The 220,110-nt window shown below is 44.9% G+C and overlaps 3 protein-coding genes across 6 annotated transcripts in view; 1 reads left to right on the top strand and 2 right to left on the bottom strand.

Annotated features, from left to right (window-relative positions):
- Positions 1-43,903: 43,903 nt before the first annotated feature.
- On the bottom strand, positions 43,904-139,127 carry LOC311234720 (inactive pancreatic lipase-related protein 1-like; the record flags this gene model as incomplete). Its single annotated transcript, XM_084321964.1, has 10 exons — positions 43,904-44,022; positions 56,726-56,855; positions 58,384-58,502; positions 59,599-59,715; positions 60,390-60,509; positions 98,321-98,429; positions 135,128-135,262; positions 135,652-135,774; positions 138,334-138,485; positions 139,112-139,127. The coding sequence occupies 10 exons, from the start codon at positions 139,125-139,127 to the stop codon at positions 43,904-43,906; spliced, it is 1,140 nt and encodes a 379-aa protein (XP_084178090.1).
- A 16,502-nt stretch (positions 139,128-155,629) lies between these two features.
- pitx3 (paired-like homeodomain 3) lies at positions 155,630-173,354 on the bottom strand (the record flags this gene model as incomplete). The annotated part of the gene is made up of 4 exons (XM_084321587.1): positions 173,251-173,354; positions 165,942-166,068; positions 160,145-160,350; positions 155,630-156,199 (listed from the first exon to the last, which is right to left on the bottom strand). The coding sequence occupies exons 2-4, from the start codon at positions 166,048-166,050 to the stop codon at positions 155,630-155,632; spliced, it is 885 nt and encodes a 294-aa protein (XP_084177713.1). The 5' UTR covers positions 166,051-166,068; positions 173,251-173,354.
- Positions 173,355-207,543: 34,189 nt separating this feature from the next.
- gbf1 (golgi brefeldin A resistant guanine nucleotide exchange factor 1) overlaps positions 207,544-220,110 on the top strand; it is a 221,188-nt gene continuing 208,621 nt past the window's right edge. For all 4 annotated transcript variants that reach the window (XM_084322245.1, XM_084322244.1, XM_084322243.1 and 1 more), the window contains exons 1-3: positions 207,544-207,828; positions 210,210-210,313; positions 217,935-218,001. In XM_084322245.1, coding sequence (XP_084178371.1) covers positions 210,218-210,313; positions 217,935-218,001 — 163 coding nt within the window. In that variant the 5' untranslated portion in view covers positions 207,544-207,828; positions 210,210-210,217. The remainder of the gene's footprint in view (positions 207,829-210,209; positions 210,314-217,934; positions 218,002-220,110) is intronic.

The raw sequence follows: 220,110 nt of genomic DNA, 5'->3' as shown, positions 1-220,110 counted from the left end.
TCAATTAATCAATCAATTCCGCTAGAGAATCAGGATCTCTGCTATCGATACGCGCTGGCTTTTCAACTGGAGCGGCCGCGCGCACTTATCCTGGGTCTCAAGTCTGGCTTGAGTTAACGAGACTGAATCCACCTTCGAGGAACAGGAAAATCCCGGCTTCAAACATCGGGTTAACTGAATCTGGATAATGACATCTTGATCGACTTAGTTGAACCAGGTACGGGGAACGGGGCCCAGGATGTGAATGGAGGGTGAATGTGAGGTATATCGTGTAAATAAGTTTTGATTGATCGCAAGACTACACTGTAAACATTTTTATAATAATAAGTTACCAGAACTTAAAGATATTGAGTTCAGTTACTGTGCATTAAGGTTTTCAGTTTTCAATCCATAATAAGTTAACAGAAAAATAAGTACACAATCACATTATTTCAACCTAATAAAACTATGTTTATTGTCATTGTTTTAAGAACACAAGGTGACTTGGTAATACTCACATTTGAGTAAAAAAAATGGCTTTTAACCTGTGCAATGTTCAATGAAATAGAAAAATAAATAATACAATTTGTTGATTAATCCCACTGGTCACAATGGTGACCGTAATAATGTTTTTGTTATAAGGCTCTGCAAATGTTACTGAATGATGTAGCAATGTATTTCCAGCTAAATTGAAATAAGGAGGATTTCAACAAGATAAATGCAACAACAGTGCAAAATATTTCACTATAATATTAAAAAAATATATATATATTTTTTTAAATGCTGCCCCCTGTGCCTATGAAAATGCCCCTGCGTGCCTATGCAGGCACGCGTGCCTAGGGTTGCCTACCCCTGGCTTAGACTATAGTGGGCTTTAGTTGATTCTCTCAGTTTGTGTGTGCGTCCCTGATCACAAGTAAGTGTTAAATATGTGTATAATGAGGACGCTTAGTTATTGTTGGTGATTTATATAGTTAAGGCTTATAGTAATGTTATAATTCTACCAGCTGTTTAGGAAGCAATTTACCAGTATGTTTATAGTGATAATCTAGCCTATTGAGTATAATCTATGTTGTTGATTGTAGTATTTAGTACCTGTTTAGCACTGTTTATCCCTGTAACTAGTATAGGTAAAGCACTGCTTATCCCCATTGTTAGTTCCACTCGTGAGGTTTATGTTACTTGTAGCAACAGTATATTGTATAGTATATAACAGACTGATTAATAAGTATTAGTAACGCTGATGTCTTTGTTTCCTCCCCATTTAGAACCACACACACACTCACACACTCACACCGGGTTAATGGGAAATAGAAAGTAACAATTGCCTGTGCATCTGTCCAATGATTGATAATAAAACTCCTCAAAAAACGTTCCTGCCTCCCGTGTCCTGACTAGTCCTGTTGACTACATTTCCTAACCACAAAGAGCATCACTACATATCTCGTCAGCTGACACTCAACGGTTGGCATGAACTAAAGAATTATGCGGTGGCTGGCACTCAAAGTGTTAAGGTTTGGCTGGCTAAGGCTTGGCTTAGCCTTGGCTGGCACTCAAAGTGTTAAGGTTTGGCTGGTTAAGGTTTGGCTGGCAGGCATTTATTTTCATTAGAATTTATTTACTTAACAGGCGCTGTTCAACATCAAGTTGAACAACAAGTGTCACTGAATAATAATGTTTAAGTAACCTTCACAAGTGTGCAGTCAGTTTTCTCTCTCTCTCTCTCTCTCTCTCTCTCTCTCTCTCTCTCTCTCTCTCTCTCTCTCCCTCTCTGTCTTACTTATACATGAATTGTGTAAATGAAACGGATTGAGCAGCCTATTATGATGTATTTCACCTTCCACCTCTCAATCCAGTTTCATCTAATAAATGATATTCTGTGGCCTTGCATTTCTGCTGAGTGGATGTATAGTTCAAAGAGCAACTGTCTTGGTATGTGGAGTCAAAGAGGTCAAGATGATTACCCATTCAGCACAAGACAGCCTCACCATGGGGAAGGCACTGTCGACTGCTATTTTTGGCAGACATTCAGGAGCAATGAATGCAGACCCTTTACTACTAATGAACAGCTTCTTTCAACAGTATTTCATTGTGTTATTTAAAGTTTAAACATTGTTATGTGATCAGTTGCTTCTGTCTGTGTGTGATTCTCTCTATCTGCAGCTAGTCTCGCAAACTACAGGGCCAAGAGACATGGATTCTGGAATATCTTTCTGTTGAGAGTCACAGCCATCGTGACCCCGCAATTCCATCTCGTCCCCCCGTACAGACGCTATTAAGACAGTGGAAAGTGACCGACCAGGATGACAGAGGCGGTGTTGAAGTGCCACAAACAACTAGTGACACTTTTTATTATGACATCCTGTTCTCCCTGTCACATGTATGATGTAAAGGATTAAGCATATGTTTATTGTATATATCTGTTTTAAATCTAGGCATATGTTACTGTATGTGTCTATATGTGATACTATGATGTGTGGGCATATCCACCAATGTTAAGTATATGAGTATTGAATTGTACATGTATATATATGCTATATCTGCTTTCTGTAGAATTTGGATCATTGCAGACATGCATAACTGTTTAGTGACGTAATGGGGTTTTCCCAAAAGAAAGTAATCTGTTACTTCTCCAGTAAATGTAACGACTAGAAAGGGAGGAGTTCATCCTTACTGAGTGTGTTATGTGTTATATGTTGATTGGATGGTAGAAATGACATCACTGTATTTAGACCAATAAGTAAGAGGTCTTGATATGATGCCGGACCGGTATATAAGTGACTGCTCCAGTCTCGTCGAGTCAGATTTTCAGTTTTTCTAGAGCCAGGCAATGTCGAGCGTTGTATTGGGGCATGGCCTGGCAATTTTTCAGAGTGGAGTCCCCATGACAAGACTCTGTTTTTTTAGATGATCTAAATCTTTCAAATGATAGAGGCAAAGAGAGTTTTTTGCTATGCTATGCTAACAGAGAGATGTTTTGTTTTATACTTACTTTTACTGAATTGGACATTTCCAATGCAGTCTCTTTGTAACTTACTTTTTCTAATTAAAACAACTATTGTTTAAATACTTATTGAATTCGTGGACTGCTTTCTATCGCAATGTGCCACGACGCTGGCCTCGCCCTGCTCTCATCTGAGGTAAAACGGTATAGCTATATTCTGGAAGCCATGCAGATTGAATCAATTGCTGGTTACTGCTTTTCAGCTAAAGTTATATAAAGGATATTATATATGGCACTGTTTGTTGTTTGCGGGCGCCGGTATCTCTGTGATCGGCGGGCTCCATCAGATTTGTGGGAAACTGAGAGTCCGGCCACTGCAGGGCCGGACGATCGGTACCACGGATTGATGGGCCTGTCGAATTGATAAGAGGTACTGGGGCTTGCAAATGATTATTAAGTGTTATTGCGCTAATATAATTACTATTGTTGTAGGCAAAGTAATATCATCAGGCTTTCAAATGATTAGCATTACAGGCCTTTCCTAAAAAAGGATGATAATAATGATGATAATGATAATGATAATAATATTATTATTATTATAGGCAAAAGAGTTCTCCCAGACATACATTCGGTTTATTACAAACAAAGAAGAGGTTAACAACTCTTCTATGCTTATATTTCATATCAACTGGATATAACTAACTAGTGACTATGAAGTAAGCGTGATAGAAATAGTAATTGACCGGAGAACTTAGCGAGTTTAGCACCTCGCTGGGGGATATCGGGCGGCCACAGGGTTATATCTCGAGTAAGTGACCTGAGATAGATAGAGACAACCCATCGGCATTCAACACTTTCCAATTGGTCAACAAGTATTTTATTTTACATAACCTCTTAACCTGTTAAGCTGTAAAGGTGTGTAAGAGGACCCTGTTTTTTTTTAATTCATAAATCGATCAATAGGGCTTCCGGTTACGATGTGAAAGGGAACAGACGCGTGAGGAGGTGGCTCCCGACATTTTGCAAGTCAAAATTTATTTATCATGTCTTTTTTAAACTTTATACAGAAAAATAGTTTGCACGAAGTAAAAATGAATAACTCAGCGTGAAGAAATGCCAAATAGACGCAAAGAAAGGAACACTCAGAGGTCGACAGCTCAATACTCTGAGGAGGCTAATGGTACCGCTAAGATGGCGATCGACCCGCCACCCAACCTCCCTGAGGACTTGCAGAATCTCCGCACAATGCTAGCCACAGACATGAAAGACATTTTCCTGGATTTAATAGAAAATGCCCTTTCTCCAGTGAGGGAGTTATTAGCCACCTTCGACTACGACCAGTAGAATAGAATCTTTATTGTCATTGTTGGTACAACGAAATTTTGTTTGGAGCATCACCACTGGCATACAAACATAAAATATAGCATGTGCAAAATAATAATGTCAATAATAATAATATAATAATATAGTATCAATGTCCCAATGTCCTCAATAATAATAATATACCATCAATGTCCCAAGTGCAATAGTGCTAGTGCAAATAAATAAATATTACAGTGACAGTCCAGTTAAGATAAGATAAGATAAGATATTCCTTTATTGATCCCCTTGGGGAAATTCAGGCATCATAGCAGCATGGGGGAAGGGGGGGGGGGTACAGGTAGTAAAAACAACACAAGCAGTGTAAACAAATGTCAATATAATTTACTATCTAACTAACTGAAAATTATTCACAGTATTCACAGTGTCACATAAGGTGCAGTATGCATAAGGTAGTGTTATAATTTACTATCTACTGAAATATACATTGTTCACAGTATCACAGTATCCACTGAAATATACATTATTCACAGTATCCCCATAAGGTGCAGTATGCCTACACTGTAAGAAATAAAAGCTGCAAGAAAACGGTAAATGTCTGGCATCAATGGTTTCCAAATACTTACGGTCAAATTACAGTAAAATCAAATACATTTACAGATTACAACCTTTATTTAATGGTTAATATTTTGATAAAAGGTCATTTACTGTATGTGTATGGTATTTACACTTAAAGTAGAACAACAAAGGTAATCTGTAAAATAATACAGTGAATTTCCTGTGAAAAAACATTTATTTTTACAGTGTAGGGTGTTATTGTCCTTGTGACGGATACGTCTGTGCACCGCACCCGCACATGTTAACCGTATTGTTTGTACACGTTTACATTCATGATACACATACACAATTTCTATTTCACATAATGACACACGACACATAATAATAATAATAATAATAATAATAATAATAATAATAATAATAAATCAAATTTATATAGCGCCTTTCATAGAACCCAAGGTCGCTTTACAATCAGGACAAAAAATAGGGCAAGGAAAGTAGGGGGGGAGGGGGAAGAGGGGATGAGGGAAAGTAGGGGATAATGGACCTAATTTAATCTAAAACTAACTGATGGGGAAAGCCTTGGTGAAGAGGTGTGTTTTTAGAGCGGATTTGAAGGTGTCCAGGGTTGGGGCATTGCGGATTTCGGGGGGGAGAGAGTTCCAGAGGGTAGGGGACGCCACGCTGAAGGCTCTGTCCCCAAAAGTCCGTAACCTGGTGCGAGGGATGGAGAGGAGACCTAGATCAGAGGATCGTAGGTTCCGGGATGGAGTGTACTGGTGGAGGAGATCAGACAGGTACCGGGGGGCGAGGGCATGGAGGGATTTGTAGGTGAGGAGCAGGAGTTTGAAGGTGATGCGGAACCTGACTGGAAGCCAGTGGAGATGGATGAGGGTGGGGGTGATGTGCTGCCAGGGCTTGGTGTGAGTGAGAACCCTGGCAGCTGAGTTCTGGACATACTGGAGCCTGTCCAGGGCTTTGCTGGGTACCCCGAACAGGACTCCATTACAATAGTCCAACCGGGAGGTGACAAATGAGTGGATCAGGGTCTCCGCCACAGAGTCTGAGAGTGAGGGTCGGAGACGGGAGATGTTCCTGAGGTGGTAGAAGGCACTAGAAGGTGGTAGACTTGCGTACTGATATCATATCCATTCTTTATTATTTGACTTACATGGTTAAGTGCATGCATGTTGTTCATTGTTTGTTTTCTCCAACTCTGCAGCCAGCCATCCCCACTCTGGGCAAACAGAGCAGCTGTGACTGATCGGTCCTAAATGGCCGGATGGGGGGGGGGGGGGGGGGGGGGGGTGGACCAAACCATGTCGCGGGAGATGTCGGGGGGGGGGGGTTTATTGTATTGTAATTTAGTTTCCTTATATGTATTTCCTTATTAATTAAGATTATTAGTTGTGCAGTTTGGTAGTTGTGTTGTGTGTTGTGTGTTTATTGTTTGTTAGATTAATTAGAAGTGTAAGATATTATTTAGTAAAATATTAATTATCAATTAGCCCACTTAGATTAATGTATCTGGCCAGGGCCTATATATAGTTTTGAGTTCTTAGTTGTCATTGTCTTCCATTCTGTTCAGGTCTGTTTTTGTCCTGCTATATTATTTGGACCATTTATGTTATATTTAAATTATGTTTTTGAAATGGGTAAAATAAAACCCTTATTTTTTTGCCAAAACCACTGTGTCCTCCTTGTCTGGCTGCTTGATCCCTTACAGTCCTCCTTGGGTTCCTATTAGTCCTAGGTCAATGTCTGGCAGCAGTCGCTGCCCCCTGTTGTGGAGCCTGGAGGCCGCTAGTCGCTGCCCACTGTTGTGGAGCCTGATGGCCGCTGGTATGAAGGACTGTCCGAGGCGGTTAGTTGAGTGTCGGGGGGGGTGTGAGTCTGTGGCTGTGGCTGAACGTGCTTCTCATCTTGACTAGCTCGTCGTAGAGGGGGTGGTAGGGGTTCTCCATGATGGCAGCCAGCTTCCTTCTCATCCCCCTCTCTGCCATCACCTCTAGTCTAGGTAGCTCGACTCCCACCACGGAGCTAGCCTTCCTCACCAGCTTGTTGGTGTCCCTTGAGTTAATGGATGGAGGGGGGGGGGGCGTTGACTTGCAATGGATGAAATAGTGTATAGTGCAGCAATGCAAGTCCGGTTCACAGTTATTGTTGTAATGGAGAAGTGGGAGTTATGTCACAGGGGTTGGGGACGGGGGGTGCGAGGGGGGGGGGGGTGCGGGGCGGCAAGTTGATGTTGATCGTTGAGCAGCCTGACAGCCCGTGGATAGAGGCTGTTGGTCAGTCTGCTAGTTCCGGACTGGATGGATCTATACCTTCGACCAGAGGGCAGCAGTTGAAAAAGATGGTGTGATAACTAGTTACTAAATTACTAAGTAACTAGTTACTCTAATCTGATTACTTTTTTCAGTAAATAGTAATCTAACTTGTTACTTTTTACAAGCCAGTAATCTGATTACAGTTACTTTTCCAAGTGGCTGTGCGTTACTATTTAGTTACTATCTCATAATGCTGATGATAGGAGAGCCAGGGGTACAGTCAGCTACCTCTCCAGAACCCAGACCAGAGATGGGACGTGTGCTCTCGCACGCACGCACACAGCCACACACACATGTTTACGCTTATAGCTGATTTTAGAATAGCTTCAGCATGAAGTTAAATCAACTATCCAGTTAGTTTTATAGTGTCATTTGGCTACTTGAGAGAGAGAGTGAGAGTGAGAGTGAGAGATTCCTGTTACCGCGACTTGCGGAGTATGCACTGAATCCGCTGTCTCAGAATGGATTTGGGAGAGAGAGAGAGAGAGAGAGAGAGAGAGAGAGAGAGAGAGAGAGAGAGAGAGAGAGAGTGTAAGTGTTAATATGATTGTATGTAACTGCACTTTACTGTTCCACAAGAGGGCGCTATAGGCGTAAGGAGACGCAGCTATTGTAGCTGACGTCAGGTAGAAGGTATAAAAGGGAATGTTCCCTCCCCCTCTATCTCTTTCACTCTAACTCTCACAGAGAGTAGGTCTCGTGGTACAAATGTGCATAAGAAAATAAACCATGCCGGTTAAGGCTAAAGAGGACCTTGTCATCATGAACAGTTATTGTTTGCTCCCCAGGTGACTCTGTCAACAGATTATGGGCCCAGATCACAGAAGAGCAAAAATAAGGATAGCTAGTTAGCTGAAAGTATAGGCTAGTTTAGCAGTGGGAGAACCGTGCGACGCTAAAGCTAAGCTAACGGGCAGCTAAGCTACGCTACCATCAAAAGATGGCGACAAGAGGAAGGAGCAAGTGGCCCACGTTTAACGGAAGGGCAGAAGAATACGAGCTCTGGGAAGAGCGAATGTTGTGCTGTATGCACGGAGTGGGGCTGAAGAAAATCTTGACGGGCCTCACAGGAGAAATAACGGCGTCCGCACAAGCCCTGGATACAAAGCTGAATGCTGACGCATACTGTGAGCTAGCACCACTTCTAGACAACACAAGCTTGGGGCTGATATTCCGGGACACAAAGGACAAAGGCCGAGAGAGTCTAATAGTGTTAAGAGAACACTACATCGGCAGAGGTAGGCCCCGGATTGTATCCCTGTATATAACGTTGACCGCGCTGAAGAAAGCTAACACAGAGACTGTGACTGAATACGTCATCAGGGCGGAACAAATCATCACAGCGCTCAAGAGTGCAGGAGAAGCACCGAGCGATGGACTAATGATGGCGATGGTTATGAGGGGACTACCGGAGATGTATAAACCATTCACACTGTTGGTGACACACAGTTCAGCGGACATGTCGCTGGGGGAGTTCAAGGCCAAGCTGCAGAACTTCGAGGCCTCAGAAGACACAGACCCGGTCGCCCAAGAGGCGGGAGAAAGGGTAATGAAGGCCCGGGCAGCGCCAAAGAGAAAGACCGGACCCCTGACGGAGATGGCATGTTGGCGATGTGGAGAAAAGGGTCACCGAAAAGATAAATGCACAAAAACAGTCTGGTGTAGTTTCTGTGGAACTTCGGGACACGCGGACATAGTGTGTAGAAAGAAGCGCGAACAGAGCGCTCGGTACGCGCACGTGCAAGATGGCGGCTGTGTACAAGATGGTGGCAACGGTGGACGTGAGGCGAGTCGAGATGACGCCCGGAAAGCAGCGGGAGGAGAGGACTTCACCTTCGGGGCGCAGACAGCATACGTCACCCAGTCAACGCAGCAGCAGCAGGTCCAAAGGAAGGGACTGATCGTGGACACAGGTGCGTCGTCCCACATTATCAACGACAGGAACTGATTCAAGAACTTTGACAGCACCTTCAAGCCGGAGAGACACAGCATGGAGCTGGCAGACGGGAAGCGCACATTCGGGTTGGCGCAGGGGAGAGGAGACGCACAGGTATGCCTCATAGACAGTGAGGGGTGCCGGTGTACAGTGACATTGAAGAACGCCCTCTACATACCCTGGTTCCCACAAGAACTATTCTCTGTAAAAATATCCCAGAAGAGATATGTGGAAAAGATCCTGAATTGTTTTGACATGCAAGAATGTAGAACCAGGGAAACACCATGTGATCAAAAGCTAGACTACCAAGAGGATGCTCAGAAATGTACAGATGTAAAAATGTACAGAGAAGCTGTAGGTAGCCTCATTTATTTGACAACATGTACTCGCCCTGACCTATGTTTTGTAGAGAGTAAATTATCACAGCATTTTGCTGATCCCACAGAAGAGCACTGGATTACAGCAACAACAAAAAAAATCGTTATCTCAAAGGCACAGCAGATAAACAGCTTTGTTTCAGAAAGAGCAGCGAGGGCTTAGGGCTTCAAGCCTATAGTGATGCAGATTGGGCGGCAGACGCCACAGACAGAAGAAGTACCACCGGGTATTGTGTGAGTATGGGTACAGACAGCTCACTGGTTTCATGGAAAACAAAGAAACAGCCCACAGTGGCACTATCAACTTGTGAAGCCGAATACATGGCTCTAGCTATGACAATACAGGAATGTATTTATCTAGAACAACTGCTTGAAGGAATGGATACCTATGTATATAAGAAAACTGTTGTTTATGAAGACAACCAGGGAACCATTGCACTCGCTAGAAACCCTGTGTGCCGACAGAGGTGTAAACATGTGGATATAAAATATCACTTCATTAGATCTGTCATCAGAGAAGAAAGGATGACACTTGTTTACTGTCCTACAGACGACATGGTTGCAGACGCTATGACCAAGCCTGTCTCCAAACTGAAATTGAGAAGATTTGCAGAGGTCATGTTTGGTGTGTAAAATATTGCCTGTTATGTAATATTGACTGCCATATTATTTTGATGTTTTGAACTGTATTTTTTTCTTGAAAAAATTGTTTTGGAAAAGTTGTACAGTATACACATCATTCATAAGTGGGAGTTTTAAGTGTAAGTGTTAATATGATTGTATGTAACTGCACTTTACTGTTCCACAAGAGGGCGCTATAGGCATAAGGAGACGCAGTTATTGTAGTTGCTAGCTGAAGAGGCTAAACTAGCAGACAGGGCTGGACTAGTTGAGAAAGCCTGGCTAGCTGAAGAGGCTAAACTAGCAGACAGGGCTGGACTAGTTGTGAAAGCCTGGCTAGCTGAAGAGGCTAAACTAGCAGACAGGGCTGGACTAGTTGAGAAAGCCTGGCTAGCTGAAGAGGCTAAACTAGCAGACAGGGCTGGACTAGTTGAGAAAGCCTTGCTAGCTGAAGGGGCTAAACTAGCAGTCAAGGCTGGACTAGCTGTGAAAGCCTGGCTAGCAGAAGAGGCTAAACTAGCAGTCAAGGCTGGACTAACTGTGAAAGCCTGGCTAGCAGAAGAGGCTAAACTAGCAGTCAAGGCTGGACTAGCTGTGAAAGCCTGGCTAGCAGAAGAGGCTAAACTAGCAGACAGGGCTGAGCTAGTTGAGAAAGCCTGGCTAGCTGAAGGAGCTTTGCTAGCCTCCCTAGACTTACTAGCAGTAGCAGAAGGAGCTAAGCTAGAGATACAGACTGAGCCCACAGTGAATCTCCTAACAGAAGAAACCATTGACTTGGTTGTGGGGGCAGAGGTTCTGCTAGCTGTGTTAGCTACGGTAGCTATGCTAGCGGCTATGCTAGTAGCCTGGACTGTGTTAACAGAGCTGGGGTTAGCAGTACTAGCTGAGGAAGCTAGGCTAACGGCTGGGCTAACAGCCTGGGCAGTGTTAACAGGGCAAGAGTTAGCAGTACTAGCTGGGGAGGCTAACGGCTGGGCTAACAGCCTGGGCCGTACTAACGGCGAGAGGACTAGCTGTACTTGCGGAGGAGGGCGTGCTGGTAACCGGGGCTTCGGAAGCAACGGACAGGAGCTCCCGAATCAGCCAACGGATCACACGGCCGTGTGCTTCCAGCTGGAGCGCATGCTCGGCGCTCACCGACAGAGATGAGCGGCGTGTACATAGTCCATCTCTCCTCTGAAGACGAAGATAGGAAATCCCCCTTGAAGAATCTCTCCATCAAGAGGAGTGCGTCGCTAGCTCCTGCTGTCTTCGTGTGTGCTGGGATCAGAACTGGTCGCACCATTCTGTGAAGGTTTCGGTCAGGGATAGGAGAGTAGACCCCAAATGCAGGTAACACGAGCAGAGAGAGAAGAAGCTGAGACGACGGAATGAAGTGAACAGGCTTTTACTAGCAGTTGCAAACAGGATACACGTGAAACTGTTACCAACAAAAGCGAACTGCAAAACCCGAAAACAATACACAGCAATGCTGGAAGTGGAGTCAGGGGAGACGCTACAGGCTGCACTTGAGTGTGCAGACTGGAGTGTGTTCCGTGACAACACAGATAACATTAATGACTACACGGATGTCAGTTAAATGTAATGCATGCAAACATTTTAACATGTGTTAGGATCATGATCAAATCAGATCATATTTTATTTGTAAGACCCTGCAACACACATTGATGTACCCTTGGGACAAACACATCTTCTTTAAACACTTCAAGAAGAAGTATCACAATAAATCATGAATAAGACAAAAATACCATAAAGTACAACAAATTTAAAATAAATGACTGCAACACAGTCATACATATCCTTGCAAAGGTATGTAAAAACCTATCAATAGGAAGAAAATGTACCTCAGACCTAGTGTTAAGGAGATAACCCAAGACCCTTTCAAGGGGGTCACCCTTCTTAGATGATGCTGACAGCAGTGTTGCACTAAAACAGCCAAACAGTCAAACAGTTACAATAAAACATACCATCACATTTGTTATGTATAGAAAAGGTGTAATTCCCATAGCAGGAGTCGAACCCGCGCCGCCCTGTTGAAACCAGGGAATCCTTACCGCTAGACCATATGGGATTTCATGTGGTATACTGTACAAAACCTGTTTACACTCAGACGGGGCTCCGGGGTCGGATATTTATCTTTCTGTACACGTTTTTTAAGTGAAATATATTAGTAGAACCCCCCTTCCTCTGCATTGGCGCTGCACTGTCGGCTGCCTCGTGTGAGGGAGACCTCCCCCACCCAGGACTTGGCTTGTGCACTCCCCCCCACCTCCCCCCCCCCCCCACTCCCCCCCCCCCCCTACAGCCCTGTAACAACCCCAACCCACTCCCCCCTCCTTCCGTAAATGGCGCTGCCTATGACGGCTGCCAGTCTGTTTGCGGTGGTGAATATGCATATGTTTGTCTCAAGGCTCTGTACCATTATTACTATCTAAAATGTAATAATTGTGGAATATTACTGTAATGAGCTGTATGTGTATGATCCAAGCGTCCTATGATCCTCATAGGAGCATAACAGAAAAAAGCATTCCATGTGAAGGTATTCTGTATCTTTGCATGTCAACTAATAAAGAAACTTGAACTTGAACTTGAACTTTTTACATCATTCTACATAAGAGTTCCATGTTTTGATATTATAAATGAAATGCCTCATTGTTTTAAGGTGTTTCATACAAATATAATCGATCCACAGGGTGCGAATCATGGGGGAGCAGGGGCAGCCATGGCTCCCCTAGATCAGACATCAGCTCCCCTGAAAACATGATTTGTGAATTTCTGGGGGGTCTCTAAATTACTGAAATTAAATGCTATTTTTGCCATGCATTTCTCATTTTTCTGTAATTATCTGTATCATCATCGTGTATAATAATAAAATTATGCTATTTTGATGTATCATTAATGATTTGCGCACTAATTCACTGTAATAGACAATAGCATAAATATGCACTGCAGATATACCCTATATCGGCACTGCAGATTTACCCTACTCGTAATAGATGGCAACATGCTATTCTTGCGTTTACCATTCGGAGCGTGGCGGCGCTGCAGCCTGCAGGCACAAATCAAACTTCATCAAACAAGCGTAATGTCGAAACTTAGTTAAATGAAATATCAAAGAAGTAAGCCTTCTTTTACAAAGAATGCGAAGCAGCCTGCTGCGGGGACTACTTCTGTCACATGCAGATTTTGAGAATTGGGCAAATCTTCACCATCAGGTCGGTGGCGATAATGTTGCATTTGCCTACTACTATAATAATGTTAGACTCGATGTGTTTGGTCGTGGACTTGTTGTTCGGTATTGGTTCATCCGTGTGTTTATGTGTAAATAGGACTGTTGTGTGTGAATTTTAGTGTTGGATCAGAGGGGTTAATCTGAGCATGTGTATTTTAATATGTGCGTCTCCATCATGCCTGCAGACCTGTGTGGTGTGGACTATGTGTGGTTCTGTAACGTTACTCATACCCAGAGTCATATTCTATGACTCTGTTCATACCTATAGCCTAATAGGGCCCGTGTCGACCGGGGACGTTTTATGAGTTGTCAGCTCCTGTCTGTCATTCATTTCTATGCCACAGACGCTGCCGGCGCGTTCCTTTTCCCAGCGCCGCGCCTTGCGTTTTGGCGGCAGTCGCGAGACCCAGGAAAAAGCGCTCTGAGCTCTTCCCCCCCCCACACCCGGGAGCTCCCCCGAAAATCATGGTATGGATCGCACACTGCCCTGTAACGGGGGTACAGTGTATCGGTACCTGGGGCACAGTGAATCAGTCCAGATATTATACATTATTTTTACACAAACAGCATCTTTATTGTGTGAACGAAGCAAAACTTTCAGGTACAAATAAGACATGTCGACAATGTAGCTATCAACCAGACCATCACTGAAACAATATGAATTGTTTTTGCTACACAGTAAATTTCGCAGAGTAAATTTCACACAAACTGGGTACATTTGGATAATTGAATGTGAATGATACATCATGGTCTCTGACTTCACAAGTCTGTCCAGGGTTACTGATGTATAAAGGACCCCCTCCTGGATACATTCCTATCTGTGAACACTATAATCACTACAACACCTAACATTGTATTATTTTCCTGGTTATAATGAATAAAATTCATCTTTGTTTTATGGTGTTTCATGCTGAACGGTTCTTAAAACGAATTTCCTTCAATCATCTACGGACTAGGAGCAAACAACCTCCGCCGGTAATACTACTAAAGCTTTTTTCTGCATAATTAATAAATATTTTATTGGTATGTGAAGTATTGTATGTGAAGTATTGTATCAACAACTCTAATAATGGCTTTATGTTACTTTCATACATGTTAACCATACTATACACCAGGGATCGGCAATAGGCGGCCCGTGGGCCGACATTGGCCCGCCAGCAATAATTTCTGGCCCGTCAGATTATTTTGAGAATATGTTATTTATTTTACGCGCAGGAAATATTCACTCGGGACGCCAGGGTGTCTTTTATTGTGAAGCTGTATCTATCTACCGGTAGTCATCAAAAGCATGTCTGTCACTATAGCCAATTGAAATGCTAGAAATGGTCACGTGGACTGGGAGAACCAATGGAATTGCATATCGAAATATTGAGAGCATAAAACTCAGGGGGGCTTTCTTATTATTTAGTGTGGCTAAAAAACAATTTTAACTATACACTGTTATGCAAAGTAATTCAGAAATGTACTAGTTGTATAATATACCTTAGAACAGTTTAAAGAAAATACCTTTGGGGCTTGATCTTACTAAACTTCTAAAATAGATCTGTATTGAAACACTTTGTTTTTACCTTATCATTGTGTAAACGTCTATTTTAGCTGTATCGGTCAGTTTCATGGTTTTAGATGTTTATAATTTATGTGTAACATTGACAATCAACAAAAAAAATCAGAATTCACTAGGATTATGTGATATCATGTTCTCTGTGTACATATGGAAACTAGTTTCTGCTAAATCTGATGCATCCATGTTTTTCATATAACAACGATATAAATACAAATTGTCTATAGTAGATAAAAAAAAAAGATAAAATATTTTTGCCTTGCACTGTTTAGAACTATAGTGTTTGGAAATATTATGTCTGTTTTACTTGTGTGTAGCACATTAGAGTTGCATTCTTGCATGACAGTTGGTATACAACTTATTATTATATAGATTTTGTATCCCCATACATCCTGATAAAAAAATTAAAACAGGCAAACGAGTCTAATCACTGTAATTACAACACCAGACTGCTTGTCTTACAAAGGAGGGAGGTGTCATGGGGGTGATATATGTCAACCCTTGACAAATTAGTATTATCCTCCTACATGCAGAGATCCTTCTGACTATTGACTCTATCTAGTAAAAATAGTTAATTCACCCTTTTAAAAACACCTCATACAATATCTTGAGTTTCCTTTGACTGTCATATGGTCAGGGAACAGGACAAATTTTCAGACAAGTAGTCTGAAATTAATAAATAATTTACATGTTCTCTTGAATCTACTTTGTGCATTATTGTTACACAATAACAACTCTAGTGGTTCTATGCTACATTCATAAACGTTACCTCCTTTTCTTTTATACATAATTATGTTATGTGAACCCTTCCATAGTTCTGCTCTTACTCTGCAGGTCCTCTAGACCAGGGGTGGCCAACCTTTTTTGAACCAAGATCTACTTTTTTATTTACCACCTAGCCCGAGAGCTACCAGCCAAAATTGTATATTGTAAGCCGTCATTTGAGGCTTTATAAAAGCAGGATAATGAACACAAATCTGTCAGTGCCGAGTCCGACCTCATCTTAAATAACAAACAGCATTGCTTGTTGTAGTTAACAAGGAGAGGAAGAGTTGATTTAGCAAAAAAAAAAAAAAAAAAAAAAAAAAAATTTTATAATCAAATTTTATTAATCAAGATCTACTTGAAATCAGCCCGCGATCTACCTGTCGATCGCGATCGACTGGTTGGGCACCACTGCTCTAGACTGATAAACTTCTCACCACCATGTGGGGTTTTTTAACACCTAAGGGGGCCTAATTCACCCCCCCCCACACACACACACACACACAGACCCACACACATATTTTCTGAACATTACCTACCTCCTAGCCCCCACTAACTCAGATATATATGTTGACTGAATTACATTTTATTTACCCTAGAACCGTCATCTTTGTGTTGATTGAATATTTCATGCTGTGTGTAACTGTAGGATGTAATGCAGGTCACCGTACTAAACTTCTAAAATACATCTGTAATGAAACACTTTTTTTATTTTACCCTTTTTCTTATCATTGACATTCAACCATTAAACAAAAAATTCAGAATTCAATAGGATTATGTGATATCATGTTTTTATGTCGCTTTCACATATAGTTTTGGTGGACTCGGTGCGGTTCTGGTGGTGAAGTTGCAACATTGTTGCATTCTTCATTTGGTTCGCCTGCGTTCACATAGCAATCTGTCAGGCGCACCAAACTATCTGAACAATGTCACGCGGTCGAAAAGGGCGCTCGTCTATTGGACAGTGGAAATGTGTGTGTGGCTGCAAGCCTGTGTGTGCGCGCGCGCGCGTGTGTGTGTCTGTGTGTGGACTGCGAGCCCTCCAGATCAGCGGAGGCGAGTTGTTCTATTGAAGCCGATTACCACCATCCTCTCGCTAAACAACTTGTACACCACGTTGTTATATATATATAATAATAACAATATAATAAGCAGCGTTTTTTCTTCCTTCTTCCCAAGATGCACAGTTAGATATATAGATAGATATATAGATAGATAGATAGATAGATAGATAGATAGATAGATAGATAGATAGATAGATAGATAGATAGATAGATAGATAGATAGATAGATAGATAGATAGATAGATAGATAGATAGATAGATAGATAGATAGATAGATAGATAGATAGATAGATAGATAGATAGATAGATAGATAGATAGATAGATAGATAGATAGATAGATAGATAGATAGATAGATAGATAGATAACCCGGGATACATGGAAAATGGGGTGAATGCGCATGGATGCAGGAAGCTTAAGACTCACCGCCGCCGGACTGAGCACCTTCAGAACCTCAAAAGGACAGACGAACCGGGGGTTGAGCTTCTTGGCCGAGGACCGAAGCGGAAGGTCCTTTGCGGACAGCCACACCCTCTGCCCAGGGTGGTACGTCGGCGCAGGGACCCGGCGCTGGTCGGCCCCACGACTGGCACGCTCCGATGACCGGAGCAGCGCAGTCCTGGCGATCTCCCAGACCTGATGGCACCGGTCGAGATGCTCCTGTACGGAGGGAACTGCCACTTCCGACTCCTGTGCAGGGAAAAGAGGGGGTTGGTAGCCCAGGGATACCTCAAAAAGTGAGAGGCCGGTGGCGGAACTGACCATGGAGTTGATGGAGTACTCGACCCAGGGAAGGAAACGGCTCCAAGAAGCGGGTTTCTCAGCAGCCACACACCGAAGAGCAGACTCCACGCTCTGGTTCATCCTCTCCGTTTGTCCGTTAGTCTGGGGATGATAACCAGAGGAAAGACTGACCGTTGCCCCCAATCCCTTGCAAAAAGCCCGCCATACCTGGGAAGTGAACTGGGGCCCCCGGTCCGAGACGACGTCCTGGGGAAACCCATGGAGGCGAAACACGTGGCGTGTCAGGAGGTCCGCCGTCTCGGCCGCCGAGGGAAGCTTGGGAAGGGCCACGAGGTGAACCCCCTTGCTGAACCGATCCACCACGGTCAGTAGGCACGTGTTCCCCTGGGAAGAAGGAAGACCCGTGACGAAGTCCAACGCCACATGGGACCAAGGGCGGCTCGGAATGGGAAGCGGCTGCAATAGCCCGGAGGGTGCCTGGTGGGAGGCCTTGCTGCGGGCGCAGACTGCGCAGGCCAGTACAAACTCCTTGATGTCGTTCCTCATGGTGGGCCACCAGAATCGACGAGCCAGGAAGGAGAACGTGCGATGAACGCCTGGGTGGCAGGTGAACCGGCTGGTATGGCCCCACTGGAGGACCCGGGACCGGACTGAGTCGGGGACGAAGAGACGATGAACCGGTACATTGCCTGGAGCGCGATGGAAGCGTAGGGCACGCCTTACCACCCCCTCAATGCCCAAGGTGACCACCCTGGCCTCTGGGAGGATGGGAGTCGGGTCCTCAGTGGTTGGAGCCCCCTTGGAGTGTAACCGGGACAGGGAGTCGGCCTTCGTGTTGCGGGAACCAGGGCGAAACGTCAGCGAGAAGTCGAACCGACTGAGGAAGCTGGCCCATCTTGCCTGCCGGCCATTGAGGCGCTTGGAAGCACGGATGTACGTCAGGTTCTTGTGGTCCGTCCAAATGGTAAATGGCTCCTCGGCCCCCTCTAGCCAATGACGCCACTCCTCCAAGGCAGCCACAACCGCCAGCAGCTCCCGATTGCCGATGTCGTAGTTCTTCTCGGCAGGGAGGAAACGACGCGAGTAGAAGGCGCACGGATGTACCTTCTGGTCCGTTGCCGACCGCTGTGATAAGATAGCTCCTAGTCCGGTATCCGAGGCGTCCACCTCTACGATGAACTGTCTCTTGGGGTCTGGATGGAGCAAGACCGGGGCGGAAGTGAACCTCTTCTTGAGGGAGCGGAACGCAGCACACGCCGCTGGGGACCAGTCGAACGGCAGGGCGGGAGAGGTCAGCCTGGTAAGTGGTTCCGCCACCTGACTGTAGTTCCGGATGAATCTTCGGTAGAAGTTGGCGAACCCGAGGAAGCTCTGTAACTCCTTCCGAGAGGTGGGTTCCGGCCACTCCTCCACGGCCCGGATCTTGCGAGGGTCAGCTCGGGTCAAGCCTCTCTCCACGATGAAGCCCAGGTAATCGACGGAGTCGGAGTGGAATCGGCACTTCTCTGCCTTGACGAAGAGCCGATTGTGGAGGAGGCGCTCCAGCACACGGCGGACATGCTGGATGTGTTCCTCGAGGGTCTTGGAGAAAATGAGGATGTCGTCTAGGTATACCACCACAAACTCCTCCAGCATGTCACGAAGGACGTCGTTCATGAGCGCCTGGAATACCGCCGGAGCGTTGGTGAGGCCGAACGGCATTACCAGGTACTCGTAGTGGCCCCTGGGAGTCTTGAAGGCGGTCTTCCACTCATCGCCCTCTCGGATACGGACCAGATGGTAGGCACTCCGGAGGTCCAGCTTGGTAAAGACGGTAGCCTGGGTGAGAGGCTCGAAGGTGGAGTTCATGAGAGGAAGAGGGTACTTGTTCTTAATGGTGATCTCGTTGAGCTGGCGATAGTCGATGCAGGGTCGAAGGTCTCCGTCCTTCTTCCCAACAAAGAAGGAGGAGGGCCGAATGAGTCCTGCTTCCAAGGACTCAGAGATATATTGATCCATCGCTGCCTTCTCAGGGACGGTCAGACTGTAGAGGCGGCTGCCGGGAAGGGGAGCCCCTGAGCGGAGGTCGATGGCACAGTCGTAAGGCCGGTGAGGCGGAAGGGCCTGAGCCCTGGACTTACTGAAAACCTCCTCGAGGTCGTGGTACTCGGGAGGTATGGTCGAGAGGTCCGGAGGCGGCTCACAAACGGATCTCCGGGGCGAGGGACAGGACGCCGCCTGAAGACACTGGGCATGACAGGAGGAGCTCCACCCCCTGATGGTACCGGAGGACCAGGCGATGTGGGGCTCGTGCAGCGCGAGCCAGGGCCGGCCCAGGACTACTGGGACAAGAGGGGAGCTGGTGATGAAAAACTGGAGTCTCTCAATGTGGTTACCAGCAATGGTGAGCAGGACAGGACAGGTGCGTTGAGTGATGTCAGCCAGGCGGTGTTGGTCCAATGCGAACACCTCCAATGGCCTCACGAGGTCCTCTAGTGGAATGTTGGCCCGGGTAGCAAACTCGAAGTCTAGGAAACTCTCGTCAGCACTCGAGTCAATGAGTGCCTCCACCGTGGCCCGTTGGTCCGCCCAGGCCAGGGTGATGCTCATCAGACGGCTAGGTGGTGCACGGCTCTGGGAACGAGAAAAACGGCTCACCAGGATCTCCCGGGGTCCCGGCGAGCCTGGTCTTTTGGCCGGGTGGGGCAGTTGGAGATAAGGTGTCCATCCCGACCGCAGTAGAGGCAAAGGCCGGACCTGAACCTTGCCTCCCATTCAGCTTGGCTAAGATGTGAACGTCCCAGCTGCATGGGTTCCTCCCCGGGCACCGAACGGGAGGGGAAGGAACCACCAGTTGTGTTGGGAGCAGGGCGGACCGCAGTACCGTCACGAGTACGGGGGGTCTGGGGAACCTCTGGAGGTCCCGGTCGGGTTCTCTCACGTCTTCTCTCCTGGAGGCGTCCATCGATGCGAATGGCGAGGCTGAATAGGTCCTCGAGGGACTCAGGTTCCTCATGGGTCGCGAGCTGGTCCCTGACAGCGTCGTTGAGCCCCCTCCTGAAGGTGAGACGAAGCGCTTGATCGTTCCAACCGCTCTCCGTTGCCGCCAGTCTGAACTCCAGCACGTAGTCGGTGACCCCACCACTGCCCTGCCGGAAGGTGCCCAACCGAGCTCCAGGGTCCTGGCCACGGGCTGGGTGGTGGAAAACCCTGTGGAGCTCTGCCACGAAGTCTGGGTAGGAAAAACAGAAATCAGCCCCCATTGCCCAGGAGGCAGTAACCCACTGTGCTGCCCGGCCTGAGAGCAGGTTAGTCATGTAAGCCACTCGGGCTCCCCTTGAAGTGAATCGGCTGGGTTGATGACGAAAAACCAACTCACATTGCATGATGAATGTGGCACAATCCTCGAAGTTACCATTGAACAACCGTGGTTCGGAGAGACGGGGCTCCCGAGGTGCGGGATCGGGAGGCGCGGGGCCTGCCACGGCTGCAGGTGATGCTCCGGCCGAGGCTCCTGTAGTAGGTGGGGTTACAAGCAAGGTGTTGCTTTACTCAGCGCTTGTAATTGGTGGAGAATATTAGTCTGCTGATTACCCTGGGCTGTCTGCAGGCTAGCCAGAGAGCCAAGGGACTCCTGAATAGGCAGGACCTGGTCTCGGAGCTCCTGTACAGCAGCCGCAGCCGCACCTAGCTGTAGGCTGTGGTCGTTGGTTAATTCAATCTGGACCGTCAACGCTGTTCTGACCCTGTCTGTGTCGGCTGAGGTCGTCATGGTCGGGTCGTAATGTTAGGGTTTGAACCGACCTCAAACGCACGGCACAGACAGGAAGTTCAGAGTTAGCCAAATACTAGGGCGTATTTATTTACAGAGTCACAAAAGGGGTAAAGTAACAATTATGAAACAACAAGGGAGACTGCCATCGGCAGAGTTCTCTGCGGCTCTGCAGATCCTCCTGGTGATAGCGGTGGGGAATCGGTCATTGACGTTGTAGCGGCTCTGCAGATACTCCCAGCTTTAACTCGAGGTGGAAAACGAAGAGAGAGAGAGATATCAATAACAGTACAAAGAAACACAGAGGCAGTGTGGTTCCCTCCTCCCTTAGCTGTGTCCAGAACCAATGAACAGTGCCAATCTTCAGTGTTCTCCACAACACACAAGTTAGCTGAGTTTAGTGCAAACAGAAATTATATCTTCAGTGTCTCTTCTAAACACACACTTCAACTGAGTCCAGTGCAAGCAAAAATGATAATCTTCGGTGTTCGTCACACACACAGACAGAATAATCCAGAGGGGTTTGGTTCCAACTCACCCAAGCGCAAACGCGTAAAGCGGGTAAACGAGGCGCAGCTCCAAACGGGGAACAAGGTTCTCATCAGCAGATCTCCACAGAAAGTCCTGGAGGGAAAGTAGGCGAGGTACAGCAACGGGGAAAAAGCAGGCAAAAGCAGTTGTATTCCAAAACGACCCGACATCGATTGAAGGGAAGTCCCAGTATAAAAAGCCTCTGGGGCGCTAATCAAAAACTATGACAGGTGCGCGCTGGAATTGATACTTGCTCCAAAAGCGTGTGGCGGGGAATGCACCAATCAACACAGCACCTTAAAGGAGCGGAGCGTGTGGCGGGGAATGCATCAATCAACACAGTACCTTAAAGGAGCGGAGCGTGTGGCGGGGAATGAACCAATCCTCACAGCATTGATGTGATCTATATCCAGAAATAAGTCTTAATTTATTAATTTAAGACATATGAAATACCCTATTGAAACATTTAAAACAGCTTGGACATACACACACAGACACATACAAGTTATCACTCTTTTTGTTGTTTTGTATCACAAACACAGGTGTATTTGCAATCTGGTATGTCCTAAATGTATGGATGTAGCAATACTATCTATCTGTATGTCATGTATGTCATATAGGCCCTGATGAATTGAAAATGGGGGGCTCTGATGTAAACAAGACAAAAGTCTTTCTCTGATCTGTAACCTCTTAACCTTGTCAAAGACTCTAATATCTCTATGGCATTGCTCTATTTATATCTTAATACAATGTATTAGTTTTACGAAATATGAAATAAGAAATAATAACTACAGCTATCTCTGTAAGCACTGTGTCCCAAACTGTCAGCAGACAGACACCCCTAGCCCTGGACACCTTCTGACCCCGGTCTGACTCAATCTAGTAAATGAGTTCCTTCCCCCTTTTAAAAACAACTCATATAATATCTTGAATTTCCTTCGAATGTCATCTGGTCATGGAACAAGACAAATAATCTGAAATTAATAAATAATTTGCATGTTCTCATGAATCTACTTTGTGTTTTATTGCTACACGATAACAATTCGAATGATTTTATGCTACATTCATAAACGTTAACCCCTAGCCCCCTAACTCAGATATATATATGTTGTGTGAATTAAATGGATGGAACTGAATGTCCATTGTACAAGTGCCCATATAGGTTAGAATAATAGAACGTTTTATTAACCATAGCCTTTGTGAGTAGGCTTGAGGTTACAGTGGATTTGGGATCTGATCCGTTAATTCTAGTACCTGTTTTAAATTGTGTTAATGTGACCCCTTCCATTGTGTGAACAAAAATTATGATATGACTATAATGTTGTACACTAACTTTCATGTTACAAAAATATAAACCATATGTATTTGAATGATGCCTGTAAATATGTCTATAATGTTCTACAGAGTTTTGCTGTAACTCTACAGGGCCGTGTGCATGCCTTCCCACCCCTAAACTTCACGCCACCATGGGGTGTTTTAACACCTAAGAGGGCCCAATTCACACCCCCCCCCACACACACACATACCCTCACAGACACATATTTTCAGCACAACTCTAAACTATCACGTATAACTTTTATACTCATATCTTTAACTGTAATAATTAATGTGTACAGTACAATAATACATAACACTGTAATGCAACCTTTTTTAAAAGAATCTATTTTAAATAAAACGCTTCACAGGACCGTATTAACGATACATTCAAACCCTAGACCCCTGCAGGCTAATGAAATGGTTCACTTTGACACCCAAAGATCACTAAGGCGCTTGTTACACTGAGTGTTTTTGTGCTCGTTTTTATACGTTTTTGAATACGTTTGCTGTCCCTTTTACACAGAAATGCGTTTTTTGGCGGATACGTTGTGGCCCTACTGAAAACGCTAAATTGTGTTTTCCGTTTTGGAGTAGCGCCAAAACTCGCCGACAACAGTCGTGTAATCTGCACGGAGCCGTTGTTGCGAAAACGCCCATGCACAGTAGATACCATCTGCGTGCCCTTCCGGTGACAGCAGAGCTGTCCCAAATAGCTGCAGCTACCATGTGTTGTCAAGTTATTGTTATAAGGACCCCAGTCCAAGCTACAACAGTCTGCATTCCCTTAACAATTGTTTGTATTGAGCCGTATTGTATTGTACCCATTATGCAATATGTTAAATAAAGTTTACATCCATTCATTCTGCTAGCATTACCGATTGCATGAGCAGCTGGCTAACGTTAGCTATCAGACCCTGTTAGCTCAGAGCTCCTCTTTCAATCTTAACAAGCATTAAACAAAATGGCCCAGTCATCTATTCACCTTTGTTTAATACACACAGCGTTGTCTCTAATGTTATCTAGCTACTGATAGCTCCCGATATCATCAGTTTGGTGCTGGCTAACTAGCGTGAGCTAACGTTAGCTTCTAGCCACAATGCTATACTGTTATAATGGCATATTCCATTCACGTTAACATGCAGCTAACAATGTAGCTAACAACGTCACAGATCTAAACTAAACTAAACTAAAAACTAAACTATCCGCTCTTGGTGGTCACTTGTGTTGATGTTAATTTTGTTTCATCAACAAATGAGAGGCAGAACACACAGTGAATGTATCCGTTTTGTTTATTGCACTTTTATTACACTTTGCTGAAAAAGAAGTGCTGCATTGGGTAAATAGGCAAAGATGGCGGCGCCCGCCTTGTTGACATTTTCTTTGCAGGAAGTGTATTGGCACATTCAAGTTCTGATTGGTTGAAAATTGCCTTCATGTTCGCCACCTACTGCCACCTACTGCTTTGGCAGTGTACTACATCACTGTGCTCAGGTGACAAAACGAAAGTGTGACTCGCCTCCCGCTACGTTGCGGCGAAACTCATCTGAAAATTAAACGAAAATTAAACGAAAGTCTAACCGCAGCCTAAGGGAATACATCATTAGGGTTCAGATTGGTTGCCGTGATCTGAAACACCCATATATTTTATTTACACATTTGCTTAAACAAACTCTTCCATATTCTACACACGTTGTAATTTTCTTTTCTGAACACAAGTGTCTAAACACTCTCATGCATTTGGCTTTATCCAAGCAAACACACACACACACACACACACACACACACACACACACATACACACACACCTTAAGGGTCGTGAGTTTTTCTGCAGAAAGGGGGAGTTAGACAAGGTCATAAATCTACTGGCAGTGACAGAAGCTGCATCCCTCAGAAAAAAAGGAAGTCAAACAAAGTCATAAATATATAACCCCGCTTGACAGAAGCTGCATAGTGATTCGCTGATTTCTTTCGTTTCTCCCGCCATCTAAACTCGTAAATCAATACTCACCAGGGGGTCTGACAGAAGTTTCAGGCTGCCTGATTCTATGAGCTACGTCATTTCTCCCGCCTCCTTCTGTGACAGCGAAGGGAGCGTAACAGTAAGAAGCATTTTGTATGAAAGTATTCTGTACTTCTGTATGACAACTATTAAAGAAACTTGAAACTTGAAACTTGGCCGTTTCAGAAACAGCAAACTGTTTCTGAAAGTGACAGAGAGGCTGCAGTTTGACAGCCTTCAAAGGGGGAGATGTAGGCCACATGGGGATGGAAGAAGGCATTCTCCATACAACCATTTTCTGCTTAAACAAACTCATCCATGCAGACCACATGGGCATTTTGGGGTACATTCAAACTCGTTCATGGGGGATTCTCCATGAAACCATTCTCCACTTATAGACACATTGTATTTTTCTTAATTCCCCTACACACATTGTATTTTTCTTAATTCCCCTACACACATTGTAATTTTCTTAAATCACACACACACACACACACACACATTTGAAATGTTTATTTATGTCCACATAAATTTATTCTGAAACTTTATTCTGAAACGTTTATTCTGAAACTACAAAAAATAAACGTTTATTTTGAAAAAATCTGAAACCGGAAGTCCATCCCCCTATAACCCCTCCCCTTCCTGAACCGGATGTCCCACCCCTCCGAAACCAGAAGTCCCGCCTCCTTGAACCTCTCGACCAATCAGAAAAGGGGGCGGGACTTAGGGTCATAAATCATCTCAAACGGGGGCGGGACTTAGGGTCATAAATCATCTCAAACTTTCCATTTATGGTCTGACAGAACCTGTATCCCTATTCTCTCTCTCTTGAGCGTTACCTATTCAGGCCTAATTTTATTTAATTCAATTGTAATGTTATTACTGGGGTATCTGTAATTAAAATATCACTTAAATGCAGGTGATCAGGGTTATCTACTGAAGCCATAGTTAATGACTCTGAACGACCCAACAGGAGTGCAATTATAACGGGCTCACGCGCCGCACAAGAGCCATTTAGAGCGCAGTTGGCCTGCTTGTTTGGCACGGGGGGGCAGACGCAGAACACCCACCTCCAAACGCGATTAAATATTGTTTAAAATAAAAAGCTAAATACTATTATTCTGTGTGTCATGTTTCCAAATAAGATTGTTCACAACTGAAAATGCTGTATACGTTCAATTTGTTGGTTAGACCTCCGTGATCGATCTCGCTCTCAGTGAAGTTTCTCATTTCTAGTTTGCTTAGTCCATTATTCCACATTCCATGGGGGTGTTTCATTACCATTTTTGTTAACATTTGATCGCCAGGCTTAAATTCATAATTTACCATCATTCGCCAGCCCTATTTAATATGGAGAAGTTCCCCTTCTTTGCAGGGCTATAACTTTTTAAATTGTATTGCTAAATTGACATTACTATGGCCCATTCAACGTCCTATATCTATTGTTCAGGGTGTAGCAACGTTATACTTTTTCATTCACATATTCATACTAAAATACGGTCTAAAGTATAAGTATGTTTTTATCGTTTTCTGCAGCTTTCTCCAGAACGTGATTTATAGCCCCAAATGCATTGATGATGAAATACAGTTTGATAGGAATCTGCGCAAGATAAAAAATGTCAAATGGACGTGCTTCTAGAAGTTACTACTGATCATTTGATGTTGACCGGATGGGGGGGGGGTCGTTTATAATTTCCTTGGCCAACGTTATATGATTCATCTAGTGTGGGTGATATGATCATTAGAGCAGTTAGTATTGAACACGGTAAAAAATAACGTTGAATCTTACCGTAGCTTCCTCATAGCGTTGGGCGATGAGCGTGGAACAGAAATGTTCTTATTATGGGATGTAGAAATATGCGATCCATTTCCAGGTTGTATAATAGTATATACGTCCAAATCATGTTGTTTATCGAGTTATTTGCAACCGATCGATGTCCAGTGTATCAAGATGGAGTCCCGCTAACGATAGCGAGTGCCCGGACGAAATATGGGAGAGCACCACTTCCGGCGCATCACTTCTTGTTTGGGCGATCCGCCGATCGGCCACCAGATGGCGCTCTTGAACCGTTGGAGAGTTGAGAGGGCATCAACAGTATATCTCAAGTGTCCGGGGGAGAAATATGATTTCGATCACAGATTTTTGAAATATTAATATCAAAGACGTGGTCCAGCGTCTTTGGCAGAATAAGCATGGCGGGGAAAGACGTGTCCCAGCGTTTTTGGCGATTAAAGTGTTAAGGGTGGTTCTGTATGCAAATGCTTACAATTGTGCACAAGCATATATGGTAGAACAATTGGTATTTATCAACACGGAGTGTGCATAAGACCTGTGCACGCACAGTTGATAAATCCCAATTTTTCTGTGTGTAGAGCCATTCTAAATTCCGTGCTTAGGAAGGAAAATAGAACACTTTCTACGCATTATTGATAAATGAGGGCCCAGGTGTTCTTTCTTTCAGGTGTCCATCTTAATGCTACCTTTGGTATCCTGTCCTGGTCCATTATAGCCAGTGTGTGGCCTATTATGCGGCATTTTATTTCAAGGACCACACTATTGTAGCCAGTTTTGTGGTGCAGCTCTTTATGATATTCTGTTGGGCTGGAAGATTATCCTCAGGCACCCATTGTGGAAAAGCATTCATCTTGTCCATGTCTCCTTTTACCACGTGCCAGCATTCTGAGCCATCAGGACAGATCTGGCTTCAAACAGTGATCCCAATTTTCCAATGAGGACAGTTAGTTTATTCAGAATGTACCATAGAATACTTTAAAGAGTTGAATCCTCATATAAACTCTGCAAAGTAAATTTTTTCCATTTGCTGTCGCAAATCCCATCCATGTTAAGTTATATTAATTTATATTCGAGTCATAATGAATCCGACCTCAATTGATTGACAGACATTGGCTTGTTAGATTTTGAGGGAGATCGTATCTACCAATTAATTTGAAGCACAAGGGCATGTTTACATGCCACCAGTGAACTCTTTTTGTGTTCTATGTCACCCCTGTGAGATGGCATGCTTGTCCTCTTGCACGTGCTGGAAGAACACGTGATAGAACTCGGCATTGTCCAACTAACACAGGGGTGGCCAACCAGTCAGAGACTAAGAGCCACAAAAAAATGACTGTGGTACCACAAAGAGCCACACCATATACCAGCGTTTCTCAACCTTTTTTTTCAGTCACGGCACCCTTCATGTGTTTATAGGTCTCACCCTCTGGCCTCTGAAGTTGCTAATGTCTTTTTTATTTGGGCCTCACAGGGTTAAAAGTACCCTGTGAGACCCACGGTTGCAAAATTACAAAATCACTTTTAGCCATTTAAAAAAATAATGTTTATTTAAAAAATGTTAAAGGGGAACTATTTTACTATTTCTTTCACTATTTGGGCACTTTTACACAATTCCTGTGAGTCTATGGAACACCTAGGTTTTTTTTTTTTTAAATGCATTGTTTTGTATTTCTAATCAAGTACTAAAAACCGCATTTTTCTACCTCAAGATCTTAAGCCGTTTTGAGGCTGGGCTCCAACCACTGTGTGGCCTGGTGCCAACTGCCACATCAACTGCCACATTATTATGCAGCTGAGAAATCTCTGACATCACAGATATGCACATTTTCAGATGACTCAGTTCAGTGAGGGTGAATATTGTGAGAGGAGAATTGGAAGAATTCGCCAATATGAGAATTAGAGACATATATCCTATTAATATAAGTCCACATAGCTAAGAAACAATGGTAAACACTGAAAAAAGCCATTTATAAGATAGTTCCCCTTTAAGCACATGTATAGTCAATTGGTCCTGTTGTTCAGCCTCACAATGCTATTTGATAGTAAATGTGTTTATATGTCCCACCCTCTGGCCTCTGAAGTTGCTAATTTCTCTTTAATTTGGGCCTCACAGGGTTAACCTCTTAAGCCCGAGATATACAGTAAAAGTGTATATTTTCAGCATTATGTTTGTTTACCAATTATTTTAACTGTTATTAGTGAAATATAAGATTATAGAAATCTCAGGGCATTGAGTCGGAAACCGGCGCATATTGACAGGAGGAAGTGGCACAGCCAAAAGTGAGTGTAGTCTTTTGAAGGAAGAGACTCGGGGCTTTCAAATTTCAAAAAACTACCCTACCCAGCTCACACCAGCCCCTGTCAATCATCTGACTTCTGGATTTACTTTTTAATTTCTCTTATTTTTTGGGATTATCTCCCACAAACCTGAACGTTATTGCCATAAAACAGAACGCAGTTAGTTTCTCTACCTTTCTGTGAACGTCTTGCAAAAAACGGTGTTGCAATATGATGAAAAATGGTGGAGAAATTTACATTATAAAAAAGATGGCAGAATTCAGTACTGTATCTACAAAACCTTCTGTTTAATCATCTTCCCTTTATTCATTTGCTTAGATTTTTCAGGTCTGGTCAATTTTAGCATGGTGTTATTTACAGTCAAAGATATTTTTTTTTTTTAAATAGAATTGATATTCTCCTTTGGTTCATTACAATTTACTCAAGCCTAGTAACAGACACACTATTTCTGACACTGATCCATATATGTCCCTAGATTCAGATACCAAGAACATGCAAATGGACCATTTAAAAAAAATTGTAAATGTTTATTCTACGTCCTTATGGAATGAGTGACATAAAAAAAAAAAAGTAAAAAAAAAAAAAAAAAAATTAAAAAAAAAAAAATAAAAAATATTTTTTTTTATTTTTTTTTTATTTTTTTTTATGGATGGAAGAGCCGCACATTGACGGTCAAAGAGCCGCATGCGGCTCGCGAGCCGCGGGTTGGCCACCCCTGAACTAACACATCTCCCAAAGGCTAACCGGTCATGTCCACTTCCATTCATTGTGCTAAGCTAGGCTAACATGCAGCCAGAATGCTTTCTACTGAACGCACACAGAGAGGAAACTGGTATCTATCTTCTTGTCTCTCTCTGGAGAAGACGGTGAGCTAATTTCCCAAAATGTTGGTGTGTTCCTTTATTGTGCAATGCATACTGTATATTGTTCAACCTTAAATGGTATCATGTCAGTTTGTGTTATATAAATGTTTGTTCCTGGTGTTTTTCATCTTGTAGCCTACAGTACATACATCCAATTTAGACCACTGAATAGGATCTTCCCTACTCAACAGTACAATGTGGCTAATGGCTCGGGGTGAACATGTTGTATAACTGTTCACCCCCAGGGGATCTGTTTGTCTCTCTACCACCAGATCTATCTGTTTTCTTTTCTTTCTTTCTTTCTTTTTGTTTAGGTATACCTCACTAATTCATGACCTGTCTGTAGCCCACTGCGTTGTTAGTAATGGAAGCCACTCCCCAAATCCACAGGCTCACAAATCAGAAAGAAACGCTGTCATTCCTAAATTCCCTCATACAAATAGACATAATTACAGGCATTAATCGCTATTTTGTCATTAGTCTTCATCCTCAATGAGCCAATGATAATCATGAAAAGAAACAGGGCAGACAAGGACTGACGTCTAGGAGATTTGAAAATATGAATTAAATGTTGGGGCTTACAGCTCTGAATCAGAAAATGTACCCATATGGGGCGGCTAAGTGGTGTAGTGGGCAAGGCGCTCGCCACCAATGTGGGAGACGCCGGGTTTAAGCCCAGCTCTCCGCATTGCTATCAGCTTGGCTGGTCGTTCATACTAACACAATTGGCAGTGTTAGGGGTGGGAAAGCTGATGGGTGGGGATCGGACGTTGTGGACAGCGACTCCTACAGGTCGGTTGGTGCGCCTGCGCAGCAGAATCAGGAAGCGACGGGGGCGGCGTGTCCCTCCCACGCAGACCCCCGCCGCTGAGAGATCGCGCTGTGCAGGTGAAAAGATGCGACGGCTGCTTCCTCGAGTACCGGAGGGGACACGTGATGTAAGGCTTCGTCCACATTGCAGCCGGCTTGTCGGAGGCATGGCAGACAGGGGAGGGTAGAATTGGACGATACGAAATTTGGATGGGAGAAAAATAGAAAATGGGAGAAAAAAGTAGATAAAAAAAAAAAAATGTACCCATATCCCAGTAAAATCAGCATGTGAGCCCTACATTTATACAAAACATATTTGTATTTTTAAAATACTCAGGAGTTCCATGAGTTGTTCCATTATAGTCTGTGGAGCCACTACAGGGGTTGTCTCTTGAATGATTGATTGAATAATTGATTGTTTATTCTAGATGAGGAAGACAACAACATCTATGGGACAACACGTTAAAATGGTGGAACAGCTGATGGAATAACACAACAATCAGACTACTGCTTGACCTTACTCCTAAAACCCACCTCACCCCTGCCCATTTTGACAAACTAGGAGTACAGCAACTTGCAATAGGCCTGGTCTACAAGATACACTACACCACTAAGGACCCATATGTTGAAATACTTCCCAAAGGTCAGTGAATACCACGACCACAACACCAGAGGGAGTTCCACAAATCATGTCCAACCCAGATTTGGCTCAAACAAGGGACTAAACACGTTTCGCAATTATGCCACAACAATGTGGAACGCCCTACCCACAGCCATAAAATAATGTGAATCCCTACCCACCTTCAAAACCGCTCTAAAAAAGCACCTACGGGAGGCCGCAATTCGAAACTGGCCCTGGTGAATGTCCAAACCCCCCCCCCCCCCACCGACCCAAACCCCCCAATGTACAGTTTCCTCCCCCTCAAATGTATATATTCTCTTTTAGAAACTCTGTCTGTAAATAAACAGTACTGTATATTTGTATGTCGTGTATGTCATAAATGTTATGAATTGAAAATGGGGGACCCTGATGTAAACAAGATGAAAGTCTTTCTCTGGTCTGCATCCCTTAACAATTGTGTGTATTGAGCCGTACTGTATTTGACCCATTCTGCAATCTGTTAATACAATTTTCAATAGATCAATCAATCAATCAATCACACATATAACATTAAATCGTACAATATCATAGAAACGTAAGTGAATACAATTTTAGGGTGGATCTTCCCTTTAATATTATTAGTCAAGCTTTGAAGCTAAGAGATTTCTGCTCTGAGTGGCGTTGTGTGAATGCTGATGTCTCAGCTCAGGGAGGGAGAAGTCAGAATGAATACAAATGCACTTTGTTAGTGCTGTGATGAAAATGGCAGCTCGTCCTTTAAAGCCATATTTTCGCAACTGTGATTATGGGGTGTGTATTCAAATAAATGAAGCCAAAACAATGACACACAATCAGGACTTCATAAGCTGGTGAAAGGCCAGGGACAGATTAATGAGCGCTCTGTGGAAAAATACACACACATGCACACACACACACACACACACGCGCGCGCATGCGCGTGCGCACGCACGCACATGCACATGCACAGACACACAGTCTTGTTGGAATTACAGATATATGTGACACATTAGACAGGATTCTGTCTGGCTGCACTCTGTATCCATACGAGAAAGGGAGAGAAGTAATCTCACCATGTAATTTACTGTTGATGTGTGTTTGCACAAACGGAGCCCTCAGTCTTTCAACATTAATAAGGGTAATATTTACCCTCCCCTTTCCTGACAAGACTTGGCAGTGGGGAAGAGTTGGCTTTGTTAAGACAGAGAGAAAGACAGGGGGATTCAGCATTTGGACACAGGGAAGAATCCTTTCAGCTATTTTCTTGTTGAACTAATTCAAGTGACAGTAATAAGTATAGGAGGGGGAGCAAACCACAATGAAACTGTCAGAAATTTGTCTTAGAGAGTAGCGACTTTACAATAATTTATTTAAGACTATAGCCTACACAATGCCTGAGGATTGTGGACTTGGCACATAAGTCTTTTTGGTTAAGTGTAGGAGCCATTTATTATCTTTGAAGGTTTTAAAATTTCATGTCAAAAAGTGGATGTTGGTAGTTTAACGGCCTACGTTCATTATTCACTGCCACAGTTTTGCTTGATCCCAGTGTGTAAGAACCCATTTAAGCTTGTGTGTGGAATCAAAAGTTTCAAATGTACTTGTATAGAGTTCACACAGATAGACCTACAGAGGTTCTTTGTTCTGTAGGCAAGGCCGTCTAAAAAGCGTTGCTGAGTCACACCCGCTGACACAAAGAAAGAAAGCATCAAATGAAAGAAAATGTATCTTTATTGAACAGCCCTGAGTGACATCTTAGATTGTGACTTGGCTTCACACGGGAGGACAGATTGGAGAACGTTTTCAGGCACATTCTCAGTCGCACAGAAGTTGGAGCTGTAAGAGAGAGAGAGAGAGAGAGAGAGAGAGAGAGAGAGAGAGAGAGAGAGAGAGAGAGATGTGGGATGATGCATGAAGCATGATGTTGGTATATAAATTAGAGTCATCCTGAAAGTTATTATTTAAATGTGCAGTTTACATTTTGCAGAGCTTAAAATGGCTTTGCACATCTTATTTACCATACTAACTATTTTATTAATGTAATATGTACAATTATTTTATTTATGAATTAAACTAAATCCTTATAGGAAATCTGAACCAAATGTAAACCTAGGATATGTTTGTAAACTAAATTGTAAACAGTGAAATTGTATTGGAAATATACCTATACCATAGAATTTGTTCTCTTCTTTTTAATCTGAAAGAGTTTCTGTCAACAGATTCCCCTCAGAACTATGTTCATCATATTTCTTATAAGCACCTATTCATTGTAATATGGTTGGAGCCCTCTATGACTCCATTATCAAAGGACCTATGTATTTTTAACATGTGGGTTCCAAGTTAAATCTAGAATAATTAAGACATGGTTAAGTTTCAAACAGTGTTATGTTTAGGGCAAGAAATAAGATACTGTCAGAAAAGTAACACAATCTTTTTCATTTAGAAAGTGAGTTTAGTAGAAGGACATTTTATTTTAAACATCAGTTTGCACGTATCATGTCCTCCAGTTATTGGTGTAAAATTGTGGAATTATCTCCTTGTTTGCAGGGCTATAACTATATATATATTATAGCTATGGATGCAATACTATGGCCCATTTGACATCAAGTATCTATCGTTCAAGATGTGAAAAAGGAATATTTTTTCCATCCATACATTCCCATTTTATACTGTGGTAAATATAAGTATGGTTTTAGAGCGGTTTAGGGTAATTCCTGGGAGGCTAGTAATAGGCCGCGACGCATATTATACTTAATCCATTGGCATTTCGTCCCTATACACGCTACAATAAAAAATTCAAATGCATATGATCGGTATATTATGTTCCATCATGAATGCATGAAGGGGGGGGGGGGTCGTTTCTGATTAATTGATTGTCAATAACAGCATTCGTTAGTACAACAGCATACGCTGATCAGGGCGATGGCTCTGAAAACAAGGCACAATCAAGCTGAAATTGACGTTAAATTGCTCTTACCTGTGGCCGGTGAGATTCCAAAAAGAATATTCCAAGATCTGCTAGATCGTATGTCCATTTGGACCACAACATAACCCACCACAGCATAATGAATCGGGGGTCCCGAAAACTATTCAATGCGATCGGGTAAAGCTCTCTGTCCAGGCTACTAGAAAAGTCCACCCGGAAGAATTTCATCGACACACAGCCACATACACAGTCTCAAAGGGAGTGCAACATCGGCCGGTATACCACCAGGTGGCGGTATTGGACTTTTGCAATCTCAGACTCATTCCCTATGGTAACACAGCCTTCCTGGATGGTTTATGAGTGGAAATAGTGTGGTGGACACTAGATGGAGGTGTCTCACTTCAGAATGGACACTGATTGGGTGGCAAGAGGGAGTTGACTTAAGGGTGTGGCTGTACCTTGGTTCTGTTGGATTTGTTTGGAAGAAAAGTTCAGAGACTCGATACTCCGTCTGCTCGTCTCATTTATTGACTTCCACAGTGGTGACCCTGACTTGTGAAATATGAGCAATAACGAGAATCCATTGGCTGTGGTTCCCGCAGTGTATGCAGCTACAGTCAAGTTGCCAGAGTTTTGGCAGCATGACCCGGCCCCGTGGTTTCAACACATCGAGGCACAATTTCACCTCCGCGGAATAACGGCGGATGACACTAAATATTATCATGTTGTCGCATTCGATTTCTCCACTACACGCTGGGTGATGGGATTCCTGAGAGAACCACCAGCAGCCGGCAAATACAACGCGCTCAAAGAACAACTGTTGCGGCTGTTCCAGCTGTCAGATGCAGAGCGCGCGGAGCGCCTATTGTCCCTCAACGGATTGGGGGACAGTAAACCAACAGAACTGATGGAGAACATGCTAGCACTGCTCGGTTCAGGTGACGCTACATTTATTTTTGTGCAGATTTTCCTGCGTCAACTACCGACTCCGGTGCGCACGGCTCTGGCCAGCTCGCCTCTCGTGCGCACCAAGGATTACCGGGGATTGGCGGAGGAGGCGGACAGAATACTACTGGCCTCCCGTCAGTACTGTGTGGCTGCTGTGTCTGATCGGGTGTCTGATCGCAGGGATCAGACACAGAGGGATGATAGAGGGCTTTGTTACTATCATCGCCGTTTTGGCAACAAAGCGAAGAGCTGTGTTCCACCATGCATCTTTGGTAACCAGGGAAACGCAAGAGCCGGCGCTCGTTAGCGGCTATGAGCGCTGGCGTCAATATCAACAAGCTGTTGTTTATCGAGGGCACGTTGTCTGGAAGGCGTCTGTTGGTGGATTCGGGCGCCCAGAGGAGCATCCTGCCTGCGTCGGCCACGGACGCCTTGGGAAACGGACATGGACCACTCCTGGACGCGGCTAATGGGACTTCCATCCGTACGTTTGGTACCAGGTACGTGACTATGTGTTTACATGGACAGCAGTTTAGCTGGGAATTTATTATTGCTTCAGTGTCGGTGCCTATACTGGGCGCGGATTTTTTGTGTGCTCACAGACTGTTAGTGGACGTTGCGAACCGTAGGCTGATTGGCTCTGTGTCCTTTGACACATACCCCTGCACACTGGGGGGGCCGGGGCCGCCTCGCTGAGTTTCCTGCTCTGACTGTCCCCACTTTCTCTGCCTCTGTCGCCAAGCATGGGGTGGAACATTACATCCCAACGGTGGGGCCGCCAGATTATGCACGGGCGCGCCGCCTGGATGCTGCTAAACTGGCAATAGCCAGGGAGGAGTTTGCCACAATGGAACGGCTCGGCATTGTGCGCCGGTCCAACAGTCCTTGGGCCTCCCCACTACACATGGTCCCCAAGGCGGACGGGAAGTGGCGTCGGTGTGGTGATTTCCGTCACCTAAATAGCATCACCACTCATGACCGGTACCCAGTGCCACATATCCAGGATTTCTCTGTCCACCTGGCGGGCGCCACCATTTTTTCTAACATAGATTTGGTGCGTGGCTACCACCAGGTGCCGGTCCATCCGCTCGACGTGCCCAAGACTGCCATTATCACCCCGTTTGGACTGTTTGAATTCCTGTGCATGCCATTCGGCCTTAAAGGGGCAGCGCAAACATTCCAGCGGCTGATGGACTCTGTGCTGCGAGGCCTGTCATTTTTGTTTATTTATCTGGATGATATCCTGGTAGCCAGTGCATCGGTGGAGGAGCATCTGGGACATCTCCGTCAACTGTTCGAGCGGCTCAACGAGCATGGGCTGATCGTGAACCCGGCCAAATGTCAGTTTGGCCTGCCGGCCATGGATTTCCTGGGCCACCATGTCTCTTCCCAGGGGGCTGTTCCTCTACCCGCCAAGGTGGAGGCAATTGCTGCTTTCCCCCGCCCCCTCACCATCAAACCTCTCCAGGAGTTCCTGGGGATGGTTAATTTTTACAATAGGTTTATAGCCCATGCGGCTCACCTGATGAGACCTCTGTATGAGGCGTTGAAGGAGAAGAGAGCCAACGATGACGTGGGCTGGTCCCCGGAGCGGGTCCAAGCATTCGAGGGCTCTAAGGCTGCCATTGCCAACGCCGCTATGCTGGCACACCCATCTCCTGCTGCTCCTATAGCCCTCACCACCGATGCCTCCGATTATGCAGTAGGGGCGGTGTGCGAGCAGTGGGTGCCTGGCGCCTGGCAGCTTCTGGCCTTCTTCAGTAGGAAGCTGCACGACAATGAGAGGAAGTATAGTACATTCGACAGGGAGCTCCTGGCCCTCTTCCTCGCCATACGTCACTTCAGGTTCTTGCTGGAGAGCCGCGAGTTCACAGTTTTTGTCGACCACAAGCCCCTAACGTTTGCCATGGCCAAGACCACGGAGCCATGGTCGGGGCGGCAGCAGTGCCAACTTTCCACCATATTGGAGTTCACTACCGACATCCAGCATGTAGCCGGTAAAGACAACCAGGTGGCAGACTGCCTCGCCCAAGCGCACGTCAGCCCTGTGCACCTGGGCATCCACTATGCTGCCATGGCTGCTGACCAGCTCACCGACTCAGACCTTCAGGCGTTCAGGACGGCTGTTACAGGACTTCGACTTGAGGATGTGGTGTTTCACGACAGCGGCGCCACGCTCCTCTGTGACGTCTCCACTGGCCACTGCCAGCCCCGCCCCATGGTTCAAACTGACTGGCGCCACCGGGTATTTGACACCATTCATGCCCTTTCACACCCTGGGGTAAAGGCGTCGGTCAAGCTGGTAGGGGCCAAGTTCGTCTGGCCGGGCCTTAGGAAGGACGTCAAAGTATGGGCGGCCTCCTGTGTGGCGTGCCAGCGTGCCAAGGTACATCATCACACTAAGGCCCCCCTGGAGCCGTTTCTCATTCCAGAGAGGCGGTTTGACCATGTCCACGTGGACCTTGTGGGCCCACTTCCCCCATCTCAGGGTTTCAGACACCTCCTCACTATGGTGGACAGGACCACCAGGTGGCCGGAGGTTGTTCCCCTGTCATTGACAACGGCTGCGGAGGTGGCTCGGGCATTTATCTTCGGCTGGGTCACTCGGTTTGGCACGCCATTGGACCTGACTTCGGACAGGGGATCCCAGTTCACTTCTGAGCTGTGGAGCACCGTGGCTGAGAGACTTGGGGTGAAACTCCATCTTACCACAGCATACAACCCAAAGGCCAACGGCATGTGTGAGCGTTTTCACAGGTCCATGAAGGCCGCTCTCCGGGCCACGCTCACAGACAGCAACTGCGTCTTCCGTGGGTCATGTTGGGCTTGCGTACTGCCCCTAAAGAAGACCTGCAGTCCACTTCAGCCGAATTGTTTTTTGGTCAACTGCTGAGGGTCCCAGGGGAGTTCCTTCCTGGTTCCTCTGTCCCTTGGTCCACTACAGCTCACCGATCTGCCTTCCAGGACGCAGCAAGGGTGTTTGCCCCAGTTCCCTTCCCACACATCACTGCCTTCCCCAGTCCTACATTCCTAAGGACCTGATGACTGTGAGGTATGTGTTCATCCGTCATGATGCCCACCGTTCTCCACTGCAGGCTCCCTATGACGGACCCTTCCGCGTCCTCGAACCGGGCCCCAAGTACTTTGTGGTGGACATGGGGGGGAGTAAGGAGCAGATCTCAGTCGATCGTCTTAAGCCTGCTCATGTGGTCCCAAACGGGCCGGTGGAGTCCGGCGCCCAAGTCCCAAGTCTTCCCCTGTCCCATGCCCTCCAGCCGTTGTTACCCCTACCTTTCCACCGACAAAGCATCAGCAGCGGCGGAGACGGCCCCCTGCCCCTATCCTTACCCCTTCCACGTTCCCTGTGACTGTTAAATACATGTCGTTATGGCCGCATGGTCAGACCTCCTAAAAGAGACTGAAGACACTGGGTGCACTGTTTTGGGGGGTTTATTGTGTTCAGTTCCGTTTATTTTGTGTTGCACTGAATGTCAATTCTGAATGTTCGGGGGGGGCCTGTGTGGTGGACACTAGATGGAGGTGTCTCACTTCAGAATGGACACTGATTGGGTGGCAAGAGGGAGTTGACTTAAGGGTGTGGCTGTACCTTGGTTCTGTTGGATTTGTTTGGAAGTAAAGTTCAGAGACTCGATACTCGGTCTGCTCGTCTCATTTATTGACTTCCACAATAGCGAATAAAAGAAATAACGATCAAATAACGAGTATACTCGTTGTTGGCGTCCAACGATTGGCGGCCAATAACAAGTATACTCGTCTTTGGCAGGGGAATGAGTTAAGGGGTGTAATAATATTCATCAATTCAAAAAAGATTATAAAAATAAAATATTTTGTCATTATCAATATGAATCTGAATAGTGAGATCTTTTCTTTTCTTTTCTTTCTTTTCTTTCTTTTTTTTCTTGTTTAATCTGTTTCTTTGTATATTGTATAACTCATTATTTTGTGTAAATTAGGTTGTACGCCCGCCAATCAAGTGTTACTTTTTTAGTTCAGGAATAGGGGGCAGGTCATTATAATTTGTTCTTCTTCCTGCTCCTTTTTGCCCATGGGGGAACTGGATTTATGTGTTTGTATGATGAGAACTGTATGATTTATATTACTTCCATATGGCAAATAATTTGTTTTTGTTATTTAGCAGTTTAGCAGTTATTTAGCAGTTATAAACAAGACGAAAGTCTTTCTCTGGTCTGTATCCCCTTAACAATTGTACTGTACCCATTCTGCAATCTGTTAATAAAGTTTTCAATCAATCAATTCCAATGTATCTGAAAATGTGTCTTAAACACCACATAAGCTGAAGAAAGTCACCACATTTGACAGAAATGCCATGCTAACATGGCATGTGTCGTTTGTTTTCTGAAAGGTTTTGCCATTGTGATGTAATACAGTATCTGAAGAAGGAATTCATTTTCTTCCCTTTTAGACACCGTATTATGGCAACTTTCTAGGGGGGGAAACAAAAGGTTTTCAAGAAAATAAATGCACCTCAGATGTTAGCATGACATTTTAGTCACACGTGTTGACATTCATGGGTTTATGTGATGTTTAAAACACGTTTTCCAATACTATGGTAGTGGTGTTTGCAGAAAATAACCTTTTTCAGTAATAGTAAAAGATTGAAAATAGAAGGCAAGAATAACCTGGAACCCACATGTTGTAATGGTATGGTCCTTTTTTAAGTCCAATGGTGCCCTCTAGTGCACTAAACTAAACTATACCACCACTGTACATACAGTAAGAGCATAGGGAGCTAAATATTGATATAAAACAGGGCAACAAAAATGTATTACCCTAAACTTGTGGATTTAGACTCCGAACAAAACACAACTTAATGAAGGCTAACTTTTTGCCTCTTTATTAAATTGGATTAGTTGTATGCATACTGTGTATGTAGGCTACATACTCTTATATGATTTTATAAATTTCTTTTTTCTATCTTTTTTTGTGTTTTATTTATTTACCCTCTTCTGAATTCCATGCCCTATACATTGCAATATGATGCTGTCAACAACAACAACAACAACAACAACAACAACAACAACAACAACACACTTTTTATAATCTTCTTTTAGGTGCTGTAAGTGTTAAATAGCTCTACATTCCGACAGCCATCACTGATATCGAGTGTTTGGTCAGTAACATGAGTCTCTCAGTCCCTTTGCTCTACAGCAAACAATATATGTCCTGGTATCACGTTCTCACTGTATCCAATCAGGAGAGAGAACCCTATTATTTTTACTTATTTCAAGAAATATTGTCAAGTCAAATTTGCACTGGCAGATTATTTTACTTTCGTTCTTATTTGTGTCAGACCATTATTGCATTATTTTTGGATAAAGTGAGAACGGGATACCATAAAATGTATTTTGTGTTTACTATAGAGTGGCGGGACTGGGAGACCCATGTTACTGACCAAGTCAGTGATGGCTGTCAGAATGTAGAGCTATTATTTTAACATGTAGACCACTTATTTTAACAGGGAAAATACTACTTACAGCACCTTTAACTCCCCTTCCAAAAAGGTATCATGATAGTTTGACAGTAATACACATTTTCCATGTATAAATAATTTACCATGGTATCAATTATCAATTTAAAACATGATACCAAAGGTAATCTCATGGTATTTCCATGATTGATGCAAGGAAACTATAAATGGATTGATGATACATCATCATTCCAATGACACCATGATAGTGGTCAAAGAATGTTGGAAATACCATTGTATTCTTTTAGAAATACCATGATACTTTTTCACAAGGGTCATATTGCCACCAGGAGGCACACAGACAGTCTGTATCAACTGAGTGCCCTTGCCTTAGTCTGGCATGGACAACTGTTGGACAAGTGTGGAACGGATTTGTAAGGAATGACAGTTGGACGAGCAGAGAGGGAGACAGGATTCACACAGACACAGGTTCACACAGACTGTGACACAGATTCACACAGACACAGGTTCACACAGACACAGATTCACACAGACACAGATTCACACAGACACAGGTTCACACAGACTGTGACACAGGTTCACACAGACACAGGTTCACACAGACACAGGTTCACACAGACACAGATTCACACAGACACAGGTTCACACAGACACAGGTTCACACAGACACAGGTTCACACAGACACAGGTTCACACAGACACAGGTTCACACAGACACAGGTTCACACAGACACAGGTTCACACAGACACAGATTCACACAGACACAGGTTCACACAGACACAGGTTCACACAGACACAGGTTCACACAGACACAGATTCACACAGACACAGGTTCACACAGACTGTGACACAGGTTCACACAGACTGTGACACAGGTTCACACAGACACAGGTTCACACAGACACAGATTAACACAGACACAGGTTCACACAGACACAGGTTCACACAGACACAGGTTCACACAGACACAGGTTCACACAGACACAGGTTCACACTTCACACAGACACAGGTTCACACAGACACAGGTTCACACAGTGACAGAGATGGAGCATGTAACTAATTACATTTATCTGTAGAATTCTTTCAGATACTTTTAGAGTATTTTAAAAAACCTGCATTTTTACTTCTACTTAAGTAATCCGTCATTTACAGTCAAACATTCTGGACACTTTGTTGGTATGATTAAAAAGGAACTGTTGAGTAGTTAACTACTGTACATGTAGTTCAATTACTAGTTTGACCACAATTTGCAGTTGTTAACTATATTCAAATATCAGTCGCTTTTTTCCAGTAGTTAACTACTTTGGGTCATGTAGTTTAGGTAGTAAATTACAAACTGCTGTGGTCCCTAAATCAAACACACCCACACTTTACTGATTGTGGGTTCAGTTTCTGTTCCGTGTAACTATATGAAGTTCCAGACTCCGTCATGTAGTTTGGATGTAATTGAACGATTTATTCAAAGTAGATTAAGTTTGATAAACTAGTTTGGTAGTTAAGATTTAGTTTAACTGCTTTTTATTATGAAGTAACTAGTAGTTTGGTAAACTACAGTTGTAGTTTCCCCCATCACTGCTATCCCCTAACCTTGGTGTGGAAAGGAATCCCAACCTGAGCATGACATAAGAATAAAATGGCCACTGTGTGTAAATGGTCAATGCCAGAAAGAGTAGCCTAGTAGTACATATAACCTTTGTTACACATCTGTATATCTATATCTGTACCTAATCTTACTGGTTACACTGCTGATCAGTATACCATAGTGTCTTTATACAGTATACCTGACTGTATCACTGTACATAATAATACTACTCTACATCTGATTAGCACTATTACTCAGTAGTAATTTATATATTCTATACCCAGTTTAATCACCTATACATTGTATATTACTATCACACTTTACTGTTATACATTTGCACTCTCGTTGGATGCCAAATTTTAGCTGTACTGTACTTGCCGTATAATGACAATATATTTGAATCTAAACTAATCTAATCTACTGTGGTTTTTGTATCAAAAGTCCAGTCAATCGACTACAGTCCCTTCAGAGTATGCCTTGGCGCCAAAGAGATTGATAACCACTCCGATCCAGCGCAAACCCCGGTGGCTGGGTGTACATTTTATGGCCTCGTAAAGTCAGAGTGGATGGCATTCCCCTTTAACGGGAGGCAGACTTACATCTTGGCGTCGTTGCCTCGCACCAGCTCGATCTGGGAAGCGCCGTACTTGGGCTTCATAAAGTTGATGATGTGGTTGTTCCAGCGGAACACCACCTCTGTCACCTCCCCCACGTCCTTCTTGGCATCGATAAACACTTCGTATATCGTGCCAGGAGACATTACGCCGCTTTAGAGAAGATTAAGCAAAGGACCGGCCGTTACTTCATACAATTTATGTTTAAAGGGGAATGACACCCATTTCCACGAGAACGGGATGCCACCCTGTGCCCCAGGGCAGTTCCGTCAGTTAATCCAATCGGTGATGTAACTGGAATGTAAAATCTGGGGCTGCTCCATAGAAAATGAATGGGGCCATACAATTTTTGCGTGAGCTCTTAAACCCAAATACATTTTCAATTCTGATTCAGACCTTCTAATAATGCAATAATATACTGTAAACCTCATTTGGGTGTAACAACTCACACAAACATTTATGGGCTCAAAAAGACAAGAGCCCCATACACTGTCTATGGAGCAGCCCCAGCTTTTGCATCCCAGTGACATCACCAATCGGAGGGTTCTCTCTCTCGATTTCTAGAGTGGTGCATGTTCACAAATACTGACTGAGCTGTCCTGGGGCACAGGAAGAACATGTGAATTGTTAAAATGGGTGTCATTCCCCTTCAAGGGTTCACAGAAGTAATAGACAGAAATTACATTGTAGCTTGAATAATGTAAAACTAACACAGAATGTGTATTGTCACTATATGTTAATTATGATAATTACAGTATAATACCGGTAAAATACATACTTTTATATGTAAAAGTAAAGTCATCATACATACAAGATAGTAAAAACTAAAATCAAAAAGTAAAGTTAATATAAATATAAATTCTAAATGTAGAAATGTTCTTGTCCACAGAATTCAAAGATAAGCTGGTTCTATACATCCAGGCGTGATGACATGGTGGAGAAATCCTCTTACATGTGAAGCCGGAACTCCTTGGTCTGGACTTTGGCTCCATACAAAGCCACGTACATTCTGCCTGGGTTGGGCCAGAAGGGGCCGGACAGGGTCACCCTGGCTCTGTAGCTGTAGCCTGAAAATTACATGTACTGTATATCAAGCAATTTCACCACTTTTTGCCGTTCGTAGTATTCTCACGGTGTGAGAACCATACCAATATGGCGTCAACGCCACAGCTCATTGGCCACAGTTGTCATTTGATGATAATCACCTGTTTATTTCCTACTAAGATGCATGTGATGGAGTAGGCTACTATGAATAGCTTCTCTAAGGTTTTCTACACACATATACATATATATTATGTAACGGTTGTGACATCGTCACCTTAAACTTAAATGCCCCAAGGGAGTTTCGAACCCGGGTCTCCCACGCCGTGGGCAACAGCACAGACCGATATACCAAGAAGTGAACTCACTTCTTTGTAACGTGTATATGTGTCTTTTTGAGGATGAGAGTGAGTTTAACCCATAGTACCGCTACTCACCCCAGTCACTTCACAACATCTGAAGTCCTTTGTGACTAGGGTGACCAGATGCAAAAAGTCCAAAAGTGGGACAACAGTAAGATTTTAGTGGGACAAAGTGGGACAACAGTACGATTTTTGGTGGGACAAAGTGGGACAAAGTGGGACAGATAGATAATGTAAAAATGTGTATTAGAATAACTGCCATGGTCTTCACTGAATAGATTTAAATCAAAGGTTAAAGGTTAAATCAAAATAAATACAAATTAAATACCACCTAACATCTGTTTTAAATATTCAAACGTTATCACTTGACAGGAATGTCTTGTGTTTGATATTCCCTGTTAACACAGAACTAGGGAAAACAGTGTAGTATAATACAAAAATAATAATACAATAAATTGTGTTTCTATATTAGAATAACTGCCATGGTCTTCACCGAATAGATTTAAATCAAAGGTTAAAGGTTACCACAGTCGGCTGACCTGTATGAATGGGAGTGTTGTACTGTGTGATAGACACTTGTTATCTCAGCTGCAGTGACCTTGTCCGTCTGGCTATCATTGTTTGGTTTAAAAAGAAACGTATCCATAGATCTGGATGTTTCTTTTTGGTGAGCCACTTTCAAGTGAGACTCACGTCCACTTCAAGTTGCAGGATTTTTGGAGAAGGCATGGCACCTGAGACAAAACACACTGTATCCTATATAATTGTATTTGAATTCACCTTGTTTTTCTGTTTTTCTGTTTATTTACATTGAGTACAGCTTGTGTTATATTACGTTTTATTGTATTTTCTTGTATTTTTCTTTTTTTATGGCCATCTTGGTCTATGTCATTTGTTAAGTAATTGGTAAAGTATATTATTATATACTTATTGTTATGTGTCTTGTAAGCCCATATGGGCTGGGCATACATCTGTATGTAAGACACGAAAATAAAAAATATCAAATCAAATCAAATCAAATCAAGTTGTATTCTCCGTTTTTTTTTGACCAATCAGATTTGCGATATGAGGTAGCGTCACGACTCAGTCTCAGTCACGTCACAAGCAGGCAAGCAGCACGCTAAAGTACTATAACCAATCAGAGCAATGTGTGTGGACAAGAGGCAGGTTGCTACGTTTACTGTCTGTAGGGAGGGGCTTTTAGACGCATGTTTATTTTGGCTTCGAAAAGAGGGACATCCTCTCAATATGAGGGACGCGGGACATTTGGTGAAATGGTGGGACAGTACAACCAAAAGGGGGACACCTGGTCACCCTATTTGTGACTGTGCTTAGCGGTACCATCCGTTACATATACAATACATAAGAAACTAGAAGGGCACCCATAGAGCTGCCTACACCTGCACCCTAGTGGGCAAAGCCTGCAAGTGCTTCTGTCTAGGCTATACAAATGTATTAGCCTATACTGTACTTCCTGCCATGATAGAAGCAAGACGCTTCTCTGCCTGCACATGTCTTTCAACTTTGGAATCTCTGTCTGACAGCAGTGCGCACCCGAGCCATAATGACTGGGATGTCTCAATTTATATAACCATAATGGGGCACCTGATAATTCGCCACATCCATTTCTACTTCTACAGCTGTGACTGGTCTCTTAAATTATCACAAGTATTAGTATTTAACTTTTAAAGAAAGTAAAATGAATCTCATGGTTAGTGTTACAAAGGATCAGATTAAACCGAATATATATATTTATTTATTGATATATATTGCATAGTATTTGTATATCGTTTGATATCCCCTGTATATTCCTTGTACATATACACGGAATATCCCTTTAGCTCAGACCATAATATTTCATTCTCCTATTGGACAGCGGTCCACCGGCGCCAGGGACCGGCCTCCGGAGTCAGGTTCAAAGTCACCGTCAAGACGTGTCTGGACATGCCCGGCCTTGCCCAGGGATACGCGACAGAAATGAGATTGGCACTAGTTTGTTCACCGTGCGTATAAATACGGCGCAGGTGAATACAGAAGCCCCTTAGTGAGTTACCAATAAGTTGAAGCCTCACCCACGATACAACGTGCGGTGAAGTATGGCCTGTTTGGCCCCAGAATAGAGCATTGAGACCGCGTGCGAATTAATAACTGAATTGTCAGAGTTTGGCGCTATACCGTCGAGTGCGACATATTTCTATTAAGTCAATAATAGTCTATTTGTGTATAGTGTATCGTGCGGTTAAAGTTCTACAGTGACCAGCATCTCCAACGCTTCCTCGTATTAGCTAGAGTTCTTATCCAGGCTGGGCTGACCACATGGCGCTTTCACCCGAGGAGACCTAGACGAGAACCGTATGGACATGTACACTGGATTAATCTACCCGACGACTGCATAGCCCTTTGCGGCTGGAATATATTTGCTTTGGTCCTGTGATTTATGGAGCGGATAATCGCCGACGCCTGCACGTGTTGGATTTACCCCGCGAGGAGTCAAGTCGAGTCGGCGCCTCAGAGAGCCTGAGGCCGACTAGCTTTCTTCACTGTGGAGCTACAGTCTACGGAGAACAGCTGTATTCGTCTGTGGATCAAGAGGCTATTGCACCGGCTCCTGTACCTGGAGTCTCCTTAGTCATCGTTGACCAGACTCTCTACTACCGACAGATCTTCTACCCCTGCTGGCTTACAACCAGGGGGACCCTTCCAGTATCTCCCGCTATATTACTAGTGTACCATAGATATAATTCCCTAAGATTCAGGTTGTATAATTACCTCCTGCGTAACCAGAGAATGGACATTCATTGTTGATTTGCCTACGCACATTCCTTTGCCTTACAAGTGCATTCAAAGAATAATGTAAAGTATATTATGTACCCTTTGCTCCATTAAATACTTGATTATACCTTTGTGTGGAACCGATTTCATTGTGGGAAGTGTTCATCATATTCATATATCGTGTACTGTATGGCCAGTAATTAAAGTACATAAAGCGGTAGTGGTTTAATGATACCATACTTATCAATACAGTCAGGGAATTGTACCCCTCAGTTACAGTTAGGATTCTCCCCTTCCCTGGAGACTGCCAGTGGGCTTATAGAGTGTAGTGACAGAGTGATGTGCATTCAACCCAGACCAGCCATCTTGACTCGCCAAATACAAATACACAGATACACAGACTAGCGTACAATAGCCTCTCACACATGAGTCTTTAAAGGTACAATCTGTGATCACAGTATAAACCCCTCCAACCCCAAACCCCCTCTTTGAAACACTGTTTCCTTACTGAACACGCTGAGGCACTCTACAAGAAGGGCCAGAGCCGACTCTACTTCCTCAGAAGGCTGAGATCCTTCAACATCTGTACAAGGATGTTGAGGATGTTCTACGAGTCTGTGGTAGCAGGTGCCCTTGTGAGGATTCGCCTGTCCCTGGACCTTTTTTCCCTGTCTACACTCTTCACCAGCCCCCACCTTTGGACATTCTTGTTCCTCTACCTTCACGCACCTGTTGGGAGTTTGCGATCAGCTCGGGAGAGTACTTAGGTTGCAGACTTCCCTCCAGTCCTTGTCGGGTCATTCTGTGTTCTGTACGCTGGTTCTGTACGTTACCATCTACTGCCGTTTCCTGGAGTGGGACATCGCCTTCACTCTCTAATTCTCTACGGGAGGACTCCAGTGTTCCCACTCCAGACGTCAACCCGGCTCGCCATCGCTCCCTATTCCACGGGGGGATGGCGTGTTCTCCCTCGGACCCCGGCTCGCCATCGCTCCCTATTCCACGGGGGGATGGCGTGTTCTCGCCCCGGTCCCCTGGGACCCCCTTTGTTCTGCGCTGCCCGTCTGCAGCATCCGAGGAGGAGGAGGAGGATTCCTTTCTGAGCAGCAGAGCCCTACTCGGTGTAGGGACGGAAGAGGATCCCCGTGCCCGGCCTCCGCCGTCGGGCCCCCCGTCCCCGTGCCAGGCCTCCGCCGTCGGGCCCCTGTGCCCGGCCTCCGCCGTTGGATTCCTGTCCCCGTCCCCAGCCCCTCTCTCCGGGCCTCTGTCCCTGTCCCCCTCTCCAGTGCCCCTAGTCCCTTAGCCTGTTCGCCTGTTAAAGGCACAGTGCCGCAGTTTTCATATTTCATGGACTCTAGTGTTTTTTGTGTTCTCCCTTAAAGGGACTGTGCCGCTTTTTGTTATATAATAAATATTGCCCTGTTTTGGCTTACTCTCATACCTGTCTTGTGTTGTGCTATTGGGGTCGGTTTCAAACCATAACAGCCTTCTTGTATGCAGTGACCTGCTGGGGCAGCGGACTGAGAGCGGGGGACGCAAATAATAATAATTCATTTATTTTGTATAGCGCTTTTCAAAGACCCAAAGTCGCTAACAATAGGCAAAAAAAGAAACAAAGAAACAGAACCACAGGGAAACGGAGGACAATAAGAATACACAGGAAACATAAAACCATGAGTAACGGATAACAAATACGGGAGTGAGTAGGGGAGACAGTCGGGAGGAGAGTAAGGGAAAACCAAGGGGGGTGGGGGGGGGGGGCAGGAGAGGAGAGAACGTGGGGCAGGGGGTAATGGTGGCGAGTTGGAGGAGGGTGGTTATGGGTAAGGCAGGTTGAATGCTTGGGAGAACAGGTAGGTTTTGAGTCTGGATTTGAAGGTGGAGAGTGAGAGTGAGGGAGAGTCTCTGATGGTCTGAGGGAGGGAGTTCCAGAGTCGGGGTGCAGCTCGTGAGAATGCCCGGTCACCGAAACGTTTGAGTTTGTGTAGCAACCTGAATATGTCTGGCTATTATTCAGGTTGGCAAACGTAATCTTTTGCATTCCCTGTGTTCACAAGGACGCTGTAACCAGTTGACCGCTCTTGATCATCCCTCCTGGACATGGACAATTAACGTGCGGTTCTCTTTGATCACTCCTCCCTGACATTGGCTATTAACTTGCTGCTCTTTGATTCTCCTATTCAAAACATTGGCGTTTCATAGCGAGACAGTACTACAGGTGCCGGCAGGAAGGACATCAGACGAGGAAGAAGGGAGTTCAACGGCAAGTGCACCAGAGAAGGACTTCCTCTTGGACGTTCTACTCAGAGGAGAGAGGATGTCTATCCCAGGAGCAACAGAGGAGCGAGCGTGCGAGGAATAGACTCAGCTACAAAACGGGTTATTCCAGAAATACATGCGGTAGTTGAGCGTTTGATTAATGCACCGGATAAAGGAATAAGACTCAGCTACAAAACGGGTTATTCCAGAAATATCTGCGGTAGCTTAGCGTTTGGTTCGTGGGCCAGAGACACTGTGAAGGCTTCACCCGGCAAGCAGAGCCGAAGACCAGGTGATAGGCATTGGCCACCTTGCGTTAGCTGTGTATATAGGCATCATAGTAGGAGGGTTCAATACGACCCACAGTTTAGCTGTGTTTAGGCGAGCACCACAGTTTAGCACGTGCGACGGCTCCCCTCTTCAGCCCAGCAGAGGACGCCACTACACTGCACGCTTCTCCAGCCTCTTCAAGCCGTTGCCAGCAGCACCTGCCCCAGCATCCACTCCGCCCCGCTGGCTGTTATCGCGGGATCTCCGTCGGCCATCTTAGCACCCGGACTAGCGGTGCTGAGTTTGGGCCCACCATCTTGGATAAGTAGCAGCTCTCTGAGTGTTGAAACGTGTTCGGTAGACAGTGAAGAGTGAAGATAAACAGTGCTTTGAATGCACACTGGAGAGCAGTGTAAAGGGGCGCCCCAACCATTACAGCCGGTTTTATATAGGAGTTTATTTGCTAAATGTGGGCCCAATGTTAATTTCTTTTGAGTGTAATAATATGTGTGTTCCTTTATAAAATTCCCATTCAGTAACCCCTTTTATCCCTTCCCTTTTCCTCCCCTCTCTCCCCACCTATGGAGTAGTGGAACAGTATATATAAACCCTTAAAGGAAAGGTCTTGTTACTGTGTCTAGCTCAGTGTGGGAAGCACTTTAGTCTGTGTTACAGAGCGAGAGCACGTGGTGCCCAGGGCGTAATTAACTTGAATCAGACTGTATTTAATTGTAACTGGAATTAGACTGCTTCACTAAACAAATACTGAACGGGAGCACTGTGTGTGTGTCTGTTACTGAGTCTGTTGTCTTAACCATTTTCTGCCGGGGTAATGCTCATTATTATTTAACCCTGTCTCCACCCCTGCCTATAGGTTATGGTTAACGGTCTCTACAGGTCATTAAAGGAAGGGTACTGCTTTGGGGAGCGAAAACATTATTCATCTTACTGCCATCAGGTGTGGGAGGGCTCAGGAAATATTGGGGGAAGTGGGGGTGTGTGGGGAGCTACTGCTGATCGCCCTGGAAGGCAAGAAGGACCAGAGTACCATCCCTAGGTCAGTGAATCCTAGGCCCCATCCGCTCCTGCTGTTCGACCTCCATTTCGACATTCCTGGCCTACAGTCGGGGGTCCAGCTAGACTCAGCTCTGCTGCATCCCGCTACCAGGTGGCCGTGTACAACCACTCCCATAAAGCAGGGATAATCCACCCTGCTACATTTGGATGACGGGACAGTGAGGGAAGAAGTGGAAGAGGACCGGAGGGAACGGGTGGGGTGGTAGGGGAGAAGGAGGTCAGTCAGGTAGGGGGGGGGCCAGGCTATGGAGGGCTTTGAAGGTGAGGAGTAGTGTTTTGAAGTTTATGCGTTCCTTGATCGGGAGCCAGTGGAGGGAGTGGAGGACAGGAGTGATGTGTTCGCGGGACCGACCGGGTGTTAGTGAGGAGGCGGGCGGCTGAGTTTTGGACCATCTGCAGTTTATGGAGGGAGCGGGAGGTGATGCCAGTGAGGAGGGAGTTACAGCAGGAGGAGATGAAGGCGTGTATGAGGGATTCAGCAGCAGAGGGGGAGAGGCAGTGACGGATTTTGGCAATGTTGCGGAGGTGAAAATATGAAGTTTTGACAATGGAGCGGACATGGGGGTCAAATGAGAGGGTGGGGTCGAGGATGACACCGAGGTTGCGGACTAGGGGTGAGGGGGTGATGGTGGAGTCATTGATGGTGAGTGTGATGGGTCCGGATTTGGTGAGGGTGGTGTTGGTGCCGATGATGAAGAGTTCTGTCTTGTCGCTATTTAATTTGAGGAGGTTATGGGTCATCCAGGTTTGTAGTTCAGTGATGCAGGATTCAATGTGACTGAGGGGAGGGCTGTGGGGGGATTGTGTAGAGATGTAAATTTGGGTGTCATCAGCATAGCAGTGGAAGTTGAGGTTGTATTTGCGAATGATGTGACAGAGGGGGAGAATGTAGCAGATGAAGAGCAGGGGGCCTAGGACTGAGCCTTGGGGGACCCCCTGTGTGACTGGGGAGGGGGAAGAGGTGTGGCCGGAGAGGGAGATAAATTGATGTCTGTCAGTGAGATAGGAAAAAAAACAGTCAAGTGCTGTGCCCTCAACACCCAGTTGGTGCAACCTTTGGAGGAGAATGGAGTGACCCACTGTGTCAAGGCTGCACTAAGATCTAATAGGATCAGGATGTTGAGGGCACCAGCATCAGCTGGAAAAGCTGGTCAGAAAGGCCAGTAACATGGTGGGGGTGGAGCTAGACTCTCTAGTCTAGTGGTGGTGTCAGAGAGGAGGAGCCTTGCTAAGCTCCACGCCATCATGGACAACCCCCCCCCCATCCACTACACACGGACTTGGCCGATAGAAGGAGCACGTTCAGGCTAAGACTCCCAATATGCAACACTGAACAGCACAGGATGTCCTTCATTCCAACAGCTATCAGACTATATAACACATCACTGTGCCTCACTGGATCACTAGCACAGAATGACAGTACAACTGGCAAATCTTCCTGGACTTTTATTTTCTAAATCGACATTTTACAATTTTGCACGTATTACTGTAGGCCTACATTGTACTGTATATTACTGTATATTTTTGGCTGTATATTTTAGAATGTATATACATATCTCAGAATGTATATCCCTGACTGTATTTTATTCTTATTCGTGATTTTAGATTTTTGACTACCTATTGTTTACTGTGAGCGATCGAGTAGGGTAAATCTGCAGAGCCGCAGATTGTACTGTGCGTGGGCATGGCGTTGGGGCCTGTACTGTGCGTGGGCGGGGCATCGGGCCTGTACTGTGCAGTGCACTACTGCGCATGCGATGTTGGGCGGGGCTTCATAGTGCGCATGCGTGTGGAGCATATATGAGCAAATATGAGTTTCTACTTCTAGCTCTGGTTTAACATTCATTCTTCTTCGTTGAAAAAAAACCAAATATGTCTTTCAGTGAAAATGTAAATACCTTAGGCCGGGGCACCTTCGCTATTTTGGACATTAGGGCCTATTTTCTGTCTGCAATTTGCTTTAGTGGTGAGCTAACGTTAGCTAACGCACGCTCCGGGATTGCAGCTGGGGGCTAGTTCTGCACTAACCTAACGTTAGCTAGCTAACGCATGTTAGCTAATATTACCTGTAAACACCCAACTAACGCTATGTGAATGTGAAGTTGCTATTATATTGGCCCACGTTTTGACTACTTTATTAATGTTGAACTAATAAAGCTATGTTTAACATGAACCATTCTCACAAGGTGTTCAACTTCACATTATCTGTTATTGTCCACCGCAATACACATCGTCATTGTAAAATGTGTTGCTTATTCAATCAAATCAAATCCCGGTTTATAGTGCGCACAACTGCATTTTATAACCTTGAGTATCATTCCTCTATTTTAGTCCAAAATGATAAACATGACTTGATGCTTTTTTCTTACATAGTACTGTATATTTGTATGTCTGTAAATGTCTTGATGAATTGAACATTCATTTAAGTCTGTATTATTCTGTACATTAAAATTAAACTTCTTCAACTTGAACCTGTGTGGAATGTGTATCTGGTCATCTGTGTGTGATGGAGGAGATATGGTCAGCTGCCCGACAGAGCTGTTATCCTCTCCTCTGCCGGAGGCTGTGTATGTTTGAACTGTAAAACCCCACAGTCAGAGCTACTGTACCAGATCGGTCTGAACTGTAAAACACCACAGTCAGTTGCGGGGAGGAAACTGGAAGAAACCCACAAAGACACAGGGAGAACATGCCAACTCCACACAGAAAGTACCTTGATTCGAATAGAATATTTGCATCTCTGTGGGGTCCTTATCAAACCTTATCAAACCCATTGTGTTTACTGATATATACCATATAAACCATTAAGAGTGGGTGTCAGACAAGAGGGAAGACTGTCAGGTTTTAAACTGTGGATACCAAACAGAAGGTAAAGATGACTGAACTGTACAGTAACAGTAATCCAGAACAATGTCATTGCACTGTAAATAAACTGATTTTATAGTATGTCACATCAATGTCATTCAGTAACTACTGTCTGTATGTCATATATGTTATGATGAATTGAAAATGGGGGACCCTGATGTAAACAAGACGAAAGTCTTTCTCTGGTCTGCATCCCCTTAACAATTGTGTGTATTGAGCTGTACTGTATTGTACCCATTCTGCAATCTGTTAATACAATTTTCAATCAATCACAAATGTAACAGTACTGTGTATCTGTATGCCATGTATGTCATAAATGTCATGATTAGATTAGATTAGATGAGTAGATTAGATTCTTATATCTGTATATTCGTAATAGGGCTGTCCCCGACTAAGGATTTGGATGGTCGACTATGATTGGCCAAAATTTGCCGTTAGTCGACTATTGGTCGACAAAAAAAAAAAAAGGTATAATATTTGTAATAAAAAAAATAATAATAATAATAATAAAAGTTTTTGGGCTGTGGGGGGTGCTTAATGTCTGAAGGAGTCGACTGAAGGCTTCTTGTCCTCTGCAAAAGCATGCAATTGGTCCACTGATGGATACATCTTGATATTTGTCTAGTCTAGTGTGTTCATTAGATGGGTGAAATCCTCTTTCAGTGCCTCTATGCCTGTTTTTGTAGGCAGTTAGCCTCTGGTATGCGTGCCATTAGCGTTAGCCACGCTTCTAGGCCTCTTTTCTTTTGGAAAGAATGATGATAAAAAAATAATAATAAAAAAAAAAGTATTATAAATATATATATTTTTTTTTATATATATTCGACTAAGAGGTTGGCCAGTCGACTACGGCTCCTTTCGACCGATTAGTCGACTAATCTACTAATAGTTTCAAGTTCAAGTTTCAAGTTTCTTTAATAGTTGTCATACAGAAGTACAGAATACTTTTATACAAAATGCTTCTTACTGTTACGCTCCAGAGACTGTGCAAGACAAGATAAGTATGAAATAAAATAACATAGTAAAATTAGAAGTAAAAAAATGAGGTCACAGTGTTCAGTTTAGACATATGTACAATGTTCGATGCAGAATGGACGTAACTGAGTTACCATACAATATACAATACTGTGCAGTGTACTAATATACAATACTATATAGTGCAAGGCAGAAATGGGACGAGGTGCAATTTAGGTACAATTCACAGTAGGTGTACGAGTTGTAGTGCAAATCCTTTATCAATAAATATAAAGTGTAAAGTGTGTTTGTGTGATCTAAAGTGTGGAGAGTGGGTGCTGCAGTGTGTTGTTTGTTTGAGTGAGTGTGTGCGTGTGGGTGTGTGTGCTGTGTGCATTTGATGGTTGTTACATAGTGTTTATTGTTCGTTTAGCAGCCTGATGGCCTGGGGATAGAAGCTTCTTCTGAGTCTTTCTGTGCTCGCCTTAAGACTCCGGTATCGCTTGCCTGACCGCAGCAGTTCAAAGAGGCAGTTGTTCGGGTGGCTCGAGTCCTTAATAATTCTCTTAGCCTTCCCCTTGCACCGCTTGTTGTAAATGTTCTGGAGGGTGGGAAGCCCCCCTCCAATTGTGCGTTCGGCTGAACGTGTCACTCTTTGTAGTCTGCTACGGTCTTGTGCAGTGCTATTCCCAAACCAGGAGGTGATGTTGCCGGTCAGGATGCTCTCTATTGTACATGAGTAGAAGTTCCTAAGGATCTTCTGACTGACTTGGAACTTCCTTAGGCGCCTGAGGAAGTAGAGGCGTTGTCGTGCCTTCTTCACAACACTGTCAATGTGTGTGGTCCATGTCAAGTCCTCGGATATGTGGGCTCCGAGGTACTTGAAACTGTTCACTCTCTCAACCGGTGCCCCGTCGATGCTGAGGGGGCTGTAGTCCTTGACCCCCGACCTCCTGAAGTCCACAATCATCTCTTTTGTTTTGCTGACGTTCAGGGAGAGGCAGTTCTCCTGACACCACTGTGACAGGTTCTCTACCTCTTCCAGGTAGGCCCTTTCGTCGTTGGCAGAGATCAGGCCCACCACTACTGTGTCATCAGCAAATTTGATGATGGTGTTGTTGTTCCGCTGTGCTACGCAGTCATGTGTGTACAGGGAGTAGAGGAGGGGGCTCAGAACACAGCCCTGGGGGGCCCCTATGTTGAGCGTGATGGATGAGGAGGTGCAGTTGCCGGCTCTTACCACCTGGGGTCTGCCCGTCAGGAAGTCCAAGACCCACTGGCAGAGGTCATAGTTCAAGCCCAGGTCCCTGAGCTTGGCTATGAGTTTGGAGGGGACTATGGTATTGAATGCTGAGCTGTAGTCGATGAACAGCATTCTCACATAGTTCCCCTGCTTCTTGTCCAGGTGTGATGCTGCTGTGTGCAGCACATGGGCTATGGCGTCCTCCGTGGACCTGTTGGGGCGATATGCAAATTGCAGAGGGTCCAGGTTGATGGGGAGGTCAGCCCTAATTCGTAATATCCACAACATACGGATTCCTAATTCTAATCTAATCTAATCGGATTCCGTATGTTGTGTATGTCATAAATGTCGCACCAGTAACACATAGCGAGAGCGAGAGAGCCCCCCCCCCCCCTCATCCGCATGCGTAGTAGTGCACCGCACAGTACAGGCCCCGATGCCCCGCCCACGCACAGTACAGGCCCCGAAGCCCCACCCAGTCATTGGGCAGTACGGCTCTGCAGATTTATGCTATTGGAGCGATCTGTAGTGCTGAATTTCCCTGGTGATCAAGAAAGTACTTCTATTCTATTCTATTCTATTCTATTCTATTCTATTCTATTCTATTCTATTCTATTCTATTCCATACAGGGTTTGTTCACATTCTGTAATAAGATAAGATAAGATATTTTTTTATTGATCCCCTTGAGGAAATTCAGGATTCAGGATAATAATCTATGGACTGAAAGGTTTGTTTATATTTGTAATGTTTGTAAACATTGGAATAAAATGGACCAATATTATTAGTTATGATGGTTAAATTCCACGGGGAAAATTCCAAAAAGCTTATTTTCCCACTGACAAAATGTGTGCGTGCGTGCGTGCATGTGTGTGTGTGGTTCAAGAGGTGTTGATCAGTGTCAGATGCAAGTAGAAGGGTGTACTTACGTCCATAGGGCTTGGAATCGCCCGTGTTAAGGAAGAAGTTAATATCGGAAATGTTGCCAGTCGCATATTTGTCAGCGTAGTGGCCCATCAGAGGGCAGGACTCGGTGGTAGTACATGCGAAGCATTCTTTCTATGAGGACAAGAAGAAAGATGCAACAGGGTATGATAGAAGAGGTAGAGGAAATGAGCTTAACATCTTCTCCAGAGTCAGCCAAGAAGATAGATGCCATTTTCCTCTCTGTGTGAAAACTATCCGGCTGCAAACTAGCCTAGCTTAGCACAAATGAATGGAAGCAGATACGGATCAGCTAGCCTAGCTTTAAATGCTGGGAGAGGTGTTTTTGACTAACCGATTAGCTGAGATTGTGGTCCTGTGTAAATCTGGTCAGTAAAGCACTGATTTCCTCAATTTGTACAGTACAGCAGGTGAACTAACTCAGAGAGATAAAACATGTTTAAATTAAAGATAAAACAAGTTTTATGTATATGTGGCGACAGTGGCTCAGGAGGTATAGCGGTAGTTCGGTAATCGGAAGGTTCCCAGTTCCCCTAACTGCTCCCGATGAGCAGGTTGGCACCTTGCATGGTTGCCTCCGCCGTCGGTGTGTGAATGTTTGAGTTAATGTGTGAACGTGAGGCATACGTTTTAAAGCGCTTTGTATAAAAGCACTATATAAATGCAGTCCATTTATATTTATTAGCTACCCTTCAATAACCACTGCCATTTGAAACAATAGAAAGTATGTTGTTTACTCATATTTGTTTTGTGAACCATGACAAGTCAGTCAGCTATTATGTTAGAATTACACCGAAATTACACCTACGCTCTGAGGTGTCCCTGAGGCCTGAGAGCATTCTTCTCTCCACTCAATTTCGCGCTCTAGTGTCAACACTACTGGATTTTCAAGTACTCTACCCAAAGGTAGCAGGGTAGAACCTTCAAAGGTAGCAGGGTAGAACCTTCAAAGGTAGCAGGGTAGAACCTTCAAAGGTAGCAGGGTAGAACCTTCAAAGGCTTTCTATTCCTCCTCTGCCAACCCTGACTTTAAGGCATCTCAGATCAGCACCCTATAAATAAGGATGCGAGGATGACACTGGTTTTATTATGCTTTATAGTGTGGGAACGGGCCAAGTTCACCTAGGGGTGTTTACGAGGTGAGCAACAAGGAGGCGTTGTTGTTCCTCAACAGGCACATTGTCATGTGAGGTCATGCTCGGGCTCCATGGGCCCTGGTTGATTGGGACGTGGGCCCAAAGCAGGGATAAACTGTCATTAACGCCGACAGCTGCAGACACAGACCCTCCCCATAGCGGCACGGGGGAAGCCCGTCCCAGTGGCCCCCACCGCTGCCGCAAAAATCCAATCCCGCAGAATCAACTTCTAAAACCATAGAAACGGTTCACAGCCGTATCGATGTCATATACGGCGACAGGTGGTGGCCCCCATACGCATGCTGCTATGAGAGGGCTACGAGCCCCCCCCCCCCCCCCCCACAGACACACACACACACACACACAATGCTCCCCTTCCCTCTGACTCTGTCCAATTTCGTAGCCCTGAGTCACTTGAAATGGAAAACACAGCCATCCCGGGATGACTCTCTTATACTTGTGATGCCGCTCCAATCAGATTTGTTAAGAGATCTTGAAACACTTACCTTGTCAAAACTGTCCTTGTCGGCGCAGGGGTACGCCTGGAAGGCGTTGCGTTCTGAGACACTCTCGGTGTAGTACTGGTACGATCTCACATGGTTGCAGGCGTCAAACTTCTTGGTACCTGAACAAGGGGACAGAGGGGGGGGGGGGGGGGGGGGGGTGTTACCTCGGAGAGATGTAAAGAACGAGGGCATGGGTGGGAAGAGAGGGGTGGAATAAGTGAAAAGATGCAAGTGTAGATAAACTGTCTTGAATTTCAGCCGGCTTACAGTAAGTGGGAACTAATGGTCTTCTGAAGAGGGTTAAGCCGTCATAGATGTGTGGGGCAGCGGGGGACAAATCAAGTCAGGAAGCTACCAAGGAGATACTGAGCAAAATGGAAAATACAAATAAAAGAGAACTAGGGGACAGTGAAGTGGAGACTATACTGTATGTTGGGGAGAGAGAGAGAGAGAGAGAGAGAGAGAGAGAGAGAGAGAGAGAGAGAGAGAGAGAGAGAGAGAGAGAGAGAGAGAGAGAGAGAGAAAGGGGGAACGGGCTGTGTTGTTTTGCACCCAGCGTGGGGCGAGCACCAGGCACTCCAGGACCTCCAGCTATGCGGGGCTGGCTCCCACTCTCCCTCTCTTATCTATAAGATCAAAAGTGGCAGATTCAGCTGTGCCCTCGACGCCACCCCCCTCCCCCAGGCACGGCACCAATGCGGCCACTTGAGCCTCGACACACTGCGGCACATTTCAAAAGGAATCCGGCGGCGAGCAACCATTTTAGAAAATATTTGTTCAGATAGGTCCAACTGGAACAACTAGGCCTGAGGTTTCTTTTTACTGTTTTTCCATTGGGCCCAATCCAATGTTCCATGGTGTGTTGTGCACATTGTAAGATACGTAGTTGAGAAAATAGAGTCAGATGAGTCAGTGTGATATGTATAGGAACGGCTCGTCCGCGCTGATGCTTAGCACCGCCCTTGGGTCGTTCTCCTGTGGCCCTCGTTGTGCCTTATAGTTTCAGAGTCAATCGAGTTCTATCAAAGGTCAACTCATATGCTGGGTTTAATTACATTTAATTTGGGATATTGGAATATGTAACATGGTTAATTAATAGTTGTAGTTTAGTGTTTAGTAAACAAAAGTAGGCCTAACAAATTACTCCGTAAAGTGTTTCTCACTTTGCGCGCAAACTCAGCAAAGTGCAAAAAGTTGCATCTTTTCTCATCTCACCTTGCCAGAAGGCATCCAGGTCGGCGTAGTTACCACGGTTCTTGCCACAGCCTGGCATGTGCTCTCCTCCGTTGGGGTAAAAGTCAAAGTGACCGATGGCCTCAGATATACCCAGGCCTGACAAGGACACAGCAGTCAGTCATTGCTTTAAAGGAACTTCATCAACAGGGACGGTTCACTTGAGGTCAGCTGTGAAACCTTTGATCTAGGATTTGAAGAACTAAGAGGAAAAGTCTAAGCTTGATTTTACACTGTACTTCCCATACATCCATCCATTGATATGTTGCATATTTGCAGTAAGACACAACTGTATTCATGTGTTGTATATATGTATTTAAATATTATTAATATGCATCAGAGTAATGTGCTTACCTTACCTGGCAAATACTTCTGTTTAGTTATGTTGGTTTTTAATTGCTGAATAGGGTTGTCATCATAGAACATTACGTTTATTTCATATTAATAAAAGATGAAGACAGTTTTATATAGTGAGTGTGCAATCTGCTGTGCACCAGCCATTGTATAAATAAATGACCAGTTATGTATTACCATGATACCACTTAAATAATACCATGGTACAGTATAATCCAATTTAAACCACGATACCGATGGTAACATCAAGGTATTCCCATAATTTTGTGAAAACAAAAATACCAAAATACTTTTTTGCAAAGGGATACCAGCTGTTTTGGCCTGAAGCAGAGAAGCAGAATGCAGATATGAGATCATAAGGGCTCTTAGTCCACACACTAACACACACACTAATCATCACGACCACATGTGATGTTCACCAAGTTTGGGCTTGAAGGGAAGACTGTCGGTGTGAATCACGTCCACAAAGCCAGCGTCAGTGGTATCCAGGCGCACCATGGCAACACCACCCAGGAAGTACGGCTCGACTGGGTCCAGTCCTGCAGTACAAGAAATGTGATGAATGCATCATTAACCGTTTTAACTCACTGTTAGGAGAATAACGCATAAGATTAAGATAAGAGAAATGGTAGGGTACACTGAGATGGATATGGATATGATTACGGTTCAAATTATTAAAGGCCTAATACCATGTTGGACAGAGTGTGAGATATGTTCACCTTGTCCTATACCATCCTTGAAGAGTTTGATCTGTAGATAATACTCTATTTGGAAGTTAACCCACTTTCATAGTTGTCATATTTAACCTTAGAAACAACTGAAAATTATGAATATGCTACCATTAGCAAATGCATTGTGGTTTATATTTACATTTTGAAATGAAAGAAACGACCCTTGCCCTGATTTAATCTATGGAGGATTAGTACAGTTCTGGGTGTGAGGTTGGTTCTTTCCCCACCACGGGCTTCTTGAAGTACTGTGATGATTGGTCCGCTGCTCACCCACTCGCTCTGTTCCTTTAAGATTTTGGTTAATTAATTGCATTCTCCTCTCCACACGCTTCTTCCTTTAGATGCCGTTTGATTGGTGCTCCACCAACCACACGCTTGTCAATCTCATCCCGCAGCTGTCACAGCTTATCATTAAGCATTCCTTTTGCTTTATAAACCCTGATTCCCCATTTAGTGTTGTTGGATCGTTCTGATATATTCTCTGCATTTGCCGTTCCTTCCGTCGCCTGCTTTTCCCTGTGCTTTGCCTCCCAGGACTCTCGAGGAGTTTTCCGTTTGGACAACCCGTTCCCCGTTACGAAGCGCTCGCCCTGTTTGATCTGCTCTCTTCACGCACAGCGCTCTGGTGAGTTTTTGCAAGACAGTCTTTTGACTCTATCATTTTTCGTGTGTGTAAACACTGAAGAGATCCTGCTTTTCGTTCAGACTGTCTCTCACCCTTTTTGCCTGTTTTGGATATTCATTGGGATTCATTATTGTTTGGACTTTGCTCACTGTGTGTCTCACACCGAAGATTCTATCACTTGGATTTATTGTTGGGACATTGCTCACTGTGTGTATTCACACTGAAGATTCTGTCACTTGGATTATCTGTTTGGGACAAGTCACTTCACCTGTCACCTGTCTGTTCCCAACTGTTCACTGAGCTAACCCGCTCTCTCTCTCTCCCTGTTCCGCTACCACCTCGGAGTACTGCCGGGAGGATTCTGCAGAGCGGCTCTGACGTCACGGACAGATTCCTCAAACGTAACCCCCCCGGGAGAAGCTGCAGAGCAGCAACATTCCTCAAATGCTTGTATCCCAGTTTGTTTCTGTTCTCAACCAAGTTCTTTCTGTTATTCTGTAAAATAAACAAGCCCTAGATTTTGGCTAACTCTGAAACTACTCTCTCTGTGCCGTTTGCGTTTGGGGTCGGTGTCAAACCATAACACTGGGTTGTTTATAAATATCTACCAGAATATTAATAAATAAAATGTGAGAGATTTGAGAAGGTTGAGTCCCTTACTAAAAAGTGTTTTGCCATGGTACCACTTTTGTACTATATTATCCCAAATTGGTATTACCTATACCATGGTATTATTCCGAAAAATATTGAATTGGTAAATAATCCAATTTAAACCATGATATTGATGGAAATACCATGGTACTTCTTCACCTGCAACCAGCTCAGTAGCTTGCTCTGTTGGTTGGTTGCAGTGGTGAAAAGTGACTGTTTTCACTCAAGCACTGTAGCTAAGGAAAACATTTTCAGGTACTTGTACTTTACGAGTATTTTAATTTTAGGGAACTTTGCACTTTTTTCCGCTACATTTATCTGAATCAGTTACTTACTAGTTCCTCAAATTTGAAGCCTGCCAACTTCAAGAGGATGTAATCAGAAGCCAGTATAACTGGACCACATACCACTTTAACATAACCTTTAGAGGTCAATGGTTTGAGGTTTGAACGCTCCCAAGCACCGAAATACACAAGCATAACAAGTGCATAGTTTCACTTTTACAGTAACACTTAAGTGCATTCAATATTAAATACTTCTCTACTTTTACTTAACCCTTGTGGCTTCCTAAGGATTTTGAAGGATTTTGACAAAAATGGGCCTTGGATCAAAGCCATATAACTTTAACTGTTTACTATTTTTAAAAAAAAATTTCCCCCATGATTAACAGTAATAGCCTAATCTCAATATATCTGTAACAAATTACATATATTTCGGAATTGTAACCAAATAAAAACGTCTGTTTTTATTGAAAAAAAACGAATAAATAGTCATATTTATCATATTTCTATACATTTCTGATACCACATTACAGCGTATGTAAACTCGACGAAATACCTCTGAATAAGAATCTGCCATTAGAAAAAAGAAAGGTTGACTAATTTGCTCAGAAATAGCGGAGACGCTAAACGTTAGTAGGCGCTTATTATTACTAGAATATTCTGCGGGCGATCATTAGTCAATCTCCCGGTAGAATTCTGAACACGGGTCGCTGGTCGGCCGACTACCAGAGCTCTTCCGTGAATTACACTTCCTCATAGAAGCGACGCGGGCCGGGGGGGCTCGTATTTCAGCGTGTGACACGCGATAGACCAGAGGGAGGTGGATCTTATGGTGCTTCTGTGTTGAAAGCTCGCTCGCACCCCCCCCCCCCCCCCCCCCACTCACCGGAGCAAAATGGTTCACTTTCAGTCACTTTGGCCGGCATGAGCACCGCCCCCCTTCTCCCTAGTTGCTGGCAAAGTGAGCTATAGAGGAATTGCGCCACCTTGTGTTTTACATCGGTAACATCACCTTTTAAAATTACACTGAGCCCTGACGTTGTGTATTATGCATTGCATTTGGTAATTCTATCTAGAATTTAATGAATGAGAGCAGATTAAAAATGCCTTTTAACATGGGAGCGGTGCAGAGGAAAAGTGACGCCAGGTCCACCGTTGGTTCTAACCACTCTAACTTTTGTTTTAGAGTGTTTCAAATCATAAGCCTTTGACATAATGAACATATATGTAAAATGAAGATATTTTCCCAATTTCATGAAATAATAATAAACACAGACACCGCTGTGCTCACACACACACACACACAAGAAAGTAGTTTTCATGACCAGGAAGCCACAAGGATGTAATTTTGAATGGAGGATTTTTACTTTATTCTACTTGTTTACTTTATTTCTACTGTGACTTACTGTAAGTAAAGGAACTGTGTACTTCTTCCACCTACCTTAGATACTATTGTATATACTGTATATATATATATATGTGTGTTTCATTACATGTATATATACATTCAATTATTCATTATTCACCTGTTCTATTCTCCATCCATCTATCATCCATTGCAACACTATATCATCTAAATCCAAGTTGGGGGATCCTCCTTTGAACAACCCATCTGAGGTTTCTCTCCTTCACACCGCCTGTTTGATTTGATTTGATTTGATTTGATTTGATTCCACCACTGGTTGGTTGTTCCACAGAAGTTTACCCATCCTCTAGCGGCCACCGTTTGCACTCTATGATGCTGAAGTTTGGCATGGAGGTTAAGTGTGTGTGTGTGTGTGTGTGTGTGTGTGTGTGTGTGTGTGTGTGTGTGTGTGTGTGTGTGTGTGTGTGTGTGTGTGTGTGTGTGTGTGTGTGTGTGTGTGTGTGTGTGTGTGTGTGTGTGTGTGTGTGTGTGTGTTTGTTTTTCTATCCTGCTGGGGTCCATGACCTGACATATCACTCACGCCGTGGGGACCCATTTTTCCCGTAGTTAGCTTGCTAGTAGGTATGATAAGCCAAAAGCTTATCCTAAAAGAACACATATATTGACCGAATCATTGGTCCAAGTCATAACTGGTAGCTAGCTAATGCGATCTAGCTTGCTAGCATGAGCTATCTTACTAACTACATAGCTAGCACGAGCTAGCTTGCTAACTAGCTAGCGCGCGCTAGCTTGCTTGCTAAAGAGGAAGCTAACTTGCAAACTAGGTTGCAAGCTAGTGACCAGCTATAACTTGTATGGTAGTAATACATAATGGTAGTAAGACTAGATTACACAGTAATAGCTAGCTAGATATACTGTTCAGGCTAAAGGATCATGCTAATCTGGCCAAAGGAACTAGCTATTTGCTAGAATCTAGACATCACAACCATACTAACTATAGCTCTATGTATACAGTAACTAACTATACAAGCACATCAAGTCCTTTCAGACTATAGAAACCCTAACTAACCCTAACCCTAACTCTAACCCTAACCCTAGGGTGAAAGGTGTAATACATTTATGCGTAGTGATTTTTGGAGAGAAAAAAAACATACATGGATTATCGAAATGTGAGATGTGAGCTACTTTCCTGGCATATGCAGTTGTGGCCAAAATTATTAGAACACTTGGCATATTTAAGAGGTTTCAGTTGTTGTTGTTCAATTGACCATTAAAATACCCATAAAACAAATGTAATATATACAAAGTCATCATTATGCTCTATAAACCATATAGAATAAAGCCATCATAAGGAGATTTACGCTATTTTCCTTACAAAAAACTAGCTAGGCCTATTTCACTGTCAATGTCACACAATCATGTTCCTTCAGTCCAATCACTGTAAAGTACACTTTAGACCGCCACGATGACACCAATTCATATCAAAACCCGAAAGGGGAGAGGTAGGAAAAATAAACGTTCAGATAAGTGAAGCATCTCATAATTCTCAGTCTAAAGGACCAAAAGAAAGACCTCACGAGAACTGATCAACACCACAATGACTGACTAATGTTGCAACAGTGTCTTCAAGAACTGTGCGTCGGAAACTGGGAGAACAAGGACTTTACTTTACAAAGAAACCATTACAGAGAGAGAAAAATATAGTGAAACACCTGAAATTTGCAAAAGAACACAAAAAATGGACAAAGGAAGATTGGTATAAAGTGTTGTGGACTGATGAGTCCAAGTTTGAACAGTTTGGCAACAAGCTATCTGCAACAGGGGGAATCTGTTGGAACATTGAAAATTATGGACTGGCCCCCTCAAAGTTTGGACCTCAACCCCATCGAGCAAATTTGGGGCGAGTTGGACAATAAACTGTACGGATCTATTGTACATTCAAAGGAAAGCTGTAGCAGCCAATCAACTATAGATGTAGGCAAAGAAGTTATGCTTAATTCAAACATTTTAACTGTGAGCATGACACATTTTTTATATTATTATTAGCCTATTTTAAACTGAATCAAACCGCACTTTTTTACTCTATCTAATCTATTCTATTTTATTATCTGTATTACTGAAAAACTGTGATTTACCCTATATATACCTTGCTACCTCTATCTTTTTGTATTACATTTTTTATGCTCGCTTATGCCTGTATTTTTTACTGTTTGTCATAGTCACAGCACGAGCGTACTTCACTCCCCCTCCTTTTCCCCTCACGTTCACCACCTCACTCCTCACAGCTGTATCCCATCCCCCGTTGATGAGGATCCTACTTCTACTCGACGACGCTGACCAGAAGTCGTCGTGGTGTTAAACATCACTACCTAGGATCCCCGTTCCAGTGCGCCGTCCTGCCTGGACGTCCCATGCTACGCAAGAGGTGCTCTTGCTCTCTCTCCAGACACAGACCTGCGTCCTCTGCCCACAGCTGCAGCCGCAGTACATCTATCCTCACCCCCCCAAGAACATTCTAACCCCGTTCTATTGCACATTCCTATTGTACTGCTGTCTGCTTGGGAAATACAATTAAAACCCCTTGAAACGCTCCATTCTCCTCTCCTGTGTTCAGCGATTGGGCTGTGTTCCTAAACCCACTTCTCACAGAACACCACGACCAAAATGACAGAACCAGCTGCACACGAGATCGAGGAATGGAGGAGATTTCAGAAGCAGTCCGTGAGTATAATCAACGGCCAGGCCGCTCGAGTAGACCAACTCGCCCTCTCCATAGAAACCGTCACTGCTCAGCTTGCCGCTCTCGCACTCGGCTCTGCAAAGCGAGAAAGACAATACGACCGTTTCGAGGCATACGTCGCGGCTCAGCAAGCTCCACCAGCCTCTCCCCCCACTGGTGCGATTCCCCTGCACAGGGAGCCTCATGTCCCCGCGCCGGAGCGTTATGACGGAAGCGTCTCCAAATGCCGAGCTTTTATCTTCCAGTGCTCGCTAGTTTTCGGACAACAATCACACACATTTCACAGCGATAGGTCTAAGGTAGCTTACCTGTCGGCCCTGCTCACGGGTGCTGCGCTGGAATGGGCCACCGCTCTCCACTTCAATAATTCTCCCCTCTGCGTATATCGACGACATGCGCAAAGTCTTTGACCACCCTCCAGGTGGCTCGGATAGAGCCTCCGGCTTGTTTACGATCCGCCAAGGAAGTCGCAGTGTGAGTGAATACGCTATCGAATTTCCCATCCTGGCAGCCGGCTCCGACTGGGGGGACACGCCACTGCGAGGCACTTTCCGCCAAGGCCTGAGCGACGTTTTAAAAGACGAACTTGCGTCCAAAGAGAGACCAAACTCCCTAAACGAGCTAATCCATTTGGCCAGGGAACTGGACATGCGTCTCTGTGAACGTCGTCGAGAGAAGGCTAGCACCGCTCGTCCACCTATACCCTGCCCGACTCGCTCTCCCCGCGCCGTCCGTGCTGAAAGTAGTTCCCCCGAGCCCATGGACCTAGACCGCTCACGCCTCCCCCCCAACGAACGCCGTACGGGGGCATGCCTATACTGCGACCAACTAGGTCACTCCGTTGTCTCATGCTCGCTTCACCCAAACGACGGAGCTCGACAGTAACGCTGGGCGTCTGTTCGTGTCTTGATATCGCTCCCAACTCCGGTCCAAACATGCTATTCAGCGCCACGCTGTGTCTCAATGGCCAATCACTCCCGCTGTCCGCCCTGGTCGACTCAGGGGCCGACGAGAACCTCATCGACGCTGGGGTAGTCTCCCGCTACCACATCGCTACGGACGCCCAGCCTATACCCCGTGACGCCCGTGGGTTAAACGGAAAACTGCTCACGCGAATAACTCGCTACACCGTACCCCTCCGCCTCCTGTTATCCGGAAATCATAGCAAGAATATTCATTTTCATGTTACCAGCTCTCCCCACAATCCCATTGTCCTTGGCATGCCTTGGCTCAAATTACACAACCCCGTCATCAACTGGCCTACCGGCTTAGTGACCAGCTGGAGCGCTCACTGTCACGTTGCGTGCCTACAATCAGCTCGGCCGCCACTAGGGGTCGCTGGTTCTCACCTCCCCAACGAAACCATTGACCTGTCTGCTATTCCTCCTGTCTTCCATGACTTAAAGGCAGTATTTAGCAAACAACAGGCTCTCTCCCTGCCTCCCCATCGCCAATACGACTGTGCTATTGATTTACTCCCAGGAGTGCCACTCCCCGCTAGTCGCCTGTTCAACCTCTTACGCCCAGAGAGGGAGTCGATGGAGAAGTACGTCCACGAGTCCTTGGCCTCAGGCATTATCACTCCCTCCTCCTCTCCTGTCGGCACAGGATTCTTCTTCGTTTCCAAGAAGGATTGTTCCCTTTGCCCCTGTATCGACTACCGGGGTCTCAACAATATCACAGTCAAAAACAAGTACCCCCTGCCTTTAATTGACTCTGCTTTTGAGCCCCTGCAAGGTGCCACCATCTTCACAAAGCTGGACCTCAGGAACGCCTATCACCTTGTCCGCATCCGGGAAGGAGACGAATGGAAGACGGCCTTTAAGACACCACTCGGCCACTTCGAGTACAAGGTAATGCCCTTTGGACTGACCAACGCCCCTGCTGTCTTTCAGGCCCTCGTCAATGACGTTCTCCGCGAGGTGTCTTTCAGACACCTCAGTCAGCTTCAAAGCAACACACAACAGAAGGAAAAGGGATATGATTCACCCCCGAAGACTCAAAACAATGATTTGGCCAATAACGGTGATGACATTCAAATCACATGTATACGTGATAAACATCTGTATCAACAGTGTGAGCAGCTAGGCTGCTCTTTGAAAGTTACTTAAGATATAATCATGAAATAAAGCTTCTGGTTGAATCAAGACTTTTAAAAAAAGTTATTTAAAGTAATACATCTTCAAAGTATTATGTGGGATAAAGTATATATCTTTTAAGAATAACTCATTCTGTAACTAATGCAAGTTATCAGAACATGCAGTGAGTGTAACTGGAAGGGAGACTAAGGCATTTGCATATAAGCAGGCTCATCAGCTGTTTCTCTCAGAGGTGTGAAGAGCTCCAACTTCTGCTGGGAACCAGACCACAGGCGGAAGAAGGAGATAATGTTTAGTGATTAGGACACATTAGAAATGTTTTTTTTTTTTTTTTTTTTTGTCAAATATTTTTATTTTATTTTTCTTTCTTTTTTTTTATCCAACATGAAACAAAACATATCACAAACAATACAATAATAATACATAAAAAGACTTCCCAAGACAATAACTTAACACCACATGACAAGACAATAACTGATACAGACTGTACAGTGATCATCCTACTTTTTCTATATTCAATTTAAACCAGATTAAAGTACAATTATTACTGAAATGCTGTTTTAAAGAAATCTAGGTAAATAAGTTTAATGAATAAGGTAATATAGATCTTGATATGCTGAACTGAAAATAACTCATGTGAATGTCAGCTTTGTGGTTTACTCTGGGACAAAACGGTTAATGTGTTATGTTTAAATATGTGGCTTTGAGAGAAGTACCTTAATATTCATATATCATGTGTTATAAATGTAATAGTAACAATGTTTTAGTCTTAAAATGAGTTGGAAAGAAATACTGTCTTCAGCAGGGCAGTTAGCGTTAAGCCACGCCTACATTTTCAAACTGAAAATTAACTGTTTGTGGATTAGAGGAAAACCTGTTATGATGTCACTAGCTGTGATGTCATCGGCTGGACCCAGTCCTGCTACAAATACAGGGCCATCAAGACACAAGATCAGGGTTGAAAGAGAAGATGATGATGAAGAATAAAAAGGAGATTACGTCGGATGGACTATCCCATCGGTAAAGGATCCACGTTGCCAATGACGGGATACGATCAGCGGACATTCTTGTTAGATTAGTTTGGAGAACGCCGATTCAAACCTTGAATTATTGTATACATCCAGTGTTTTTGAGCGACAGCAAGTGTTTTTAAGAAGCAGTCATTGTGTGCTTTTGTTAATAAACTTGCAAGAAAGTCAGGAGCGCATGTCTGGACATCCCATTCTTCACAAGAGTATATTGCTGATCTGACAACAATGCGGGTACCTAGTATCATTAAGAGATACAACAGTAGCTCTCCACCTACACAAATAGTTTTTTTTGTCCATTGAGCACATTAACTGTACGTCAAACTCCCCAAACAAACAAGCACACGTCGTTCAAGAACATGTCCTGACTTTTGCGCTAATACTAATACATGTCCAATCATGTTGTTTATTGAGTTATGGCAACGGATCGATATGCACGGTGTCTGGATAGAGTCCCGCGAGCGATAGCGAGTGGCCAGACAGAATAGGGGACGGACTAAGCACTTCCGGCCACTTCCGGTTTTGGCAACTCGCCGATCGGCCAACAGGTGGCGGTATTGAAGCGTTACAGAGTTGAGCGGAGTCCTACAACACCAGCAAAGACTCCGTGGGTGAAATGTGAATACCATGACAAAAATATGAAATATTGATCTCAAAGACGCCGTAACCCGTCATTGGCAGATTCCGCATGGCGAGGAAAGACGTGTAAACACGTCATCGGCGGAGAAAGGGTTAACTCTACACAAAAACGTAGATTCAGGTGAAATTGTAATACATATCCTGTATGTGTATCCTGTATCCTATGTTAGCCCTCAGAAAGTCCCGAAAAAGACGGCGCCACAACCTCAACACCAGAACATATATGTGAGCAATGTGCAGCTTCCAAGACATTAGTAAGTGTCAATCAAGTATTTTTTATCTTACTATTAATCTCCTTAATGCCAACAAACTCAGTTTTTTTAGGGTCATGACTCCGTAATATGACTATAGACATGCAAAGCTTCATTCCCATTTCAATTCAAGTGTATTGTTTTTCACCCTTAGGAAAGAAGCCTGGATTCTGAAAGACATATTCAGTGCTGATGGATCACATTCTGGTGAAGCTGATGATGACCCAGATGTAGGACTGAGAAGGACTGACAGCATTATTTGTAAGTTTGCATATTGAAAGTGGGACGAATAATGGGGAGCATAGCATACTTTGTTTTGTTTAATGCTGCATTATACAATTACCAGGGATGCAAACTTGTCACCTTTCTGCGAAATATGAGTCACTGTGGCACAGACTGGACCGCTGGTGAACAGCTGTTAGAACGGGCTGTTCAGGTGTTCAGAGCAGAGCGTGATGTGCACTGAAAAGTGTTTGTCGCAATATTATTTAAAGGGGACATGTATTATAAATGGCTTTTTCTGTGTTTAGCATGAAAATAATCGGGACGTTCGCGAACAAAACATCACTAGCAGCTAGTTTGAATAACTTTGTATACTCCAGGGTAGCTTTACTCCAGGTGGAACTAAAGTCTGATTTAACACTTGATTATATTTACCATCATTCATATAAATCATTCATCTAAACTGACTGCCACACAATTAAAATAAATGCTTTAATATATTTCTATTAGATGTAACTCTTTGGCGTTTCTGATATTATTACAACTGCTGCTTTAGTTATTCTAACTGCTAAAATAATCTGTTATTTGACAAATAGTCCTAGTGTTGCAAAGGGTCAGATTAAACTGAATATATATATTTATTGTTTTGATATACCCTGTATATTGTTTGTATATATACACGGAATATCCCTTTACCTGTGTACAAACCAGAGTAATATTCGCTCTCCTATTGGACAGCAACCCCAGGCGCCAACGACCAAGCCCCCAACGGCAAGTTCAAAGGCAACTCCGGGCATGTCGGTACATGCCCAGAGTCTGCGTAGTAATACGAGACAAGAACTGAGGTTGGCACTAGATATTTACCTTACGTATAAATACGGCGCAGGTGTAAACAGCAGTAGTCTTACCAAAACCTTAATGCCTTCACCACGAGTCAACGTGCAGTGAAGTGAGCAACCTTGCATCTAAATAGAGCATTGAGAACCGCGTGCGAATAGAATGCTAAAGTGTCAGAGTTTAACGCAGTAACGTTGAGTTCGACTTAATCTAATGTGAAGTAATAGTCGATCATTTATAGTGTATCGTGCGGCTACGGTTCTTCAGTGACCAGCATTACCATCGGTTCGTCGTGTATTTAGCTAGTGCACTTATCCAGGCTGTGCGGCCTAAATCCGTGCCCACACCCGAGGAATCCTAGGCGAGAACCGTTGGATATGTACACAGGAGAATCTACACCGGCGAATGCAGAACCATTTCTGGTTGGATTATATTGCTTTGGGACCGTGACCACTGGAGAAGAGCACCGTTGATTCCACTGTCGTTTGGGATTTACCCCCGTGAGGATCACCACTCGGGCCCGCCTCTTGGAAGGGCTGGCTAGCTGTCGTCAATGCTATCGAGCATATTGGATTACAACTATTGCTTTGTCTGCTGATCAAGGGAGTACATGCACCGGCTCCTGTATCTGGAGCCTCGTTATTCCTCGTTGACCCAGACTTTGTACCCGAACATTCCTCTACCCCTACCGGCATTACACCCCGGAGGGAACCCCCCAGTGTCTCCAGCTGGTACCGGTGTGGCCCATATAATTGCTATACCACAGGTGGCGTCAGCTTAGACCCATCCTAGTATTCCTACTATTCTCATTGACTTATGCTCTTGACTGACTTTACGTATGTTCTTCGCCATACAAGCGCAAGCCTAATTCTCAATCTGTAACCTAACGTTGCTTAATAATAATAAATAACCCTCCAATAGAACTTGGAACTGTGTCAATGCCGTATTCTTGTGTGGGTGTTCACCATATATATTCATGTACTGTATGGCCAGTAATTAAAGTACATAACTAGTAGTGGTTTAATATATCACAATCTTTAATACAGTCAGGGTATTGTAACCCCTCAGTTACAATTGGTCCTTCGAGCCGGAGGGTATCAGTGTAATATTTAATATAATATTAATATTAACCATGGCCAGCGGTGAACACTCCCCAATCGGCTCTCCCAAACTAGAACGCCCGCAGCGCAAACGTCAGCCACCTCCCTATCTGGAGGAATACGCTGTCGTTCTACTACCTAGCTTATCTAAACAGACGTTAAATACGGATAAAGCGGATAGTCAAAGCATGTCAAATCCTATCGACCAGGCGACCCTGCCAGTAGAGACCCCAGTGGGTTCTAACGAAACTGACCAAGCTCACGGGGGGGACCAAGTGGGACATGACATGACTATACCCCCAGACAACGTCACCGGGATAGTCCCCGGAGAGCTCCAGGATAAAGAAAGCGCTCCAGGGACAGAACCCGACACACGACCAGAAGAGAAGCGCGCCCAGGAGATGGACCTCGGGGCGCGCCAGGAGAACAGATCTCCAACGAGCACTGTCAGAAGCCGATCACCTCCGTCAGTGTCATCCCCCAGCGAAGCGGACCAGATACTGGCGCAAGCCTTCATCGCCACCCTGACAGCCTCCACCGAACGCGATCGACTTCAGGGTGAACGCGATCGACTTCAAGCAAAGACGCTTAGTGAGCGCGAACACTCCGCCACGGAAAGAGAGCGCCTCCACGCGCAACTCCAAGCGCAAGCCCTTAGTGAGCGCGAACACTCTGCCGTGGAACGAGAGCGCCTCCGGGCGCAACAATTAAGTGAGCGCGAACACTCTACCATGGAAAGAGAGCGCCTTCAGGCTCAACAGACGAGCGAGCGCGAACAACGAGAGCGCCTCCAGGCGCAACAAGCAAGCGAGCGCGAACAATCTGCAGCGGAACGAGAGCGCCTTCACGCGCAACTCCAAGCGCAAGCCCTTAGTGAACGCGAACACTCTGCAACCGAGCGAGAGCGCTTCCAGGCGCAACAAAGGAGTGAAGACGACCGCATAAGACTGGAGGAGAGACGCCTTCAGACGGAAGAGAACATTGAAAGAGACCGCGCCAATGCACAGCGCGACGCCGCCAATGCACAGCGCGACGCCGCCAACGCCCAGCGCGAAGCAGAGCGCGACGCCGCCCATGCCCAGCGCGAAGCAGAGCGCGACCGGCTGCAGGCGCAGATGATAGAACAATTGATTGCCAGGGCGACACCCCCTCTCTCCGCACGGAGCTGCCGGAGATCATCACGACAAGGGTCTAGGGCACCTTCCCCTACCCGACAAAGCGACCCGGGACCCGGCCAACAAAAGGATCCTGTCTACGTCTCCGAACCCCCTCCCCGACCGGTCCATACGAGACCCAGCCACCGGGAAGAACCAGCCTACGTTGCCGAGAGACTGAATAGAAGACTTCAGGACCTAGAAGAGGAAGAGGAAGAGGAGGAAAGTCAAGCCCACCAGCAGCAACGTACTCAGGACCAGGAGGCCCAGTACAGCCCAGACTTCAGCCCCGAGTCACTGCACTACAAACCCCCGACTCAACTCACGGGTGAGTTTGACGTACAGTCAGCACCGAGGAACAGCACCTGGGTACCCGGCCTCTGGTACCCACCAAGTACCAACCCACGACAACATGTACGGGGAGACTCGCCCAGGAGGCCTCTTCCCCTACGCTCACCAATGTGCCAGCCATCCATGGCATCGTACCTTGGCACACCGACGTTCCCAGACTTTACGCACGAGGACAGAGCACAGTACACGGAATTACGGATGTGCTTGGAGACTATGATGTCCGACGTCCCTGATGAGTCGTACAAATATGCCATCCTCCTCAAGCATCTCAAGGTGCCCAGAGCGCATAATATAGCGCTGGCATATTCCAACTCAAGCACCCCATACTCCGCGGCTCTAGTGGCCCTCGACCAGCGTTATGGACGCATATGGGACTACGTGATACAAGAAATAAGAGATATCGACCGCCTTCCCCCAGCCAAAGACAATAGAGCATTGGATGACCTCTCTATCAAGGTACAATCCCTGGTAGGGATGCTGGGGTCCCAAAAGGAGAAAGGGAGATATGAACTATATGCTAACTCTAATGTGGAACGAATATTGGAGAAGCTCCCTCCAGCCCGCCAAGAGCGCTTTCGGCGGCAGAGAGACCACCGTGATCCCGACGGTCCCGAGCCATCCCTCCTAGACCTGGCCACCTTCCTCGCGAGGGAAGTCAGCAGCCTACGACTGGACACGTTCGTGTGGAGTGGACCAAGCCCAAGAGATGGACCTCGGAGATCTAATGATAACCGCCGGTCAGTGACCGTTATGCACCAGGCCGAGTCAGTGCCGCAGCACAAGAACCACAGCACCCCCCCGACGAAGGGGAAGTGGAAGATTGTATGCCAGTACTGTGAAAAGGAACATTGGCTGTCTCAATGTGACACTTTCAAGAAGATGACCGCTGACGAGGTGAGTCAGTGGATCAAAGCCAACCGCCGCTGCTTCCGCTGCGCGCAGCCATATGGCAGCCGAATGCCGTTTAAAGAAGAAATGCAGCAAGTGCGACGGCGCCCACTTGGATGTCCTACATGACAGCAACAAGAAGAAACTCGTACCCCCAAGCAGCTTGAGAGTGAACGTCATGTATATCGACCCTGCGAAGAGCGGGAGCTCCCGAGTGCTCTTGAAAGTGGTCCGAGTGATATTAAGCTACGAGGACAAGGTCATGGACACTTACGCCGTCCTAGACGATGGGTCAGAAAAGACTCTCCTCCTCGCATCCGCTGCAGCCCGGCTGGGTCTGCGGGGGAGCGAAGAAACAATGACAATCCGTACTATTAGAAGAGACCTGAAGACCATAAAGGGTGAAAATGTCTCCTTCACGATAGCAGCAGTCGGGCAGCCCGAGAAGCAGTATAGGATTACTAACGCCTTCACCAGCCAAGACATAGGCCTGTCACAGTACACCTACCCCATCCCAAAGCTGATGGAAAAATACGTGCACCTACGTCAACTACCTATACCGCTCATCGACGGCGCCACCCCGACCCTGCTCATAGGATCCGACCACGCACACCTCATCGTCCCAATGGACCGGGTCCACATCGGGCCCAGAGGCTGTCCAGCAGCGGTCGAGACCCGCCTAGGTTGGACACTACATTTACATTTACATTTACATTTAGTCATTTAGCTGACGCTTTTATCCAAAGCGACTTACAAGTTCTGTACGACAAGCCATCAGGAAGGGCACAACTCTATCAGCTGAGCAACAATGTTCATCAAAGTGTTGAGTGCTACAGTGTAGGTTAGTTTATTAGGACAAGTACGGTTAGTTAGGGTTAGATTTTTTTTTTTATTGTTTTTTTTTTAAATTCAGATAATGGTTGAAGAAGTGCGTCTTTAGTCGACGGCGAAAGATTGGACGTGATTCGGCTGTCCTAACTGGGGTGGGTAGTTCATTCCACCATTGTGGGGCAAGGACTGAGAATAGGCGACTTCTCTTTGATGACCCTCCCGGAGCTTGGATAGGAGTAGGTCTGATGCGGCCAGAAGATGCAGAGCATAGGGGTCTTGAGGGTGTGTAGTTAGAGACCATTGACCGGAGGTAGGCGGGAGCGGTTCCCTTTGCCGCACGGTATGCTAGGTCGAGGGCCTTGAAGCGGATTCGTGCAGCAATGGGGAGCCAGTGCAGGTCCCTAAGAAGTGGGGTGACATGGGCCGACTTCGGTAGGTTTGAGATCAGGCGGGCCGCTGCGTTCTGAATGAGTTGAAGAGGCTTAGTGGCAGTGGCCGGGAGGCCAGCGAGCAGTGCATTGCAGTAGTCGAGGCGGGAGATGACTGTTGATTGGACGAGGAGTTGGGTGGCTTCTTTTGTCAGGAAGGGGCGGATCCTTCTGACGTTGCTCAGGAGGAATCGGCAGGTTCTGGTCGTCGCTGCGATGTGAGCAGAGAAGTTCAACTGGTCGTCGAGGACAACACCAAGGTTCTTGGCGGTCGGGGACGCAGTCACAGCTGCATTCTCGTCTGTGATTGAAAGGTCGGTTAGGGGGGAGGATTTGGCCGGCAGGTGGAGCAATTCTGTTTTGCTTAGGTTCAGTTTGAGGTGGTTGGACGTCATCCAGGCTGAGATGTCGGACAGACAGGCCGAGATCCGCTCAGAGACGTGGATATCTGAGGGAGGGAAGGAGAGGAAGAGTTGAGTATCGTCGGCATAACAATGGTAGGAGAAGCCATGAGACGTGATAATGTTACCCAGTGATTTAGTGTAGAGGGAGAAGAGAAGGGGTCCTAAAACCGAGCCCTGGGGGACACCCGTCCGCAGGGGGCGGGTGGCCGACAGGGTCCCTCTCCATGACACTTGGTAGGAGCGGTCATTGAGGTATGATGACAGCCATGTCAGCGCAGAGCCAGCCACTCCCATTCCTGCGAGGGCCGCAAGGAGGATCTGGTGGTTGACTGTGTCGAAGGCTGCAGATAGATCTAGGAGAATCAGGACAGAGGAGAGACCTTTCGCTTTTGCTAAGTGAAGTGCCTCTGTGACCGCAATGAGGGCTGTCTCTGTGGAGTGACCAGTCCTGAAGCCTGACTGATTAGGGTCTAGGAGGTCATTCTGTAAGAGATAAGCAGTAAGTTGGTTGGATACAGCACGTTCAAGTGTTTTAGAAAGGAAGGAGAGAAGAGAGACAGGACGATAGTTGCCTATGACGGTAGGGTTCAGGGTTGGTTTTTTTATGAGCGGCGTGACTCTGGCTTGTTTTAGGAAGGTGGGGACCACCCCCGAGTTGAGTGAGGAGTTGATGGTTGCAGTTAGGAATGGGAGGATGTCTGGTGCTATGGTCTGGAGGAGTGGGGAGGGTAGCTGGTCCAGCTGGCAAGTAGTCCACTACAAGGCCCCCTCGCCGGGTCTTCCAACCGACCGGCAGCCACTCGCTGCCTCCACTCAAGAATAAAAGAAGAAGACACCACCCTTTTACAGCACGTCGAGAGGCTATGGACATTAGACGCGATGCCCTTTAAGAATGAAAAGAAACTCGTTCGATCAAAGGAAGACACTTATGCCATAACCCTCCTCGAGCAGAGGACAAAGAGAGTCGAGGTCAATGGAGTGATGAGATACGCAACTCCACTCTTGAGGCGAGAGGGTATGCCCACCCTCCACGCCTCAAAAGAAGCGACAGAGCGATATCTACTGAACACCGAGCGGCGTCTAGCCAAAGACCCCACTCAAGCCACTGTGTACCGCGCTGAGATTGACAAGCTAATCACAGCGGGACACATAAAGAAAATTGACATTCAAGAGGCCGACCAGACGACCGAATCATGGTATGTGCCCCACCACAAGGTCCACCACAACGGCAAGGATCGCATTGTATTCAACTGCAGCTACCAGATCGGACTACAGAATCTGAATAAAGAACTCTTGCCCGGCCCAACACTCGGCCCCTCTCTACTAGGCGTGTTACTACGTTTCCGCCAAGACAAGGTGGCCATCAGCGGCGACATCAAAGGGATGTTCCTGCAGGTGCGACTAGTGGAAGAGGACAAGCCCTTGCTGCGGTTCCTATGGAGAGAGAGGATCGGGGATGAGCAACCATCCATCTACCAATGGGAGGTCCTCCCCTTCGGAACCACATGCAGCCCATGCTGTGCTACGTTCGCACTGCAAAAACATGTCACAGAAGACCCTGAAGCTGACGAGGAGGTCAGACAAAGTATAGAGAGGAGTTTCTACGTGGACAACTGTCTGCAAAGCGTCTCGACGCCAGAAGAAGCCGAAGCCCTCCTACTCAAGCTCCGCGCCTCACTGATCAAAGGCGGCTTTGATCTCCGGCAGTGGGCCAGCAGTGACCCTCAAGTACTTCGCAGCCTCTCCCCAGAGACAAAGGCAGCAAGCAGCGAGACCTGGATGGCGACCATCCCAGGTGAAGCACAAGAAATTACATTAGGACTAGTCTGGCGCTTCAAAACAGACTCGCTCCATTACAGATACACACCCCTGACCACGGAGCAGGGAAGGTCGACCCCTCTACCGACCACCAGACGGAGCGTATACAGAACACTCGCAAGGCAATACGACCCGCTGGGGTGTATCCTACCTTACACCACCAGGGCGAAAATGATTGTACGAGAGCTGTGGGACAAGGAACAGGGCTGGGACGACCCCATACCCGACCACCTCGCTTCCACCTGGAGAGAGTGGGAGAGAGAACTCAACTCGCTCCAAAATGTGAACATACGCCGAAGCTACTTCCCACCCACAGCGTGGCTGGAGACGTGCCAGATGGACCTGCACGTCTTCAGCGACGCCTCAGAAGTGGCCTACGGCTCGGTGGCTTACTTGCGGGCCCGAGAGGAGGGAGGAGAAATACACACAGCCTTCATCCTGGCTCGCTCAAGGATAGCCCCCCGCAAGCAACAATCGATCCCGCGTCTAGAGCTCTGCGCAGCCCTGGTAGGCGCGCAACTCGCCACATTAATCCAACGTGAACTCACCATCCCGGTGCAAAGAACAATCTTGTGGTCAGACTCCATGACCGTACTCACATGGATCCAGTCCGATTCGTGTAGATACAAGGTCTTCGTGGGAGTCAGAATCACAGAGATCCAAGACTTAACAGAATCAGCGTGCTGGAGGTACGTGGACACGAAACAGAACCCAGCAGATGTCATCACACGGGGGATGTCCCTAGATGACCTCACACGTCACAATATCTCATAGTACGGACTCATTCCTCATGGCCTTCCGGAGATTCACAGCGCGAAAAGGAAAACCGTCTATATTGTTGTCTGATCACGGGACAAACTTCAAAGGCGGAGAAAGAGAGCTGAGAGAGAGCTTCCAAGCCATGGGCCCAGAACTTAAGTCCCACCTCGCTCCCTCTCAGATCGACTTCCAGTTTAACCCCCCGAACACCCCTCACTTCGGGGGAACCTGGGAAAGAGAAGTACGTTCCATAAAGACAGCTCTGTACGCCGTGCTTGGGGCCCAGACCGTGGCTGAAGAAGTCCTCACGACAGTCCTCACAGAGATCGAGGGAGTATTGAACTCAAAGCCCCTCGGTTACGTCTCAAGTGATGTAGCAGATGTCGACCCAGTCACCCCCAACACTCTCTTGATGGGGCGGCTGGACCCCGCGCTCCCACAGACGGTGTACAGACCCGAAGAAGCGAACGGCCGAAGAATGTGGAGGTACAGTCAAGTATTGGCTGACAAGTTTTGGAACAGTTTCCTCCTCCACTACCTACCGTCTCTACAAACCCGCCAGAAATGGGTAAAAGATAGAGACAACTTAACAGAGGACACAGTCGTTATGATCGTAGACCAGTCACTACCCCGAGCTATGTGGCCGGCCGGCCGCGTAAGCAAAGTGATCACTGGTGCCGACCGAAAGGTCAGAGCGGCAGAAGTTATTGCCCAGGGACGGACATACACCCGACCCGTGGCGAGGCTGATAGAATTGCCAAGGCTCCCTGACTCCCTTGATGACGATCATGACCCACTGACTTTGTAGACTGCCCTACTCCCCACAACAAACATTGAGTAGTTGACAGGACTATTAATCTGTCTTCGCTTTAACTAATTAGGTGCGGACTAATTAGGAGGCGGCTGTTGCAAAGGGTCAGATTAAACTGAATATATATATTTATTGTTTTGATATACCTTGTATATTGTTTGTATATATATACACGGAATATCCCTTTACCTGTGTACAAACCAGAGTAATATTCGCTCTCCTATTGGACAGCGACCCCAGGCGCCAACGACCAAGCCCCCAACGGCAAGTTCAAAGGCAACTCCGGGCATGTCGGTACATGCCCAGAGTCTGCGTAGTAATACGAGACAAGAACTGAGGTTGGCACTAGATATTCACCTTACGTATAAATACGGCGCAGGTGTAAACAGCAGTAGTCTTACCAAAACCTTAATGCCTTCACCACGAGTCAACGTGCAGTGAAGTGAGCAACCTTGCATCTAAATAGAGCATTGAGAACCGCGTGCGAATAGAATGCTAAAGTGTCAGAGTTTAACGCAGTAACGTTGAGTTCGACTTAATCTAATGTGAAGTAATAGTCGATCATTTATAGTGTATCGTGCGGCTACAGTTCTTCATGAATGAATGACCTTTATTTATATAGCACCCTTCACAGCACGAATGCACAGGGTGCTTTACACTACAGGTTAATATAAAAACACAACAAAAACAAAATCAGAAATAAATGACAATAGACAAACAGCAGTTAAAAACAGTGAAACCAGATAGAAAAAGTAGAATAAAAGAATTTGGATAAAATCATGAGTCACTAATTAAAACAACACTATAGAACAGTGAGGACAAGAAAAAGGCGCCTATGTGTGATCAAAAGCCTGCCTGAACAAATGTGTTTTTAGTTGTTTTTTAAAAGAGTTCTCAGAGGGGGCAGTTCGCAGGTCCAGGGGGAGAGCGTTCCAGAGCCTTGGTGCTGTCACCTCGAAGGCTCGATCACCCCTTGTTTTTAGCCTGGTCCTGGGGATCACTAGGAGGTGCTGATCGGCAGATCTTCAGTGACCAGCATTACCATCGGTTCGTCGTGTATTTAGCTAGTGCACTTATCCAGGCTGTGCGGCCTAAATCCGTGCCCACACCCGAGGAATCCTAGGCGAGAACCGTTGGATATGTACACAGGAGAATCTACACCGGCGAATGCAGAACCATTTCTGGTTGGATTATATTGCTTTGGGACCGTGACCACTGGAGAAGAGCACCGTTGATTCCACTGTCGTTTGGGATTTACCCCCGTGAGGATCACCACTCGGGCCCGCCTCTTGGAAGGGGCTGGCTAGCTGTCGTCAATGCTATCGAGCATATTGGATTACAACTATTGCTTTGTCTGCTGATCAAGGGAGTACATGCACCGGCTCCTGTATCTGGAGCCTCGTTATTCCTCGTTGACCCAGACTTTGTACCCGAACATTCCTCTACCCCTACCGGCCTTACACCCCGGAGGGAACCCCCCAGTGTCTCCAGCTGGTACCGGTGTGGCCCATATAATTGCTATACCACAGGTGGCGTCAGCTTAGACCCATCCTAGTATTCCTACTATTCTCATTGACTTATGCTCTTGACTGACTTTACGTATGTTCTTCGCCATACAAGCGCGAGCCTAATTCTCAATCTGTAACCTAACGTTGCTTAATAATAATAAATAACCCTCCAATAGAACTTTATGTGTCAATGCCGTATTCTTGTGTGGGTGTTCACCATATATATTCATGTACTGTATGGCCAGTAATTAAAGTACATAACTAGTAGTGGTTTAATATATCACAATCTTTAATACAGTCAGGGTATTGTAACCCCTCAGTTACACCTAGTGTGAGCCAAACTCCTCGGTAAGTACTTGACAATATAATGTATTATGCCATTCACATACCATAATCTTGCTGTCATCGTTTGACTACATGCTACTTTGTGAATTATTACAGTGGTGGCAACTAGTACAGTGCAGAACGAAGCTTGTTAGCGTTGTTAGCATTATTAGCTAGCATGCTAGATACTAGTTAACTGGTAAGTGAGTTCTTATGGGAATAGTATGATCCCGTTCAGATACCATCACCGGGCTGTTATCGCTTGACTAAATGTTATCTCTGTGCCGTGGCAAATAGTTTGGAGCTTGTTTTAGCAAATAGTATTGCATATTATTACAGTAGCTAGCATGCTAGCTAACGTTAGTCCGCCATTTTGTTTCGTTATTAAAATGTACGTTTTTAATAGTTGCATAAGCATTGTTGTAACCAGTGTTAACAAATACTGGTAGCACTTTATAATAACACCCTGTTATAATACATTTATAAGGTATTTGTAGATAATGAACTAATCATGAACAAACCATTTATACATTCATAAATGATTATTAAATCATTTATAACTATATTTGTATACCAGTGCTCAGTATGTATGTGATGACGACACGACACACAAGAGTAATAATTATTTGTGTCGTGTCATCATAACTGAGCACACATTAGGAACAAATGTAACGTTAGCGGCCACCACATCTACACGAACGTCTACACAACATATAAGAGTTGTTTGTAGGTCGGAAATGATGGAATAGATTTACCAACAAAAAAAGATGTTGCTCATACCTTATTAAAAGCGAAAGTATAGACGCAGCACGGATAACTTGTGCTTCCATTCAAACAGACGGCAACACACGTGACGTCAAGTATCGCTCGCGTGAGACTTTCTCTCTAGATACTCTTCAATACCTGGCCAGGGTACTCCTGGGTCCTAGTGCCCCCCGATGTTACACTATGTCATGCACATGTATTTTATATGTTAATAAAATTGCATTTATCTTTAGTCCTAATTCTGTCACTGTTTGATGTCACAAAGAAGGGTGTATCCGAAAGCTGCCTACAACATTTGTAACATGTGATGAAAAAGTAAACAAATAATTAACTGTATTAGACACTTGTTAATGATGAATAGGCTTCACTTTAGATTGGCCCCCACGATAGCATCTGCAAATGATTTATAAATGTTTTATGAAACAAATCATTTGTTGAACATGAAAAATAAATGGAGATACACTATAGTCGTTTTTTCGTATCCATTTTTCAAAGCATCTACAAATGTGTTACTACACATTAAACAACATTATTTAATGATGAACAAATCAAGTACAAACAATGTTGATAATGAGTTATAAATAATGTAGAACTAATCTGTAAATGTTATACAAATATAGTTATAAATGATTTAATAATCATTTATGAATGTATATAAATGGTTTGTTCATGATTAGTTCATTATCCACTAATGCGTTATAAATACTTTGTAAATGGTATACAAATATAGTTATAAATGATTTAATAATCATTTATGAATGTATATAAATGGTTTGTTCATGATTAGTTCATTATCTACAAATACCTTATAAATGTATTATAACAGGGTGTTATTATAAAGTGCTACCCAAATACTTTATTATAGTTCAATTGTGTCAAACTTGGGACACAGCCATGGCTCTATATTTTATTTCGTTTTGTATGTGAGGCATTTTAGCTTGAAGTTGTTGTGTAGCATTGTGGGTCTTCAGCTTGAAGTTGTTGTGTTGCATTGTGGGTCTTCAGCTTGAAGTTGTTGTGTTGCATTGTGGGTCTTCAGCACAAAGGAATCCCTTGCTGAGGGTAAGATGGTTTTCTGTCTGCTCAGACTCAGAATACTTAATTAACATGATCTGTGCTTCATAAAAAACAGATATTGTTTATCTGGTTTTGGTTATTTTGCACAGTAAATACTTATTCAGGCCTACCTGCAATTCAGCATTTAATCCAGCAGGGCGGCAGTGATGTTCATTCTGCCTTTTGTTATATATAAAAAAAATTGGGCTTTAGAGGGAAGAGGTTATTATGCTATTTTGTAATGTTGTTTACTCTATTGTCTTATTTTAAGATACATGTATTTGATAAGTAAATGTTTTTATTTTTATTATTTCTATCAGACTTTGTGTAAAACTAATTCCACTATACGATCATCCATGTTTGATAAGTCTGTCAGCACACATGAATCCTTTGCTGATGGAGATGACCCAATGCTGTCTCTGTACCTTACAAACTGTGGTTGTGTGTTCCAAATTATATACAGAATAAAACCACACTCTACTGCTCCAGCACCTGATTCCGTGTCGGTCCTTGATGAGACAGCAGGCAGGACAGAATAGAAGAGGTCACACCAGCATCACTGTGAAGCAGTTTGTTCATTTAATAATGGTGAACTAACAATGCAGAGTGCATGGTGCTAACTTGCGCTAGCTACTAGTGCTAAAGCTAAACCAACCGGTATCAATTCACTAGATTAATAGATATAGCGATGTGGATCACTACCCACTTTCAAAACCTCTCTCAAGGGACACCTACGGGAGACTGCAATTCAACACTGGCCCCTGTAAATATCCTAACCCAACCCCCTCCAATGTACAGTCATTTACCTAGTATGGTTTTGTCAATAGTTCAATGTACAATTGTGTTTGTTTGTACAGTGTCTCCTCCCCCCCCCCCTCAATGTACAGTGTTACTTGTGTATACAGTGTGCCCCCCGCCCCCCCCCCCCAACCACCTCCAATGTAAATTACCCAGTATGGTTGTCAATATCCCAATGTACCCAACCCCCCCCCACCCAACCTCCTCCAATGTACAGTTTCTACGTCAAATGTATATACTCCCTTTTCTTGACTCCTTCTGTATCACAAAAAGTACTGTATTTGCAAATCTGGTATGTCATAAATGTATAGATGTAGCAGTACTGACTATCTGTATGTCATGTATGTCATATATGTCTATATGAATTGAAAATGGGGGACCCTGATGGAAACAAGACAAACGTCTTTCTCAGGTCTGCATCCCCTTAACAATTGTATGTATTGAGCCGTACTGTATTGTACCCATTCTGCAATCTGTTAAATAAAGTTTTCATTCATTCATTCATTCATTCATTCATTCATTCATTCATTCATTCTCTCAGCCACTCTTATTGTGTCTCCAGTCTGTTTCAATAGGTGGCGGTTGGATTACTAGTCCTGCCTTACTGGATACTTTACACTGACTGGAAATGTTAGTTAAATGGGTGGAAATGTAAAGTTGAGTGCATATACGAGTAGCTTATTCAGTGTCTCACTATTTTGCAATGAGAACTTGTATTTTACAGTGACTAATTACGGTTATTTTAATCCATTTCAGGATGGAACCACACTGGACAAGTAAGGAATGGTATGTCTTTTGTCCCTGTGTCAACAAGAGCCTTTTTATACATTTGTGACTATTTTATTAGCCATCAGTTGCTGTGCCTTGGCTATTGTGCCATGACATACTGTAACTTATGAAAGACTGACATATTTGAACTTCTAGCTCCTGCTACTCTAAACATATATATAATATACACAGTCTTGATAAATTGCATACAAGGTTTTTTGAATATTTTGATCGTCTTCTTTTTAGAATTCGCTGGCAATCATCACCACCCCCAAGGCTATCAAGGTGAGTTAACTAACACATTCTCAAATCATGTTTTGTTTTTACCACCAGACATGCGCTAGGTATATGGAGCTAGGTGCACTTGCTACTGTATATGGTGCTCATTGATAACTACTTTGATGGTGCTTATTTTCCTTATTTTGTTAATTATGTCGCTCTTTCTCTAGGAATGCCAATGTATAACTCCAGCCCCTACCACACTGCCATTGTCTCAGCTCAGTAAGTATTATCTTTCAATTCAAATTATTGTCTGTCTCTCTCACCCCCCACCCCACCCCACTTCAAACTTCACACCTTTCTCTGTGTTTTCATCTCTGTCTTTCTGTCTCTCTCACCCCGACCCCCTCCACTTCACACTACACCTACATTGCCAAAGCCTTTGTCATTTGAAGACACAGCAGTGCTATGTCTGTCTCTCTCTCTCCCTCTATCTCTGTCTCCCTCTCTCACTGGCATCAAAAATTGATTGTCGTATTCAATATTTCAGAGATTCTTCGCCAGAGGAACTAGAAGCCATTCCCGAATTACCACCAGAGACCAGCAGTTGCACGCAGGCCGAGACTGTCTGTAGCGTGAGTTGAATTTTATACACAAGTTCACTGGTGTTTATTCTTATATAAAACTTCTCTAAAGAGGTATGTTTACCTTTGCATTGATTGGCGGATTTGTGACTGAAAACATTGGATCTTTCCTGCTCTCCCATTCAAGTCCCAGGTTGTAATGACGTAATCATGACACTTAGTTGATTCTGAGTAGACAATTACTCGTTGCATCTGGGCTCATAGTCGTCTACCTATCTTTCTTACCATATAGGAATGACCGCTACACCGTCGTGCCAATAGCGGCCGAGGGAGGGAGAGTTTCGCAAGTTCTTTGTCGTTCAGACAGATTCTCCTATCTGCACCTATCTGACACGTAGCCACTGATGGTGGAGAAGTGCTGTCCAATTAGCCAATTAGCAATTTTGGGGAAATTCAGGCGTAAAATAATATTCTGTTGTGTGTCACTGTCAATCCAATATTTCAGAGATTCTTCGCCAGTTGCGGGAACTTTGTCACCACCGCGGAGAAGACTCAGACCACCACCTGAAGCCCATGTAGAATCGTGAGTTGAATGTTACACACGATAGATTATTCTTATATAAAACTTCTCTAAAGAGGTATGTTTACCTTTGCATTGATTGGTGGATTTGTGACTGAAGTCATTGGATCTTTCCTGCTCTCCCATTCAAGTCCCAGGTTGTAATGACGTAATCATGACACTTAGTTGATTCTGAGTTGACAATTATCTGGGCTCATAGTCGTCTACCTATCTTACCATATAGGAATGACCACTACACCGTCGTGCCAATAGCGGCCGAGGGAGGGAGAGTTTCGCGAGTTCTTTGTCGTTCAGACAGATTCTCCTATCTGCACCTATCTGACACGTAGCTACTGATGGTGGAGAAGTGCTGTCCAATTAGCCAATTAGCAATTTGGGGGAAATTCAGGCGTAAAATAATATTCTGTTGTGTGTCACTGTCAATCCAATATTCTTCGCCAGTTGCGGGAACTTTGTCACCACCGCGGAGAAGACGCAGACCACCACCTGAAGCCCATGTAGAATCGTGAGTTGAATGTTATACACAATAGATTATTCTTATATAAAACGTCTCTATATAAAGAGGTATGTTTACCTTTGCATTGACGGCGGATTTGTGACTGAAGGCATTGAATCTCCTGCTCTCCCATCAAGTCCCAGTTTGTAATGACGTAATCATGACACTTACTTGATACTGAGTAGACAATTACTCGTTGCATCTGGGCTCATAGCCGTCTACCTATCTACCCATATAGGAATGAGGTTAAACCGTTGCGCCAATAACGGCCGAGGGAGGGAGAGTTTCGTTCGAGTTCTTTGTCGTTCAGACAGATTCTCCTATCTGCATAGGGACTCTGAAGCGTTTACAGTGGCTGACACGTAGCCACTGATGGTGGAGTAGACAAGTGCAGTTCATCAAAATGCTAACATGTTTTAGGACTTACCCTTGTTTAGTCTATCCATACAGTTGATTTGGAGAAGTATGGCCTGTTTTCTTTCACCTTGTTACAAATGAATTGGCTTGGTGTTCTGTTCAAAGTGATCAGAAGTTTAGTAAAAAAAAAATGAGCTTGAGCTTAGTATCAGTGTTAGTATCAGTCTGTCTCCCTTGTGAAAGAGATATTTGATCTCGACGGGACTAACCTGGTTAAATAAAAATAACCTTCTCACCAAAAAAATAGTTCTAACTAAAATATGAACAACTTACAAACACAACTCCATATACTTAGCTTTGTGCTGCACTTTGTAGAAACCATGGATTTATTTGTGATTATTATGTCTCTTTCATTCCTTCAGGATGAGCCTGATGGGCCAGAGCTTCAGGGTGTTACAGTGGCCCTCCTTACTGTCATCAGTGACCATGACACAAGTCCAGTTCACTACCAGCCTGTGACAATCTCTGTACAGCTGCATTTCCATACCTATGTAGGTATGTCACTATTAACTGTCATGGTTTTTGCCTTATTTCACCTTTCTGTGAGGGACAGCTGTCTATTTTTGCTTTATTTCACCTCTCTGTGAGGGATAGCTGTCAATTCCTGTTCCCTGTGGTTAATTGCCTCATGGGTCGGTAGGTGTGTGGGCTTGATTGCACCTGATGCAGTGCAGCTGTGCCTATGGCCATGTGGAGTCTATTTAAGTTTGGAGATCGCAGTGTCAACTGCTTTTTCATTTTCCTAGTGTTGGCTGTCCTTTTGGTCACGCTCATTATATTGAAGTGTAGTCTGATCTCTGATTCAGAATTGAGCTTTATGGTAGTCATTCTTATTTTAGGCTACTCACGTGATTCTACACATAAACTCCCTTAGTGGAGGTTTATTGTTTTACTTTTTCCAATATAAACTCCTTTATTAGGAGGTGTCCTTGTGGCTTATTTACTTTTATACTATACCTCTTTATTGAGAGTAGTCCTGTTTTTTGGGACTTGATTTATTTTCTTAATTACTCACTTTGAGATTTCCACCTGTAAAGGTTGTTTTCTGTTGTTTAATTTTTCCCCTCTCCTAAAATATCTGCGTAAGCAGTCTAGTGGTTGTCCATTTCATGGATAACTTTAAGAGTCCCTGTTATCTGCTCATGACCCACACACACACACACACAGCCCTCACAGAATGAAAAATCCATGACTGGGTCAGCAGATAACACAGGTCTCGAACAAGCACTAGCTGCGCAGCGTCAAGGATTGCTTTCACATGAGGAAGCTATTGTACAATTACAACAACAACAAGCTCTCATGGTGCAACAGCATGGGGAGATGTATGAAGGATTACGCAAGATGGATAGTGCCATGCGTGATTTGGCTGACCGCATAGCCAATGCACAATTACCTCCCCCTCACCAGAGCCCACCCAATGTCTCTCAAGTACTACTCACAGGCCCCCGGTCATTACCTTGTGAGGCTAAAGTCCAGCTCCCCTCACGCTTTAATGGGGAGTCAGGTAAATGCTGTGGTTTTCTGGCACAATGCCAAATAGTGTACAGTGCCCAGCCTTCTCGTTTTCAGTCTGAGGATTCACGTGTTGCCCTAATTATATCCCTGTTGGAGGGACCTGCCCTTGATTGGGCTGTTCCACTCATACGGGCTCAGGCCCCAGTTTTAAACGACTCACAGGGACTCATGAATGAGATGGAGATAGTTTTTGATCATGAAGTATACGATAAAGAGGTCGCCATGAAGCTGATGCGCCAGGGCGCCAGTAGTGTAGCTGAGTTTTCCATCGCTTTCAGGACACTGGCTGGGGCTACAGGCTGGCCTGAGGGACCACTCATCACTTTGTTCACCAACGTGTTATCTAATCAGGTTAAAGATGCTTTGGCGGTTGTGGGATCTCCAGACAATTTTGACACACTGGTCACTACCGCCATACACGTTGATAACCGGATCAGAGACCGTGAGCGTGAGAGGCGGGGCCAACGTTTTCGTGTCCCGCTGGAGAAAGTTTCGTCCTTTCCTCCACAACCTTCAGTGGCCAGCTTGTCGGAACCTATGCAGGTGGACAGCACTTCTGTGCGTGACTCCAGGCAGACTGGTTCTCATGTGGACTGGTGCCGGTACTGCAGGAGAAAAGGTCACACGAGGGTGGAGTGTCCGAAACTGAAGGGAAACGGTCAGTCTTGCTAGTGGGCCGAGAGACACTAGTAAGACATCACATCACCCCCTTTCGAACCTTTTTGCCTGTGGTTTTAGGCTGGAATAGGCAGTCTGTTAAGGTTAACGCCTTTTTAGACTCAGGGGCAGTGGACAGTTTCATCGATTCCAGATGGGCTGAGAACTCTAAAATACCTGTACATTCCCTCCATAAGCCCTGTAGTGTCACGGCGCTTGATGGACGGCCATTGGGTACAGGCAGTGTCACCAAAAGAACCAATTATTTATCTATGCGGGTTGCTTATGGGAACCATTCTGAGCGCATTCGATTCTTTTTGGTGGATTCCCCCACGTATCCCATTGTACTGGGTCATTCTTGGCTTAGTAAACACAAGCCACAGATAAATTGGGGTGAGGAGAGGGACACTGTCATGCAGTGGGGCTCCCAATGCCGTCACCGTTGTTTCCAAATTCCTCCGTCACCCACGAGTTATGATCAGTTTAGTGAGAGCGGTTGTGATCCTGTTGAAGCAGTGGGCGGTCTTGGTTTCCAGAGCCCACTCTCTCAACCATTGCACTCCGAGCCATCTGTCGATCAGGATGGGAGTTTGGAATGGGATCCACAGTTTGATTGGGACTCCCTCGGTGAGGAGGTTTTGGCGGAGGACAGTTTAGAGTCAGACAGTTTAGAGGCTCTGTGTGAGGACTTCTCCTCGCTTACTTGTACAGCTGACCCCCTCATGGAGAGCACCAGCATCATGAGTGTGGAGTCACACCCGTTACCAGAGGGAGTTCCCACTGTCTATGCTGACCTCAGTGAGGTGTTTAGCAAACAAAGGGTCACCATCCTGCCACCGCACCGACCTTATGATTGCGCCATCGAATTGCAGCCGGGCTCTATTCCCCCTCGTGGTTCCTTGTACTCGTTGTCGGTCCCCGAAAGCGCAGCTATGAACACCTACATCGAGGAGGCTGTGGCTACCGGTTTTATTAGACCTTCCACTTCACCTGCGGGTGCTGGATTATCTTTTGTGGGAAAAAAGGATGGAGGACTGAGACCCTGCATCGACTACAGAGGTCTGAACAGCATTACAGTAAAAAACCGGTATCCCCTTCCCCTGATGAACTCGGCGTTCGAACGCCTCCAGGGGGCATCCATTTTTACCAAACTTGATCTCCGCAATGCCTACAATCTGGTGCGCATACGCCAAGGGGATGAGTGGAAGACCGCGTTCAACACTCATAATGGTCACTACAAATACCTGGTGATGCCATTTGGTTTTACTAATGCCCCTTCAGTTTTTCAGGCGTTAATCAATGACGTGCTCAGGGAGATGTTGGAAAAGTTTGTTTTCGTCTACTTAGATGACATTCTGATATTCTCCAAGTCCATTTCTGACCATGTCAAACATGTCAGGCAGGTTTTGAGGTGCCTTTTGGATGCACGGTTGTTTGTGAAGGCTGAGAAGTGTGCCTTCCATGTCCGCTCTGTGACCTTTCTGGGATTCATTGTATCTGAGGGGAGGATTCAAATGGACCCCAAGAAGGTGTCAGCAGTGACAGACTGGCCTACACCCGTCTCGGTCAAGCAGGTGCAACGATTCCTAGGATTTGCAAACTTCTACCGTCGTTTTATTCGTAATTTCAGTTCAGTGGTAGCGCCTATCACTGCACTCACCAGGAAGACAGCACCTTCCCATTTCCAGTGGACTCCCAAGGCTGAGGCAGCGTTCATTGAGCATAGGAGAAGGTTCAGTTCTGAGCCTATCCTCATTACTCCTAACCCATCCCTGCCATTTATCGTCGAGGTGGATGCTTCTGAGCTTGGAGTCGGAGCTATTCTGTCTCAACGCTCATCGTCCGATGGTAAGGTACACCCATGTGCATACTATTCACGTGGGCTCTCGCCGGCTGAAAGAAACTATGATGTTGGGGACAGAGAGCTGTTGGCGGTCAAGTTGGCATTGGAGGAGTGGCGCCATTGGCTAGAGGGAGCTGAAGACCCATTCACAGTCTGGACAGACCATACAAATTTGGAATATATCCAGGTTGCTCAGAGGAGAAACTCGCGACAGGCTCGCTGGTCACTGTTTTTCTCTCGGTTTAATTTCCTCCTGACGTACCGTCCCGGGTCTAAAAATATCAAGCCGGATGCTCTTTCCCGGTTATATGATGGATCAGAAGAGGACCGTCCTCCTGAGCCCATTGTTCCTGCAGGACAGATCCTAGCTCCTGTGACATGGAGCATTGACTCTGCTGTGCGGAGGGCACAATGTTTGGAACCAGATCCGGGTGGGGTGCCCCCAGGTCGTTTATTTGTACCAAACAGCATTCGTTCTCGGGTGTTGAAGTGGGGCCACTCCTCTCGGCTGACAGGACATCCCGGAGTGCACAGAACTCGTGACTTCTTGGCCAGAAGGTTCTGGTGGCCTGTTATGATGAAGGACATTCGGGAATTTGTGGCAGCCTGCCCCGTTTGTGCACGGAACAAAGTTTCTCAACAGTCACCACCAGGGCTGCTTCATCCTTTGCCCATTCCTAGTCGTCCGTGGAGCCACATCGCCATGTATTTTGTGACTGGTCTGCCTCCTTCTAATGGTCACAGCGTCATCATGGTGGTGGTGGATAGGTTCTCCAAAGCAGCTCACTTCATTCCGCTGGTCAAGCTGCCATCTGCTCAGGAGACCGCTCAACTGGTGGTTGACCATGTCTTCCGAATTCATGGCATCTGCCAGGACGTGGTGTCGGACCGTGGACCCCAGTTTACTGTTTGGTTTTGGAAGGCATTCTGTGCTATACTGGGTGCGACGGTTAGCCTGTCATCAGGGTTCCACCCGGAGAGCAATGGGCAAACAGAGCGCACCAACCAGTCTATGGAGAATACGCTTCGCTGCTTGGCCTCCTCCAATCCGACCACTTGGAGTCACCAACTGGCATGGGCAGAATATGCGCATAATTCATTGTGCAATGCATCCACTGGTCTCTCTCCATTTGAGGTTCAGTTTGGGTATCAGCCTCCACTGTTTCCTGAACAGGAGAGGGACGTGGGGGTGCCATCTGCCAAGGCGTTTATCCGTCGGTCTCGGGCGACATGGAAGAGGGTGTGTTCGGCTCTTGTGCGTGCTGCGGCCCGGCACAAGCGGTCGGCGGATGTACACCGTCGCCCTGCGCCTTCCTACCGTGTGGGCCAACAGGTGTGGCTTTCCACACGCGACCTTCCATTACGGGTGGAGTCGCGCAAACTCGCTCCCCGTTTTGTGGGCCCTTTCACTATTGTTTGCAAGATAAACCCAGTCACGATGCGTCTTCGGTTACCCTCGCCGATGAGGGTACACCCTACATTTCACGTATCCCGCCTTAAGCCGGTTCGGAGGAGCAGGTTGGTTCCTGCAGAGAGACCTCGACCTCCCCCTCGATTCGTTGATGGCCAACCTGTGTATACTGTACGGCGTATCCTGTCCAGTAGGCGGGTTGGTAGGGGTATACAGTACCTGGTGGACTGGCAGGGTTATGGGCCAGAGGAGCGCACGTGGGTTCCGGCCAGGGACATCTTGGACCCTGAGCTTGTTCGGGAGTTTCGGAGACGTGTCTCAGAGGGTCCGTCTGGAGCCGCCCCCTAGAGGGGGGGTCCTGTCATGGTTTTTGCCTTATTTCACCTTTCTGTGAGGGACAGCTGTCTATTTTTGCTTTATTTCACCTCTCTGTGAGGGATAGCTGTCAATTCCTGTTCCCTGTGGTTAATTGCCTCATGGGTCGGCAGGTGTGTGGGCTTGATTGCACCTGATGCAGTGCAGCTGTGCCTATGGCCATGTGGAGTCTATTTAAGTTTGGAGATCGCAGTGTCAACTGCTTTTTCATTTTCCTAGTGTTGGCTGTCCTTTTGGTCACGCTCATTATATTGAAGTGTAGTCTGATCTCTGAGTCAGAATTGAGCTTTATGGTAGTCATTCTTATTTTAGGCTACTCACGTGATTCTACACATAAACTCCCTTAGTGGAGGTTTATTGTTTTACTTTTTCCAATATAAACTCCTTTATTAGGTGTCCTTGTGGCTTATTTACTTTTATACTATACCTCTTTATTGAGAGTAGTCCTGTTTTTTGGGACTTGATTTATTTTCTTAATTACTCACTTTGAGATTTCCACCTCTAAAGGTTGTTTTCTGTTGTTTAATTTTTTCCCTCTCCTAAAATATCTGCGTAAGCAGTCTAGTGGTTGTCCATTTCATGGATAACTTTAAGAGTCCCTGTTATCCAACCGGAAAAAATGTGCCGAAAGGTCTGGATTATTACATATCTCGATGTGATCTATCAAGAAATATCTACAGCAAGAATTTTGGGTCTCAATGAATCCAAAATGACATTGTGGTTAGAAGTGGTGGAGAAAATAAAAGCTAGCATATAATGGTAATGTCTGGTTAGGAGCGAGGGAAAATGGATGGATTATCCAATGGGGGGTCCGGGAGGGGGGGGTACGAGCTAGAGCATATGTGTGTAGGTTTTTAGATAACAGGTATTAAGGGTATATCCTATATAAGACAATTAACTAAAATGTGATTTCATTGGATGTACACTGTCAACTAATGCTTGTATATCTTATCGTCTGTTGTCATGTTTGTTTATGTGTTTGTTTAAAAAATTATAAAAAAATAAAATACAAAAAAAAAAGTCCCTGTTATCTGCTCATGACCCACACACACACACACACAGCCCTCACATTAACAGTATTGCCAGCTGTATAGCGTGTAATGTGGATTGGTATTTTGGTGCCACATTGGCAGGACCCAATATACAGCAAAAGGTTTGTGAATTTTACATGTGCCAAGCGGATTGACAATTTTCAGATAATCTATATACATTTAATTCTATATAAACCAGAAACTGTTCACATTTGGGAGGCTAGAATAAGATCATTTTGACTTTTTATTCTTAATGTCTCAAAACAATTATTCCAAAAAAATTTACTGAATGATGTATCAATGTAATTCCAGCAAATATTGAAATAAGGGTAAATTAAATATGTGCAGTGTCACATGACCAGAGCTGTTTACATCCTCCCCACCCTCGCGTTCCCACCATGTCTCTCTTTCTCTCCCTATCTCTTCCCAGCTATGACTTCCCAAGCAAATGGAATGCAACATTAGCATGTGTACTGTACATAGATACACTGTGTTATCCCAACGGTCACAATAGTTGCCGTCAACATGTTTGCTTATTCTATGACCACACTATACAAATTTGAGTAATTCAGCCAGGATGTAAACAGCTCTGGTCATGTGACACTGCACATATTGAGACCCTTTATTATTTCAATATTTGCTGGAAATACATTGATACATCATTCAGTAACATTTTCAGAGCCTCATAACAAACATTATTACACTATTGTGACCAGTGGGATTAAATGTGTAATATACATTACATTTATGTACATGTTATAGTGTATTCTTTATTTTCTATATATATTTTTAATATATCTATTTAATTTTAACATTGCCATAATGTTGGAGAGGGCAACACACTGTTTTTGTAAGTGGCATACAGTTAAATAGATGTATACTCTGAATAGAAATAAATAAGAGTTTGAAGTTGATATAATGTGCTTGTGTAGTTATTTTTCTGTTAACTTATTCACATGGATTTTAAAACCTAACCTTAAGTCATAGTAACTGCAAATATTTGAGTTGATTAACTTAAAAGAAATGAGGCATTAGAATGACAAAATTTCTTTGAGTTCTGTTTACTTAATCACATGGATTTAAAGTTGAACCTTAAGTCACAGTAACTGAACATATTTGAGTTGCCTCCACTTAGGGTGACCAGATGCAAAAAGTCCAAAAGTGGGACAACAGTAAGATTTTGGTGGGACAAAGTGGGACAACAGTAAGATTTTGGTGGGACAAAGTGGGACAAAGTGGGACAGATAGATAATGTAAATTTTTGTATTAGAATAACTGAGTCTGGCAAAATGACAGGAGCTAGTTTCATACCACAGTCGGCTGACCTGTATGAATGGGAGTGTTGTACTGTGTGATAGACACTTGTTATCTCAGCTGCAGTGACCTTGTCCGTCTGGCTATCATTGTTTGGTTTAAAAAGAAACGTATCCATAGATCTGGATGTTTCTTTTTGGTGAACCACTTTCAAGTGAGACTCACGTCCACTGTGGCGCTTCAAGTCGTATTCTCCTCCATGCGCAATTGAAAACGAACTATGACACAAAACACAGAAAGCCTGCTACGGATTGCCTGCCATCTGCCTCACCCAGTCATGTGTCATTTGCCAGTCTTGGTTGTAACTGCAGGTCCGTTTCTTTTTACTGCTTTCCATCTTGAACTAGTTCGCTTGTAATGTTGTTGTGTTTTTTTTGACCAATCAGATTTGCGATATGAGGTAGCGTCACAAGTTCAACTCTCACGAGCAGAGCAGTGCGCTAAATTACTATAACCAATCAGATCTGCGATATGAGGTAGCGTCACGACTCAGTCACGTCACAAGCAGGCAAGCAGCGCGCTAAAGTACTATAACCAATCAGAGCAATGTGTGTGGACAAGAGGCGGGTTGCTACGTTTACTGTCTGTAGGGAGGGGCTTTTAGACGCATGTTTTTTTTTGGCTTCGAAAAGAGGGACATCCTCTCAATATGAGGGACGCGGGACATTTGGTCAAATGGTGGGACAGTACAACCAAAAGGGGGACACCTGGTCACCCTACCTCCACTTGAGAACCTTAAGTCACAGTAACTGAACATATTTGAATTGCCTTAACTGAGAACTGTAAGTCACAGTAGCTGAATATATTTGAGTTGCCTCCACTTGAGAACCTCAAGTCACAGTAACTGACCATATTTGAGTTGACTCCACTTGAGAACCCATTCTCTGCCACGCTTATATCCATCGCTGTTTGATCTCTGCCAGCACTGTAAGTCTATGGAGATGTTCACCTTCTTTGCAGGGCTATAACTTTTGAAATTGTATTGCTAAATTGACATTACTATGGCCCATTCAACATCGATTATATATCGTTCAGGATGTAGGAACGTTTAACTTTTTCATTCACACATTCATACGAAAATACCGTCTAGAGTATAAATATGTTTTTATCGTTTTCTGCAGTATTTCCCAGAACGTGAGATATAGGCACAAATGCATATATTAGATCATCAAATGCAGTTTGATACCGATCGACGCTATGTTAAAAATTTCAACTGTACATGGTCCTAAGGGTTATGACTGATCATGCGCGATTGAACGGAGGGGGGGGGGGGGGTCGTTTATAATTCTGTGATAGTCGTTAGATGCTTCATGTAGTATGGGTGATATATTGATCAGAGCAGTTTGTATCGAAAATGATAAACAAAAACGCTTAAACTCACGTCAGTCTCCTCGTACCGTTGGGCGATGAGAGTTGAGCAAACAGATCCCAGTTATGTGGTGGGGATCTAGGCGATCCATTTTCGGTACGTATATTACTAATACACGCCCAAATCATGTAGATTATTGAGTTATGGCAAAGATCCATATCCACGGTGTGTGTATTGAGTCCTGCGACGATAAACGAGTGGCCGGACGGAATAGGGATACGCACCGGGATCACAAGAGATCCACTTCCGGTTGCAACTCGCCGATCAGCCACCAGGTGGCAGTATTGAAGCGTTGCAGAGTTGTGCTGGCTCACACAGCATCAGACCAGCCTCTGTGATGGAAATATGAATACCATGGCGAAAATATGAAATTATGATCAGAATCACGTTGTACGCCGTTATTGGCAGAATTCGCATGAACTTGAAACCCGTCGTACGACGTTATTGGCGGGGAAAGGGTTAAGTCACAGTAACTGACCATATTTGAATTGCCTTAACTGAGAACTGTAAATCACAGTAACTGAACATATTTGAGTTGACTCCACTTGAGAACCTTAAGTCACAGTAACTGACCATATTTGAATTGCCTTAACTGAGAACTGTAAGTCACAGTAACTGAACGTATTTGATTTGACTTTTTTGAGAGTTGGGAAAATTACAAGTGGTTTTTGTGTTAACAAAAAATCAAAATGATTTTAGCAGTTAAAATCATGTCTCTAGACCCTTTAGAAAGGCTGGGTCCCATCAGGCTGTATACAGTCATTTGGTCCCCATGAGTGTAACACTTCCTATGGGACCAGTCGGCAACCCTCCGCCCGGTTCGGTTGGTCCAGGACTCAGACATTCACAACCCCCCTTCAATACACTTCACAATACAACATTGGCAACCGGTGGGCTGAGCCAGATGTGGCAGATCTGGCATCAGCTCACGCACCTAATTAACATTGTCATCTGCCATTTATGTTTGTTATGTTCGTTGTCTATGTTGTCGTTGTTGTTTCCATTTTGTTAGATTTGTGTTTCCCTGTCTGTGTTTTGTAAATGTGTTTTAGTCTGTTGGTCTCAGTTTGTTCTATTGTTATTGTTTTCCCCTGTGTGCTCTGTGTTCTGTGCTCGGTGTTCTGTTAGGTTTGTCTACCACACCTGTGTCCTGTTTGTAATTACCTTTTGTCTCTAATTAGTGTTTGTATATTAAGTGTCTGGACCAGCGTGCGTGCATGCGGGTGGAATTCTGTGAATCCATGAATGCGTGGATACATGTGTGCATTCTGCACTATTTTGGCTTGTTATAAGGGGTGTCTCTCACCTGTGATCCGGGGCAGACCAGTGATGTTTTGTCCAACGTATCCAGCAGCATGCGCCCCCATGCTGTGTCCGATGATGTGGAACTTGTCAGCCTTAATGTTACTGAAATCCTTAAATAAATAGTTCATCATTGACAACGTTTATGATATTTGGTCATCTGCAAATCAATAATCAAATTAAATTATGATCAATTATGTTGAAATAGAAAGAGTGTATGAAAATACATTTCTCAGGGCATAATAATTGATAATTGATTCATTAATTTAAAAACAATATTATATAAAACTAAAGATACCTTGAATAAAAATTGTATAAAAAATAAAAGATATCTTGAATCAGAACTCATATATACTGTGTTGTTCTCTCATAGTTCCATACATGACCTACTGTGTGGAGGTATGGGTAAACACATAAAAAACCAACACTAATCCAATGCTCATGCTACAGAATAGAGCTATACAAATTGTAAATTGATTGGATTATAACAAATCAACCAACGCACTATTTATTAACTTACATGCTTAAAAATGTTGTGATCTTGATCTCGAAACTGCACAACTAATGTACAAGGCGCAAAATTGTTTTCTTCCTAACACATTCAGAGGTTGTTTGAAATTAGAGAGTCAGTATGAATTTAGGGGATACATTTACATTTAGTCATTTAGCTGACGCTTTTATCCAAAGCAACTTACAAGTTCTGTACGATAAGTCATCAGGAAGGGCACAACTCTATCAGCTGAGTAACAATGTTCATAAAGTGTTGAGTGCTACAGTGTAGGTTAGTTTATTAGGATAAGTGCATCATGCATGACAGTAAGGTTAGTTAGGGTTAGATTTTTATTTTATTTATTTATTTATTTTCAGATAATGGTTGAAGAAGTGCGTCTTTAGTCGACGGCGAAAGATTGGACGGGATAGGTGTTTACAGATGTGTTCCATATAGACTCGCGGGAATTGTGTAACATTGCCCAAATAGTGAAAGGAATAGCAAAACATGGGACCTTTAACAGGATAATTTAAAGCTAGTATTAAGAGGGTTGCCTGTTAGAATATGTTATGTAAAAGGTATAATAATTTAAAGCTATAGTGAGATGGTTGCCTATTAGAATATGTTATGTAAAAGGTATAATAATTTATAGCTAGTAGTGAGAGGGTTGCCTATTAGAATAATGTTATGCAAAAGGTATAATAAGCTAAAGCTAGTAATGAGAGGGTTGCCTATAAGAATATGTTATGTAGAATGTGGGAATATTAAATAACAAGGGGGTGGTGAGTCAGATTAAGGAAGAGATAGCCAGGTATAAGGAGGAAAATGACAACGGGGAGGTCGACCCGAACATTCTATGGGACACACTGAAGGTGGTGATAAGGGAGAAATTGATGGAGAAAACAGCACTACTGAAGAAGGCCAGAACGGAGACATATCACAATCTGATAGGGAAGCTGAAGGATCTAGAGGGGAGACACCAGATATCGAAAGAACAGGAAACGCTCGGAGAAATCAAAGAAGTAAGGGCCAGGATAAATAGGGAATTATTGACGGAAATAGAAAAGAAAGCAAGGTTTATGAAACAGACGTACTATGAAGGGGGACCAAGGGCGACCAGACTGTTGGCTAGGAGAATCAGGACGCAACAGAAGTTAAACACGATACACACAATAAGGGATACAAAGACTAATGAAATATTGAGGGACCCAGCTGAAATAGAGAGGACATTTAGAGAATACTATGAGACACTAAACACACAGCCAAAGGCAGCGGGAGAAGAGGAAATAGACACTTTTCTGGAGAAGCTGGAGTTACCATCGATAGGGAGAGAACAGAATGAAGAATTAAATAAAATAATTACGGAACGGAAACTGGAAGAGGCAATTAGTAGAGCTAAAAACAACAAATCTCCGGGGAGCGACGGATTCCCATCGGAATTCTACAAGACATTTAGAGCAGAATTAGCGCCCATGTTAGGAGCGGCATTCAGGCACACGAAGGAAGAGGGCAAAATGCCTCCCTCGTGGAAGGAAGCCGTAATCACCACGATACCGAAGGAAGGGAAGGATAGAGAATTATGTAGTAGTTTCAGACCTGTGTCCATACTCAACGTGGATTATAAGATGTATACATCAATAATATCAAAGAGATTCGAGACGTTTATGCCAGACATTATAGATGAAGATCAGACTGGATTCATTAAAGGGAGACAGACACAGGACAACGTGAGAAAGACATTACACATAGTGGAGGAGATACAAAAACAAGGTGGTAGTGCGGTACTGATTAGCCTAGATGCAGAAAAGGCATTCGACAGTGTGAGTTGGGCATTTTTATATAAGGCGCTGGGGAAATTCGGGCTAAACGGGAGGGCAATGAAGATGATCAAGGCACTATATCAGGAGCCGACAGCGAGAATTAAGGTGAATAGAGGATAGAATCAGATTAGAGAGGGCTACCAGACAGGGATGTTGTCTCTCACCAACGCTCTTCGCCGTTTTCATAGAACCACTGGCACAACTGATCAGACAGACCGAGGACATCAAGGGAGTAAAGATAAAGGGAACGGAATACAAACTAGGCCTATTTGCGGACGACGTGATAGTATACATGAGGCAACCAGACAAGAGCTTCCCGGCACTGATGGATCTACTGAAGGAATATGGCCACTACTCAGGATACAAACTAAACGTGACAAAGACACAGACATTAGCATGGAACTATACCCCAACGACGGAAATTAGGGAGGAGTACGGGATAAGGTGGGACATGGACAAGATTAAATACCTAGGGGTGAACATCACGAGAGGGGTGGGGAAACTGTTTGAGGCGAATTATACACACACAGATAAATCAGAACATCAAGAGAGACTTAGAGAGATGGACAGTAATGCCCTTGGACTTCAATTCAAGGATAGAGGTCATTAAGATGAACATACTATCAAGGTTACTATACCTGTTTCAGTCACTACCGATACAAATACCACAGAACCAATTCAGGGAGTGGGACAGACTGATATCGAGGTTCATATGGGCGGGGAGAAGACCACGGGTCAGATATAAAACACTACAACTACCAAAGGAAAAGGGAGGGATGGCAGTACCCAGCCTACAAGACTATTATTATGCAGCACAACTGAGAGCAGTGACGTGCTGGTGTAACGACAGATATGAGGCCAGATGGAAAGACATTGAAAAAGAATGGGAGGGATACAAGGTACAAGCTCAGCAGGGCCGCCTCAGGGGGTGTGCGAGCAGTGCGGTCGCACAGGGCCTCGTGGGAAGGGGGGCCTCGCACACAAAAAAATAAAGAAAAATAAAAATAAAATATTTTTTATTTATAATTTTTTTTATTTTATTTTATTTTTATTTTATTATTTTTTTGCGAGGCCCCTCTTCCCGCGAGGCCCTTTTTCATCACAGACCTAAAATCTAGTTTTGCTTATATGCTTATATATTTCACATTAGACACGTTTGTAGAATGTGTCTGACTTGTTCCTGGCTCTGCAGCTCTGCAGATACACTATGGAAGGCAGCTCTGAGGCTCTGCAGCAGAATTGGTTTCAATGAGGGGAGGGGTTACAGGTAAGGTAGCGTCTGACTATTTCGCGCGTGCAGCATTGGAGGTTATGCCAGCCAAGATGAAGAGGACATCGTTTGGCAGATGGACTGAAGATGAAAGTTGTTGCATGTTAGACAGTTCAGTCAGGCTAGCCATCCCGGCTAAAGACAGGGACAGCTAGTTAGCTTTAGCTACGTTATAATATTGAGTGCTAACGTGTGGTTCAGTCGGGATAGCCATAGCCATGATGATGTCGGCTAGTAGCTAGCTTAGCTAAAGGCTAACTAGCGTTAGCTAACCTAGAGAGAGCACGTGCAGCATTGTTATGCCAAGATGAAGAGGACGGTCGTTCGGCAGATGAACTTCGTCAACTCCACGCGGTTGTCTCCATCCTCTTGGACGTTTGGTGAGTTTTTAATGCACTCTATTCTATTCCCGCCGTGGATATCTCTCTCTCTCTCTCTCGGGAGCCAAACGGGCCGACTAGCTGTTGTAGTAGCTAACGGTGTGTGGCCTGGTGTCAGCACCTGGTGCGAGGGAGGTGAGCTTGGTGTTTCATTATGAGAATATCTCCATGCTCAAGTCGGCTATAGTCCCCAACTTGTTGCCGGCACCGCTATGGTACACCACTCTGTAGTGGGACGTGTATTGCCTTCTTTTTCCCTTCTCTCTTCGTATGAGAAGAGGAAAACACAGCGGCTGTCTGAAGTGTTGGCCTGTATTGCTTTTCTCACGTTGTACAGTTTTTCAGTGGTAGCCGCATAGCTTGCTTCTGCGTTAGCTAATGGTTAGCGATAGCCGGGTTGAGCTAACTGTTAGCCAGTTAGCTGTTTAGCTACGACGTTAGCTGCTCGTTTTCGCTCGGCTGGGAATGTTAGCTTGATGCTATCAGTTAGCCTAGAGTTAGCTGTTAGCTTGTGCTACGACCATTGACATTAGCCGTGAGAATAGCAGGCCCTGGCACTCTGACTATGACATCATCTTTGACAGAAGATGTAGTCGGGCCTGCACCATGACAAGGCTCCGGCCATAGCTTCTTTTTGTCCCGCCAGCGAGAGGCCTTTCGTCAACGTGGAGACCTGTGTTGCGGCCTTTCGCCCTGCGTTCCTTGGTGCAGGTAGGATGTCCATTGGACATTACCCCACTCTTCCTTCCTTCCCCTCCCGAATGTTTTGTTAATAACAATGTTTTTTTCCAGGCAAGACATATGTTACTTCACAACATTTGGAGATACGACATGTGCTGTGTGTGAATTGTCTTGGTCGTTTGTGTAGCTTGGGTAGCGTTGGCCAAAGCTGTGTGTGGCCTGGTGTCAGTACCTGGCTACTCTATTTGCAGTTAGCCTATTTAGCTGATGTCGGCCATTGGCTCCTTGCTACTTTGTTTTCTCTGGTATAGACCCTCTTCTCTTTGGATGTAAGTGTTGATCTTTGTCCTTTTTGATCTATGTATATTCATGTTGCCTTTGTGAAGTTATCTTTTCCTTCTGTTTTGTTCTTCCATTAAAAGTTGAATATCCTTTAGGGGCTCATCTTTGCTTATCTCTCTCATACATGCTCTCTCTCTAACACACACACACAGACATGCTCTCTCTCTCTAACACACAAACACACATGCTCTCTCTCTCTCTCTCTCTCTAACACACACAGACATGCTCTATATATCTCTCTAACACACAAAATGACATGCTCTCTCTCTATATATTTCTCTCTCTTTCTAACACACATATATATACATGCTCTCTCTCTATCTCTCTCTTTCTAACACACACAACTGTGCAGCGATAACACTGTATATTGACTGTAGAACGGGAGCTCTCTCTCGCTCTATCTCTTGCTATATGTTGACTGTATCATGCCCAGCCTCGGGCAGCGCTATTATTTAAGAATATGTTGACTGTATGAAAAAAATAATAATAATAATAATTTAAAAAAAAATTAGGGGGGGGGCTCGCGTTTAAATCTCGCACAGGGCCTCGCATTTCTCCCAGGCGGCCCTGGGTGGGGGATAGGGAACTATTCAAGGAAAAAGAGGGACTGTTAGATCCAATCACCAAGTGCACCTTGACTATATGGAACAGAGTAGTAAAAACACACAAATTGGAGAAGCAGTCAGGGGTTCTGAGATGGGTAGCACATGACAAGAGATTCAAGCCAGGGAGGTTGGACCATGGATTCAGAAGGTGGGAAAGGGGGGGGGGGGCAACAGCGATATGAAAAATGATAGAGAAGGGGGAAATGCAGACCCTACAAAAATTAAAGGAGAAATTTGGACTAGAAAACAGGGACCACTTCAGATATCTACAGGTTAGAGATTACTACAATAAAGAAATAAGAGGAGACAAGGACGAAGAACAGAATGGAATAATCGAGATGATAGTATGGGCATACGAAGGGGGGAAAGGAAGGGTAATATCAGCACTGTATCGGGCTATAATGAACAGCAAGGGACACACGACCGATTATATAAGGGAGAAATGGGAGAGAGAGCTAGAGATAGAAATAACAGAGAAGGAATGGGGTAACATATGCGAGGTGCAGCACTCAACAACAGGATCAAGGGTATGGAAAGAATTTGGATGGAAAAACATAATCAGATTCTTTATAACCCCAGAGTTGAAGGGAAAGTATGCACCAACACAAAGGACATGCTGGAGGATGTGTGGGAAGGAGGGGGCAAATCACACGCACATATTCTGGGGATGTCAGAAGCTGAAGGAGGAGATAGGGGAGGCAATGACCAGAATATTAGGATACGGGTTACCACAAACGGGACTGGTGCTTTACTTAGGGGACTTGACGCACGAGGGAATACAAGGGGGGGACAAGTATTTAATAAAGATAATGTTGATATCGGCCAGAAAAGCAATAACGAGACTGTGGTACAAAGAAGATCCACCAACAATAGCACAATGGGTAGGAATAGTAGAGGAGATACAGGATATGGAGAGGATAACACACATGCTGAGGCTACAGGAAGAGAAATTTGGGGAAAGATGGGGAAAGTGGGAGGATTATAAGGGGAACGAAAAAGACATCACAGAGGAGGAACCAAATGCAAAACCAAACACAAGAGGGCGAAGGGTAAAGGAGGAAAGAGGTTCAAGGAGGGTCTCTGAACCCGTGTCACACACCTTTGCTTTAGTTAATTTTTTCTATTTTTATTTCTGTTGGGTATGACAATTGTTTTATGTTTTTTTGTACTTTATTATTTAGGTCTGTTTAACAGTATTCTTTTATTGTATGTTTATATTTAATTTCATGAATGTACCCATATATGTATGTCGATATGCTATGGATGTCAATATAAATGTTATGTTGTATGTCCATAAATGTTGAATAAAATTTTAAGTTTAAAAAAAGAAAAAGAAAAAAATTATGTAAAAGGTACAATATTCTAAATCTAGTAGTGAGAGGGTTGCCTATTAGAATATGTTATGTAAAGGGTATAATAAGCTAAAGCTAGTAATGAGAGGGTTGCCTATTAGAATATGTTGTGTAAACGGTATAATAAGCTAAAGCTAGTGAGAGGGTTGCCTATTAGAATATGTTGTGTAAAAGGTGTAATAAGCTAAAGGTTCAGCCTACAATGACGTGTTCTATTGGCATTTATATTGACCTGCAGAAGGCTTTTGATACAATAGATCAGGCCCGTTCTTGCCATATGCGGACTATGCGGTTGCATAGGGCCCTGAAGCCACCAAGGGGCCCCCTAAAATATAATTAAAAATGTATTTAAAAAATTCAATACACTGTATACTGTATATGTATATATATATATATATATATATGTAGGGATGTAACAAAGCATCAGTTTAAAACATTTAACTGATAGGCTACTGCTTATGACCACAAGTGGGCATTTCTTTATAAAAGAAAATACGGTAGCACTTTATAATAACACCCTGTTATAATACATTTATAAGGTATTTGTAGATAATGAACTAATCATGAACAAACCATTTATATACATTCATAAATGATTATTAAATAATTTATAACTATATTTGTATAACATTTACAAAGTATTTATAACGCATTAGTGGATAATGAACTAATCATGAACAAACCATTTATATACATTCATAAATGATTAATTAAATCATTTATAACTATATTTGTATAACATTTACAGATTAGTTCTACATTATTTATAACTCATTATCAACATTGTTTGTACTTGATTTGTTCATCATTAAATAATGTTGTTTAATGTGTAGTAACACATTTGTAGATGCTTTGAAAAATGGATGTGAAAAAACGACTATACTGTATCTCCATTTATTTTTCATGTTCAACAAATGATTTGTTAAGACATTCATAAAACATCTATAAATCATTTGCAGATGCTATTGTGTGCCCTAATCTAAAGTGAAGCCTATTCATCATTAACAAATGTATAATACAGTTAATTATTTGTTTACTTTTTCATCAGATGTTACAAATGTTGTAGACAGCTTTCGGATACACCCTTCTTTGTGACATCAAACAGTGACAGAATTAGGACTAAAGATAAATGCAATTTTATTAACATATAAAATACATGTGCATGACATATAGTGTAACATGGGGGGGCACTAGGACCCAGGAGTACCCTGGCCAGGTATTGAAGAGTATCTAGAGAGGAAGTCTCACACGAGTGAGACTTGACGTCAGGTGTGTTGCCGTCTGTTTGAATGGAAGCACGATACATGCAGAACCAAGTTATCCGTGCTGCTCCTGCCCCACGCTTTTAATAAGGTATGAGCAGGTTAAACACCTTTTTTGTTGGTAAATCTATTCCATCATTTCCGACCTACAAACAACTCTTATATGTTGTGTAGACGTACTTGATGTGGTGGGCGCTAACGTTACATTTGTTCCTAATGTGTGCTCAGTGCTCAGTATATTGCGGTATGTGATGATGACACGACACACAAGAGTAATAATTATTTTTATTATTAAAAATATTTTCAGGCTGTATCGGCGCCTATACAGTCTGAAAATACAAATAATTATTTGTGTCGTGTCATTATCACATACTGAGAACACATTAGGAACAAATGTAACGTTAGCGCCCACCACATCAAGTGTGTGGTGGACACTAGATGGAGGTGTCTCACTTCAGAATGGACACTGATTGAGTGACAGGAGGGAGTTGACTTAAGGGTGTGGCTGTACCTTGGTTCTGTTGGATTTGTTTGGAAGTAAAGTTCAGAGACTCGATACTCCGTCTGCTCGTCTCATTGATTCACTTCCACAGTGGTGACCCTAAACGTGTGAAATATGAGCAATAACGAGAATCCACCGGCTGTGGTTCCCGCAGTGTATGCAGCTACAGTCAAGTTGCCAGAGTTTTGGCAGCATGACCCGGCCCCGTGGTTTCAGCACATCGAGGCACAATTTCACCTCCGCGGAATAACGTCGGATGAGACGAAATATTACCATGTTGTGGCGGCATTGGATTCCTCCACTACACGCCGGCTGATGGGATGCCTGAGAGAGCCGCCAGCAGCCGGCAAATACGACGCGCTCAGAGAACAGCTGTTGCGCATTTTCCAGCTGTCAGATGCAGAGCGCGCGGAGCGCCTATTGTCCCTCAACGGATTGGGGGACAGTAAACCAACAGAACTGATGGAGAACATGCTAGCACTGCTTGGTTCAGGTGACGCTACGTTTATTTTTGTGCAGCTGTTCCTGCGTCAACTCCCGACTCCGGTGCGCACGGCTCTGGCCAGCTCGCCTCTCGTGCGCACCAAGGATTACCGGGGATTGGCAGAGGAGGCGGACAGAATACTACTGGCCTCCCGTCAGTACTGTGTGGCTGCTGTGTCTGATCGGGTGGCTGATCGCAGGGATCAGACACAGAGGGATGATAGAGGGCTTTGTTATTATCATCGCCGTTTTGGCAACAAAGCGAAGAGCTGTGTTCCACCATGCACCTTTGGTAACCAGGGAAACGCGGGAGCCGGCGCTCGTTAGCGGCTATGAGCGCTGGCGTCAATATCAACGAGCTGTTGTTTATCGAGGACACGTTGTCTGGAAGGCGTCTGTTGGTGGATTCTGGCGCCCAGAGGAGCATCCTGCCTGCGTCGGCCACGGACGCCTTGGGAAACGGTCATGGACCACCCCTGGACGCGGCTAATGGGACTTCCATCCGTACGTTTGGCACCAGGTACGTGACTATGTGTTTACATGGACAGCAGTTTAGCTGGGAATTTATTATTGCTTCAGTGTCGGTGCCTATACTGGGCGCGGATTTTTTGTGTGCTCACAGACTGTTAGTGGACGTTGCGAACCGTAGGCTGATTGGCTCTGTGTCCTTTGACACATACCCCTGCACACTGGGGGGGCCGGGGCCGCCTGCCCTGGCCAATATGCTCGCCACAGGCGATATGTACCAGCGCCTCCTCGCTGAGTTTCCTGCTCTGACTGTCCCCACTTTCTCTGCCTCTGTCGCCAAGCATGGGGTGGAACATTACATCCCAACGGTGGGCCCGCCAGTTTATGCACGGGCGCGCCGCCTGGATGCTGCTAAACTGGCAATAGCCAGGGAGGAGTTTGCCACAATGGAACGGCTTGGCATTGTGCGCCGGTCCAACAGTCCTTGGGCCTCCCCACTACACATGGTCCCCAAGGCGGACGGGAAGTGGCGTCCGTGTGGTGATTTCCGTCGCCTAAATAACATCACCACTCATGACCGGTACCCAGTGCCACATATCCAGGATTTCTCTGCCCACCTGGCGGGCGCCACCATTTTTTCTAAAATAGATTTGGTGCGTGGCTACCACCAGGTACCGGTCCATCCGCTCGACGTGCCCAAGACTGCCATTATCACCCCGTTTGGTCTGTTTGAATTCCTGCGCATGCCATTCGGCCTTAAAGGGGCAGCGCAAACAATCCAGCGGCTGATGGACTCTGTGCTGCGAGGCCTGTCATTTTTGTTTATTTATCTGGACGACATCCTGGTAGCCAGTGCATCGGTGGAGGAGCATCGGGGACATCTCCGTCAACTGTTCGAGCGGCTCAACGAGCATGGGCTGATCGTGAACCCGGCCAAGTGTCAGTTTGGCCTGCCGGCCATGGATTTCCTGGGCCACCATGTCTCTTCCCAGGGGGCTGTTCCTCTACCCGCCAAGGTGGAGGCAATTGCTGCTTTCCCCCGCCCCCTCACCATCAAACCTCTCCAGGAGTTCCTGGGGATGGTTAATTTTTACAATAGGTTTATAGCCCATGCGGCTCACCTGATGAGACCTCTGTACGAGGCGTTGAAGGGGAAGAGAGCCAACGATGACGTGGGCTGGTCCCCGGAGCGGGTCCAGGCATTTGAGGGCTCTAAGGCTGCCCTTGCCAACGCTGCCATGCTGGCACACCCATCTCCTGCTGCTCCTATAGCCCTCACCACCGATGCCTCCGATTATGCAGTAGGTGCGGTGTGCAAGCAGTGGGTGGCTGGCGCCTGGCAGCCTCTGGCCTTCTTCAGTAGGAAGCTGCGCGACAACGAGAGGAAGTATAGTACATTCGACAGGGAGCTCCTGGCCCTCTTCCTCGCCATACGTCACTTCAGGTTCTTGCTGGAGAGCCGCAAGTTCACAGTTTTTGTCGACCACAAGCCCCTAACGTTTGCCATGGCCAAGACCACGGAGCCATGGTCGGGGCGGCAGCAGCGCCAACTTTCCGCCATATCGGAGTTCACTACCGACATCCAGCATGTAGCCGGTAAAGACAACCAGGTGGCGGACTGCCTCTCCCGGGCGCGCGTCAGTCCTGTGCACCTGGGCATCGACTATGTTGCCATGGCTGCTGACCAGCTCACCGACTCAGACCTTCAGGCGTTCAGGACGGCTGTGACAGGACTTCGACTTGAGGATGTGGTGTTTCACGACTGCGGCGCCACGCTCCTCTGTGACGTCTCCACTGGCCAGCCCCGCCCCATGGTTCCAACTGACTGGCGCCACCGGGTATTTGACACCATTCATGCCCTTTCACACCCTGGGGTAAAGGCATCGGTCAAGCTGGTAGCGGCCAAGTTCGTCTGGCCGGGCCTTAGGAAGGACGTCAAAGTATGGGCGGCCTCCTGTGTGGCGTGCCAGCGTGCCAAGGTACATCGTCACACTAAGGCCCCCCTGGAGCCGTTTCTCATTCCAGAGAGGCGGTTTGACCATGTCCACGTGGACCTGGTGGGCCCACTTCCCCCGTCTCAGGGTTTCACACACCTCCTCACTATGGTGGACAGGACCACCAGGTGGCCGGAGGTTGTTCCCCTGTCATCAACAACGGCTGCGGAGGTGGCTCGGGCGTTTATCTTCGGCTGGGTCACTCGGTTTGGCACGCCATTGGACCTGACTTCGGACAGGGGATCCCAGTTCACTTCTGAGCTGTGGAGCACCGTGGCTGAGAGACTTGGGGTGAAACTCCATCGTACCACAGCATACAACCCAAAGGCCAACGGCATGTGTGAGCGTTTTCACAGATCCATGAAGGCCGCTCTCCGGGCCACGCTCACAGATGGCAACTGGGTCGACCGTCTTCCGTGGGTCATGTTGGGCCTGCGTACTGCCCCTAAAGAAGACCTGCAGGCCTCTTCAGCCGAATTGGTTTTTGGTCAACCGCTGAGGGTCCCAGGGGAGTTCCTTCCTGGTTCCTCTGCCCCTTGGTCCACTACAGCTCACCGATCTGCCTTCCAGGACGCAGCGAGGGTGTTTGCCCCAGTTCCCACACATCACTGCCTTCCCCAGTCCTACATTCCTAAGGACCTGATGACTGCAAGGTATGTGTTCATCCGTCATGATGCCCACCGTTCTCCACTGCAGGCTCCCTATGACGGGCCCTTCCGCGTCCTCGAGCCGGGCCCCAAGTACTTTTTGGTGGACATGGGGGGGAATAAGGAGCAGATCTCAGTCGATCGTCTTAAGCCTGCTCATGTGGTCCCAAATGGGCCGGTGGAGCTGGCTCAGCCCCGGCGCCGGGGCCGGCCACCCAAGTTTTCCCCTGTCCCATGCCCTCCGGCCGTTGTTACCCCTACCTTTCCACCGGCGAAGCCTCGGCGGCGGCGGGGACGGCCCCCTGCCCCTAACCTTACCCTTTCCCCTTCCACGTTCCCTGTGACTGTTAAATACAGTCGTTATGGCCGCGTGATCAGACCTCCTAAAAGAGACTGAAGACACTGGGTGCACTGTTTTTGGGGGTTTGTTGTGTTCAGTTCCGTTTGTTTGGTGTTGCACTGAATGTCAATTCTGAATGTTCGGGGGGGGCCTGTGTGGTGGACACTAGATGGAGGTGTCTCACTTCAGAATGGACACTGATTGAGTGACAGGAGGGAGTTGACTTAAGGGTGTGGCTGTACCTTGGTTCTGTTGGATTTGTTTGGAAGTAAAGTTCAGAGACTCGATACTCCGTCTGCTCGTCTCATTGATTCACTTCCACATACTACACATTAAACAACATTATTTAATGATGAACAAATCAAGTACAAACAATGTTGATAATGAGTTATAAATAATGTAGAACTAATCTGTAAATGTTATACAAATATAGTTATAAATGATTTAATAATCATTTATGAATGTATATAAATGGTTTGTTCATGATTAGTTCATTATCCACTAATGTGTTATGAATACTTTGTAAATGTTATACAAATATAGTTATAAATGATTTAATAATCATTTATGAATGTATATAAATGGTTTGTTCATGATTAGTTCATTATCTACAAATACCTTATAAATGTATTAACAGGGTGTTATTATAAAGTGCTACCGAAAATACATAAGTAGCTTACTGACAATATTTTTTTTTCATTTTCAAACTTTATTTACCTTTAACTTTATCTTAAATAGTTCCATTTGTAAGTCAGAAATTTAAGGAAAATGCAGTAAATGGCTGCTTTTTTATATAAATGGCTGCTTTTTTATATAGCGCTTTTATCCAAAGCGCTTTACAATTTGTTACTCACATTTTACCCACTCACTCACACATTCACTCACACATTCACACACCGACGGCAGAGGCAACCATGCAAGGTGCCAACCTGCTCATAGGGAGCAATTAGGGGTTAAGTGTCTTGCTCAAGGACACATCGACACGCTGCCCAGGAGGAGCGGAAATCGAACCGGGAACCTCCGGATTGCCAAACGACTGCTCTACCTCCTGAGTCACTGTCGCCCCCAGTATCTGTCTCATGTGCATTTGGGAAATGTTATAATGCAGATTCGGTAAATCCTGTACGTTTTCAGGGGTTTCTTGATGTAGTTGAGCCCCAGTTATTCCTATTTATTATAATTTTCTGTCATTGCTGGGGTTTGATTTGAATTTGTGAGAAAAAAATATATATGTTTTTTTCACGGATCTAGCCTCTTTTCCTCTTAACTCAATCAGCGCCAGACCCGAGGATAGTCGGGTTATCTCGCCGACCGTTCAGCGCCAAACCCGAGTAGGCCTATAGTCGGGTTTTCATCTTTATTTTATTCAATATTTTCATTCATTACAGGCACACCGACTCTGGGTTAACATGGGGAATCATCCTGAGAATGCCAAAGTGCAATACCAGCCGCATCCTCCCAGGTGGCAGTATCGAGCACCCTTTGAAACCTTATATCTTGGCCTGTGCAACGATCAAATGTCTCCGGGCGCACTTTTCTTTGTCAGGCGAGCGTCAAATGCCACTGATGCATCTGTTGTGGTGGATTATGTTGGCGACACGATGGACTCCAGTACTTGGACTCGCAATCAGGCAATTGGAATATTCTATTTGGGGTACCTCCTAGTGAAGGTAAGGACTAAATTATATCAATCCTGCTTTGATCCAACCATGTTTCACCTCGATCGCAACGTGTGTGTGTGTAACGTTACTTCACAACGTATGCCGCTGGTGACGATCAAAGCATCAAAAAACGACCCCCCCCCCCCCCCCCCCCCCTCATGCATTCATGATGAAACATAATACCTATGACATAGATTTGATTTGTGAATAGTAGCGTGTACAGGCAAGAAATGGCAACGTTTATAATAGAATTGACGTATAAGGCTATAACTCAGCATTCCGGGAATTACCCCAGACTCTAAAACTATACTTATATTCACCACGGAATAACACAGGAACGTATGGATGGAAAAAAATTTTCTTTTTCACATATTGAACGATAGATAGGTGATGTCAAATGGGCCATAGTATTGTATCCATAGCTATAATATAGAATAATAGCTCTACAAACAAGGTGACGCACTCCTATCTTTTAAAGCGTGGCATTGCTATGGTGGGCCCGTCTAATAGCTGGCAGTCAATGAGTTAATGATATGTGCAATGTTGCTGAACTGTTAAAGTTTGTTATTTTTGCAGATGATACAAATGTATGAATGAATGAATGAATGAAAACTTTATTTAACAAATTGCAGAATGGGTACAATACAGTACGGCTCAATACATACAATTGTTAAGGGGATGCAGACCTGAGAAAGACGTTAGTCTTGTTTCCATCAGGGTCCCCCATTTTCAATTCATATAGACATTTATGACATACACAACATACAGGTATTTAGTACTGATACATTTGTGACATAAACGGTATTCAAATATACAGTACTGTTACCCCTAGATCCTGACAGAGTATATACATATGATGGGGAGGGGACTGTACATTAGGAGGGGGTGGGTGGGTGAGAAATATACATACGGCGGGGAGGGGATATATACATGCGGTGGGGAGGAGACTGTCTATTAGGAGGTGGTGGGGGTTTTGGGCATTTACGGTGGCCAGTTTCGAATTGCAGCCTCCCGTAGGTGCTCTTTAAGAGCGGTTTTGAATGTGGGCAGGGATTCATATTCCTTTACAGCTTTGGGTAGGGCGTTCCACATTGTTGTGGCATAATTGCGAAACGTGTTTAGTCCCTTGTTTGAGCCGAATCTGGGTTTAACATGATCTGTTGAGCTTCCTCTGGTGTAGTGGTTGTGGTATTCACTGACCTTTGGGAAGTATTTTGACATGTACATGGGCACCCCGGTCGTATAGTGTATCTTGTAGACCAGGCCCATTGCAAGTTGCTGTACTCTGTCGTCTACTCTAAGCCATCCTAGGTTGTCAAAGTGGGCAGGGGTGAGGTGGGTTCTGGGGTTCAGGTCAAGTAGTAGTCTGACCAGTTTGTTTTGTGATGTTTGTAATTTTGTTTTAAGCGCCTTTGAGGTGCTTTGGTACCATGAGGTGCACGCATAGTCATAGTACCCTTGAATGAGTGCTCCTGCCAGAGTCTTCAGGGTATTCTTGTAGAGAGGAGATCCGGTACAAGAATCTAGTTCGTTGGTTGACTTTTTTTATTACATTGGATGCCATTTTGTCACAGGAAAGATTTGCCTCTAAGATGGAACCCAGGTAGGTAATTTCGTCTTTCCTTGTGACAATATTGTCACCCACTGTAACTGAGAAGCCGTCGGTCTTGCTGAGTTTGTTATTTGAACCAAAGAGAATGGACTCTGTTTTGCCCATGTGTAATAATAGTTTGTTATCAGCGAGCCATATGCAGATTTTGCCTAGTTCAGAGCTGAGGGTTTTTTCAACCTGCAACTTGTTCTTGTCAGAGACCAGCAGGGCTGAGTCGTCCGCAAACAGGAACAAGTTGCAGTCACAGGCTGACGACATGTCATTTGCATATATATTGCTCAGGGAGTAATTTAAAGGAACTTCTGTTTGATATTGAAAGAGAGCTTGAAATTCTCAACTTGGTTTGATGTTAATAAATTGTCTCTCGGGCGGCTAGGTGGTGCAGTGGGCAAGGCGCTCACCACCAATGCAGGAGACGCTGGGTTCGAGCCCAGCTCTCCGCATTGCTATCAGTTTGGCTGGTCGTTCATACTAATACAATTGGCAGTATTAGGGGGTGGGAAGCTGATGGGTGGGGATCGGACGTTGTGGACAGCGACTCCTACAGGTCGGTTGGTGCGCCTGCGCCGCAGAATCAGGAAGCGACAAGGGCGGCGTGCCCTCCAAACACAGACCCTCGACGCTGAGAGATCGCGCTGTGCATGTGAAAAAGATGCGACTGCTGCTTCCTCGAGTACCGGAGGGGACACGTGATGTAAGGCTTAGTCCACATTGCAGCCGGCTTGTGGGAGGCATGGCCTAACAACGTTTGAGACGGGAGGGTAGAATACGATACGAAATTGGGATGGGAGAAAAATAGAAAATAGGAGAAAAAGTAGATAAAAAAAAGAAAAAAAAATCTCAATATTAAGAAAACAAAATTTATGTTTTTTGGTAATTGAAAAGAAATAGAGGGGGATATTGAGTTAAAAATATGTAATGTAAAAATAGAAAGACTTTCTGAGATAAAAATGTCTAGGAGTAGTTCATTATTTATCAGAAATTAACATGGAAACAACATGTTAACTATATTCAAGGGAAAATATCTAAGTCAGTAGCAATCTTGTATAAATGTAAGGATATAATAATAATAATAATAATAATAATAATAATAATAATAATAATAATAATAATAATAATAATAATAATAATAATAATAATAATAATAATAATAATAATAATAATAATAATAATAATAATAATAATAATAATACATCTATCTTATATAGCGCTTTTCCAGGTGCTCAAAGACGCTTTACATGGGTAGGAGAGACAAAACTATGGCAAAAAAAAAACAGAACAAAAACAGAACAAAAATAATACATGACAAAATAAAATAAAACCGACAGAATTAGAGGTCAAAAGCAAGATTGAAAAGGTGAGTTCTGTATCGTTAGTGGCTTAGCTTGGCATCGCCTTCTGCACTATCTCGCGTATGTGCACGCGTACTGAATAAACCACAAATGTACCTCTAATACCAGTATTAGTCTGACCACACCCCTCATCAGCTTACCTTCATAAGCAGGTGTGTGGTCACCTGCTCTCCTCCTTCTCGCTTTCACCACAAGGAAGAGGTGCCTCGGTAGATCCCCACACTTGACACCATGATGGAAGAAATTGGATTAGGAACAGCTTGGGAAACAAGGATACGTTGACATCATATCTTTATTTTCTCTCTCACTATTTTCGAGAAAATACGGCGATATTGTCTTCGTACTGGAGTGTCTAGAAGATGATGATCATTCTACAAACCCTCCACCGGTTTTCGTATTGGGAGCACGCCGCTGCATGCTTCTCAACTGCAGTTCCTTGCTGTGTTTGTTGGGGTGAAACCTGTCAGGCCACAGCTGAACTGTCGGACATGCCGCTGTTGTGAGGAGCGGTGCGTTCCAGGTTGGGTGAGTAGTGTTTGCTGGCGGGCTCCACTTGTCTGTTAGTGCTATGGGGGCTACTTGACAAAGTTTATGGAAACCGGCCCCAGGCTAGGGTCCTTTGTTTAGCCGTCTAGGCGACAGAAGGCCTTGGTCTGGCGACCATTATAGTTTTAACTAGTGGGCCGCGACCATTGACACTGGTGATCCCTGTGTGTTCTGGACGAGTGGATTCTCTCTGTCACCGTGTTAAGACCCCATCTTTCATATCCAAATGAGAGTATTCCTTCACGAGGGGATATGTGCATGTAATGTGCGATAGCGGCAGATTCATGTTCAAAGTCAGCTATACAGGCCAGTTGGTACTGTGCTGATTCCGCCGGACGTGTTAATGTCACCGTTGTGAAGCGGTGTTGACGTCTTGTTTTCTCTTTTCTCTTAAAAAGTGAGGAGGGTTCAGAACGGCGGCCTGTCTGGGTGAGTGTTATGTCATTGTTTACATGTTCATAGCTTACGGTTAGCCGGTCGGTGGCCTGGCGCGGGGTAGCTTGGCTTCTCGCGCGCCGCCGGGAGCTCGCTCCTGATCGCGTGCGTCGTAGATCGGCGTCTCGCGAGCGGAAGCAATAGCACCCGAACGGTTGGAGCAGCCGTTAGCTTGATGCTATTCTGTTGAACGTGCTTTGATTTTTAACATGTTTTACACTCTTGACCACGACGTCATCCTTGACAGGGGATGTTCGTCGACCCTGCCTGAGCCTAGACGGGGATTGCGTCAACAAAGAGGACTGTAGCGACTGGTGGAGCGGCGACGCTGCCCGGATCGAACAACACGGGACGGCTGTGTTCTACGGTGGCTTGTGACTGCACTTCGCTGATCTGCGTTCCGGGCAGGTACGGGGTTGGCCAGACCTCATAAACACGTCTTCTGGTTTTACCTTGCTAAATGTATTGTGAATAACGGTGTTTTTTCCCAAAACGTGTGTTGTTGCAATGCATTTGAGATACGTTGCGGGTTGTGTGTGAGCTGTTTTTGTCACTGGCAGTTAGCTTCTCCGTGCAGGTCGTGATGTATTGATCTGGTTGTTGTGTGAGAAACATCATGGTGTTTATGTGTACCGTGTACTCACTACTAAGGCAACTAACCTATGAAGCTATGCTTGGTGACGAGTGAGTAAAAGAATGTTCTTTCTCAGACTGTAATGACAATGAACAGTGAGTTCACACATTAACAGGTTTTCCTGTTTTAACTGGCCGTATTGAGGGTAAAATAGGAGGATTGTGTTTCCCCCCCCGGTTCCCTGGGGACTTTATCACCTCCTATCAGACATGTTGTGCATTAATTGTGTCTTTTGTGTGGTAGGGATACGATGTAACTCTCAGCTTGATTGCTGAGGTTGTGCTAAATCTGCTGGAGAAACTTATTTCCTAAAGGGAAATTGGTTTGGTTGCTGTCATGTGTGCTTAGCAAGGCCTGTGGTCGATACTAATCAAGAATGATGTATTCTCTCATTGTGAAAAAAACGGCGTTCCTCTGTTGAGTGTTTTTGCCATTTTTTGTAGGTGATGATGGGTTGTGTGTGTCATGTGACCTACAACTGGGTTGTACTGGCCACAGAAGCACATGTGTATGTTGGACCGGGGTTCTTAGAGCCCTCTCTATTCTGTGTTTTTCCTTAGTAAAAATCAGATAGCAGGTTAGCTCGTGCGCTGTGTGGAGCTGTGAAACGCTTCATAGAGCTGACTATGACTGTGTCATATTCTCTTTTTGTCGTTACGTCGTATCATGGGTGTGGGGTCGTAAAGGGGTGAACTGGTAACCTTTCCTCTCCCCATTGTTCTGTCGGTCAGGGGTACACCCCCTGTCCTTCAAGGTTCCCGTCACGTGGCGGTTCGGCACGTTACGGGGGGGGGGGGGGGGGGGGGGAGGGAGTTCCTGGTCCCACGGCCTGGTATATTGGGCGTGTGCACCGCAGGAATTCCCCCGCCATAGAGTACGTCACCGTGCGCGTCTCTGTTGGTAGGACTTCCGTGTGCTGTTCAGGTCCATGTGATGGATCTGTTTTCAGGGGGGGTGGTCAGGGCTCCTCCTCACCAAGCGCCTACTCAGGCCTTCTGTGAGTTCGGACTCCTTCTTCCATGTGAGGAAGCCTCCATCAGAGTACAGAGCCTTCCTCCTCAGATTGTCAAAGTGAGTGGACCCTCTAGAAGGGTCCTTTTCTATTGTATGTATATTCGATTCAATTCGTTTATTGAGTGTGTATGGGTTCGGTGCCTCTTCCCCGGAGGCCCTAAAACCAGTTTTTTACATGGCTCAAGGTGCAATATATTCTTTTCAATCTGTACAGCTCGCGTGGGAAGTCTCTCTGGGGATCCCCGTCTCTTTCCTATGGGAGGGTGGTGGGATGTAAAAATGTGAACATTTTTTACCCCGGCTGTGTAGACTGGGATACATACTGTTGATGCTTCCTTCTTTCTATTCCAGAAGTGTTGGAGTTAGGGAGTGTCACACCCCTCTTGTCATTCCCCTGGGCGCCTTGGGGATTCAATGACAGGTCTAAATAGCCTGTTCATTGATGGGGGTGTGTCCCGACGCACGTATAGTGCTAGCTCGCTGTAAACAGGCGATTGACTGGCACGCCTTAGTTGCTTGTGGTTGAAACAGCGTTTTTATAAAGCAACTGAGATGGGGGTTTTTCCTCTTCCGGCGACCACATCCCATGACCTGGGTGGGTTGTCGACGGATTCTCGTTCATGTCTGGGGGATGATGACGGGATGGATCTGAACATATGTAGTGGGGTCTCACGCCCTTGGGGTGGGCCACCAGGCGCGGTTCGTCCCGACGTCTGGGTGGCGCCTTCTTTTCATGTTAAGATCAACACGCATATCTGCCCTTCTCCTGGAGTAGGCATGTCGGCGTGGTTAGGGCACGGGACTGGTTCTGGTCACGCTGGTCCAGATCAGTTGAACCCGTTGTCCGCCGGGGATGCAGATCTGCTGTTCTGGTACCCTGAGGGACTTGGGCTTTTTTCAGGGGGAAAAATGCCAGGTCGGTCTGGGTGTCACAGGGTTAAGCGCTATGGAGACCCTGGTTGGGTATGTTTTTACTCAGCACTGTCGTCATGGCTTACAGCCATGCCATTCTGTACGCGCTCGATCTCGTCGGATCTCGGCCGCTACACAGGTTGGTCCTGGTTAGTACTTGGTTGGGAGACCGCCGGGGAATACCAGGTACGGTGTGCTTAGGGGCTGGTTCTCCATTATTTTTCGCTCCTCTCTCACGCATGGCGAAGAGGGGCCTGTGGGGGTGGTTTTTTGACCTCCTCTGGTGACCCTGTGCTTCCCGTACCGCCAGGCCCGGTCCGAAGTGATGTTTGCGACCCGTAGGCCTGGGTTAACCCTTTTTGGAAACTGAAACACTTGTACTGCGGTATAGCCGGTGTATACCCGCAGGTGTGTTTTGGAGTTTTTTCTTGAGGGGTTATAGGAACAACCACCGCATTGGGTAACACCGAGGTGGTTGATTCCCTGGTGTGTTGGAGCAGTGTCAACTCCCGGGTTCACCGTTTGAGGGTGCCCCTGCACGTTCATGACGTCTGCCAATCGTGTCAGCCTTCTCTGCCTCGACCCCTCTGGGTGGGGGTTGTTAAATGGAGGCTTGGTCATGCAACACCGCCAGCTTACGCTCCTTCCGCCGGGGCGGCTGTGTTCAGCTGTCCCCTCTGGCGCCTGTCTCGTCCGCAGTCTCCAGGCTAGGGTTAACAGCCTGTTGCCTGGTTTTTCCCCGGTGCGCTGCCTGCTTCCGTTGGTTAACCTTTTTTGTGTGCTTACGGCCATGCTGACTGCCTATTCTGCAGGGTCAGTGTGCCAGGCGGTGTACTATTGGGGGGACGGGGCCCGCTCGGCTTACGGCCATACCGACCTGAACACGCCCGGTCTCGTCCGATCTCGGAAGCTGGGCAGGTTCTGGCCTGGTTGGTTCCGCCTGGGAATACCAGGTGCAGTAACTGAGGGGCCTTTGTCCGAATACGCTGGCGATGTGGGGGGCGGGGCACTACGTGCCCACCTGGTGGGGTCTTGATGCTGGCATCATGGACTTCTCCGGGCCCCCATTCCAGGGAGTCCAGTCCTTTTGGTGGGTCTGGGTCTTCCTTCGTGCTCCGCTGCTACGGCCTTGCCACGGGGTTGGGTTTGCCCTTGACCCCGTGATTCTGGGGGCAGTAACGAGGTTGTTCCTCCGTTCGTTCCCGGGTGGCATGCGGGTTGTGCGTGTGTGTAGTCGTGGGGTCAAGCCACGGTCTGCTCACCCTGTGCGTTAAGTTGCTTGAGAGCTCTTCGCACGGTCGGGTCCGTCGCCTTCCCGTGAAGCCTCTAATAGGGGGGATACCCTCCATTAGGGGGGGTCGGGGGGGCTCGGCCCTCCCTGTTCTGATGGTTTTGGGGGGCTGTCAGCGGGGTGTATTTGTCAGCCAAGTGGCTCCGCTTGGCCTCCCTTGTGCAGAAGGCGATGCCAAGCTAAGCCACTAACGATACAGAACGTTAGGTTATGACTATAACCAAGTTCTGTTAGTTAGGGGCGATGCTTGGCATCGGACGCCGCTGCAGCCCTTGTCCTCACCTTGTGGTGAAAGCTTGGGAAGGAGGAGAGCAGGTGACCACACACCTGCTTATGAAGGTAAGCTGATGAGGGGTGTGGTCAGACTAATACTGGTATTAGAGGTACATTTGTGGTTTATTCAGTACGCGTGCACGTACGCGAGATAGTGCAGAAGGCGATGCCAAGCATCGCCCCTAACTAACAGAACTTGGTTATAGTCATAACCTAACGTTTTGAGGGCTGATTTAAAAGATGTCAGGGTGTTTGCATCACGGATATGGCTGGGGAGGGCATTCCAGAGGGAGGGGGCAGCAGCAGCAAAGGCCCTGTCGCCCCAGGTCTGGAGCTTGGTCGTGGGAGGTGTTTGGCGGTTGGCATCTGCAGACCTAAGGCGACGGGTGGGTGTGTGACGATGGAGGAGGTCGGACAGGTAGGGAGGGGCAAGGTTGTTGAGGGCTTTAAATGTGATGAGTATTTTAAAATATATCCTGTATTTGATTGGAAGCCAGTGGAGGTCGTGGAGGACAGGGGTGATGTGATCAGAGCGACGGGTGGAGGTGAGCATGCGGGCAGCAGAGTTTTGGACATATTGGAGTTTATTGAGGATAGTGTTTGGTGAGCCATAGAGGATGCTGTTACAGTAATCTAGTCTTGATGATATAAATGCATGAACCAGTGTTTCAGCAGCGGAGAGTGATAGGGAGGGGCGGAGACGAGCAATGTTCCGGAGGTGGTAGAAGGCCGATTTGGTTATATGGTTCACATGGGGGAGGAAAGAAAGGGTGGAGTCCATGGTGATGCCAAGGTTACGGACGTGAGTGGAGGGGGTGACAATGGAACCATCAATATTTAGGGAGAAATCCTGGGTGTGGCTGGTGAGGGATTTTGGACTGATGATGATGATTTCTGATTTATTGCAGTTTAATTTGAGAAAGTTATTTTGCATCCATGTTTTGATGTCTGTGAGGCAGGTGGTGAGGGTGGAGAGAGTGGCTGGAGTGATAGTCTTGGTGGAGAGCTGAGTGTCGTCTCTTTATATATTAAACTATAAAGCCTTGTACATCATTTAATGCTCACTTATACTTCCTTACATATCTTACTGTGTGGAAGTATGGGGGTCGACATTTAAAAAGACTAAATCCAATAGTCTTACTGCAAAAGCGGGCCATTCGGAGCCTTTATAAGGCTGGTTACCACACAAATCCACTGTTTATAAAGTCTCATGTTATGAAATGTAATGATTTGGTTTATTATAAAATCATGCAAATAATTTTAGAGTTAAAGCAAAGTTACTCCCGGACGGTGTGCAAAGGTTTTTTTTCAATACATGAAAGAAAATATGATTTGAGAGATATTTGTAAATGTACTGTTCAAAAAGCTAAGAAAGGTATTAAAAGGAGGTGTATTTCTATTATTGGGGTTAACTTGTGGAACAATGGTTTTTAAGAAAATGGTTTGTATAGCTATTTTTGAAAATTACAAATGTGAATAATACTTTTTTTGTTATTTTCTTTTAGAATACTGTTTTGGAGTCTTAATTTTGTTAAGAATATAGGACAGGCATGTATAAGCATTATGCTTCAGTCTGTACCTTTTCAGTCACTGCCAAATCAAATACTGTTAAATGATTGTGCATTGTGTGTGATGATGACTGAATAAAACTATTACTACTACTACTATTACTATATCTTTTCATTTTCTGTTGTTGTATAGTAGTTATTTTGTATTATTATTATGTGCATTAATTCTGGAAAATTGTTAATAAGGACCAAAATAGATGACTACTACTACTACTACTACTACTACTACTACTACTACTACTTGTGAGGTTCTCCTCTCCCTGTACTTTAATTCCCTGTCTCCTCACTTCACTAGCCCCCACCCTCGCGTTCGTTTGCTCTTCAGCAGCCACACCCTTGGACTACCTGTCATTATGTGTTTGATTGGTCTGGTGCCGAACACACACTTCTAGTTTCAAGTATCAATTACCTTCACGCACCTGACGTGTATTCTAATTAGTTCCCCTTTGGGCTTTAAGTACCTCGCTCTTCCCCTCTGGCCTTGTCGGGTCGTTCCGTATCATATCTCTATCACCAAGACTCCTTCGGGAGGTTCTCTGTCTAAGGGCTCCTACGGGAGTTTCGGTTTCTGTCTGTTATGCTGTTTTCATCTCCGGCGTGAGATGCGCTCAAGCCTTCGCCTCCTGTCGCCGTTTGCCTGGAAGGAGACACTGGACTGCGCTCTCTAAACTTCCACGGGAGGTATTCCAGTGTTCCACTTCAGACCTCCGCGCAGCAGACGTCCAGACGCGCATCCAGACCTCCGCGCAGCAGACGCCCAGACGCGCATCCAGACCTCCGCGCAGCAGACGCGCTCTTCACTCCAGACGCGCATCCAGACGCGCATCCAGACCTCCGCGCAGCAGACGCGCTCTTCACTCCAGACGCGCATCCAGACGCGCATCCAGACCTCCGCGCAGCAGACGCGCATCCAGACGCACTCCAGACGCTCATCCAGACATCACACATTAACAGGTTTTCCTGTTTTAACTGGCCGTATTGAGGGTAAAATAGGAGGATTGTGTTTCCCCCCCCGGTTCCCTGGGGACTTTATCACCTCCTATCAGACATGTTGTGCATTAATTGTGTCTTTTGTGTGGTAGGGATACGATGTAACTCTCAGCTTGATTGCTGAGGTTGTGCTAAATCTGCTGGAGAAACTTATTTCCTAAAGGGAAATTGGTTTGGTTGCTGTCATGTGTGCTTAGCAAGGCCTGTGGTTAAGATAGCAGGTTAGCTCGTGCGCTGTGTGGAGCTGTGAAACGCTTCATAGAGCTGACTATGACTGTGTCATATTCTCTTTTTGTCGTTACGTCGTATCATGGGTGTGGGGTCGTAAAGGGGTGAACTGGTAACCTTTCCTCTCCCCATTGTTCTGTCGGTCAGGGGTATACCCCCTGTCCTTCAAGGTTCCCGTCACGTGGCGGTTCGGCACGTTACGGGGGGGGGGGGGGGGGGGGGGGGGGGAGGGAGTTCCTGGTCCCACGGCCTGGTATATTGGGCGTGTGCACCGCAGGAATTCCCCCGCCATAGAGTACGTCACCGTGCGCGTCTCTGTTGGTAGGACTTCCGTGTGCTGTTCAGGTCCATGTGATGGATCTGTTTTCAGGGGGGGTGGTCAGGGCTCCTCCTCACCAAGCGCCTACTCAGGCCTTCTGTGAGTTCGGACTCCTTCTTCCATGTGAGGAAGCCTCCATCAGAGTACAGAGCCTTCCTCCTCAGATTGTCAAAGTGAGTGGACCCTCTAGAAGGGTCCTTTTCTATTGTATGTATATTCGATTCAATTCGTTTATTGAGTGTGTATGGGTTCGGTGCCTCTTCCCCGGAGGCCCTAAAACCAGTTTTTTACATGGCTCAAGGTGCAATATATTCTTTTCAATCTGTACAGCTCGCGTGGGAAGTCTCTCTGGGGATCCCCGTCTCTTTCCTATGGGAGGGTGGTGGGATGTAAAAATGTGAACATTTTTTACCCCGGCTGTGTAGACTGGGATACATACTGTTGATGCTTCCTTCTTTCTATTCCAGAAGTGTTGGAGTTAGGGAGTGTCACACCCCTCTTGTCGTTCCCCTGGGCGCCTTGGGGATTCAATGACAGGTCTAAATAGCCTGTTCATTGATGGGGGTGTGTCCCGACGCACGTATAGTGCTAGCTCGCTGTAAACAGGCGATTGACTGGCACGCCTTAGTTGCTTGTGGTTGAAACAGCGTTTTTATAAAGCAACTGAGATGGGGGTTTTTCCTCTTCCGGCGACCACATCCCATGACCTGGGTGGGTTGTCGACGGATTCTCGTTCATGTCTGGGGGATGATGACGGGATGGATCTGAACATATGTAGTGGGGTCTCACGCCCTTGGGGTGGGCCACCAGGCGCGGTTCGTCCCGACGTCTGGGTGGCGCCTTCTTTTCATGTTAAGATCAACACGCATATCTGCCCTTCTCCTGGAGTAGGCATGTCGGCGTGGTTAGGGCACGGGACTGGTTCTGGTCACGCTGGTCCAGATCAGTTGAACCCGTTGTCCGCCGGGGATGCAGATCTGCTGTTCTGGTACCCTGAGGGACTTGGGCTTTTTTCAGGGGGAAAAATGCCAGGTCGGTCTGGGTGTCACAGGGTTAAGCGCTATGGAGACCCTGGTTGGGTATGTTTTTACTCAGCACTGTCGTCATGGCTTACAGCCATGCCATTCTGTACGCGCTCGATCTCGTCGGATCTCGGCCGCTACACAGGTTGGTCCTGGTTAGTACTTGGTTGGGAGACCGCCGGGGAATACCAGGTACGGTGTGCTTAGGGGCTGGTTCTCCATTATTTTTCGCTCCTCTCTCACGCATGGCGAAGAGGGGCCTGTGGGGGTGGTTTTTTGACCTCCTCTGGTGACCCTGTGCTTCCCGTACCGCCAGGCCCGGTCCGAAGTGATGTTTGCGACCCGTAGGCCTGGGTTAACCCTTTTTGGAAACTGAAACACTTGTACTGCGGTATAGCCGGTGTATACCCGCAGGTGTGTTTTGGAGTTTTTTCTTGAGGGGTTATAGGAACAACCACCGCATTGGGTAACACCGAGGTGGTTGATTCCCTGGTGTGTTGGAGCAGTGTCAACTCCCGGGTTCACCGTTTGAGGGTGCCCCTGCATGTTCATGACGTCTGCCAATCGTGTCAGCCTTCTCTGCCTCGACCCCTCTGGGTGGGGGTTGTTAAATGGAGGCTTGGTCATGCAACACCGCCAGCTTACGCTCCTTCCGCCGGGGCGGCTGTGTTCAGCTGTCCCCTCTGGCGCCTGTCTCGTCCGCAGTCTCCAGGCTAGGGTTAACAGCCTGTTGCCTGGTTTTTCCCCGGTGCGCTGCCTGCTTCCGTTGGTTAACCTTTTTTGTGTGCTTACGGCCATGCTGACTGCCTATTCTGCAGGGTCAGTGTGCCAGGCGGTGTACTATTGGGGGGACGGGGCCCGCTCGGCTTACGGCCATACCGACCTGAACACGCCCGGTCTCGTCCGATCTCGGAAGCTGGGCAGGTTCTGGCCTGGTTGGTTCCGCCTGGGAATACCAGGTGCAGTAACTGAGGGGCCTTTGTCCGAATACGCTGGCGATGTGGGGGGCGGGGCACTACGTGCCCACCTGGTGGGGTCTTGATGCTGGCATCATGGACTTCTCCGGGCCCCCATTCCAGGGAGTCCAGTCCTTTTGGTGGGTCTGGGTCTTCCTTCGTGCTCCGCTGCTACGGCCTTGCCACGGGGTTGGGTTTGCCCTTGACCCCGTGATTCTGGGGGCAGTAACGAGGTTGTTCCTCCGTTCGTTCCCGGGTGGCATGCGGGTTGTGCGTGTGTGTAGTCGTGGGGTCAAGCCACGGTCTGCTCACCCTGTGCGTTAAGTTGCTTGAGAGCTCTTCGCACGGTCGGGTCCGTCGCCTTCCCGTGAAGCCTCTAATAGGGGGGATACCCTCCATTAGGGGGGGTCGGGGGGGCTCGGCCCTCCCTGTTCTGATGGTTTTGGGGGGCTGTCAGCGGGGTGTATTTGTCAGCCAAGTGGCTCCGCTTGGCCTCCCTTGTGCAGAAGGCGATGCCAAGCTAAGCCACTAACGATACAGAACGTTAGGTTATGACTATAACCAAGTTCTGTTAGTTAGGGGCGATGCTTGGCATCGGACGCCGCTGCAGCCCTTGTCCTCACCTTGTGGTGAAAGCTTGGGAAGGAGGAGAGCAGGTGACCACACACCTGCTTATGAAGGTAAGCTGATGAGGGGTGTGGTCAGACTAATACTGGTATTAGAGGTACATTTGTGGTTTATTCAGTACGCGTGCACGTACGCGAGATAGTGCAGAAGGCGATGCCAAGCATCGCCCCTAACTAACAGAACTTGGTTATAGTCATAACCTAACGTTTTGAGGGCTGATTTAAAAGATGTCAGGGTGTTTGCATCACGGATATGGCTGGGGAGGGCATTCCAGAGGGAGGGGGCAGCAGCAGCAAAGGCCCTGTCGCCCCAGGTCTGGAGCTTGGTCGTGGGAGGTGTTTGGCGGTTGGCATCTGCAGACCTAAGGCGACGGGTGGGTGTGTGACGATGGAGGAGGTCGGACAGGTAGGGAGGGGCAAGGTTGTTGAGGGCTTTAAATGTGATGAGTATTTTAAAATATATCCTGTATTTGATTGGAAGCCAGTGGAGGTCGTGGAGGACAGGGGTGATGTGATCAGAGCGACGGGTGGAGGTGAGCATGCGGGCAGCAGAGTTTTGGACATATTGGAGTTTATTGAGGATAGTGTTTGGTGAGCCATAGAGGATGCTGTTACAGTAATCTAGTCTTGATGATATAAATGCATGAACCAGTGTTTCAGCAGCGGAGAGTGATAGGGAGGGGCGGAGACGAGCAATGTTCCGGAGGTGGTAGAAGGCCGATTTGGTTATATGGTTCACATGGGGGAGGAAAGAAAGGGTGGAGTCCATGGTGATGCCAAGGTTACGGACGTGAGTGGAGGGGGTGACAATGGAACCATCAATATTTAGGGAGAAATCCTGGGTGTGGCTGGTGAGGGATTTTGGACTGATGATGATGATTTCTGATTTATTGCAGTTTAATTTGAGAAAGTTATTTTGCATCCATGTTTTGATGTCTGTGAGGCAGGTGGTGAGGGTGGAGAGAGTGGCTGGAGTGATAGTCTTGGTGGAGAGCTGAGTGTCGTCTCTTTATATATTAAACTATAAAGCCTTGTACATCATTTAATGCTCACTTATACTTCCTTACATATCTTACTGTGTGGAAGTATGGGGGTCGACATTTAAAAAGACTAAATCCAATAGTCTTACTGCAAAAGCGGGCCATTCGGAGCCTTTATAAGGCTGGTTACCACACAAATCCACTGTTTATAAAGTCTCATGTTATGAAATGTAATGATTTGGTTTATTATAAAATCATGCAAATAATTTTAGAGTTAAAGCAAAGTTACTCCCGGACGGTGTGCAAAGGTTTTTTTTCAATACATGAAAGAAAATATGATTTGAGAGATATTTGTAAATGTACTGTTCAAAAAGCTAAGAAAGGTATTAAAAGGAGGTGTATTTCTATTATTGGGGTTAACTTGTGGAACAATGGTTTTTAAGAAAATGGTTTGTATAGCTATTTTTGAAAATTACAAATGTGAATAATACTTTTTTTGTTATTTTCTTTTAGAATACTGTTTTGGAGTCTTAATTTTGTTAAGAATATAGGACAGGCATGTATAAGCATTATGCTTCAGTCTGTACCTTTTCAGTCACTGCCAAATCAAATACTGTTAAATGATTGTGCATTGTGTGTGATGATGACTGAATAAAACTATTACTACTACTACTATTACTATATCTTTTCATTTTCTGTTGTTGTATAGTAGTTATTTTGTATTATTATTATGTGCATTAATTCTGGAAAATTGTTAATAAGGACCAAAATAGATGACTACTACTACTACTACTACTACTACTACTACTACTACTTGTGAGGTTCTCCTCTCCCTGTACTTTAATTCCCTGTCTCCTCACTTCACTAGCCCCCACCCTCGCGTTCGTTTGCTCTTCAGCAGCCACACCCTTGGACTACCTGTCATTATGTGTTTGATTGGTCTGGTGCCGAACACACACTTCTAGTTTCAAGTATCAATTACCTTCACGCACCTGACGTGTATTCTAATTAGTTCCCCTTTGGGCTTTAAGTACCTCGCTCTTCCCCTCTGGCCTTGTCGGGTCGTTCCGTATCATATCTCTATCACCAAGACTCCTTCGGGAGGTTCTCTGTCTAAGGGCTCCTACGGGAGTTTCGGTTTCTGTCTGTTATGCTGTTTTCATCTCCGGCGTGAGATGCGCTCAAGCCTTCGCCTCCTGTCGCCGTTTGCCTGGAAGGAGACACTGGACTGCGCTCTCTAAACTTCCACGGGAGGTATTCCAGTGTTCCACTTCAGACCTCCGCGCAGCAGACGTCCAGACGCGCATCCAGACCTCCGCGCAGCAGACGCCCAGACGCGCATCCAGACCTCCGCGCAGCAGACGCGCTCTTCACTCCAGACGCGCATCCAGACGCGCATCCAGACCTCCGCGCAGCAGACGCGCTCTTCACTCCAGACGCGCATCCAGACGCGCATCCAGACCTCCGCGCAGCAGACGCGCATCCAGACGCACTCCAGACGCTCATCCAGACCTCCGAGCCTGACGCGCTCTTCACTCCAGACGCGCATCCAGACGCTCATCCAGACCTCCGAGCCTGACGCGCTCTTCACTCCAGACGCGCATCCAGACGCGCATCCTGACGCACTCTAGACGCGCACCACTCAGACCTCCGCTTGGACAACCCGTTCCCCGTAGCGACGCGCTCGCCCTGTTTGATCCTGCTCTCTTTACGCACAGCGCCTGGGTGAGTTTTGCAAGACTGTCTTTGACCCCATCGTTTTTCGTGTGTGTTAAACACTGAAGAGATCCTGCTTTTTGTCAGACTGTCACTCACCCTGTGCCTGCTTTTTGGATTGTTCATTTGGGATAATATTTGCTTGAACATCGCTCACTGTGTGTATTCACACCGAAGATATTATCACTTGGATTATTATTGGGACTTCGCTCACTGTGTGTATTCACACCGAAGATATTATCACTTGGATTATTATTGGGACTTCGCTCACAGTGTGTATTAGCACCGAAGATTCTATCACGTGGATTGTTGTTGGGACATTACTCGCAGTGTGTATTTACACCGAAGATTCAGTCACTTGGATTACTCTGTTTTGGGACATGTCACTTCTCCTGTCACCTGCTCTGTTCCCAACTGTACTCTGAGCTAACCCGCTCTCTCTCTCCCTCTCTGTCCCGTTACCACCTCGGAGAGCTGCCGAGAGGATTCTGCAGAGCGGCTCTGACGTCACTGTCAGATTCCTCAGACGAACCTTCCCGGGAGAAGCTGCAGAGCAGCAACATTCTTCTAATGCTTGTATAAGGCTTTGTCTGTTTTCTCTGTCCCTGTAAGCAGCTCCAGCCTTCGCCCTGTTCCGTCCTCCCTGTCCAGTCCGTCCAGTCCGTCTAGTCCTCGTCATCCTAGTCCTCCCTCTCTAGTCCTTCCAGTCCTCCCTCTCCCCTGCCCGCCTCCGCGGGCCTCTGTCCCTGTTTCCCCTCTCTAGTCCTCCTAGTCCTCCCTGTCCAGTCCTCCTAGTCATCCTAGTCTTCCCTGTTTCCCCTCTCTAGTCCTCCTAGTCCTCCCTGTCCAGTCCTCCTAGTCATCCTAGTCCTCCCTGTCCAGTCCTCCTAGTCCTCCTAGTCATCCCTGTCCAGTCCTCCTAGTCCTCCCAGTTCCTGCCCTTGTCCCTTGCCCTGTCCTGTTTCCCTTAGCCTTCCCCTTAGCCAGCTCGCCTCTTAAAGGCACTGTGCCTTTTTCCCATTTCTTGTTTTCCAGTAATTTGTGTTCTCCCTTAAAGGGACAGTGCCGTTTTCTGTGTGTTTCAATAAATGCCCAGTTCTTGGCTTACTCTCATACCTGTCTTGTGTTGTGCGATTGGGGTCGGTTACAAACCATAACAGTACGACCCGACCAATCGACGACCCCAGCCAGCACAGACGGTGTATGTTGAGTTTGCCTTTTTTTTTGTTAGCCCTGTTAGCTCCCCTGTTAGCCTGTTGACTCCCCTGTTTGCTTCCCTGTTAGCCTCGTTAGCTCCCCTGCTGCTTGTTAGGCCTCTACTACCAGCATGGCCCCAGTCTGCTAGCTTTGCCCCGGCTGCTAGCACAGCCTCTATGTTAATGCAGCCCTTGCTGCTGGCATAGGCCCTGTAGCTAGCCATGCCCAGGCAGCTAACCCAGTCCCTCTGCATGGCCCCAGTCTGCTAGCTTAGCCCCGGCTGTTAGCACAGCCTCTATGTTAATGCAGCCCTTGCAGCTAGCATAGGCCCTGTAGCTAGCCATGCCCAGGCAGCTAACCCGGTCCCTCTGCATGGCCTCCACTTTTTGTGCAGTTTTTCCCACTGCTAGGACTGCCCTTTCAGCTAGCAAGGTCAGTTTTCTCCCACTGCTAGGACTGCCCTTTCAGCTAGCAAGGTCAGTTTTCCCACTGCTAGGACTGCCCTTTCAGCTAGCAAGGTCAGTTTTTCCCACTGCTAGGACTGCCCTTTCAGCTAGCAAGGTCAGTTTTCTCCCACTGCTAGGACTGCCCTTTCAGCTAGCAAGGTCAGTTTTCTCCCACTGCTAGGACTGCCCTTTCAGCTAGCAAGGTCAGTTTTTTCCCACTGCTAGGACTGCCCTTTCAGCTAGCAAGGTCAGTTTTTCCCACTGCTAGGACTGCCCTTTCAGCTAGCAAGGTCAGTTTTCTCCCACTGCTAGGACTGCCCTTTCAGCTAGCAAGGTCAGTTTTCCCACTGCTAGGACTGCCCTTTCAGCTAGCAAGGTCAGTTTTTCCCACTGCTAGGACTGCCCTTTCAGCTAGCAAGGTCAGTTTTCTCCCACTGCTAGGACTGCCCTTTCAGCTAGCAAGGTCAGTTTTCCCACTGCTAGGACTGCCCTTTCAGCTAGCAAGGTCAGTTTTCCCACTGCTAGGACTGCCCTTTCAGCTAGCAAGGTCAGTTTTCTCCCACTGCTAGGACTGCCGCTTCAGCTAGCAAGGTCAGTTTGCCCCACTGCTAGGACTGCCCCTTCAGCTAGCAAGGTCAGTTTTCTCCCACTGCTAGGACTGCCCCTTCAGCTAGCAAGGTCAGTTTTCTCCCACTGCTAGGACTGCCCCTTCAGCTAGCAAGGTCAGTTTGCTCCCACTGCTAGGACTGCCCCTTCAGCTAGCAAGGTCAGTTTTCTCTCACTGCTAGGACTGCCCCTTCAGCTAGCAAGGTCAGTTCCCCACAGCTAGGACTGTCCTTCCAGCTAGCTTGTTCTCTCATGCTGGTCCAGCCCTGTCTGCCAGCCTAGCTCCGGCAGCTAGCGCAGCCTCTATGTTAATGTAGCAGTACAGCTAGCATAGGCCCTGTAGCTATCAGTGCCCTGGCAGCTACCCTTTCCCTCTGCTAGCCCCTTCCCTGTTCCCCTCTCCAGTGCCCCTGTTCCAGCCCTGTCTGCTAGCCTAGCTCCGGCAGCTAGCGCAGCCTCTATGTTAATGTAGCAGTACAGCTAGCATAGGCCCTGTAGCTATCAGTGCCCTGGCAGCTACCCTTTCCCTCTGCTAGCCCCTTCCCTGTTCCCCTCTCCAGTGCCCCTGTTCCAGCCCTGTCTGCTAGCCTAGCTCCGGCAGCTAGCGCAGCCTCTTTGTTAATGTAGCAGTACAGCTAGCATAGGCCCTGTAGCTATCTGTGCCCTGGCAGCTACCCTTTTCCTCTGCTAGCCCCTTCCCGGTGCTCCTCATAGTTACCCCTCAGCTCCTCTAGTTACCCCTCAGCTCCTCTGGTTACCCCTCAGCTCCTCCAGCTACCCCTCAGCTACCTTGGTTACCCCTCAGCTACTCTAGTTACCCCTCAGCTACCATGGTGACCCCTCTGCTCCTCTGGTTACCCCTCAGCTCCTCTAGTTGCCCCTCGGCTTCCCTAGTTACCCCTCAGCTGCCCTGTTCCTTTGCTATCCCCACTTTTGTTGTAGCTTCCCCTGCTAGCATGGCCCAGTACTTTTTGTTTTGTTGCCTTGTTTTTTCCCCTGCCCCTCTGTCTGTGTTTTTGGGTCGCCCGGTGGCTCCCGTGGAGGGGGGGGTACTGTGAGGTTCTCCTCTCCCTGTACTTTAATTCCCTGTCTCCTCACTTCACTAGCCCCCACCCTCGCGTTCGTTTGCTCTTCAGCAGCCACACCCTTGGACTACCTGTCATTATGTGTTTGATTGGTCTGGTGCCAAACACACACTTCTAGTTTCAAGTATCAATTACCTTCACGCACCTGACGTGTATTCTAATTAGTTCCCCTTTGGGCTTTAAGTACCTCGCTCTTCCCCTCTGGCCTTGTCGGGTCGTTCCGTATCATATCTCTATCACCAAGACTCCTTCGGGAGGTTCTCTGTCTAAGGGCTCCTACGGGAGTTTCGGTTTCTGTCTGTTATGCTGTTTTCATCTCCGGCGTGAGATGCGCTCAAGCCTTCGCCTCCTGTCGCCGTTTGCCTGGAAGGAGACACTGGACTGCGCTCTCTAAACTTCCACGGGAGGTATTCCAGTGTTCCACTTCAGACCTCCGCACAGCAGACGTCCAGACGCGCATCCAGACCTCCGCGCAGCAGACGCCCAGACGCGCATCCAGACCTCCGCGCAGCAGACGCGCTCTTCACTCCAGACGCGCATCCAGACGCGCATCCAGACCTCCGCGCAGCAGACGCGCTCTTCACTCCAGACGCGCATCCAGATGCGCATCCAGACCTCCGCGCAGCAGACGCGCATCCAGACGCACTCCAGACGCTCATCCAGACCTCCGAGCCTGACGCGCTCTTCACTCCAGACGCGCATCCAGACGCTCATCCAGACCTCCGAGCCTGACGCGCTCTTCACTCCAGACGCGCATCCAGACGCGCATCCTGACGCACTCTAGACGCGCACCACTCAGACCTCCGCTTGGACAACCCGTTCCCCGTAGCGACGCGCTCGCCCTGTTTGATCCTGCTCTCTTTACGCACAGCGCCTGGGTGAGTTTTGCAAGACTGTCTTTGACCCCATCGTTTTTCGTGTGTGTTAAACACTGAAGAGATCCTGCTTTTTGTCAGACTGTCACTCACCCTGTGCCTGCTTTTTGGATTGTTCATTTGGGATAATATTTGCTTGAACATCGCTCACTGTGTGTATTCACACCGAAGATATTATCACTTGGATTATTATTGGGACTTCGCTCACTGTGTGTATTCACACCGAAGATATTATCACTTGGATTATTATTGGGACTTCGCTCACAGTGTGTATTAGCACCGAAGATTCTATCACGTGGATTGTTGTTGGGACATTACTCGCAGTGTGTATTTACACCGAAGATTCAGTCACTTGGATTACTCTGTTTTGGGACATGTCACTTCTCCTGTCACCTGCTCTGTTCCCAACTGTACTCTGAGCTAACCCGCTCTCTCTCTCCCTCTCTGTCCCGTTACCACCTCGGAGAGCTGCCGAGAGGATTCTGCAGAGCGGCTCTGACGTCACTGTCAGATTCCTCAGACAAACCTTCCCGGGAGAAGCTGCAGAGCAGCAACATTCTTCTAATGCTTGTATCCCAGGCTTTGTCTGTTTTCTCTGTCCCTGTAAGCAGCTCCAGCCTTCGCCCTGTTCCGTCCTCCCTGTCCAGTCCGTCCAGTCCGTCTAGTCCTCCTAGTCATCCTAGTCCTCCCTCTCTAGTCCTTCCAGTCCTCCCTCTCCCCTGCCCGCCTCCGCGGGCCTCTGTCCCTGTTTCCCCTCTCTAGTCCTCCTAGTCCTCCCTGTCCAGTCCTCCTAGTCATCCTAGTCTTCCCTGTTTCCCCTCTCTAGTCCTCCTAGTCCTCCCTGTCCAGTCCTCCTAGTCATCCTAGTCCTCCCTGTCCAGTCCTCCTAGTCCTCCTAGTCATCCCTGTCCAGTCCTCCTAGTCCTCCCAGTTCCTGCCCTTGTCCCTTGCCCTGTCCTGTTTCCCTTAGCCTTCCCCTTAGCCAGCTCGCCTCTTAAAGGCACTGTGCCTTTTTCCCATTTCTTGTTTTCCAGTAATTTGTGTTCTCCCTTAAAGGGACAGTGCCGTTTTCTGTGTGTTTCAATAAATGCCCAGTTCTTGGCTTACTCTCATACCTGTCTTGTGTTGTGCGATTGGGGTCGGTTACAAACCATAACACTACTACTACTACTACTACTACTACTACTACTACTACTACTACTACTACTACTACTACTACTACTTCTGCTTGTACTTAGTATGTGATGTCATACAACATGGCCATGTTATAGCCAGCAGAGAGTAGTGTGCCTACTGTCCTTCAAACACTCTCTTTCTAGTTTATATATATTATCTTTCTTTTTTTTCAGTCAGGCTTGGGCCCTGTATCCTAGATTGGGTATGTTTCAGTCTATGCTGTTTGTTTTCATGATTACATGGTGACAAAGATTCTATTTTTACCTGTTTAGGACATAATTCTCTTAGTCACCAACCACATTGAACCCTTGCACTGAAGAACCATAATACAATAAGTCTGTTTTGAAATTGTATTTGCAGTTGTAAAATCAATCCAAATCACTTGGTGTGTGACTGTGATATACTGTATCACCAGAAAGTACTCAACCTCTACTGTCTTTAACTATGAATGACCACAATTCTCTAATCTTTAGATAATAAAGTTGAATAAAGTTCCTCTGAAAACGTCAAATGGACTTATATGGTTCTTCGTCTGAGGTACTCAATTGTCCAAGTATTTGTGTGTAAAATCACTACAATTTAATTTTATTGTTTGTGACCTGCTGAAAAAAACATTCCTTGATGCAGATTTGCTGTGTGATATATTTAAACATACCATCAAGAAGCGGATCATGTGGGCTGTCTGGGCGGCCACCACCCTGGCGTTGTTGGCGGCCTGGGAGAACTGGATCTTAACTCCTTTCTTCCACTCCACAACGATGCAGTTCACGTTCTCCGCCTTGACTATAGCCTGGGAACCAGAGAACATTTAGTCAACTCACACCCTTACCAAAAAGTATCATTGTATGTCCATGGTTCTTTGGTAACTATGATGATGATGATGGTATGTGGCTGTGACCAATGAAGTGACCAAAAATCTGTATCATGGTTTAAATTGGATTGTACCATAGCATTATTTTAAGTACAAAAGTGGTACCATGGTGATACATAACTTTTACCATGGCAGTATGGTCAATTACTTATACAATTGTTGGTACCATGGTGAAACTCAAATTACCATCAAACTACTTCCCTAGAGCCAATTCCTCCATTTTGCACTTCATGTCAGCCAGATAAATACAAATGCTCACAATAATTGAAAGGATTTTGATCAATGATTTACCCATATCTTCTTCCTACCTTGCACATGTCCTGTGCCCAGTCCTCGTCTCCCTTCTCCAAATAGCCCGGGATGATTACTTTGGTTTTCCTAAACCCACGGTAGCTTGATGCACTGATAATTACATCATCAGCTTTGATCTCCTGAGGGTGAGCGTTGACATGGTTTTAGTTTATTTGATTTGAGTTGATTTGAGTAGAGTAGAGTAGAGTAGAGTAGAGTGTAGAGTGTAGAGTAGAGTAGAGTAGAGTGTAGAGTAGAGTAGAGTAGAGTAGAGTGTAGAGTAGAGTAGAGTAGAGTAGAGTAGTGTAGTGTAGTGTAGTGTAGAGTAGAGTGTAGTGTAGTGTAGAGTAGAGTAGTGTAGAGTAGAGTGTAGAGTGTAGAGTGTAGAGTGTAGAGTGTAGAGTAGAGTAGAGTAGAGTAGAGTAGAGTAGAGTAGAGTAGAGTAGAGTAGAGTAGAGTAGAGGAGTAGAGTTTAGTGTAAACAACAAAGATTAAAAACCCACATCACTTCTTTCCAGAGGATAACAGGCAATCGTCACATGAAAACAAAGAACCGTTTCTTAAAGTGCCACCGTGGGAGATATTTACAGTGACCAAATGCAAAATATACTTGATGAAGTAAATTACTAATGTTAAAGCAACAATGTGTAATTGTAGTGTCTGCTTTCTGTGAGCAGTATGCTGTGCACTGTGTTTTCAATACATTTCCCATGAGTGTATTTTTTCATGGTCGCGTCAGACTATTTGAGCATTATACTTGATTTAACATGTACCTGTTGAAATGTAAAGTAAAGCATTCTACTTGATTTAACATGTACCTGTTGAAATGTACAGTAAAGCATTATACTTGATTTAACATGTACCTGTTGAAATGGGAAGTAAAGCATCCTACTTCATTAAACATGTACTGTACCTGTTGATATGTACAGTAAAGCATTCTACTTAATTTAACATGTACCTATTGATATCTACAGTAAAGCATTCTACTTAATTTAACATGTACCTGTTGATATGTACAGTAAAGCATTCTACTTAATTTAACATGTACCTATTGATATCTACAGTAAAGCATTCTACTTAATTTAACATGTACCTGTTGATATGTACAGTAAAGCATCCAGACATTAGATCTTTCACTGGTGATTGTTATGGTACTCATGCACCCTTGTTTCATTTATAAGAGGCTTGGGTGGTCCTCCTATATAGCAGAGAGGCGAGAGCTCCATTGACATCTGTTTCTATATAAAGCCATAATTGGATATTGCCCAAATGATCTCACTTCTCTATTGGAGTGGACATGTGGACTTTGTGATACTTGTTTCAATGATTGGCTCTTACATTTAAAGCACCTTGAGTTTGTACAAAACTTGGAAAATCTGCTTTTAGCTTATGTGCTCCTGACATGCGGAACATACACCACAACAAACTCTAAAACTCAATACTTTGGTATCCTTTGGTCCGTTTAAATCCCCAACCATTCCACCATAATTATGTTGTTTTAATTGATTATTATTGCAATGATTGTATATTTCTTGTATTTATCATGTATTTATTATGTATGTATATATGCTCCACGTCATTGAAAATGAGGGCTGGCCCTCAATACATTTTCAAGTTGAAATAAACATTGAATGAATTAATGAAATGTAGAGTAAAGCATTCTGCATAATTTAACATGTACCTGTTGAAATGTAAAGTAAAGCATTCTACATCATTTAACATGTACCTGTTCTGTTGAAATGTAAAGTAAAGCATTCTATATAATTTAATATGTACCTGTTGCAATGTACTGTACAGTAAAGCATTCTACTGCATTTGACATATACCTGTTGAAATGTATAATAACGCATTTTACTTGATTGAACATGTACCTGTTGAAATGTACAGTAAAGCATTCTACTTCATATAAGATTTACCTGTTAAAATGTACAGTAAAGAATTCTACTTCATATAAGATTTACCTGTTAAAATGTACAGTAAAGCATTCTACTTCATATAAGATTGACCTGTTAAAATCAACTTCAACCTCACTTCAAATTACTTTATTTTCCTTTCGGAACTTCATTTGTGCAGTGGTTAAAAGACAAACATATATACAGTCACACTCACAATACATAGACACTCAGCACTATAAAAAAAACAGCTTCGTTAAAACTACAGTAAAAAGACCACTATATAAAAAAAACACCAACTACATTAAAACTACAGTACTATAAACTACAGATATATTAAAATCCATGTGGAGCAGTTCTATATGTAAAGCATTCTACTTCATGTAACATTTACCTGTTAAAATGTACAGTAAAGCATTCTACTTCATATAAGATTGACCTGTTAAAATCAACTTCAACCTCACTTCAAATTACTTTATTTTCCTTTCGGAACTTCATTTGTGCAGTGGTTAAAAGACAAACATATATACAGTCACACTCACAATACATAGACACTCAGCACTATAAAAAAAACAGCTTCGTTAAAACTACAGTAAAAAGACCACTATATAAAAAACACCAACTACATTAAAACTACAGTACTATAAACTACAGATATATTAAAATCCATGTGGAGCAGTTCTATATGTAAAGCATTCTACTTCATGTAACATTTACCTGTTAAAATGTACAGTAAAGCATTCTACTTCATGTAACATTTACCTGTTAAAATGTACAGTAAAGTATTCTACTTCATGCAAGAGGTACCTGGTAGTAGCGGTTATTGGGGGTGAAGAGAAGGAAGCGTGTCCCGATGGCCTCTGGCCTCCAGGGAAGATGGGAGAGGGGTCTCTCAGCCGTTCCACCCCAGGGAGGCTGGTCATGGAAGCAGCCCAGGTCATCGAAACACACCTCAGCACCTGGCAACATAGAACAGAGATCAGGAAAATCACTCAACACAAGGATTCAATGCCCCCATCATGGTGGCCATATTCATTGTAATTTACTCCCAATAACTGTCAAACTAAATTAATGAAGAGTTTTTGGATGTGTGTGAGGTTATGTGCAAAATAAATCAGCATTGTTTTTTGGTGAAGTGCCCCTTTAATATTTGTTTCTTATTGTTGATTTATTGTTGTTTTGTCCCAGGGAGCACAATATGACCAGATTATTATTATTATTATTATTATTATTATTATTATTATTATTATTATTATTATTATTATTATTATTATTATTATTATTATTATTATTATTATCATTATTATTATTATTATTATAGAAATTATTTAAAGGTAGAATTTGTAATACCATCATTACCAAAATTACCATTTGTTCTTTTGGTCTGATGTGTGAATTGTTGAGTTTTTATAATTTATTATCCTGTGAAGACATCCAGGGCTTCCAGCTGTGAGCCAGCAATAGCAACCCCTCCCCTATCCCACTCCAACCCACACATCAGATCAGAACAAAGAAAAGGTAAACAAACTGCAATACCAAGCAGGGCTCTTTAGAGGTTGCTGTTTTATGGCATTACAAATTCTACCTTTAAGGTAGTCCATGATTCCATGTCTATAGGTGGGGAGACAACAGTCGAGAGAGAAACTATGATCAAAATGAAATTGTCTCACTATTCTCAATATTCTCTGCCAACGTGACAGTCTAATTCAATTCAATTCAATTCAATTAAAAAAACTTTATTAGTCCCGCAAGGGGCAATTTAGAGCATGATACGGCAAACAGCTGCATACATTCAAGACAAAACAGGACAAAACAGGGACAAGAGACATACATGACACTTCAAAGCACAAGAGACATGACACTGCCAGAACGGGATCCTTACGCTGTTGATCTGTCAGTCCAACAAATAAATAAATAATGACGAATGCTAATGAGGTAAAACTATTCCTAATTTAGCTGGGGACCGTAGAACCAGGGGCGGATTTAGGATTGTAGGAGATCCGGGGCTTAGCCCAGATAGGTGCCCGCGTTAGCAGTGTGCGATCCATAGCATCATCTTTGGGTGAGCCCCGTCGTCGGCCCCGTTTTTCCACCTCTCAGCGGAAAAAAACTCAGAGCGTGTTTTTATAGTCACATATTTGTCATGTGTAGGTGGGTTTTCCAGCAAACTCACCACTCTCGCTGCCGTTGAATTCGTAAGGGCTGCTACCACATAGTAGTACTTGGTGGCATCCGCGGTAATATTCCTGAGATCGAATAGGGCTTCGGCTTGCGCGAACCAAGCGTTGGCACTCTGCGCAGCTTGAGTGAAACTGCGTTCAAAGTTCTGCGATCTGCGTTCTGTTGTTCAGTTGACATGTTCGATATAATCTCCGAAATACGTCCAAGGGTCACAAATGTAGGAATGCAGTAATGATAGCGTAGACGGAGTCGTGTTCCGATGCAAAAACGCTAGTTTATTACGCACTCTACTGTCGCACAAACAACACCCATTCAACTTTCACTGTCTCTCTTTAACTACGTCATCCCCCGCTAAGGGTCATGGGAGATGTAGTAAACACCACAAAAGGCTAGAATGCCGTGAATTGTGTCCCAGTAAGTAGCCACTACACGCAAATCATTAATCATACATCCAAAATAGCATACGTTTATTATTATACACGATGATGATACAGCTCCCAGGGGAGCTTTAGAGACCCCCAGGGGAGCTGATGTCTGATCTAGGGGAGCTATAGCTCCCCGGGCTCCCCTCTTGGATCGCACCCTGCGCGTTAGCGGGCACGGATTTTTTTTACTTTGACACCACAACCTTTAACTTACACCACCACCTTAAAGCAGACAAAAGGCACTAGAGAACACTTAAATTCACACCCTTTAATTAATGAAGCAAACTATAATAATTTATAATAATAATAATAATAATAATAATAATAATAATAATAATAATAATAATAATAATAATAATAATAATAATAATAATAATAATAATAATAATAATAATAATAATAATAATAATAATAATAATAATAATAATAATACACTGTTTGTATAGCACCTTTCAGAATTGCAGCTCAAAGTGCTTCACAGCAGTACAAAAAGACAGGCATAAAATGAGCACAACATTGGCAGATCAAGAGCAATGCATAAAGTGCAGACATAAAGCATAAAATAGATATCAGTAAAATAGACAAAGTCAAGGTAAGACATAGAACATTAAATCACATCGTTTTTCATATTAGGATCTAAGATCTAGGGTTAACTCGCCGAACGTTGAGCGCCAGGACCCCCGAAAACCAGAGTATAGTCGGGTTTTCATCGTTGTTTCTTTTATTCGATATTCCCATTCATAAAGACATGCCGGCAGCCTGTGTTATCACTGGGGATGGGTCTGAGATCTCAAAAGCTATGTTTCTAAGGTGGAAGAATTATGTTTTTGTCAACTTGTTGATTGTGATTTAAAGCTTAGGTCTGAGTCTACCATAACACCAAGACTTAACTCACTCAAATACAGTTAGCAGCTGGATAGACTACAGATGGAAATTAGCTTCTGCTAAATCTGGTGTAAACATATTTTCATGTAACAATGATTAATTGTCAAAAAAGATTTTTTTTTTTTTTTTTTAAATAGATTCAGGGCTTTTCAGAAAACATTCGTGGCTTGAGCCCAAGTAGCCACCCCCTAGCCCCGCCCCTGCGTAGAACCTCCTCTACTACTGATTTAGACAACACAATTTTCTATCATGTTTCATGATATCCAGAAAACCCATGATACGGTCTGATCACACTGATAGCAGATACACAATAAATATTAATACACAATATATTGCCCAGCCCTGCTCACTCACTCCTCAGGAAGTATAATATGTACACATGTCACAGAGTACTCACATAGTACTCACACAGACTTTGTGTAGTATGCACGTTACATACATATAAAATATTACATAATGACGTGTTCGAAATGCTCCCTATTGGTGGTGAAATTAATAACAAGACATACCATATGCTGCGCTGAAGACACAACTGAACAAACACAACACCCAAACCAGAGACATCTGGAAGACAAACATTAGACACCATGTTGTCAAGATTTTATGAAACTACACAAAAACACAAAGAAATTATACAAAAAGTTATTTCTTCTATTATATGAGTAGATTATGTTGGCTGTTGTTGTGTATTTCAATACCACTATGGTAATCTACCATTTTCTGGGGTGGTGTTGGGTCAATTCATTACCGTATCATATTACCGTTATCATATTCTTTGTTCTGTGGGGGGGGGGGGGATTAATAATTGATCACAAAAACAGAAGAAAACGTGTTTTTTGACTTACCTTGATGCAAGAGCAAGCAAGCTGGCTCTTGCAACAAAGTGCCAACATCCTTTATATACAGCAGCAAGGACTGGGAAATTAGCAGGTGTGGACTCCCTTATCAAAGGTCCTTTATCACGTTTCCATTTTTGGGGTGGACATGTAACTACTTGTGTACAATGATTGTATTATCTTTTGGGAACATGTGAAACACATACCTGTTTTTCAGAGTACTCTATTCTCTCTATCTACTCATTTGCACATCTACTCATTTGCACTCCTTTCTTCACAATTTCCTGTATTTGTATACATGTTTAGTTGATCACCCCCCTATATTCCTGATCTTAGTTTTAAAAATTTACTTTGAAATTACTTATACTAGGCGGCTACGTGGCGTAGTGGGCAATGCGCTCGCCACGAAATGCATTTGCTTTCAGTTTAGCTGGTCGTCCGTACTAATACACATTGGCCGTATTAGGGGGTGGGAAACTGATGGGTGGGGATCGGGCGTTGTGGACAGCGACTCCTACAGGTCGGTTGGTGCGCCTGCGAAGTAGAATCAGGAAGTGTCGGGGGCAGCGTGAGTCTCCCACGCGTTACTCCTCGCCACTGAGAGATCGAGCTGCGCAGGTGAAAAGATGCGACTGCTGTTACCTCAAGTACCGGAGGGGACTTGTGCTATGTATGACTTAGTCCACATTGCAGCCGGCTTGTGGGAGGCAAGAAACAGCGTCCGTGACGGGAGGGTTGAATTGGATGATACGAAATTGGGATGGGAGAAAATATAGAAAATGGGAGAAAAAGTGGATAAAAAAAAAAGAAATTACTTATACTAAATTTACGTTACTAACCTTTTATAATAGTTAAAATCTAAATTGGTTGATCCCAAGGTGGGAACAGGGCAGAAAGGAATCCCATCCTGATTGATTGATTGATTGATTGATTGATTGATTGATTGATTGATTGATTGATTGATTGATTGATTGATTGAAAACTTTATTAACAGATTGCAGAATGGGTACAATACAGTACAGCTCAATACACACAATTGTTAAGGGGATGCAGACCAGAGAAAGACTTTCGTCTTGTTTACATCAGGGTCCCCCATTTTCAATTCATCATAACATATATGACATACACGACATACAGATAGACAGTACTGCTACATCTATACATGTATGACATACCAGATTTACAAATACAGTACTGTTTGTGATACCAAAAGAGTCTAAAAAAGAGAGTATATACATTTGACGTAGAAACTGTAGGTTGGGTAGATGGGGTGGGGGGGGGGGGAACTGTACATTGGAGGTGGTTGGGTGGGGTGGGGTGGGGGGTTGGGTAGGCGGGGTGGGGTGGGGTGGGGTTGGGTAGGTGGGGTGGGGTGGGGGAAGCTGTACAACTGTACAAGCAAAACTGTACATTGGAATATCGACCAAACCTTACTTGGTCCCAAGAAGAGGGTCTCGTGTATTATTGGGTTAGGACATTTACTGTACATTTACAGGGGCCAGTTTCGAATTGCAGTCTCCCGTAGGTGCTCTTTGAGAGTGATTTTGAAAGTGGGTAGTGATTCACATTCCTTTACAGCTTTGGGTAGGGCATTCCACATTGATGTGGCATAATTGCGAAACGTGTTTAGTCCCTCGTTTGAGCCGTATCTGGGTTTAACTTGATTTGTTGAGCTCCCTCTGGTGTTGTGGTTGTGGTATTCACTGACCTTTGGGAAGTATTTTGACATGTACATGGGTACCTTAGTCGTATAGTGTATCTTGTAGACCAGGCCCATTGCAAGTTGCTGTACTCTGTCGTCTACTCTAAGCCATCTTAGGTAGTCAAAGTGGGCAGGGGTGAGGTGGGTTCTAGGAGTAAGGTCAAGTAGTAGTCTGACCAGTTTGTTTCGTGATGTTTGTAATCTTGCTTTTAGCGCCTTTGAGGTTCTTTGGTACCATGAGGTGCAAGCATAGTCGTAGTACCCTTGAATGAGTGCTCCTGCCAGTGTCTTCAGGGTATTCTTGTTTACCAGAGAGGAGATCCGGTACAGGAATCTAGTTTGTTGGTTGACTTTTTTTATTACATTGGATGCCATTTTGTCACAGGAAAGATTTGCCTCTAGGATGGAACCTAGGTATGTAATTTCATCTTTCCTTGTGACAATATTGTCACCCACTGTAACTGAGAAGCCGTCGGTCTTGCTGAGTTTGTTATTTGATCCGAAGAGAATGGACTCTGTTTTACCCAAGTGTAATAATAGTTTGTTATCAGCGAGCCAGGTGCAGATTCTGCCGAGTTCTCAGCTGAGGGTTTTTTCAACCTGTAACTTGTTCTTGTCAGAGACCAGCAGGGTCCTGAGCATGACATAAGAGCAAAATGGCCGCAGTGTGAATATGGTCAATGGTTCTTCAGTGCAAGGGTTCAGCCCTGATATGCATCTAGTATACCCCTGCACACTATACTAGTACCCTAAGTCCTAAGATATATAATGATGATATAATAATGAATATCCTTCACTTTCTGTTGTTCTTGGACAGCCAAAAGGGTTAAGTTCAGAATTCTGGACCCTATTCTTGCCCTATTTTTTTATTTTATTTTTTATCTTTTTCCCCCTCCTTTTTCCTCCGATTTTCTCCCATCCCAATGTTAGTCGTTATGCCAATTCCCAATCCCCTTCCTGGTCGCTGCGCACTTACCCCCCACAGTCGGTCTGGGAGAGTGGAGGCTACCACGTGCTTCCTCCGACACACGTCCAGCCAATCAACCGCTTCTTTTCACCTGGCAGCGCGGACTCTCACTGAGAGGGCGTAGCGTGTGGAAGGATCACACTATCCCACTTAGATCCTATCCACGCTTAGCAGGCGCCCCGACCGAACTGTAGGAGTCGCTGTTTACAACTACCCGGACCCACCCCGCCAGCTTCTCCCACCCTCTAATATTGCCAATTGTATTAGTGTGAACGGCCAGCCAAGCTGGTGACAACTCCGGAGCTGTGAGCTGGATTCGAACAGGCGAATCCAGCCGCTCCGGGGTTGGTGACGAACGCAATCTCCGTTACGCCACCTGACCGCCTTCTTGCCCTATTTCTACGGACCAATGATGTGGCCGATCGGAAGAGTCCTTTCTCAGCACAATTCAGGCTGTTTTTTATTCTTGATAACTGCAGCTCCAGCTATGTTTGCCACATAACTACTGTTAAGCAATGGAGCCATGCTTCAAGGCCTGAGATAAACACTATCTATGCCACGGTGCATCCTAAGTTTTCAAGTATGATCCAGTGCTTTTTACCATGTCCCCGTTGGTTTTGTGGCTAACTAAGGAGGAGCTGGGTATCCAGTAGCACAGCATGGATTGTGCCGAGAAAGGACTCTAGCCATTGACAACATTGTCGGTGAGTATAGGAACTAGGGCTAGGGGTAATGAATTCTGAACTTACCCTTTAATACTGTACATGTCCAACAGATGGCATGAGAGAGTAAGTGGTGGTGGAGTCTCTCTACCACTCCTCTGACAAATTGTTGCATTCAAACTATGACAAATACTGATTCCCAAAATGTAAATATAAATACTGATTCCCAAAATAAAGCATTTTAGAAGAGGAGAAGAAAATACTTTTTAGAATTTTAGATCCGTTGTCATCTGACCGCTTTATTATTGGAACGATATCTACGGCTTATGGAATGCGTTTGGCTGAATGATTGATCATCTATACTTTATTAGGAGTTTACATGTCAAAAGTCACCCTCGTGTACTATACATTAAACACAGCAACCGACGGAGAAGATAACCGCCTCCAAAACAATACAGGTTTAGTTTGAGACCAATCAGTTTGCCAATGAGAGGAGGTAAACAGGCCAGCCGGGACTAATCTTTGCATTGGGATGGTCTCTGTGAAGGACCCGTGCTAATCCCATGTGAAAACAGCCCTAGGTGCTCTCTCCTCTCCTGGGCTCCTGGATAAATACTGGCTAATTAGAGGAGTCTGGATAGGTTAGAGATAGGTTTTAGCTTGGCCTTAACCCCCCCCCCTCTCTCTCTCTCTCTCTCTCTCTCTCTCTCTCTCTCTCTCTCTCTCTCTCTCTCTCTCTCTCTCTCTCTCTCTCTCTCTCTCTCTCTGTGTATGTGTGTGTGCGTATGCACGTGTGTGTGCATGTGTTCGTGCGTGCATGTGTGTATGTGAGTGTGTATGTGTGTGTGTGTGTGTGTGTGTGTGTGTGTGTGTGTGTATATGTATGTGTGTGTGTGTGTGTGTGTGTGACAAGGACATTTACCATTTCTCTCTCTCTATCTCTCTCTCTCTCACACACACACGCACACACATACAAACTCACATTTACCTTTTCATCTATTAATTTATATCTACATCAATACCCCCATACCTCTCATACAGTCTGTACATTATACATATTTTTTTGATCCACTTTTTCTCCTCCTGTTTTTCTGTGTTTTTCTCCCATCCCAATTTAGTTGTCATGCCAATTCCGCCCTCCCCTTCCTGGACGTTGCTTGCATGTGCCCGCCAACGGTCTAGGGAGGGTTGATAGATACTAACGCATGTCCCCTCCGATATATGCGGAGTCAGCCAGCCACTTCTTTTCACCTGCCAGCGCGGACTCTCATTGGTGAGGTGTAACGTGTGGGAGGCTCACACTACCCTCACCATCTCCCTTCCTCGCTGTGCAGGCGCCCTGACCTACCTGTAGGAGTCGCTGTTTACAATGTCCAGATTACCACCCACCGGCTTCCCTCCCGCTGACTCTGCCAATTGAGCCAGTATGACGGCCGGCCAAGCCGGAGGCAGCGCTGACAGCCGGATTCGATACCAGTGTCTCTCGCGTTGGTGACGAGCGCTTAGTCCGCTGCGCCACCCAGCCGCCTTGTACATTATATATATAATTATATTCTGTATGTCAATGCTTTTATATAGTCCCTTGTATGAATACGTCTACAGAGATCCAGGGACGGGGCACTCTCTGCTGTACTCTGTACCTCTCTGTGCTGCAACATGATGCTCCATTAACTCCATTAATGTGTACGCCACACCCGGGTCAAATAGCATTTGCAGATAATTCTTAGCATTTGTTTTAACCCACTTGGGAGTGCCAGATGGGTGGGGTTTGCCACTTCGGACAATACAACAATAACAAGACCACACTAACTGTTAGAAGGGTAATTTACCAGCCTACGTTACTGTGATTGTCACCTTACCTATCTATCTGAATTATCTTAATGTGGTAAACCATTTAGAATTGTGTGTGTGTGTGTGTGTGTGTGTGTGTGTGTGTGTGTGTGTGTGTGTGTGTGTGTGTGTGTGTGTGTGTGTGTGTGTGTGTGTGTGTGTGTGTGTGTGTGTGTGTGTGTGTGTGTGTGTGTGTGTGTGTGTGTGTGTGTGTGTGTGTGTGTGTTGTGTGTGTGTGTGAGAGAGAGAGAGAGAGAGAGAGAGAGAGAGAGAGAGAGAGAGAGAGAGAGAGAGAGAGAGAGAGAGAGAGAGAGAGAGAGAGAGAGCACAGTCCCGTACCTACTGTATACCACAAATCCAGTGTGTTTGTGTTTCCCTGTGTGCTCGAATGTGAGAGAGCGCAAGTATTCCCATGTATGTGTATGTACATCCTACGCTACACGCCTGTCTGTGAGCGTGGCGCACCATGGGGGGGGGGGGGGGGGGGGGGGGGGCGTAAGGCAAAAGGGAAATTACGTGCAAGACGGATCAAGCCGGAGGAGCCGGGGAGGAGAGGACAGAAAAGCCGGCAGGTTGGGTCTGTGCTGCGGGGGCTTACTGTCGGAATGTTAATCCTGCTAATGTATTACAGTTGGAGGAGAGAGGAGGAGAGAGGAGGAGGACCACAGGCTGGACTGGGCCTTCGGGGCAGTAGCATCTTAAGACCAAGGAGGAGAATGGAGGAGTAGACAGCAAGGCTGTCATTATCGGGAGAATTAGCCTCCCACGGTCACTCTCTGCAAAACAATAGAGAGGTTGCTATTTTTGTCAGCGTGTGATGGGCTAAGTGTGTGTGTGTGTGTGTGTGTGTGTGTGTGTGTGCTTGTTTTTGCATGCATGTTGAGTCCATACTGCCTTGCACTAAAACGCCCCCCCCCCCCCCCCCCCCCCGCCTTCAAAAACAGCCTTGAGAGTAACAACCTTTCAAGCAGGCAATCGAGTCGCAAAAGGGCTTCCGAACACAAAGTAGATGTGTGAGGCTTAAGGTGTGAGTGTCTCTGTGTGGTCCTTGTGAAGCCTCTGTGAAGCCTCAGGGGGAAGCAAACTGTTTGACATAACCACTATTATTCCCATTGTGAGTCAGCATATCTGCTAGTTAGTGAAAAGGGAGACTTTATGGTGGATCAGAAACAAAGGCCATGTTGTGCTCCTTCTCCACACTCCATGTTGAAATAACACAGGACGTGGCGTCCCTCTTTGAACGCTACCTATGCGTTCAAACCTTCAAGTTCTTCAAGTTGTGTTGCTGTTAATACGTGTTGTGTTGTTTTTTAGTTATACACTACAGTTATTTCAACACATGTTTTTTTATGAGTGCAGGTTTGCCAGCTGCTGCAAAGTACCCATTGTATGTATCCTCACACCTGCTGCTGCTGCTGCTGCTGCTGTGTGTGTGTGTGTGTGTGTGTGTGTGTGTGTGTGTGTGTGTGTGTGTGTGTGTGTGTGTGTGTGTGTGTGTGTGTGTGTGTGTGTGTGTGTGTGTGTGTGCGTGCGTGCGTGCGTGCGTGCGTGCGTGCGTGCGTGCATGTGTGAGTTTGTGTGTGTGTGTGTGTGTGTGTGTGTGTGTGTGTGTGTGTGTGTGTGTGTGAGTTTGTGTATGTGTTTGAATATGTTGAGGTGTTGCATGAACCCTTTCAGCTACACTCTTAAAAAAGATGTTGAAAGATGTTGAAATAAGACAGAATGTGTTGTTCCTAACTAAACACATACAGATGTGTTAAAAACAATGACACAACCTTGGTTAAAAATCATGTTTCTATTAAAGGTGCACTATGTAGTTTTGTGAGAGTCAGAGTAGTGAATAATTTCTAAGGTATATTTTCACAACTGAATAAATAAACTGTCCTCAGAAGAAAATGGATCCCTGAAACGCTGTTTGAAGCTAGAGAGCTACCTGAAAAATTACAATTTCACTGCTGTCATTTACTAAGGCAGGACCCGCAATTTTGTTATCAAACATATTCTAGGCTGGGCGGCTGGGTGGTGCAGCGGAGATTGCGCTCGTCACCAATGCAAGAGACTCCGGTCTCGAATCCCAGTGTCAACATTGCCTCCGGCTTGGGCCAGTCGTCATACTATCTCAATTGGCAGAGGTAGCGGGTGGAAGTCGATGGGTGGGGATTGGACGTTGTGGACAGCGACTCCTACAGGTCGGTTGGGGGACGCCTGCACAGCAGAGACAGGAAGTAGCGGGGGTAGTGTGAGCCTCCCACGCGTTACACCTCGCCACTGAGAGTCCGCGCTGTCTGGTGAAAAGATGCAACAGGCTGCCTCCTCGTGTACCGGAGGGGACACGTGATGCAAGGCTTCTATCCTCCCTACGACCGACCAGTGGGAGGCATAGTCGAGCAACGTTCAAGACAGGGGAGGGGAGAATTGGAAATACAAAATTGGGATGGGAGAAAAATAGAAAAATAAGGAGAAAAAGTGGATACAAAAAAACATATTCTAGGCTTATGCTTGGTTCACAGTGCCTCACAATTATTTTGTTTTCATTTATAACATAAGATTTTAGATGTAACTTAGATGTAATTCTAAGAATTACAGTAAACGTATTTTGCAGACTCTGCAAACAAATCCCTCTCCCTGGAAATTGCTTAGTGCACCTTTAACACATAACACAAGCTTTTTTAAGGGTGTAGCCCTCCCATTAATGAGGACAATGGTAACAAACAAACTAATTGAGTTCTTCCATCTCCTCTCTTCTTTAAAAGGTTCTACTAAATCAACACGTGTATACTTAACTCATGCGATTTATCCTTAAATAGGTTGAGCAAACAAGAAATATCACCAAAAGTCACTTTGTGTAGTTAATACGTTTAAAAAGCCATCCTGCCCGAGTCTGATTCCTTCTAATCCTCCTTTGGGAACAAACTCTGAACGAGAGATTTCTGAATTACTCCATCATTCTGTTTGTATTTTTAGGACTAATTACTGTGAAGGCGTTTATTGCTTCCAATTATATTTATGCAATATCCTTGTTTTCATTTAGCACATCCTGTCTGTGACATTGATTCACTATACTGTATGAAATTAAGAATAATTAAATGTAATTACAGTTCACCAAATGATAACAATACACTGTATAATTAACAATGTATTAGTTGATATATATCACTAGAAACAAGCTCTGATATTCACCTCCATGTTAGTGAGATTGGGAATAAAAAATATATAATATAATATAAATATATAATAATGGGCCTATATATATATTAATTTTCACATAAGATTTAGTGTACGGGAATCATACCCAGCATTTTCAAGAGTTAAATTACCTTAATATCCATGTCAGTATTGTATCACGTTAAAATCTCTGTGTTGTTTCATTTGAAATTAGTTGTCAAACCTTAACGTTAGCTGCTGCATTTACAACTTTTGTTTGAAAACCTCTGCAACATTCTTGACACATAACACATTCTTTAAAAATAAATAAAGGTATACACCATGAGCATAATTTAGCATGAACCCTTTCAGACATATATTGTTTGTTTTTCCAAAATTCTATCTGGGAATTCTATAACTAAAATGTGAATACACGCACGATTGTGCCCCTGAACACTGTGTCCTATATTTATGTTCTATTTCTCCCTTCCAGAGCATTTCAAGTTTATTCCTGCCCTGTCACAGTGGAAAGACAGTCCATTCACAAGACCTTTAGTGTTGGTAAAACTGAGATGTGAATAGCTGTTTAACTGCTAATCTGTTGTTGACTATATAGATGAAGCGATATTGGTCCCAAGGAGGTTGAAGTGACAGCTTAGATTATAGCCAGATCATATTGCTCAGAAGGCTTCTAGCATCTTTTTTGCACCATGATGATTTGACATTGTCTGCGTCAAGATATAACCGTGGAAGGTTTATTCAATGGGACCTACAGCCTTATCTAAACAGTATATCCTTTAATAGGGAGAATGTGTTCTGTGTTACAATTTCATTTATGTTTTGTGTTACAATTTCAATTCTACTTTAACTATTTTAAGGGTAAATCAGAGACAAAGAACATGTACTGTATATGGTCATAGTGAACCATACTTCACTGCACATGCTTTGACTTTACTGTAATATAATGCCCTTTGCATACCTCAATCACAAACAATCTGAACAAACCTTTGTTTAAGATGCAGCCTGCTTTTATTACTTTCTTTCTTTCTTTCTTTCTTTCTTTCTTTCTTTCTTTCTTTCTTTCTTTCTTTCTTTCTTTCTTTCTTTCTTTCTTTCTTTCTTTCTTTCTTTCTTTCTTTCTTTCTTTCTCTTTCTTTTATTCTTTCTTTCTTTCCACAATATATTTCAACGTTATGCCATGATTGGCCATCTGTATTTGTTCCCACATACCTAAAATTCCTTAGGCCAAATTGCCATACTTTTCAAGAAATAATGTATTTCAAGTACTCACGTGTCAATTCAATCAATTCAGGTTGAAACAACAATTTGAAATGGATTGTGTAATACACCATTTATAACCCTTGACATTTCCACCTCAAATTCCACCCATCCCTTATTCTGTTCTGTTGTTTTTCCTTTTCTTTTTTTCACTGCTTTTTGTATTCTCAGAGGTAATCGTTATCAGTTCTGCGTGTTACATTTTTCCAGGCCATGGTTTCAGCCATAGCAAATGTGTTTTTTTCCCTTCTGGGTTCCTGTAGTTGTGAACTATGAGTAAACATAGGGGACGGGTGGCCATCTTCCCTCCAGTGGAATATTGATTCTCTGTGTGGTATGGAGGAGAAGATCAGCTACTGTGACTGCCTCGCCTCGCTCCAGGAGTCAGCCTCCCATGGTGGACAGACTGTCTTGACTGCCAGGAGAATATTTGCTTTCAGATTTCAGCAACTTGGGTTTGTTTGTGGGGGTCTTACTGGGTGATAGCGGGGATATCTGGAAAATAGCATTAGGTAATCCAAATAATGCTCATCATATTAGACTGCACGGTAATGGGGAGTGTGTTATGTTATGGGATCTAAATAATTTTTTTAAATGATACATTTTTTATTCACAATCTCAAATATTTCATAAATTATTTAGAAGTAAAACTGACTTAGGGTACTGATTAACTTTTTATCATTAATTTGTACAAGAAATGTTTGTATCTATTCATGAAATCAAAATATCCCACAATACAATTACACAGATAGACAAGAAACAATACGTAATGGTATATTGCCCAGCCCTAGGTCTTTAGTCTCAAACAGGGTTTAGAAAGTAGAATAACAGCCTCTCACTTTGTGCCTCAAAGGTAGAATCTGTAATGCCGTCAAACAGCAACCTCTTGGCAAAAAAGCCCCACTTGGTATTGCACTTTGTTTACATTTTATATTTATATATAGAATATATAGTATAGTTTTATATTTATATATCATAGTAACGTATTGTACTGTGAATGTCTCCAGACCTCTCTTGGCAGAGCCTACAGTGTAGCCAGCAGTAGCAACCCCTCCACTATCCCCACTGAACTCCAACCCACACATGAGACCAAAACAAAAATGGAAACAAATTGCAATACCAAGGGGGGCTCTTTTGCCTTGAGGTCGCTAAATCATCTCATTGATTGAATATTGAATGTTACACTATAGTCTTGTTTCAAATACAGGAGCACGGCAACTTTTAGCCCCTTCCGTGACTGCGATGTGCAAGCCAGGGGCTTTTGAATACGAAGTCACACGCAGCTCCATAGTAGCCAGGCTAATTTGGACAACCAAACACTGCTTAAAAGCTCGGGTGGGTCCGAAATATATCAGATATAAATTTCAAAGGTACCCAGCGTTCAATTAGGGTTTCACAGACACATACGGCGGGGTTTGAAAGCTCGGAGTTGCTAATAAACATTTTAAATAATTTTTATAAAACGAGTGGTACTCACAGAGAGCGCAGTGATTGCTGGACGCACCAGGCATGTCACAAAAGCAGTAGAAGAAGAAGAAGCCATTTTGCCAAGGCTCGCTCTGTGAGTACCACTCGTTTTATAAAAATTATAATATTATTATAAAATTATAATTATACCTTTGAAATTTATATCTGATATATTTCGGACCCACCCGAGCTTTTAAGCAGTGTTTGGTTGTCCAAATTAGCCTGGCTACTATGGAGCTGCGAGTGACTGCGTATTCAAAAGCCCCTGGCTTGCACATCGCAGTCACGGAAGGGGCTAGGCAACTTTTGGGGAAATTCGCTTATTTGCCATCTACCCTGGAGTAACTAGACAAGCAGATACATACCCTTTTCTTCTCTGTGCATGCATTAGGCTTAGGGAACAGCCGCACCGTTAGCCTAGCTTAGCGTCATTCACTGGAAGTAGGTGTGCCAGTGTAGCCTAGCCTCCCAACAGTTACGAAATACACTCCAAATACAACTCCAAAACTTCCCTGTAAACATGTTGTGACCTGTGTATTTACCACGTGGAGAAAAAAATTTAATAATTAGACATTTTAGTTTTCTAAGCAGATATATATATATATATATGTTTTTGCCAAACCACTGCTGCCTGGGCGCAGTGATTTCATCACCTCAAAAGCCCAGTTTTTCGAAAAACAACAGGGCTTTTGAGGTGATGAAATCACTGCACCCAGGCAGCAGTGGTTCGGCAAAAGAAAATTCCGAGTATATATCTGCTTAGAAAACGAAAATGTCTAACTTTTAATATTTTTTCTCCACATGGTAAATAGTATACACAGGTTACAACATGTTTACAGGGAAGTTTTGGAGTTGTATTTGGAGTGTATTTCGTGACTGTTGGGAACTAGGCTACACTGGCACACCTACTTCCAGTGAATGAAGCTAAGCTAGGCTAACGGTGCGGCGAGTTTGACGTGTTTGTTAAGAGTTTGACATGTGGTAATACATCATACCATCATAACTCAAACTACAGGTCTGTCTTACTCCAACATTTACAGTAGACATTTCACATGTAAACAAAGCTTGTATAGAATGCAGGCTTCAGGCTTAGCTTATCCTCGCAGTCCTTGTACCAAGTCGAGAATAAAATAATCCTCCAACGCCATACTTTGCTTTCAGTGGTGAGAAACCACCCTTTTATTTTGGACTTTAAATTTGCAGATATTACCAAATAAACCATCTTAGCTATAAGCCCCCTGTGTGTCTGTGTGGGCAGTGGGCAGTGGGCACTGATGAGCTGCTACTTGTGTTGAACTCCACAGAGACTTCTTGATGCCTTACGTAATGTTGGCACTGCTCATATACGATCTGAGGCGCAGCCTCTAAGAATTCCTGCTGTGTTACAGGATAGCCTGGTGAACACGCCGTGGCTACCGCTCAAAGAGTGTAGGTCAAACGTATCAGTGACTGGCCATTGGGAACATCTATATCTCTCCTCCATCTCTCTTCCTCTCTATTCCTCCCTCTCTCCTCATGGCCCACGTTGCGTAACGGTTACCATGGAGGTTAGACAGGGTTTCCATGTCGTCCCTGTAATGTTGGGAGATAATGTTGGGAGAACATTGTGTTTTGGTCTGGTGTGTGTCGCACCGCCTAATGTCATAGGGCCATAGATTAGAGAGATATGGAAGAAAAGGTACCAACTCCTTTCAATGGCAAAGTACATTTGTAGTTGATAAAAACTGATCCTTTTATTGGTTCTTTAATGAGACAAAGCAGGCTACACCAGAAAAAAAAGCATGTTTTTTTGTTTTTTTTATAACAACTGCACTCTTACATACATTTTTTACAATCATGGACTCCCTTTGTATAACACCACACAAATCTATATATTCAATGGCTTTTTTAGGATTTTACTTTAAAAGGGTTGTTGAAAATTCTGACGTATGTGTCGATAAATTGTTGTCTAACCGCTCTGTGGTTATTTCTACTCTCAGAGACTAAGTTTTGTGTCCTCCTCTTGCCCTTCCGCGTTGACCTTTGACTTACGACCTTCCGAGGTGAGTGGAATTCATAACAAGGATTAAAATTCCTAAAGGAGGTACTCATAGTACATCAACCTATGGTCTCTGCTCTTGAAGAACATGCTTTTCTCCTCTTCAAAGTACTAGATCGTGTTTTTTTTGCCACATACAAAACAAAAAAAGTCCATTATATACATCTTCTATCTCTCCCACTTTGAAACCACAGGTCCCTTTTCCTGTGACGGCAGAAAATGTCGTGTTTGATTTCCATATTTTGGCCAAGATGTTGACCACCAGTCCTGTTGAAGCATCCATGTTATGTTTGGGGTTTTCTTCTTCTCTGTTTCTAAATTCACTCTAATCATGCAGTTCGAAAGAAGAAAAAAAATTATACTGGATTATAATCTTTAGAAATCCTTTTTGAAACAGTTGGTCGGTTCAGCGACAAAGTCTCAGCCTACTGGAGAGAGTTCCTTTGAAGCGTTGGTGGTCCATCTGGAGACATCTCTTCATGTCTCTGTTCTGAAGATTATTCCTGTTGTCGTACCATCAATACAGCATTGTGTAGTGTCGTGGGGTAGGAAGTAGGAACACACTGGGGTTCAGAGATGGAACGTGGCTAGGTCCAGGGGGGATGGGAGCAGAGTAGGTGGGGAGGGAGGGGGGGGGGGGGGGGTGGGGGTTTGGTGGTTGGCCTCAGGGGTCAGTATTGGGGTGTCTTCATACCGGCCGGTCCACTGCATACTGGCACGGGCTCAGGTTGGACACAGGGTTCTGCACTGCCGGGTAGGCGAAGTTAGCGTGTTGCTTGGCCTTGAGCCGCAGGCTGGCCAGGCTTGAGTTGCAGGTGTCTCTATACATGTAGGGGCTAGCCGAGGTGGCGTAGGGGCAGGTGGCAGCTGTAACTGCCACGGAGTTGAGCGCCGTGGGGCTGTTGAGGTTGTTGAGGTTGCCCAGATTGTTGAGGCCCGTGCCGGGCACCCCGGCCACCGCTGAGGGCACCATGCTGGAGGCCATGTTCATGGAGGGGATGGAGCTAGGGGGCGAGAACATGGGCTGGGATGACAAGGGGCTTACATTCATGGAGTTGAAGAAGGGGAAGCTCTTAGCAGAGAGTGGGCTGCTGGCCAGGCTCTTTGTGGCCCAGTTGTTGTAGGAGTAGCCCGTGTACATGTCGTCGTAGGGCTGCATGAGTCCGTTGAACTGGGCGCCAAAGCCATTTTTGCATAGCTCTGCCTGCTGGTTCCTCTCTCTCTTCCTCCACTTGGCACGACGGTTCTTGAACCAGACCTGCAGGGGCATAGAGGACACAAAACAAGTATGAGTTATGTGGTCTGTACATATAAATGCATAGACATTAACGTGAGATCATACAGAGAGCGATGCATCATCTGCAGGCATTCTCTCCACAATAGAGCCCTTGCACAGAATGTTTGTGTAGTTCTCTGTCTTCCAACATGGCTGCCTGTAACATAGCAACCCTTGTTTTGTACATGGCAATGGAAGAACATGTACAAAACAACAATTGTTATGGGGTGATATATGGAAAATATATCAACAAAAATGTAATAATTTATTACTTATTACTGGATTTGGTAAACAAGTCACAGTAGAACAGTAATATCATGTTTTTCCAGTGTTTTGCCTACTTTAGCACTGCACATAAATGAGGCATTTTCTTTTTTAAAGTGGTTAATAAACATAAATTCTGAATCACCCAGTGATAGGAGTACCATAACTTGGTAATATTATCCTGAATTTCTTTTTGAGAAATGCAATGATCAGTTGAAGTGTACTATCAAACAGTCATATTAGGCAAGGCTTAGTAAAACTAATCAGTCACTTATTTGAATTACGAGATCCCAATATAGGAAATGTCAGGGTGGGGCAATCTTCACATTTGTAATTTTAAGATCCTATTTTTGGGGCATATGATTAGATTAAAGTTTAAGCTTAAAAGAAATAAAATAATAATCATTAAAAAAAAGAATTAGGGTTTTAAATTCTGTTTGAAGATTAGAAAAATACTACTTTTCACAGATTCTGCTAAAAACATTTAGGAAACAATTAGAATTTAATATATATAGGAAATATTGATTTAGTATGATTTATTTTGTATTAAATGCACTGTATTTGTCTCTTTAATGCTCTCCAAAACATCTATAGCTTTCCTCATGTTCACTAAAGCTCCCTCTCTCTCTCTCTCTCTCTCTCTCTCTCTCTCTCTCTCTCTCTCTCTCTCTCTCTCTCTCTCTCTCTCTCTCTCTCTCTCTCTCTCTCTCTCTCGCATTATTGACATGAATGTCAAACAACAAACAGTATTGCCAAAACAGTTTACAGCATACAATGTAAAGCGTTCATGTCTAAACAAAACATAGGATTCGTGGTTTCTTAAAATAAAACAACCATTTTACCATTTTAATTTGAATAATAATAAATAAAAAGCTCTCTCTCTCTCTCTCTCTCTCTCTCTCTCTCTCTCTCTCTCTCTCTCTCTCTCTCTCTCTCTCTCTCTCTCTCTCTCTCTCTCTCTCTCTCTCTCTCTCTCTCTCTCTCTCTCTCTCTCTCTCTCTCTCTCTCTCTCTCTCTCTCTCTCTCTCTCTCTCTCTCTCTCTCTCTCTCTCTCTCTCTCTGGCTTCATCCAAACCACTCTGTTTGCCAGCATGGCAGGCATCTGTTATGATAGTAATAGAATGCCGTTGGCCATGAGAGGAGGGGTATAGTGTGCACGGCACTGCCTTTTCCATCCTGTCGCGGTGACACTGGGGGAAACCCCAACTATCAAGGAGGGCGGTTGTTACCGCCATCTTCAACACGTTTCCAAGAAAAGTTTGAATGTCCATGGCATCAAAACATCTGAATGTCAAGGTCATTACTGTAAGCAGATACTTTCTTCTTTTCTATTTTTTGTGGTAGTGAAGTTTTACTAAAACGGTGAAATGACTTATAGTTGGGTAGCCTACTCTAGTGATCTAAATATCACTTTTCAACACTACTAAAATGTACATATTGTACAAATGTACATATAGGGACACACTACGTTGTAGGATTTTTGGCACCACAACATCAACGAAACCACTGCCTGACTCAAAATAAATGTTTTCGAGCCACATAGTAAGTGCCTCACAGACATCAGACAGCATTATTCTCCAACTTGTTTTTTTCCCCTTTTTGAAATCGATGACAATGTAGCCGCCGTCACCTCTGGACCATAACTTCTCTCTGCTCTCTGACAGTCAATTACAGTGACATTCTCTGACAAAGCACATCAATCAACCTGTCAGGTAAGATATATTGGGTATGCTGGAATTCGCCTCCATGTGGGCGCACGCCACTGATAGACATTAGAACCCGGGCAGTGTGTGGTCTGTTTGTCCTTTCAAAATAACAACCAAGACTGCCTGCTATGTGACCTTTCATCCAGCCAACATTAATTTGATCCATTACTTGTCAGGCAGGCAAGCGATTGTATTGTCATCCATCAGAATGTGTGCCCACCTGCTCCATTTGGTGAGTGACCAAAACCTTTGGGTATGGGACAGGGCAGGACAGAATGAACTATACCGCCGACATTTATACACGTCATATCTGAACCCAGACTTTGCATTGGTATCAGTGAATAAAGCAAATGAACTCATCCAGAGGGACGTTTCCTCTTCATGTACAGTATAAGTAGAGGAATCACATTTTTGTCACCTATCGCTGTATCACTCAAAACAGTTCTCAATAGACAGAGTAGCTAAGATTAACTTAATAAAGGGGCACTTCACCAAAAAATCTATGCTGATTTATTTTGCACATAATCTCACACACATCCAAAAACCCTCTAAACCGTTTTACACACATTTGTTTAGTTTAACAGTTATTGCGAGTAAATTAGTTTGAATATGGCCACCAATGATGTCATTGGGGATGTTGAATCGTTGTGTTATGTTAATTATAGCACCATGAAATTATAAGTCTTTATAAGACAAGGTGTTGCTCTTGTTTCATGTGCAGGGTGCTGTAATTAGCACAACACAAGGAGTCACTGTCCCAAATAACATCACCGGTGGTCATATTTCAAACTCATTTACTCTCAATAACTGTCTGTCACTAAATTAATGTGTGCAAAACAGTTTAGAGTTTTTGGATGTGTGAGTGTGAGCATTATTCAGCATTATTTTTTGCTGAAGTGCTCCTTTAAATAAATCCCTGACAGAAACCCACACCCAAGGAAGATTATTTTTTTTTTTTTTATTGTTGTCGACACATTTTTGCATTCATGCAAAGACCACTAATTTAGAATGTTTTATCGTAATAATTTCCCCAAACTGTTGTGTGCTGCCTTTAACACAAATAAATAAATGGAGCTCAACTAAATACAATCACCAAGTGATACATTTGTATATTTTTCCATACTGAAAATATATCTTTTGTGTGTTAAAAGTATATTTCTAATTCTACCCATATTTAGTATATTTGATATTTATTTTTGGTTATGTGCTTTCATGTACTAATTCAAAGCACATGTTTAGTATGATAGTTATTACACTTTAAAACGAAACTGAGCTGTCTACCAAACACAAGTAATACTTATAAAAGTTGTAGTTGTACTAAAAGTGTATACTATTTTATTAGCAAAAGTAACCAAAAATACATCAAAAGTATAATTAGTACATCTTAAGTACAACATTTAACACACTAAGTACAACATCAGTGGTTTCAGTTTAACAAAACTTTAGATTACTTACTGAATACATAAAAAGTATACTATTAAAGTACTTTCATAAATATACATACTTCTTTTTTACTTGGGCAGACTAAGGCGACCAAGGCACATGCCTTTTGAGTAAAGCAGATCAGCTCTTTATAGTGGCCAAAACTAAAAGAACCAGTTCAGGTAACAAAAGCAAAAACAAGCTGAGACAACTCAAAGCCACACTACAGGGCATGTTGGTGCACTTCTTGCACACCCGTCCAAGGGCTGGGTTCTATTTAACCCGGTTCTGTTTTAGAACAGGTTCCACATTAATAAAATATCTGGATTCATTCAGTTCTGAGACTTTTTTCCTCTCTCTCTTCTTACCTAAAAAAACATTTGATAAGGGACTTTGGATTTGTATATAATTTGGATTCCATAAGTAGATTAGATACCGGATTCAGATACGATAAAATACTTTCAAACCCTCTAAAGCCGCCCCATTACCACCACCCCCACCACCACCACACAGCACCGCTCTAGCTCATACCCACCCTGACACGTGCTTCTGTGAGGTTGGTCCAGACGGCGATCTCCTCGCGGGTGCTCATGTCGGGGTAGCGGTTCCTCTGGAACGTGGCCTCCAGCTCCTGGAGCTGCTGGCTGGTGAAGTGGGTCCGCTGTCGTCTCTGTTTCTTCTTCAGGGAACCGTCATCAGCACTGGACTCATCAATCTGGTTCTGGTGGGATTTCTCTGTATCTGAGAGATCAGGGACAGAGGAGTCTGAATAGGACTGGGCAATATACCGATATATATATTGAATATCGTCTAACTGTGGTGTACCGTGAATCTTACATTTTAAATTATATCAAGAATTGTAATAGGGAAGTGTGAATTTTGCTTTCTAAATCAATGCTAAAAAGCAATAGTGAGTCAGTTTTCTCAAGAAATTATTTCTGACATATTTGATAATGTCAAATTTTATTTGATTGTATCACACTTCCCATTATCATACAGGACCAATATGATATTGTGATGTATATATATATATTGATATCGATAAAAGCAAAGGGCTTCTGAATATCACCCAGCCCTGAGTCTAAGATTCTTGTCTTTCTTGATATATGTTCTCATACAAAAAACAAAAACAAAAAAAGTATTATTCTAAACACCTTTAGGAAGTTTGATACGAAACTAAATTTATTCAGATATCATTACCTTACTCATTTCATTTTTAATAGTATATGTTAGATTAGTGGTTGCGCAGCCATATTGTAGATTCTCTTAATCCCTTGTAAGAATCAAAATTAGACCATGGAAAACTCTTGTAGGATTTATATACATATTTTCCATCTGGGTAACTTGTGTGCTCAGCTCTTTTTCATATTATTTTACTGCATGTGACTTGTGTTGAGACTTACTGTGATAATGCACTTAAAAAAAATATTTAAAAAAAGTTTGACTTGACATGAGAATCGATGGGATAGTTAGATCACTATAATGCACAGCAGGTGTTGACTCTATAATGTATATGATTCTGTGTCTGACTTGAAAGCACCAACAGCATCCGTTTTAGAATATTTTTTCCACATGCAGCAAATGACAAAACTCCCTATTTACACATGCCGCAATGTGCATCAAACAGGTCTGTGGTATTCTATCACTTTTCTCCCCCCCTCTCTCTCTCTCTCTCTCTCTCTCTCTCTCTCTCTCTCTCTCTCTCTCTCTCTCTCTCTCTCTCTCTCTCTCTCTCTCTCTCTCTCTCTCTGTATGTCTCTCTCTCTCTCTCTCTCAACCCCCAACACACACACACACACACACACACACACTTTACTGTAGCTTCCAAGATCAAAGAGCACCTACAGGCATACATGTACAAACAGTATATCCATACTTTAACTGCTCTGACAGTTATTCCACACCTTTAGAACATTGCTCTGGATCTGTGATTATTACTCTATAATACTCAGTCAGCCATGTTAACATGAGGTATTTCAGAGCATATGGAAGCAACTTTCTATCACTACACAAAGTAACAAATATAATTCCCAAACATTTTAGAAATAATTCACTCATTAAATACGTAAAATCTTGCTGTTTGACAATCTGTCTCCGAAAATTGCAATCATGATGGAAGTGACTCCGACAGCTCAGAATAGGCCCTCCAACACTCTGTCAGTGGCATTACATAGTATTCTCATCTCAAAGATATTCAAAACCAATCAAGTCATTCCATTTGGCACCGACTTGAGTAAGTCAGAGGACCACACAACCCTGTTATGTCTGCTGAGGATCCTCTCTCCCTCCTGATCAGAGCGCCGCAATTTGAGGACCCCACAGAAAGCAGCGAAATTAGTTGGCTACCTAATCCCTGGGATAAAGCTTTTGTGACTGGGGCAGGTTGGGCTCTGTTTGGCGAGGGCTTAGCTCTCTGGGAGCAGTTTGAAATGATCAGCAGACTTTAACAAGAGGCTCCGGCGGGGCCACCAGCAGCACCAATAAGGACCCAGCTGAGTCTGTTATCTGCCAGTAAACTGACACTGGGTTAGCCGTCACTTAAGGCCAACGTCTAGAACACAATACAGAGGAAAGGGCAGACCTTTTTAGACCCATGTAGTTGACAACAATAGGAGCAATCTGACTGATAATGTGCCTACACGACAGAGCAGCTCGGGGTCAACTTCTCAAATGAGTTTAGCTGAAAAGCACAAGAAAATGCCCTTTTCAAGCATACATTTGGAAATTGCTATACATAGTGAGAACAACTGTAAAAAATTTGCTTTTAAGACAGCCTGTGTCATGTATTCTGCAAATAACATATTTCGTCAAGGTTTTCTTTACATAGGAACTAGTGTTTTGATCAGGACAGGGTACCCATCATGTCACACATGCAAAAAGATGCAGCAGCCACCAAGTACAGGTTAAAAAAATAAAAAATAAACAATAAATAAAGTGAGGGAAATAGCCTGGACGTTTAGACAGCATTCTAAATGGGGATGGGCTTTACAGTAAATTAACGTTCTGAGGGAGAGGGATACACGGACGCATTTCTTTCAAAGTCATTGCAGCTGACTTGCGGAGGAGAATGTCTGAAGTCTTGTTAGGGCTGGATTTACGAGCAAGGCTCGCACAGCTGGTAATTAGATCTGAACGTATACACTAAACATAAAAGATCCAAAAATGGTTCTTCAGAGAGGGTTGAAGACAAAAGGTCTTGGAACTATATTTATCTTAAAAAAAAGAAAAGAAAAGGAGGTGATAACCTTTATCTTATATTTTATCATCGTGATCATCGTATATAGGCCTGCCTATTATGCTTACTTAAAGTGAAGTAATCAACCATAAATAGAATTGACATATGTAATTTATATGATACTGTACAGCTCAGTTTCAATATGTGAATATGAAGAAATCGCTTCTTAAACTGACGAGAGACAAGACTCTAGTGATGACGTCACCAAGAGACAAATCCCGGAGCTTCTGGTCAGAATAGTGGAACAAATCTTAGGACACTAATGTAGCCATAGTGATTATATATATTTTTTTATTATTATCTTTTTCCCCCCTCCTTTTTTCCGATTTTTCTCCCATCCCACTGTTAGTCGTTATGCCAATTCCCAACCCCCTTCCTGGTTGTTGCGCACTCCCCCCTACTGTTGGTCCGGGAGGCTGGAGACTGTCACATGCTTTCCTCCAACGCATGTGCAGCCAGCCAGCAGCCAGCCAGCAGCCAGCCTGGCAGCGCAGATTCTCACCGGGAGAGTGTAACGTGTGGAAGGTCACACTACCTCCCTCCAGATCCTACCCTCGCTGTGCAGGCGCCCCGACCGAACTGTAGGGGTCGCTGTCCACAACGCCCAGGACCCACCCATCAGCTTTCCCACCCCTAACACTGCCAATTGTGTTAGTATGAACGACCAGCCAAGCTGATAGCAATGCCGAGAGCTGGATTCGAACCCAGCGTCTCCAGCGTTGATGGCGAGCGCCTTGCCCACTACACCACCTAGCCGCCCAGCCATAGTGATTTTAGTGGGATGTGTGTAGCCTATACATTTTCTAATTCAGAGATAGAATCGAGAGCTATAATAAAACTCATTCGGATGGAATGGAATAAATTATATAAGTGCACAAAGTCAGCCATTCACTGTCAATGGACCAGCTCCAAAAAGTGCCACTTGATGACATCACAGATTCAAACCGAGACGCTATGATTTTCATATAGGGTTTTTGGTGGATCTTTCCCTTTAAATAATCAGTAAAAACACTTAAAATAATAATAATAATAATAATAATAATAATAATAATAATAATAATAATAATAATAATAATAATAATAATAATAATAATAATAATAATAATAATAATAATAATAATAATAATAATAATAATAATAATAATAATAATAATGGTGATGTTTGATGAGGTCATAGGTTTAGAAGAGTTTCATACTCCCAATAGGAGTGCAGCCAAAAATAAATCCTTCAATCCACATAGAACAGCTGATCACTATATGCATGCCTTCATCACACCTTGCCAGGCCATCTTGTAAATAAGAATCTGTTCTTAGTTGGCTTGCCTGCAAACGAAGGTTACAAAAAATTGTCAGACAACACCCAACAAAATGAATATTGTTAGAGATGGAGGGATATAGGAGAGCAGAAAAAGCTCATCTGTGAAATGGGAGACTTTTAGTTGCAGTATGACTTTAAACGAATGTCAACGACTTGAAACAGACTTATATATTTACTATATGTGGGCGACAGTGCGGCTCGCAGGAGGTAGAGCATTTGCATGGTAGGAGGTTCTCGGTTCGATTCCCGGTCCTCCCAGGCAGTGTGTCGACGTGTCCCTGAGCAAGACACCAATTAACCCCTATACCTAATTGCTCCCGATGTGCAGGTTGGCAGCACCTTGCATGGTTTCCTCTGCCATCGGTGAATGTGTGAGTGAATGGGTAAATTGCACAACAAAAGTGTATGCCCAAGAATGCACAAAGGGGCTGAGTTGCACTTTTTCCTTTAGCCCATGCATGGTCAATTTCTGTCCGCGTGACACGCACGCTATATGCAGGTTTACCGCCCCGGTACTGTGGATTAGACAGTGCCCGTGCTTTATGAATATTATTTCGGATTTCTGCTTTGAAACTGAGACACTCGTGTCGTGCGATTGCACGGGCTATTGAAAAGTATACATTTTGAGAGAAATTCGGCCACCCCTCTTCATACAAAATGGACAGAATGAAAAATAGGTGTGAAGGACTTCGGTCTCTCCCATGAGTATATGCCTTGGTATTTAAAAGACAGCAGCAATTTCATATTGCATATATCGTATTTCATAAGCAAATCGTGTCCATTCTCACGGGGCTTGTTAAATGCACTATAGCTATAACAGACAGAAAGAAATCCTGACCATGAACATTTTATTTCATCAAAGTGTCCATATATATCGCATGAAGAATTCTCTATGACAAATAATATAATATATTATACTGTTTATCCTCCTGCAAACATACGCATCAGCCGTCACGTAGTTTTCAATAATCGTAATACAATAAAATAAACAAAAACTTGGCTATTGCCTAGGCCTATTAATTATTCAATGGTGCATGGCTTGATCGCACAAATGCGCCGCATCGCAAAGAATGGTATGTATATTGGTTTCGATGACAATATAAGGCCATACTTTAACGGGGCTGATATATAGGTCAACCTGTTAAAGGTGGCGCATAATAGACAGATAACATAAACGAAGAACTCGACTCTCTCTGAGCTATATATATAAAAAAAAAAATGTCAATTAGAAAAAACAGGATGACATCAGGAATTTTGTGGGGAATTTAGCTGTGCGGCCTATTTACCTATTTACAATCAATTAAGCTAAGTGGCTTAGAAAAATAACTAGTGCTTTAAAATAGTGGATTATTATAATTTCTCATTCTAACGATATGATGATGATTATTATTATCGTTGTTATTATTAATCATAATAATACTATTAATATGAATTATTATTATTATTATTATTATTATTATTATTATTATTATTATTATTATTGTTATTGTTATTATTATTATCATAATAATAACAATATCAGTAGTAGTTAAAGTAGTACCCGTAGGCTAATAAGTATACGCTTGTACTATTATTATTATTATTATTATTATTATTATTATTATTATTATTATTATTATTATTATTATTATTATTATTATTATTATTATTATTAATATAATTATAAGGTGTTGTAGCTATTGTGCCATTAGGCCTAAACTCAGGAACGTTTATGTATCGACAGTTTCTGGATATTTCGTTAATGTCATTTCATGCATATAAGGTCTTGGTGGAACTGACCGCTGGTGTCTTGACCTTTGCATCCCTGATCGTGTTGAGGCGTCCCAGAGTCCGAGAGCGACAGCGCCGGGCTACGGGCTTCACTGTCCGTCAGAAGGTTAAAATCCATAACCCCGGCCGCCAGGCTCTGCAAACAGCAAGGCAAGACATTTCAGCACAGAAAACACAAGCAACATGCTTCACTTCCTCATTTCCCCAAAAGTCACCATGTCCAATAGAGCGTGAGATGAGTATGATTATATGACGTTTTTTCCCAAAAATAAAAAAAAATTACCACTATACATCCGAAGGTCTAATAACTCCTCACAAAATAGGCTAACGTCTATCTATTATTTACGTTTATTAATTGTAGCCACTATGCTATAAACTGTAGGCATGTCTATAACGTAAACATCAATAATGTGAATATCAACAATCTGAATTTTAGCTAACGTAGGCATCATGTATATTGTATACCTTTGAAGGATGCTGACATAACGCTCCCTTTGAAATGTATTATTTTTTGCTTGCTTTCGTGCAATGGAGTTATTGCTTCAAAATACGGTGACACCTCCAACATATATATAGCAACCTCAGTTATAGGATGATAGGCTACTTAATGGAGCCTAAAAATAACAGGTAATTTATTTATACAAGCGCAGTTAACACCTTGAAGATATGGGGGCACAATCACTCCCTCAAAGCTAGAGATTTACGATGTCGTGCGTGGCCGCTTTAACGATCGGGTCCACTTAGCCGACTAACTGCTCTGGGGAAATCCAAAAAAAGACACATGAAGGAAATAAAACATGTAAACTATATAGGCTATATTGTCCGTCAAAGACCTGTCGCTCACACTTTTACTGACATTGGCCTCTACACACAACAAGCATATGATATATATGACATAGGCCACATGACATTGCAAAGGACGTTTCCGCAGACATGTTGCGTGCGTGTGTCATCAAAGCCGTTCGCATGTTCTTCTTAACACTTGAGAATTAGCACTTCAAGAGATGGTGTATATTTATGAGACCCCAGGAAAGAAACTCCCATATTTCACTGTTGGGTTATTATTTCACAAGCCCGTCTCTGCTGCCACTCTGTGTGCCAGTCTGTAGCCACGTGACCTCTCCTAAGTATGAGGCTCAGGGAGGCCCATCATAACATGGCATTGTGTCAAACCCTGCACCTCCCCCGCTCTGTCCCCAACATCAGAAAACCATGTGCAGACCACAGACACAAAACCTAGTTGAACTTATGAACCAGACAGCGTGTCACCATGTGCAATAATGTTCAGTTAGAGACTCTATTAGTTTCCCATTGAACTTCCAGCATATCTGTTTTACCACTAAACATGTCATCTTAACATTATAGTGTAGCCTACACATTTTAGTGTGTGCACGTTTATGTTAAAAAGTGGATGGATTGTCTCACACTTTAATTCATGCTTATAAGTGTCTAAAAGGGTGTTTAATTCACAGCCATTTTAGTGCTTATGCATTTTTACTGTCAGGCCCCCTAATACTCCTCAACATCAGACAGGCCATACTATCCATAATTTCTATAGCACCCACCAAATGTTATCCTGTAATATATTTAATCTGAAGTACCCTATAAAGGATGTATACTCTGGATAACTTTTTAAAACACTGTTGGCCAAGATCAGATCTCTCAGCACTCGTCTTGTATATGCATGGCACCTTGATGTTGAATAAACTCAGTTTTATATGTTGACCTCTGTCTCTCACTTAATTTCCTGTTGCCAAGAACTTGACCTTGTCCTATTGCCCAAAACGTGGCACATCAGAGTATCAGAGCCTTAACCCTTTCAGGTGGAGCCCATCTCACCATGTAAGATTAGAATCTTGAGAACTGAACATTCTAATGAGGTCAAAAGGCCATGTGTTTCATTGGAATTGGTTTTGCTTGGACCCAAGTTTATTTCTTGACAGCTATTGATATTAGCAAACACCGCAACAGGAATTAGAACGTTTATGTTGTAAAGTTGAAGCCCTCTGTAGAGTTTTTTTTTAAATCTAAAAGAGAATTCTGATGAAAAATAGGAGCACAAAACAACTCTAAATCTATTCAAAATCATATGAACCGGAACTAGAACACATGTAATATTTAAAGGGTAAACCTACCTGAAAACAATCTAAGAAATGCTGCATATTTCAGGCCATTTAGTTGTACTTTACTTAGGAAACATTCTTTGTAACAATTTACACAGAAGCTGCATTTTTCAGTCAGAAAAGAAACACGGAAAAAAGAACGGTGTGATGGACATGAGTGCATCTATAGTTCCCAGACAGGACAATTTACATTTAGTTTGAATGTTTCATTTGAAGGCCTTAAAAACTGTTGATATTGCCTGAATAGGACCTGCTTGGCACCCAAAAACACAACAATGAAATATGTCCTAATCCAGCTGTTTCCTCAGCATTTACTAAACATTTGTTTTGTCAATGAAATTAAATGCTATATAGTCAACTATTGGGATGATTTAAAACGATATCCCTGAGTGATGTAGTTAAAAGTGATCTGGACTGCATGAGCAAAACTAAACAGAAGCTATCTATATGGCTAAAATGAAGATATTTTGTTTGCTTCTCGTTCATATTTTAAACATTGTGTTAAAACATTGAAAACAGAGCACTTTGTGCACTTTTTGTCAGCAATTAATACAAATAGATAAAGAAAAACCGTGAAAACCTTTAAAGAGAGGATTTCATCTGCTTTTGTTTAACATATGAGGAAAAATAGGAGCACTTCAAAAAGATTACACCACATGAAAGTGGATATGCTCTGCTATTCTCAATCTCCCGGAGGCTGTTTCATGTATCCCTGGGAAAAAGATGCAAGATTGAGGATAAAGTCAAATCTCACAGCAGAGATTACTTTAGTAAGCAGCCTGCTTCTGTGTTGTGGCTTTGTATTAATGAACCTCTGATATGGATTTGTGGACTTACAGGTCAAAAGTCTCAGTTCATAACCGCAAACATAGTTCCAAAAACCATACGATAAAACCTGCAGCAGAACAAAGGAGAGATGATCGCATATATCAAGTTGTTTACATTTTCTCTTACCTGAACCTGAAAGGCAGACTTATAAATGCCCTTTGCTATATCACTTACAGTAACACACCACATAATAGTTCAACTGTTTGTATTCCACGGTCTCACATCATCCCAAAGTCTCCCTTGATAGCTAAAACGATATTGCACCCCATGGCAAAACTCAAAGGGTATACTTATTTGGCTGAGAGATCAACAGCTGTCCATTGTGAGTGTGGCCCATGGCATATCACCAGGGTACAGTATTTTGGTCAGACATATGAAATTGAGCCAGCCACTATGATCATGATGAATGGCCAAGTGTCAATGTGGTGTGAATCAGACTGGGAACATATATGTATACAGTCTATACACAATTTGTATACTTTAAAAATAGTTTCCTACTATTTCTACTACAACATATTGTTGCAGAGATGAATTTGAGTTGGTGTGCAGTTTATCAGCATCCACTCAAACAACCCTGATTTGGCTTATGGCTTGTGGTTTTCTTATAGATTTATTATAGCAAAAGAAAACCACAAGCCATACGCCAAATCAGGGTTGTTTGAGTCAAGTGGCAGCTGCAGTGTAGATAAATAGAGATAGATAGATAGATAGATAGATAGATAGATAGATAGATAGATAGATAGATAGATAGATAGATAGATAGATAGATAGATAGATAGATAGATAGATAGATAGATAGATAGATAGATAGATAGATAGAGAGAGAGAGAGAGAGAGAGAGAGAGAGAGAGAGAGAGAGAGAGAGAGAGAGAGAGAGAGAGAGAGAGAGAGAGAGAGAGAGAGAGAGAGAGAGAGAGAGTCGAGAGAGAGATAGATAGATAGATAGATAGATAGATAGATAGATAGATAGATATAGATAGATAGATAGATAGATAGATAGATAGATAGATAGATAGATAGATAGATAGATAGATAGATAGATAGATAGATAGATAGATAGATAGATAGATAGATAGATAGATAGATAGATAGATAGATAGATAGATATTGATAGATAGACAGATAGATGGATAGATAGATGGATGGACCGATGGACTGATGCATCGATGCCGATGGATCGATAGATAGACAGACAGACTCTGGAAATGGTGGCGCAGCATGCAGCATTAAGGTAAAAGGTATAGCATTGCAGATGAAATTATACAGTACCTCAGACACAACATGGTGACATGTTGATATAGAGCTGTAGCATCTCTGTGCTCATTGCCTGCCATAATAAAATGTTACAGGCGAATGGCTTGTGTGACAAACAAAACCCTTCACAATACCCTCTCTTCTGTGAGTTTCCTATATGGATCCATGCACGGCCTTGTGTTAGAAAGTCGTGCCTCTGCAGTGCTGCTGCCGCTGCGTCTACACCGACCTGACAAGTGTTCCACGGTTGTCTGTCACTCCATACGCTCTATAAAGCGTAAAACATATGAACGAAAGATGGACTTGTATGTTTACTCATACTGCCATGAACTGACGGAGCCTTACATGTTCGGAAATGAACGCAAATCAACTCGAATGGCATGCAAGATGAAAGTCTCATGGTTTGCATAAGCACGCTTTGCATAAACGGCAGCGCGGTGACATCGGTCTCATTAAAATAGGCTATACCTAATCATAATTTAAAAAAAAAATTAAAGAATGGAAGCAAAAATCCCCTCATTTTTCAGGAGATTGCTGCAGGGTCCATCTGTTGGTACGGCTGAGACAGACTGCTTACATTTCCACGGACTCGGGCATTAGCCTTGGAATTATTCATAAACGCGTCGAGAATTAATTCCTTGGATTAAGAGTTGATTAAGATGTGTGTCACTTTGCTGTCTGAGAACTTATTAAGGGTCTCCTCGAGGAGGCGCGGCAGATGGAATTTCGGTCCAATGTTTGTAGATGTTAATTTCTCCTCCTATAACATAACACTAATTTGCATATGATTGAGGGAGGCAGGGTGAGGTTTTCCGCGTGCGGTATTACACCGTGTGCATCCTGTGAGCCCTGGCCCACAAGATCATTCAGTTTTAAAGGCATGTTGGATATAGGGCCAGGGCCTAGGCTCAACACAGTATAGCCTACGAATATAGTAGAATGGAGGATTGCTTAAATAGATATATTAGGACAGGTTTGCGTAAAAAAATTATCATACATCTAATCTAAATAATATACGATTATAAAAAATGTATTCGTTTATTATTTTTGATTGGTTATTTTCCACACAAACGAAATTACCCGAGGGAAATTAGTGTCATATACTGAAATAATTGAAAACGTGAAGGTCATGAAATAAATATGAAAATATAATGATATAATAATATAAGGAACAAACAGAGCTATACAATTGATTTAATAATATTTTAGCCAAGGTATAATAGGCTACAAAGGCCATATTTTTTTATAATAAACATCTTTCTCCAGTTGTTCTCATAAATGCTTTGTTATTTCACAAACCGTATGGCCCATTTAAAAAACAAATATAGCCTATTTATTAAGATACACTCTGTTTTTAGGCTACGTGTGATTTTGAATTAAAGTCAAGGTTAATTTCCCACCCGATATTGACAACGTATCCTATACCCTATATCCTATATCATTCCATTATCCTATATCCCATATGTAAAATGTAAAAACAAAACGAACAAACAAACAAAAACTGCCCGCATCTCAATTGACCTCAATTGTGCAATTTGTCAGACATGATGACCTCATGGAGAAGGTAAACGTTTACATTGTGTGCAGACAGAGGTCAAACGTGACCGATTAAACACATTTTATTTTCGTATGAACTAAGCAATGCAAAAGAGTCTACTGAGGGCGTACCGAATTAATTATAATTTAGTGATTATAGCAGATAGGAAATGGCTGCATGCCATTAATCCAAATTAGACGACAAAAACAGAATGAAGCCTTCAAACGTAACAGGGCCGATATAAATCAATAAAAGCGGTGGGGCACATATAGCTTATCACTGTAAGACAAATAATATGGCTAGATATTGCTCAAACGATGAACACAAAGGCGTATTAATAGCAAAGATATATCAACAGGCTAAGAACAAATCAGAAAGAACTCCAAAATATAAGATCTTATGTCCGAACATATATTACTCATAATTGTTTTCCATGTCGGTAGGTTAATGGAATCAGAAAAATAGGCTTATTTATTTGGGCTCTATATTGCTAAAACTCTAAAAGGAAAATGCAGATAGAAAAAGAATTTGCGATAGAAACTTTTATATATATCATATATCAGTAGGCCTACAGCAGGATTTTAGTGTCAACAGCTCAAATGATCGGACATATTTGCAGCATTAATAACCCTATAAAACAGAATAGATAGGCGGGCAGACATGCCTGGATGGGGGCAGGAGGTTGGGTGGGGGAGGTGGGGGGTATGTCTCTGTTTTTCTTTCGGTGGTCTCTCGTGGCCTGGGAACACCTGCCACCTATCAATTTCGGCTAGATCCCCAAATATTTTTGACCTCTGCTCTGAAAAATTCTCATAGCATTCGCTTCAGCCATTGCCAGTATTATGAAGAATATATCGAGCGCAGACTATTGAATTACTAATGTTATTATTATAGTTTGTTATTATTAGCAGTATTATTATAAGAGTATAGTAATAATAATATATTAGTATTAGTATTATTAGTATTATTAGAATTATAGAACAATGTAAAACTAAAGGTTTTGCTGTTGGACGGGTTTCTAAATCTTCTATCGAATCGCTCTCTTACAATTCACCCTACATAATAACCTACAGTCTTACAAGTGTTAAAAACTACATAATGAAGGAAGGCTACTGACAAAAAGTTGATAGCCTAATCAAAACAACCAAGTGAACAACCCCATGGCTATGCAGTTAGACAAGTCCCACATGTGCATCTTCAACAGTTGAATACAAATATACGGTAGTATTTGAGCTGGGTTTTTATGAGGATATATAGTGTATAGCCTATACCTCTATAGCCTATACGCCTATTTTTCTTTAAAGACATGACAGATTCGGTGTGCCGGTTCTCACAACAGCACATCGCCTTCACAATATGCATCACCAAAAATAAAGTCTTTTCCAGTTCCATTCTCCGTGTGAAGACACAGGCGGTATTTTAGGAGGGACTTCCTATCAAGCCAGCAGTTGCGCGAGTGATATAGCCAGACTACACCAATGTCAATTTAGTAGAACTTTAAGCACAGATTGCAACAGACACACAAACAAAAGTCGCATCATTATACAAAAAGAAAGCTGAGACCTTTTGCACTTACATCAAATCCTGGTCTGGTTAATTTAAATCCCTAGTAAAGGCAAACGTGTTGTGGGTCAACGGTTGTCCAAGACTGGTGTTGCTGGTGACATGAACAAAGTTCCCCGGTCTGTAAAAATCAAAAAGGTCAGTTTCCTTCTCTGTGTGCTGTCAGACATGAAGCTAGTCGAGAGTGAGAGCTTGATCCCCACACAGAGGGGGGACTGACTTTATGCTAAATATTGTGTGCGACAGGTCCACTGTAGAAAGGACTGCCCACTTCACAGCTTTTACTTGGCCCCCGCCGTCCTTTCAAGCGCACCGCACGCAGGCGCGTGAGCGTACGCGCGCGAATGCACACACGCACGCGCGCACACATACACACCTTTTCTTTTCGTCAACCCGCAGCTCAATCGATCTTGCTTTCATCTCCAGGAGGCGCGAGAAGATGTTGAGTGGAGGGAGAGATGAGGAATGGAATGGGGTATAGACTGAACATATGAAGGGAGAAGACAAGTGTCTGATCTGTTGGTCCACCAGTCACAATTGTCGTCAGCTAAAGTGATGTGACGTGGACCGCTGCTAAGGGAGATCACTACAGAGGTGGTGGGGGTCGCATCATGACTTGATTCGAGTCAGACTCTCGCAAATTTGAGGACTACGTTGGTAAAATACTCGACTTTACTTAATTATGGTAGGCTATTCATTGAGACTTGACTTTGACTTTCGCACATGACTCGAAAGGACTTGACTGTTTGTATTAGAGCTGAATAGCATATTTGCATTCTTCGTGCATTGAGACGCGTTACCGTTTTGAAACATGATATGGGGATTTTTAGTGCACTGTGCGCAACCCAAGACGGTGTCTAGCAGGACCAAACAATTGCAACACAGAATCGAGCTGAAAGCATTGGAATTATTCTTCCACACCTGCGTTGATTTTCTCTCGGGCTTTATTACCAGACGCGTTCTTCTGATTCTTCTTCTGTCCAGCTTTACGAATGGACAGCTTTTCAAGACAGAGCTTCATCATTCTGTTCGCGGTCCCTCACTAGTTCAAAGTCAATGTAACTCGACCACAGCAGAACAATTTTACTGTTCTAAATTAATTGATACATTACACAATCCACAGCAGAAAATCAACACCAGATAGAAATGTGTATACCTACGTTTATTTTTCGCGCAATTTGCCTATGTGCCGCATAATAAATACAACGTGGTGGGGAACTGCTGCCGGTATACTAATCTATTTCAGCATTCAAATGGTCTTAGATACAAATGTAGACGTTTTTAGGAAGGAGGTGGTAGAGATAGCAATAACAAGGCTTGGTGGACTGGACATACGGCAACAGAAACAGACATTTCTCAAGTATCAACAACAACGTACCAGTAATTTCTACAAATTGGTCCCATCATCATGTTTTCATGAGCAAACAATCTATTTAATTTGATCAACTAAAATATGTTGTTAAACTTTTTAACAACATGTATCTTGCACTCAAAATTAGGAACTGTCGATAAGAGTGTTGATAAGTATTGTTATCAATAATGGAATCCCATAACCATAGTTGTACATGTGCAGTTTTCTCATGACATGGCTTGATGCTCTCTCTTGCTTTATGCACTTATTTCATTGTGACTTACCTGAGCAATGACTTGACTTGCTTGATGTTTAGTAGTGGCTCGACTCGACTAAACACGGTGACTTCGGACTTGCTTGAAACTTGAAGACGGTCACGTGAGACTTGTGACTTGCACATGTGTGACATTATTCTCTATCATGGTATGATGGTAATTTCAGTTTTACTGTGGTACCGGCCATTTTACCACATAGCCTACTGCCATGGTAAAAGTTATGTATCACCATGGTACCACTTTTGTACTTAAATAATATAATGGTACCATGATATCAATAGTAATATCATGGTATTTTGACCATACTCTGGTGAATGAATGAATGAATGAATGAAAACTTTATTTAACAGATTGCAGAATGGGTACAATACAGTACGGCTCAATACATACAATTGTTAAGGGGATGCAGACCTGAGAATGACGTTTGTCTTGTTTCCATGAGGGTCCCCCATTTTCAATTCATATAGACATTTATGACATACACAACATACATGACATTTATGGCATAGGGACATATAGGTATTTAGTACTGATACATTTGTGACATAAGCGGTATTCAAATATACAGTACTGTTACCCCTAGATCCTGACAGAGTATATACATATGATGGGGAGGGGACTGTACATTAGGAGGGGGTGGGTGGGTGGGAGGGAAATATACATACGGCGGGGAGAAATTGTCACATTGATTGATTGATTGATTGATTGATTGATTGAAAACGTTATTAACAGATTGCAGAATGGGTACAGTACAGTACAGCTCAATACATACAATTGTTAAGGGGATGCAGACCAGAGAAAGACTTTCGTCTTGTTTACATCAGGGTCCCCCATTTTCAATGCCATCATTGTAGTGACCAAAACATGATGGAGATATCCTTTTGGCAATGATGGGGTATTGGGAGACAGTGTGGGACCATAGCCTGTGACCGAACTTCAGAATCACTTTTCCACTGGGAATGATAGACTATACTGCTGATGTGTCATAGGGTTACTGGTTATTAGGGTTAGGATCATAACTTTAAAAAAAAATCATTTGCTAAAGTGATGCCACACTATTGGACTCAGTCAGTTCCAGCCAGTCCATGCCTTTACAAAAAAGTACCATGATATTCAGTGTCATAGTATTTCCATAATATTTTGGTCATGTACCATCATTATCATGGTTTAGATTATAGGCTATATGTGGTACGATGATGATCCATGACTTTTACCATGGCGTGTGATTTTTTTCATGGTTGTCTTTGCTTTGACTGTATACTATAAACATTCTTAAAACGGCCATTGATGGACTCATATACCTATACTGTACTATACATCTTTCAGACCAGAAAGGATAGCATGATATTCTCTCCTTAGCCACAACTCGCACATATCTATATAGTGGAGACTTCTACTTGTCTTTTAGTCCAGACCCTCTGAGGGCCCTTCCCCAGGAATAACTTCCTTTTGCTAAGGTAATATTGCAACCTTTGGTTACAGCCAATCCAGGCCCTTCTGTATTTTGTATTATGGCATTTCCATAATGTTTTGGTCATTACCATCATGGTAGTGCATGGCAAACAAATGATGTAATGTCCCATTGGTATCATGGTTTAAAATGGATTATACCATGGTGTTATTTATGGCCAAAAGTTGTACCATGGTGATCCATGACTTTTACCATGGCTGTACCATGTTAAATTATTTATACAATGGCCAGTACCATGGTGAATTGATTTGTAAGGGTGTGCTTTCTTTGACAGTAGGTGTTTCTCTCACAGACCTATCAGAACCCTTTATAAACATGTGTATGCTTCTATTGATGACTCACGTCTTTCAGAACAAGAAAGATCCACGTCCTTGCCAAAAAAGACACAACCATTTTGTCAAACAAGGAGGCAAGGCTTCAAGATGTAGGCTATCACTGGGTTCATAGTATGTTTCTTAAAGCCTGCAGTGTTGGTTCCCTTTAACCTGACAGTGTAGCCTGGGCTTCATATAATTCAGTACAATATATATATATTTCCATACTCTTCTACAAAACAATAATTGAGCCCTTGAACTGGAGAACCATAACTCTGTTTTGAAATGCACGTCACTTGGAATGTGAATGTGATACATCGCAAGAAAGTACTCAACCTCTACTGTCCTTTAACACTGAATGAACACCACACTAACTTACCATCTTTAGATAATAAAGTACTCAACCTCTACTGTCTTTAACTATGAATGAACACAACACTAACTCACCATCTTTAGATAATAAAGTACTCAACCTATATACTGTCTTTAATAATGAATGAACACAATAGTCACTTACCTTCTTTAGATAATGAAGTACTCAACCTCTACTGTCTGAATGAACACAACACTATAACTCACCATCTTTAGATAATAAAGTACTCAACCTATACTGTCTTTAACTATGAATGAACACAATAGTCTAACTTACTTTCTTTAGATAATAAAGTACTTAACCTCTATTGTCTTTAACTATGAATGAACACAGCACTGTAACTTACAATCTTTAGATAATAATAAAGTACTCAACCTCTACTGTCTTTAACTATGAATGAACACAACCTCATTTGAATCCAAACCTTTTACCCACAGTGCATAAAGTTGGTCATTTATTCCAAATGTATTCACTGGAATGCGTCTGAATGATTTCAACTGAAAAGGGGTGGTTGAAGTTGACGAAGCAATCCTTCTTGTGTCTGTGATGAATAATGATCATAATAACTTCCAAAATACTAGCTTACATAAATATTTTCTGTTTGGATGAAGCAAATGTAATCAAGAGCAATCCAGATGTTTCATATGGAGGGTGGATAGAACAGGGACACAGCCTAGTACTGTAGGTCAAACGAAGATGCACAACACAACTTAATAATCAGGGAATACAATGCACACATTTTAAAAAGTATTCCTATATGGTCTATACCAGTGGTTCTCAAACCTTTTAATGTGAAGGCTAAACAGAATTTTCTTTTACCATGGACCCCCATTTGACACAATCTTTGCTATATCATTAGATATGTTTTATTACAGAATTATATGTCTAATACTGTAGATGAGGAGCTCATTTGAGGAGACAGTGTAACCCCAGCACAATCATACATTCTGTTATTGTGTTTCTTGTGCATGAAATGATTGTGAAATGAAAGGAACACACCAACATTATGGGAAATATAGGGATATGGGATACCAATTTCCTCTCTGTGCGTTCACTAGAAATCTATCTAACTGCAAGCTAGCCTATAGCTTAGCACAAATTAATGGAAGCGGATCAGCTGTTTGCCAAAACACCTCTCCCAGATATTTAAGCTAGGCTAGAGGTCCGTATCCGTTTCCGTATTCTGAGGAAATAGTATCTGTTATATTAACGAGGCTTGACCCGAGGTTCAATAACATCCATTTATTGACTCGTTCGTACACATCTGCATCCATGCATGCCGCTTACGTATCTGTCACGTTACAACTCGTGTGTCGCCTTCCTGGTGCAACATCACAATAACTACAATCAAACTCGAACCTAATACATCACATCCTTCTCTTTAACATTTTTTTTTCTCAAACAGAACTTAGTATTCTACCTTTGTTTAGCTTGAACTCTTGCTAACACACCCTATTTCCCAAAACAAACTTAACACACAGACAACTTTCACTTTAGAGGATCCTGTAACTTAAACCCACTTGAACCATGACATAATGCAAAGCACTTAATGCTTGAAACTTGAATATGAAAATACTCCAAAAACATGCATATGAAAACACTCCAGTTACTCTCTGTATCTAGGAGGTAGTTTAACTGGTCTACCAGACCTAGTCTGATACGGCTGCGTTTCAGATTGTCCATTATGTGTCTCTGTTTGGTCTGCAACACCTGTGTTCTCTGCTGAACGTGTGCGTGTTGCCAGATTTTCTCTCGTGTCACAGTCCATGTTCTGGTAAGCATCCTGTTCATTTGTAGATGGAAAAGTTCTCTCATCCATTTGTCTCAGGTATTTTCTGTTTCTCCTGTACTGTCTCCCGAACCACATATGAACGCGGTTGGTCATGTTTGTGCAGGACCACGGCCGGCTGCCATGTTTCACCTCTTTGAACCCTGATGTTTTCTCCTGCTTGTAGGTCAGACAGTCTTTTTGTTTGCCTGTCGAAGTAGAGTTTTTGTTTCTCCTGCTTGTCACTCAACTGCCTACACACGTATGCAGTTCCTTCTGGAGTGAGCAGTGATGTCGAGGTGGGCAGTTTTCCTTTCAGCCGCCGTCCCATGAGCAACTGTGCCGGTGATAGTCTTACACCTTCCAGCGGTGTGTTGCGATACTCCAATAGCGATATGTAGGGGTCGCCATTACTTCCTTCTGATTTCTTCAGCATATTTTTTATAGTCTGTACTGTTCTTTCTGCTTGCCCATTTGACTGGGCTTGACCGGGACTCAACGTGGTGTGGATTAATTCCCAGATTTCTGTAAAGTCCTTGAACTCAGCACTGGAATACTGAGGACCATTATCAGAGAAGACAACATCAGGAATGCCATGTCTGGCAAATATTGATTTCAGTCCGACAATGACACTGCCACTGGCGTTACAGGGATAAAGTTGAACTTCAGTTTGAACAGGCTGACTCTAGAGGCATGTGGCAGGGCCTCAGAACAATGACAGATTACAAAGGCACCTCCCTCAAACTGAACAGTGACATCTCCTTAGCAAATTATCTCAATTCCTTCTATGCGAGGTTTGAGGCTGTGAATAACAACACCAGCCTACAAACCACGGCAATGGGGGGGGGGGGGTCTGCTGATGGAGACTCAGTGTTCAGGGTAACAGAGCATGAGGTGAGACGGATCTTTAAAAAAGTGAATATCAGGAAGGCAGCAGGACCGGACGGCATCCCCGGCCGCGTCCTAAAAGTCTGTGCCGACCAACTGGCCCCGGTATTCACTGACATCTTCAACCTGTCCTTGGAACAGGCTGTCATCCCCACCTGTCTGAAGAAGTCCACCATCATCCCTGTACCCAAAAAATCTACGCCCGCTTGCCTCAACGACTACCGCCCTGTAGCCCTCACCTCCATAGCCATGAAGTGCTTTGAGAAGCTAGTGAAGGGCTACATCTGTTCCTCCCTCCCCATCAACCTGGACCCCCTGCAATTTGCATATCGCCCCAACAGGTCCACGGAGGACGCCATAGCCCATGTGCTGCACACAGCAGCATCACACCTGGACAAGAGGCAGGGGAACTATGTGAGAATGCTGTTCATCGACTACAGCTCAGCATTCAATACCATAGTCCCCTCCAAACTCATAGCCAAGCTCAGGGACCTGGGCTTGAACTATGACCTCTGCCAGTGGGTTTTGGACTTCCTGACGGGCAGACCCCAGGTGGTAAGAGCAGGCAACTGCACCTCCTCATCCATCACGCTCAACATAGGGGCCCCCCAGGGCTGTGTTCTGAGCCCCCTCCTCTACTCCCTGTACACACATGACTGCGTAGCACAGCGGAACAACAACACAATCATCAAATTTGCTGATGACACAGTAGTGGTGGGCCTGATCTCTGCCAACGACGAGAGGGCCTACCTGAAAGAGGTAGAGAATCTGTCACAGTGGTGTCAGGAGAACTGCCTCTCCCTGAACGTCAGCAAAACAAAAGAGATGATTGTGGACTTCAGGAGGTCGGGGGTCAAGGACTACAGCCCCCTCAGCATCGACGGGGCACCGGTTGAGAGAGTGAACAGTTTCAAGTACCTCGGAGCCCACATATCCGAGGATTTGACATGGACCACACACATTGACAGTGTTGTGAAGAAGGCATGACAACGCCTCTACTTCCTCAGGCGCCTAAGGAAGTTCCAAGTCAGTCAGAAGATCCTTAGGAACTTCTACTCATGTACAATAGAGAGCATCCTGACTGGCAACATCACCTCCTGGTTTGGGAATAGCACTGCACAAGACCGTAGCAGACTACAAAGAGTGACACGTTCAGCCGAACGCACAATTGGAGGGGGGCTTCCCACCCTCCAGAACATTTACAACAAGCGGTGCAGGGGGAAGGCTAAGAGAATTATTAAGGACTCGAGCCACCCGAACAACTGCCTCTTTGAACTGCTGCGGTCAGGCAAGCGATACCGGAGTCTTAAGGCGAGCACAGAAAGACTCAGAAGAAGCTTCTATCCCCAGGCCATCAGGCTGCTAAACGAACAATAAACACTATGCAACAACCATCAAATGCACACAGCACACACACCCACACGCACACACTCACTTAAACAAACAACACACTGCAGCACCCACTCTCCACACTTTAGATCACACAAACACACTTTATATTTATTGATAAAGGATTTGCACTACAACTCGTACACCTACTGTAAATTGTACCTAAATTGCACCTCATCCCATTTCTGCCTTGCACTATATAGTATTGTATATTAGTACACTGCATAGTATTGTATATTATATGGTAACTCAGTTACGTCTATTCTGCATCGAACATTGTACATAATGTCTATACTGAACACTGTGACCTCATTTTTTTACTTCTAATTTACATGCTATACTATGTTATTTTATTTCATACTTATCTTGTCTTGCACAGTCTCTGGAGCGTAACAGTAAGAAGCATTTTGTATAAAAGTATTCTGTACTTCTGTATGACAACTATTAAAGAAACTTGAACTTGAACTAGTGTCTCTCAGTTTTGTGATTTCCGGGAACTTTGAAAAATAGTCCACACACAGCAGGAACTCAGATCCCTTATAATGAAAGAGATCACTCCCTACTTTTGACCACGGTCTGTCTGGTACTGGGTGTGGGAGCAACGGTTCTCTCTGATTGTTGTTCCTGTTCTCATTACATATGGCACACTGAGATACCATCTCCTCAATTTGTGAAGACATGCATGGCCAATATAAAATGTCTCTGGCTCTTTCCTTGCACTTAACAATTCCTATAAGTGTGACTCATGGATTTTGTTAATCATTTCTTGTCTCAACTGCTGCGGAACAATGAGCTTCGCTCCCTTGAACATCAGACCATCTGCGTGTGAGATTTCTTCTTTAAATGTCCAATAGGGTTGAATTTCATTTTGTACAGCACTTCTGTCTTTCGGCCATCCCTTGAGTGTGGTTTCTATAGCTGCATTTCGGGGTCTTCTGCCGTTGCTGTTCTGAATGTGTGCAGTTTCTCCTCTGATATCGGCAGCTGCAGAGTGATCATATTCACTTCCAAGTCTTTCTCTAATAGATCTTCTTTCTGCTCTTTCAGGAACGCTCGACTTAGAGCATCTGCAATATGAAGTTCCTTGCCTGGCCTGTAGGTGACTTTTAGGGTGTACCTTTGCAACCTAAGCAGCATTGACTGTAGCCTCATAGGAGCTTGGTGTAAAGGCTTTTTAAAGATGCTCTCCAAAGGCTTGTGGTCGCTCTCAACGTGTATGCTTTTTCCATAAACATACTGATGGAATTTTTCACATCCATAGACAATAGCAAGTAGCTCTTTTTCTATCTGGGCATACCTGCGCTGACAGTCAGTGAGAGACCTAGACCCAAAAGTTACAGGTTGCTCATCTTGTAGTAGGACCGCTCCGAGGCCTTCTGAGCTGGCATCTACTGACATAGTCACTGGTTTGTTGACGTCATAAAACTTCAGGGTTGGAGCATTAGTGACCAGCTGTTTGATTAGTTCAAAACTCCTCTTTTGTGGTTCCTCCCAGTGCCACTCTATGTCATTTTCAAGCAGCTTCCTTAACGGTGCACTGACATCTGACAGATTTGGTATGAACTTGGCGAGATATTGAACCATACCATTGAACCTCAGCAGGTCCTGTTTGTTCTGTGGTGGAGGTATTTGTGTCACTGCTCTCACCTTTTCCTCAACTGGTTTCAGCCCACTGGCGCTGAGTATGTGTCCTATATATCTTATTTCACTTGTCCTGACAGCGCACTTGTTCCTGTTCAGTTTCAAGTTGTATTCCCTTGCTCTGTCTAACAGTTTCTGCACCCTGTGGTCGTGCTCTTCCTTGGTGTCTCCCCATACAAGCATGTCATCTATGATGTTTACAACACCTTCTAGACCTTCAATCATCTGCGCTATTGCCCTTTGAAACACCTCTGGCGCAGATGAAATACCAAACGGTAGACGTAAGAATCTGTACCTACCTATGGGAGTGTTAAAGGTGCATAGCTTTGAACTTTCTTCGTCAAGCTTTATTTGCCAAAAACCCTGATTAGCATCTAACACTGAGAAGAACTTGGCATTTGGCATACGGGAAACGACTTCCTCCACAGTGAGCAATGGGTAATGCTCCCGTTTAATAGCTTCATTTAAGTCCTTAGGATCCATGCAGATTCTGATTTTATTTTGTTTGACCACAGTTACCATACTGTTAACCCACTCAGTTGGCTCAATCTGCCTTGTTATTACCCCCGATTTCTCCATGCGCTGTAGTTCCTCAACTACCTTGTCTCTGAGCACAACTGGTACCCTCCTGGGAGCATGTACTACAGGTGTAACAGTGGGGTCAACTTGAATATGATGCTGACCGGGTAAGCAACCCAGTCCACTGAACAGATCATCATAATCCTTAAGAATGTCACTTTCCTTGGAAATGTCATGCATTCTCTTTACTAAGCCTAGTTTCTCACAAGTGGCTCCACCTAGTGTAGCTGGTACATCCTGCTGTGTAATTTCAAACTCTATATTATGCTTTTGGCCTTTGTACTCACATGTCAGTGCTCTCTTGCCCAGTGGTGAAATCTTTTGCCCAAAGAAAGCAACTAGTTTGCATTTACTCACCCTGAGTCTGCCTCTAACGTCTAGTTCATTCAGCATTTTCACTGACATGGCATTGTAGTCAGCGCCCGTATCCAGTTTGAAAGTCACTGCTTTTCTGTTTATCCTCACTGTTTCATTCCACGGATTTTCCTTGAAGTTAGTCTCCATCAGTCTGATGTGTTTTTCCTGATCCACTTCGACTGTGCCGATGAACATCTCCTCCTCATCACTCTCACTCTGCTCAATTGCATGCAGCTTTTTTTTTTATATTGGTGCTGTGGTGGGCCCTGTGCTCTACACACCTTGGCAAAGTGATTTCTCTTGTGGCATGATTTACATGTTTGCCCAATTGCTGGACATGTCCTTGTTCCATGTCTGTAACCACATCTGTAGCAACTTGACTCATCTGGTTCAGTATGACCTGTGCTATCTTTTGGCCTGACTGTTCTCAGTCTGTTCACAATACATCCACCTCTTCTGTCAGTGCTTTCACTTGACTGGTTGTGATCTCACTCGCACAGCAAATATCCAAGGCTTTTTCTAGTGTCAGATCTTCTTCTCTTAACAGTCTGCCTCTTACTTGGTCATTAGTTATTTATGCCACACACTATCCTGTCTCTTATCAGGGATTCGTTCAACTGACCAAATTCACAATCCTTGGCTTTATACTTTAAATCCGTGACATAGGCATCTATCGTTTCTGACTGTTTCTGTGCTTGTGTGAAGAATATGTGCCTTATACAGTATATGGCAAGTTTTTTCGGGGCTCACAATAGTCCTGAAATTTCTTCTTCAGTACGTCTATTTTGTCTTTTTCTTCTGCAGTAAAGACAAAAGTATTACATACTTTAATCGCCTCTTCTCCGGCGACATGAAGAAACGTTGCACACTGCACCTTTTGAGACTTTTCTGAGATGCCGCTGGCGATGCAAAATAGTTCGAAGCGCTGTCTCCAATTCCTCCCATTTTCAGCAAGATTGCCTTGCAGACTCAATGGTATTGGATGTTGAAACTGCCCCATCCTCTTAGTTTTACTTCTGACACCATGTTATATTAACGAGACTTGACCCGAGGTTCAATAACATCCATTTTGTTAGGGTTTGAAACCGACCTCAACAGCACGGCACAGACAGGTAGTTCAGAGTTAGCCAAACACTAGGGCGTATTTATTACAAAATCAAAAAGAGTCAAGTAACAATTCTGAACAACAAAAAAGGAGAATGCCTTCGGCAGAGTTGTCTGCGGCTCTGCAGATCCTCCCGGTGTTAGAGGTGGGGAATCGGCGTAGACGCCGTTGCGGCTCTGCAGATACTCCCAGCTCCAACTCGGAGTGGAAACGGAGAGAGAGAGAGGGAGATCAATAACAGTCCAACAGTACACAGAGGCAGTGCAGTTCAGTCCTCCCTTAGCTGAGTCCAGTATGAAATACAAGTGACTTGATCTAAACTACACACAAGTTAGCTGAGTCCAGTACAAAACAAAATGGTACTTCTTCAGTGTTATCCAAACACACAATTTAGCTGAGTCCAGTACAAAACAAAACGGTACTTCTTCAGTGTTATCCAAACACACAATTTAGCTGAGTCCGGTGCAAAACAAAAACGGTACTTCTTCAGTGTTATCCAAACACACAAAAACAGATAATCCAAAAAGGTTTGGTTCCAAAACTCACCAAAGCGCAAACGCGTAAAGCGGGCAACGAGGCGCAGCTCCAAACGGATGATCAAGATATTCACCAGCGGCGATCCAAAGATGTCCTGGAGGGAAAGTAGACGAGGCACAACAACGGGGGGAAGGCAGGCAGAAGCAGTAGTATTCAAAACGACCCGACACCGATTGAAAGAAGGTCCCAGTATATGAAGCCTCTGGAGCGCTAATCACAAACTACGACAGGTGCGTGATGGAATTGGTAATCGCTCCAGAAGCGTGTGGCGGGGAATGCACCAATCAACACAGTACCTTGAAGGAGCGTGTAGCGGGGAACAAGCCAATCCTCACAGTACCCCCCCCTCCACGGGAGCCACCCGGCGACAAGACCGACCCGGCTCGTCCGGATGGGAGCGATGGAAGTCGGCGATCAGGCCAGGGTCCATGATGAGCTGGCGGGAGACCCAGCTCCGTTCCTCCGGGCCGTATCCCTCCCAGTCCACCAGGTACTGGAACCCCCGACCCCGCCGTCGGACGCCCATCAGCCGGCGGACCTGCCACTGGGGGTGTCCGTCCACCATCTCGGGAGGAGGCGGGTCCGGAGCAGGAGGCATCAGGGGACTGAGAGAGACAGGCTTAACCCGGGACACATGGAAAACGGGGTGAATGCGCATGGACGCAGGAAGCTTAAGACTCACCGCCGCCGGACTGAGTACCTTCAGAACCTCAAAAGGACCGACGAACCGGGGGTTAAGCTTCTTGGCCGAGGACCGAAGCGGAAGGTCCTTTGTGGACAGCCACACCCTCTGCCCAGGGTGGTTCGTCGGCGCAGGGACCCGGCGCCGGTCAGCCCCACGACTGGCGCGCTCCGATGACCAGAGCAGCGCAGTCCTGGTGATCTCCCAGACCCGATGGCACCGGTCGAGATGGTCCTGTAAGGAGGGAACTGCCACCTCCGACTCCTGTGCAGGGAAAAGAGGGGGTTGGTAGCCCAGGGATATCTCAAAAGGTGAGAGGCCGGTGGAGGAACTGACCATGGAGTTGATGGAGTACTCGACCCAGGGAAGGAACCGGCTCCAAGAAGCGGGTTTCTCGGCAGCCACACACCGAAGAGCAGACTCCACGCTCTGGTTCATCCTCTCCGTTTGTCCGTTAGTCTGGGGATGATAACCAGAGGAAAGACTGACTGTTGCCCCCAATCCCTTGCAAAAAGCCCGCCATACCTGGGAAGTGAACTGGGGCCCCCGGTCCGAGACGACGTCCTGGGGAAACCCATGGAGGCGGAACACGTGGCGTGTCAGGAGGTCCGCCGTCTCGGCCGCAGAGGGAAGCTTGGGAAGGGCCACGAGGTGAACCCCCTTGCTGAACCGATCCACCACGGTCAGTAGGCACGTGTTCCCCTGGGAAGAAGGAAGACCTGTGACAAAGTCCAACGCCACATGGGACCAAGGGCGGCTCGGAATGGGAAGCGGCTGCAATAGCCCGGAGGGTGCCTGGTGGGAGGCCTTGCTGCGGGCGCAGACCGCGCAGGCCAGTACGAACTCCTTGACGTTGTTCCTCATGGTGGGCCACCAGAATCGACGAGCCAGGAAGGAGAACGTGCGATGAACGCCTGGGTGGCAGGCGAACCGGCTGGTATGGCCCCACTGGAGGACCCGGGACCGGACTGAGTCGGGGACGAAGAGGCGATGAACAGGTACATTGCCTGGAGCGTGATGGAAGCGTAGGGCACGCCTTACCACCCCCTCGATGCCCAAGGTGACCACTCCCACCACCCTGGCCTCTGGGAGGATGGGAGTCGGGTCCTCAGTGGTTGGAGCCCCCTTGGAGTGTAACCGGGACAGGGAGTCGGCCTTCATGTTGCGGGAACCAGGGCGAAAAGTCAGCGAGAAGTCGAACCGACTGAGGAAGCTGGCCCATCTTGCCTGCTGGCCGTTGAGGCGCTTGGAAGCATGGATGTACGTCAAGTTCTTGTGGTCCGTCCAAATGGTGAATGGCTCCTCGGCCCCCTCTAGCCAATGACACCACTCCTCCCAGGCAGCCACAACCGCCAGCAGCTCCCGATTGCCGATGTCATAGTTCCTCTCGGCAGGGCGGGAGAGGTTAGCCTGGTAAGTGGTTCCGCCACCTGGCTGTAGTTCCGGATGAATCTTCGGTAGAAGTTGGCGAACCCGAGGAAGCTCTGTAGCTCCTTCTGAGAGGTGGGTTCCGGCCACTCCTCCACGGCCCGGATCTTGCGAGGATCAGCTCGGGTCAAGCCCCTCTCCACGATGAAGCCCAGGTAATCGACGGAGTCGGAGTGAAATCGGCACTTCTCTGCCTTGACGAAGAGCCGATTGTGGAGGAGGCGCTCCAGCACACGGCGGACATGCTGGATGTGTTCCTCGAGGGTCTTGGAGAAAATGAGGATGTCGTCTAGGTATACCACCACAAATTCCTCCAGCATGTCACGAAGGACGTCGTTCATGAGCGCCTGGAATACCGCCGGAGCGTTGGTGAGGCCGAACGGCATTACCAGGTACTCGTAGTGGCCCCTGGGAGTCTTGAAGGCGGTCTTCCACTCATCGCCCTCTCGGATACGGACTAGATGGTAGGCACTCCGGAGGTCCAGCTTGGTAAAGACGGTAGCCTGGGTGAGAGGCTCGAAGGTGGAGTTCATGAGAGGAAGAGGGTACTTGTTCTTAATGGTGATCTCGTTGAGCTGGCGATAGTCGATGCAGGGTCGAAGGTCTCCGTCCTTCTTCCCAACAAAGAAGAAACCGGCCGCCACCGGGGAGGAGGAAGGCCGAATGAGGCCTGCTTCCAAGGACTCAGAGATATACCGATCCATCGCTGCCTTCTCAGGGACGGTCAGACTGTAGAGGCGGCTGCCGGGAAGGGGAGCCCCTGAGCGGAGGTCGATGGCACAGTCGTAAGGCCGGTGAGGCGGAAGGGCCTGAGCCCGGGACTTACTGAAAACCTCCTCGAGGTCGTGGTACTCGGGGGGTATAGTCGAGAGGTCCGGGGGCGGCTCACAAAGGGGGCTCCGGGGCGAGGGACAGGACGCCGCCTGAAGACACTGGGCATGACAGGCGGAGCTCCACCCCCTGATGGTACCGGAGGACCAGGCGATGTGGGGCTCATGCAGCGCGAGCCAGGGCCTGCCCAGGACTACTGGGACAAGAGGGGATCTGGTGATAAAAAACTGGAGTCTCTCAACGTGGTTACCAGCAATGGTGAGAAGGACTGGACAGGTGCGTTGAGTGATGTCAGCCAGGCGGTGTTGGTCCAACGCGAACACCTCCAAGGGTCTCACGAGGTCCTCTAGCGGAATATTGGCCTGGGTAGCAAACTCGAAATCCAGGAAACTCTCGTCAGCACCCGAGTCAATGAGTGCCTCCACCGTCGCCCGTTGGTCCGCCCAGGCCAGGGTGACGCTCATCAGACGGCTAGGTGGTGCATGGTTCTGGGAACGAGAAAAACGGCTCACCAGGATCTCCCGGGGTCCCGGCGAGCCTGGTCTTTTGGCCGGGTGGGGCAGTTGGAGATACGGTGCCCATCCCGGCCGCAGTAGAGGCAAAGGCCGGACCTGAACCTGGCCTCCCGTTCAGCCGGGCTAAGGTGTGAGCGTCCCAGCTGCATGGGTTCCTCCTCGGGCACCGAACGGGAGGGGAAGGAACCACCAGTTGTGGTGGGAGCAGGACGGACCGCAGTACCGTCACGAGTGCGGGGGTTCTGGGGAACTTCTGGGGGTCCCAGTCGGGCTCTCTCACGCCTTCTCTCCCGGAGGCGTCCGTCGATGCGAATGGCGAGGCTGAATAGGCCCTCGAGGGACTCAGGCTCCTCACGGGTCGCAAGCTGGTCCCTTACAGTGTCGTTGAGCCCCCTCATGAAGGTGAGACGAAGCGCTTGATCGTTCCAACCGCTCTCCGTTGCGGCCATTCTGAACTCCAGCACGTAGTCGGTGACCCCGCCACTGCCCTGCCGGAAGGTGCCCAACCGAGCTCTTGGGTCCTGGCCACGGGCTGGGTGGTGGAAAACCCTGCGGAGCTCTGCCACGAAGTCTGGGTAGGAAAAACAAAAATCAACCCCCATTGCCCAGGAGGCAGTAACCCACTGTGCTGCCTGGCCTGAGAGCAGGTTAGTCATGTAAGCCACTCGGGCTCCCTCTGAAGTGAATCGGCTGGGTTGATGAAGAAAAACCAACTCACATTGCATGATGAATGTGGCACAATCCTCGAAGTTACCATTGAACAACCGTGGTTCGGAGAGACGGGGCTCCCGAGGTGCGGGATCGGGAGGCGCGGGGCCCGCCACGGCTGCGGGTGGTGCTCTGGCCGAGACTCCTGAAGCAGGTGGGGTTACAAGCAGGGCGTTAAATGCTTCACTCAGAGTTTGTAATTGGTGAAGAATATCAGCCTGCTGATTACCCTGGGCTGTCTGCAGGGTAGCCAGAGAGCCAAGGGACTCCTGAATAGGCAGGACCTGGGCTCAGAGCTCCTGTACAGCAGCCGCACCTAACTGTAGGCTGTGGTCGTTGGTCAATTCAATCTGGACCGCCAACGCTGTTCTGACTCTGTCTGTGTCGGCTGAGGTCGTCATGGTCGGGTCGTAATGTTAGGGTTTGAAACCGACCTCAACAGCACGGCACAGACACGTAGTTCAGAGTTAGCCAAACACTAGGGCGTATTTATTACAAAATCAAAAAGAGTCAAGTAACAATTCTGAACAACAAAAAAGGAGAATGCCTTCGGCAGAGTTGTCTGCGGCTCTGCAGATCCTCCCGGTGTTAGAGGTGGGGAATCGGCGTAGACGCCGTTGCGGCTCTGCAGATACTCCCAGCTCCAACTCGGAGTGGAAACGGAGAGAGAGAGAGGGAGATCAATAACAGTCCAACAGTACACAGAGGCAGTGCAGTTCAGTCCTCCCTTAGCTGAGTCCAGTATGAAATACAAGTGACTTGATCTTCGGTGTAAACTACACACAAGTTAGCTGAGTCCAGTACAAAACAAAACGGTACTTTTTCAGTGTTATCCAAACACACAATTTAGCTGAGTCCAGTACAAAACAAAACGGTACTTCTTCAGTGTTATCCAAACACACAATTTAGCTGAGTCCGGTGCAAAACAAAAACGGTACTTCTTCAGTGTTATCCAAACACACAAAAACAGATAATCCAAAAAGGTTTGGTTCCAAAACTCACCAAAGCGCAAACGCGTAAAGCGGGCAACGAGGCGCAGCTCCAAACGGATGATCAAGATATTCACCAGTGGTGATCCAAAGATGTCCTGGAGGGAAAGTAGACGAGGCACAACAACGGGGGGAAGGCAGGCAGAAGCAGTAGTATTCAAAATGACCCGACACCGATTGAAAGAAGGTCCCAGTATATGAAGCCTCTGGAGCGCTAATCACAAACTACGACAGGTGCGTGATGGAATTGGTAATCGCTCCAGAAGCGTGGCGGGGAATGCACCAATCAACACAGTACCTTGAAGGAGCGTGTGGCGGGGAACGAGCCAATCCTCACACATTTATTGACTCGTTCGTATATATCTGCATCCATGCATGCCGCTTACGTATCTGTCACGTTACAACTCGTGTGTCGCCTTCCTGGTGCAACATCACAATAACTACGACAATCAAATCAAATACATCACAGTATCTATCTTCTTGTCTGACTCTGGAGAAGACTGTAAGCACATTTCCCATAATGTTGGTGTGTTCCTTTAAGCTATATTTAATTTAGCTAGTGAAACCCTGGAACCCATTCAAGGATCCTCGGGGGTCCCCTGACCCCACTTTGAGAGCTACTGGTCTATACAGCCCAAATAACATCCAAGGCAAAAACTAGAGTTCTAAAAGTTGAACCTGTGATGTCGTCAAGATGTAAAACATGCTGCTCCATAAAGAATTAACTGGGAACAGGGGTGTGCAGGTGGTGCCAGTGAACACTGCCAATTGTGTTCGCAGGGACAAATGACCAAACCAGAGGTACTGCTGCCGGAATTTGCCGGGTGGTTGGCGAGTGCTTATACACTACCCAGCCGCACAGGCACCTCAAATCTATAATAGCAAGGGTTTTTAAATAGTAGTTGAATTTTTAATGCAATTTTTTTCTTTTACAACCCCCAGCCCCCCCCCCCCCCCCCCCCCTACAAACACAAAACAAAATAAAAACACTTAGAGGGCACTTTCTGTATGGCAGAGCAAAAGGGGAGGGGCTAATGCTAAGGAGGTCAGTGGAGAAACAGTCAGAAGTCAACTATATCCAATATTGTGTATGCATATTCTGATGCACCTAAAGTCCCATTCAATATGATGAGGAGCACTGGTCTCTGCTTTATTAGAAGGAAAGACAAGATATTCACAAATGACCAGTTAAATGACCAATCAAAGCCTTTCAGTGTTTCCCTGGTTCTACATTCTTGCATGTCAAAACGATTCAGGATCTTTTCCACATATCTCTTCTGGGATATTTTTACACAACTGGCAGACTGTTCGAAGTCCATGCCTAGAAAATGTTTTAACCTACCTAGGTCTTTCATTTTGAATCTGGTGGAGAGCATACCTTTCACCTGCTCTAGGTTTCTAGTGTTGTCTGCTGCGATGATTAAATCATCCACCCAAATCACAATTATCACTTTTCCTGACTTTTTTGACTCCTTTGTGTAAACACAGGGGTATACTGGGTTCTGTATGAAGTGATCTTCAATTAGACATGTATGAAGCATCTCGTTCCAATTTCGCCCAGACTGTTTCAGGCCGTAAATGGATTTTTCTAGCTTACACACTAGCTTCTCTCCTTTCTTCTAGTAACCTTCAGGTTGTTCCATATGTAGAAGGGTGGATTATCCCTGCTTGTGGGAGTAGTAGTACACAGACACTGGGTAGTAGGATACTATAGTATTGGACCTATAAGTACCCCTGTCTTTGGCCCGGAACGTCGTTCTGGAGGGCTTGCAGCTGGAGTGGATGGGGCCCAGGATTTACTAACCTGGGGACTGGTACTCTGGTCTCCCTCGCCTTCCAAGGTGGTCAGCAGTAGCTCCACACACACCCTCACTTCCCTGACAGCCCTCCCACACCCAGTGACTGTCAGTTCAATAGTATTATTGGGCTTCCCTTTAAGCAGTACCCTTCCTTGACCACCTGTATAGACCCTTCAAATGCTATTCTGTAAATGGGGTGTAAGGGTTAAATAATTATGCAGTCACAATATTTACCCAGGGTTAGAATAGCAAATGGAAATTGGAAGAAACAGACACACACAATGATCCCGATAATGTCTACTTTATATAGAAGCCTGGGCATGTTATCCATTACACTGTCATTCATTAATACATGGCACCGGGTGCTCTTGCTATTATAATGTAGGGGAAACTCTTCCCACCATAGGCACCGAGTGCTCAATACATTAAAACACCCCGCTTGTACTAGGGGAACCCAGGCATAAAATAGAGACACATTGGGAGTTCAAAGAACCAAATAATCCAATAATCAAATAACCAAATAACAAAATAAAACCAAGTAAATGTGGGCCCACGTTACCAAAAGAAAACCTAACCTAAACCGGCTTAAATTGTTCGGGGTACCCCTTAGACACTGGTTGTTAGCGTTCCCTTGAATGGACGTTGCTGTTGATACACGTGGTACCGTTAGTACTTAGCCAAGATGGCGGACCCACCCTTGTCACCGCTCGTCCAGGTGACAAGATGGCGTCGGCGATCCGCGAGCACAGCCAGCAGGCTGGGCGGACAGCATAGGCAGTGGTTAGCTGGAGGAGCGTGCTGTATGGCGTCCTCTGCTGGTGGGAAGAAGCGTCCTCTGTACCGTCTGGGAGACGTCCACCGCTGCTGTTGCTGGCTTGCTTCTGTCGCGCGAGCTAATACTGTTGCTACCCTAAACACAGCTAAGCTTTGGGTCTAGATGCACCCTCCTGCTATCTCGGTTACACTGCTAACGCAACGTGGCTGGCTATACCACCGGTCTCTTCAGCGCCGCGCGCCCGGTAGTCTACTCACACCGCACACAGTAACTACTATAACCCGATAATGTTAGACGTTAGTCTCGTTAACTCTAGACGTTAGTCCTTCGGTTCGGTTTCTCTTACTCACACACTATCGCTGATACTTCTAGGATAACCCGTCACTAGCAAGTACTTCTCATCTCCCGCTGCTCGTTCCAGCGGGGCACTCTTCTTGTCACCCGCCGCTCGTTCCGACGGGGCTCCCCAACAACGGGGTTCGTTTGAGCACCCGCCCACTGTAACTGCGACTGATCACCGTCAAGTCCAATGTCGAAAAGAGCTTCCTGCTCCCTTTGCCTCCAGGTAACTCCCTCTTCCTCGTTGCTTGCTTCTCTCCACCGCTCCACCTGCCACCACTGCCACTCCGCCCCCTGCTGGCAACCTCCACTGGTCCCACTCAAGGACCACTCCAGAAAGGGAAAAGGGCTCAAGGTTATTGTTAGTAATCCATACTGCAGCCGGAGAAGAGTAGCACCTCACCTCGTAGTTAGACTGGGTGAGCTATCCAAAGGAACACTGTTAGGCTATCCAAAGGAACACTGTTAATCACACGTTATACACACACAGGGAAAGTAACAGTTAGTTAGCACTACTGAATACTTTGTAGAATATTCAGGCTGCTATATTTCCCCCCACCTTAAACTTGCCAAGTCCTCTGCAAGTTACTCAATGAAACCAGGTTAATGACATGAAAACGGTTCTTAGACCCACAGTTTCACACATTGTTTCATTACCACACACTGTTCTACAACCACACGCTTCAGCACGTAGTCCTGGTGATACCCGGCAGGGAACCGACCTCTAGTACTCCTCTGGGGTGAGCACCACCTCTGGGTCCTCCCTGGGCGAGCACCATCTCTGGGTCCTCCTTGGGCGAGCACCATCTCTGGGTCCTCCCTGGGCGAGCACCATCTCTGGGTCCTCCCTGGGCGAGCACCATCTCTGGGTCCTCCCTGGACGAGCACCACCTCTGGGTCCTCCCTGGGCGAGCACCATCTCTGGGTCCTCCTTGAGCGAGCACCATCTCTGGGTCCTCCGGGGCTGGGTTCGTTCAACCTCCCCTGTGTCTGATTCTGTGTCAGAGCCGTCTGTCTCTGTTGGTAGGCCCTTGGCCACGGCTTCGCCCGCCGAGGCCTCTGAGGAGCCGCCCGCGGCACCCTCCTCGTCCCCGTCTCCGCCGTCTTCTCCACCCTCGTTTGAGGGGAGCCACTTTACCTCTCCTGACGTCCTCTCGACGTTCCCATGTCCACCCTCTGGGCCCGGCTTGACCCCTGTCGGTGAGCGTCGGCGCCGGTATGGACGCCGACGAGGCCCCTGCTCTGGACCGTCTTCGCCATCTTCGCCATCCTCTCCTGAGGGGACCAACTCTACCTCTCCTCCTCCACCTACGTCCGACCTGTTCTCCTTGTTCTCCTCTCAGTCTCGCACCAGTCTGGGACGGGGGAAACCCCTTGGTCGGAAGCCTCTGTAGTACTTCTGTCCCCTGGGTTTGTCTTTCCCGCGGTCTCGGTCCCCACTCCGGGACCTGTCGCGTCTCCTGTCGGGCTCCCTCTTCTCGGGCCCTCTCCTGTCAGGCCCTCTTTGTTCGGGCTTTCTCTGTTCAGGCCCCCTCCTGTCAGGCTCTCCCCTGTCGGGCTCTCTCCTGTTGGGCTCCCTCTCCTCCGGCCCTCTCCTCTCGGGCTCTCTCTGTTCAGGCCCCCTCTGGTCTGCCTTTCTCCTTTCGGACCCCCTCCTGTCCATCTCTCTCTGGTCAGGCTCTCTCTGGTCAGGCCCTCTCCTGTCAGGCCCTCTTCGTTCGGGCTCTCTCTGTTCGGGCCCCCTCTGGTCGGCCTTTCTCGTTTCGGACCCCCTGCTGTCGGGCTCTCTCTCCAGTCTCTCTCTGGTCAGGCTCTTTCTTCTCCGGCTCTCTCTCCGGCTCTCTCTGGTCAAGCTCTTTCTCCTCAGGCTCCCTCCTGTCAGGCCCTCTTCGTTTGGGCTCTCTCTGTTCGGGCCCCCTCTGGTCGGCCTTTCTCGTTTCAGACCCCCTGCTGTCGGGCTCTCTCTCCTGCTCTCTCTGGTCAGGCTCTTTCTTCTCAGGCTCTCTCCTGTCAGGCCCTCTCCGTTCGGGCTCTCTCGGTTCGGTCCGTCCCTCTGGGCCTAGCAGAGCCCGGACTTCGCTCACCCGGACCACCACGCAGCCGTTATGCGCGACTGGGTCGACGGCTCCCGTCGCGACGGCGTCGATCGGCCTTCGCGGTCCAGGTCGGAATCCCGACGGGCCCGGCGCTTCGGGAGCGGGGGAAGGGGCGGGACCCTTCATGGGGGGCAGGACCATCTCCTCCTCGGACCAGTTTATCGCCGCCATCGTCAGGTCGAGAAACGTCCGTCCCCCGTCGAGGGCGGCTTGGGTCCTTTCCAGAGCCAGCGCCTGTTGGTCTAGGAGGCCTGCTTGCCACTGGGCTTTGTCCGCCAGGGCCTTCACCTGGGCGGTCAGCTCCTCCACGGCCTCCGTGCCCTCCTTCCTCACTTCGGTGCCGGCGTCTTGGCTGTCTCTTTGCTCCCTCAGAGCCGCCTGGGAGTGACGCTTCTCTTGGAGTGCCTGCTCCAACTCCTTCACGGCCTCTTCCTGTTCCAGTCTCGTCACTGCTTCTTCCAGTGTCGTATTTCGTGCTGTCTGCGTCCGGCACGTCTCCTGCAGCTCCTTTAGGAGTGCCTCCTGCGTCCGATACGTCTCCTGCAGCTCCTCGAACTTCGCCGCCATCTCCTGCGCGGCGCGGGTCCCTTCTTCGGACGTCATGGTCTCTCTACTGGTCTGTCAAGGAAGTGGAGTAGGATGTTGATCCTGTTCGTGACGCCAAATGTAGAAGGGTGGATTATCCCTGCTTGTGGGAGTAGTAGTACACAGACACTGGGTAGTAGGATACTATAGTATTGGACCTATAAGTACCCCCGTCTTTGGCCCGGAACGTCGTTCTGGAGGGCTTGCAGCTGGAGTGGATGGGGCCCAGGATTTACTAACCTGGGGACTGGTACTCTGGTCTCCCTCGCCTTCCAAGGTGGTCAGCAGTAGCTCCACACACACCCTCACTTCCCCCAGTACCTCCGACAGCCCTCCCACACCCAGTGACTGTCAGTTCAATAGTATTATTGGGCTTCCCTTTAAGCAGTACCCTTCCTTGACCACCTGTACGAGCTAATACTGTTGCTACCCTAAACACAGCTAAGCTTTGGGTCTAGATGCACCCTCCTGCTATCTCGGTTACACTGCTAACGCAACGTGGCTGGCTATACCACCGGTCTCTTCAGCGCCGCGCGCCCGGTAGTCTACTCAGTCAGATGGAGCCGCTAGCAGCATACTACTACACTGCACACAGTAACTACTATAACCCGATAACGTTAGACGTTAGTCTCGTTAACTCTAGATATTAAAGGAGCTCCCGTCTTATACGGAGCTACTGAGAAATCTTGATCCCCAGTTAGACTGGCTGACGCGCCGTTATATTCCTGGTCTCATACCAAACAGTCCTTGTCCCAATGACACAATGCAGGCAGCTTTCTTGGAAAATGATATTTATTTGCTTCACCGTGCAAACAGAATATCCTTGTTTTTTGTTCCTTAAACTGATTAAATGATAATGAATATGATACCTAATTGGATACAAACATTTCGACCTGAGACCTGCGTCGTACGTGCGGTCAAAAACCATTGCCTTTTCCGGGTCAAAACTCCTGCTCCTACAGGTGTACCTGACGCTTATATAAAAGAAGCGCCACCCCCTGGTCACATAAATCCATTGCACATTAAGTCCATTTTGGCCGTTACACACCGGCCCCTAATTGTTAAGGCAGGCAGACATAACAATTCAAAAAATAAACAAAACAAATAAGAGCCAAAACATGTCATGGATTAAGTGCATGGATCCACATTTTCATGAACCAAACACAGTTGTCACTGGCCTTACAATGGTGCTACTTGTTCGTCTGGAAAGACCTCCAGAACCCTGCCAAGTGGCCAGGACCCACGAAGAGCTGAAGAGTCCATGACGACTACAATATCTCCAGCTGCCAAACTAATTCTACTTATGTCCCAGAGAAAGCACAGAAAATCACTGCCTTCCTCAGCGACCTTCACTTGGCGGAACATGGCTTGAATGTCACCCATGAATGCCACCGGTTCCTCTCTGAAGCGAGTTAGCACTCCTGGCTCCTCCTCCTTTCCTGGTTCTTCGACTTCCTGTTCCTCCTCCTTTCCTGTTTCCTCTTCCTTTATCCACCCCTGTGTTGGTAAAAGGTGGTAGGTCAGGAAGGATTCTGTCTGCTGGAAGATCCGCCATCTTTTGCTCCACTGCACTGTCACTGTAGTGTTTGCAAAAGCTGCATTCAGCGATGATCTTCTCAGCTGCATGGGTGTTGGTGAACCAACATTTCTTCCTCACTTTGGACATTGTGTGAGTCCTTCCACCATGTCTCCGATTCTGGTGTACATGCTTGAGAATGAGCATTGAAACATGCTGGTCCTTGGAGAGAATGAGTGGAGGTTTAGCTTCCTCTGGTGTTGATCCTCTGCTCAATGTTCCTACAACTCTCAAGAGTCCATCCTCAAACGCTGTATCCAGCCTAGTCACTCCCACATTGTTGGGCAGACAGACCTCCTTGTTAAAAGGTAATTTCAAGCAGTACCTCTCCTGCTGAAGCACAGCTGAACTTTCAAATTTTTCCAGATGGCTTAGGTCTTCTCTGGACACTTCCTTCTCCTTCACAGCTACTTCTTTGAAGTTGTGTTTGTCCTGATCGGCCAGCATTTCTTCCCGTCTGCACACAGAGATCCTGTTCACTGTAGCAGAGGGAAACTCTGACTCCACAACACCACTGTTTCCATTCAGTGGACCATTAACGACCCATCCCAGCACTGTCCTTATAGCATACGGGCCATTCCTGTGACTGTTGATGACCTCCCAAGGTTCCAATATCTTGGGAGTGTTGGTTCCAATCAACAGGTCGACATTTGCTTTTAGGCGTGGGATGTGTACGTTGGACAAATATGACCATTTAGACAGTTCTTCAGGTGTCACCATGTTCTCAGCCGTGACTGGCATTTTCTTCTGTGTGAGAACTTCCGGAAGAACATAAAAGTCATCGCTGTCCAAACCAGCTACCTCCAACCCAGTCAAGGAGTAAGCTGGAACACCCGTCTCTTGCCCCATGGTGCTCAGTAGGAAGGTGGTTCCTCTGCCTGTGATATTCAGCCTCTGGATTAGGCGTTCAGAGCAGAATGTGGCTGAGCTACCAGGGTCTAAGAAGGCGTATGTTTGTACTATGTTTCCGTTTGCTGCTTTCACATTCACAGGGAGAATGGCTAATACACACCGGTCCTTACCGGCCCCTGTATGTCCACATGTTTGCAGTGAAGTTGGTTGCTGTAACTGTTCTGGAGAAAATGGTTGCCTTTTGATGTGAAGCAGGGTGGGGTGAGTTTGACCACAGACTTTGCATACCAAGCGCCTTTCGCAGTCTCTGCTCATGTGACCAACACATAAGCATGCAAAGCAAACTCCCTTTTCCCTCAGAAAGTACATTTTCTCCTTGTGCCTCTTCTCCTGCAGTTGTTTGCACTCCTCCAACGAGTGACTGCGAGCACAGCAAAGGCATCCAGCTCTCCTAGCATTCACTGTACCTGGTGTTGGTGATGTCAGCTCCTTGGCTCTCTCAGATATTACTGTGGTGGCGACAATGTTTCTTTTCACTCTGTTGGGATATGATTCAAACCTGGTGAGAGATGTTGTGCCAACCACACCAGAATTTGGATCCTGTATGTCACCAAACAGAGGGTCAGAAAGAAGGCTAACATGTCGCTCCACAAACCTGATCATATCACCGAAGTGAGCTCTTTCCTGTGTATTTTCCATTATGCCATGAGCCGTACTCCTCCATTGCTCCCTCATCTTGAATGGCAATTTTGATATAATGGCCCTCATGTTGACAGGCATGTCCAACTCCTGCATGTACTGAAGCTCCTCCATTGCATTGCAGCAGCCACGCAAGAATAAGGAGTAGGCTTGAAGTGCCTTGACATCCTCAGATTTTATTGTTTGCCATGCCAAGGCCTTTTGCATGTAGGCACTTCCTATTTTGTACTGGTTTCCAAAGTGTTCTTTAAGAAGACCCTTTGCCACTGCGTAACCACGCTCAGGAGCCATATGCTGGCAGCTACGCACCAATTCCTGTGGCTGTCCTCTTGTGAACTGCTCCAGATAATACAAAGCATCAGCGTCTGTTGCCTTTTCCTCCACTCCTTGTTCAAATGCTTTGATGAATGTTCTGTATTGGAGAGGGTCACCTTCAAATGTTGGGATATTTCGTGGTGGCAGAGACCTGGAATGCTGTTGCTGCACCAGAGCAGCAGTTATCTCATTTTGCCTCTCCATGATGGTAAGCATGTTTGCAGGTTGGTTTGAATTGATTTGAACATTGTCAGTTGTTCCCATTCTGCTTTCCTGTTCCTTGTGGTTGTGATTATATTGGCGGTTAGCAGCAGTGCTATGCCATTGACCACGTTCCTTTGGTCTCACATCCACAGGCTTGTTTGGTGGTATTGACAATTGTGTCAATTTACTTCGTTGTGTTAATGTCCCAGGTTGGTATTCCCTTGCAACAGGATTTAGCTTGTGGTGTTCCCTTTCAAAATAGGAATTCATTGCATTTGAATGTGCACGAGATGAACGCTTACTTTCAGAGGAGTGCAACACGGCCAACCTTGCAGTGCTTGCAGCCAATTCAGTGTCCACCTCTAGTTGTTCCTTTTTTCTTTTCAACTTTAGTTCCTGCTCCTTCAACTGATGCTCCTGCTCCTTCAACTTTAGTTCCTGCTCCTTCAACTGATGCTCCTGCTCCTCCAAAGCATGTTTTTCTTTTAGAGAATCAGCACGAGCGAGAAGTGCAGCTCTATCGGCTTCAGCTAAGATCCTGGCAGATGACCTGCTACTTGTTTTTGAATATTTGCTCACAATGTTTGACACACTGTCATTTGGAGCAATACCATCATCCATTAAATGCAAATCACCTTCAGTTGTTTTACCATCATATTCATCATGTACATTCGTTATACCTTCAATATTTGAAACCCACAGTTTTGCATTTGAAATACACTCATTGATTGACAACATTTTTGCTTTAAACCAGGTGTCTTGTTCTTCTTTTTCATCATGTAACGTATAACCCAACAGAAGATTGTCATGTATGCATTTCGCCTCATAACACACCTGATTCAAATCTGTAAGAGCATTCTCTACTTTTTCCTTCTCATTATTTAACATGAAACCAAGAATTGAATCTTTTATCTTGGCTGCCATGTTAAATTTACGTTTTCTGCTGGCATCCAATTTGCCACAATGTTCTGCAACAGCCTTGGCAGTCATTTTAACGACACGTTTCCCAGTGACGTCACCGCTAACAGCGGAGCGCGCTGTGGTCTCCATGGAAACGTTTGATGCCGTTTTGCGCGTCGCCATGTTATTAGATTGTCTGAATTAAAACGAGACGGCTGGTGACGAGTCGTGCAACATAGTCACTACAAAAAAGGTCCGCGTAGTCAAGTGTTATTCCTCTTCAGCAACCATGGATTTACGCTCAACCCCAAGTTATGTGTGCACACAATTTTACATGGCCATGTATTTATATAGCGCTATTCACATACCTCCTTGCGTTGGGTACCATGATGTCGCCTCACGGATCAGTACTCGCGGTCCAGTACTGATCCTCAGCCACTTCGGGTCAGCACCGGTGTCTTCCTCCTCCACGAACGGCTGCAGGCGGATCCGCGATGCAGCAGCAACAGTAGAATCCACACAACAACAGCAGCAGCTCCTCGCCTTCCTCCGGTGGAGATTCTCCGACGTCCCCTAATGCATCGAATCTTCCCCAGTCTCCAAGCAAGAGTCCAACTGGTGCGAGGTTTTTGACTAATATTAAAGGAGCTCCCGTCTTATACGGAGCTACTGAGAAATCTTGATCCCCAGTTAGACTGGCTGACGCGCCGTTATATTCCTGGTCTCATACCAAACAGTCCTTGTCCCAATGACACAATGCAGGCAGCTTTCTTGGAAAATGATATTTATTTGCTTCACCGTGCAAACAGAATATCCTTGTTTTTTGTTCCTTAAACTGATTAAATGATAATGAATATGATACCTAATTGGATACAAACATTTCGACCTGAGACCTGCGTCGTATGTGCGGTCAAAAACCATTGCCTTTTCCGGGTCAAAACTCCTGCTCCTACAGGTGTACCTGACGCTTATATAAAAGAAGCGCCACCCCCTGGTCACATAAATCCATTGCACATTAAGTCCATTTTGGCCGTTACACTAGACGTTAGTCCTTCGGTTCGGTTTCTCTTACTCACACACTATCGCTGATACTTCTAGGATAACCCGTCACTAGCAAGTACTTCTCATCTCCCGCTGCTCGTTCCAGCGGGGCACTCTTCCTGTTACCCGCCGCTCGTTCCGACGGGGCTCCCCAACAACAGGGCTCGTTTGAGCACCCGCCCACTGTAACTACGACTGATCACCGTCAAGTCCAATGTCGAAGAGAGCTTCCTGCTCCCTTTGCCTCCAGGTAACTCCCTCTTCCTCGTTGCTTGCTTCTCTCCACCGCTCCACCTGCCACCACTGCCATTCCGCCCCCTGCTGGCAACCTCCACTGGTCCCACTCAAGGACCGCTCCAGAAAGGGAAAAGGGCTCAAGGTTATTGTTAGTAATCCATACTGCAGCCGGAGAAGAGTAGCACCTCACCTCGTCGTTAGACTGGGTGAGCTATCCAAAGGAACACTGTTAGGCTATCCAAAGGAACACTGTTAATCACACGTTATACACACACAGGGAAAGTAACAGTTAGTTAGCACTACTGAATACTTTGTAGAATATTCAGGCTGCTACACATATATATCTCTTTATCAATGGGTGCGTGCAGGTAGGCTGTCTTCACATCCATCTGGTGTAAAATCAAGTTGTCTTCAGCTGCCTTCTGCATCACTACCCGTACACTGGTCAGATTGGCTGTAGGGGAGAATGTCTCACCGTAGTCTATTCCTTCCCTCTGACTGTAGCCTTTAGCTACAAACCTGGCCTTGTACTTGTCGTGCCCTTCAATACCCTCCTTGATTGAGTACACCCATTTGCCTCCCACTGTCTGTCTACCCTCTGGTAACTTTGTTAGAGTAAAAGTATGATTGTCCTCTAGGGACCTCATCTCCTCATCCATTGCTCACTCCCATTTTCCTGACTCAGGGGATATCATGGCCTCTTTAAAGGTCTGAGGTACACCACTCACTACTCTGTAACAGTAATCTATGCTGGTAAGTGTACTGTCATCCTCGTCACTTTCTCTTTGGGCATAGTCTTTCAGATACTTTGGGGGATTATGTTCCCGGGAGGGATATCTCCCACTGCATGAGGCACCTGACGTCACCCTAGGGTGCTTCCCGTCATCATCCTCTGGGGGTTGTTGACCGTCTGTTTGCATGTCTGTGCTCAGTACACTAGGATGTGGTGTCTCTCTTTCCTCACACCCTACTCTGGAGTCCAGCTCTGGCTCCTGTGTCTGTGTCTCGTTCTCACATGTTGTCTTTGTGACAAACTTTACTAACCTGTGCTTTTGCACTTTCCCTTTACCGGGATAATAGACTAGAAAAGCGGGGCTGCCCTTGTCATGCCCTACAAAAAGTCCCTTTTCACACCTGGACTCGAGCTTTCCTCTGTCCTGTTGGTAAGCATAACACACTGACCCAAACTTGTGCATCCTGGCTAGATCACACCTTTTTCCTGTCAGTGCTGTATACGGGGTGGTGCCTGTGTGCTTGTTAAAACACAGATTTCTGGTGTAAGCGGCTTCTTGTACCGCATAATGCCATAGACTCTTAGATAAGTTACCATCTATTAGCTTACACCTAGCCATTTCGAAAAGAGTGCGTCCTTCCCTCTCTGCTATCCCGTTCTGGTGCGGGGAGTAAGGACAGGACGTCTCGTGTCTGATCTTGTTCCTTCTCAGCAGTGATTGGAACTCTCTATTTGTGAACTCTGTTCCGTTATCGGACCTTAAGCATTTTATGCTACCATACGGAGCTACATCTGCAAGGAATTTTTCTGTGGCCTGGAGTGTGTCACTCTTTGCTCTGAGAAAGTAAACAAACACTGCCCCTGTACACACATCTGTGAAAGACTGCACATATTTAAAGCCACCTATGGACTCATTATTTACTGGACCGGCTAGATCTGTGTTAACTAGCTCAAGTGGTGTCTTTACCTTTTCCGTGGGACCTCTGTTCCTTGTTTGAGTGAACTTTCCCTTTATACACACATCACATTCTTTGTTAGGTCTATGCTTTTCACCGTTAATGTGCATGCCTACTGTGCATGCCTACATGCCTGCAGCTTCAGTATATCCTCGTAATTACAATGACCCATGATCTCATGCCATGTCTGAATATCATGACTGACATTACACATATAATTTTTGTTACATTCTGTTTGTAGATAATACATTCTCTTGTACACCTCAATGTTAAACCTCGTACCGTCAGGCTCTACAAGAACATCTTTACCTTCATTGAAGAACACTTTGGCACCGTTTGCAGTAGCAGATTTTACAGAGAATAGTTCTTGTGGGAACAAGGGTATGTAGAGGGCGTTCTTCAACGTCACTGTACACCGGCGCCCCTCACTGTCTATGAGGCATACCTGTGCGTCTCCTCTCCCCTGCGCCAACCCGAATGTGCGCTTCCCGTCTGCCAGCTCCATGCTGTGTCTCTCCGGCTCGAAGGTGCTGTCAAAGTTCTTGAATCGGTTCCTGTCGTTGATAATGTGGGACAACGCACCTGTGTCCACGATCAGTCCCTTCCTTTGGACCTGCTGCTGCTGCGTTGACTGGGTGCACGTATGCTGTCTGCGCCCCGAAGGTGAAGTCCTCTCTTCCCGCCGCTCTCCGGGCCTCGTCTCGACTCGCCTCACGTCCACCGCTGCCGCCATCTTGCACACAGCCGCCATCTTGCACGTGCGCGTACCGAGCGCTCTGTTCGTGCTTCTTTCTATACACTCTGTCCGCGTGTCCTGAAGTTCCACAGAAACTACACCAAACGGTTTTTATGCACTTATCTTTTCGGTGACCCTTTTCTCCACATCGCCAACACGCCATCTCCGTCAGGGGTCCGTGAATACCACAACCACAACACCAGAGGAAGCTCAACAAATCATGTTAAACCCAGATTCGGCTCAAACAAGGGACTAAACACGTTTAGCAATTATGCCACATCAATGTGGAACGCCCTACCCAAAGCTGTAAAGGAATGTGAATCCCCACCCACATTCAAAACCGCTCTTAAAGAGCACCTACGGGAGGCTGCAATTCGAAACTGGCCACCGTAAATGTCCAAACCCCCCACCCCCTCCTAATAGACAGTCTCCTCCCCACCGCATCTCTCCCCGCTGTATATGTATATTTCTCTCCCACCCACCCACCCCCTCCTAATGTACAGTCCCCTCCCCATCATATACTCTGTCAGGATCTATGAGTAACAGTAGGTTACTGTATATTTGAATACCGTATATGTCACAAATGTATGAGTTGTAGTGATTGTTAATTGTACATAATTCACCCACGGAACTATTGTTAGGAACAAGAGTTCCGCCCGAACATTATAGGAGGTGGCACTGCCTGCTACCACAAGTCAGTCGACTGCAAGCAACGTAGCAGTAGCATGTTGTGTTTGTCTCACAAATAAATGCTGTTCGCTCTACCTCGAGCTGCCGTCTCCGACTCCCATCTCTCGGCACTACACTGGTGACCCCGACATTGGTCTCGCTGAAGTATCAGGGACCGAACCGAACATGGCAAACGATGCCGTTATTCTTCGATTGCCGGAGTTTTGGGAGCATTCTGCGGCGGCGTGGTTCGCTCAAACAGAGGCGCAGTTCGCCCTACGAGGGGTTGACGACGACGCCGCGAGATATTACCACGTCGTCTCGAGCCTCGGGAGCACTACAGCGGCGAGGACGGTAGGCTTCATAACAGCTCCGCCTGCCCGGAATAAATATGAGCCGTTTAAGACGCACCTACTCAGAATATTCGAGTTGTCACAGTCAGAGCGGGCCCGACGCTTGCTGGCTATACGAGGCTTGGGGGACAGCAAACCTTCGGAGCACATGGAGATGATGTTAAACCTGCTGGGTGCAGAACGGCCTGATTTCCTGTTTATCGAACTGTTTCTCAGGCACATGCCGCCACACGTGCAGACGGCACTTGCCAATACAGCGACTACTGATCCCCGTGCTTTGGCAGAAGAGGCAGACCGCTTCTACCTGGCCACTCGACACTTTGCCACAGGGCTAATAGCCTCGACTCGTGGTTACACGCCGCAGGGGGGAGGGGCGAGGAAGAACAGGAGCAGCGCTGCCGCAGGCCTGTGTTTTTACCACGCGCGTTTCGGCGCGAGGGCGACAAGATGCCGTTCCCCTTGCACTTTCGTCATAACGCATAAACGCAGACACCTGCGCCCAGTAGCAGCGGTGAGCGCAGGTATGTCGAACCGGCTGCTTTTCATTAGAGACACACTCTCCGGTTGCAAATTCCTCTGCGACACCGGAGCTCAGAGGAGCGTCCTGCCAGCTACAAAAGAGGACACCGCCGGCGATGATAGAGGTCCACGCCTGACGACCGCCAACGATACCCCTATCCGCACCTACGGTACAAGGACCGTGGAACTGTGTTTTGGGGGCCAGCGGTTCACGTGGGACTGCATCACGGCCGACATTTCGTTCCCACTACTCGGGGCAGATTTCCTGGGTGCACACGGGCTCCTCGTGGACATTAGACATGGCCGCCTAATAAACGCGCAGACACAGGCTTCGTTGGCATGTGTCCGCGATGAGGCGACATACGGCGGCCTTCTTACAGCTTTCACCGACCACAAACCCCTCACGTTTTCTGAGTCAAAGGTAGCGGAGCCATGGTCGGCACGACAACAGCTCACGTACGATTCCGAGTGCGCCGCGAGACACGTCGCCGAGAAGCCCAACGTCGTCATCGGAGCTGTACAGCCAGACCTCGACTACGTCAACATGGGCTCGGAACAGGCCTCCGACCACGACATCCAGGCCCTCGGGACTGCAGATTCCAGTCTACGCCTGGAGGACTGGCGAAGGCTCGCCTTTGAGGTGGGGTACAACCACCACAAGATTGAACCCGCCCACGTAGACATTTCCCAGCCCTTAGAGCTGGCCCTCTCCCCCCGCAGAGGCCGTCCGCCGCTACCCCGGGACCCGCCAACGACTGAGCCGCCGTTGGCCTCGTCGACAGCTGTGCCCCCGGGTGTCGGGGAGGACGCGGGCGCTTTGGAGGGCGCAATCGCTTGCACCGCGCCCCCGGTTGTCCGCTCACGCCGCGGCCGGGTCGTTGTCTCTCTCCGCCGTGGAGATTTTGACCATGGATGAATTCTGGGGGGGCTTGTGTAGTGATTGTTAATTGTACATAATTCACCCACGGAACTATTGTTAGGAACAAGAGTTCCGCCCGAACATTATAGGAGGTGGCACTACCTGCCACCACAAGTCAGTCGACTGCAAGCAACGTAGCAGTAGCATGTTGTGTTTGTCTCACAAATAAATGCTGTTCGCTCTACCTCGAGCTACCGTCTCCGACTCCCATCTCTCGGCACTACAGAGTACTAAATACCTATATGTCCCTATGCGGCATAGGCTATGCCATAAATGTCATGTATGTTGAGTATGTCATAAATGTCAATATGAAATGAAAATGGGGGACCCTGATGTAAACAAGACAAACGTCTTTACCCATTCTGCAATCTGTTAAATTAAGTTTTCATTCATTCATTCAAGAATGTAGTGTAGTCAGTTGGACTGTAACTGGGACCTGAAAAACTATTAAATCATGGCTGAGAAGAGATTCAATCAACTAAAGTGAAACAACAGAGTGCAGGGATATGCTGCATTCGCCAGTGAAGATGCTGACCATGCTTTCATCATCATCTAAGCTCGGTCATCCTACACTTTGTCCCGCCCTTATTCAACGTTTTTACGGTGGTGTTTTTTTTTGTTTTTTTCGTAACTGAATGCAATTTAATTTCAATTGTAATGTAAACAACATACATGAACATTATTGCTCGATGCAATGTTTTATTTTCGAGAATTTCAGATGAATTGACGTTGAAAGTGATTGGCTGGCAGACCTGTCAAACAAACGCACAGCGTCGCGCTAGGTTGAGAACACAGAGCTTTTCCACGTCAGTGTGTTTACCAAGAACAAGAACAGATTGACAGCTGATAGATGTGTTAATTTAGTCCATAATTAGAACATTTTAGTCAGTGAATGAATCAACAGTGTTTGGTGTTAATGGTTTTCACGTACTGGAATGTCCGAAAGTTGTAGTTTCCCTATTTGTTATAGCGAAGTAAACTTTGGTCTTCTTCATTCACTGTGTTGGCCGGCTAGCTTGCTAGCTGTCGAGCTAGCCTACCAGCAGCAGCCGCAGGACTCCATCTTGGAATAGCAACAAATACACAGGTGGGGTGATTCATTTGTGCTAAATCGAACAAAACGTTAAGTTATGTTGCTCCTAGACGTCTTGTTGTGTGTTGCCAACGTGTGCTGCCCACTGTTGGGTTAAACAAGCAAGAGAGACGTAGCTAGTTAACTTGCTAAGACAGCCAACAGCGACGCTAGCTGCTGGTCGGAGAGAGCTGGCCATATAGCCAGTGATGGTTCGTGTACAAATACCTGCGAGCTAACAAACCACGTCGGCAGTTGGTTACTTAGCATTTTTAAAGCCATCTTTAAGCAGCATTGTCGGCATGAGATATGGCGACGTTATTAGACATACTAGCTAAAACTGCGACGATGGAGAGAGCCTGCTTGCTAACTTGTCCTAGCATTGTCTTTGCTTGGTGGCTAATCCCATTAGCTAGCTGCTTGCTACAGTAGCTCTCTTGACAGCTGACAGCTACGTGGCTATAGCTGATAGCTGTTGCATATTAAGGTATATTTATTGTCTGGTTGTGTACAACAGATTTACAGTTGAAAGGGGCCCCTGGCATTCTTGCTGCGACTACCGTGTCTGATTGACGATTAGTAACGTCGGTTAAGTGGTAGGAGATGTTAACATTTACGTTAGCGTTTCGTTTCGGTTGAACGTTTTAATCAAGTTATTCAAAATTAGTTGGATGTTATCATTTCATAGCACAGAAACGACCCACAAATACGTTCAGTTTAGTTGAATCGTGTAAATAGTATTGCTTCAACATCTGTGTAGATGGGAATTGGGAAGTAGAGTAAACTAATTTCCCTTGGTTTGCTGACGTTACTTGCTGTACCTGTTGCACTTCCTTGCCATCAAAATTGAGTATGGGAATGGGCCCTTAGTGAACGTTTGACCCAAAATACCAATATCTAACATATCTATGTTCATCAATCATTCTAAAAGAGTTTTAAGTTAGGTTATAATAGCACCCCAACAGTAACTATGATGGGTTAGGCTAGTTACTAGTTAGGGCTCTGTATTAAGTGTGACGGGTCCCTGAGATTAATTTCAGTATTTTTCATCCTAATGCTATATCTCATTGACACTTTTTAAATGTCAATGAATGCAATTTTGTATGACACAACTGAGTGAACGCCAAGTCTAACACAAGACTATTATTCTGTCTCTTTTATCATAACTTTTCCAGCTTTATCATTCATTCATTCTTAGTTTAAAAAAAGAAACATCTAGCATACTTACTATGAATTTAAACAGAATGTGACCTCAGCCAGTCTGTCTAAATATTCTAACATCTTCCTGCAAAGCGTGTGTCTTATCTAGAGCGGCTTATATGGCTGATGCCAAAAGGTTAATCCACCCATTTTGAGGTACACTGCTTCTCAAATATGAACAGCATATCATCCTGATGTTTGGTTATCCAGATTGGTTTAAGCCATTGGCCAGATAACCTCAGCCCTATGCTGATTTGCCACTTGAATCCATATTGGTTGGTAGTTTCATAGAGAGCCTAATGTTTGACAAGTGAGACAATGTGACGTTTGTCTGACTTTTCTCGCTCACCAGCTTTGTCTAAATGTATTCACAAATTCCCCAAATATATTTTTTTCAGGCATGCACTGTACTGTACAGTACAGTATATGTATATCTTGTATGTCATAAATGTCATGATGAATTGAAAATGGGGGACCCTGATGTAAACAAGATGAAAGTCTTTCTCTGGTCTGCATCCCCTTAACAATTGTGCGTACTGTATTGTACCCATTCTGCAATCTGTTAATAAAGTTTTCAATCAATCAATCAATCAGATGGTGTCCTTCGATAGTGTCATGTAACATTAAATGGCGAACTCCGAATACTTTCCAAATGGCGACGAGGAGTAGTAGCAGTTAGCACATTGCTAACACAACAAAGCTAGCAACAGAGGGTGTGTACTGTCTGATAATGAGAGTCAGCTACGTTTTGAGAGCCAAACGACAGCGGGGATGGTGGGCAAGTAATTGGTTTATGCCCAAACACAGAGTAAAACTGGTAACACCACCCACTGTTTGATCAACTTTTAGGAATCCCAGTATGTCAATATCATATTTCTGATAATATATCATGATTATCCATGTGCATAATAAAGTATGTGTGCATGGTGCACCACAAAAAGGCAAAAGACAAATGTTCAGTGAATGGTCAGTGATACTCTGTGATAAACTCTGGTATTATAAACTTGCCTGAGTTTACCACTGGTATTGGTTGGCTGTTCCAAATGCAGCTTCCTGGTGGTAAACACTGACATTTCCGGCTTTTCAAATTTACGACGGCCGGCTCTCTGCCGTGGGCCGTCATATTTAAGATGGCAGGCAATAAGTGACAGAATGTTAACCAAAACGAACCAAACATTCTATATTTTTCTTCTCAGAAAGCAGGATGGTGGACAAGAATATCTACATTGTCCAAGGTGAGATATGTACGGTTGTTGGTGCCATCAAGAGGAACTCCAGATGGAATACCCACACTCCATTGGTAAGTTTGATTCAGGTCATGATTTTATATAGCCTATCTAACAATTTATTTACCTTCTAAAATCAATTCATATTAAGCATATTTATTTGACCGAAACAAACATTAACACACTTTTCCGAAGAGCACAACACTCCGATGATGATCCAGATTTTGCCCATTCTCACCTAAACTACATACTGTTTTAGATTACCATGACCTCAAGAATTGTCACAGCCAAAACATTTAAATTGTGAAATGATTCTTAGTATGGATGGGCAAAACTCACAAAATTACTAGGATCACTGGGAACTATTTGAATACTTATCGAACCCCCCCCCCCCCCCTGTTTCATAATCAAACAAGCAAGCTATTCTGGCTGCTGTCATTGCTAACAGTTCGATATCTTCGACTAGGCTGAGTTTATTTCCAGGAACAAAAGCATTCATTTTTTTATCTACTTTTTCTCCCCTTTTTCTATTTTTCTCCCATCCCAATTTCGCTCTGCCAATTCTCCCCTCCCCTGTCTTGAACGTTGCTCGCATATGCCCCCCACTGGCTGGTTGTAGGGAGGATTGAAGCCTTGCATCACGTGTCCCCTCCGATACACGAGGAGGCAGCCTGTCACATCTTTTCACCTGCCAGCGCGGACTCTCATTGGCGAGGTGTAACGTGTGGGAGGCTCACACTACCCCTGCCATTTCCTGTCTCTGCTGTGCAGGCGTCCCCCAACCGACCTGTAGGAGTTGCTGTCCACAACGTCCAGATGACCACCCATCGACTTCCACCCGCTAACTCTGCCAATTGAGTTAGTATGACGGCCGGTCTAAGTCGGAGGCAACGCCGGTGTCTCTTGCGTTGGTGACGAGCGCAATGTCCGCTGCGCCACCCAGCCGCCCTAAAAGCATTCATTTCTAAAGTGATTGTTGATGCTTAAAATGTCTGAGCTTTCAAGTTAATGTATGGTTTAGTTTTTACTTAATAGCGAACATGAGATAATCCAACAAGTGAGCTAGGTGGCTGCTGTCATTGCTAACAGCTAACACTAGCGGACCAAGCTAGCATATTTCTGGGAACAAAATCATTAATTCTGAAAGTTACATCACTGACGCTTGAAATGTGTGAACTTACCATGCAAACCTTTTCTACAATGTAACATCTCCAGTCTTCTTTCTTCATCTTTCAACATTCATTCTTTTCTGTTCCCCTAGTTGTTAACAGACTGTTATTCTACCTGGCTAGCTAGAAAGCTGTATCCAGCATGCCGTATCCAGCATGCCATTCAGTGGTTAATAGGGCCCCCTCTTAAAACACATTGGACGCCAGACCCGAGTATAGTCGGGTTAACTCGCCGACGCTTGATCGCCAATCACGAGTATAGTCAGGTTTTAATCGTTATTTCTTTTATTAGCGATATCCATTAATTTTCATCCATCCAACCTGATGTTATTGTTGGGAATGGGTCTGAGCTCGCAAAAGGGCAAATACCGCCGCCTATCGTCTCCCGGATGGTATTGCACATCATTGGATTGGCTGGGGATGTGCATCAAAAAAAAAGTCCGGTCCAGGTTTTCCTTCTCGGGCATGCAGTATATTACACCACATTGACTGGGGACACTCTGAGCAGCGTGGATTATGTGTTTTGGATATATAACGTTGGATCAATAAACGCGATCAATATTTGGAATGGTGATCAGGAATTGGATTAATCTTTTTGCAGGACATCAGATGTGAGGTAAGGACTCTGTTACCAATCTTAGGTTAATCAGATGTTTCTTTCACAGCGATCACAACCAACGTGTCTGTGTGTGTGTGTGCACCGACCAATGCACGGATAAGCGATTTTCAGCCCGCTTCTGTATCGTGCATGAGGACACATATAATGGTGATAATCTAGCGTTTATTTGAAAACGATTCATAAATCAAGCGACAAATGACAACGTGTTTAGTGTATTCCACTAAAATGCTATTATCGCGTCTTTTCCTGGAATTACACAGAAGCACCCAAACTATATTCATATTCAAAACGGTATAAAACGGAAATGTACCGTAAAAAACAATCCGTTTTGTACATGTTGACTGCAAGCAACTCATTGATAAGCGACGGGTGTATTAGACCCATAGCCATAATTTAAGATATATTTTAAGCACTTGCAAATATCCCCGTCCTCCCATTGATTAAAGCGGTGGCCATCTAGACCTAATTCAGTCATATAGCTCCGGTGCTGAATGTGTTAATACACCACACAGTGTAGTTGCCGGTAAAAACAAGGGGTAATACATTTAAAAAAGAAAAGAAAAATCTTATTTTTTAAATCTTTTTCTCCGCCTGATTTTCTATTTCTCTCCCCATCCTAATTTAGTCGCTATGCCAATTCCCCCCTCCCCTACCTGGTTGTTGTGCGCATGTTCCTCCTACTGGTCTGTACAAGGGAACCCTGAAGTCTACCACCTGCTTCCTCCGACACATGTGGAGACAGCCAGTGGCTCTTTTTTCACCTGTCAGCGAGGACTCTCATTGGTGAAGTGTAACGCGTGGGAGGTCACGCTGCCTTCACCATTTCCTGCCTTTCGCTGAGCAGGCGCCCAGACCTGACACTGTCCACAACGCCAGATTACCACCCTCGACTTCCCTCCCGCTAACTCAGCCAAATAAGTTAGTATGACGATCGGCCCAAGCCGTAGGCAATGCTGACTCCGGGAGTCGAGACAGCAGCCTCTTGCATTGGTGACGAGCGCAATCTCCGCTACGCCATCCGACCGCCGGGTAATAAATTGAGACAAAACGGTATTCACACAAACATACTTTTGCTCTGGACTGGTCTTCTGAGCTTCTCTCCAGTCGAGCTGCTGCAGGTTTAAATCCCAAATATTGCCAAATCCTCCAGCATCGTTGTGTAACTTGTCGAGTCGTCTCTAGAGCCTTTCCCTCCTTCACGAGAAGTTAAATCTGCTCTAGAAGTGAAAGTGAAACTTAAGCTACTCTGTTGTAATGTTGCACAGACATAAGCTTTCAGTTTGTAATGTTGTCTGACAAATGTGTTCGTCCTCCCATTGATTAACGTGGTGGCATCCAAGCGATAAATCGTCATATCCGGCTGGCAACCAATGTCTTAGCAGAAATAAAGAAATATCATGGTTTTTGGGTCATGGTTTTCGGTTTGGTATGGTTCAGCGGGGAGAAATAAACTATTACTAATTCAAATAATATTTGGTAAAAAACTTAAAATTACGTTTTTCATTCAATGCATTAGCTAAAAGCATAAGGAACACCCATTTGTCCATTTTCAACTAGTGGTTATTATAGGTGGCTCTAATAAGGGGGCGTTTCTGAAGAACCGGTGTAATGAAAGAGTTGCGGGCAGTCTGGTAACTTGCTCTCAGGCATTAAAGCGTTCTGTCTTGAGACGGAATTCCGTCCATTTGATTCGGAGTCTGACGGATTTCCCGTCAATTGGCTATCTGGTATAATATGATTTGTAGATGCATACAGATTGAAACTAAATTGAGCCAATCGGGCGTCAAATATCATAAAAAAGGGATTTTTTTCCTTACCGCGGCCACACCAAGCAGTCATGGCGAGCAATAATGGCAGGATGCAAGCAGCGACTCAAGAGACAGGATTACGCTAATAGTAGAAAAAAGTTTCAGTCAAGCGACCTGCACAACCCCGCCCCCACACACACAAATGCTACTGCATCAAAGTTACTTATGATTAACAAAGGCATTCGTTTTGTGGCATTAACGTTATAGTTACACGTTCAATAACATCAGCGTATTTACCCGACCATATAGCATTGTTGGTCATTCATATCTCAGTTCCTTCCTTTGCTCAGAGAGCCCGTACTGAATTGTACCCATTCTGCAATCAGTTAATAAAGTTTTCAATCAGACAAATGTATAGAAAAGCTTTTATTATAACATTCGTTGCAGTAAAATCATCATGCCTCGTTTAGTACTCCTGTTATTAGCTCCGGTATGTTTGTTATTGATTCTCTCGTGTAAATCAATGGCGGACTTCGCGGAAGTAAAAAACGAATAAGCGCTTGCCGATTGGTGGTAAGAACAGCAGAGGCGGGTGCAAGCGGTGTGACGTAATTGGCAGAATCGACTGTCAATCAAAATTGTTCTGTTGCCGTCTACCATGCATTGATTTGGTTGAGAGAGATACAGTGCTCTCTTATTAAAACTCAAACAAGTCTTGAGCAAGACAAGTTAGTCTGTTAGGTTATGAAAGCCAGTGAGTATTGTATGACTCAGACTTCAGCAATAATCATGACTCATGAGCATTATAAAATAAAAACACACATGGTGGAATACCATAAAGTACCATAAGTAAGTAAAGAGGCCTATGTTCATATCATTGAGCACAATTTGTAACACAAAAAGAGAGACGTGTAGCCTATTTATTTATTTATTTAATATTTTATTTATTCATTTTATTATTTTATTTGTTTCCATGCCTAAAATAATAGTCAAGCATAGGGCTAAAACATTTTCATAAACAATAATATAATTTTTTGTTATATGGTTATAGTAAAAGCTTTTCTATACATTTGTCTGATTGATTGATTGAAAACTTTATTAACAGATTGCAGAATGGGTACAGTACAGTATGGCTCAATACACACACTTGTTAAGGGGATGCAGACCAGAGAAAGACTTTCATCTTGTTTACATCAGGGTCCCCCATTTTCAATTCATCATAACATATGACACACATGACATACAGATAGACAATACTGCTACATCTATACATTTATGACATACCAGATTTACAAATACAGTACTGTTTGTGATACAATAAGAGTAAAAAAAAAAGAGAGTATATACATTTTACGAAGAAACTACATTGGAGGAGGTTGGGTGGAGGGGGGGGGCTGTACATTGGAGGTGGTTGGGTGGGTGGGGTGGTGGGGGTAACTGTACATTGGATTATTGACGAAACCGAAACAAGTAGGCACCCTTAAAACGCTAACGCTATTAAAAAAAAATACAGTGGAGGTTAAAATAAGAATATGACTTGGCCTGAAAAAAAGTTCAGTCAGGAGATTTTTTTTGCTTTAATCCCTGTGCTCTGGAGGTCCATCCCTCTGTGTAGACCAGGGGTGGGCAATACATTTTTACAAGGGGCCACATAAGAAACCTGAACTGTGTTGGAGGGCCGAACCAATGATAACTTGAACTTAATTGATTTTGCTCAATATTCATTATCTCCCATTGTAAAAAGTAGTACTAAATTATATATTTTGATTAGCTGCTACTGGTAATCGGAAGAATAAACATAGAAATATAGAAGTAATAAACAGTAGAAACTAAAACAATCAGTGTTCCATTTTATTTTCAACTTGTTAATCTTCACAAACTGAAGAGATGTTTTGCAGTATGTTAACACATTGTGTGCCGGCCGGATATGATGAATTATTGCTTGTATGCCAGCACTTTAATCAATGGGAGGACGAGCACATTTGCGAGCGAGTAAACTATTATCTTAAATTATGGCTATGGGTCTAATACACCCGTCTCTTATCAATGACTTGCTTGCAGTCAACATGTACGAAACGGATTGTTTTTTCATCAGTACATTTCCGTTTTATACCGTTTTGAATACGAGTATAGTTTTGGAGATTTCTAGAAAGAAAAAAAAGATTCCACAGTAATAGCCATTTACTGGAATACACAAAACACGTCATTTTCTGTCTGATTTATGAATAGTTTTCAAATAAATGCTAGATTATCGAGAGTATTTGTGTTCTTATGCACGATACAAAAGCGGGCTGAAAAATAATTTATTCGTGCCGCGCTCAGTGCCTAACGCCACACAAAAAAACCTCTGATTAACCCAAAACTGGTAACATACAGTCCTTACCTCCGATCAGATGTTCTGCAAAAAGATGAATCCAATTCCTGATCGCCATTCCAAATATCGATCGCGTTTATTGATCCAACGTTATACTCCGAAACACATAATCCACGCTGCTTCCAGTCCCCTCAATGAATGCAATAGTATCCGGTTGCATGCCCCAGAAGTAAAATGTGGACCGGAGTTCTTTCCCCCGGATGCACAGTCCCATCGACTCCAATCCAATGATGTGCAATACCATCCGGGAGACGATAGGGGGCGGTATTTGCCCTTTTCGAGCTTGGAGCCATTTCCAATGATAACGTCAGGCTGGATGTATGAAAAATCTATGGATATCGCTAATAAAAGAAATAACGATTAAATAACGAACTCGTTATTGGCACACAACGCATGGCGAGTTAGGACGAGAAATCTTGTTGTTGACACTCAAAGTGTTAAAATACATGCAATTGATCAACTTTATTCAAAAAGCAATATATGCTTTAGATCTTTTTCAGTTATTTTTACTTGTATGAGTAACTAGGAGGGATATGAGGACTGTATGTGTAACTATAGGAGGGATTGCATATTTTGATGAGCTGCTACTGGTAATCAGAAGAATAAACATAGAAATAATAAACAGTAACAACTAAAACAATCATTACATCAGTGTTCCATTTTATTTTCAACTTGTTAATCTTCACAAACACTGAAGGGATGTTTTGCAGTATGTTAAAAGACATGCAATTGATCAACTTTATACAAAAAGCAATACAGTAGTTGTGATGTCTTGGGCTTTATCACGTTAGCCTAGCTTGGCTGCACATTAGCCTAGCTTAGCACAATGAATGGAAGCGGATAGTGCCGGTTAATAACGTGCAACCAGATAGCTTTCTACTGAATGCACAGAGACACATACACACAGCCAGCATGTAGGCGTTATTTATTTCTAGCGTGATTCATTCATTGACTCGTTCTGTAGAAAGCTATCTGGCTGACTTCTCCAAAGACCAGTTATTATTATTAGCCTAGCTTAGCACAATGAATGGAAGCAGACTGTGCGGGTTAGCTAGGCAAAGTCATCATTGGATTCACTCTCGCTCGCCGGCTCAGTCTTCATTGAGACGGAGACAAAATAATAATAATAATGGCCTAATATCTGTCCTCTTCGCTGTGAACACAGAATTCTCCAATACGATTGATAGCTGCTGCCAACGCTAATGCTGTGTTGTCTGCTCAGAGCTACGTATTGTAGAGAGAGACACACACTGAGCTGACAGGCGCTCACGCAGTCAGACCACACCCCTCCGAGGCTCCAACGCTTGTTGTTATGCAAAGTAGCCAGGTGTCGAGTGGAACGCATTCCGGAGTGCGGACTTGCGGCGTGCTCCTGCTCAAAGAAGTTTGGTACGCCCGCCGTTCTGATTGACCGCGGGCCGGACGTGGATGCCGTCCCCCGGGCCGTAAATTGCCCAGGTCTGGTGTAGACGGTCTGTTCCAAGTTTGGAAATTACCTTGCGGAAGTGCCTATTGGAGGAAATATTGGAGTAGAAGGATGACACTTTATAATATAAAACAAGGTGGATGGTAGAAATCATCAGTAGTAGGCAAACAGAATAATTTTGTTTATTAGTTATTTGTTTGTAAATATAGCTATTTCTCACAACTACCAATCCCTTGCTTGATGGCACACTAAGAACTGAGACTTTGCATTCAAATATGATAACAAATTTGAATAGCAAATGGTTTTACTCAAATGTCCTCTCTTTTTTCTTGCTTTTAATTATCTTTTTTGTTGTTTAGGATGAGGAACAGGACCCATTACTCAACAGTTTCAGCCACCTGAAGGAGGTTCTCAACAACATAAATGGTAAGCCTGGTGTTTATCAGTGTTATTGCATCACTCCATGCTTATCTAGCTGATGTGGTGTGGGTATTTGGTAACAGCTGCAGTAGGAAATGTAGACTTAACTTTACATGTACTGTGAGCTCCATAAGTATTTGGAAACATGGTTTGATGTTTTTGTGCCATACACTTGCTACTGTGGATGTGAAATTAGGCAGTGAGGAAAACGGAATCATAATTCTGGTGATTAGGTGAAGCCTGTTATCGTTTCATCCCGTTCCCACCTCGGGGGACTACGCAATATTCACTCTGGGTGAAAGATCTATTGGTGTAGATTTAGGAATAAAAAGTTCTCCTTTAGAATCTACCTGGTTTTGCGCAATTATAATTTTAACGTCTGGACTAGATCTTTCCTCGCCAGCGGATACTTGGTCATCGCGTAGTTATATTTTATGTAATTGGTGAGTTCTGTCACGTGTCTTGCGCTCGACCAATAGCAGCCTCTTTGTTGCCGAGTTACAGACCACAACACATTTGTAAACCATCTAACGTTTGCAAAAAAGGTTTCTAAACAATGTTACATGCGTTGCATGCATATACCAGTAAGACCAAGGAGCTGGTGGTGGACTTCCGGAGGGGCAAGAAGAGGCCCCCCCCGATTCCCATCTCCATCCGAGGGGTGGATGTGGAGATGGTGGACTCATACAAGTTCCTTGGGGTACACCTGAACAATAAACTGGACTGGTCGGACAACACAGAGGCCCTCTACAGGAAGGGACAGAGCAGGCTGTTCTTCCTGAGGAGACTCAGGTCCTTCAATGTGTGCAACAAACTGCTGCAGTCTTTTTACCAGTCTGTTGTGGCCAGCATCCTCTTCTATGCTGTGGCATGCTGGGGAGGCTACATCAACTCAAGGGACACCAACAAGCTCAACAAGCTGGTGAGGAAGGCTAGCTCCGTGGTGGGAGTCGAGCTACCTAGACTTGAGGTGATGGTAGAGAGGGGGATGATAAGGAAGCTGGATGCCATCATGGAGAACCCCTACCACCCCCTCTACGACGAGCTAGTCAAGATGAGAAGCTCGTTCAGCCACAGACTCATTCCCCCCCGACACTCAACTAACCGCCTCGGACAGTCCTTCATACCAGCGGCCATCAGGCTCCACAACAGTGGGCAGCGACTAGCAGCCTCCAGGCTCCACAACATGCTACCAGACATTGACCTGGGACTTATAGGAACCCAAGGAGGACAACCTACACTACCTTAGGCTTACTGCACCTTAGGTGGATACTGTGAATAATGTATATTCAGTGGATACCGTGATACTGTGAATAACAGTATACTCAGTAGATAGTAAATTATAACACTACCTTAGGCATACTGCACCTTATGTGGCACTGTGAATAATGTGAATATTTCTTCAGCTAGTCGGATAGTAAATTATATTGACCATATTGACCACACTGCCTGTGTTGTTTTTACTACCTGTACACTGTGTTGTTTTTACTACCTGTACCCCCCCCCCCATGCTGCTATGATGCCTGAATTTCCCCAAGGGGATCAATAAAGGAATATCTTATCTTATCTTAACTACGTGATGACCAAGTATCCGTTCACGAGGAAAGATTTAGTCCCGATGTTAAAATTAGAATTGCGCAAAACCGGGTAGATTCTAAATGGAGAACTTTTTATTCCTAAATCTACACCAATAGATCTTTCACCCAGAGTGAAAATTGCGTAGTCCCCCGAGATGGGAAGGAGAATAATTTTCTAGCCACTTCTCGGGCTTCACCGTATGGCCTAAATGGCCTGCAGATTGTAAGTCATTGCATGTGAAGAATTTCTTTGACTACTTAAAAAAAATACTACTTTATTAAATATAATCTAACTCTCAGTCCAGATATTTTGCCCCCTTCCCAAAGTGGGTACACTATGTACAAAAATCACAGCAGATATCTAAATGTTGATGCAATACCATTTAATTAAAGCTGTCAATCTGCACTTTGTCTTAGTTCTAACTAACATACACACTAGGGGTGGGAATCACCAGTTTCATCACGATACGATACGATATCGATTCTTTGGACAACGATACGATATTTTCCGATATCACAAAGTCTGCCACGATATGAT

Source organism: Notolepis coatsorum (assembly GCF_963971535.1).
Source record: "Notolepis coatsorum genome assembly, chromosome: 9".
Lineage (NCBI taxonomy): Eukaryota > Metazoa > Chordata > Actinopteri > Aulopiformes > Paralepididae > Notolepis > Notolepis coatsorum.
The sequence above is the reverse complement of the archived record's forward strand: the minus strand, read 5'-3'. Positions and strand labels throughout refer to the sequence as shown.